The sequence below is a fragment of the Falco biarmicus genome, chromosome 3, assembly GCF_023638135.1.
Source record: "Falco biarmicus isolate bFalBia1 chromosome 3, bFalBia1.pri, whole genome shotgun sequence".
Classification (NCBI taxonomy): Eukaryota; Metazoa; Chordata; class Aves; order Falconiformes; family Falconidae; genus Falco; species Falco biarmicus.
The window spans coordinates 20,619,306-20,907,663 of record NC_079290.1 but is presented as its reverse complement, the minus strand read 5'-3'; the positions used below and the strand labels follow the sequence as shown (position 1 = coordinate 20,907,663).

General features: G+C 44.4%; 1 protein-coding gene across 1 annotated transcript; it reads right to left on the bottom strand.

The window, feature by feature from the left end:
* Positions 1 to 76,296: 76,296 nt before the first annotated feature.
* EXT1 (exostosin glycosyltransferase 1) lies at positions 76,297 to 263,293 on the bottom strand. Its single transcript, XM_056333281.1, has 11 exons — positions 261,989 to 263,293; positions 107,549 to 107,642; positions 103,294 to 103,401; positions 99,708 to 99,827; positions 94,568 to 94,700; positions 93,114 to 93,232; positions 92,309 to 92,404; positions 89,506 to 89,595; positions 85,620 to 85,780; positions 84,480 to 84,651; positions 76,297 to 81,936 (listed from the first exon to the last, which is right to left on the bottom strand). The coding sequence occupies exons 1-11, from the start codon at positions 262,939 to 262,941 to the stop codon at positions 81,751 to 81,753; spliced, it is 2,232 nt and encodes a 743-aa protein (XP_056189256.1). The 5' UTR covers positions 262,942 to 263,293; the 3' UTR covers positions 76,297 to 81,750.
* Positions 263,294 to 288,358: the final 25,065 nt, after the last annotated feature.

Genomic DNA, 288,358 nt, shown 5'->3' with positions numbered 1-288,358 from the left:
AAAGGTTTAAGGCTGCAAGACTTGGCAAGCTGTTTTTTGTTGGTTTTTTTTGTCTTCCCTGCCCACTCCTCGCCACCCCACCCAACCCCCTTCAGTGTCTACTACCATATGACAGATTGCAGCTGCTCTCTGGACTGGATTATACCAGAAATGGGAAACCAGAAAAGAAACCCTAAAGCTGATAGGAAATGGGTGAAAGGCTGGTTCCACTGAAGCTGATGGAAAATGCAGTAGAACTTAATTACCAAATATTTACTATAAAGAATTGTTTCAGAGAGGCTGTGCAAAGTGGCCTTTGTAAGCTGGATCTTGTACATTTTAGACATGATCTGCTTGTGGCATCAAAGCACCTGAGAGCATCAGGAATGCCCTGGTTAGTTGCCTTCTAGTTTAATATGGGGGAGTTTGTTACTAGAACACTTTAAGTGTTTAATTGAAATAGTCTTCTGTTCCAGATTTTGCCTCCCTCCTGGGTCTAACAATGTCTAAGAACATCGACTTTTAAGGCCCATAAATTTCCTCAAAATTTCTAGAAGGGCACAGCTTAGGGAGCATATATATGATTTATAAAGGATAGCTGTGATAGGAAGAGTTCCTTGACTAGAGGGCATGTTCTGATCTTCATTTTACTCTATAAACATTAATCCTTCATGGAAGAGCCTTCTTTACTAGCTACAGAGAAGTCTCTGCCTCTTGGGTCCATGAAAGAAAGTTGCTTCATTAACCTGCATCTCACTGGAGAAACTGTAAAGGGACCAGTTTATTAAATACAGTAACTGTGATGTGATGTTGTGCTGCATCAGTACATAACACAGCAAGTAATGAAGCCTGGGTAATTCTGGCTATTTACACGTGCAGTTACTTAGTTGTTAAACTGTTGGGTACTTGGAACCCTGAGTACTCAAAGAGCTATTGCTGCTTTGAGTGCTGTGTCCCGTAACTAAGGTGACACTGGTACTTGTTGCAAATCTTGTGTTCAAATCCCATCTCAACCTGTAGAGGTCTGTATTACTGTAATGAAGCCTAGGTTTTGCTTACAGGAAATCACAGGCTTTTTAAGCCTTGATGCATCTCAGCTGCTGTGATCCCTAGATAGCATCTAAGTGTTGGCAAAACTCCCATACTGACCCTTTCATCACTTCTCACTCTTGAGGGCTGGGGCTAGTAGGCATTTTGTAAGTGAGGCACAAGGGACTACACAAGGAGATGCAACACCCATCCCACTGGTGATTAAAGCACTTCCTTCAAAGTCCCAAATTCAGGTCTTCAACCTTTGGTAGAACATCAGACTCAGCACCATGAGTTGGGCCTGAAAGGAGCCAACTTTATGTCTCTCTCGTATGCAACTCTTTGTTGCAACAAGGTGCTCTCTCGTATGCAAGTCTTTTGTTGCATACATAGAAGCCTCACTGCAGAAAGAGAAAGCAAACGTATTTCATGGAAACAGAGATGACACAGAGTACATACATAACTTACATTTGTTGGAAGATGGAGCTCCTGAGTACAAATCAAACAGCTGCATTCAGAAAAGGGATGAGTGAAAAATATTACTGTATTGGGTTTGTGGCAAGATTTTGGTATCAGTGGGCAGTACAGGGGTGGTTTCTGTGAGAGGCTGCTAGAAGCGTCCCTGATTCCAACTAAGCCAATGCCAGCCGGCTCCAGGCCGGACCCACCACTGGCCAAGGCCAAGCCCGTCAGTGACGGTGGTGGCCAAGGCCAAGCCCGTCAGTGACGGTGGTAGCACCTTTGTGGTAACATATTTAAGAAGGGGGAAAAAGCCCTGCACAACTGCAGCTGGAGAGAGGAGTGAGGCTGTGTGAGAGGAACAGCCCTGCCGACCGCCGGGTCAGCGCAGGAGGCAGGAGGTGCCCCAGGCGCCGGAGCAGAGGTTCCCCCCCAGCCCGTGGTGCAGCCCCCGCTGAGGCAGGCTGTGCCCCTCAGCCCATGGAGGGTGGCGGGGGAGCAGATCCCCACCTGCAGCCCGTGCAGGGCCCCACGCCGGGGCAGTCTGTGAAGAACTGCAGCCCCTGGGCAGGGCTCCCGTTGGAGAAGCCCACGGGGGACCGTGTCCCGTGGGAGGGACCCCAGGCGGGAGCGGGGCAGGGTGTGAGGAGCCTCCCCCCGAGGGGCAGGGGCGGCAGAGGCAGCGTCAGGGACTGGCCCAGCCCCGTTCCTGTCCCCTGTGTCACTGGCGGGAGCGGGGAGAGAAAATGGGGAGTGACGTTGTGCGCGGGAAGAAGGGAGAGGTGGGGGGAAGGAGGTTGCAAGATTTAGCTTTATTTCTCATTATCCTACTCTGATTCGATCGGAAATAAATTAAACTGTTTTCCCCAAGCCAGGTCTGTTCTGCCCACGGCAGCAGCTGGTGAGTGATCTCTCCCTGCCCTCACCCCGACCCATGCGCCTCCCGTTATACATTCTCTCCCCCTGCCCAGCTGAGGAGGGCAGTGATGGAGCGGCCTTGGTGGGCGCCTGGCACCCAGCCGGGGTCAGCCCACAATGAGAACCAAGCACATACTCCCCTTAGCTACAGCAACAAAGGATGAAGGATGAAGAGCGTGGCAGTATTGTGTAAGGAGGCCCACTGAAGCAAGGTGCACGTGGTATTGTTGCCATCAGGTTATGTCTCCAGCTACAGCAAACTGCTTCCCTGGTCAAGGAATGGTTCAGATGTGTTGGCCCTTAAACATATGTTACAGCTCAAGCAGCAGCAGGGGCTTTTCCTGCAGTCTTTGGAAATCCATTAGCATTGCATTTAATCCTCTAATGCTGCTTCTGTGATAACAGTGTATTTGCAGTTATGGGCTTGAATGTGAGACACGGTTGCAATACCTTCTCACCAGATCTTTGCAAAATTGCAAGGTAATACTCCATTAGAGAAAATGCATAATACACCCTCTTCCTTATGCTCTCTTCACGCACTTGTAAATGGTACATAAGAAAGAGTCCCGTAATTCTTCTCACTACAAACACACCTGTAAACCACCAGCTGCACACATAAAATTGCAAACCTAAGCTCCCATTATTCCCATTTTTATGGAAATAAATTCCTTTTCTGATGGCAATAAGATTTCTTGGCTAAGCCACTAGATCTGAAAAGCTTCTCACCTGACGGCACTCCAGTAGCCAGGTGAGATCCCACACCACTCTTTGGAACGGTGAGCCTGCAGTGCTACTTCTAGGTCTTCTCTAAGTAAGGAGGATGATAGTTAGGACTGAATATGAGAAGGCACTTTATGGCAGGAGAACAGAAGTGTCCTGGGCTTAGCCTCAGCCAGCCAGTTAAGGATAGAGGAGTTCTCAGGAAACCCGGATCTTCACTCTGACTTTTTTTGTACCTGCGAAGGGGCTGTAATTTGAAAAATGTAACTCCTCTCTACCTGTAAAATGACTAGGGTAATAAAACTTAGTTGCAGGCCTCTTAGCTTTATTAGTTATTGATGTCTAGAAGAAGGTTGGCACTGTGCAAGGCATGACAAATGCTACTGCCTCCAGGGGCTTTTAACCAATGAGTTATAAACACAAGCCTGGAGCTCATCAGTGGCCAAAGTGTGATAACCTCCATAACATTGGCAATGCTTGGCCTTGTCTGAATGGCAATGTTGTATTGGAGCAGGGAGGGCTGTAGGAGCACTGATCATCAGAGGAAGGTGTGCCTTGAGAAATGATGTATGGAAACAGAGGTGCATTCCTATCTAAATTGCATAAAAGAAGCTTTCAGTTGTTGAGGGTGGTCTGGAGCATGGAGGAGATGAAAAAGGCATCACCAAGGTGTGATGGACTGGATGAGTGGGAACAGGAGCAGAAAATATTGCAGCTGATGCTGTAGGTGGGAGCAGTGTTCTGGGGAGCCTTGAAAGGAAGCACAAGTAGTTGAAATTTAATGCAGGAGGCCAAAGGAAAATGATGGAAGAATTCAGAGGTGCTGCTGTTGAGGCAGATGATTTACTGAAGCATTTGGAGTACATTGCAAAGGAAAAAGATGAAAATGAAGAGGAGGCTCTAGTAGTCTTGAGGAGAAATGATCAGGGCATGACCACAATTTTTGTTGCATGGCTGACAAGGGTGACCTTTAGAGAAGTTGCACATGGTGAAATGGGGTAATTTGGCAAATCTTTGGCTCTTGTGTCAGACTGGGAGAGATGAGTCTCAGGAGGTTTAATTAACATGCAGGACTCCCTGTAGGAAATTGCTAAGTGTTGCTATGCCCAGAAGTTTCTCAAGAAATAGAAAGCAAAATGAATGATGATCACGATTCCCTGATTTCAAAAAGAAATTCTGCAAGAGTGGTAATCTGTGCTTGCTGTCCAGGTGATGAATATTCAGATCTGTTGTCTCCCTATGGATAGAAAGCTCTAGAAAGATCAAGTCCTTGTTTCTTGGGCCTCCAGAGGGTTTGCTCTGAATGATGTCTGAAACATAGCTCAATAAACCTTTACGAAGAGATAAAATATAAATTCTATCTTGATTTCATATTGACTTGCTATAGACAACCAACTGTTCCAGAAATGTTTTCACATATTCATTATCTCCCTTTAGAGAATGCAGTGCGCCAGTTTCTGAAAGAGAACAAAATTATCGTGGATTATTTTTAGATGCAAGCAATTTGTGGTTAATGTTTCTCTGCCAAAACAGGGTACCAAACTCCCGGTTTCAGAACCAGGCAAGTTTATTGGATAGCTATAAAACTCAGTGTGAAGGAAAGAGGAGAAATTTTCACCTAACTCAAATAATCTGACATGTACTGCCAGCCTACAAATAAGACTGAAGCTGGAGTAGTTCAGCAAGAGAAGATGAAGAATATTAATGTACTGAAATGTCTATACATGGATGCAAGAAGCATGGAAAATAAGCAGCAGGCACTAGAAGAGATACTAAAGAATGAAGTTTATGAACTAGTGGGCACAGCTGAGGCAAGGTGGGCTGATTCCTGTTGATGCTTTGAATGTCAATAAAGAGGGAGGCAGTTTGCACAAACAGGCAGAGGCACAATGGCAGAATGCAGCTGTGTTTTCTCACTGGTGTGATGCATGCAATGGGCTCAAATGATGTTCTGTTTTCTTGAAGAAACTTAAAATCGGTGGATTAGAAGAAATAATGAACATGATAGATCCAATGCACCTTTTTTGGGGGGGTGGTGGTGGTTGTTGTTCACGAGCTCTTGAAAATCCACAAAGTCCTAAACCAACTGGATGTTTGTGATAAAAGACAGGTCAAGCATTTTTAGTTAAATTAACACTCAAAATTCCTTAGTAAAGCTACAAAACACTGGATGCTCTATTTGAATGTTGGATGTATTCTTATGAAGCTTCCTAATTGCAATAATTAGTACCAGCCTCATGACAGGCCACCCATTTCTCTTTCCCACTTAGATGTCAGCTGCTGAAAGAAAGAATGCACAGAAGCTGGACTGTAAACACAAACACTTACTGAAGGTCTTTGGCCTCAGTATCATAGCCCTGAGTCACTGTTGTAGGTTGAACAGCTCAAACATATAAGAAAAAACTATCCTATGAAATATGAAGCCATGAATAAGACACTGTAGCCAGCCCCCAGGCAGAGGTAGTTTGACCATTAGTTGGTTTGCCCTTTTCTTTCACACACGGGGTGTTGATCGCTGAAGTCCTGCATCCATGAGCTGAACTCCAGTGCTCAGAGCTGGCTGGCTTTAGGTGAAGCAGGCTCAGCTCTGGGGAAAGGGGTATTCCTCACTGTATAATGCATGCCATGCTCAGGAATAACAGCTGGGTAGAGGAAGAAGACAGTGGAGTTTCAGCTTCCAAGGCGGCCATTGCTCAGCTGCTCTGCCTGTGGGAGAGTGTGAGTGATCTCCTTTGTCCCACTTGGTTTTTTCTCTCTTTCCCTCACCTGTTAAACTATCTTTATTTCAACTCATGAGTTTTCTCGCTTTTGTTCTACTTGTTTTCCCCTAGTGGAGCTGGAAAGTTCACGGAAAAGGGTAGTCTTGTGAGCATATCACTGTGAATACAGCATCATGGGCCATTATGCTAACTACAAGGTTAATGCCAGGGCTATTTCTGAAGCACAAAAATTGAGACTGACACCTTTAGCCTGCTTTGGGACCTGCTTTCCCAGTCCTGGAGGGATGAGATACCTCAAGAGCCTGTGTAAATTATGGAGTAAGAGGTTAGGTACCCAGGATGCACATTCTGCTGGAAGTGTGACCCGCAGGTCCCTTTCCAGTCAGCTTCCCACAGATGTATGTGCACTACTAAATAGCTATCTAAGGATAGTTCATTCAGAGACACTTTTCTGCAGGCAGTGTGGACAAGATTCCCTGAAGTTTAGATCTGTCCATCATCCATTCATTACCACTGTCCCAAAAAGCCTTGAAGCTTCCCTTCTCCTCAAGCCACAGACCACACCATACCAAAACAGCACTGTGAAAAACAGTCTCACATGAGTTCAAAATGTTTGGGATGAAAACCACCAAAAACCATTATGCATTAGATACTCCACGGGGAGCCTGGGGGAAACTGAGGCTGTGTGCTAGACTTATGGATTGCCAGATGCCTGCAGGACAAGCCCTGAGCTGTTGGGCTGTAGTCCACACCATGCCACTGGCCAGGTTGTGTGTTCCCTGTTGCAAATGCCTGTAGGCAGGTAGGTGCAGCCTAAGCCTAGTTTAAAACATGATGGGGAAAGGCCGGTATCTACTGCAGAATAGCTGCAAGGGGAGGGCACACACCTCCAAACGGGCAGTTGCTGGGGTGCGAGGTCTGGATCTGAATGAGGTAGTGATGGGAGCTGAAACATTATCCTCTGATGCCTACTCTGATCAGCAACCTGACTCCCTAGTCTTCTTTCCTCCTCAAGATTTTGGTTTCATGGCTGGTTGCTGTCGGGGAAAAGAGGTTGTGAAACCATCTTATTTCATGGTGGCTGGACAGTGTGCTAAAACACATGGAGGAAGATTTCTGGGCTGGCAGGGACAAGCAGAAAGAACCTCTCAGGCTACTTACCCAAAAGTAGCTTTACTGAAGGTCTTTGCAGCCAGCTTCCATCCCCAGGCAGGGCATCCTGGCTTTGGGGCAGCACTGCTGCTCACAGGTGGCAGGGCTCTTCATATCCAGGATGTTACTGTGGTCCTTTCCCAGCACTTTTTGTGGCATGCACACACAGCCCAAAGCTGACAGGATGTAACCACATGCACACTTGGTGCTTTAGACGTTTCAGACACACGTCCTGGTTTTTGCTCTGGTGGGGCTCACTGCTGCCCATGTGCAGCTGCTTCCTACTGCCTCCCCATCACTCCAAAAGCTGATGCCCCTGCTCCTCTCCCAGCAGCCCTGCACCTGTTAAGCCTCCCTCCCAGACTCCTTTAGATTAGCCTAAATGCTTTTGGGCAGTAGATGCTTCCTTGCTTAAATCAGTCGGAAGACGGGGAATGCTTGTTTCACTAAGCTACCCCTTAATCCTTTAACAGGAAGCTTTTATCTGGCATAACCGGGGAGTGAAACACACAGGACAAAGGCTTGTTAGCAGAAAATATTGCACCGTTGTGTTTTCTTTGGCAGCTCAGCGGCAGACTGCAACACTTTATAGACATGCGTATGTCAAAGCAAGCCATGCCGCGAGGCTGGATGCAGCCTGCTGGGAGTAGGGAAGGGAGGGAAACTGGAGATGGATCTGGGCTGAGATGTTGCAATCTGCAACTGCCCCACATGCATTATTAAATCTGCACTTTTAGATATAAAAACAGTGTGGGACTGTCAACACTGAAGATGTCAGTCACAGGTAGAAATTGCCTGGCGTCCTGCAGTTCTTATTTGCATGAAATCAAATACAGTAGGAGGAAATCTGCCTGCAGCAGACTTTCAATTTACGTCAGTCTGCCAAACTCTTCAGCAAAAGCAAGCCGCTGTGTGAACACTTAGTCATCGCCTTCATTTAACATCCAGTGGGTGTAATGTTTGGCAGCCTAGTCCTCTGAAAAGACAGCCCTGGCATCTCATTTTAGCACATTATGCCATTATATTGTGTGCTGTAGTTTCCCGGTGTAAGGAAAGCAAGGAAAACACATAACTGTATGTGCACAAGGGGCACACAGGCAAAGCTGGCTTGTCTGAGGCAAGCAGAGGGCCTCTGATTAAAAAGCTGGAGGGTGGGACATACAGCAGGTAAAGCCAGGGTAGAGCTGGGACTGCCTGAGCGGGCTCGGGCTCAGAGACTAACACCCCCTCCAGCTGAGGAGCCTGTTTCCAACCCTGATCCTGGAAGGAAGCAAAAAAGACTGTCCACATGGCTTGATCAGAGAAAGAAATACGAGCGGCATTGCTCTGCTGCACTCAGCACAACTTGGAAAGTTGTTCTTCATTCTTGCTTGTTTTGGTGCTCTGTGTCTTCTCTCCTTGGTGGTGTTCAGACCATTGGTGCTGCAGCTACAGGGAGCACGGCCAGTCCCTTGGGCTTTGCTGGCCCTCCCCAGGGGCGCTGGCTGAGCCACACCATGGCTCACAAACGGTCTGACTGGTGGAGACTGGAGGTTGCCCAGTGCCTGAGCTGGAGGATCTTGGGAATGTCCTCAGAATGGACTTAGATATCTTTTCAGACACCAAAACTCATTCCAAATCTGATCCTACTGGGAACCAAAGACGGGTTTTCAAGGATACCTGGGTAGATGTATGACACCAAGTGCAAGTTTAGAAAGTACCAAAGTGCCCAGCATTGATGTTTGCTAAATCTTCATCAGCAATTTTTCAATAAATGCTGTGATGTTGCATTTATATCTGCAAGTGCTAAATATCTGTTTAGGTCCTTAGGTGCTTAATATCTGTGCAATCTGAAATCCAAGGCCCAGATGGATCTTCAAGGGTGCCAAGCTTTCAGTGATATTCATGTATTTGCCAGTTAAGAGCAAGACTCATGCAACGACAACTGAGGCACCACAACACCTAGCTTTTAGACCTCCCTGGTGCAGAACCCAAAATAAGAGCGGGAATACAGAGATCACAGCCATCCTGGTAAATTAAACATACCCAGAAGCATGCTGGCACAAGGGCTGGCTGGCACTGAAGCTTTCGCAGAGGCAGGAAGCCACATGCAGACTGCCTCATCGGAGAGGCTCTGGACCATTCCTGCTCCCAGGTTGTGACTAGATGCACTTTGGCAGACCAAGAGGTGGCACGAGCCAAAAAAGTTTCCAGGAAACATTTGGATGATTTAAAAGTGCACACAACTGAATTACAGTTTCCCTAGAGGATCCCTGGCACTCCGTAGTCGACCAGCACAGAGAGAGTATTGGACCATCTTTACAGCCCTTGGCAGGGACCAACAGTGGTGGGAAGAAGAGACCTTTCATCCACCTTCACTAGGTGCCCTGACTGCTAGGCTGCAGCACAGCATACTTACTTGTGTTGCCTTCTCAAGGCCTCAGGAACCTCGATTTTTTTTGTGCATGCAGCTGCTTTCTTGCTATTCTTTTCAACCTCAGGCAGCTCCCTGCTTTGCTGGCCAGCCACTGTCTGTCTTAGATGTTTATCTGCCTCTGGGCAGTTTATGTGGAACCTGAATAGCACAGAATATGAGGCGGAAAATCCTGTGAGATCTTCTCTGTTGTGTGCTCAGCTAAGAGACAGCAAAATCCCTCGCTTACGTTTTGGCCATTTAAAATGTTATCCCTAGAAAAACTGGATGAAGCTAATGTGATGTCTATGAAACCTTATAATGGCCTGTGATGACATGAGCATCCCTGAAATTTCACTAGTGCTGAGGGTGAGGAGGTGGCCGTTTTTATTTACAGCTAGCCGGTGACCTGATCCTGTGAAAGTATGCTTGTTAATAGGCTTGATATGAGTGGGATTATTCTCATTACTCCAGTAAAGAGAGCCCACCAACCGAATAAACATTGGCAGGATCAAGTAGCAGATGAGTCATCTTTTCCAAACACAAAAAGCCAGTGAGCCAGTAAATAAACATGTTAGTCAAATTAACTATCACACACAAATGCCGTATATATTTAAAACAAACTTGGGATAGCCACCACCGCATACTAAAATACTGTTTAGATCTCTGTCCTAACGCAAGTGTCTCCAGCTAACACCGTCCCAACGCACAGCAATCCCCCGTCCACAGCTGTCCCCAACCAGGGGAACGCTCCTCCTAATCCAAACCATGTGCCATCTGAGCGCCAGCAGATAAACTAATGGAGTCCAGCAAGACAAACATCTGTGGGGTTAACTTCTGCTCTCCTCTACAACCTGTTTGAAGTCTGTGGGGCCATACTAAGTAAATTAGAGGGGAATCGTGTTCACAATGTCTCTGCTGTAAAAATAACACTACCATATTCCCCCATGGACATTTCAAATAACTTTCAAGAATCAGTAAATCATTAAATTAATAAAATAATGTTTAAGCCGGTAACTCTTCCCTGAGGGTTTAAAACCTTTTTGTTTTAAAAAAATAAAACCTAAAATTAAGTAGGTGAACATCTCCTGAGTAACTTCCAGAAGACCAAACAGGAACTGTCTGATAAGGTCATGCCACAGTTAATTAGACCTCACCTATGGGAAAGTTTTACCAACATTCAGTCCACATTTTTCTTGCTAGATTTTACCCTACAGCTCCTTGCTGGCTCCATCGCTGGCATCCTTTACAGTAAGGAACTGATCACATCAAGAGTCTTTGAAGGCCTGATTCAGTGCCCACTGGAGCAGTGGGAGCACTCCCAGTTACTACAACATGGTTACTGGTCTGGGTATCCTGGCCCTGCCCTCTAGTCAAAGCAGAAAGATGTGTTGTCACAGGTAGGTACGAGGTCTAGTCCTCCAGCAGGAAGCTGGTGGACTTATGTCCAAGAACTTTGATTTAGGATCATTCTGGGCAACAGCTAGTGCCTGTTTTTCAGTGAGGCTGAGAAAGTCAATATGTGTAACGTGCTCATTGTCTGTAAAATTCAGACACATGTAGGGATAAACACATGCTCAGCACTGGGGAAAACAGAGCTGTTTGGGCAGTTTTGATGAATATGCATACCATCACTCCATATGGATATCGTGCCTTCCAAAAGAGAGCGCTGTGTGGTTTGTATGGACTTTTGTCGCCAGAGCTTCTAAATCATAATGAATCGTCAGCTTCTAAATCATAATGAATCAATTTTTTGGGGTCTTTTTTTTCCTCTCATCACTGGCTTAATCCACTAAGACAAATTTTTCACATTGTATTTCATTCTTAGAAGAAAACTGCAGGTAACAATGATGCTTGTTGAGATTCCTTTATCTCAAACCTTATTTTGACAGCACTGTAAATTAATTACAGGACCGGGCTTGGCTGTACTGTTAGCCATTGGTCCCATTTTCATGGTGATTTTGACACTATCTCTAGTACCGTCTTCAAAGCTCCGTATGGGCTGGATGCCATGTGGTTTAACAGTGAGCTTTCTCATTGAAATCCATACAAGTCTAGCACATGGGCAATTTCACAGCATGGAAATGATGTTTCCAAAAATGTACAGTGTCGATATCTTTTCCTTGGGCATGGGGCCCACTCGCTGCCTTCTGAGCTGAAAAACACTCCAGTTGTAGCAGTGGCTTTGCGCAACTTATTTAAGGAGCAGTCTCAGCTGCTGCAGACTTAATAGCTCCACTGATTTCTGTTTCCACCTGATAAAATTACAGCTCGTTTGTTTGCTTGTTGGTTTCATTTAAGGTTTGAATTGTGCTGATGATCCTCACAAGATCCATTTCCTTCTGCATCTTTCATTGAGACATCGGTGCTGAATTGGGTTGAGCTGCGATGCGGGAACTCTTCTTCTTAAAACAAATGTTGGGTGAAATTGTGATGCAGGCTCTGGCAAGGAGAGGAGGGTGATGGCCTTTGGTGGGGCTCCAGCTCTGAGACCTGGTCATTTGTCCCTCAGCCCTCTTACCTGTGCCGCAGGAGAGCTGACAAGATAATGAAATTTTTTGATCTGGGAATAAAATCGCAGTATTGGAACCCAACACAGTCACAGCACTGAATTCTTCCTGATCATTTAGTAAGGCAAAACACACCAGAACAAAGCAAATGTAAAATGTTACTGTTCTTACTTTGTAGAGCTACTTCGTAGCTGTATAGAATTTTTCTCCACATGGTTTGATTTCAGCAGTCCAAGGGCACAGCATGCATGGCAATGGAGTATCAGACTGTGTCATTTTAATATGGAGTTTTAGCTGTGTTTCATTTCAGTAATATTTCACAGGAGGCTTCTATGACTGACAGGTACCATATAAATAAAATATATGATCATTTCAAAAGCATAACCCGTGGGTTGCTCTCTTGTGCTGACTACAACATTTGCTACTAACATTCTTCCTCAGCCATAAATACAATGAATCAATGAAGCTGCTGGACAAGGTGGGTTTTAAACCAGTCTATAAACTAAACATGTAAAAGAAGTATATAAACCATAAGGTAGAGTACATATATATATGCACCAGTTACTCACTCACTGTCACTTATTCACATGGTGCAAGATACCAAGTTCTTCCTTCTCAATCATATACTTTTAACAAATGTAAAAATAAATCACCAGTAAAAATAAATCAAGTGACTCAGTTGCCCACATACTGTGAACTGTGATATGCCCTACTTGTCAGTAGGTGTCATGCAACACCACAGTTTTTAAACCCCAGGCTTGCATAAATATGTTCCTTAAACTGGATATTCATCTCCAAATGGGTTTTGCTCTTTTTTTAAGGTCATAAATATTCTCATCTGGGTGATGAACAAGTGTAAAGTGAGTATCCAGTAATGACGAACTTCAATTAATTCCCCTCTTTTTGGTTGTGCAGTTGGTTGTGTTTGGAAAGGCAGCAGTAGCCAACACAGCAGTGAGCTGTGTAGGCAGGGTAGCAGAGAAGAAGGGAGCCCTTGTTGGAGAGACTAAGCACGAAGGCACAAAGCCTAATACCTTCTCACCTTTGTATTACCTTTTCTTTCCCCTTTTCTCTCCATGCCCCCAATAGTCCAATAAAAACTTTTTTCTCTCATAGCTGCAAACACAACTCAATAATGTCATCATACAGATTAGCCAGCTCAATTTTTCTCTAATCCAATCAATAAAATGACCATGCTGTCTCCCTGCTCCAATTTAAGATCGAGGGTGATAACCTGAAAGAAGTAAATCCCAGCCCACTGCTGATCAGACCTTAGGGTATCATTTTGTTTGGTTGCTGCTTCCACAGCTAGGTCGTATGCACATCAAACCTACAAACACAGCAATGAAGCTAAATGGGGGGTGGGAATAAAAGTTGATTTTTACAGATTTTAGGCTGATTGGAGCCCTCAAAAAGCTCATCAGATGCCCCATGGTTAAGAAAGTGGCTGGGTGACTGGTAGGAAGGAGGAGGGTTCAGTCACATGCCCAACATTACATGTGCAAGTGACATGACAGATCACAGTGATTTATGTTTCTGTGCCCCAAAACCTAGGTCAGTCCACAGCCCTGAGAGGTTCAGACTGCCCTGAGACAAGGCGTTAGATACAGCAGTTGAGATCAGTCTGGCATTTCCATTCCAGTTCCCTCTGGCTTATTCCTGATAACACTTTGAATGTCTATTGATCAAACAGAAGTTTTTCTATTTGCTCCTGCAATCGAAATCTCATTTGATTTGTTGGCATGAAGCCATCACCAGTCTTTATTATGAAGAAAAAATTTGTTTCCAACATCTATAAAGAAGAAAATTGTTGCAACTTTTTTTTTTTTTTTTTTTTTTTTTTTTTTTTTTTTTTTTTTTTTTTTTTTTTTTAAACAGCTTTAATGCCAAAGCAGCTGGGGGAAGCAAGTCTGAATTTGTCAGACAGATAGATAGCCCTCATTGTAGAGAAGTGTCTTGGAGTGTTCCGGTTAAAATTGGTTTTGATTTGCCAGAGTTAAGAGCTGTTGAGAATTGCACATGCAGTAAATGTTTTAACACTGATAATGCTGAGTTGGGAACTGGCAGAAGCTCGCTGCTGCCGTAGCTGCGGTCTGGCCAAGTTTGCTGAGGCATAGGATGTAGGAGGCCCCCAGAGGCTATAAACCAAAGGGGCCAGGTGGAGGGATCCTGACCACTAAATGAAGTGAACAGGAGCCAAAAAAGTGCCAAAGCCCCCAGGGGGATCTGACCTCTCAGACCTCTATTAAATCCAGCCCTAAGACAGGCTGATTTTTTTTTTTTTTTCTCCTGCATAGAGTCACACTCTCTAGGGAAGATGTCATGCTGGTGTCGCCAGTAAGGCAGCAAAGCACTCTGACAGCATATTGATTTTGTGCAATGTAAGATACTTCATGGAAAGAGAAAGATTTACCATGTGACTGATAGACAGAAAGGCAGGTAGCTGTGTAATCAGAGAAAATGGAGTCTACTAGAAGCATCTTATTTATGGTTGTTTATTGTGAAAACACAGAGCACCCAAGAAGGACTGTTATTTTGTCTTTAAAAGCTCTTGGAACAGCTTCCCAGCACCGCATGCAGTATTGCAGTTAGTGAACTATTGGACTAAGTAACTTGGACCAATGTTTTGTTAACAGATATGTATTACTAGTAGCATATTTATTGATCTATCACTTGAACTGTGGCCAAATCTTGATTCCAGTCAGAACATCTGGGGTAGCTATAAGCTGTACAATGTACAGCACCAGTACAGCATCACCCTCTTCCCCAAAGAGCACATCACCACCTATTTATGTCATTGTTTCTGCATCCTGTATATGGCTACAGGATACCCCTCTATAGGTCCAACACTGGTTGGACCTCCAACATGCTGGTGAGGAGAGAGAAGACATGGATGGTGGTAACATAGTTGTCTGTAAGGTTGTCAGTAAAATCTATAGATTGAGAAAAGGATGTAAAAGTGGAGCATTCAAACAACTGAAATATACAGAGATGCAGAAATATGGAGGCTGAAAGACAGAACTTCATTCATGAGATGTATTCAAATGAATGTCTGCAGATACACAATTTCCAGACACATTACAAGGCAGCAGAAAGAGGAGGGTGGATATGCATTTGCAGAGATATCCAGTTCTCTAAGCATGAGAAATATGTAAATATAACAAATAGCTCAGAGCAGCAGAACTAATGCAGGCCGCTTTCTTATGGATTTGTGTCCTTGCTTGACTATACAGCATATAATAACGTGTGAGCTCCAAATGACTGTTGCCCATGTCTAGGAACCTGACAGTGTTTTCTAGCATCTGACAAAGGGTTAGACAAAGCTTGTGCTGCAACCTTTCCTTCAGTGGAGATGACAGCACAGCTCTTTCCTCTACTTGGCTGCCAATTTACAATAAATCTGTAGGGATACAGTACCTCTGAGATTGTCAAATATGGTTGAAATTAGTCCAGAGGTTGAAAATTTATTAGTAACACATATACATATATACATACACACGTGCAGTGTGTGCTTGCAGAAGCATGGGCTCATAGGAAGACAAACTAAGAGGTCTCTGATCTCGAAGCTCCTCATTCCCAGTGTGAAGCAAAACAGCAGAATGTAGTTTACTAAAATATTCATCGGTGCCTTCTTAATTTTAAATCTGGTTCTTTCTATAGGAGAAAAAAAGAGGTGCCCCTCTCAAGAGCTGAACAAGAGTCAAATGTGCAACTGATCATAGATTTGAAAGCTGGAGGACAATTACACTCCTGTAGTCCCATGTCCTGTATCACTCATGACAAAGAGTGTACAGGTGAGGTAGTTCCCACATGCACAAAGCACAGTTAGTGCCGTAAGCTGAATAAGACTTTGGCAAGACTATATCTGGGAGTCCCACACCCAGTTCTACTGTCATGTGATAACGAAGAAGGATTCAACCTGGAACAGGGTAGAGCAGGCCTCATAGGATGCTCAGGGATTTTGACATTTATTTTTTGAGAGGAGACTTGTTCTTAGCAAAATAGAGGTTGAGAGACAATATGGTAATTCTCCATAAAAATATCAGAGAGGTAAGTGTGAGCACAGCAGAAGTACTGGTTAAATGTAGAGATTGTTGCTAGCGTTAGACGTCACAGTTGTAAGATAATCTTCCAAAATTAGACTAAAAGTGGAAAGGAGCTACTTAGTGAGCAGAAAAGTCAATTCCTGGATCTGCATTTTAACACAAGTGGAAGTAAACAACAAACTCAGGTTAAGATGTAGCTTAATAACAGATTTTCAGGGTGTTTGACACAGTGATATATGACGAGTAAAACCTGCAACCCAAGATGTTCTCGATCATCATGAGGTTCTAAAGGACTTCATTCTCCAGTTCAGAGGATGGAAATTTGGAGCTGAGCTTTACATTATGTTGGAAAAACAATGTGACATAGGGTAGCTCTGCAGTGCAAAGTCACATTCAGCATTGAAGGAGGATTGGGATCTACCCAGGAATGAAGGGGAATTTAGGCCCCTTCCCCTACACACCACACCACACCAAGTGGCATACCACGCAAGCTTCCAAGTGATGTGGTTGCAGCCCTATCACTGCCCCCACTTAGCCTAGCACCATGTCAGCTCCTGTTAAAGGCTATCCCATTAGCAAGAAGCACAGTGCTCTAACCTGTTTCATTACTCTATCCTTGTGTTTGCTCATGCCCCTTTACTGGGTTTGTAAAATGTGTATAGGCTACGAGTGGCAGAAAGAGTTTGACTAAAAATATAATTAAGAGAATTCTGTACAAAGCAGATACGATTACCGTCGAAGGCCATAATGACAATGCTGTTGGACACGCATAATTGAATGTCACTAAGCCACCCAACAGCATTCCATGTTATGTGGGTTTGATTTCTTTTTCCTGGATACTGCTGAACAGATTGGTGGGAGTTTGAGGGGAAGAAAAGAGAAAGAATTATATTCTGACTTGCACCCTAGATGCTAAGCCCCACCTTTCAAAAGCTTTCTACCCTGAGATTGTTTCTCCTGGTGTGTAGTTGTAGGAGAAACCTCATTCCTAGTGTGGCATATAGGCTGTATTTCGGTCTCTCTTTGTGTTTATCAGTAACATAAATCTCTCTTCTTACAGTGCAGAACATCTCTCGGAGGCAGGAACTCATTGACCACATGCTGCAGCAGTTGGAGAGGCATGCCTACTAATTACTGGCACTCTGCAGCACTTACATCAACATTTGCTGTTGCAAGTAATAATAATGAGCTACAGCATGGTTTGGATCACACAACCAATAGCCTCCTTCCTACTTCTTGGTTTTCACCCTAGTTTGTTCCTTTTACTTTCCACCCTGATCACCTCCCTCATCGCTGGGCCATGAACAGGCTCCAGGTCTGACAAAGCTTCCAAGTTGGAATGAAGGAAAATAAAGGCACTAACCCTGTCTGGAAATTTGTCTGAGATGGAGATTTCCCCTGAGCCACTATCGCTTATTTCAAAAAGTATGTTCAGGTTAATGTTTCTCCAAGGTATGGCAACCCTGGCTGTGACAGCATGGGCTGGTCTTACAGAACAGTTTTCCTATATCAAGTGAGCAGGAAGCCTTTGTAGATCATAGGCAGAGAAAACTTGTTTTATGTCCATCCAGTTCTGAGGTGTTTGCCATCTTCATTCAGACTAAAAAGGTGTCATGGGAGCTGATGGTGCACTGAGTTACCGGAGTGAATCAGCAAGGTCTGTTTAAATGAATGGAGATCTAATGCTTTAAAATACATGTGAATGTTAGGAGAATGGAGATTTTATATGGTTAGCTCTTCATGGTGGCCTTTTCATCTTGGCAGGTTCCTCATAAGCATGTAGTATTAGCAAAAGCTGGACGACTTACAGACAGCTGTGGTGGATACTTCAGGACACCGCAGCAGCCTTGACTGTCCTTGTACAGACATTTACTTCCAGGTGCTTCATAGGTTATTTCACACAAACTGATGTCTGTAGTCTGAGAGCTACTGCTAATGTGCTGGACTCACTCGTGTGTTGCTCTGGTTTGTGACAACGCCACCCTGCCTGAAACAGGACACTGCACCAGCAAGAAGAGCAGAGCATGGTGGGTGCCTTCCTCCTTTTCTGTCCCTGGTCACCTTTCCACCCAAGTGATCTTGGAGAAGTCAGCTTTCTCTGCATGCCAGTGGGAGCAATTGCCAATCCATCTGAGGCAAAGCCCAGCTAGCATCAGCTCAGGAACTCCCCACCTTTTCCTGCAGTACATCAAGAAATTAGATGTAACATCAGCAACTCCAGGTCACATTGTCTTCTCAGGCTGGGCTACACAAAGGATGACTCCCAAAAGATGCCTAAGCCCTCACCCCAGATCGCCCCTCACCAGAAAGTTACTTCCTTATTGCTTTTCTACCTGGTAGACCAAATCACCTTCTTCTTTCTATCCACAGGCCCCCTTAGTCCCTCTTTAGTCAAATTAAAGTACACTAGCAGTCTGGAGACTCACAGAGAGAATTTCAGCAACATGTGCTTGGCTCCTACGACAAGTCCATGCAGGGCACTCACATGCAGCTACACAAAGTGAAGCAAAGTATGTCCTATGCAGCATGTGAAGCCTAAAGTTTAGCACTTTATTTTCTATTCTCTTTTCTTTCTTATTTTGATTAATACTTAAAAAACCCACTTCCAGACTGAAATAATTGCCAGTATCTTGACTGGCAACTTATATTTTCAGGTTTAAGAAGCTAACGTTAATCATAACAGCAGTCCAAAGGGGCGTGTTGCCCAATATCCTATTTCTGAGAAAAAGCAAGGGAAGAGCACAGCCACATGTACTGGTACTGCCACAAAATAACCTCCCTGCCTCCAGCAGCTTGGGGACTACACAGGATGTGCAGGCAGGTTTTGTATGAATGATAATGTGATATATGCTCTTTATTTTTAGTCAGCCAGCACATATAAGAAGCTTCTAGGATTTTAGTTTACTCAAGTAGGAGGCAAAAAGATTTTCAGACATTATTTATTTCTATATATAAAGAGAAAAGTACTGTTTATTTCCCCCAATGAATTCCTATTTTCCTCTTATTCTTAAGGCTCTCCATGCTGGAAAAGCAAATATACCTGTAAGTTAAACACATGTCTTTAGTTGAAACTGATATGATAAAGACTTACTGGGAGGAAAGAAAAAAAAGAAGAGGTAAAATGCTGTCTCAGTTGAGCCTGATTTTTCCGAAATAAAAATCCGTACTGACAAATACTTGTTGAATCAGAAGATGAATGTTTAAACAGCCAGGTAAGCAGGGTTAGTTTGCTAGCTGTTTGCCCAAATCAGACCCAAGATTTTTAATAGTGCCAAAGGTGAGTGTTCATAGGTACGAAAGAACGTCTGTACAATGCATAACAGGAAATTTTAGTGGTCCTACCAAGTCTAGAAATTATGCCACATTCTCTGAGTGTCCTTTCTTGGCACTTGTATATTGATCTGCTACATACATATGTGCTATAACATAGTTAAGTTTCCTAATTTGAAATATTACTGAGTCTTCAGCTCCCACTGATCTCAGTGTTTAGGTTTCTGGGGAAAAAAAACAACAAAACAAAACAAGAAAAAGATTTGGCTGTCTTTTCAGGAGTCTAGATATGGAGACAGAAAAATGGATACTCAAATCCTGGCACCAGATGTCTGATGGCATGTTTGGAGAATTAGTAAGACTGGATAGACAGGAAAAATCGAGAGAAAGGCTTCACCCAATATAATAGGAATGTATCTGCAAGCAATTATTATGTCATTATAATTTCACAAACAATACGTATTAACCAGTACGCAAATCTCAGTAAGTGCTAAATGAAATGTTAACCGTTATATTCCAAATGCTTTATCACATGAGACGTTTTGTGACATCAGAAACTAGTTTTCCTTCCACTCAATTATCTCTATTAACTGGTAATGTATACTGAATCCCTGCCATGCGTTTTGTAATGCTGATCCTCATTAACTGAGTAAACAGAAATACAGCCTCATTGGCAAGGCGACTCAAGTGACCAGAAAGCAGAGATCACTCTGGCCAGAGATCATCCATCATCCGTCCCTGTGCCAGGGTATGAAGTTAGCATGTAATTAATAGGCACTTAGGGAGAGCTGGACTACAGATGGAGTCCAGAGCAAGCACAACACTTCCACAAAAGCCCACAGCTATGGCAGGGTGCAAGACTTTGCTTTATAGGAAGCATTTGACAATATCAGGTGATTTCAATCCCCCCAAAATCTGAAGCAATTTGTAAAGCAAAATGACATAAAACCAAAAAGCACAGAGCACACAAACACGTAACTCGCTTTTGTTTTCTCCTAGTCTCCCAGCAATACAAAATTGGACAATTATCCTTCTCTTGAGATATTTGAATTATAAATGACATTTCTAGATCTCTGTAAATGTGTAATTCTCACACTGTCATGTAGCAGGCCTGATGCTTATTAACTTTGACCTCATATATAAAATTCTATCAAACCAAGGACCTGCTTCAGCAAAACATTTAAACACGTGCTTAAGCTTAAGTGCTGCAATGAAGTTGGTGGGAGTAAAGCTCATATTTAAATACTTTGCAAAGTGGGGTGTCATTATGAGTTGAAAAGCAGTCCTGGACTGCAACTGCTCTGACTCCAGAGTGTCTGCGTCTGCTTTGTCTCACTCTGGAGTGTTTTGAATGACCAAGCAGGGAGCACAGCTGTGCAGAAACAGCCCCTGCCCCAAAATCCACCAACTTCAGTTCTGCTGGCCTCTCCCCTTCGTTCAGTATAATTGCATGAGCACAGCTTGATTCTCTTCTCACTTCTGTAAGTGTAAATCACAAGTAAATCCTCTGAGGAGAGGACTGCATAGTGGAAACAGGGAGAGACTGAGGCCAGCTCTTCTCGCTGTAGGTACTCAGTAAAATCTCACCAGCGCTGGAAAAACAATCCCTAGAAAAAAAAGAAAAAAGGAAAAAGGTTTCTGTAAAACTGTCACGCACAACAGCTCAAGATTTCCTACTGTGCTTCTGTCATCACCTTCTGATCACCCTTTAACTTTGTAGCTTATCTAATTCTTCCTGAGTTTGCTGAGCCTGCTTGTCCCCTGACAACACTTTAGTGTAAATCCACCGACTGCAGTTACACACAATTTACACCAGCAGGAGCGGGTGAGTGGAGAAACGGCCCTGGTGGCTCTTACCTTCCCACCACTGAGCATTTTTAACACACAAAGACTAAGGATCACACCCGGCAGCTTGTCCCTTGTGGGTTGGGTTGTACAGGCATGGAGTCCATTATGGGATTTATTAACGGAGAAGGTGGTGATGGCAGTGCTGTTCTTCCTGAAATTTGCATAAAATCTGTGCAGAAAGAGGGAGAAAAATTGTGAACATCTGGCTATACCCATAGCAGGTACAGAATTCCATTATCGTGTTGGCACAAGCCTGTGAGCATGGCACTGCTAAATAATTCATTAAATTAGCAGAAGTTGCACGCGGAAGATGTACACTAACGCAGAGGAACACTGTTCTCTATGGCAGAACAAGCTTTACAAGAATGAGGTATTTACCACCTGATGTCGAACCAAAGCCTAGAAGGATGTTGCTCTTCTTCCAGTGTATTTAGTAAGTGATAGAAGCTCGGAGGATACTCATTGCCCAGTCCTGTCGAGGTTCATTCTGCATCATGGGGAAGAAGGATGGCTGCTTTCCCTTCCCATGGCAGTTGTGTTACTGGGCTACAGAGAGACCCTGCCCAAGCACCATCAAGACAGAAGGTGTGATACAGTCAGGACTGACACTGTGTCACTCACTTGGCATAGCAGCTCTCCCAGCATCACTCTCTAGATGAGGCTGATGAACAACTCTCAGCTAGGCAAGACACGTGGCTTCTGCCCACCTTGAATTCTTCCATTGTGTGGGTGTTGCGTCTCCCAGTCTCTGGACAAGAACGACAAGGCCAGCATGGTGAAACTTGAGCATGAGGCTCAGTATGGAGCACAGAGTTCCCCAGGGCCAGATCCAGAACACAAGAGCACAGGCTGAGGTTCTTCATGGTCACAGAAGAGCTGCAAGCAAGTTCCGGGGCCAGAACTTCTGCGGCAGTTCAATACATCTCCCCGCGCAGGAGAAGCCTTTCCTCTCTCTGTGTAATGAGATGTCTTGATGTCTTTGGTGTCTGCAAGCAGTTCAGGTACTCACAGGATTAAGCCGTAGAAGAATCTGCTTAAACAGCAACAAGAGCATAACCAGAAATCAGCATCAGCTGGAGAACCCAGACAGAAGCACAATGTTGGCCATTTATTCATGATTAATTCAACCATCTCTAATTTGCCTAACATACAGAATTTGCATTTACTCTGAATTTGCTATATTAGCTTTCATGCAGCATGATGTCTGCTCCATGCAAAACCCATTTCTCATCTCTTCATAATCTAAGTATTTCCAGCCTTTTTCTTTCCTTTTTTTTCTGTCTCTCTTTATTTTTAAGGCAATGAAATCAAGTACAGTTCCTCTCTATTGTTTCGCAAACAACTGTTGAGTAAAAGAGCAAAACCGTGTCAGATCTCCATATCACCTGAATGAATGCCATTCTCAGAAAGGACAGTGCTTTCATCTTAATTGCTAGCTAGCAACAAAAGTGTTGGAGTTCAGCACTTCAATATAAATCAATGATGGAAAAAAATCATAACCATTTACTAGAAAAGAGAGTATCTTTTATTGTGGGTATTTTATAATGCTGCAAAGAAGGGAGAATTACACAGCCTACTTGCTCTGCTAACACAGTATTTATAAATCCCTATTATGCCAGTTTCCAGAATTTAAAACTTTTTTTCTATTCTTGAGCAATTTTCAAAGTGGTATGTGTTCTGATAAACACTTGAAATGCAGATACCTTGCAATACCCAGCACTTGTGAGTTTACAAATGAGCTGTACAAAGCACTTGTAATTTAAATCTTATTTTTTAAAAAACATACGCAGCTCTGAGACTGCAGAGCTATAAAATAGCAGTCTGAATAGGCATGTGACTCACTGAAATGCATTTAATGTCAGGGCTTTCATTATTTAACATGAAACCTGGCCAGCATGGCTGGCCCAACTCCAGTGGGCACTACAATTCCCAAAATGAACCCCCCATAATCATGTAGCCTGATCTAGTGGTTGCTTAGCCTGGTGTAGTGGTTGCAACGCTAAAAAGGGGACTAGTGATCTGAAATATCCTGCCTTACCTGAGAGCTTCACCTCAGAGATGGGGGAAGCAACTAAAAGTCTATTGAGTATCCAGAAGCAGAGGTGCCTAAGACCACGGACACCAGTGGGTATCACCCTTCCCAAGAGAGAACTTTCTATCAGAGAACATTAAACTGACATTTGCTTTTAAAAAGACCAGTCTCTAATTAAATAGGATTAGTATATCTTGTGATTCAAGATTAATCTTTCTGGCTAAAATGCCAAGACTTTATTATAAACAAAACCAGGCTTTTCCATATGTCTGTGGTGATCTTCACTATGAGGGTGTTGAAGCAGTGGCACAGGCTGCCCAGAGAAGCTGTGGATGCCCCGTCCCTAGAAGTGTTCAGAGCCAGGCTGGATGGGGCTTTGAGCAACCTGGTCTGGTGGAAGGTGTCCCTGCCCATGGCAGGGGGGTTGGAACTAGATGATCTTTAAGGTCCCCTCCAACCCAAACCATTCTATGATTCTATGTATGTTTTATATACATATATACACCTATAAAAGTGTTTTAAATGTGTACCCACAAGCCAGTGTGAACCACTTTCCTTAGTATTTGAAGTTGATATCCAAACTTCTCCAGCAGCTGGTCTCTGTATCCAATTAGTTTTCTTGACAGGACCTGAATATTAAGTTGTTGTGGGTTTTAATTAAATATTGAAGAATTATGGTGACATGGCATGACAGCCTACTGCAAAATAATTTACAATATCCTGTTACATTGTTATTTTAAAACAATTTTCCTAGCATGTTTAATCTTCTTAAAACCTGCTGCTAAATGAAATTACTGTATTTTGCTATATATCAAATAATGATAAATGGCATCTTGCATTTACTTGTGCCTTCCATATCTAAGAAGCAGAGTACTCACTCCTTACCTGCCTCCCTCCTTCTCTTAAAAAGAAAAACATTGCTTTCAGATCAGTACAGATCCTCAAGGGTGTCACTTATATTTTAAAAACCAGGCTTACACTGAATATGTGCTATTACTGTCAAAGGCAGAGAGGTCAAAATGGATATTACAAATCTGTACAAACGTTCTTTTGTCTAGCAGGTCGGGCCAAAAAGTGCCCATTCATGTGTCTGACATTTTGATGCAGTTTGTGCATTGGCTGATAAATGAATCACAAAATCCACCATTCAACAACAATTAGGTGTGTAATAAAATGGGTTGGATCCTGTCCTCCCTTTCAGCTGCAAACCCCACAGAGCATGATGAAATTCCTTGGGTAAGTGCAACCCAGAGAAGGATTTACCTGGTGAGTACCAGTATCTGCAGTTACTGTGTCAACCTAGTTGGAAATATATAGAGAGCTGGGCTGATGTTTCTTTTCAGGTTTTTTTGCAGTGTGCATCCCCTCATTAGCCAAGCAGTGATCCACTGTGCTTATCCTTCCACACATCCTGAGATCCTGTGTTTAAAATAGACCCTCATGATACCAGTATTTGAGTATCACTGGCCACCTGAATGATGCTAGAATTGAATTTTTTGATCAGCTTTGTTTGAACTAAACCAGAAGAGGAACATTAGATCTCTGAGCACACAGCATATTTTTCAAAGGTTAGAATGATCTTTTTTCCTGCACAAGCAGGAAAAAAATGCAGAGTTAATTTTGACAGCGCAGACACTGCTGCCATTGTGCAGGCAGAAACTCGAACTTCCCAGCTGTCTTGCTGGCTCAACACTCCATTAGATGTTTGAAAGGGAAGAATACATGCTGGAAATTTTGTTGGGAGGAATAGCTCAAGGGCAGAATGTTAGACTGCTTTCACAAACAGCATTCTGGAAGCCACATTACTACTACTACTACTACTACTACGACGACTACTAAGATGACGACGACGACAATGACGACAACTACTACCGTTATTATTATTATTGTTACTGTTATTGTCATAATTTCTGTTTGCCCCTTTATAATCTCCAGCTTCCAGGGACATGATGACACACTGCTATTTCTCAAAACCATAACCGTAAGCATGGCAAATGAAACTTGTGCCAGCATCATCAACAGAAGCAGCTAAAAGCATGCAGCACTGGTGTCGTTTTTTAGCTTTATGAGGGCTATAGCATACGGATGGTTCGGCTCGCTCCCTCCTCCTCAGACCACAAGGAGCAGGGACTGCCCAGGCAATGTCAGCCTGCTCCACCTCTGGAGGAAAAACATCTCAGCAACAAATGCAGGGCGGGCAGGAACTATTTGTGGGCACTGTGATCTTCTCTTCCCCACCTGCAACCCCCCATTCAATCTCTACAGTGATATTTTGTGCCTGCCTCAGTAGATGATTTCCATAGCTCATGTGCTGCCCACAGAGCTGGGGACGCACGAATCCATATCTAGTGCCTGGCTGACACCCTCCTCCCAGCTGGTGTCGTCTCAGGCATGGACTTGAGCAGAGCTCTGGTACTTCTAAGGAGATCCCCATAGAGTGACATACCTTTGTGCAACCCTACCATCACACAGTGTTTGGCCAGGCTGTCCATAGACAAGTCCAAAAGTTTCCTCTCCAGAAGGTACCCCCAGCTCAGTTTTTGGGACTAAGTAGTGATGTGGATAATATGAAGGCAAGCTATCTGCAGGTTTTAATAGCTTTGCTGAGCACACAGGTCATGAAGAGTGTCAGAATTCAATTTACTGTATAATTTTGGATTATCAAGACAGATGTTGCTTGCTACAGCAAGAAATGCCAAACCGAGCGATGCCATGCTAACCTGCAGCTGGAAAACAGGCAAGGTAGAGGTGCCTGTGAGCCAGCCCGCACGTCACTGCAGAAATCCTGCTCAGTGTCAGTCTTATCTGGTACGATGTAAGGGGCATCTGTCTTCTAAAGCCAAAATAGTCAGCAAACTGAATTATTTCAATCCAGCTGCAAACACAGCAACAGAGAGAAGGATCAGGAAACAACGGCATGGATTAAACATCTTCCCACAACGGGGCTGTTTCTCCATGGCACTGCATGGCCCTGCAGAGAGGCGATCCATGCTAATGGCAGCCCTGCGCACAGCACAGGTGACATCTTCGTGCTGGAACAGAGGAAAGAAGTTTTACTCTCCCTACTTTCCCCTTAATGTATACTCATCTTTCAAACTAAGTGACTCGGATTGGTGCCATGGAAGTGCTTTGGAGAGCCCATGTGACGAAAGCTTTAAAAGCATAAAGGGAACTATTAGTTTTTATGAATCCCAAAAGGCTATTCTGAGAGTTGCCCAAAGGGAACACATGAGTAATACTTGAGAAGAAGAAATATTATTTTTCAATAAGGTAAAAAATATTTACTATCTGCCAGTGATGGGCACTGAATGATTTGTGGATATCGCTTTGACAGCACAGTATTTAAGGATGCATTTCACCCTACGTAGGCAATCATCAGAGCAGTATATCAAAACCTAAAAATCTCCTGCTGGTATAGATATTGACTGCATCTGAAAACAAATACATGTATAACTCACCATATATAACTTACCTTAAATCTGTGTGATTTTTAAGTATGTGCATACATATTGTTGGACAAAACTCACAGCTGATATGTTTTGTTTCTCAAGAAAGAAAAATCAAGGCTCTACTTCACATCAGATGCGGAAAATTTAGATGCCTTTCTCATTATTTACTTAGGTAGGGTGGCTGTACTCCATCCTGCCAACCGATGAATAAAAGCTTCCTCCATAGTCAGAGCAGAGCAAAAGGTAGCCCTAGGGATAATTCATCTTTTCTATCTTAGATCTTGTTTTCGGATGGGAGGGGTTGCTCTCTGGAGGTGCCTACCTCTCACCACTTGATGCTGATGAGTTGCTTAGCCCAGAGACCACAGAAGGGAAGTAAAAATAATGTCTACTGGTAAAACAGATGTATTAATATTTTGCATTTATTTAAAAAATATTTTCTCAATGTTCTGGAGCAGCATCCTTATAGCTTGTAGATCTGTGCAAAACGCCCATGAACAGTTTTTTCCTCCACTGGTTTTAATCCACTTACACCCCAGCCCAGTGGACTGCATTTCTAATTCTGGCTTCCACTGAACTCAAACTGATCAGGAAGGCTGTGGCTATCACTTTTCAGTATACAAGAGTATTCAAAGCCCCAAGTTTTTAATGGTTCCACAGCAAGCAACTTAAATCCCTTCAGTTCCTCACTTTTTTTCCCCCAAATGTTACGTTTCTTTTCAAATTGGTTTGAAATAGCAAATTTAAACAAAGACTTCACATTTGCAGCAAAGATGTTGTGTAGATGTGCATGTAAAACTCTAGGCCACTTGAGCGATGTTATTCTTCTGAGTGCATTGCCCGGTAGTAGCACTGGACCTCTGGAAACCTAATTACACACTTCTGGATTATTCACAGGAGTGAAGCCTAGAAGATCAGTCTCCCCTAATGAGAGATTGCTTCACCCAAACCTGACATGTAGCCACTTCTGATATGGATTGTGGTAGCATTTAATAGTGCACAGGAAGATAACCCAACTAAATTAGGACAAGAAGTGGAAAAAGAATAATGCTGCCAACAGGAACTCCAGGGAGACTGTAAGGCAGATTGCAGCTACCCAAGCTGTAATGGGGCCAAGGGGCCAGGGGGACTGCTGTCGGTAGCACAATAGTGGCTGCACTGTTACAGTGACCTGAAGGTACTAAAACCTGGTTTATCTCTTACACCTTGTATGAAACTGCACCCCCCCTTTATAACTGGCACAGGTGGGAGTCAAGAGCAATACCTCTGAGTCAGTTCTCTAGTTTGCAAAAGGGCCAGTGTATGCTGCTGCCTGGGTGCATCCTATGCAGCAGGTGACCCAGCTGACCTTGTCTGGCTGTGTGCTCAGAAGGGAGGACTTCAAGCTCTAGGAAGTAATCTGCAGCTATTACATTTGCTATTACTTTTCCAGTGCTTGCTTGCTTTATGGAGCTGTCTGGGGCCATTAGGAAGTTTCTGGATTGTACGAGACTTTTAAACTCTTTGGGTACCTATGAATAAACTGAGCCACATGAAATCATAGCCTAAAGGAAATTAAGAGTCAGAGTCTAATACTGCATGCATGCCTGAAAAAATCTGTGAGTACACCAGCAAGCTTAGATGCCCTCTCTTCATACCAAATTCCTAGTGAGCCCTTGGTTGCTTTTATCATTTTCTGTTGCTCAGCTTCAACCTGAGAGTATTTAAAATGACCACAGCACAGGCACCTGAGCTGGCAGGGCTAGAAAGCATCAGTTTCAGCCTCTTAAATATGAAAAGACTTCAAGCTCTTCTGAAATAAGCCTTTTGTTGGCTGCTCAGAGCAACACAGAAAGTGCTAGCAGGAACATGAAGTTGGCTCCTTAACACCAGGAATGCAATTGTTCAGGCATCCCATGACACACCAGAATACAAATTAATATTAATGAGAAAGCTCCCTCTGCTGAACTTCTCTTCAGCATTAATTTCTCAGCCATGTTCTGTGAGCCTGAAACCACAAGTGGAGTCCATGCAAAGAGAAAGTCTGGCATCTCACAGGGGTGAGAAGCTTGGAGCCCAAATCCGCCCCCGCTGGGAGGGTCCCCTTGCTCTTTGTTGATGGAACAGTTATTCCCTGTCAATGCTAACTTGTTGCATGAGGACTTGCATATGGTTTCTGCAGTTGTCTGAGATGTGCTGCATGCCTAGCAGTGACCCACTTCACTTATTTACTCCTTCACCAGTAGTGTGATACATCTGGTTTAAGGCATTTGAATTGTAGCCCAGAGGTTCATACAGTGCTTCAAATAATAGAGCTGACCGTGAGAAAACAGATTTTTTTCTCCAGGTCTGGGGCTGGCTTCCCAAAGACTACCAAACAAAGTTCACAATGTGATGGATCATTCAAATGATTCACATCTTTGGCCCAAAAATATCTTAATAACTGCTTAAAGCCCTCAATAAAATATGTACTCAGTAACTGTGCTCTTCTGCTGGAACTGGACCTCTCTAAAACTAGGGCAAAGCTTATCTGTGGAGGAGACAGAGCTGGTCAGTCTGCGACTGTGGAATGAGCTCCCTCAAGACTTAAGGTCCCCATTTCTCTAACCTTGCCTTCTCTAAAATAAATACAGAGCAATGTGTGCATTTTTCAAAGAAAACAAAGCCAAACAAAACCAAACCAATTAAGCTGTACCTAAATAAGACATTCCAGGGCACACACTTCCCTCCAGAGGAGGGGAGAAGAGTGAACATCACATGAAAGATATTAATCTCATCACTTAAGGCACCAGTGCAAGGCATTCAGATACTGTCAAGATGAACATATGCATATTCAAAATCTGAGCTATTCAGCCAATTTTTTGAATGGTCAGCTGTGATACTTTAACTTCTCCCTTAAAACCACTTTGGAACTGGAAAACTGAAATGTCCTCGCTTTTGGTAGGGGAGATCAAGGGAGCTATTGACATCTAAAACTGACACAAATTAGTAGGAACTGCAGTAAAAATAGAAAAAGGTGATGCCTGAATACCTATGATGTATTTTTTGGAAGTCAGCACAGCTTTTATAAAGGTAAGTCCTGCCTTAGAATTCCATGATAGGCCTTTGAACAAGGTGGAAATAGGTGGGTGAAGGGGCTGCAGTCAATAAAGGCTTTTCCTTTGCCAAAGGGTTTTGTGCATGTAATTTTTCTGGACGGTTTCACTGAACACCCAAGAAGTTAACGGGAGGGAAAGTAATAATAATGTCTTGTACAGAAAACCTCTGAACTGAAAACAGTTGAAAGCTGTTCTCAGTATCGTGTATGTTTGTCTTATTCTTACATCTTCATTATACAAGCATCTTCGCTCTTTCTTACACATACAAGGGTACCAAACTACATAAGCCTTTGATTTGACTGTTTGCCATTTTATTGGGCTATTGATCATTTCAGCACCTTTCATGAATTGGCAATAAAGGATCATCATCAGAGTAAGAAACGAAGTTGGGAATTAGGTTGGGAATGAGTTTGAATCTCTCTTTTCCCAATTTTCTTCCCACTGGACTTTAAATGGCAGTCACTCTACTTCCCTACTTCAATGATGTGATGTGAAAGACTGAGAGGTGCCTTGACTTTGCAGTAATGAGCAACAGTAGACACCCTATTTATAGAGAAGGCAGGAAAAAATGCATTGTAGGAATACAGACATGGTCTGTCCTTGGTTTTATGAAAGATAAAGAACAGAATTTACTTCAGCAGAGTGTTTTAATGACTCCCAGGTTGAAAGCAGGGTAAAGAAATGCTACCTGGAAGCATAGCAGTGCGCAATAACACAGTGACAATGAATCTCTTTCTTTTAATACGATCATCTGTGGTTCTGTTGACATAGCCCTGTAAGCCATGTTCCTGTGAAGTAATGGAAGAAAACCCTGGGTTACAATTTCCAGGCTCTCAGAGAAATCCAGTTATAGCTTGATATGACTTCTATCATGCCCCTACTAGCATTAGTAGCCTGCAAGAAAAAAAAACTAGAGCCCTTCAAAAAGCTATTTAAGAGAGATCTGCAGTGAAAACAAACCCATGTGAGCCGTAGTCTAGGTTAAGGACTATCTCTGTTAGCAGGGGTTAAACAATTTTCTTCAGAAGTATAAGGTAGACAAATCCTGCTGCAATTCCTTTAGCTGCAAATAGACATCTACTATCTTTGAGATGTTTTTGGGTACCCAGGACAACCACATGAGACTGCCAGATGAGACTCCAAGTTTCCAAGGGGCCCATCACTTTCGAAGGGTCAGCCACGGAGAAAGGTGTACCGAGGGCATCTGCAGTGGCTCAATGAACTTACTTTGTTTTTTACAGCCACAGAATGATTCAAGCTAGATTGAGCTGCTTTGGGTTTTGACTCCTGAGGACCAGAATGAGAGCAGAGGCCTGCCCCACCAGTCAGTATAGATAGGAGCTCTGGCCTTTGCAGTGATAGAAGAGAGCTGTTCTGCTAGCTGTGAATCACTGCCCACTGACAAGGCCCTTCAGCTTCACGAAGCTGATGATCTTTTCTTCTCAAAGCTGTGCTGTGAGCCACTCTTCTATGCAGTAAATCAGATGCCTTTTATCTCAAGCCCAGTGCCTGTGTGAAAAAGTAACAATATACATGGCTCTACTTTGGGCTACAGCAACCGTGAGATGCAGCCACATTGCAAGGAGCAGGTTCCAGAAACTAAGGCAGAATCAATGTCAAGCCTTCAGCGCTGATTCGATTTTCTTCTATTTTTACCTGATTTATTGTGGTTTTATGTAAAGGGCTCAGAAAATCACTAGTAGATAAGTGCCCTGGAAATACAAATATAAAAATATACTTATGTTCCTATTTTTCAAATCACTTCTTAGAAGCCAAGTCTTGTGGCCACAAGAAAGGTACATTGCACATGTTAGTAAGTGCGTACGGGAGACACTGAAGTGAAGCTGGGGTCTGCTAAGGAAAGCCCATGATAAAAAGAGAAAGGCTAAGAACCTCTGGGAAAGCTTTAAATATAATTAAAACATGGAAAGGAGAATGTCAAATGGATTAAGGTTAATGGTTCATGAACTGTCACAGCTTGTTCATGAAGAGCATTAATGGTTTTATCAGAAAAGAGTGGAAAAGGGGAGTGTGCAGCAATCTCTTCTGAGGCAATCTGCAGAGTGCTAGCTACTGACCTCAAAGGCATTTCTTGACCAGGTCAAGAATGGCCACCTAAAGACTACAGTATATTAAGATGAGGAGGAAAAAAGTCTTAGAAACATGGTTATGCATCCTGAAATCTGATTGAACCTCACTTGGCTTTCAGTTTGATCCAAAAGAAACTGTAGCTGGAAGCTTGGACAGACTTGAAATATTATCTCAGAGCATCTCTTTCAGCTCCCTCCTGCATTATTTGACACTGTCTTTTGATACCACTGTTCTTGTCTCAGTGATTTCAGACACAGCTGGCTTTCCTCCAGGCAAATGCTGGCTGGGGAGCTGGGGGAGAGGCCACTGAGGCCTCTGAGGAAAAGCCCTTGTTGTACATTCTGTGCATGGAGAGGAAATCCTAACGGTGTCCACATCATGTGGAGGGGTGGGAAAGAGGGTGCAGGGGCCACACTGGGGAGCCAGATAAGAAATGGAAATCCCAAATCTGGCATAAAATGTGAAATAAAACCCCAAAACAGTAATATGTTAAGAAATTATTCAGAAACGTAAAGGTTCTGGTTTCTTCAGGGAATTAGTAACACAAAAGTCAGCCTGATTTTGCTTAGCAGAAGAGAAACAATACCTAGCTGACAAGATAGCTCCAAGTACAGGAGATGACTAGTTAGATTACTTGGAACAAAGGCGCTGTGGTGACAGCAAAGTTTCCTTTCCTGTGTCTCAGGGTCTTAACAGATGTTTACTGAGAGCACTTTTTTTCCACTTGGTCTTTTCAAAAATTTAGTTCAAAGGAGTCAGGAATTCACGACCATCAACATAACAAAAGAAGCAATAAACTTATGCATATCAAGGCTGATGTGTCAAAAGCTCCAAAGACCCAAGCAAGCAATACAGTGATGTGCTATGATACAAATAAGATGCTGTAATCCATCTCAATAAATAGTCAGTGTCTCCAAAAAACACACCTTCTGAAGTGAAAGCTTCTCTAATAGAGAAAGGTTTCCCTTATGAAAAGATGTATCTGTTTTACAGGTATTCCAAGTGCTCTTTGTTAATTGGACTTTTTTGCATTAGCAATACCATTCCTATCCTAGTTTCATTTGCCATGGTGTCATTTCTGTCATAATAATTAAGCAGACTGGGGTTTGTTTGTTTGTTTGTTTGTTTATTTATTTATTTATTTATTTATTTACTTATTAGCACTCAGATGTAGAACCACCCTGTAAATACAGGCAGGCCCTTTCATCTTGACTTTTCAGTTGTGGAAACAGAGACACCTTCACCTTCATGGAGATAAGACCAATATTTTCAAAGTGATCACTACTAGTCCACATCGCTCGCTGATAGGAATTCATTGAGCTTGTTTATTTCGGTTTCCACATTTTGGCCTAATTTAGCTGCTTTACTATCACAGACTAGCTTCACATTAAAGACAGCAGCAAAGCGTGTGCTTCCTGATGTGTTACCCTCCAAAAATGTTCTCTATTTTTAAAGAAGGAGTGGGATCAAGCAAAGACAGGAGTTACAGTAAGGGTAGGGTGAATATGTTTGAAGATGCATTGTGCTATAATGAGCCAGAGCTGCCACTGCACACTTTAAAACCTGAACAGCAATTAGTAAGAATGTCGTCCACGTGTGACAGCTGCAGAGCCTAGTGAGGGTCACAGATTTCCTCAGGTTTGGTATGAGAAATGAAATTATTTTTATAGATTTACTGTTGCACTGGGAGCTGTTTATGGTAGTCATTGGGTGAAACAGAAGACCCCATATTTTTGGTGAATTATTATAAAAAATGACAATTGTATTTCAAGAAAAGAAGTAATCCCTCTGGTACTGTCATCCAAGCTTTTGAATTCAGTCTACAAGCTCATGGGCAAGCAATGCAACTTTTGTCTGTGCTACAAGCGTAACAATTGCCATAGCCAGTAGTGTTCTGCATCATGGACTTGCTTCAACTTCTGAAACATCACAAGGCTAATGCCAAGGAACCACCTGAGAGGTACAGTTGTGAGGCAGCCAGAATATCATTAAAGCAAGGTCCACAATCATAAGAAAGAAGATGCTTCTCTCATCATATTTCACAGAAAAACATATTAGTTGGACAGCAGCCACTTATGTCCAGTAAGGGCCATCTGCCTCATTACCCAATATCACACACCAGCTGCTGTGCCTACAACTTGAGCAAAAAAGGGTAAAATCGGCCTCTCCCTCTTCAGTGCTCTGTAAAAGAGACATGATCGTGTCCGTTGGTATACCCTCATAGCAAGAGGCGAGGATGATTTGACCCAGCCTTCTTACATGGATTTTAGTGTTAAAGCAGTGAAGCTAATCTCCAGCAGAGTTCTTCCATCCATCCAGACACTAAGGTACTTAACTGACTCTAGTTGCCATGATTAGTTTAGCTGTGAACACTAAGGCATGCAGACAGAAATATGATACTACCGAGACTTTGGATTTAGGCCAGTCAGTCATAAAGGCAGGGGAGTTAGAAAGTATTTTCCAAGCGAGGAGGCACACATACATCTGGGTAAGTTAGTGCAAGCAGTAAAGGATGGGCAGATAGCCACAACTTCTGAGGCACACATGTATTATTTTAAAACAGTTTTCCTTCAGTATGTCTGTCACACCCAAATTTATTATCTTCACATAAAACTCATTCCTTTCACAGAACTGGCTTCTAGTCATCTCTTTCTAAATTATATGGGTTTCTCTAGCACAGTTTTGCTGTTTGGGAGAGGCACTGTAATCATCTGGAGTTACAAGGCCAATTCACACAGAAATAATTCTTGCAGAAGCTCAGTATTAGGGTGGTAATATGCCTTAGGCTCAGTATTCCTACGTCTGGAAGATTCTGAATTTCACTGGAGAGGCGTACTCTCAAGAGCTAAAGAAATGTCTGTCTCTATGGGAGGTTCACTTGCCACGAACTTGGTAAGTTATGGCCCGTCTGTGCTACTGGTCTTGTGCCATGCTGTTATCAGCAAACAGCGTTTATCCACCTTTGTGCCTGCTTTGAGATCTCAGGATACAAACCGGTGATCATAGAAGAAAATCAAAAAGGCAATTCAATATCATCGTGAACAGGGCTGTTAAATTCCTCTGGGCGGTGGCCTCTCTCGGCACAGACTAAGTTCTTGCACATTGTTTGAGTATGATCCATGTCTGTTTTGGTCCAAATGCCTGAAATATTACATGAGAAGGAGAAACAGGGGATAAAAGGCTAAAGGAAAAGCTCATGAGAATAGAAGATGTCTTTTAGTATTGCAGCTGCTTAGCTAGAGACCCTTCTCAGCTGGCCACCCTCTCCCAGGGTGCCACCAGACATGTCCTGTGGGTCCAGAGTCATAGTAGTGACCCACAGCCTGTCTGAAGAGGCACAGCCCAGGCTCAGCTTCTGGAATACTTGTCCTGTGTTGCCTTCACAGGCACACGGTGACCTGGTTCAGGAACGGCACGGCGGCCGACCCCTGGCCCCGCGGTCCATTAGCTCACAGACACCGATGTGGTGGATGGCAAATGGCGTTTATTGCTGAACGACGTGACACTATATAGCCTAGGTTTACAATGTCACTTCCGTCTGCTTACATCATAAACTAAAAGCTGTTGGCTACCTGGAGGGGGACCCTATGTTTCCGTACAGCGCGAGATCTTCCGGGCGCCAGGCCCTACCTAGCAACATTCCCCGCCCCCCCCCCCCCCCCCCCCCCCCCGCTTAACTAAACAAGCTAAAATAGTAAAAATATTTCTAAAAAAGAGTACAAAGATAAGGCACACTGAGCAATTGGCACTTGAGAAACGACTGGGGGTAATGGAGTGTAGCTTGGGATATTTGGGGAGAGCCAGGGAGAATCAGAGGAAATACTGATCAAGTACATTTTTAAAGCAGTTGCTGGTGTTCTACAAACATGATGTTGACCCTTTCTAGCCGGCTCTGGACGCCCCTGCGGGGGCTGTATCGCCGTTGTCTGGACTCCGCCGGTGCAGAGCCCTCAGATGCGGACAGGCCGCTTGCCGACTCGTCGTCTTCTCTTGTCACCAGGGTATACGGGTTACGGGGGTGTCCGATGATCCGGTCCTGCAGATAAAACCTCACAGTTTTCATTAGTTTTATTCTGAAGGTCTGGCTCGATAGACTTAAGTGGACACCATTTGATTCTGTTATCTTTTCTGACCGCAGCAGTCCTGAGAGGAAGATAACAGTTTAATGTGACAAACTGGCTCTGGAGACCCCCGTTTCCCTCCTCTGCCTGTACATGAACCCCTTTCCCTCCAGTTCTCTTAAAGGTAACCCAAGCCAGTACTTCCAGCTTGCTTTTCCACTTACTTTTTGAGTTGCCCTTGACTGAACAAACTACAAATGTAGAGAAATGTCAGGTTTGATACTGCTGAACACTTCTTCATGGGTTATGGAAACCTGCTGAACCAACTAGAGGCCAAATTGTCCCGTTAACATATGGGCCTCTTGTGCTTCAGGCGGGTGAGTAATCACTTCGGGCATGTTTCTGTCACTTGGAAAGAGCAGCGTGCCCAGCAGCCAGGACCGTGCTGGGCCTGGCCTCCCACCCTGTCACCAGCACCTGGAAGAAGGCAGCTCTCCCAGTGCCTGCCACCCCGCCGCCGGCACCTGGAGGAAAGATTCTCTCCTGATGCCTCAGCGAGAGGCCCCAGCACTGCCTCAGCCTGCGCTTGCAGGCGCACGAGGAGTGGGGCTGGCAGCGAGGCCGCGCTGGGCCACCACTAGCCCACAGAGCGGGCAGTGCCACTAGCCAGCCAGCCCGCTGGCTTCCCGGCTCCGACACGCTTCGGAGAGTACAGCTGGAAAGTAAGGACTAGCAGAACAACTGCCAACAGTTTTTAGCTTGTTGTGAGCATGCTGTGTTCTCCTCTGGTTTGGAAATCACGTCAAATCAAGCTATCTTTCATGAAGCTCGTATGTGTGCCAGAACGGTGTACCTGCAGATGCTCTCTGCAGCAGGTGCAGCCCCCGTATGGCATTTGAAATTGCGGAGTGAAATAATGGGAAGGCAAAGCTCCTGTTCTGATCTTTCCTAGCAAACCCAGAAGACAAAGGGATAACTAGCAATAAAATCCCAAGCTTCCCTCTGACGGTCTTAACAACAGAGGAAAATGCCTGTATTGAAACACCCGAGGAGAGCCGAAGGGAGGAGGAAAGTTGTGCTGGAACAGGCAGCAAAGAGTCCCAGAGCAGCTCCTAGCACCCGTCTGGGCTGCACTGGGCTCACCAGCCATGCTCAGAGCCTTCACCCCCAGCACAGCTATGCCACTGCATCCAGCTTCCTACTTTTTGTCCCTGGCAAATAAGTTGAGGAAGCATTGTATTCAGTCTCATCATGGGGCAAGCAAAAGGGTTAATCCATCACTGCCACGCAGTATCACCAGCTTTCTGATGTTGCCTTGTTTTAAAACAGGACTTTAAACATTTCTGACCCAGACCATCAATTATTACCATGTGCTGCTCAGTGGCCTTCCTCAAACATTTCTGCAGCACTGCAGCACCTGTAGATGGTTTCGATATACCGCAGCCACTACTTAGCCACAGGTTAACTCAGATGGTCTCCTTCCCTCTTTGCAGTCAGTTTGCTTGCTTTCCAAATGGTAGCTCAGCAATTGCATTTTTTCCCCTTTGACTTAACAACCCCTGTCCTTTCCCACCTAGTAGATCTGTGTGCTTGTCTGAGGGTTTCGGTAATAAGAATAGTAGGAATCCTAACCAGCCCTAAACATTCTCTCAAGCCATACAATTTGTAAAGCTCTCAGCTCCTTCACTGAGAAGCTTTCATGGTCAATTAAAGCAAGGATTGTCAAGACGTCTGCTTTCAAAGTCCAGAAAATTCTTTGGTTTGGCACTTTTTAAAGAATATGATTTTTAGAAAGACTACAGTTGCTGAACAGCCAAAAAAGTTGACTCTCTTCAGATTTACTCATAACGATAGGGAACTTGGTTTTCTGTCACATTGTTCTCTATTCAGACAATTGGTGGATATTTATGATAACTCCCAAGTTTCATACATTGTGGGAGGGATGGCTATCCATCTGAGAACACCCACTGAGTGTGTATTTTCTGCAGTTATTATTTGAATTGTCCAAGCTCCTTACAACCCCCAGTACGTCTATATAAACCAGATAGGGGCTGCCAGAGAAGGCTGCTTCTGATTTATCAGATGGCTATCTCTGCAATCTGGAAGACTACATAAACTCAGAGAATTGCAGTGATTTCCCAAGATCATTTATAGCATGTGTAGTAAAAGCTCCTTTTGACGCCCAGCCCAGTACCCTAATGAGAGAAATCAAAGCATTTCTTGGTTTAGGTGGTGGGGGAATGTTGGTTACTAATATTCAGTGTTCATCTTTTCAATCAACAGAAATAATATCTTGAGATAGAGATGACCAACAATTTTCAAAGTAATAGAGAAGTGTAGATATCATCAATAGATGAGATTAGAGAGATGTTGTCTGTATTGCATTTATAACTGGCCTGCATTACAATGAACATATGCAGTTTAATGCAGTTAAAGATAATCTGTATCGCTTGCTAAACACATTCCATCAGTTTTACATTTATGCAGCTAAAGGCAAATGTTTAAACATTTGGTTAATGCACCATATGTCTAAAATGTTTTAGTTCCATCTGACATTTAAAAAATATTTTTATTTCAGTGGTAGCTCACTGAGTAAATTCATTTTTTCTAAAGCCGAGTATCCCATACTCCCTTTTGCCACAGCATTCCTGGACCTGTCCGCCATGATGTCTTAATTTTTTGGCTCACTAATCTAATTCAATCTAATGTAATTGGTTTGGCAGCTCTATTAACTTTTTTTTTTTTTTTTTTTTTTTTGCATGTAGGTGCTAAATGAGGCAGAATGTGTGCATGGTATGTGAAGCTGCCTTTTTCCACTTGCCCATTTTAAAGCATGATTGCAATTTTATGGACAGGGGCAAGAAAAGTGGGACAACACAGCCCCTCTGTGCAACCCACCTGGCAGCAAATGAAGCATCCTTCATGGTAGATTAGCAGTGAAGCCTGCTGGCAAGCAATGGCACAGTGCAGATCAGGATCAACTTGGTGCAGGCTGCTCAGGGTGACTAATGTGCATGAAAACTGGACCTCAATAAGACGACGTTATGCAGGCAAATATAGAGACAAGAGAGACAATGCAGAGCAAGAGACCATCTTACCTCATCCAAGGGAATTGAGATAATGGCTGGGAACCTTCATGACTGCAGGCTGTGCTTCGGACTCCTCATAAAAACATTAGGCAAAAATATCCAAGCAGGTATTATTAGTTCAGTGTTTTCATTTGATGACTGCTTTTTCGCACGTAACTAACATTCTACTTCCCAAAAAGCTGTAGCTCTCTGAGAAGTGCTATACTGAGGGCAACAGTGCAACGAGTTTTTCACTAGGACACCAAAGCCATTATAACAAATATCAAAACAGCAAGTCAGCCTAAACGTTTAATGAAGCGAGATTCAAACATAGCTTAATAGATTTTCTTCAAAACTTCACAGAAACATCCTTCTTGGTTCTGAAAGAAAATCTTCTAGTTTTCTGTCTGGATCAATTTTGTAAATTAAAATTTACTGCTGAAACCTCATCACGCAACATTGCAAGGAAGATTTATTAGTGTGGTACTAAAATCAGAGTTGGTGCTCTGACTGCAGCGATAGCAAAACAAACTCTCTGCTAATGTTACTTAGTTTAGATCCTGGGTGCCATGCAGAAAGGATACTTCACCTGACGCCACAATCAGGCTGCTCCAAGAGGTAGATTAATTTAGATTCAATGGATTTATGCCATGAGAGAATTTAGCCCAATATTCCTCACTCTGGCTTCTACCTAGGGAAATATTCTAAGATTAATTTTAAGTGGGTTTTGACTGATTTTATTTATTAAATTTCAATAGAAGACCTTGCTGGAGAAAGGAGGAGATCAGCTTTTCTCAGCACAATCCAATTTAGATGATTGTCAGAACAACAGCAGGTGGGTTTGAAAAAAAAAAAAAAGGTAAATATTTTTCAGAACTTAGGGACAATTTCTTCTTCACAGATAGCAAGGCACCGCTTGGTCATGATGGAGTGCAATTTCCACAGGTATGTCTTTGCCTCTGTGGACATCAACATTGGTTTCCCCAACGTCAGTGGAAGGAGGCATTAAGCAAGAAGTTTGCACGGCTGCAGGTTCAAGCCACAAAGGATGAGCAGGACTTTAAGAACAATTTACACAAATGCTTGACAGAGAAGGCAAACGGTGGGTTTAATCAGATCTGCCTTGGACTCAGGGAGAGACTGGGCAACTTCTTGGTTTCAGCTCCCCTGCCGACCTCTGTGCAGCACAGGCTGCTTTGCTGTCACCTCCTCTCATACAGATCCTGCCCTCCTGGCAAAGGAGTAAAGTCCCTCTGCAAGACACTGCTTTATACAAATGCTGGCAAGTGAATCCTGATAAAGTAATCAATCAGTTTAACAGAATGAAAGCCCTGTGTACTAAAAGGTGATGTGAAATTATTGCCTAACCTATTAAAGGAATAAGCCTGCTGTAGCCCAATTACACCTTCACTATATACAATGAAATAGCTTTCAAGCAATTCCTCAACAAAGGAATAAACCTGTCATGAAAGAAAAATTTATTGTTCATCAAGGCTATGTATTCAGGAAGTAAGACTTCCCTCAGGGTCATGTTGGTAGTAACTCAGCATGAGATTAAAGGAAATTAGAGGGAGTCTTCATTGCATTTTACATTTTCCCTTTGTGAGCTACGAAATGTCTATCTGAATCCCTAAATTCCAACCAGCAAATGATTATTCAGTGGAAAACAAAAGTTTAAATTGATAAATACGAAGAAAAAAGTTTATATATGTACAATTTTTTACTTTGTAAGAACCTGCTTCCTAAAAATAATCTTCTTAATAGTTACAGCAGCTAAAAAACTGAAGTAACTACACTGACTTTTGAAAAAATATTTTCCTGATTTGCACTGGTGTAGCTGAGAGTTTAGTCTGTTCTGTTTTCAATATGAAGTTTTCAGACTCCAGGTTCCTGTAGCCATCTATAATTCTGTTTGTAGCCTAACAAAGAAATTGTGAGGTGAAATAGTTCTAATGATTTTCAGCATTAAGTATAATTCCTCTATCAATCTGTGCAAAAAAAGATATACTAAAATAGAAAGGGTCATATCACAGGCTCTTGGTTAGCTGAGCAGCATCTAAAAGTCACAGGTAGAAAAGGTTGTGAAATAGGCTTAAGTACTGATTGGATGCCTGGTCTCATTCCGAAAAGTTTAAACTGTATATTCCCCGTGAGCTTCAATCGCTAAAATCTTTTCTAACAGCTTTTCCAGTCTATGCAGGCAACTGTATCTCTCACTAACTGCTTATCTAATCAAGTTGTAATTAGCATGGTTTTCTTTAGAGAAAAATAAAAAATGACCCAATGCTATGTTATAGAAGATGCACATTTGGCGAAAGGAAGAAATGCAAGAGATTTGAGAACTGTCATTTACCAAATGAGTGATGCTTTTCCCATCATGGGTTTTTGTGAAGATCAGTGGAACAATTGCTCCAGATAAATATGATTCCTGAATCATTTAACAATCATTTTAAGGAGAGCAGGTTCTGCTTCTGAGCAATTAGAGGTATGATTAGAAATCACAGAGCTGCTGAGCAGGGAAAGTGAAGCTAGTTATAATTCTGCTCTTCCACAATGGGGTGAAGAATTGCCATATAATTAAGCTTCTTCGAGCTTTTATGGAAATATTTATGAAATTAGAACATCTTTTAAATAAATTACTGGCCTATTTATTATTCAAAAAATGTCGCATTGACAAAATATTCACCCTGGCTTGATTGTTAAACTTGTTCGTGAGTCAGGCTCAGCAAACAGTCAGAAGCTAAAATGCTGAACGTTACAACCACAGGACATTTTCAGTCTGTGCTGACTACATGACCCTATCAACTCAGGCAGAAGAGACAAAACATACTGGGATCACAGCAAGTGGAATGGGGAAAATGTGCCTCCCCAGCATTGTCTTCCCTTACCCTGACTACACAAAGGCTGTCAAACAAACACTATGTGAATTACGGGTCCCCTTAGTTCAGAGAGAATATTGCAGAGCTGCAGGGCTACAGGAAAGCAAGGCAGGTCAATAGACACAATAAAAGTACTTGAAACATTCTCCTAGGAGAAGATATTGCAATGATTGGAGTTATTTATCTGAAAGTCCCAGTTCATGAATAGGAACCAGTTAGCTTAGGATGGCTGAAGTGGTTCAGACCTCCAGACATTGGCTCTGCCTTCTTGGAAGACGTATTTGTGTAGCAGTACTATCAGAGAAGTTTGTAGAGCTACTGCTGAGCACCATGGTGCAGGTCAGCTGGAGTGGGGACCACTAGGGCCAGCTCCCTTCTGGGCTGTGACATAAAGACCTTAGAGAAGGCAGAAAGGACATTTGTGTTCTTTCTGTCTCAAGGCACAAGCTGTAGGCAGGATTGGAGGTGGTAGGAAGGCAAACACTGAAACAACTCAAATACAAGAGCAAATTTCTTCCTGACAAGTGCACGTGTGCTACAGAGCACCATTGAAAGTGAGAAGGTGAAAGAATTAGGTGTGAATACTGCTCTGTTAAAGATAGGGTCAGTGAAAATTACTACAGCTTTGACTTTCACTAAAACCAGTAATAATCTTTCTTATGCTTACTTTGCAGTCTTACTTCATTGCTGGAGCCAATCTGTAATGAATAGCAGGCAGACAACTCCTAAAGCAGTAGCTCTCATACATGGAAGTCTTCTGGCACCTTCCTTTAAAAGGAGGATGATGGGACACTTCCAGATGTCCTGTCAGAGCTGGCCGACTGTACTGCCCCTTGTGCCCATTGCCAGCCCCAGCAGGCTGCAGCCCCAGGATGGTCTGCAGAGCCCCTCTGCTCAGGGTCACAGTGAAAGGACGAGGCAATGGTCACAGGTTGCAGCAAGAGAAACTCCAACCCAGCACAAGGAAAGAAGATCTCGTAGCAGGAGCAGGGACCTAGAGGCACAGTGCCACCTCCCTCTTTGGAGGTATTCAAAACCAGCCTGGACAGGGCTTTGAGCAACCTGGAGTAAGTTAGTCCAGCTTTGAGCAGGAGACTAGAGCAGCTGGTTCCTCCTGTCACATACTCGCACATACTTTACCACAGATCCAGATTAAACATTGATACCTCAATATTAGCGAGACTTCTCCTGTGAGATGCTGGAAGGAAAGATGGAAGATTGACTCAACACAGGAATGACAGTGTGGACTAGTCCTGGACTCTACAAGGTTTTAGGTGTGGGAGAAGAGCTGACGCTGGACACCACCTGCTCTATAGACTGTGGATGGAGGGGAAGGAAAGCAATGTGTGACAGCACTGCAGGTGTCTATCATGATAGCTTGATTCTTGATTTGCTAATGGATCTACTTTAGAGAGAAGGGAGTTAAATAAAGATTAATCTTTGTATTCTTAGGGAACCGAGAAAGAAATGTAGAACAACCTTTTGCCAATTCACTGATACACTTTCCTCACTATGTCTGGTAAAAGGCAATAATAATCACCCTACAGAGACTCAAGGAAAGTCATCAGTGTGCATTGTTCCCATTTGATTTTTCATCATTTCTGTCTATCTCCTGCCACAAATCATCTGAAATTGTCTCCATTCATTAGAAAAGAATATAATTAGGGATCATATGAAAACATTTCTTTTTATAAAGAGCACTAACTCTGCAAATGTCTGGTAGATCAAGAACATTTTCCAGATTCCCAGGCCCCACTGGAATGAAACTGAACCTGAATTATTTTTCAGAGATCCACAAACCTCCAACATTTTCATTTTATTTCAGTATTTTTTTGCTGTCCCTACTGATCTCAGAAACTCATGCCCCCAAAGCATGGAACAATCAACTTTTCTGTTATTATTTGAAGAGAGATATATGTTCCATATTTTTAAATAGCAATGTGATAATAAGGCGGAGGTTTATTTGACTCACAGATAGCAGAAGCTGCAGTTCCCCTCAGCAGAATAACCACAGCTTCCCAGGCTGCAAAGTTTACATGACATCCTTGCACATCGTATGCAGATTTATGGGCAAGGCCATCTGCAAGACTATTTTAGAAAAATGATTGTGTAATTCTAGAAATCGGGGCTCCCAAAAAGCAATCTAGTATGTATTAGAAAAAAAAAAATATTGAAAGAGTTTATGCTCTGAAAAAAGATTAAAATTCATCTGATCACAAGGAGCTTGTCTTAACAGTGTCTGTGTGAGTACTCACATGGCTTGTGTAGTGCACAAGACATTACAATGGCTTCATGCACTGGTGCTAAACGCAGGCAGACTTGACTGTTGTTTATCACTCCACTGCTTTCATTCAAGTCTCCAAACATGCAGCAGTCATACTTGGATGCAGCATTTCTTTATATCTTTTTGGCCACTTACTCAGTCTCCTTTTAAAAACACCATCACATCCTCAGCAGATGCAGTTCTTTGCTCTTCCCTGTAGTTTCATGATATACTACCAAAGTGTAAGCCCTTGGCTTTTCAGACTATTAAAACTCCCCTTTATATTCTGTGGGCATCAGGCGTTCAGTGTGAATGAGATCAGGACACCTACACGTTACGCAAGCACAAATACAAAGTGCAGCACAGTTATTTTCTGACTTAAGAACTGTAGTGTAGCCACTGACTTTTTCTCCCTCCATTCCCATTACTGTTGTTAGCAGCATATGAAGGCACTAGTTCTGCATATACTCCAGTGAAGACAGCAGGATATCTTTTTCTCCTTTGACTTCAGTAAGGATGAGATTTCTTCCATGAAATCTAAATGATTTTGAGAAAAAAATATTAATTTTAAAGATAGCTGCATAAATCTGATCAACAGCAAATTTCAGATCAATCTATTTTAAAATGTCCCATTTCTGACTGAGTCTCATAGTCCAGAGCTGCTCATCCAGGGTTGTTTACCACTGTTGATGTCAGCAAAACTTGCCATTTTACACCAATTAAGGATCTGTGTCAATTTACAAAGCAAAATCATATAAAAGTGATTCTCATTTATTCTGTGACCTTCCCTTACAAAATTAGTCACCCAGTGTGAGTAATTTCCATTTAATACGTTTTCCCCATTATGATCAATAATAGAAGCAGAGAGCAGATGAGAAGATATTGTAGCTATACTGGCAAATTTTCCCAAGAGATTTGAACGACTGGTTTATTTCTCACAAATACTACATTTTTAAAGCAGTCTTACATGTTTTAACTGTGATGGGTAACGCAGCTCGCTAGACCATCACTGCAAAGCAGAGCCTGAAGCTCTAAAACTTTGAAACTAATGATCTAAAATTTCACAGAGAGAACCACAGGCTACATAGTGGGTCTGTGTTTCTGTTACAGTAAAATATTTTTATGTAAACCAAAATGACACATATAATTTCATGAATAGATCATAGACCACGGGAAAAGCGGTGTAGCCAGTATGTATTTATACAAAACATCTCTTGCAAGATGCAGTGTGACTGCTGGGAGTCTATCTTTCCCTGTCATGTCAGTCTAAGTGTATGCATCACATTGGATGGGCTAAATTCATTTTACTTATTTTCTCATCCCAGGAAATTCAGCCTGATGATGAAAAAAAAAATGTCCTTTTTGTTTTCATACCAATTCTTATAAACATTTGATAATTTTTTGTTATTGTTTTTAAATGTCTTCACTGACTTTTGACAGGCTAGAAAGGTCACCAAACAGTTTCAAAAGAGTTGTCTGATGATTTTCCTATTGTGTTGGTGAGCAACATCTTTATTTTGAATTCATGAACAGCAAAACACGTTTTATTTTTCTTTCCCCACAGGCAGCCTCAACACCATGAGTACTTGGGATTTCTGTTTCACATTGGAAACTTAAGTAAATCATTTCAAGCTCACTATTTACACCTTTTACTCTGCTTCAGAAATGAAATAGAAGTTTACTGAGCTGGTCACAATGTTCCTTCATATAAAAATAGTTAAGGGTTTTACGTTAAGGAAGTACAGGCTGGGATAACAGTTATGACACAGACCAGCAACAGCGTACAGCTGGTCATCCAAAGCTTCTGGCCAAAAGTCCACTGGGGCAACATTTCTAGTGGTAGAATAAGGATAAGTTCTGGGTTTGGTTCTGCATCTTGTAACATGCACGCTAGGGATGTGCAAGGGATGTCTCTGCCCAGTGTAGGCTGTGGCGGGATGGGATAACTCCCTCCCTGAAACTCACCAACACCCATTTACATTGCTTAGTGCAAAAGCAGACTCCATCCCAGACTAAACCAGTACACCTGGCTAGAGGCAGGAGACAGGCTACTCTCAAAAAATCTCACGTGAGCATGAATTTGGAAGCAAAAATGCTTGCAGCTGGAGTGAGGAAGGGGACATCTGTCCTGCTTACTGCATGCTGCTGAAGAGGCCACCCACCTGGGAGATTGAGCTCATCAGCCATGTGGCCCATGCACTAGTAGCTCTGCCAGCAGGTATCACCAGCACATGCTGTCCTTCAACCCCTGGCTGGACCCCAATACCTACAAAGTAGTTGTGTCACCTCGTACGGCCACCCAAATTACACTGCAAGCAATGCACAGTGAGGGAGCCAGAGTCACAGCATGGGCAGGCATGAGGCGTGCCAGGCTTGGGCATCTTCTCACAGCTGCCCATTGACTGCTGTGGAGCCACAGACAAAAATCTCCACTGTCTGAGTGGCAGACAATGTCCTTCACTGGAGGCTTTATTCTGTGATCTTCATGGGTGGTAAAGAGATGGAGAGGGAAATGCTTGTCACCCGCCAGGAATTATTAATGCTTTCCTTTATGAAATGAGAAAGGCATGTATGAGCAATCACTAAACACAAACTAGATGGCTAGATCAAGGGGCTGCTGGTCTGGCAAGGTGCCATTTCCTATTTTGCTATGAGTTTTCAAGGGGGGCCTCCAACAGTTCCATGAATCCTCAGATTTTCTTCCCCAGTTAGCACGGGCCATCTGGGTAAGGGCAGCAACTGCCCCTCTTACAAGCTATGAGCTCTTCCAAGCAGTGAAGAAGTAGCTACTGACACTTTGCTTTTCCAGAAATCATGTCAAGTACAGGGATATGGAGCTGAGGTTAAAGTCATCAGCCTGCTTTTAGAAAACTGGATCTCTGTAAATATTATATGTACATATTATACATATTACATGCATGTATCCATTTGCAAAAAGAATAAAGATGCACAATAAAGTAACAGTCTGGAATACTTAAAGCTGTTTTGCCTTATTTTTTAATCACTATTCTTCTCTAGAGAAAACCAAACTGGGAAGGGTGGGGGGAGCTCTTCAAAGAGAACAAGAGGCAAACTAGATATCCAAAGGCAGGATAGGTTTCTGATTAGACTGCGAGAAGGAGCAGGTTACAGCTGTGTCTTTAATTTATGACTAGGTACTTTTTTTTTTTTTTAACACTCTGTCCAATTATCCTGATATTTTAAAAAAAAACCTATAAATCCACAGGTATTCAGTAAAATATTCCATGAAATATGGGGGTGTTGGGGGGTTATAAAATGCTTTGAAATACTCCAACAGGGAAAATTTCTGTGCTGAAGCAAAGGAGCAGCCTTCTACACTGTAACCAGAACTTCTAAGAATGAAAGTCCTGACTGAAACAAACATCACACAGAGCTGAGACCCTAAATAACTTAAGTGCAAGTATTAAGGAAGTGAAAAGCATACCAGAAATTTCTTTAAAAAAACAACAAGCAAGAAACAAACGCAAGAGCAAATCTGTCTGTGATTCTTCTCTAGGAAAGGCATTGTACTTTATACTTGAAAATCCCATGTAAAATTCAAGGAAACAAGACTACTCCCACCCTTTAAAAAAATGTGCACCAGCTCTTCTGGACATCTATAACCCAGGAGTGACAACTGGCCTTTGTTTTGCCAGTTGTTCAATTCTGGCAAGTACTTCATTGTATATGATCTAAGATTTTGTTATGGGAAGAAACCAGTGGATTCAGGAACATTGTGCAACCCCCAAAAGAGCCAGTCAGTATGGTTCTATGATTCTGTGTCTCCCATGGCCTAGATATGTTATTTAGCCTTCTCTTCCTCAGACCCTTGCTTGTGAAATGGGTGAAAGGATGCTGTCCTCCTCAAAGAGCTTTTGTGTGAGAAAGACATTGAACAGATAGTACCACACCCATGCTTTTTGGTAACTCAGATACTACTATATGCATACAACATGAATAGCAAAGCTGCACAGCAGGGAAGTTGTGGATGCAGCCCGCGTGGCAGAAGGACTTCTGGGTTCCTCCATTGCTCCTATATTCCCCAAACAGATGAGAGGAGCAGGATTTAAAAGAAAATGGAGTCTTGGGTATTTGCAGGTTTCCTAGCATGGGTATCAGACTTCCAGTAGTCAGCATTTTAGAGAACAGTAATATTAGAAAGCAATTTAGGAAAGAAAAAAAGAAAAGGAGAATGTGATACTAGAAATAACAAAGAAGTCAAATGTTCTTGTGCTCCTGCTAGATGAAATGCAGCAAATTCAGATTTAACAAAAAGTAATCAAAGATAAGACTATAAGTCATAAAACCCAGCAGGTACTGTACTAAGACAGACACAAATCTTGCTGCATGGGGTGGCTGCTGTAACAAAAGAAAACCACACCAAAGAGGAAAAAGCCAAGGAAAGGGTGAAATTAAGAGTACACAAGAACTTGAGGTAAACAATAGAACTTTTTTCAAATATATAAAGAAGAGGACAGCAAAGGAATCATTAGGGCCTCCCAGAGACAGAAGAGCAGAGACCAGATGCCAGAAGAGGTAAGCATTACAGAAAAATTAAATGAACTTTCTGATTCCCTGTTCATGAGGGAGGAGAATGAACTGTTACCAAAGAGAGCAACGCACTTTCCCAAGTGAGAAAAATGAAACACAAAAAAAAGAACTCAAGGTCAAAGAATAAAAAGTGATAAAGCAATTGATTCTGAGAATGTTTCTGAGACTCTGAGGCTGAACAGGTCCCATTCCACTCATTGGGAAGAGCACAGCAAGGAGTCCCTTAAACTGAGTTAGCCTGGATTTACGAAGGTATATAACTCCTGATCAAACTGATTGCTTTCTATGACAAAATAACTGGATTCGCGGACAAGGAGAGATCAGTGGACATCACTTATGTCAACATTATCAAGGCTTTTGGCAGTGTCTCCAACAACATTCTTGTAGGAGTTGGGAGCTATGGTCTGGGTGGGTGGACAACCAGATGGGTAAAAATTGTTGGGAGGGTTAGACTCAGAGGAGAGTGGTTAATGGGTTGTACTCTACTCAGAGTCACGCTGGGGCTCGCTGGCTTTACTGCAGAAGCTCTGGAGAGTCCTGGTGGACATCATGCTGCCCATGCATCAGGAGCGTGCCCTGGCAGCAAAGGCAGCTAATGGCATCCTGGGCTGTGCTACGGGGACCATAGCCAGGAACCTGAAGGAAGTTCCTGTTCAGCACCTGTTGGACCACATCTAGACACTGTGTTCTTTTGAGCCCCCTCAGTACAAGAAAGGCATTAAAAAACTGGAGAACAAATTCTCAGGAGCTGGAGCACTAGGTTTGTTCAGCCTGGAGAAGAGGTGGCTTCAGGTAGACCTGACAGGAGGACCTGTGAGAATATCATCAAGAAGATCAGCAAGCTCTTCACAGCAATGCATGGTGGGCAGATGGGAGACACCAGGCATAAATTAGAACAAGAAAGGTTGAAATTGGGTATTAGGAAAAACCTTTTCCCCATGAGGACAATCAGGTATTGGAGCAGGTTACCCAGAGAACTTGTGTAGTCTCCCTCCTGGCAAGTTTTCAAGCCTAAACCAGATAAAGCCCTGAGCAACCTGATCTGATCTTACATGTGGCCTTTCTTTGAGCTGAGTTTGAACCCGAGACCTCTTGAGGTCCCTTTCAGTCTGAATTACCCTGTCATCCTATGACCTGTGGGGTTCAAAGAGGAGCCAGCTGAGAAAAGAGCAATGGAAGGCCCCATTAGACCTTGGAAACTCAGACGTGAGAAATAGCATCAGTGCCAATTAAAGACAAGATTAGGAACAGAGATTAACCAGCAAGATAGGAAAAAAGGAGCATATAGGATCAAGGGTAGAGTCTACAGTTCAAGGCAGAAAAGTTGTTTCTATGAGACTGTCCTTGGCTTGTGGAGATATGGAGAAGTCTCAGCGAAAGTTCTCCCCTGTGGTTAAAACCATACTATTCCCTGCCCAGCTGCTGTAAAAACACGGACAACCAACAACCCAGCAACAAGGGTGCTTACCAAAGCAGGGGCAGCCTTCTAGGAGCTAAGGGCATGATGATGGCGACTGTGTTGAAGATATACAGATAAGTCCATGTGCATGTTCTCTCCAGCAAACACCTGTGGTCCAGGCCTGGACCTGTCTGAGACAAATTTTCTACCTCTGGCGAAACCACCCACCAGAGAAGCTCACCAGCTGGAGCAGCCACCACAGCAGGAACCACGCAGAAACCTTCCACCATTTTTACCAGTTTTCTTCATCGTGAGTTAAATGCCTACTTGCCATGGTGGGCTAGTAAACGCAAACACACTGATTCTGCCTGGAGAAATCCCTGGGAAACCCCAGCTACTAAAGGCTGGAAAAGTATCCTAAAGTATTGCTGCTGTTCTGTCCTATTCCTATGAGGGACTGGGCTGGGTAGACCTTTTTCCTGTTATCTTTTGTAATCTTTTGTCCCAGGTGATTTTGATTTCTATCCATAATACCGGGGGGGGCGCGGAAATTATTCCAGTAATGCAGGGACTTTGTCACACTATATTCACAGTAATAAGGGGCTGTTAGATCTTCAGAAAAATGCAGATCACAAAAAACCATGTGTTTTTAAGCTTGTAAATAATTACATTTTAAAATGCCATAAAGAGAAGTCAATAAACCCATTCCCAGGAGATCAGCAAAGAGCATTGTCCAAAGATTATAACCCAAGACTGGGGTCATTCTCAATAGATAGCTGTCTCATTTCCCTTTCAAAGAAGCAGCCGTATATCACACTGCAACTCGTCGCAGAAGTGTAATAAACAATACACATTCATTAACCTGCAGAAAAGAAATGAGAAGGGATAAAGCATGCTGATGAAACAAAAATAAGTCAGCCTAGCCAAGACAGGAGGTTGTAAGGAGCTCCAAATGGACTAAACCAAACTAGGTAATTGAACAGTAGCATACTAGATGAAACTCAGCCTAGACATGTGGTTTGCGGGAAACAGTTTAAAACTACTTGTAAACATTTATGTTCTCTGAATTAGTTGTAACCTCCAAGGAAAAAGATAAACGCATTATTGTGGGCAGCTTAATGAAGACATGTATTCAATGTGCAGCAGCAGCAATCAAAAAAAAAAAAAAAAAAAAGAGTAAAAAGCTAGGGGATATTGAGCTGGAACAGACAGAGAATAATACAGAGAACACTGGAATCAATGAGACATCCTCAGCCTTGCCAAGTCAATAGACATTTGTTTTGTATGCCACCTCTCCTGAAATCCACAGCCCAAAGCAACCTAATTGCAGAATTAAATAATAACAAGGGGAGATAAATTTGATTCTCTGTTCACAAATTGAGTAAAGAGCAAAGGGTTGAAGTGAAGTCTGGATGAGGGCTGCAGTCCTTCACAACTGATGGACAATTTCTGCCTAGAGATGATCAGAGACAGAGGAACAGATAAGCAAGGAAGCAAAGAAAAATACAGTCCTGCTCTGACTGTTGAGTGGGAAGCAGTGTGAGTAGATGGCTAGGTTGGTTTGTGGGTATGTATTCCCATACATAGTAAAAAAAAAATATATATATATAATGGATTATCAGAGGTGAACCCCAAGGGAATCATAGTCACTGGTTTAGTAGTTGCAGTGGTGGACCTCAAGCGAGGCAGCCAGGGTTGAAAGTCAGCTGTTTCAACTTTCTGTGCCCATTCATCATATCCCCTTTTTTGCCTGTTTTTTCCCCTTTGGCTATATATTTTGTAGGTTACAAACTACTTCTTTATGTTTTCTGTATGTTTGTGCAGAATGGGAAAAACACAGGGTATTAACCATGAAACAAATACACAGAACAATGCTGACAGGCTCAGAGCAAGACAGCTGAACATCTGATCTGTCAAGGCCACGTCATATATGTGCAGTTTTACAGTGGTAGTAATAAGGTAGATGTGCAGACTCAAAAGGAGGAAAAAAAAATGCAAGGATACTACCGAGATAACAAACAGTAAAACTAATGGGAAGCCTGAGTTAAGGAGGCTTCATGAAACCTAGGTAATAGTAGGTAAACCTCAGATGAATGCAAAGTCGAAGGCAAAGTAATGATGCTGAATTCTACTCGAGTGGTTCACATTCACACTTTTAAAGGTGGAAAGGAATCGCTATCCTCATGGTACAGATGAGAAAAATAAGAAAGCAGTTAAAGATCATCCACAAAGTCATAGAGTCAGGCATTAGTACATAGGGGAATGAAACAGCTTTGCAGTGACCTACCAACAGACTACACTGCAGAAAAGTCACTGAAATGTTCTATTATGAGAAACACCATTAATGTGCTCAGAAAAATTCCAGTTAGAGGTGAGCTACAAAAAGTGAAAAGGTGAATAAGGGAAAAAAAAAAAAAAAAAAAGTGTCCTGAAAATGGCACTAACTTGGGTCACCTCATTTCAAGAGCGATGTAGCAGAAACAGAACTGATCAAGAAAGAATAAAGAGGCTGAATTGGCACTGCTCAGCTTTTGCGTTGTAACCCCAAGAAAGGGTACGAAAGTCAACGCAAGAGGGCAAGCTGAAGGAGGACTGGCAGCATAATACGCTGCGAGTTTAACTTCAGTCTAAGGCAATCTCACTCGCCCTTTGCCTACACATCCCACCTTTGGCGTCAACCTTGCACAGCACACACTTGGGTCCACTGTATAAGTTTGGCATTAGTATCACGGATATATATTTTATTCTTACATGCAGAGTAAATTTAAATGTTTCAGGAACTTTTATTTTTCTATTCTAAGTAAAGGAATTTAAATCTGAAAAGGCTGCATGGAATTAAATTAGAGAAAAGATCAGCACGGGCAGATATTTGGAAGGAAAAATAAATCAGATATTGAAGGTGGATCTATTTTGTACCTGTTTGTAACTGAAAATATACAGAAAAATAAAAAGGAAAATCTTACTAAGATAAAAAAATATTTTAAATTTGGAACTGGATCAAAAAAACCCCTACAGTTTTTATTTACTAAAATTCTCTTTTGAAAGAGTGGAAGAAGGGGGGGGGAAGGAGGAGAAGAAAGACGTTGGAAAGAAGAATGAACATTATTTCTTAAAGAAAGTTAAAGAAAGAAGCTCCAGTTTAAATTTGACTTTGTCTAATACAGAGATGATGACCTTCTCTCTTTTGAAGAGGTGAACAAGTTAAAAAGGAAAATTCAAAAGTGGTCCTCTTAAAGTAAACACTTAATATTGTTTGCTTCTATCTGCCTTCCTGTCAAAAGGGAGAAAAGGAAAAGGGTAGAAACTGAAGTAAGATTAATTCTTTTTCTTCTCACTTAAAAAAAGGCAACTTTACAATCTAATTTTGAAAATAAAAATGACATAAAATAATTTGAGGAGATCCTATGTGATCAAAGAGAAAGTGTCACCTTGGTCACAGCCACGCAGGTCACTGTCTGGGGTAAGAGTTGAGGAAAGACACATAGGATCTTTTCCTACAGTCATAATCCCATTTGTACAATGAAGTGGTAAAGCATTATGTGGTAGAAATCCAGAAATTTCAGAAAACTGAAATGGAAACCATATCCCCTGTTGCAGCACTCTCCAAACTATCAAACTGCAACAAGGTCTTTTACCATCTCATACCAGCACACTCTTCATGCCAGTCCCTCTGCTGCCTTCTCCTCATCTCACCTCATCCAGGACACATATCCTGTCTTCTCTTGCTTGTTCCTCTCTCTCTTCTTCCTTGGCTGCCTAACATCGTAACAGAACCAGCCACAGCTGCACCTTATCTACATCAGCCAACCCACCGCCCCTGAAGCCAGCCCACAGCTGTGTGTTATCAATATTAATTAACTCAGCTTCATTCCTCTACAGTTCTCCCTGCAGGACCTACTGCTTCCATGTTTAAACCTATTCCCTCCTTTCAGTGCTGTCTTGGCTTCCATCTCAGTGCTCCCTCCTCCTAGCACTTCTCAAAGTAAAACTGTTGATTAATTTAACCTGAAACTGTCATCCAACTATAAAATCTATATTATTCCCAAGGTGGTAAGTTCTTTTCATTCACTGTCCTAATGGTACTTGAGGACAAGAGTGAATCTGGATTGTAATAAACATAAAATATTCCCAAACCCTTTTTTCCATACACAGCTGTCCTGAATACACACCACATCCAGGTCTTACATGACAGAGAAGTGCTTGAGCAGTCATGGCCTCTGACCACCTGCACGTCAGTTTGACTTGCTGAGCAACTGAAAGACCTTTGCTTGTGCTGTTGATGTTGAATGGCTCTTTCTTGTTTGCTAAAAGATACTAAAGTCAAGAAGCTTCTGCAAAACTCCACCATCATCCTCTGTTGTCTGAAGGCACTATCCTCACTGCTGCTGGTACTGTTTAAATACAGTGGTTTTAGCTTTTTTTCCACTTTTCTTCCACGTCACTGTCTGTGATCTCCTGTTATATCATATTGTTGGGACAAATTTGTTCATTGACTCCTCCTTGATGGTCTTACTTTTTCATCTAAAAAACCCTTTTTAGATGTGTTTCTCTAAAATATTGGGAGATTGAGGAAATTCCTTTCTGCCTCAGTCAGGTAAGTAAAAAAGCCACGGCTATGCTAATGGAAGGAAGACACAGCAGCTCTCCTCAAATTGACATTCACCTCCCACAATGAAGTGACCTTGCAAGAGGCTCCATCCATCTGGGCAGAGCAGAGTGCTGAGCCCTCCATGCAGACTGTCCACAGGGCAGAAATGGGGCAGTCAACAGCAGCAAAGGCAGGCAGGACACTTGGGACATACTGCACTTCTTTAGCAACGTGACTGCTGACTTCCTGATCCAGCAGTGCAAAGCTGTTGCAGGCTCCCAGGTCACTATATCCACCCTCTGGAGCACACCAGCCAGGTCCACCTTCCATACTGGTTGAACACCAGCAAGATCCACACCTCCTTCGAGTCCCATGCAATGCACCTTAGACCCTAAGACAGAATTAGTATTTTTGGTTTTGTCTCAGAGACACACAGTGGGGCCTGTGCTGCAGCCACCAAAGCTCCACTTCATAGTGTGAAAAAGAAGGCACGTGTTGCCTCTGCTGCACCATGGCACGAGAGCACCTGGTATGTTTTTGGGTGAAGACTCCATTATCCAGCTTAATATATGTCAGTAACTATCGTCATGGGTGACTTGCCATCTTCCACACTGAGAGAAGTGAGTCAGTCCCAGAAAGAGCACCCAGTTCCCCCACTTAGTTTTCAAAATAAGTTTCAGGCAACTGAACTCCTTTAGATGCTATGGACTGACAATATCTATCTTACCTTCATATTGAAAATGCCACATCTGGTCCCAAGCCTTCCCTAAACAGTTGCCTCATATTAGCTGTAACACATTTCTTGGTTAAAAAGAAGAAATAAAAGAATAGTTTTTTAGCCTTGTTAGTCAATTGAGCAAGGGATTTGGAGTCTGTAATACACTATTGCCCAAGAGTCTTTTCAGAAACTAGAAATATAAAACTGAAGCATAAACCAAACCCAACCCTTAGAACCATGTGTCCTAATGTTTCCTGGTGCTGTGTTTTCATAATGTCTGTGTATCGTAGCCAGGACAAACAATATGTCATCGCAGTTTCTTTCTCCCTCTCTGCCCTGTTGTTTTTCAGTGGAAGATGCCCTGCCCTACATTTACACTGCTCCAGCAGTTGTTCAGTTATAACTTGCTGCAGGAAGCATCCTGGCAAGATGCTCATCCCCAAGAGAAGGGGATGTTACTTCTCTGAAGCACCTAGAAATTAATCGGCTGCTCTGAGTATGCCTGTGCAGGCAGGATGAGCAAATCAAGTCCCTTTTGCTCTTGTCTGGGCTTGTATTATATATTTTATCCATCAGGGACTCATGTAAAGGATACAGACAATAAATGGATGACTTTTAAGCAGATTCCAGACCAGAGGGAGTTAATGCAACTGTACATAGCTGCCCCCAGTCAAGAAGACATCCTCCTGGGAGAGGAATGCACTCCTGGTACAGCAGCTTATCATTACTGTTCCTGGAATATATACACTCCTCTTGTATCAGTTCTTGGTAGCTTCCTTCTATTGTACTCCACACCCATTTCAGAAATGGAATAGCACTCCAAAGAACTGATTGCTTAGGATCATCATAGAAGTAAGAAATATTTCTGGAAATCAGTTTCCCCTGATTTTGATTTTGATGCAGAAGTCTGGGTTTGGTAAAGTCTTGCTGCTTCTCAATTATGCAGTAAAGCGGTACTAAACACAAGGAGGTTGAAAGAATGCCCAAGGTCACAACGGGAATCAGTATCTCAGGTTGAGTGAAGTGTACAAACATGTGAGCTCTGATTTTCGTCATCTAGCTATTGGACAACACTTTATTTCCAGCTACTATTGATTTACACCCTTCTACCCTCAGAATCCATCTGGCATTTTGTTAATTCAATACCCAATAGCTCATAATGATCCTGCTAAAGATAGACTGCTACGGGGCAGTCAAATTCCATGAAATGATTGTGTAGAAGTGTGATCAGGAAGTCATTTTTCTTACATAGTCTGATATATAATTCCTCAGCCCAAAGAAACTTTTTGCTCAGCTAAGTTTTATGTTGAGCTGGTAAAAAAAAAATTCAGTGGAAGAGCTTTCTGGCAGAAATAGCTGACTACATTCAAACAGAATGGTTTTCAGGAAAGATTTTTTTACTTTTTTTTTTTTTTTAATTTTCAGTAGGATCCTGTTGAGATTTTCCATTTTGATAAGATGGATTTTTTTTTCCCTAAAATGGGAAAGAAAGAAGGAAAGAAGGAAGAAAAGAAAAAAAAAAAGAAAGAGAGAAAGAGAGAAAGAGAGAAAGGAAGAGAGAAAGAGAGAAAGAGAGAAAGAGAGAAAGAGAGAAAAAGAAAGAAAGAAAGAAAGAAGGAAAAAGAGAGAGGGAGAGACGGGGAGAGAGAGAAAGAAGGAAGGAAGGAAGGAAAGAAAGAAAGAAAGAAGGAAAGAAAGAAAGAAAGAAAAAGGGAGAGAAAGAAGAAGGAAAGAAAGAAAAAGGAAGAAAGAGAGAGAACGAGAAAGAAGGAAAGAAAGAAAGAGAAAGAAAGAGAAAGGGAGAAAGAGAGAGAGGGAGAGACGGGGAGAGAGAGAAAGAAGGAAGGAAGGAAAGAAAGAAAGAAAGAAGGAAAGAAAGAAAGAAAGAAAAAAGGAGGGAAAGAAGGAAGGAAAGAAAGAAAAAGAAAGAAAGAGAGAGAACGAGAAAGAAAGAAGGAAGGAAAGAAAGAAGGAAAGAAGCAAAGAAGGAAGGAAGAAAGGAAAAAAAGAAGGAAGGAAGCAAAGAAGCAAACAAACTGCTCAAGAGGCATGATTATTGGGAAGATATCCTTAAAAGAGATGCTGATCAAAAAAAAGATGGAATTTTATCACACTGTTCATTTTCCAGGTTCCTTGAATGACACAACATGTCAACCAGCACCACTCACATCATTTGCCACGACAGACCCAGCCTGACGCAGTGAATCACAGTCACCCAGGGCATGTGACTGGCAGTCATTAATATAGCGGGGCTGGTAAATCACTGGTTTTCATTTACACCGACATACCGTGCACAGGCAAAAGCTGGGGTTGCACACGCAGCCAGCTGCTCTTGGTTTGTTTGCAGATTCAGAGAGCGCAATAGCAAGGGACAGAGAGCCCCTTTCAGCACTCCTATTTCTTTCCAATTCTCCATGCAAAATGACTAGAGATTTCCATTAAAACATCAAAATATCTTTCTGGGTGTAAGACCAACTCTGCATAAGATAAAGAAATAAGAACTGTATAAACAGTCTTAGCATTCAAAAGCCTTTCCAAGCCAATTGCAGTATAATGAATTCAGTGCAAATTTGTGCTGACCTTGGATACAAAATGATCTCTTTCTGCCAATAATTTGCATAGTGGATATTGCTTTTGAGTCAGGAATACTGTAAATTGCAGTGTGAAGGTTTTAAAGGATGAAAAGAAAGCAGAGACTGAGTCTCAGCTCAGAGAGACCTACATGAGCAGGAGGGACACCAACAGAATCAGCAGAATTTTCTTCCTCAAGTGAGGAGAGAATTGCATTGTTTTTGAGGAGCAAATGCCTTTGTGTTTATTCATGTATGTTAATCCATCTGCATGATCTGGCTGGAAGATCATAAAGTAAATTGTACATAGCGCAGAGAAGACAGAAAATGGCTGTTCTAGCTACACCTGCTGTGCTGACAGCCAAATGCTTTCTCATCAACCTGGGTGCACCTTTGTGCTTAGGGCAGGGGCTGGTGTGGATCTGGGCATCTCATTCCACACACTTGTGATCCAGCTGGATCCAGAACCAGCCTGCATGAAAGCAGAATGGAAAGGAGAAGGAGTATGTAGAGCATAAATTGTGGTTGCTATTTCTCTGTCTCTTTTAAACACATATAACTGTTCAGAGAGCTATTCACACTACATGATCTTAATCTAGTTCAGTCATAATAAACATCATCTCGTGTTTGTAGAACACCTTTGTCCCATAGGATCTGAAAGTACTTAACAGAATTGTACTGTTTTCCTGGATAGATTCATTTTTATTCAATAACATCATAATAAGCCTTGTACAGCCAGAGACTTTTTAAGTGAATCTTTAGATGTGTCAGCCCTTGCCCAAGAGAATTTCACTAAATATGCCTAGATCATTGATTCATGCAATTCTGGACCTCTTCCACTTTATTCTGAAAAGTCAATATTTTTGAAGGGTTTGGTATAGGAATGTTAGAACAGTATGTTGGTAAAGACAGCTCTTCTGAGGGGATATGAATGCTAGCACCAGCATAACACTGTAAATATTAGGAGGCTATTGCTCATGACAGAGGGGTAGATGACGTAAAATGAGGGCCTGACTAAGCACATGCATTGTTTAATGGGTGGGCACTTCTAACAGCAAGGAAGGGTTTCCTGCTACATGGCATGACACAAGAGATGTCAACAAACACAACGTGGTTTACAAACCATGCTTGACTGGCTGCCTGAAGGCATATTCCACCACCTTCCCCAAATCCTGAGTGACGAAAGCATGGGAGCACACAGCACTGTGGAGCACCACAGGGGAAAGGATTGGGTGAGGTTTCAGAGGAGACATGGCAATGGAGCCCCACCTCTGTCCATGGCATGTGGCACTGTGGATGTCACAGAGGCCAATGGGACCCCTCATACTTGATGGTGCTTTTGTCACCCTGTAGGCTCAGAAAGGAGCCACGTTCAGATGTCTAGCACCTCTACTGCCAAGGGCTTTCCCTGTCATCCCTGTCCTCCTCATCTGCACAGTGGCGAAAAAACACCCTGCTTACTATGGTGACATGATGGGCTTTGAGATGATGCGGTGCAAAGCACTGGGTAAATGTAAATGACAGCCAGGTCACCAAGAGTAAAGAGCATTTGACCTTTCTTCCTCTGTTTGCACAGGGGAGGGAAGAGAAGGGGGCTGGCTTCAAAATAGAGATGAGCTATTTCTGTTTATATTATTGGTGCTGATGATTTTTCCAGATGAGCTGAGAACAAAGGACTCAGACATACACTTCTGCCCAAACTATAGCAATAGGTCACTTCACAATGTCTTTGCAGTCACAGAACAGTGGCCAAGTGACACCCTGCCTTCTGACGCCTTGGCCTTTAACTGATACTGGCAGTGTAGGCAGACTGCAGACACTTTGCCTTTGAATAGTCTAGGCAGTATAGACAGGCTGCCAACACCCTGCCCCTGCCTGACATCAGTAGTGTAGGCAGGATAGTGCCCACATGATTCACGTTAGGTACGCTTCTCTCAGGTTGCACTGCATCACTGGCTGCTGCTGACGCACAAGAGCCATGGCATTGCCTACAACCCTGTGTTTGATATCAGTGATTGGTTGAATCACTGTATTGGTGCGCTGTTGCTCATCTTTCCTACTACCTCAATAGAGCTTTGTTTTATAAAGTGTTGTCAGGCTCCAGTACTGTTTGGACCACACCAAGTTAGGTGGAAACAGTTAGCAATCTTAGAGCACAGCAAGGGTTTTGAATGAAGATGCAAAAACAAGGGTTAGAAGGTTTATGTGCAAGGAAGATTTAATAATTCCAAGCACCCAATCAATATTGCAAAATTATCTCAGCAACATGTGTTAGGCTCATGACAGGGTCAGAATGGTTCAGCTTCCTTCCATAGTTTAAAAACAAGCAAACAAACAAACAAAAGCCCCTTTCTCTAGTACCCCGCAGCCTCATTCTTCAAAATATCCCTGGAAAGTGGGACCCTAGAGCTGTCCCTAGACAGAATAAATCCTACAGTGCATCTCGCAACAGGGGACATTTATTGGGAAGTCCCTGGACCTGAACTTTCTAATCCTGCAGCATGTGATCCTCATAACTTGTTGGGCCTGAGAAAATGTTCTCTAAGTTAGTTGGATTTCCCTAATTGATTGCAGTGGAGTTTGCAGGTTGCTTTTACTGGGAACTCCTTGGAAATCCTTAGAGAACAAAAGGCTTTAAGCCCTCGGTGGTAGAAAGGAAGGATGACTTTTGGGGGTGCTTGTGAATGCCAAGCTCCAAAAGAAACAAGTTTTGAGGTAGGTCGTGGGGGAGACCAGACACAACCATTCAAACCCACATACTTTCTAACAGAAAACATCTTCATTTATTTCACCTAAGGACAGAACAAAAGAGAAAAGCAAAGGGAGATAGAGACTCACACAGATCTGCTACAGGACTGCCAAGTTCTTGAGCAAGACCAGTGAGCCCTCTGGCCTCTTTCTTGCATATTCTTTCTCCCAGTCATACAAGATGGATAACTACACATGCTGCAGGGTAGGTGCTGAAAGGAGAACTACACAAGTCTTTGTTCTGTGTTTTGGAGCCAAAATCTGTGCTACAAATGGCGGAGATTAATATTATTAATTCCAAGATAAAGTCCTGTATGGAGCTAATAGAACTATTTTTTATCAGGACACTCTTTCCTCTAACCCCAAGGTTACTGCTGAAAGCTTTCTATTTTTTTCATTTCTTGCTGGCGTACAGCAGTGGAGAAGGAAAATTACTGCTATACACATAGGTGGTCTGAAAGTTCAGAGAGCAGAGGTAGATGGTCAGGGATGTTAAATAAACATGGTATCTTGCAAGCAGATGGCCAAATTTGTAAGATAGAAGCAGTCACCGTAAGAGCCACACAGTCTTGGTCCAATGTCACTCGCAGCGTGCCTTCATCAATAGCTGAGAAAGGGCTGCTTGTCCAACACCCTGATGCCATCCCATCCGACACCACAGGCTGGTTAACTAACAGCACGTTGCAGTGGGTGATGTGGAGCAGCAAAAGGAAGCAGCTGCAATACGGGATGTGCAAACTAGGCCAGAACTTGCTGAGTATGAGGTTATTTGCTCCTAGCCTCCTAGAGAAAAAGTAATAGTTGCCCGATACAACCACATGGGTTGGATGAACTGGGACAGCTACCAGGAACCAGATGAAACTCCCATGCTGGGCAAGAAGCTGACCCAACCTGACAATTTTTGTGTTGCAACCACCATGCCAGGCTTGAAAGGGGTGATTTTTCAATCAGATTCATCTCTGAAGACCTTTCTAAGCTTAATTTTACTGCTTTTGCCTAAGGGAGGGTAACAAACATGACTGCTGAAATTTCTGCCTTCTGAAGGCTAAAAATATAGGTGAAAGAAAACTTCATTTCAAACACTTAAAGCTGCTCTGTTCTCAGAAAGGAATCCAAGTATTCATGTTCCTACCATGGTGTGCACGGAATAAATTAAGCACTCATGCTCACTTCTTGCTCTCAGTGCTTAGAGGAGAACTCAGGTACTAAACCTATTAGTAAATGGAGAGGAGGACAAAAGACAGTGAACCCACATTTGACAGTGCTAAAGCTGAAAGTACTGCTGCTAGTCATTGCAGCCAAAAATCACATTTTACGGATGAGTGTTACCAGACTCCTGTTCAGCAGTGCCCGGTGATTCGGCACACCGTGTCCATGCTGCTGGCTAGACCACTGCGCAGCACAAGTGGGACTTACAGTGAGGGTGAAAAGACCTGAAAGCTGCTTGCTTGAAACAGCCCCTGTGATGCCGACATTGCAGCTAGTTAATTGCTTACCTTCAACATTACTATTGATGGCAGACTGACAAGAAGCCTGGGAACAGCCTAGGATGGAGTCTTCTCTTGTTAGCCCCCATGCCACCCACAAAAAGGGATGTTCTTCAGCTGCACAAGCATTCTGGTTTGCCTTCGTGGCCAGACAATTAGGAGGGCTGGCCATAAGCAACAGCGTGCCCAGGGCCAGAGATCAGCAGGGCTGCTTGAGGGAGAGGAATGCTGATGAAAAGAGATGTCACTTGGCCACTGAGTGATCTTTGTCAGCCTGAGCTTAGCAGGAAGGTTGTTGCTTCTCTTTAAGACCAGAGAGAGGGCTTGAATAGCTGAGAACTTGCCTGCTTTCTTCTAGATATATTGATTGGTCTGATAGAAAAACACCTCTCCCTATGACCTTCATCTCATGCAGAATGTAAACAACCCTTAACATAAACAGCAAACTCCATCTACATGATGATTATTTAGTATTAAGTGAAAATGGAATATGCTGCTTTATATTAGCTGCACAGGAAGGCAATGACAGCTATTAATGGTCTACACAGACTCAACACGGAACAATACCGGCAGACACAAAACCATGGTGGAGCTGGCCTTATGGACACGTGGCTTCAGTTCCCAGTCACGCGCAGGCAAATTCCTCACTCCTGGATGTAAAATAGGGGTAACATTGCTTCTCACATCCCAGGAGTTTCAAGGAGACCAATGGCCTGATGCTTGCAGAGTCTTCAGCAGCCACAGGCATAGAACTTTTGCTGCTGCTGGTCTGTATTTTTGAAAGCAGCAGACACAGGGACATTTCAGAGAACCTGTATTGAGCTGGTGCGCATGTGTCACAGCACTCTCCAAACTATCAAGCTGCAACAAGGTCTTTTACCATCTCATACCAGCACACTCTTCATGCCAGTCCCTCTGCTGCCTTTGCCTCATCCAAGACCCGCTCTCTCTTCTCTTGCTTCTTCCTCTCTCTCTTCTTCCTCAGCTGCTCTCTTCATTGACTGCCCAACCACTTCACAGAACAGCCACAGCTGCACCTTATCTACATCAGCCAACCCACCGCCCCTGAAGCCAGCCCACAGCTGTGTATTATCAATGTTAATTAACCCAGCTTCATTCCTCTACACACATGGAGTGGTTCTCTGTTCAGATGTCTGGAGACTGGGGCTTCAGATGGTCCATCTCACAGGAGTGAGCACCAGGGTGTCCCTTGCACTCACCGTTGAGGAAGGCTACCAGGAGCGATGGGTCAAGGCACCAGCTTCTGTCATCCCCAGGCACTGGCTTTGAGGCAGGTCTGGAGTGGACCCACAGCTGCTGGCCACCTGCACCACATGCAATAGCAACCTGGAACTGCTGTCAGCACAAGCTGAACCCAAATTCAGCAAACATCTACTTATCTCAGTCCTTGCACGCCCTCTTTATCACAGTCTAGAGGTAAAGAAACTGTATACTTGAGATAAGGAGGGTATCCACCGCTGGGACCCAGGAGGTCAAGAGTTTCACTGTGGTAGGTGCCAACCAGGAATTCCCCTGCCTGATGAACTTCCTGGCAGGGCAGCACCAAAGGAGAGCTGGCAGCTACTAAGGTCAGAGAGAGCACAAACCAAGTATTCCCAACCATAAATAATAACTTTATTCTTGTTCTTTGCACAACATCAATAAAATTGTATGAACCTACTCTTTGCACATAGCAATAGCTGATCAACAGTAAAAGCAACCTCTTACCACAAGCAGGCATTTTTATGGCACCAGTTAAAGTGCAAGATGAACTAAAAGGGGACACCCCCACAATAATTTCAGCATGTTTGTATGTTTAAAAGCTGAGTGGTACTCTTTGTTTCTAGTCTTGATCTTCAGAGCCACACCACAAGCACTGGAGCCTGAGAAGCCTCCTGCCACCCTGCATGCAGCACCAGGCTGCGTGGAAACATCCACCTATTCACCCTGGTGCCAGCCCTGCCTTCCCGAGCATGCTCCCTGTGTGGCTGCATCCGACGAGCAAGGAAGGGGTGATGCCAGGTAGGCAGAGCTGGCTGCTGGGATAAACAAGCCCCATGATGAACATGGCAAAGGAGCTCAGGAAACTATTTCAAAGCAGAGGCTTCATGGAGTAAGTGGTAAGGGACTTCATCCCCTCCTCAGGCCATCAGCAGCAGCTGAATTTGGGAGAACAATGCATCCAGAGCAAGGGCTTTGGCTCAGCACTCACTTTCCTTCTTGGCTGGAGAGAGCCCTTTTCCATCGACTGTCATGGATCCGGGCAGTCTTTACTCAGGTTTCCACAGATGGCAACAAGTCAAGGGGCCCAGGCAGAGAAAGTAATTAACTTTTCCATGCAAGCTGGATCTACCATTTATGGAGCCGACTGGTGCGCTCAATGTATATCACAGGCCTGGCCTTTGGAGGGATTTCAGGAAGGCAGAGGGACATATTTTATCCATCAGTCTTCTGATTTCTGTGCTGGTACAGCCAGAGTTGCAGCAGTAGATCTGCAGGCTTTAAGGCCAGTGGGATTGTTACGGTCGTCTCATCTGCCCGCCTGTGCAAGGGAGCCCATCAGTTTTCCCTGGCGATGCCCTCATCCAGCCCAACGCCGTGCAGTTTGGTGAGACTACACTCCTTGGAAAGACAGCCAGGCCTGATTTACAGGCTCTGAGTGATGGAGATTCCCTCCCATCCCTGGGTAACCTGTTCCAATAATGAATTATGAGAAGGAAGGGAGCCATTTAGTCGATGGTATTTGTGTACGATGATTTTACATGTTGCAACAGTGCCCACTGCAGTAAGTAAATTGCCCCCTGGCTTTCATAAACATCATCTGTACACAAACATTATCCAGAGCAACTGTATGGCAGAGAAATTCTCCAGTGTAAGATAATGTCATCTCCACAGCAATAAGAAAGGTAAAACAGTACATACCAGCTGGGAAAGAGGGAGAGGCGACAAACAGCAGCCAGCTGTAAAATGACCGTGTCAGGGCTACAGCTGCTTGGGTCTGCCTGATTTAAAGCACCAGCCCTGCAAAGGCATGCTGAGGAAACTAATTCTGTAAGAGAGTAAATTCATACCCAGAAAAATTACGAGGCACCCGGAGGTCAAGCTTGTTCTGTGGGGTGCCTTTATAAGACAGCCACCAGCAGAAAAAATGTCAGAAATTAAGTTCTACCTAATCAGATGGAATTGGCAATAAAGCCAGGACTGCTCCATTTATTTATTTATTACATTAGGTCCAAGGCAACAAGAGCCCTTTTTCTTTCTAAATTTGGATGTATTTATAGCCCGTTCTTCATTAGTGCTTTCTAACCTCCATCTTGGAGCGCTTTGCAGAGGAAGCTGATGGCATCGTTCCGGTTTTACTGGCGGAGAAACTGATGCTCAGAAATTGAGAAGTGATTTTGCCAAATTCTTGCAACATCCCAGTAATAGATCATAGAAGGGAACATGGCCCCACTGCATCATATCCCTTCCTTGTGTCCTCTCAAGCTGTGCCCAGCAGGAGAAAAGCCCTGTCATTTCAGCATAAATCTATCACTACAAACCAGGCACAGTCAGACTGAATGGTCCATTTTGACCATAGCCAACTCCTGCCTACATCTCTGAAGACTGCAACACCCTTCTCCACCAGACAATGAAGGGGATCAATATTTTTGCTCATGCAATGTAGACTGGTCTAATCGTGCTGTAGGAAGTTATGCAGCGCTCAAGCGTCTCTAGGTTAGGTTATGTGATCTCAGTTGAGAGATGGGACAGAACTGCTTTAGGCCGTTTAGTCATTTCTCTAGTCATTGAATGTTACTTTCCAGGACAGAAAAACTTGTCATTTTGTGGCTGAGAGCAGGGCACCAGGTCGGACTGCTTCCAGACCTCAGCATCCACCCCACCACCCTACTCTGACCAAGGGAATACTGCTTCCAGCAGCCACACTTTTCCACTGAAAAGCAAAAAAGGGAAATAAATAAATCCTCAGTCTGCAAGCCAAGATTTCATAACCACTAGTAGTAAGGGCTTTTAAAACACCGAGTTGCTGAGGCACCATAGGCCCTTGCCCTCAGGTGCCCAGCTGTGAGCCTGTCCCTGGACAGGCAGGACATTAGCCAAAGCAGACCTCAAGGCAGAGCAGGCGGCAAGACTGCGGCAAGGCTGCCCTTCGCTTCCAGAGGTTTTTCCAGCTGCCCATTAGCCAGCCGAACTGGAACATCTGTTCTCAGCAGCCCAGCTCTTGGAACTTCTGCTTTTATTACCCTGACAGGAAACTGCCCAGGAGAAAATTTTAATCTGCCTTTAAAACATAAATGGGTCTGTCCTACGTGGACTTCTGACTTCTTCAGATATGTTTAAAAATTAACACTTCTTCCTCCAGCATACACCCATTAACACAGAGCAAAATGAGAATTTCATTTCTACCTGATGGTGTCAACAGAGCAAGCAGCCTCGTCATGCACCAGGAGAGAGCAGGAATCTGAAGCCTTTATCTTCCATCAGCATCTTCAGCTTCCAAAGAAAACACTAAGCAAATTGCTATCAGTTCCTCCAAGGTGGGGACTAAAGAGTTAATTTTAGATGAATCATCAGGGCATAAGCCCAACACCAATCCTTGTGGTACTAGGCAAAGCATAAAATAAACAACAGTTATTGCTCCCAAGGGCTTACAAATGGCTGGATCTTTCTGAACAGTTCAGCATGGCTTTTTTTTTTTTTTTTTTCCCTTTTTTAAAAAAAAAAATATCTATGATTAAGTGTCCCAGGGGAGGCAGCTGCCTGATGAGCACTTCAGGAAATTTGGCCCTTATCTGCAGGTGCTTAAATGGGAGCTGAGCCCTGGGGAAAAATCATGCCTCTGAATAGCCCAGTAAGTGGCAGTGAGGATGGCAGGGAGCTTATTCCCTTGCCAGGAGAGCATGGATGTGATTCAGTCTGGACCAAGGCAGGAGCAGGGAGAGCAGCCTAACCTCGTGGAGCACTCCCCAGCCCAGGAGCTGAGACGATACAGGCAGCCAGAAATGGATCCAACAGCCCCAGTACCACACCAGCACCCCTCTGCCTGCAGGCACGGACACGCTGCTTGATCTCGGCCAATGTCAACACACACACACAATGCAAAAGCAGGATCTACCAAATTAAAGCACTGCACTAAGCTGCCTGAAGGATGTGTGCTCTGTTTTGGTGGATCTTCTGGCTGTTTGAGCCTGTCAGGCAGCACCAAGCACTGGTTTTGTATTGTAGGTCCCCCTCCTGGGTCCATGAGCAGCTTGGTAGTATTTCTGCAAGTAAATACAGCGGGGCCAGGGCACCCAGCTGCCTGTGCTGTTCCCCATAAACACACCTCCTGGTGCAGTTTTGGCTTGTGCCACCTTCTTGTCTCCCAGACATCTCCCATGCACCATTTTGGGGATGGCACAGGCTGGGGACTGTCCCTACCAGTATCTGACCATATTCACATTGGATTTGAAGGCAGAAAGAGAGCGAAGGGAAAAACCCAAGGTGAGTGGATGCAAGTCAGGCCATGACACAGCTCCAGGGCTGCAGAACAGACCCTGTGCTGTTTTAGCTGCATAGTTGGAGCCACTTTCCAGCCTTTCCCCATTTCCAGTCCATGGGTGTCAGCAAGCTCTCCCCTGCTCTCTCCTGTACCCTCTGTCCCCTTTCTTTACACCAAAGTCACAGGTCTGGGTCTAGCACGCCTTACTGCAGCAGCAGGACTTGATGCCTTCATTAACATGTTACAGAACATTGACAGTGGAAGCCACACAAGCCAGTCAAATTTCTGTGCCTCAGAGACAGCTCTCATCTTCTGTTTCTGTTCTTTTTGCTAAACAATCATTTTCCAATACAACTCGGCTCAGGCTTCCAGCCAGCCATTTTTCTCCCACTCTTCAAATCCTCAGCTTGTTCCATCTCACTTTTGTCTCCAGGGATCGCTTGCAAAAGAAACTAGGGAAATAACATGTGAGCTTCTCCCTCTGCTCACTTCATTCTCACCTCCTTCTCCCTTGTACCAGCAGGTCACAGCTTTGTCTCCCTCTAGTTGCTGAAGTCCCCCAGGACAAAACACCCTCTGTTCTCTCACGGCTATACAAACACAATCTTGATGCTTTTGCTCTTTACAAAAAATCTGGCCCAGTCTTATCTTCCCCTTCCTTGTCAGTCTGGAAACCTTTGCCACTACCCCTGGTTGCTCTGGTATCTTTTTAATGGCTCCTCTGGGATTTTCTTCACCTTCTTTACAACTTTCAGGGAGAAATTATATGGATCTCTGCTCCCACTTGTTCTATCTTCCTTTTCCAAAGTTTATTCCCAGCCTATTCTGCTCATAAACTGACAGTTCCTGGATCTCGCTTCTCACTTCACATTTGCAGGGACCAAGCACATTGTATTCCTCCATATATTCTACCACATCTTTCTGTTTGCTTGCTCTCTAGCCAAACTAATTGTTAATTAGTCATAAAAAGTGAACATTTCCAAAGGAAGGAGGCAAAGAAATAGGCTCTGCAGCAGAGCAAGGAGGGTGGTCATGGGGGGCCAAACCCTGGAAAACTCCTTTCCCTTAGCTCTTACCTCTGGAAGCATCCAAGCTACTGACAGCTCCCTGGAAAGGGAACAGCCTTTGTCACTCCCCTTTTCCTCCTCCTCTGTGGAAATGGCTGCACAGAAATCTCCCCTGAAGATGCTGGGAAGCAGGTTTGGCTTCCCAAAATGCACAACACCTGTGAGCCTGCCAGTGCCCTGTCACACTCCATTGCCAAGGGGATGGTCCAGGTTGGCCTCGTCTTGCATCCCAGACTCCCTCCCCAGCCAGTGCCGGGGCATTCCTCACTCTTCTGCTGGTCAGTGGCAGGTTTATGTTTTTATTAGTACCTTCAGCATAATCTGGTTGTCCCCTTCTTTCCCTTAAGTATTTTTAAATATACTAGACACCTAGCGAGGAGCAGGCAAATCCCACTCCTGTCAATAGCAAAAGCAGCAGTGTATCGCTGCCCCTAATGGGTTGTTTCCAGATGCCTTCATTGAATATACGGTCACAACATCTATAGATGAAAGACTTGTGCTATACGTCTTGCAAGGGCAAGCTCTATACCCCAGACAGAGGACATATACTAGATATTAAACATTGAGGACCCCATTTTCTGCTATGCTGCAGCTGCTGAGAGCCACTCTCATGCAGCAGAGTAAACATAAACCCAGTTAAACTGGGTTTACAGCTGCTATGTGCCAGTTTACTGGCACAAGGCAGCTGGAGTTTGCCAGGAGAACCGGCCCCTACAATATTCTTCAGGCCATGTCAGACCTCATTTTATCAGCACACTTCAGATGGCATGGGTGGGAAGTGTAGATCATGAACGGAAATACAATTAAATCAGTTAAAGACAATGATGCACTCTCTCTGTAAAATTACACCATAGCAAGTATTTTGTAGGAAACCCTTCGAAGTCGGCTGCTTTGGAGCACAGAGGAGAGAACTGAGGCTCCCAGAAGCAGCAGTGCTTCAATGATCTTACCCAGCATCCTCTTCCTCACTCCTCAACCCATGTTTGAATGTTGAAATTAGTTGTGCTGGGGGGTGAAGAAAAGCTGATGCATTGCCTACTTCTAAGTATTCATATAGTAACTTTCTGCCATGGAGTCAAAGAGATTCTTTTAGCCTGGAGTTATGTGAGGAAAGGTCATTGTTCACACAAGGTTTGCAAAACCCCTTAATGTGATGTGATTTAAAATTGAAGTAGTATAAATTTGTAACCAGATAAAAAGGGGTAATTGCAAAAAAGGGCAAGGCAGAGCACACTTAAACCAGCGTTTTGGAAATTTGAAGTAAAAAAATGAAAGACTCAGCACTCTTTAGCAAAGAAGAAGGTTGTGTAAGCACTCGAGAGGAAAAATGGAAGAAAGAAAAAGCTTTTTTCTACATGGAGAATTAATCTGGGCACTGTCCTTCAACCTGCTCTGGCACTTACACAGTGGTACAAGGGGAAATGCGGACATAGTGCAAATGACATAAACAAATTCCTGCAGAGGAAACTCTTCTGATGAAAACATCCATTCTCCAGGCTCCAACCCACCATGCTAATACACTTGCTTCTTGCACTGCGCACAGCTCCTGCTCTGCTGATGGAAAACCTCCCGCACAAAGTGTAGCTTGCAAGTGAAAAAAAAATCAGTGCAGGCAGGTTTGAATTTCTCAAGAGCAAGAGCTGCCATGCTTTGGCAGTGAGAAAAGCCTTTGGCTTTGCAGGCTCACCTAGCCCACGCTGAGCCCGAGCGGGTTGCCAGCCTGGAACATCTACAGCCCCCTGATCTATTGCATTGCTTGAGGCAGGACTGATGACAGTGGGCTTGGGTTATCAGCTAGACTGAGTTACGCTGTCGGGTAAGAAAATGGATGCTATTGCCTGCTCGGCAGTAAAAAGAAAAGGGAAACGGCAATAAGGGATAGAGACAGTTATAAGTTTGACTAGGGACAGAATTAAATTGATGCAGTAAATGGCACTTAATGCACTTTAGTGACCCAGTGCATTTACTTCATCATACTGTGCCGTGCGGCTGATCACATTTGATGCATAGCGTATGAAAAGCACTAGAGGCCATTGCTGGAAAATCTCAGGATGCAAAATGAATTGTCTGGGCACCTCAGGTTTTCAGCATTTCTGCGTGCACAGGCACAGTCTCTCTTGTGTGGCACAATGGATTTGATAGCACCTTTCAGAGGTCATCTTGGCACCGACTTCACACTGCCACTGAGTTTGCCTTGTTGGGATCAGCAGTCAGGGCTCCAGCCCTGCATAAATTCTGACAGTTTCCCTGGTTTTGTTTGATTGAAATAGCATAGCTGCATTTTTTTTGTTTGTTTGTTTTCAGACCAAAAATCCAAGAAAACTTGGTACAATCTTGGAAAATTAAATAAGCAGTCAAGTTTTCCAGCTGCAGAATACAGTGGAACTTCACTCATTCGCATGGCATTGGTCCATACACACAAACCAGGCAGGCTGTCCTCACAGAGTTCAGCTCTGAGGGCTACCTGAAAGCTCAGATTTCTTCATTTACATGACACCCTGGGGAATATCCGATGCCAGAGCAGTGGAGATGTAAGAAAAGCAACACAGTCCTAGGAAGATGCTGGATTCTTGTCTGGGCATTGATTTGCCTTTTTTTTTTTTTTTTTCTTTTTCTTCTCTGTTGCCACCTTAGTCAGGGAAGTTGCTAAAGACTCTTTGAGACCCTCTGAATCTCCTTGAGACACAACACTGGGCACCCCAGCAGCTCCCCCCTGCCCAAATCTGCAAATTCCTGTACCATGAACCAGGCAGCTGGGAGGTTTCTCTGCTACTCCGCACCCAGCTCCAGAGCTGAAGTTGTGAGCGTCTCTAGCCTGGCTTGCTATCAGTGAATTGGGTTAGGAAGAACCCCCATGGGTGCTTTGGTCAGGAGGTCTGCACTGCAGGGTTCCACAAACTCTGTGCATGCATGCTGTAGACTTGCCCACTGCTACTTCCACCCCCATAGTCATTCTCCTTCGGGACAGCATGCTGAGAGTCTGCAAGCAGATGGAGAAATAGCACATGAAAGCCAGACATCTCCTAAATTGATGCTGAGGACACAGGTAACCTCCACAGCAGCTGGAGCTTCAGACAATGTATATCGATAATTGTGACGAACTGGGACTCAACAGGTTGAGGTAGCCATGCCTTACAAGACTGGACCTCAAAAGTCTGTCCCCCGGTTATACAAGGATAATGATTTTGAACCATTCTTGTAAGTGCTTGTGACTGTGGTATTGTTATTGCTGTGTGTCACCATAAATCATTATGGTTTTCCAAGCCTTCTCTTCATTTAGAAGTTAAATAGAATAAATGAGTGGAGACTGCAACCCATTACACATGCAACAAAATGAGGGGTTGGAAGCAGCCACCTCCAGCACTCCCACCTACTCGTATCAGTTCCAGAGCTTCTTCCACATGATGTAATAAAAATTTACTTTAAAACCCAGTGCTTCACCTGAGGACCAGAAAGCACTGGCATGAATCCCTAAAGCTCATATTCTTCCTTACAAAATGAGGGTGTTTATGAATATCCACTTGCTGTTTAGGAACAGTGAGGGGCAGAGAGGTTAAATGGGTTTTTACCTCAGAATAAATCATTAGAAGAATTTGGAACAGGACCAAGAATCCTATCGGCGAGTCCTCGGTCTCATTACAGGAAAGCTGTCTTCCTGGGCACTTTACTGAGTCCTGACATTATTCCTCTAAATGTATCTGGCTTGACTTCTGTTACTAGGGTCATAAAAAGCAATTCAGGGAGGCTAAGCCCCATCCCCGCCCTATCCAACACGTCCCACATTTGGACTTGTATTGCACAGCAGCGCAAAGTGCCGAGCAAAGCCACCGCTCCCCCTCAAGGGACTTGGAGGGGAAGAGTCAGTCCCAAGGTGACCTCAGGCCATGCTCACCCCCGGACCACACAGCTAAGGAAGCTCACTGATATCCCGTGGGACCACAGCTTGGGGCTCAGGGGAAGCGTGAGGAAGACTGCAATAACTCTGCATTTACTCCAGTGTTGCTGAGAGCAGAATTTGGCCCTGCTCTATGAGAGGGAGAGAAAAATATATATTGGATTTATTTGCCTTTGGAGTGAACTAGACAGATTTCAATACTTAAGGGGATTGCATTTAAATCATCTGTGGATTTTGAAAACAACATTATTGCTTGGTATCACAAGCAATTCCCAATTTTTAGATCTTCCTGAGCTAGATTCAGTTTTAGTCCTAATAGCAACAATTCTATTACTGCTGCAAGGGAAATGGAATTGCAATGAACTGGTATACATTTTCCTTAAAAATTATAAAGTGACAAATGTTTTATTTCAACTTCTTTTGAGGATTTGCTGGATATTAAAAATAATCTTAATGTAGTCACTGGTTGGCGTTAACACAGTACTCTAACTGTCTGTTTCAGGGAAAGCAGAGGATTGTGTGTTTTCTCAGCAGACTCTCACAAGGTGCTGCTCACATTATAAATGCGCTTTGTTATCAGCATCAAGACATCAATGAATAAAAACGTATTGTAACTTCATGTTTTGAAAGTCTAATTCCACCCTTTTTCAGGCTCAGAACAATCCATTGTCTTTACCACAAACAAGAAGGAAAATCCATTTCCTCTTGCCATATTGCCCTTCATTGCTGTGTTTTAAATTCTTGGTTTCCAAACCCAATTTCAGCTATTCTTAACTTGTCCATTTTCATATTGTCTTCCCAGCTCCCTGATGCCCCATCAGTGGTAGCAATAGCATGTACATGGCAATCAGGCCACCGGTACATTATCTACTGCATCACGCAACTCCACGGCAGGTTTAGGTGGTGAGATGGTAAGACGGGGCAGATTTTCAGAAAAACCCTGGTATTCATATAGCAAATCATGGCAGAACTAAAAACCGAACATTTTTAATGTCTGACTAGTCCATTTCAGACTTATATTTTCTAAAGAACAGAGTTGCTGCAGATGCCTCTGTTTCTCCATCTCCCAGTCAAGATGCTATAAAAAGTCCTAAACTCTTCCTGAAAATGTAGGACCTTCTCAGTCTTCTAAGGGGCTACTGAATGAAAACCCCATTGGGGCTGCCACAGACCTCAGGGTGCTTAATACTAGCAGGAACTGAATGTGGATCCCTTTTAGAAAAAAACAAACCCCAAAATGTATCCCTGTTGCCACCAGGTGGTCTGCCTTCTGGCTGTTTTGTGACCCTGAATAGGAGCTGCTTCTAACCAGAGGGGAAGGGAGAAATTTGAGGAAAAATATTTTACAGACTCAAAATTCTCGTTTCTGCTGCAAGTTCAAGAGTGTTGTATTGCTTTTTTTGCAGTCACTGCCTCAGCAGTTATCATTAGTGTTACATCTTTCTTCTTGTGAAATCTCAGGGATGGCTTTATCTTATGTTTTCTGGAAAGAAAACCAGCTCTTTCTTCATTTGCTTCAGCACCACCAGCAAAACAATAGTTAATTACAGAAAGGAAACGGGGAGGAGCCCAAGCTGCACAGAGGAGCCACTGCAGCATGGAGCACCCATCCATCCTTAATGCGCAATAGAAATGCAGGTAATGTGCAAAACGAGCTACCCAGCGCCAGCAGTACCTGGAGCAGGCAGCTCATAAAATCCGCATACAGCCCTGAATGCCACGGAGAGGAACGCAAGTGTGGAAGAAAGCGTATGGTGCAGCTCCTAGAATGTCACCATCATACTGCTCAAAATCTTGAGCAGAATCTGTTTCTCCCTGATAACATTGTAGGTACAATTAGCAAACAGCTTTAGAAAGGGAAAGCAGAAGCTTGTTTCTTTTCTTTCTGCTAATCATGTAAAAGAGAAAATAAAATAAGAGTTGATCAGTGCCAACTCTTATCTATCTCCATTCAACTGATAGCACAATGAGTTTCAGTGAGATTGTTCAGAAAAGTCCTCAAAAGGGCATTTAACATTGACCTGATTATTAAATATTTTGGGTCAGATCCTCTGTTCATGTAAGCAAGGTCCCAAGGACTTCACGGACCTGGCTTTGGTTTATTCCAGCTAAGAGCTGGTGTCTGTTCCCAGTGTGGCAGATGAGCAAGCAAAACTGACGCTCGGTGTGGGATTCCCCTGACCTAACAGCAGCACACAGAGATCTCCGATGGAGCTGGTTCCTCCTTTACAGACCGCTGTTCTATACAACAGAGGGGCAGCAGGCACAAGTCTCAGAGGACAACATCCATCTGATTTATTCTGGATTTGATCTCCACTGGCAACAGAGGCTGTGAGGGCTGCACAGCGACAGCAGTGGTTTGGTTCAGCCCAGCCCGGCACTTCTGAGGTGACCATCCCGACTTTCCCCACTTACCTCATTTTGATTCACACCATAGCACAGCGCTGGAGCACACAAACTGGATCTTTTCCAGATGAACTGAGCTGGCAGGTGCAGATGTAGATGTGGTGCACTACATCCCCACATCCAAGTCACCCCCTCCAAGATGTGTCTAGCACCAAAGGTCTCACGCTACAGCTCCACACCAGCTAGCCCACGCTAACTGCTAATGTCCACAACAGCCTTCTGGTACCTCCTGCAGGTGTAGCTATCTGCATTTAATCGAATGAATTCCACCTCAAGTTGTTTTGCACGAATAACATGGCAACAACCCAAGAATTCAGGTGTTGAAGGAGTAGGAACACTGTTCTCAGATAGTTTTCAGAGTAAAATTTTTTGTTCATTTTCTGGCAGAAAGAAGCCCGTAGCCAAGATCAAACACCAACAGCTGCTGGGATGCTCTCTTTTGGAGGAACCTGCAGCAAACCTCAGAAAACCATGAGCAGAGCAGGCTCGGCCACATCTGTCAGCCTCTTCCCAAGATACAGCAGTCTTCTATGACTGGCAGATCAGATGGGATGCTGATATAAGGACCTCTGAATCCCAGAAGGGATGAAGCCAGTCTGGACATCTCCAATGGGAACAAACCCGTGGCTAATCCCTCAAATTTACAGGCCATGACTCAAGCCCTTTGGTGTCATCAGGAACTTTCCCAGCGTGAGATACATCTGAGCAGATGTTGGTATCTATGCTGCAGGACCTGCAATCGGCGTGCTTGTACTGCCAGCAGGGAGAAACCAGCACACTTGAGGTGCAATTTACCTCGTGCTAAAGCCTATGTGTGAAACAGGAGAGGAGGATGATCCCCAGCAGAACTTTGCTCTGTCCATTGACAACGCAGGGAGACAGTGAGGTCTGGCTCTGACAGGAGTGCTTTGTAAGCACCTAGAGATAGGTGGGATGAACGTGACCCCCCATGACTGCGACAGGCTTCCGATAACCCCCTAACAATAATTATGGGTCAATAAATGACTATATTCTCAGCCTGCAGGGATGAGCCCTCACGGCTTTCCAGGCTGCTGAGCGATCATTTTGGCACACGCACATTTACAGCGACTCCTACAAGTCACCATTCCCTACCAATGACCACGTCACAACACAGGGACACTGTCCTGCCGCACACAAGTGACACAGACTGAATGTATTTTCTGCCCTCAGTAAGACAGTAAATACCTGTCAGTGTCGCTGGACTAGTCACCACTGTGCATAGATGCTATACCACATGTATTACCTATGTAACAGAGCCCGAGGATATATATCTAGCCATTGCTCAGGTCAAGCTGAGGAGAAAGCAGATAAAGAGCCACTCATTTAATGACCCTGAACTACCCATGGCAATCATGCTCCCAAGTTTGCGTTATTCTACCTTAAAAATAAAAAACACACTGCAACAGAAATGTATGTCCTTTATTAACAACTTTTCAAAATAAATCTGAAGAAAAAAAGTCTTTGGTGACACTATCTATAAAAACAACCTATCTTAGATGGTAAACCTATGATGTTATACAGGTTAATGAAGTAAACCAAATTATATGGCTTTTAAATTTCTCATTCTCTCTTTTTCTCTCACTCACACACTTGCTTTAGGTTTAATTGCACCATGTTGTCAATAGTCAAACAAAGAGGGAGAAACACTTTAAAAAAGATGTGGCAGCACTATGAAAACATTGGTAATGCATTAGAAAATTTTTCTCAAAAATGTACATTTTATACAAAATAAGATTGTATTTTTGTTTGCTTTTTTGCTTTACATTTGCCCACCTAAGAATTCCCATTTCAGGTTTCCATTCTCATCATCCAAACACTATACATATTTTCTCTCAAAATAAATATACAGAATTATGTACAAGGTTGCAAGGCCCGTTGGATCATCACTAATCCACTGTGAAATAGTCACTAAAAACATCATGGAAGAGTGGGAGGGAGCATCTCAAAGCATCTGATGAGTCCCATACCTCCCCCACCCCACCCCGCCCCCACAATTTAACTCCTCCTAATTTAACTCCCAACTTAAAAAACGTGTGTGAAGACAGTTAAAATGGCATAAAGGCCAGCTTGACTTAGTTTTAAACAAGGGTGAGATGTACAATATTTTGGAAGATGCAGTTTTATTTCCAGCAGACAACGGCTAAGACCCTGCGTGGGGCAGGTCCCTTCTTGGAAGACCAGAGGCCCATCCCCGTGGACTCCCGCTAAAGCCCAGGGAAATGGCTCTGTCAGGCTGACACCCTTGAAGGGCACATTTCTGCAACAGACAGCAGAGCCAGCCTGGAAAAAAAAACCAAAGGAGCAGACCACCAACCCACCCCTTGCTGCAAGAGGATGTTTAACTGGAGGAATTAATCAAGCTGTTGTCAATCAATACAGCGTTATGACAAACACTGAGTAGTCTAGTTTCAGTATGGGGGGAGTGAGAAAGAGGGGGACACAGCATTTTACACTGGGAATGTAACGATTTAAAAAAAAACCCTAGTCTATGTCTAGCTCTTTCATTGCTTCAGTGTCAAATGACGACTTCCATTCTCCAAATGACATCTTTTGGTAAATGAGCTTTTTTAAAAGGCGCTCATTGGTGAAAGATTAATTTCTTTGTCAAAGTTGGCTCTAAAAAAGAAATTGCAATCTGAAATTGATCAACTCCATGATGTCTTCCAATGGAAAAGATCAAAGCGCTCAATAGCCATGCATTAGCACACCAGTGTGTTCACTATGGAGCTGTTAAAAAGCTTAAACATTCACATCTAGAAAAAGTTATGGTAACAATTAGTGTTTTCACAAAATAGGAAGAGGGCAAATAAAATCTTCTACAGGCCCAAGGGACTGCAAGGAGAGCCAGGCACTTTCTATCTTGGAAGTCTGCCCCTATTTTTGTGTCATGTTTTTCTCCTGAAACCCTCCTCCAGCAATAGATCTTATTCAAATTGTAACTGGGAAGGGTTTCTTTCCCTATTTTCCCCCCCCTTTAATAAATTCGATTAAAAATTCATCAGTTCTCCCAAACTCTAATCCCTACTTTTATTCTGTTTTAATGGCATGGATCTATTCACATTCATCCATCCATCTCACCCCTGATTAAATTAAGGTCAGTAACCTTTACAAAAGGCCACATGCGTAACACTCAGTCAAGTCATCAGGCATTCAAGTACCTGTAAAGTAAAGGCTAACATAGCCTGCTGTTAATGAAAAATAATAAAAAAAAAATCAACCTACAAAAGGAGCAACAAGGAGTGAACCTTGTTTCAGCACCATCTGATTTAAGGAGGGGGGAGGGGAGAAAAAAAAAAAAAAGAAGAACCATTAACTCATACATAGGACACGACAAAAGGGTGATTTCGTTCATTAAGGAAACAACACAGCTCTATCCAACAGGGATACACCCGGGAGGCTCGGAAGCATGCCTGCTGTCCTTAGGAGCACTGGCTGGTAACATCTGCATTGAGCGTAACACACCAAATGTCTAAGCTGGATCTGCATCCCGCTCTTCCCCTGGATCCCTGGCCGTGGACACGGAGACCGAGGGCCATTCTTGGGACTGGCTGCTAGACACATTCTTTCCTAGAGAGACGGCTATGCCCCGGTAACTTGCTGCAAAGGGAAACGCTCCTACCTATCCACATCCCTTCTGGAGCTAAGCCTTTCATTGTTACTTGTTTAATTAGCGATCTGTAAACAGAAAGGGCCTCGAATCACATTGAGAGCGAGCTTCAGCACAGTCTCTTTCAGCCACCCCTAAAAGTGATGGCAACAGAATGTCAAACAGCTTAAAAGTTTGGCCTCGCTTGCTGTACTCCAAAAATGGTTAGCTACTCCCTATTTTACTAAAAACCCAACCCACGTGCCCCAAAATGGCATTAACTAAAATCTAAGCAGAATTTTAATTCTTGTTTTTGTAGGGTCCCCTCTTTCCCTCTCCCTGGCCCCTCTTCCTGGCTACGGACCATTAACTGCTTCCCAGAGCTGCAGATGCTCTTTGTGGACACATTCACACACATGCCTGCAAACCAGGACACGAGCAAAGTGTGAGCCCTGCCAACCTCATCCAGGGTTTCGACACATTGTCCAAAACCCGAGACCTAGGAGAAGGTCTATTCCAGTCCCTGAAAGAGCTGCCTGATCTCCCAGAGGCAAAAGTGGCACGAGAGCCCCTGAGGCATTCACTCTGAAAAATCAAACCACCAGACTTCACCTTCGCCTGCAGATCAGCAAGCGCAGACCCAAGAACACAAGGAAGTGAGGTTCAGGTTTTTATGGGATGTGGGGAGCTGAATTAGCAGCTCACCCTACAAAGGCAGGATCATATCCCGCTCCCCTTCCCTCCCTGGCCCTGCCTACCTACTCTTGCCTCTTTATACGTCTCTCCACATGCTGATTTAACTCTCTAAAATAGCATTTAAAAAATCCAATAAATCACCAGACACTCTCGTGCAATTTTAGAGCTGAACGGGCTCACAGAAGCATCTGGTGGGCACCAGCGTGGCAGAAGGTGACAGGCAAGGCTACGTGGCCAGGGGCTGGGAGACCAACGGGAGTGGAGGGAAAAGTGGCACCTCCTTCTCTCACCAACTCACTAGCTGCAGTCTCACACATGTTTTGGCAGATTCCTTTACAGATTTGGTTCAGATTTACAAGGGCGTGTAAATAGGGCAAGGGGTAATGGCTTTAAACTGAAAGAGCATCTATGTAGATTAGATGTAAGGAAGAAATTCTTCACTGTGAGAGTGGTGAGACACTGGTAGAGGTTGCCCAGAGAAGCTGTGGATGCCCCATCCCTGGCCGTGTTCAAGGCCAGGCTGGATGGGGCTTTGAGCAACCTGGTCTGGTGGGAGATGTCCCTGCCCATGGCAGGGGGGTTGGAACTACATGAACTTTAAGGTCCCTTCCAACCCAAACCATTCTATGATTCCATGATTTTAACACAAAATGTCAGGAACCTGATGTTCCTGCCCTAACTCGCTGTGCTCTGTTCAAATATTGCAATACATACACAAAGCAAAGCATTCTTTGCAAGTCTTTACATGTCAGGTTGCACACAAACATTTAGCAATATGTACTTCGCACTTTTAAAGCAACTTTCCATTTAGGGATTCTGATCTTACCAGCATAAGAAATTATTTAGGCTTCACAGCATTCCCTCTACAACCAGTAACTATTACTTTTACAAATGAGGAAACTGAGGCATGCCTCAGTTGTGGGAGTTGCTTAAAGCTGCATAATAAATCAGTGCCTGAGCCTGAATTAAACTGGTGATAATGCTGGTCCACCCTTCCTAGCACTCCAGCTACTCTTCAAACCTGCTACCGGACCGCCTGTTTACAAAGGAATGAGGTATAGAAAGGCTTGCTGGTCTTCTGGGCATCGGCAGCAAACCCTCTCGCTGTGACCTTAACAGAGCTCTTGAGGGTGATGATTGTTACAGAGCACCCCAAATGCACCTCATCAAATGTGAGAGTTCAAAACAGTTTTAAAGTGCTTATTTTCTTAGCAAATTGGAACGGCATCTTCTGGCCCAAATCACTGCTTTTGTTTTCATTCTTCAATGTAAAGAAACACATAAATAAGCAAAGCACTACAGAGAAATAAACAACTTGAATATTTCAATTTAAAAATACTTCCATTTGAAATGCTAAAACCATTTTGGAGCAACACCAGTACTTCAGGGGAAGGTTTTTTTGTCCAAGTTATACTGCCTCAAGTATGCCTGGGAGCACCCACTGCCGCCAGTACCCGGTGTCTGACCACACACTTTACTTCAGGTGTCAGACCTCCAGGAGGGAATTTCTCCACCTATTTGCACTTCCAAAAAAAAAAAAAAAAAAGAAAGAAAGAAAAGGAAAAAAAAAAGAGAAGCCCGTGCTTTGATTTCAAATAAACCAATTTGTTACAGGCCAAATTCCTGTGTTGCAAGCACTAACATGCTTTCTTTTTTTGCCAACACCCCTCCTGCCCTCAGGACAAAGTTGTTTCTAGAAATCTAGCTGCTGTGCGTGGCTAAGCAGCACCGCTGCCCCTGGGCAGCAGGGACTTACTCAGGCTTTGCTGGCCGTGCTGACTGCCCCTGTGGCGCTCACCCAGGGGCAGGGCCATTTGGGATGCACCTCTCCTACCAGAACACACAACTGGCACGGCATCCCTGCTGTGCATGGAGCCCTCCCTGTGCTCCACGTCACTGGTTTGCTCCTCTCTCCCTTCAAGGCAAGGCTGATGGCCTTTACAAATGGTTTCCCCAACAAGAAGGATCTACACTCCCGTCTGGCTTGTTGGGGGTTCTCCAGTTTTCCATTCGTCCCAAGGAGTTTTGCCACAGTGGCTGCTACTGGCGTGGGGAAAACAGGAAAAAAATATTAAAAAGTCAGCAGTAATTGAGAAACGTTAATACTTCGGTTCTGTCCTGTTTGTGCTCAGTTTGTTTCTGAACCTGCTGCATTTTCTCCCCATGAGATTCAAGTGTTTAACTTTGCATGGGAAAATGAATGAAAATTGCATTGACAATCAAATGCATGAAAGAAAGAAACGGCAGCTTTGAAATATTCACAACCAACACAATTTTGATTAAAGAAAGAACTCTGTTTTTAATAGTTTTTTTTTTTGATCATTAAAAAAGTTTAAACCTGCATAGCAATCATTTCAAAAATAATTATTTAATGTTCCATAATGAAACTGTACACGACCTAGTCTTGAGCGACAGAAGCCTGCCGGGTGGTGGGGCGCAGTCTGGGCCAGGGCAGCCCCGGCGCTGGGACGCTGCTCGCCGGGTCGGGCGCTTGCCGGTGGCGGCACAGTCTGGCTCCCCGTGCCGGTGGCCGCGCAGGGCCGGGGGCGGCTTGGCCCCCTGGGCAGCGCTCCTCAGAGTCGTTCAATGTCTCGGTACTTCTTCCTCAGGATGGAGACCTGGTCTTTAAAGAGGACAGGGTCGAGCCTCATCTGAGAGTGGATCAGCGGCATATAGCCAAACCAGCTGGCAAAAGTGTTCATGCAGCTCTGCCGCTGGGCGAAGTGGTCGGGGTCGGCCCAGCGCGAGGCCCGGGATGTCTGTGCGGAGAGGAGAGCAGAAATCAGACGTCAGTGTGGCACAGCAGAACGGCAGGACAGGGCCGGCGCCGCGGCTGGGCTGACGCCATGCTGCACAGCAGCCCCAGGGCTTGACAGTGGTGTGGCCCCCAGTAGCTGTGTGAGGGGTTTCAAACCCAGGGGAAGACGCCGGGCCCGCGGCAGGAGCTGGCAATGGCGAGCTGGCCACCCTGACTTTGCAAACAGTGCTGAGGGCAGTCTGGTGTGGTGACCCCGTGTGTGACCATAAGCCAGCCTGACCCTGAGCACGACACCTGTGAGCAGACCCCAAAAAGCTTCCCAGCAACTATTTCACCCCAGCTCACACTATTTTTTTTTTTCCTCCCCTGAAACCCTCAAGCTACTCCAGAGATAGAACAAATCCATAAAAAAAACCAGGAAAGACAAGGCCATGGCCTTCCCTTAGAGGTGCACATCCAAGCACGGGCCAGCTGCTGCCCATGGCCTTCAGCCATAGAAGGAAACCACGTTACAATTATTACAGTTTCACAGGTGAAAAATGCACTTTTGCAGTCCAGATCTGCAGAAATTTATACACAAGCAATTTCAGCTGGCTTGTAACTGAGCTCAGAAGTTCTTATGTGCTTGGCATTACTCATGCGTGTAGATGTCCTGCCGGGAAAAGCAGGGTGCTTCCAGGAATCCCATCAGCTGAGGCAAGTGCCTAAGACAATGCTGTCTTATGGATAGAGAAAATTAACGGAAGTTCCACATTAGATCACAATGCACGCTGACCCAAGGAAAAGACCATGGTCTTTGCATGCATACATGCAAAATACTGTGGCCCGATTTTCCAAAATTTTGGGCAGCTGTAATTTCTATGGAAGTCAGTATCTCTGGATAAGGCTCTAACAGCTCTGAATATATAATTACAAACTACCTTTATAAACATAATAAAACTATTCTTTAAGATAAAGTATGAATGCTGAGAACCTACAGGAATTTTTTGTGCCACTGCTCACGCAAATCTCTTCTTTCCTTATGTTTCCACTACACTTTAAAAACCAAATACAAATTCCTAAACTCCAAGTATGTTAATTAAAACATGAAGAAACTGATAAAGTCAGGGGCATGCCAAATGAATGTGGAATCAGACTTGATGTCTGTCCAAGGCCTGTCCAGTTTAGCTCAAGTGGTAGGTTATAATGTGCATTGATTACAGATCCTTGATTATTACTGAGCTGCTAAAGACCAAGCAAAAGCTTGTTGCTAGAGGATTATAGCAGACATTCTGACCATTAACAGTGAATTTCCATATGACTATTAATCTCTGTCACACACTGAGGTTATGTTAATTTTTTATTTGTCTTTCAAGGAATTATGAACATGGTCCATTACATTTCCCAAAGCTGCGGGAACAACTTGTCTTTTGAAGAGAGTTATAGTTCATGGCTGACTCTAGTCACCCGTGCTACAAGAAGAAAAATGAATGTTTAGACTTTGCCAAACAGCCAAAGCACAGCCCTGTGGAGAGGTGAAGTGCAAATTGGAAGCAATAGGTACTTTCTGGATGGCACCTTCTTGTCCCTGTGTCTTCTGGGTACCCAGATGAGTCAGAACTGCTGAATGCTACCCACACCTCAGATGAAAGTGCAGTGGCGTACAGATAAAGGAGTCTACCAACTGGCATTGCCACTCCCCAGTCAAAGATCCAAGTGATGCTAATAGGAGAAAATGTGAGGGGAAAATAGAGGGCCCCTTCATTCTCCTGCCCCCTTGTAATCACGGCACTGTTTGTAGTGAGGATCACAGACACTGTGGCAGCACAGATGGGAGGTTATTTAGGACTTGCAGGTCTTGCAGGACTTGCTGTTCCTCCCATGGCTCTCTCACACAGGGCAGGAGGAAAAGTGCCCCCAGGCTACCATGTATCCCTGTTACTAGAAGGTATATCCATTTCTGCAATAACGAGTGCTTATCCAGTAGCTGGAAGGGGATCTAAGGCAAGTATTTCATGGCTGCTAGTGAGTGATGTCATCACTGTGGGACAAAATGTTCCTCACTGGGGAAAACGCTTGGACATCACAAATTACCTCTGTTGTGACAGTCCAATGTCAGTGCTCGAATCACACTATAGACTTCAAAATATCACAGGGATAGCCTGGTACATTATATTAATTAATAATAATTAAAAATAGAAAACCTTTCTAGAATTTACTTCTGTTTCTAGCATTCCACGACTAGGTCTTAGTTCTAGAATATTTAATTAGAAGACTAGAGTTTAACTGAAATTTGGTCACCACAATCATTAATTCCGTAAGTTTGGGATCACCGTGAGAGAAAACTAGGAAGAGAAGCTGTCATCCACAGTAAATGTTTGCCATTTCACCCTTTCCTTCATTAAAATAAGCATATCTAAATCTATTTACATTCCTGATAAACTAAAAACTGAAAAAAAAAAAAAAAGACAGACAGAAGTGTATCATTCTGTAAGCCTAACCTAGAAATAAAACTGCCATATTATCAGTACATCCAAACTGGTAAAACGTGCTGTGGATACATACCTGTCCCATCATGGTCTCCTTATACTGTTTTTTCTGTGTTACTTTGATTGGAGGCAATTTTGTCACAGCTGACACCAAAAAATTCATTAGAATGTCCTCACAATTGGCCAGTTGGTCCACCATATTCTTTAGGCTGGCAGGCAGGTAATGAGTGTACAGGTAGTGATAATATCTGGAAATCAACAGCAGCATTATTAATACAAGTCACTGGGCTTTCAGGGACTTCTGAGACTTCAGGAAATTTCTGCCTCAGCTGAGAAACAAGTTCTGTACTCAACTCTGGATATACCACTTCTTTTCTTTGGTCTCATCCTCCAAAAGGAAGGGAGAGCAAATGAGCATCTCATCAAGACAGTAAACAGCGCAAATGGAGAAACAAAACATACGTCTTTTTTGTAACTGCATTGAAAGAAATAATGCGGATCTAAGTATCAAGATAATGGAGTAGCAGGAAAGAGAGCACTACGCTGCTGTAATGTGATAGACAACACTGATGAATCCATCCTCCCCCTCTTCTTTCAAAACTGTTCAGCTGGAGAGAATTCTATTAAACTGGCCTACTCCTGTGCTTAGATTATCCTTACACATCCCTTTTTGGGGATGTGGATTAGATACTCCAGAATTTGCTGACCTTCTCCTAAGATCTAGAGAGGTCTTTGGTCTGCTGAAGTCCTAACAACAAGGGTTTTCTCCGACGTGCTGCAATATGTTGATCTGTGACATGTCCACTGTGCTACATTTCTAGAGTAGCAGGAAGACTGCAGTTTGCAGCTGTCAGCCAACACATACCCAGAGCTGGTCTGGAAGTAACCTCCTTTCTGCTATGCTACAGGCCATTCAGCCAAGCAGCTTAATGAATTCGGGAACTCTTTGAAGTGTGTAATTCCTGATGTTAAAAAGAGCAGTCCGACTGCCTCAAAATACAAGTGACTTCAAAGAGACCCAACAAGCGCAATAATGATTACCAGATCCCCAGAGCTAAACCAAGAACTTAAATTATTACCCCATAAAAATAAACCCATTTATTATCTTTCCATTTTTTCCCCTCCCCGGAAGAATGTTCTTCACACACACACCCCCACCCCCATTTACTATTTTGCTTCATACAGAAGGAGGACAACAGATGCTCTAGGTTCTTACTTGTGGTAAATAGCAGCTCCTGTCAATACCATGGAATAGTCATTAGTCCATTTGGAGGTATACCCCCACCTCTCCTTAGTGTTGTCCCAGAAGTGACTGCGAGCAGGGTACCCTACAATCCTCTCTGGAAAACTCTGCCAAACTGTAAAGGCAAAATCCACCTGCAGACAAAGGCACAGGCCAAATGAACACCGAAACTGTTTCAACAAATGTCAACAAAACAAAATATTACCTTGCCAGTAATTCGTAATTCAAAATCTTGGAACTGTTGCAAAACATTAATTCTATGTATTCATCAGTAAATTAAGCTGACTGCTTGACATTTTGCCCTATAATTATGCACATTTTAATGGTTCCTGTTAAAGGGAGTCTAGAGCATCACAGCATTACATTAACATTTTCAAGCTTGCCCTTTACATATCAGACCTCTTCCAGTTACAGAAAGAATGGGTGTAGGTGCACGTATTTATACTTAGATGCAACATAGAGTGGAAATAGCTTTGCAATAAACTGAAACGCTGGCACACCTTTGTGCATCTCACCTATGATTTCAGTACTCTTAAAACTTGGAAAATCAGGAGTCAAATGCCTGAAATTACAAGGGTGACTCAGCGAGATTAAAACAGGCAATCAGTGCAGAGTCCTTTTATATCTTCCATCCACTCTGTGCCTTTGAGGACCACGCAGGTCATATTTTTAAGACTGTCTATACATCCAAGAGGGTTAAACATATAGCTTAATAAAGAGGAAGGTAAGATTCCCATGTAGTTAAATGGCTTTAGGAGCCTATACTTTAAGAAAAAATGACTGATAGTGAATGAGCCACAAGAAGATGTCAAATGCTGCTGAGTGTTTTTTTATTTTACTGTCTTGCCATAACTATTTTAATAACTCAGATCTCTGAGAATTGAAAAGGTGACAGGACATTGCTTCCCCAGGATCCCACCAAATTCCTGGTGACACTAGTAAAGGGAAGATTGTGGTTGTCTGCAGAAGGCTTCTCAGCACTAGATTTGAAAGGAGTATGGTAAAAATATGTATGGAAAGATTTTTAGTGCTGTAAATTTCATTGGCAGTCCCTCCACTTCAACTTAGATTTTGGAGCTCAAGCTAGACCAACATTTTAGAAAGAGCTAAAGACAAGTGTAGTTGTCCTGGTCAGACCCAAAAAAAGGAGCACTTTGTTTCTGCACTACACACCAAGTTCCTTCCAGGACCAGAGGGACCTAAATATGTGTTCAAAAATGCTTGAAAAACCTTCCAAGCACCTACCCAAAGTCAAGGGTGTAGAGGTTAGATAAAGAATAGCTGCTCTGAGAACAGTCACATTTGGTGTGATTACTGTCAGACTTCTCGCATTTACAAGTGTTTTTATGAAACAGAAGAGTCGCACATGTACTGGAACACAAAGTTAGGGACTGGTTATTTTCTTTCAAGTTGTTTCAAGGAATCTGAGGCCAACTAGAAAGACAATATGCACAAGCCAGTTACCGTTGTGATAGTTCTGATCTCATCCAAATCAATACCACATGAAAGAACTAAAGGGTTTTTTCCCCCGTAAAGGCCTTTCCCATAAAACGTGACATCTGTTTTCTTTAGAGAAGTCTGAGAATCTCAAACTAAATAAATAATAAAGCAGCTGCACTCAGTGCCCTCACTTACGCTTTCAAGTATCTCCCCTTGCACCAGGGAGATACGCTAAAGCAACTACCCTAAAAGAAAACTCTCTTTATTACCCTCCCCCCCGCCCCTCCCCTGCCCCAGCCCTCATCCTGTATAAATTCCAGCAGCATTACCACTCAGCTGATCAGCAGGAAAAGCCAACCAGGCTGCCAGTCTCTTAAACCCCTGTATCACTTCTGACCCGAGCTGATTTCTAATTACTTCCCACGCAAACATCCCTCTGCGCATGTGAAACAGCTCCTCTCAAAAGAGCAATGATGTGCTGTTCTGTTGTGAACAGAAAATCTTTTACTACTTTAAGAGCCGGACAGTGCAGAGGATGTGCCTGGTGACTGCTCCTCTCAACAGGAACGTGATCGTGTTTGACCACATTTCTAAATTGCCTTTTCTGGGCCCTGAGGCTTTGCCACAACGACCACCCATGTGCAGCTAGTTTCAAGGGAAGCTTCACACCACACGCTCCATGTCAGTGTTTCAACACGCTGCTCCTTTGCGTAAGTTGTATGATGGGGGAAGTGAAGCAACAGAAAGGCCACAGTTCTTCACAGAGAGCCACCAAAGAGAGCTGCTGACTCTGGCACCCCAGCAGAGACATGCCGAAGCTGCGAGGCAGATGCTAGGAGGAGCTGGACAGCTGGTTCTCTCTGCAGCACTGGGGCCATGGGTCTCGTAGAGCTTATACCCACCACACAAACATGCAGTATCAGCTGCAAGCTGCTCACAGGAGGGAAGAAGCCAGAAAAAAATGTGTATGTTGTCTCACACAACAACAAATATTTGCATTTCAGAATCTTTGGGGTAAAACATGGCCAAGCTGAATGAGAAACACTTTATTTCATATGCGTTCCAGAGAAGCCTGAATGACTCCAAAGTTTGGATGATGACTAAATACCAGTCAAAACAAAACAAAGCCCCTAATCCTCATGGAATCCACAGGCTGGATTGCTGTAAATAGCACCTCAGTGCAATGAAGTCCCTGAGACATCTTACCATGGCCCCCAGGGCAGCTGAGACAGGACCCTTCATCCTGAGCCACAACCTGCTTAGGAACTCCAGCTCTAGGATAAATGCCTTTTATTGGTTTTGGGGCAGTCTGGCTATGCAGGGCTTTGCACACATGTGCTTTGGCAGCAGCTGTAATTCCTCCTCATCTAGCAGAAACTACCAAGGTATAATCTTTGGATCAAATAGGTTCAATGCCAACTACTTATTCCATCTGTGCAGGAAAAGAGGGCTATCGTGGCTCCTTCTGGAGCAGTCTGACTCCATACTGAGGAGAAGAGCAGTTGCAATCTCATCCATTTAGAAGAAATTCAGTGACGTCTTAGGGTATATAGCAGTGACTGGTGACTAATGTTAGGCATTTCTTCACTGACACATAAGCAGTGGTAGCATCAGTGAAAGATCCCCACCGCTGACAAAAAGACATTTTTATAAAGGTGAAGTGGGGAGAAGGGAATGGCCATGAACATGGGGAAAAAAAGGGAAAAAGAAAAGAAAAATCGAGTTTTTCAAGCTGTTCCCTGGACATCATTAATAATGTATTTCCCAAATATTGCACTCTATATAAACTGTCATCTGTTTCCCCTGTGATTCTCAGGAAGAGGTTCCAGAAATCAATACTCATCCCAGTTGTAAAAATTGGTTTTCTACAGTATTTTTCTTTTCTTAGAGCTATCTTGCTCTTGGCACAAACACTCCAACACCTAAACTAGCAAAGACCTCCAATTTTATGGGGCAACACAATGGTGAAAGAGCATTCCTCAGTGAAATCCTGCATTAGGGTGATAATGCTGTCTTTTGGAGCGACAGCAGTCCCCTGCTACTGACACCCCTCCCTTCCCCACCTACACCCTACTGATAATGTGGAGGGAAAAAAACCTACCCCAATCAGAAAAGTGAGAACAGAGTATTAAAGCTGACTGCTCTTGGCTGCCTACACCCGCCTGCAGCTATGTTACTAAAATAATAAGGAATGGAAGAACCATATGCTAATGATGAGCCAATTAACCAGGGCGAAAAGCTCCTCTGATGGCAGGCAGTGGCAGGGTTGCTGAAACAAGTGCAACACATTAAATCTGAGGAGCATAGCAGAAAATCTTATAACATTTGCTCACTGGCAAAGCCATGAGAAGAGCCTGTCTGCTATGCTCAGGCTGAGCTGAGGAACCAAGCAAAGCCCCAGGCCGACAGGGACCCTTACCTCAGTGGTTGAAAGCACGGTGTCCTCATCCAGGCTTAGCACTGCATCTGTCACTATGTTGTCGTAGGGTAGGAAGCGACTGCTCATAACCTGTGGGTATCCAAGGCAGGAAAGGGAGGAAAAAAAAATCACTTGAAGGACTCTTTCCAAGGGAAATACTTTATTTCATTCCTCACTCTTATTTCCTTTTGTCTGAGGTACACTGCATATCTCTGTCTGATGGAAAGGACACTTCAGCTCAAGAGTGAAAGACTGTCATTTTTGTCATCCCAGCAGTCAGCCTACAAGTTCTACCTGAGGAGTAATTTCTGAACAGACCTCCCTCTTTGGAGCAGGCTGCTTTCCTTTTGCAACAAACTGCAATGGTCTGTACTGAGAATTACATATACCTACAGCTTCTTCAGGGACGACACTTTCCTGGTAGCTAGGACTGTCCCTCTGCTCTCCTACAGAGTGTGAGGATCAAAGATAATGAATGCTGAGAAGGACTTTGCAGCATTCATAAGGGTACACAGCTGGGAAGCCAAGCAGTCCAGGCTGTGTGTGAAGGACGTTATGCTGCCAGGATGGTTCTCCTGTAAAGTGGTACAGCTCCATCTCTGTGCATTGCTGTTGTATCCATAGGGAGCTGCTGCCAAATGGTGCAACATTCTCTATCAGGAAAGGAGAATATGATAAAGAACATGTGTATCAGTTGAGCTTCACATGCATCAAGGATTATATTGGTATTGTAGCATTTTAGAATGTCACATTCTTAAGTGATATAGCTATATAAAAAAATCTGTATGGAGAATAAGCTTTTAAAAACTATGGCAGCACAGTTCTCAAAGTAAAAGGAAATAGATGGGAAAGCAGGATCAAAAAGATAACAACAGCAAGAAATGAGAATCCATATGGTTTCTTTAGCAGACTAATTAGCACCTCTTGAGAACTGATGAACAGTAACAAGGACACAACACAATTTGTTTCCCTCATTTTCTAGGAAAATAGCCTGGCTAGTTAATAGACTTCTTTTCCAGTTTATTATGGCAAGAAAACACTACAAAGATCAGGCCCAGTAGGAGGAAATCACTGTATGGAAACAGGGACATGGAGAAGTTTTACACATCCCTCATAATGGACATGGTCACTTTTGAGTCCCCTGAAATCAGTTTGGAAGCAACTCTTTGGAATCTACACCTTGATTCAGGGAAAGCTCTGCCTCCATAATCATGATGTTCACGGTGCCTGTCTGGAGAGCATCCCTTCATTGCTACGATGGCCTCGGTCCAGGGAGGCAGGGGCTGTGAGGAAGAGGTAATCTGGCAGCGGCTGATCGTTTTGCTTTGCTTACACTAAGGCAAAGCAGAGCAAGTAGTCAGCGGGAGACCCAAATTCTCACCCCAGCTCTTTTACAGACCGTGTGAAATTGTCAAATAGTACAACAGTCGGGAATACCCATGCATTTGTTTTCGTAGCTAAAGCTCCCTTTTGTAAAATGGGTGTGACAATGTATCGTGATTTCAGGGGAAGAGTGAAGGTTAGGTAAAGGCAGACCTCTGTGATCACCTGCACGGAGTAACTGCCTGCCAGTACGCTTCAGTTAAGTCTGAAGATGAAAAGGAGTCCCTCTGTGCAGCCTTTGAATTGCACTGCTCTGGCTCTGCAAGCTTTGTCCAAACAAACAGCTTTTCCGTGCAAGAAACCATTTGGCCTATGTTGGGATATTAGAGGTAAGAGACTGTCCACTATAAACACACCTTTGTGTACTCAGGAGACTCATTTGTAATCTAAACAGTGCCTAGGGCCAATTTCTACAAACACTGTAGAACTGGTCAGAGATTTTCTCCCCTATCTCACCTCTGAAAGTTTTCCAAAAAGAAAAAAAAACAACCCCCACAATGTTCAAAAGACTCAGAAATCACCACAGCCTTCCTTGGCCCTGCAGCAACTCTCCTGATACTGTTTACATGGCTAGCTAACGCAAGAACCGTTAGCTGCCAACTTCACAGGGCTCTCACCTTCCCCTTGTTAAGGTGACCGGGGGAAAAGACCAAAGACGGGACTATAAATGCAAAACAGCACTGTACAGCCAAAGCAACTAAAAGTTCCCTTTGCAAATGCAGAGCTTGGTCTAGAGCTCGATCAAATGCAAGGCCTGCGTTTGGAAAGGAATCATCTACTTCAGCATGGATTTTAAAAAAAAACCACCTCTTTTCTTATCTGGGTGGTGTCTGTTTCAGCTTTGTGGAAGTACAAACAAAGTGTTGCACAGCAAGAGATGACACAATGACTTTGTTCTCAGGCAAGTGTCCCTTGCCTCTTCTTTTTTTTTGGTGGTGGGATCCCATCACCAGCAGCAGTACCCTACAAGGCCATGAGAGAAGGTACTTTTCAAAGGGAAGTTAACACCATTAATTCTCATCTCTTCCTCTGCTTTTGAGTCCACAGCTGACCCCCAAGTCTTGCATCTGACTGCTCAGACTCAATGAATCCAGCTGCATCACTGCTTTCATGCACCTGCAGACAGAAATCTCCAAAGACGCGGTCAGCGCTACCTACTCTCGGGGCCACATTTCAAAACTAGGTCCCACCTGTGAATCTCAGATTCATGGCATTATTTGCCATGCTGATGATTTCTGAGAACATGGGCCTCATGCATGAAACACAGATCCGTGACCAAGCTGGTACAAAAGGCCAAGGAATAGAAAGGAGCTATCATACTGCTGGGAACTACAAAGCTTTCACCAAAGCGGCTAGAAAAATAAATTCTGGTCCCATTGGAGAATACAGGCAATCTTTCACCATGCTTCTCTCCACCTACCTTGCTCTCTCCTTCAATGACTATGACAGGCACAGAAGTGGCAGGCCAGCGGTGTTTGGCTGGGAGGGGTTTATCACAATTCCATAAAACAATAATCTGAAAGACAGTATCGGACCATGATCAGAGACCTTTGTGGCAATGCAGTTCAAACCCTAAGGATCTCCAGACAGAAATGTTAAATTCCAGTTAGGAATTTCAAAATCAACAGCTAAGAATAACACTTCCTACAGTAATTTCACCCATCCTGACTATTTACAATATACATCCTCACAGGCAAGTATAGGCTGGACAGGAACTCAGGAAGTCTATCTCAGCCAGGTCATACGGTTGTCACTGATTTACTTTGGCTCTCATTAAAGGCTAAACCACTTGTAACACTTCACTGCAAGAGGGTGCTCCTCCTGAACTCCCCAGGGTTTCTTTTAGACAAGCCAAAATTCTGGCACTGCTGAGACAAAGAGCCACCGGCAGCAGGAAGGAAGATCACATCGGGGCTCTTAAGGCACAGACATCCTTTTGCAATTTGCAGCGCACACAATCCTGATCTTTAAAGTGCATTCATTGTTCAACCTGCTTTGTGAAACAAAGGGGTTTAATTACTGTCTCTATTCCACTCCCACTACACTCAGAATTTTTGTTTGCCGTGCATGCAGGTCACAGACAGTAGAAATCTCAGAGAAAAGAAACATCAGAATTGAAAACAGGGTTAAAACAGGACTGAGAAGATTCGACATCAGTAGGCTCTTCACTCCTGGGTTAATAGTTTTGTCTCCCTTGTGACTGACAGTCAAACAGCGCTGCTTACCTGTGCACAGTACTGGGACTTGGCTACAGCAACCAGGAGTTTCAGCACAGGCTGAGACTGGGAAACCAGGGGAGTTACTGCGTGGATAACGGCAGTGAATGTGGAAAGAGGCTTCAAACCTGAAGTGAAGAGATATGTGTTCAGTAAAGACAAAATTGCCCCGGTTAGTACAGATTAAAGGACTCTGGAGATGGAAAAATAATCTGCGCTTAATGCAAACCTTGCCATGTTTTTTTAGACCACCTCCTTTCGTCTCAGATAGTAGGATACCAGATGCTTCAGAGGAGATCACACTTCCCTTTAACTCCCATGCCCTCTGAAATCCCTGACTCCAACACAATTACTGCCTTTTCTTACTCAGTATTTCCACAGATGTCCTGCAATCTCTTTCTTTCATTCAGTTTGTCCCACAGATCATATTGATATCTCGTTTGTTCAACTAAATGTGTTTCTTGACGCGGGCTCTGTTTTGCTGCCTGGCTCTGGATGCTTGATGTTTTCTACAGATTATCTCTACAGCTTCCAGAAGCTTGTTCGGTTTCTTCAGTTCCATTACAGACTCAGATTTTTGCTCTTTCTGGGTTGATCCCTGTCCACATGCGTCTTCAATTACCTCCTGAGCTGTTAATTCTGCTTGCATCCTCGCCTTCCATTCTGACGTTTTTGTCTCACTACGATTTCCTTTTCTGCCTGAAGTAACAGATCCTACTGCCATCTACCCTTCATTACTGCTCTCAATCTCATCTAAATTCATCTGTGTGGGGTCACAGTCATTTTTCATCAAAATTCCCACAAAAAACTTCTCCTCCCTTTTTAACATGGCAACTGTGCATTTTTAGCAGGTAAGCAGTACAGATCCACACAAGTGGGATGGCACAGGCTGAGCCAAAAGTAGCAGCAGTCTGGTAAGCAGGATCACTTCAGCATGCAGGCACACTCCCCTGCAGAAGTCATTGTTTAAGTTCCACTTCAGGAAAAAGCCACGGACCTAAGCCCTATTCATTCCTGCTAGTGGGATCCATATGAAGACACATAGTATGGAGAATAAATCCATACCAGCTATGCACTCCAATAACAAGTGTCATGGGTAAATTACCAGTTTTCCAATTTGCCAAGCACAAATAAACAAAGAAAGCAAAAAGCTATTCCTCTTATGTCCCCTTGGGCCATGAATGGGTCAGCAACTCAGACATTAATTACTGGCAACTGAAAAGTATGAAAAGACATAGATTTTTTTAAAACAATCTTTGCAAGTGAGAGGCACGTGATGCATGTTGATGAGTCAGAGACATTCCAGTCTACAGTGGGCAGGCAAGATTGAGACAGGATAAACAAAAGGCACCATTAACTAGAAATGAATGGTAAGTCACTTGGCCCAAGCTACTCAAATATCAAATTCCAAATTTCCGCTAGACATTCCAAATACCTCTAGATTATAGCAAGGATTCACTCACCAAGATTAGCATAGTAGTAAGGAAAATCTCCCAGATATGAGGAATACTGTGGCAGTACAAATAACCCTCCAGGATGTTTGTTCCATATTAAGCTGTTACGTGATATGTGCTTAAATATTCTGTCCTGAATAATCTGGAAAACAAGAGAGGTAATGATTTTTAAATAGACTGTAATAGTCACCGGTAGAAGCTTCAGGGACTCCAGCTGACTGGAATCATCACCCATTCTGCAAAAAGCTGAGGCACACAAATTACTAGACATTCCTGCTTAATCTCTCTTAAAATGACACCGAACTTGCACACTTTGACACCACTTCAGCACCTCAGGCTTTGTGCAATAGGTTTCAGAACACCTCGTTAGCCTCTCTGGACATGGGGACCTTGCAATTCATTGCATTTTGTATTTCAAGTCAAATATTTTGTCTATTAGAGTATCTTAGCAGTTGTAAGCCTGATTAGTTCAATGTCAGTTTTACTATCCAGAACTAACAGAAGATAATTATTTGAGGATAGCATTACAAAGCTAGGTATTATTTTGAGATAATGAGAGCATTCAAAACCACAAAGACTTTCAGCAAATCAGGCTGCACTAATTATTCATTTTTGCTTAATTATAAAGGGATATTAGCATTCAGATACATCATCTCAGTTCTATAACAGCTCCTTGTTGAATGAAACAGAAAAAGATCTTTTGGCAACTACTGTCTCTGTAGAGGGCTGCAAACGCAGATTTCTAGATTTCTAAAGGTCAAAACGGATTGCTAAGTCATCTACTTTACCACCTAGAATACCACAAGCCACAAAAAAAGTTAGAAAGCTATACAATTGATATGTGTTTTACAAACTAATGACGGTTAATTCACATCAGATGCCTGTACGCAAGAGCCATAGTGGTTCTTATACCAATGGGAGCTTTTTCAAACTTGCTGCAAAGACATAACAAGACTCAGTAACTGGACAAATTCAGCCTCCAAATAAGATGCAGCTTTCTAAGTGCAATACGCTGTTGGACATATGTTCTTATAGATTTGCCTTCCCTCAGAGCATCAGAGGTTGGCAGGTCTGGAGATGGGACATTGCAAAGGGCCAGAGGGTGGTGAGGAAAGAACTTTGCCTACGTCAGCTAAGCAGGATCACCTTGCCGCCTTCTGCAGCTCATGTTCTGTCATCAGCTAAGGAGATTTCACATAAATGGCGGTTCATGTATTGCACAGGGCTCAAGTGCCAAGAACACGTTGGCTCTCCTAACCTAATGTCTCTGGCCTTAACACAAGCATATCTGGGTGAAAATCTAAGGCTCTGAAGTTGGACTAAGTCTGATCCCTTGTCATTCATTCTGGCCTTAAAATCTATGCAACTAAAGAACGTATATACCCACAGCACAGGAAAACTAAAAGCAAGCAAAAAGACCCAACACAAGCTGAACAGAAGCAGCTGTTGGAGTCTAAACAAGCTAAAATCTCTGTAAGCAGCTGAGTTCAGGGACATTTGGTCAATACAGAACATGAATAAGTGTTGCCACAAGCAGTGGTTGTCCTGTAATTTTTGATTGCCATGACAAAAAAACATTATAACACCAGTTACATTGCGCTAGACAATCCACTGCTGGTGGCAACACATATACTGCTAAACAGGGGCAAATGTTAGGTGTTTGCATGCTTGTCTACAATTTAATTTTGCCTACAGCCAATTACCATAAATAATATGCAATAATTCACTCACAGGAGTAAGTAAATGTAACTTTTTTTTTTTTTTTCTGAGTGCATCTGAATTTTTCTGTTTGGAAAATTAGGTGCATCAGTTGTCAGATCTTGTGCATGGTGGTGGGGAGAGGAAAAAAAGATGCTGACTGCGGTTTCTCCACCTGCAATTTATGCCACTAAACAAAGACAGAACCTAGAAAGTATGTATTTTTGAGTGTTTACCACAACGCCTAAATATTACAGCTCCTTCATCCTGCTTTCTCAGAACTGGGGCATAATCAGATAAGGAGAAGTCTGCAAATTTACATGGTCAGGGGGTTTTCACAGATGATGGAGTTTTCCACCGTGCTGGTAGCCAGCAAGGCTGCAGGGGAAACACATGGCTCGCATTCAACGCTGCCTCGGTGCACCCAGAGCTAGCGCAGCTCTAACACAGAGCAGGCCCCGGGTGCCACACAGCCTTCAGTGCATGTCAGGCACACAAATCTCACCAGCACAGTTCCGCACCAGGCTGGGGAGCTGGCCTCGGTGATTTATCACAGTTAACAAACGGAAGATTAATTTATCACACTCCTGGTCTACATAAGAAATCTAGCTGTCCATCATGATAGAGAGGAGAAAAGACCACTTGGCAGAAAGAGAACAGAAAAGTACACAAAAAGATAACATGGAGGACCAATCAATTAAAATGCAGAGTGTATAGTGTTGCACATATTGCAGAGACAGACAGCAGCTACACGGCCTCTCCAATGATGAGGCATGAGAGGAAGTTTAATAAGAGAAGGAAGGGGTTAGGATCTCTGGCAAGATCTCCCTTTTCTTTTTGGAATTCATTACTAGTCCAATATTTTTGTCCACCTCATCCTCACACTTCAAGAAGTTCACATATTGCCTTAATCATTGATGCTTCTCAACATGCCTCAGCCAAGAAGCAAACATTTCTTGTCTGTACTTTATGCCGCCCCTCTCCCCTCCTCTTCCCAAGCAGTGGACTGAGCATGCTTCACAGAGATTTAGGGAAGTTTTAGGTTTGTTTTCAGAGAAGACCAAGCTAAAAAAGTGCAGATACACTGCAGCATGCATCTGGATGGTGTTTGCAGCAGTTCACTGCTGCGCTGCCAGCGTTCCCACTCACCAGCCTGCAGCAGACACTCGTGAACAGTTTCCTGACCCACACGATAGCCACGGCACAGGGCACTTCCTCTGTGCCTGCAGTAAGCGCTGATGGCCAAGTGATACAAACCTCTTATTTTGGCTATGAGCTGTCTGGCTTAGGCCACCAGATGCTGTGAGAAGATCGAGGACCTTAAAACGTGACTTGATGCTTTCAGAGGTGTGCAGGATAAAGGGCAGAGAGAGCTGTGATGTCCTTGCAGACATCTGAGTGGGTGAATACTTTTTCTATACCGATATCCTCATATGTGGACATGTACCAGCACTGCAGTCAGCAGGCAAGTGATTATCTTGATGATACCTAGCATCATCAGAGCATTCTGACACAACAGTGTCACAACAGAATACGGATAACATCCACCAGAAAAAAATAATCGTGCTAGGAATTTATTTGCAGGCATCAGATTTTAAGAAGAGATTATCTGCTTGTAGATTTCAGACACTAAAAATCACGCTCAACTGTTTTTTTTTATTTTCTGTCTATTTTTATTTCTGTAACTGTTTATTACTTTCCTAAGGAAAGTTAACTCAGGACTTTACTCAGGCAAGTTGAAACGTTCATAAATCTGTTCATAAAACCAGAATCCCTCTTAGCTGTCTCAAAAATTTCTGAGAGTCCTGTATTAAAAAATAAACAAAAAACACCTCAAACCAAAACCACCCCCGCAAACAAATGAAAAATCCCAGAACATAACTTCAACACCAGGCATGCATTACTCAGTTTCATTAAATTAAACCTTCTAGGAAGATTTTTGTTTTCACTTTAGTTTTTCCCCTCCAAGCAGAAACTCCAGATCGCTGGTTGCTCAGCTGCTTCAGCTTTATTAAGGGTTTTGCTGTCCCCTGTGCACCTGTGGCCACATGGGCCAACGTGTCCCAAAGCAGCACTGAAGACACATCTGTGAGCGCTGGAGCTTGATGTGATGGACACCAAGGCTGTGGGGACTGCAGGTTATGTCCCCTCAAGATCAGCCCCAGCACAGGCAGGAGAGGTGCAGTGAGGAGAGCCGTGCATCTCTCTCCTTTTAGCAATCCCTCGCAATAGCAGGGTGCATGCAGGGAAGGGGCAGATGGTCCAAGAGGCACCCTGACTGTCCCTGGGAATACGGGTAAATAAGGCTGTGAGCAATGGCACACGGTCTTCCAGCTTTGTGAGTTTGATCCTGGCATGGGCCGTGATAATTATAACCATCTCATCAGCACTTATGGGGAGTTTTGAGGATGCAGAGCAGTTCCCAACAGGCAGCACAGATGAAGACAAGCTCCTCCAAGGGCAAGGAGAGCATTGCGAGGATAGCTACGCCAGGAGCTCTGAGAATGTTCCCTGGTTGGTTTTCTTTACTGGCACAGAAAAGCCTAAGGGACTGTCCTGCAGCAGCTGGAGTTAGATCCGCCACAGGCAACCTGTACTGCAGGCAGCAGCACTCATTTGCAGTTTTCAGGGGAAAGCAGGCACAGCGAAGAATGTGGAGCCTTACTACTGTGCACAAGAAAGGATGCAATTGCAGAAGCATTAGCATAAAACAAATGCATTCGCACCTACAAAGTGAACCACTTCCAGTGGTAAAAGTGTGTCAAAAATTTATGTGCAAAATTGCAAAACAATTAGAAGAGAAATCTGCTTTTGAAACTGTAGCCTGGGCCCTACTTCTAAAGAGCCTTTCATCTCTCCTCTATCTCTGAATTCAGAAAGGATTCTCTCCACACTTGAGATCATCTGTCTCCCTGTTTAACAGCAGTCTAATTATGATTATTTATTAATATTTTATATGGATGATCAGGCCCATCCCTTATCCTGTGTGTGAAGATAGGACACAGTGATTTACAAGCCCCCGCTTTTCCTTGAGCCAGACCAACAACCCCATCACAAGGCATCAAAATGCTAAGGGATGGTCAAGGAAGAGCACTACTGTAGCGTTTTTACCAAAATGAATTCCAGCAAGGTTTCTTAAAGAAACACATTCACTACCAATGACAAGGATAGTGATTCATAAGCCACAAAGCTTTGCGAAGGCAAGATCACACATGACAGCTTTTTCACGTGTTGTAGCTCCCATTTTTCACTGTGTCAGTTTTCTCATGTGGATTCTGATAATGAAGAAAGTATTTCCTTAGGGGAGAAAATTTATCTAGATGACAAACTTTTTTCCCATTGACCAACTGTGCGTCATGAAAACCAAGGTCCGAAGCCAGCAAGGACAGGAGCAACTGGACAGGTATGGAAACCTCGCTGTTCAGCAAGGTCCCAGACAATTTTTACTTACCTCTAGTGTAGTCAATACAATCTTCTCAACTGAAGAAAAATAAGCCTCCCACAAGAACTGTGTCTGCTGTCTAAGTGCTAGGATTTTATCCTGATGGATAGACCTGATTGTAGAAGGAATCTGTAATACAAGATGTAATATAGTCAGAAGCTTCAGAAAACAACGGAGTCTCATCAAATTAATATGCTGCTGACAAGCCCTCTCCTCTATTAGCAAGCTGCGCAGCTTCAGCACTCCTGTCTGACAGAGATGCGTGTGTCAACAGTTAAAGCTTCGATGTAAAACGAATGAGACACAACCCTTTATAACCTTTGGTACTGAATATATGAATTTTCTTTTTTATCTGTTTTCTTTTAGGTTTTGGTTGTTTTATGGAAACAAAAGCTCCCTCTCCCCAGCCAGCACTGTGCCATGGCACAGCAAGGAGCTCCTTCTTACATCCCTCATGCACAAAGCTTTTCATGGATTAGTATTTTAACAAACTAGTACCTGCAGGTCTTGAGAGTCCAACAATAATCGCCACTTTCAAAGTGTATTAAAAGGATCTGGAACTGCATTTACCTCAGCATGGTAACACTAAGTGCCCTAAGGAAAACATAGCAATGTCTTAAGCAAGACTCCACTTTTTGGGAGCCTGTGGATCAAATTGCGTTTTACTAATTGCTGGGGGTCAAAAGAATAACGCCTCCCACAACACCTGTTATTCACAAGGGAAAACACTGCTTCTTTTTCCCTCCTTTTCATTAAATCAACACATTAATTCTGGTATAAGTTGCCTTGCAAATAAAACCCAAATTGCCCTGCTGCAATGCTTTCCCATCAAAAAATTTAACTGCACACTGGATCTGATGGGCAGGGTTCACTTCTACATCTTTCCCCATTCCCATGTCCCTCATCCAGACTGGAAGGAAACTAACATATGTACATGTCGTTAACTTAGGACATTGACCAAGGCCTCCAGTACACTGGTTTGACAATGTAAACTGACATTATCAAGGGAATGTAATTGCAGTTTTCTTCAATTACAAGGGCTACTCACAGCACCAGAAAGGCATCTATGATGTTGCTGATTTATGTTCATTTTTAGTACGAATGAAGAGTTGTGTTTTTGCACCTACCTTTTTGTGATTTCAAATTAGGCCACCTTGTTCTCAGACACTCGTTTCTCATAAATTTTTTACCTAAGTCGTTAGTTGTAAAGGCATATACCTGAGCAGTGTGTTGCTTTTTGCAGATCCCAGCTTATTCTGAGTTTGCTTGCACCCCACTACATCCTGCCCTTTCCTGACCAGAACACACGTTGCTTATTCCTAAAGTATTCTGAGAGGTTGCAGTGATCATTATTTGCTTTCACATGCTCCCAAAACAAGTTTTCCTGAAACATTTTCCTGAAGAAAATTAGAGATTTTAAGAATTGATACAAAAACAAATTTCCACGAGCATCATCAAATTCCCTGTAAAACTAGTAAGAAAGATAGAAGCTAAAAACATGTATTAATACATGTTTTTCTAATCAATTACATTACTATTCATGACATGAGGCAGTAAATAACTCCATCAGATTTCATCTTTTGGGGTGAACTTTCTTTGTTTTCATTACTTATCCAGTAAGTTCCAATAAGCAGAAGGATAATGAACATTATCTGTACTGGCTGTACATAAATGTGTATTAATCATCTTATCTTTATCAGCAGCAAATGAAAGATCAAAGTCACTTCACAGTGTTGATATTGCATTTTTTCTATAAACGTAAAAATTTCATTGCGTTATGTGCAACCTTGCGCCTGTGTGCGTACGTGTGTGAGCACCTAATAAAAGCAATACTCATTGCCAACTACACTTTTAGAAAGGGAAGGCTGCTCTGACTGTGAAGGTTTACTGAAAGAAGTTATGATTTTACAGCGCACACCATGCTTGTGAGTGCCTGCAAACACAGTGCCAAGGCTAAAAAGCAGCCTTGGCGCCTCCTCCGTTACAACAACCAGAAAGAAAAATCAGAGACTCCTTTTTAACTGCATTTGCCTTTTAGTTATTAATCGACCTGTCCAGAAAGACAGGTGGGAAAAATGATGTATTAATACTAATCTGACAGAATTACACTGGAATTATTAGAATGGGTGACGTCTTAATAAAAGGTCATTTCAGTAATAAGTAGGGGGAAGGGAAAAACCACCCTGCACAAATAAATGCAGGAAGGCTGGATTAAGCTCTCCTAGCACTGTGACGAGGAGAATATGCAAATAAAAACATCCAAGCTGCTCTCAAACAGGAAATGAAAAACTGTAACATAACAAAAACATTTCCCAGAGCAGACATTCAGGCCCTCTGCCAGCTCTTTAAAAACACTGTTAATAACGGTGCAGTAGCTGTTCAATATGGAAGCAGCTGTGAAGAGAACGAACAGCATGTTACCGGAAAGCACGAAGATCAGCACATTATTATTATTTAAAGAGAGAAATAATTTTGCTCAGAAAAATGTGCTGTCCACCGAAGCAAAAATCAAATGGCCCTTTTATATTTGCAGCTTATATCACATTAAGGAGAACAGGCAGCACTTTGCAAGGCTTGCTAGGCCAGCTCTTCACAAATATTTACATCTTCCAACATGTAAATAGGCATCTAACAAGATTTTCAAAGGTACTTCATTTTTGGGGTGCCAAGACACCTGTACTTTTGAAGGCTTCTCTCTGTGGATGACTATAGCTTGCCACTTTGGAAATTAGTTAAATTTAACCATAAAAAACCACCCGCTTAGTGGCTACTTAGTGCCTACGCCAGATCTCGTGGATCTCAGCTTCATGCTGGGCAATGGCATTTTATCAAATGCTATTTTGGGGAAATGAATTTTTCAAGAGATTTTCCTAACATCAACTTCTTCACATACTTTACAGAATGTTTTTATACTATAAAACCCACTAGGAAAACAGAAAAAAAAAATCTAGTGAATTTAAAACCAAGGTAGATGCTGAAGGTGGCATGGAATTTCTAACTTCTCAACTTGCTTTTGTTCCATGACCTCAAGGAGATTAACAATAAGTGACATGAACGCTGCTTCAGAAAGCCATGTGACACAGTCTAGACAACTGAAAAGGGACAGATGATGCTTCCCACAAAACTGTTAGGTGGTAACTCCTGCCTGAGAAAGTACCTGCTTTTCTGAGGAATCCCTTCAGTACCTGCCAGCCAGAGACACAACGCTGGTGGGACAGATGCCTGAGGATAAACTATTTCTGAAGGACTAGAGCAGACGCTGCCTTCAAGTGTTTTCTCTCATCAAAGCACACAGTCCAGGAGAGCTCTGCTTCAGAGAGGCATCCAGGTGCTCCACACCAGAAGAGATTTCATGCTTTTAGGAAAAATCAGAGTCTCATGCACTTAAGAATGTGGCCTGGTGGCTGCAATGACCTTCAGGTCAAAAAATGAATGATGTCATATTAAATGAGTTCATAGCCGATGTGACACAGACAATCCCTTCATGATAAAAATTCTTATACAGCCCTGACCTTTTGGATTCATCTTCCCCGTCCATTTAGATGGCAGCAGCAATAATCAACTGATCCGCTGAAGGCTGCGGTCTTTTCCTTACCTGTAATAACAATCTCTCATCGCCTATGACGGCAGCTTGGTTCCAATCAATCACTTCCGAGAATGGCAACTCCCATCCGTTGCTGAGCATAACCGGGACACAGGCAGCCTGCACGCACACAGAGGCATCACAGTTGTCAGCGGTACCCGATGGTTAGGGCAAGCTTTGAGGTTTGCACCAACACCATGATCACTGTTTTCTGTACAAGCTCAGGAAAGGCAACAGGGCAAAGAATAGCAGAAGCTAGAGGCCACAGGAGGGTAGCCCAAATGTTGATGGTTTTCCATTTTGTACTTATGCACGTTCACTGAAAGGTGGGGTTTGCATGGAAAGTGGCATTTGAAATCTGGTGCTTATGCTGCCAGATGAGGGCTGGACTGTTAAAATGCTGCAGATGTAACACCAGAGAATTTAATAAGAAATGATGGCCACGTCTGCTGCTTTGTGAACCATTCAGAAAGGAGGTAACTCCCTCAGTTTTTATACATTGCAAGACAACCCTACCGAAAATATAGATCATATTTAATTCCAGAGCACTTTTCCCACAGAGTGAATTCCCTATCCTGTTTGATATGAACTCTCCAAACACAGGCAAATGCACAAACACAACTCATCTGTCATCACCTGTCTACAAAAATAAGAATCGTTTTCTGTCTTAAAACAAACAAAAAGCATACACATTTAGTATCTCTTTCATACCAGTATGATCTGTCTACATTATTTAATCTTTTACGAGTTGCACATGTTCCTTTGCACAGCAGCAAGTTTGGGAATATTCAGTAAATAGGGCAGTATTTCTGTAAACAAATGATCACCACTACGTTCCAGTCAGCTGGATCACAACATAAGAACCAAACAAAAAAACCTCCTGATGTGATGAAAGAACCTATTACCAGAGAATATGCAATGAGCCTGTACTCTGGTTCAGTCTCCTTTGCATCAAGTCAAGCTTAAGTGCTCTGAATTTGGTTCAGACTAGAGTTTGGATCTCCCCACACCTCCAAAACGATGGTATAAAGGGGATCCTTTCAGACTGCTGTACCTTCCTTGGTAACATGTATGACACACAGGATCTTAGACTGGTCAAGTCTCTGCATTATAGCAGTGCTTATAATGTCTAAAGAACTGTGATCTTTCATAAGGAAATTACATTAGTGCATGAAAAAAGCCAACCAGAAAACACTTAGCAATGTGTTTTATGTTTAAAATATTCCACTAATGTGGATTATGTCTTTCAACATACCCTGGAGCCAGGCAGAAATTGGGAATTCATCATAATTGGTGAATTCTACTACCAGGCTGCTAAGAAAAAACTCAGTGCCTGTATTTTATCATCATCAGCCTGGAGCCTCCAAGTTCTGTACAGTGAGGTACACTCCCTGCTTTCTTTTTCTGAGATGATGTATCTAACAGAAGCTGCGTGACTTGTGTCCCAGATAAGAGAATAGCTAAGCAGTGTTCTTCAGAAGGATCTGAAGTGACTCCTCATCCTAAATAAGCCAGTCTCACTTCTTCCTCTGAAGAGGCTGGAGAGGGAACAGCACTTTGCAGGCTATCAATCTGAGTAAGAGCACAGAGGTAAGAGACTGTCCAGAACCTGGATCTCAAATCTGACAGCAGGTGTGGGGTTCAGTTGTTAAACCTAAGTGTCCAGCACATTTGGGATTCTCTAGGCTATCCAAGAAACCCATCAAAGGCTGGTGGACATGACACAGGATCTCCTGGAGGCCTTCTGGAAAAGCAGCAGGAAGCCAGAAAGGCACCCCTGGGCTTCTAAAATGACATTTATTATACACCTGCACTTATGTACCTGAATTCTGTTCTGCGCAAAACAATACTCTTTAATAGTGGCTGGGACATTTTACGGTTGATGAAGAAAAGTGATGCGATGATATTCATTAACAGCTTTACTGCCAGTGCTGGAATGCTTCCCAAATGGCAAAAGGACAGCAGGAGGCAGGACTCAGTGAGGTGTTCTCATTTGCCATCTTACTGACACTAAGAAGCACCTCAGCCTCCCCTTCACTCCAGCCCCCACGGAAATCCAGATGCCAGTCCTAGAGAGGAGCTGCAGCCTCTCTCAGGATGCTCTGTACGCCTGACTGAACATCCAGGACCCCAGGGCTGAGCTGATGCTTGCCAAAAAACAAAGTCATGTTGGCTGCAGCCAGAGTAGGTCAGTGTCAGGCTCCATCACTGCGCTGCCAAACCCTGCTGCCACAGTGACTCAGGAGCCCCTCTGCGTTGCCCTCTGCTGCTGGCCAACAGCCCTGGCTAACCAGGGAGGTCCCAGAGACAAGAGGTTAGCCGATGCGATGCCCATCTACAAGAAGGGCAGGAAGGAGGATCTGGGGAACTACAGGCCTGTCAGCCTGACCTCGGTGCTGGGGAAGGTTACGGAGCAGGTCATCCTCAGTGCCATCACAGGGCATGTGCAGGAAAGCTGGGGATCAGGCCCAGCCAGCGTGGGTTTATGAAAGAGAGGTCCTGCTTGATGAACCTGATCTCCTATGACAAGGTGATCTGCTTAGTGGATGAGGGAAAGGCTGTTGTCTGCCTAGACTTTAGTATAGCATTTGACACCATTTCCCACAGCATTCTCCTGGAGAAACTGGCTGCTCATGGCTTGGACAGGTCTACTCTTCACTGGGTAAAAAACTGGCTGGATGATCAAGCCCAAAGAGTTGTGGCGACTGGAGTTAGATCCAGCTGGTGGCTGGTCACAAGTGGTGTTCCCCAGAGTGTGGTACCGGGGCCAGTCCTTTTTCATACCTTTATTGATGATCTGGATGAGGGGATCTAATGCACCTTTAGTAAGTTTGCAGATGACACCAAGTTGGGCAGGAATGTTGATCTGCTTGAGGGTAGGAGGCTCTGCAGAGGGATCTGGGCAGGTTGGGACCGATGGGCCGAGGCCAATTGTGTGAGGTTCAACAAGGCTCAGTGCCGGGTCCTGCCCTTGGGTCACACCAGCCCCACACAGCGCTACAGGCTTGGGCAGAGCGGCTGGAAAGCTGCCTGGGGGAAAGGGCCTGGGGGTGCTGGTTGACAGCCGGCTGGGCATGAGCCAGCAGTGTGCCCAGGTGGCCCAGAAGGCCAACAGCATCCTGGCCTGTATCAGCAGTCGTGTGGCCAGCAGGGCAAGGGCAGTGACCGTCCCCCTGCACTGGGCACTGGTGAGGCGGCACCTGGAACCCTGTGTTCAGTGTTGGGCCCCTCACTGCAGGGGGGACACGGAGGGGCTGGAGCGTGTCCAGAGACGGGCAACGGGGCTGGGGAAGGGGCTGGGGCACAAGTCTGATGGGGAGCGGCTGAGGGAGCTGGGGGTGTTCAGCCTGGAGGAAAGGAGGCTGAGGGGGGACCTTGTCGCTCTCTGCAGCTCCCTGACAGGGGGCTGTAGGCAGGGGGGGGTCGGTCTCTTCTCCCAAATAACAAGCAACAAGACAAGAGGAAATAGCCTCAAGTTGTGCCAGGGGAGGTTTAGATTGGATATCAGGAAAAATTTCTTCACTGATGGGGTGGTCAAGCATTGAAACAGGCTGCCTGGGGAAGTGGTGGAACCACCATTCCTGGAAGTGTTTAAAACACGTGTAGATATGCTGCTCAGGGATGTGCTTTATTGGTGAACTTGGCAGTCCTGGGTTAATGGTTGGACTTGATGATCTTAAAGGTCTTTTCCAACCTAAATGTTTCTATGATTCTATGAAAAAAGGGAGATCATTAACCAAAGTTTAAGGGGATTCAGGTGCTGTCCCAAACACACTGTGAGCTCCCTGAGATCAGCCTATATCCACCTTCATGTGAAGCTTCCATCTGGGGCTTTACAGCCTCCAGGCCACCTTCTGCATGTTCAGCAAGCACCACCTCAAGATAGGCAAGGCATAAGCAGGTCTGTTTTGGCTAAATAAAAATAAAAAACTATTTTTACTGCCCCGGGACTTACTTGTAGTAGAGGCCAGTGTCTCATGGAAAGTCTTGCAGCTTGATAAAATACTGCTCTAAACCGGTCCAAGCCTCACCTCACCCAGGGAGACCCTCTTCCTGGAGGTAATGCAATTCAACCTTCCAATGAGCTCAGTGCTCAACCCCTCCTGGGAAGAAGCTGCCAATTGCTCCAGAAGTATGAATAGAGGCTTTCGCAAAGTGGATTACTGTCCACTAGGGAAATGAAACACATTTCCCTCCTCCCCACCTCCTTGCTATTGCATGCTGAATTGCAGCCAGCATAGCCAATGCTTTAAACTGCAGCTCTTACCTGCAAGGCTTCCAGAAACCTGAAAGAGCCAAGCCTGCGGCCACGGGGAACCAGACAGAAAGTGGCATTGTGCAGCATTTCACGGTAATCATACCTAACAAGAACAGGGGAGAAAAGAGAAAATTCAATTAGCGGTGAGTCCTAGAGTAACTGGGCGTGAAAATGCAAACAGCTGCTGAGACACATCTGGATAAAATCACCCCCAACCAAGACTGCTCACCACCAGGTTAACTAGCTCCCTCCCTGCACACGTGTGCTAGCCATCTCCCTGGCTCCTTTTTGTTCATCCTTAGGAGCAACCACCATGGGAGAGAGCTGGGGAGGGTGGCAATGAAACTGAGAAGGAAATAATTTTGCCTTTGCAATAATCGGCCATTTCTAAATAAACAGGTATGCATGAGTTCTAACAACTGTGGTTGTTAGAAGTGGTACTTCTGTGACCCTCATTTCCATTCAGATTTAGTCAAAGTCATGCACAACTGTGTTCATTTCTGTGCAAGAGGTTTGTACAAAGAAAAAAAGCATTCAAGCTATGCCAAAGAAACCTTCCCTTATCAAGCAGGCACTCAAAAAGGGACAGAGGGGTTACAATGACTCACTTGGTGGTTATTGTCAAGTGTGGCGAGAGGGATAACTGCCAAATTTTGGCAATTAACTACATAGCTGCAATGGCCCCTGCTACTCCGAATTAAAATTTTAAGCACCTACAGACACTCCTGAGCTTTATTCTGATTCCATCAATCACCTCAAAAACACACATGCAAAAATCCTCACAGTTTCCAGCCTCTTATTAGCTAATTGTACTTCTGGCAAACCCATGAACTGTGAATGGCATCAACCTTGACTGAGACAAAAGGATCCAGATTAAACACCCTCTGTTCTCCAGAGTGTCCTGGACTCTGCAGACAATTGTTATTTTCACAGTAACTTGTGGCATTTACATTTTCTAGAAATAATAATCAAATTTAACTGTAACCTGCAGGCAGAGCAATTTTTTTGTATGTGTGTTTACATGTATGTATATACATACATATATGATTATATTTTATATACAAAAAAGTCCGGATCTACGTTTTTATTCTCAAACAGGCCAGACAGATGGGAGTAAGCCAATTTTCAATTATAAGCTCTGTCTTTAGGAAGAGACATCTTGCAAAGGCCCATTTGCTTAAACAAGCGTGTACAGCTAATTTGCACAAGAAAAGGTCACTGTGAATGGATTAAGATTATCTCCACAGAGAGTAAAATAAAAAGCCTCGTTGCATTAATTAAAACTACAAAACAGACTTCAAAGTACTTTTTTTTTTTTAAACCGTATCTCAACTTTGGTTGAAATACATATATACATATTCCATTTAAGTGGCAGCCATTTCTTTTTCTCCATGTGGGATATTGATTGGCAGCCATGTCCCAGCTCACCAGCCAGCAGTGACACAACACACAGGGGAAAACGTCAGGAAACTGGAATACAAAAAAATAATAATAAAAAAAATCTGCCATTTTTAAGCATTCCGTTTTTTACATATTGAGAGGTCTGAGGCTCACCACTTCTGCTGTATATGGCAGAAAATGTTAATAAATACCAAAAATAGAATACCCCGTAGGGCTAGAATACGCCAGTCAGAAGTCCCCCATCATTAGCTAGCTAAAAATGTAAAATCCTGTTAATACCCCAGAATGTAACAATATCCACAAAACACCGGTGGCAGAACCAGAACACAAAGACAATCAGAGAACAAGGCCAGCACAAGTGACTTCTCCATATGCCAGTGATATCTTACACTGGGCACCTTTTCTTTTGTAACTGATATGTTGATATTAGGATAGATGTACAAAGGAATAAAAAAAAGGATTTTGTTGACCATTTCCCACCTGGAAACCACTTAGCGTCTTCCTCCCATTTGTGTGTTTTAAAGCCTAACGTGTGATTTATTGCTGAGCTCTGGAATAGCATGGTTCATGGTCATCAAGCAATTTATCTACATAATACAGACACAGAAACCTCACCCTAACCTTGATGTATGGCCACAAAATTTCCACTCACTTCAGGGAGAACGTGCAAATACAACAGGAGCAGATCCAGAGTAAAGTAATATCCATTGAGAGCTGCTGCAGAGAATGACATGCAGCAGAGATTCTTCTCATGAACAAATTTCTTTACGATTTCAACCCAAGTGTTTTCAGGTGACTCAACAAGATCTTTGAGCTCAGTGCTAAGGGGCTGATTTCCAGTTTAATACCCCTCAGCGACCACTCTAGGATCCAGCATTTATTTGAAATCCTTAAATACAAGGTGCTAATTTTACTCCTACTGGTTCGTGGGTAGCATGCAAAGCAACAGAGGCACCCTGCCTTAGCTGAAAGACAGAAGATAGCCCAGTATGTTTAAATACAAAATTGGAAACGCTTTTCACACAACACATGTAGCCAGCCACAAATACATAAACATCTCTGTCAAACTGCAAGCATAGCTTTGTAATTTGAAGCATCACTTATGGAGGAAATTGTTTACATGTACTTCAGTCAGCCTGCAGCAGAGGCCGTTTCACTTTTTTTTTCAGGCTGCCAGGCAGCATTTGGAGGAGATCTTGGCCACAAAACATCACCTGGTGAATGAAGCTCCAGTCCACAGGCCATGGTGGGGGACAGAAGGTGTCAGAGCAAGCCCCAGTTTCAGATTCCTTCCCATTCAGCCGTGTAGGAATCACACATGCAGTAGGAGGTTTGAGCTTTGCCAGTGTTTTGTCAGGGCAAGAAAATAACTTCTGTATCATTGGCATTTTTTTCCACATAGAAAGCATACACACATCTCACCTGAAAGCATCTCTGCATTTCCCTTAACTCTGACTTGAAATACTTCCAGTGAAGTCAGTGAGATAACCTCTATGATTAAAGGTAGGTATCTGAGTTAAATCTTTGCTGTACTTGAAATTTCTCCTTCACTTTTTCAGGAGAGAAACCGAAGCTGGCACAGACATCCAGGAACACTCTCTCAGCCAGAGCAGGACACTTGTACATTAAGTACTGATCTGGCACCTACTGCAAATACCAGTATAGCATCAATGACGGGCTTGATTTCCCCACCACCTTCACTGACTAATCTCAACAAGACCTCAGGGAGGCAATGAAGTATTATAATCCCGCTCACAACTGGCAGAGGGGCCTTAAGTTACAGAGAAGCAAGTCAAGTGCTTAGAAGAGGTTCTTCCAGAGCCTCCTCTTCTTCTCCCCTGGCAATGGGGGTTATATCTGTTTTCAGAACTACTTATTGCCATTAGGCGGTAATGGCTGAAGATGGCAGGGAGATTTGTTACGGTCTTCCATCGCTGTGGTTTCTGCAAACCTGGAACTGCCGGCTTGTGGGGACAGCTCTGCATTACCTGCCTATCCGGATGCACTGCTTTTACCCGGCTGCAGAGGTTTTTCAGGCTTCACTTGCAGCTGAGGAATTGGAGCTCAGACCAGCGTCGTGGGGCACCACGCAGGCGGCTGGCCAGGCACTTCTTCCTTACTTGTGCTGCTTCGGTGTCGCACTCCTTCTGGTGCTTTCCTTTACTGCTGGCAGTTAATCTTTCCGAGTATTTACTGTAAGAAAGCTTTAAGAGGAGTCCTCTGCTTTGCTTGGAGGGTATTTATTTCCAGAATAATCCTGGTTTCTGTGTTAGAAGACTGCTGGGAGAGGGGGCACATGCTTATTGCTCATATTCCCATACTCCTTCATTCTGCACGCTTGCATGGAGGTAACATTTTACTGCCAATTTTAGGGTCGGCTTGGCCTGGGCCTCAGCTGCATCATTCAAAGATGTTAAAATCCAAAATGCATATGCTTTTAAAATGACAGTTGGGGCTTTAGAACTAAAATAGCTACAGATTTAACCCAAAGCTGGCATCCCTCTGTAAGGATCAGCAGTGTGTTTTATTAACTTTCATGCTTCCTTCTGTAATGATTAAGTGCACCTTGTTCACAGCTAATACCTTTTTAGGCAGCATAAACAAATAGCTCTATTTGTAATCAATTCTAATTTATTCACACTTTAATTGAAATATCCCCTCCCTGCTACCACCCATAGCTGAGAAAACATGTTCGGCCCCATCTATCACGCAGGTGTAAACACTGCAACGCCATGCGGACAATTATATGAAGGAGAAACGCTGCTCAGCCAAATGCTCTTACCATCTTAACTTCTTGATCCAACACATTGCTTCTGTCTTTCTCCACCACCCTCCCCCCCACCTTTTTTTTCCTTCTGATGTGCCGACCTTGTCAATCAGCAAACGGATTAGAGGGCTGCTTGGGATTCCTGGTTCACCATTATCCCAAGGAGCCCAGGCAGGCTGCAGAGGCTCTGCAGTAACTAATCAGCCATGCCATACATTCCTTCTTGCAGCTTAAGCATTTCCCCATGTCACTACACTTAAGAGATTATAAACTAGCCTGGGAAACATTTTCACTACCAATTTTAACATAAACTATTTTTTGCCCAAGCCACATTGTCATCACTATTGATTGAAGAGAGGTCTAAAAAGACGTTGGCTGTTTAGATCAGCAGATATGTCCAGCTACCCAGATGTGATGATATCATACTTTATCCAGCTATATGTCACCTGTCACGCAGGACATCATAAAGCAGTGTACATATTTTCTTATCTAATCCTTTCAACACTGATATGGGACACCATCACCATTCCCATTTCGTAGACAGAAAACCTGAGATACAGATGACTGGTGGCTTCTACCGCAGCTAGACAGACCTTGGGAATGCTAACCCCGGCGTCCTCATCTGCCTCCTTCCTCTCTGGTGATAACAGCACTCACCGAAAAGCAGCTGTATGTTATGGCTATCAAAATTCAGATGGAGATACAGGAGCAGAAACCAAACCAAATACAATGGGTTTAACCCAGGAGTACATATTTTAATAGCGCCACATATAATCCATCTTTTGGAAGATGCTGGAGCTCATCTTTGGCAGGAAGTATCAGCACGTAATGCCATAGATATCAGATGGGACTAGAGCTGTTTTTTTCCTTTCCCAAGCCAAAAATTGCGATGGCACTTAATCAACTATGTCCAGGGCTCCCTCCCTGAATCTACACACTACATCTACCAGAAATCTCTGCATCAGTTCAAGTGCTACAACAAAGACAGATATAAGACATGTGTAACACAAGGCTAAGCGGTGGAGTGTTTCCCAGTTTTCCAGTATATTCAGTTTCAGCTACTAACCGGCCAGTTTTCTATGCATGAATGCTTAATGCAGATGGCTCTGAACTAGTGGCTGGAGAGCCTGAAAAGAAACCCACTCTGTCACACAGAGCATCTTGTTGCTTGGCTTCCATTAAGGTATGTTGGCTTTTAAATAAACTGTCAAGTAAAACTTGGCATTGAAAACACCAAGTGAGTAACTGTCTTTGTAGAAAAGCGGACGGCTCAGCTGTGCATCAAATAGATAGCTGCCCAAGACTGAGCTCGAAAGACTAACGCATCCTACTTGGAAGGGTGCCGTCGCTGCAAACTGCTTGCTTTTGGATTTACGGCTGCACAATGCTTTGGGGTGATCTTAATGCCGGTTAACAGGCTACTGGCTGGCAGTTCATCTCCCTCTCTGCAAGCACTGGTTCTGGAATTAGAAAGTTTGGAGGTGCAAAAACATAATTGGAAAACTTTTTTTTTTTTCCTGCTTAAAGGGCTAATTGATTTCACAGGTGTTTAATTATCATTTGCTGTGAGATAATACCTTGTAGTGCCATAAAAAATGGATTTAATTTTCGAGTGCTTGCAAAACCACTGCCAAAGCCAAGTTAGAGCTAAAGCTAGATAATTGTTCTATAAATCAAACACACTGCCTCCTTTCTTTGAAATTTTTAATACTTGGCTATAATGATATCTGACGACCTTGAAACTAACATAAAAAGGATTTTCTTGCCAAGTGCTGAAAGGCAGCCATTGGAGTATTTCTTTCAGCCTGGTTCATTACTGCAGCCGCCACAGACATGTGCCCTGGCTGCAGGACTCCAAGGGATGCTATGGTGTAAGTACAGCAGCAGCATGCGTGAAAAGTGATTTCAGCACAAGGTAACAGCGAAGTACAGGTATGAGCATGAGCACAATCTGAAAATACTCCTAAATTAATGAAAATACTGCAGTTCTAGATATGGCAATGGAAATTAAACTCAGCAAACATTCAGCAAATAATGTCAAGGTACAACTGTTTCCTCCTTTCCATGCCAGCATCTTCTTCTAGTTCAGAAGGTTGGAATAATAAAGAAAACCTGGGAAGCAGAGTTTTCACTTTAATGTACTGCTAAAGCAACTTTGTCACAGTTAAGATGGACAGTAAGCATTGAGATTTAAATAATATTTAAAATCTTCAGTGACATCACAGTTGGATTCAGTTCGCTTTGGTATTACACACAGAAACATTTCGATACGCAAGTCATTAAAGTCAATATACATTCTAACAAATAAAAAGGCTCTAATGACTTTTGTCTAACTATTTACACAGAATGCCCTGTAAACCTATATGGTGCATATAAAGCACACAGAATATCTGCACTGCCAAATACTATCCAGCTGGCTCCCAGCATGGCGGTTACACCATCTATAATAAGTAGTCTTATACAGTAGCAGATGTGGTCCCACCAACCCAATTTGATATTTAAAGATAACCGCTTATTTAACAAATGCACCACAGAGGGTTCCTAAGCAGTGTGTCAGAGCTAAGCCTTGCTGAGGTGCCTCTCTAGGCAGTGTTAAGCCCCAGCTACCAGCAACCTGCTAATAGCATGGTGTAGCTTTTCTTCTAAAACCAAATGCCATCTCCTAGGCTTTGAAGTCCTCTAAGAGTGCCTGTTTCACAACAGCACCTTGCTGTGCTGGCAGAAAGAAAACTCAAAACATGCCTGAATAAGAAAAGTCCATGAGGAAGCAAATGTTCTGCTTGCTTGTATCTTCCAAGGAATGTAAATGCAGCACCACATATTGTGAATTCAATACCCCCTAGGTCGGTGGAAAAGCAGTGAAGATGCTGATGCTTACATGCGTGGATGCATGCACAGGAACACACACAGAGCCACAGCGTAAGACTATGGACCCACCTCCCCTGTCAGCCCCTCTCAAGTGACATGGATGTGTATGAATCCTCTTTGCCTGAAACATGCCCATCTAGCAATTACTGCCTGTCAAGCTGCTGAACCCTTACAAGGTAAAGACAAGACCAACCTGTTAAGATGATCCAGTGGTGCAAGCAGGCTCTTTCTGACAGGATTCTTCTAACAATAAATTATGCCAACACTTTGCATCATTATGGTACCTCTACCTTGCCATTATCTGGAGATCACAGACTCCTTTTTGAATATTTTAATATAAAGAACCCCAGCCTGCCAGCAGGAGAACAAAGCAGCATCTCCATTTCACTGATGGGAAAACCACCACACAGCCTGAACTTGGGCTTCATCTACTCAGCCTTGTTCCCCAGTACTCTGTACAGAAAAATATGAGTAAGTTGAAAGTAGCATCTAACTCTTGACAGTATGCTTTGGCATTTCGACAGAGAACTAATATCCTGGGCTGCATCAAAAGAAGCCTGGCCAGCAGGCTGAGGGAGGTGATGCTCCCTTTCAGCTCCGCTCTTGCGAGACGCCACCTGCAGTGCTGCATCCAGCTCTATAGCCCCCAACACAAGAAAGACAGGGACCTGTTGGAGTGAGTCCAGAGGAGGGCTATGAGAATGCTCAGAAGGCAGGAGTACCTCTCTGATGAAGAAAGGCTGAGAGAGTTGGATACAAGGCTCCAGGCAGACCTTATAGCAGCCTTCCAATATATAAAGGGGGCTTATAAGAAAGATGGAAAGAGACTTTTTATCAAGGCCTGTAATGACAGGACAAGAGTAATGGTTTTAAAACTAAAAAAGGGTAGATTTAGATTAGACATAAGGAAGAATTTTTTTACAATGAGAATGGTGAGGCACTGGCACAGGTTGCCTAGAGAAGCTGTGGATGTCCCATCACTGGAAGTGTTCAAGGCCAGGCTGGATGGGGCTTTGAGCAACCTGGTCTATTGGAAGATGACCCTGCCCGTGGCAGGGGGGTTGGAACCAGACGATCTTTAAGGGTCTCTCCCAATCCAAATCATTCTATGACTCTGTGTGTCTAGTTTTTAAAATTGGGGATATTATATTGTGTCCTTCACAGAGTGACTTTGTTTGGATTTTAGCCTTTTCCTAGCAGTGAGGCAGTGTCAAACACTTGTCCTAAATAGCCCAATCTGGTCCCATTAACCAGCCTCGTATGCTGTGATGGTCCAGCTGTGAACATCTTTGGGGCAATTTCCCACTGCAAAGCCCGTTTCCTTATTCATAGAACCATAGAATCAGAATGGTTCGGGTTAGAAGGGTCCTTAAAGATCATCTAGTTCCAACCCCCCTGCCATGGGCAGGGACACATTCCACCAAACCAGGTTGCTCAAAGCCCCATCCAGCCTGGCCTTGAATACCTGCAGGGACGGGGAATCCACAGCTTCTTTGGGTAACCTGTGCCAGTATATCACCACTCTCACAGTAAAGAATTTCTTCCCTCTATCTAATCTAAATCTACCCCTGTTTAGTTTAAAACCATCACTCCTATTGCTACAGACCCTACTAAAAAGTCTGTACCCATCTTTCTTATAAGCCCCCTTTAAGGGCTGAAAGGCTGCTATAAGGTCTCCCCGGAACTTCTTGAGGCTGAACAACCCCGACTCTCCCAGCCTGTCACAGGAGAGGTGCTCCAGCCCTCTGATCATCTTCACAACCCTCCTCTGGACCCGCTCCAACAGGTCCGTGTCTTTCTTATGTTGGGGGCCGCAGAGCTGGACACAGCATTCCAGGTGGGGTCTCACCAGAGCCGAGTACAGGGGCAGAATCACCTCCCTTGACCTGCTGGCCATCCCTTTTTTCAGAGAATAGATCTATTAATTTATTCTCTAACTTTAAAGAAGTAAAAAAAAAAAAAAAAAAAAAAAAAAAAGCCTACTATTGGAATTTCAGTTATTAAAGCATCAGTTTGAATTAAAGACCCAAACAAAGAAAAATCCATACTGCATTTTCTGAACAAAGAAACAAATTCTAGCTCATCTGCCACACACTCTAATTCTGAGATTACAGGGCACACCTGAAAGCCTCAGAGTGCAGAGAAATAAAAGACTTATTGTGAGATCTCTCACCTGTCAGCACCTGCTGGCTCTGAATCTGGCGATTCCCTCTTGAGGGTCAAAAAAAAAAAAAAAAAAAAAGGCCTCCAAATTTTTCCTAATAGCTCTTTATTGAAAACCTGAGGTTAAAAAATGCTGAAGAGGAAAAGTTTTCTAGGGTTTCATGCTTCAGTATCTTGGCCTACTGAATGTTTTAACTAACCTAGAAAGAGAAGTGGTTGATTACAAGCCCTGGATAGTAAAACATGAATAAAGCATCTGTTTATGCCACAGTCCAGTAACTGGACCCAGCAGAGTCCAGAGGACGCTGGTGTAAAGAACACTGGCCTCTCCATTAAGCTGCCTGTAGGACTGGGACTTCAGCAGGACAGTAGAGAAAGCACAAACCCCTGCAGATTGAATTAGAAGGGGTTATCATTTCTATTCTTGCTTTGAATGTCTGGCTGAGCTCTTTACCAAACGATTTAGAATAGTCATTATGAAGCTTATCATTTTCTATTCAGCTCCACAGATTTTCCCATTACGGCTATCGAGCTCCTAAGTGGCTTGTTGGCATCTTTAAAAGTTATAGTCCTCCAGACGCAACATCTAAAAATGGAAAGCAAAGATGATGTGCAATACTGGCTCTAATTATGCAGGAGTTCATTTCTATGAATGACTGGATTTGTTTCCAAGGAAAAAAGAGGGACTTTACACAGGAACTGCTGGCAGAGCCCCATGTTGTCTAGGCACGCTGACCCAAAATGTGACCATTCTTGGAGGAAAAATTAGTTCAGTAAATGCATGGAACAACTTTGAATGAAATAGAGAAGTGATTTATTTTTACTCATAAGAAGTCAGCTGCAGCTTAGTCCCCAGGAGGCGTAACACCACAAGATACCTAGATACTTCAATATTTTGATTCTTTATTAGTTCTCATATTTGCTTTCATCTGTGGATCTCAAAGTATTTTCTTTCTGCCTTCTATAAATGAGATAAAGCTACCTCAAAAATAGGAGTAGGACACAAAGCAGGGGAAAAATAAAAAGAACCCTAATTCAGTGTATTTTGATCTTGTAGCACTGAACTTTAGGGTGAAACCCCAGCGCTGTCAGTCCAGGGCAGGCTTCCACTGACAGCGGGTGCTGATATTCTGGACCTAATGAGGACTAACTAACTTCTGCAACAAAGCAGTGCAGGAGCATGAACTGTGGAAGGGCAGGAAACCGCAGATTTTTTCCCTATTGCAGTGAACAGTGAGCATTCAATTAATTTTCATCTAAGCGAGAAAAGAGGAGACAGCAGGAAGAAATATAAAAATGCACTGATAATTGTTTTTCAGTGACACCTCCCATTCCTGTCCTCAGTTTTGTTAACAGAAAGCTAAATCAGGCCACTTCATGTAAGACTGTGCTTCAGAGTGGCCTGATAAAAAGGGATCTGTCACTCAAAGATCTGCTCCTTCTCTGTGCTTGCTCACTTCTGCTGACTACAGTAAAATAAAAGTTTTCTATTATTTGCTTTTCTCAGCAAAAAAGGCAGCTAGAAAAAAAGTATGACTCTTCTGCATCTCTGCATCACCAAGTCCCCTTCGGAACTGGACTCTCTTCTCCTCTTGAGCCAGAGGAAAACATGAGCTGCACACCGTTAAGTGCAAGCTTAGAATTGTAGCTTGCTTTTTTTAGCCAGTTTGTACCTTTTCTAGGGTTGTTTAGGCAACTCCAGCGGTCTTCAGCTGACATTACACCAGAACAGGGTGACTGAGCTGGAGAGTGTCTTATCTTACACACTTTCAACAGGACAAGAGGTAATGGTTTCAAACCAAGAGGGTAAGTTTAGATTGGATACTAGGAAGAAATATTTTATGTTGAGGGTGGTGAGACACTGGAAGAGGTTGCCCAGAGATGTTCTGGATGGCCCATCATTGGAAGCATTCAAGGTCAGGTTGGTTTGGGCTCAGAGTGACCTTATATATTGAAAGATGTCCCTGCCCATAGCGGGGGGGGTTTGGACTAGATGATATTTGAAGGCCCCTTCCAATCCAAAACTTTCTATGGTTCTACGATTGCCCATGGTGGCACATGGGACTTTTAGGTCCCAGCTTGAGCCATGCAAAACTGCTGTCTAAAAAACCCCACAAGCACGTTTGCATCCATGCATACTCAGACATACACACTTCCACACTATTTAAAAAGGACTTCCATCTGGAAACCACTGATGCATGCGCATATCCTTCTTCTCTTGGCTGACCCTGCCCTGACACACAAAGAATGTCACACATGATTTTTGCAAAATTACTTTTTTGAAAATTCAAGGCCCATTTTGAGAACAAAGTTAGAGGAATAGCCAACCAAAGCAAACTGAAACCTCGTTTTGAAGGAGACGTCTTCTCAAGCATTCAAAGCAAGTCTTTTGAAAACCAGTCTGCAAACATGAGTGCCAAACACTATCTAAACCAGACCATATCGTAATTCTGAGAGCTGCTTATCGTTCTGCTCCTAAGAGTCCCAGGGAAACCACATACCTGCTGATGGTGAATGCCTGACTGCTCGCATCTGTAGCCCTAATGCATCACTGCAGTGTCAGGCACCTGAGCTACGTTGGGACCAATCCTAAGAGATGCAGACAGTGTTTCTCGGTCCCTATTGATGCCCACTCTCACTCATGGTGTTCAGCACCACATAGAATCGTCTGTTTCACTTTTTTTAGCATTCCTGCCCTGCTGGGCAGTGTCTGCCTGGAACATGCTATGTCTGTTTGTGAGCTAATACATTATTTACACAAACTATTCAGGCATAGAAGCAAGGATATAAAACATTTATCAACAAAGGGACCTGTTTGTCATTTTAAAATAATTATGTTTCTTTAAAGAAACCAACAAATTCAGTTGTCTCAGAATTATTTATTAGGTTGCACAGGCTTGAAAGGACTCTCTCCTTCGGGGGGAGGAGCCTCCACTCCACATAAAGCTTTAACCATAAGAAATTTTATACCTCAGCAATGAAATCTCAAGCTTGCAAGTTTTGTAAGTCAGAACTCTAATGAGAAGCACAGGTCAGGTTAGGTGTATAGCGGCACCTTCTCCTGTAACCTGCCAGACACTGAAACACCTGAAATGAACTGTGGGGTTGCAGGGCAAGGAATTCCCGAGGGTATTTACAATTCTGCTCTACTGTCAGTAGCTGGAACACACCTACACTACACTTATACCTGGAAGCAGCTCTATCAGCCCCAGCCCTAGTGGGATACAGCCAGGCATCTCCTCCAGCCCCGCTGAGAAGTGTGTGGGGCCACCCTGGCACTGCCTGGCAAAAAAGCCCTTTGCTCTCTACCTGCTCCAGGCCCTGCCCTGCCTTTTTATACCTCCTCCAGCAATTCAGGCGCAAGGACAAATGGAAAGGGAAAGGCATAGTCATGTAAGTGTTCAGATCTGAGAGGGATCTGTGATCTGGTGTGCTTTGCAGATTGCTAAGGAAAACATGACTGTCCATACAAAAGGGCTTATGAGGGGATGCCAGCAGTGATCACATTGGTTGGAGGAACAACAGCTCTTTGACCAAGAGCTAACAGCCAACAGATGGAGGGGAATGATGTTCACTGTAAGAGAGGCCATGTGATGACACACTGCAACATGCAACTGGACTGTTTTTTTATACAGGTGTGTTAATTTTGATACTAATTTTAAAGTACTTAATGTTATTTTTTAACCTTCCAGTGATAAGCACACAGCAGGTACAAAGACATCCCTAAAGGAGTTTTCTGCATCAGAGTAACTTCAGCTTCCTACCTCTTATAAACTATAACCGCAGCACCCTGCGCTGGCAGGAGAACAGGCTGCACCGTTTCCAGCTGAGTCTGGGTTTTGTGTGCTGTGTCCCCACGGGGCATACATGAGACCATGAGCTCTCCCTGCAAACTTCCAAGCAGCTTTTCTCCCTGAGTTCCTCCCCTCAGATTCCAGATGGGCTGCGATACAGGCATTTTCATACAGCAGCGCCTCAAATCATGTGTTAGACATGTCAGCAGTTTTTGCCAACATTGGAGGCTAAAAAGGTGCAGACCTCGAGCAGGTTTTCTGGAGCATCCTCATGCAGCACAGACATCTTTTACATACTGTTTAAGAGACTATAAAATGCAGTAAACCAAAATCCTCTGTAATGCTTGGTATCTGAAACAAGACTTTTTACCTCTGAAAGGAGCAACTCTGTAAAGGATTAGAGGGTCACTGTGGACAAGCAGCTCAAGGCTGTTACGAGGCAAATGAATCCTTTGACACATCAACCACACTGTACACACAAAGAGGAAACAGCCCCTAGGTACCCAGAGCTGGTGTGGCAGACACCAGAAAATATCCAGTGCTAATACCTCCACATTTTAGAAAGATGCTGAATAACTCAAGACAGAGAAAAGGGACAGGAAAGTTATTTAAGGGACTGTAGTAAATACCCTTCTGATAGAGGTTTAAAGAGCTCAGTGTATTCAGCTTATCAGAGAGAAGAGGAAGAAGTGGCTTGATTACGGCATGTAAGTGGCTCCACAGGGACAAAAAGAAAAGGAACTGAGAGTTCTTTAAGCTGCTGAAAAAGGACACAACAAGAATCAAGAGGTGGAAGTTAAAAGTGAAACAAACATCAATAGAAATCTGTACTAACGCCCCGGCACCAAAGGTATTTTAACCACTGAACCAAACTGTCATGAAGGATGGTCGCTCCTCCATTAAGCCATCTCTGGAAATCAGAAGCAAGTGCTTTGCTGGAGGATACGCTTTAACTCATCATGGTTCACTGCAGCACAGGGGTAAAGCCGGTGACACAGAATGGGCTGCAGCGTGCAGGAGATCAGACGGAGTAATCTCCTGGTCCATCTGGCCTTCCGTTTTCTGAAAAACCTACTAGTTCTGGTGCTTTCTGATAGTCCTGAGCATAAAACCTCTATCTCCAATACGCTGTCATGCAAACTTCATCCAATTAGATTTGTATTGAAATGCAGGGGGACATGAAAAGGGATGGTATCTTCCGATAAGCAACCCATAGCACTACTTAGATCACTTTACGATACAATAAATTCTGTAAGACTGAACAATAACAGACTACACTTAATAACAAATAACCTTCAGGATTTTTGCTACTTCAGACCAACATATTCAACTTACTCGAGAATCATTTATTTGATGAATGGGGCAGTTTAAAAAGTACCTATCGTTGTACAGAGATCAGTATTGTATTTCTGTAGATCTCAATTGGTTTCATTCCTATAAAACTCTTAAGACTTTTCCATAAGGATGATCATTCCAATCAAAGCACCAAGTGAAAAGGTTCACTCTTTGATTATCATTCGGGTAAACTTAATAGAGGCATCCATAAATTAGTAGGGAAGAAGGAAGGGAAAAAACCCAAATCAACAAATGATTATGCCTGGGTGGAAATTTTTAAATCTTTTTCAATGGATTACTGAAACCCTCCCGAGTTCATCTGCAGATACTGGAAACATGAATGGATAAAACTGGAAGCCTAGGGATTAGCAAAGTCATTACCATAATCACATTTTCCTTATGTGAAATATTTTGCTTTCTCCTCCCTCCACCTTTCAAAGGTTTATGATCTCTGTCTAGTAATGCAGTCAGTTTTTCCATGAAATGTACCAAGTCCTCTGTAATTTAGCTGGGAACATCGGTGTTTACTATCTTTTGCAGTGAGCAGTCCTGTTTAAAACCAGTTTCTCGTCACACATTAATATTCTGGTGTGGGAGGTTTGCAGACATGGAGAAGGAACAATAAATAAGTTTGAAGGCAGCTCCTTGCCTGTTTTATCGTCTCACAGGTTAGTCTGCGTTCAGAGGGGAGGAAGGTCTGCGTACTGCAGTCACACCTCACAAATACAGTTTTCTTGGTTTATACCATCCTCTGCTTTGAGTTTTCTCGCTCTGCTGAGTAAATACATCTTTGGCAGAAGCCCAATGAGGCGAGGAGACATGTGGTTTGTGCCTTGCCCACACCTCAGCATCTCGAGATGGCTGTGGTTTCCACAGGTGTCTCCCAGCTCCGCTCAGCTGCTCAGCTGGCACCAAGAGCAGCATCGGACCTCGCCTTGCTCACAGCGTCTCTCACCCCCTTCTCCCTTTTCAGCCTGACAGGTTCAGTGTGGTTCTGCAGCGACCTTTTCCATGGAGTTTTGAAGGATAACGTAATTGCTGCCTCAGCATATTCCCCAAGAAATTCATGAGAGAGCTTTCAGCTCCAGTTTTGTGAAGAATTTGGAAAAAATTAAGCCTTTAAAGTGACACACGACCTTACTGTCTGTCCCAGCGCTGCCACAAATGTCAAAAGCCTCAGCAAACACTGCTTGAATGAGAGATCTGACAAAAGCCCCATAGAGAAGTTATGGCAGATAATGTTAACCCGTTACTCTGTGAATTTTATTATAGCCGCTGATTTTTGGGCTTCTCCTCAACCCCCAAACTCCTGATGAATGTGTAAATTAGTTTTGCCTAAGGACACCAGCACACAGTTACTGAATCGCTGTGTGTTTAGACGAATGCTGCAGGGAAATGTCCATGTACATCCTGTAGCTGTTTATATTCATCACAGCTGCGAACTAGCAGTCTCTTGGCCTTGGGTCCTAATGCACCTACAGTCTCACTCATTTGCAGGAACGTAACTCATCTGCATGTGCTGCACGTGGAGGGAAGGGTGGCTTTAGCTGGACTGCAGGTTATGGTGCTCCACAGCATCCCAGGTGCAGTGGTGCAGTGCTGCTTCTCCAGTAATACAAACCAGATTCCACTAAAAGCCGGTACCCGTCTCATCCAATTTAATTTCCAAGCAGCAGAGAACTCAGTAACCCCTGCTGCACAGACCAGGTCAGAAGGGAGCAGGCTCAGGAGACAGTCAAATGCTGCGTGGGAGCAGGAGCCGCCTGCCTGCAAAAGGAGAGCTGGGATCTGGGGTTAACCAGGACTGAAAGGCCAAGCACCCAGCAGAGACATCCCCGCAGGCTGGCTGGGACCCAGCAGTGGCTGGGTCCCCAAAGGAGAGGACAGAGCCTGCAGGCATGATTCTACTGCAAAAGGCTCTTACCCACGTACTGCCAAGACATGCTGCCCTCAGGGGACAGCCCAGACGCTCTCATAAATTAGTGCATCGAGGTCACCACAGCCAGGTTTTCACACGTCCTGGGCTGCAACAGCCCCACTAAAAGCTGTGCTCCTTTCCCAAAGTCACGAGGCTGCTGACAGCAGTCCTGGGCCAAGGACAGATGGTGCCTGTGCCCACGTGGCCCCATGGGCTGTTTCAGTGCCATCTGCCTGGGGACACGGTGCAGCAGTAGGCATCCTCTGTAACCTCATCCCCTGAACTTCAGCCTCTGGAGTTTGAAAATCTGGCTGTAGTTCTCATACATTGACAGCAACACAGCCTTTACTTTGCTCTGTCCGCTGCTTAGAAAAACACACCAAGGTCAAAGAAAGAACATGACTTGAAGGCTCCTCCCAGCAGCATCAGGGTCTTGGTGCCTAACAGAGGTTACACCATCAGGAAAAATGCTTCTGCCTCTGACGTCTGTATTGTGACCCCGAACAGCCAGTACCGGGTGATTTTTATGCTTAGCCCGAGGAATGTTTGCAAAATGATCAATGACGCACACAAATGGGCTCTTGTTTGCCTTACTGTACACTGCAAATACTGTTGTTGATGAGGAGGTTTTTGCCAAATGGTTCTGAACACACCCAAAATGGGATCCCAGAGATAAAACTGCAAAAGCAAAGTAATGTGATCACCAGCTGTCTTCTAAAAGGGACGGACTAGTGTCTTCTGATTTGGGCTTAGCCTGCAGGACTGTTTCAGCAGAAGTGAAAACAGACGCAAGTAATGTCACCTACTCACCTCTGCTGCTCTTAGGACCAGCCTGGATTGCAGGGAGCTGTTGTACTGCTTTTAAGCTGAAAATCCTTTCCCACTCAGCTTCTGGAGCAACTCTACTCTTTAAAATTTGAATTCCCTCAATTTCCAAGCAACACTTAATCGGAACTTGTTTCTGAAGGGGTCTAAACTGGGGGCTGGAACGAGATGATCTTTAAGGTGCCTTCCAACCCAAACCATTCTTTGATTCTAAGTTAATAACAACTATACAAGTGCAGGTTTTGGTAGCAGAATCTCTAATTACTTTTACCAATCATTAAAAGTAAATAGGTGGTTACTGTATGATTGTACCATGTCCCCAAACCAAGTAAAATTGAATTCACACCTCTCTGAAAATCAGATGTGAAAGGCTTGTAAGAGGAAGGTAAGCAAGCTATTCCCCATCCGAGCCCTCTCCTGAGGTCAGGTGGATGATGTTGGTCAGATTCTGCTCTCAGTTACTCTGGTGTGAATCTCAGTGGAGTTGCTCTGGATTTACACCGATGTAGCTGAGAAAAAAACCTGCCCTGTCAGTTTTCCTTCTTCGGTGACCATTCTTCTAAATCTTGGGCTCCATCTTAGATCTGCTTCTTCTTACGAGTTGCCTGACTTCACCATGATGCCAGCTGGCATCGCTCTGCTGATCTGCCTGTATTTAGTTCAGAGGATTTCCAGACGGCTTCACGGATACTTTTAGTTGTTAGAAAAACCCCAGCAGCTCAAGAGGTACCTCTCCTATTCTGAGTGCAGTCATTCGGCTAACAGGTCCAAATGGCTCTGCCCGTGCCCCAGAAAAAAAATAAGCAGCACCACAGAAATTGGAGTTTAATGTTCTGCATTTAAAGCTGAGGGTTTTTTAATCTTTGGCACCCATGAAAGGCTGTTTTTCACAAAACTGAGTGATAAAACCCTACAAGAAACACTCATCCTCAAACTATCTGTGTGGCTTTAGCACACATCTGTTTCTCTCCTGTCCTCAAGAGATGTCTAAAATCTAATTAACCAATTAATTTGCAAATATATTCTAATTTATTCAAGGCAGATTTTCTTAGTGTTAAATTATCTGACAGTGAACCATACGCTGTACACAGGAACAGGACTTCATTAAAATACCAAAGGTTACACAAATGGAATAAAAATTATATTCGTACTACAGTCAGCACATACTTATATCCCCTAATGAGAAAATGTGTTTGTATTTCCCTATTTCTAATTTGTTTTTTCATGTTTGGTGTAAACCTGCAGTTAATACATTGCAACACCAAACTACTACACCTAGTATGGAAACACAAATACCCTGAGAGGTTTCCACCTCCATCTAACTTGCAACAGAATTTAAATACACCAATAATCCACCATCAGCACTGGTAAAACTCTTCTCTAAGCCCAAGCAATGCCACAGCTCATTTGTTATTGAGAATTAGATCCAAGTCCCCAGCCAGCCCCACTCCTCCTGCCTCCCTCTGCAGGTAGCACTGTTGGCTGGGAAATCTCAAGTTCTAATTGACGGCACTTGTGCAAAGCCAGTCTAAAGGGAAAAGCTGATGCCTTGTTCTTGATTGTTGCATTGAACTGCTTGCTTCCCTCCCACCACCACCCCCGCCCTCCCAGCTCAATAGCTGTGTGGGTACAAAATATGACAGCTGGTTTCAATTCTGCCAGCTACTGGAGAGATTTTATCATTCACCATCATGTAGCATCAGTCACAGCTCCGCTCGACTTTCTCGAAAGCACAGGAGGTGCACTGTTGTGCTCAGTAAAAACCACCCAACAACATCAACAAACACCCCCCACCCCCACCCCAGTTACTAACTCTCCAAGTGTGTTATTATACAGTGTTAGCACAAACAAAAATACTTTGTCTGTATACACTGGGCACAGAATTATTTCTTGAAGACATTAATACCGAACAGTTGTTTTCTTTGCTTCACAAGCAACTTAGTATTTTTATTATAGTTCATCACATTCCACTTGCGCCACGGTCAATTAAGACAAGTTACAGTTCTAGGTGCATGTAGGCTCCTATACTGAAAGGCAGTCTATCATTAATGCATTAAAAAATAAGGGACTTCCCCCACATCACACACCAGATCAGTGGCTCAGCTAGGAACGGCAGCCAGACCTCTCTGCACTGCAAACCCCGGGCTGTCGAGATGCACCCAAGCCTGTTTTCGTGCCACCAGGGCTACGTGCTCACAGCAGGCTCCCTAAATCAAGCACTGCTCCTGGCCGCGGGTGCCGGAGCTGCAGGAATCCATCAGTGGCAGTGCCGAGCCCCCACGAAAAGGGCCAGGGGCTGTGGGGGGCACAGCAGCTCCCGCGGGGTTTGACAGCCCAGTGGGATGGTCTCAGCAGCAACTGAAAGCGCTGGCAGCACTTCTCTTGATTAAAGAAAAGGTGTAGGACCAGCTAGCTATTCTGGGTGTGGGTGAATTAGGTTGGAAGACCGGTAAAGCTGGGGGGAGAGTGAAACTCCTACCTTCTGGGGCCCACTAGCGATTTTAAAATTACACTTCTCACATTTTTCTCCACTTACTTTTAGCAGCAATATTTAAGGCAAGTACATAAGAAGGAAGAAGTGCCCTACCTGCCCCTAACTCCTTATATTTAATTTTTAAAGTGTTTTCTTTGAGCAGGCACTGACCTGGAAGAGGAGATGACCTGCAAAGCAACTGACTCTGCAGGTGACTAGATGTATAGCTAGATGTATAGCAACTGTCAGAAGGGCAAGAAAAATATGAAAGCAATGGAATGAAGGAGGAGGAAAGGCCCATTAGAGCACAGTGGTAGGATATGAACGGCACTGCTCAGGCAGCCCTGAATGCTCCCACAAGAACATCTGGTCTGAGTCCAAAGATGGTTAATGAGAGAAAACAGAAACAGTTTCCTAAAAAGAAAGCAAGTGTTTAAGTTCAGGGAGGAGACCAGAGCCAGATCGACAGGGAATGCAAAACAACGAGCAATACAAAGCAGGGAGACTTGGCACTCCCATTTGTTTTTAGCTGTACAATAAGAACAGCCAATAAAAAGAAGATGGATTTAAAGCGCTACAACATCTTATTTTTTTTAAAGCCACAATTTATAATTAAGACGTGGAACTAATTGTCTCTAAATATAATTGAGGCCAGGAACTTCTGGGAGAGGAGAGAAAGGACGAGCAATAGATAACATGACTACCACGTCTGTGTTCTATTCCATGTCAAATGGGTGAGGGATGCTTAAACTCCACAGATCTGTGGTGCACCCTGGACCGGAGGTGAGGCAGACGCCAAACCTTGGGGGAGTTATTTTATAATTTTCCCTTAGGGACTGTAGCATCTTCCTCACACATCAGTACTGACCTCAGCCATAGGCTGGAGGACACTGCCCACAGATGCCAGCTGGCAAGGGAACAGCCCCATCAGGAGAACAGCTTCAGGAGAAGCAGGAGAGACTCCCTCCGATGCCCCCAGGAGAAGAAGGGATAAGGAGGAGAATGGATTGAAAACAAGTTCTGGATGACTGAGGAGCAGAGACAGGGTCTGAAACTAGTTTTAACTCCTTTTCATATGCTTCCTTTACAGCTGTAGGTGAAGTGTGGAGAACGCAAACACCCAGGTACAGGGCCAGGAGCACAAGGGGCAACTTTGGTAGTGAGGTGAACTGTTTTGAGTTTCTTATCGTGGCCCATGATGTCAGGAGGAGTTGTCCACATGGCTTGACGTGGATGATCGTTCCTCCAAAAACCTTTCAAATTCATTTATGTTTGCTCATATCCGAACTGATGGATTAAGTAGCTATTTGCTTACTGCAGTGGTCGCTGACAGAGCTACCTAACAACCACTGAGGTCTGAAAACAAAGATCTTACAACTTCACAAATAAACCACAAAAATAATCTCATAGATGCTCTCAATTATTTCTAACCTTTGACTTGAAACCCCGCCCGTTCCAGCTCCTGCTGACTGAATCATGAAATGCAGACAGCCACACACCAGTGCCTCGGTAAGTGTGTGTGGGGGCACTGGGTTCATGTTGGTTGCCTTGTGGGTCAGTGTGGTTGTCAGTGTACATGGGTGCAATCTTGTTCCCTTATGGAAAATTGATCAAATTTAAGTATCTGAGAATCTTTCCCGCTTGTGCTGCTCCTGACCCTTTTTCTGCCCTCAGCCTTTGGTTGAAGACCTTCAAATCCTTGAGTAACAACAGGGTATTGCCTCCTTTCCCCCACTTTGAAGTCTTCTTGTCCTACAGGCTATACATCTTTACATACTTAGCTATAATGTACCACTTCGAAACTGTGCAATCAGACAACACTTTAGTTATTAAGACATTATATTATACATACATATGTACATTAATACAACTGCTTGTTATTAATAAAATGCAGATGCATCCACCACTGACCAAAGAAACGAAGGTTGTGAAACATGAGAAAGGTTGACCAAAACCCAGCTCCTGTTTTAGTGACAGCTTAAGCTATTAAAAAATACTCAGTATCATTTGCCTTAATGTCAACCATAGTAAATACTACTGTTCTGATACAGAGCATTGCTGGAGCAAGAGCACATTTTCTTCTACATTTCTCATATGAAGCAGATGACACTTTTTACCTTGCTCAAGCAAGGTCTGCTACCACTGACAATATATTTCGTATGCATACTGCTTTTGGCTTACATCTGAAATGGCAGTATATGCTCTCAGATCTTCCCAACAAGCTTCAGCTTATTTAAGACCCACTCAATATTTTCATTTCAGCTGTTGGGAGAGGAAAATAAGGTGGGGAAATGTCTGAAATTGTCACACCACCAAAGGGCATTGCCTATAATCACGCAGCTGTGATTTAAAGCTAAGTGACAGTCTATAATTGAATTGTCTGGGGCTGCCGATGGTTTACTTACTGAAATCAGATGTACTGCGGGGGGCCAGGGGGAGGGGGGGCCGGGGAAGAGCACAGCTCTTTACTTATTCCTAGTGAAAGCAAGAGGGGGGCCCTGGCGATCCAGGTACATCTGGTGTTGAGGAGCCTTCTACATGTGTTGTGGCTTTTACACCAGCTTCAGCAGAGCAGCAGCAAAACATTGCCATGTTGAGCAGAGGGGAAATGCACCCATCAGCATGGGACTTCTCACCCGAGGAGAGGATGCAATTCCTTGCAGAAAACTGCTTAAGTCTCTCTAGACAAGGGCTTCATCAGGCTGAGAGGACAGAGACATTTTTCAAGCTCTCACCTCCACACCCTCCTTTTCTCCTGGGTCTTTCTTGCATGGGTCTCAAGGTGGCCTTCTGGAAGCAGGCACAACTCCTTCTTTAGCATACTTAGAGGTATCACCAGGGTAAAACCAAACAGCTGTGATAAAGCATCCAGATGAACCCCTCCTGCTGTCCCAGCATGGGGCTGCACAAGGCTGCAGGATTCATGCTAGCCCAGGCTCCCAGCAGTACAGTCTTGTTTGCAACAGCCTCCAAACCCAAGTGGATGAATGAATGGACATGGTGGAAGTGAAAGACTGCTGATGCCTTCGCTGCAGGGAGCTGATGCTCCAGCCCTGACCCCAGCCTCTCCATCAGGGCTACCAAGAACAATGTGGACATCTGTCCGTGGAAAAATAGGAAAACAGGTTCTGAACCACCAACACATTTAACACCGAAGAGCTAGCACAGTCTGTTAATCTGCACCACCACGATGTGTTAACCATCAGCCCCTGCCAGCTAAGGTCTCTGCTTCTCAGGAATCACAGACTAAAAGAACCACAACAGGTACCGCACGTTTGTCCCAGCGAGCATGCACTGATACTTTGGATATCTCTGCAATACTTACACTCAAAACTACAGACATACAGAAACACTTCTGCAAATCTATGGGAATGGCTTTCGTATGCTTTGCCACGTGAGCTTTTAGGGACACCCTGTTGTGCGCCCTGTTTGCCCTACCAGTGAGTTAACAGCACGCAGGTGTAAGGAGGGACAAGAAGATCTCCCCTCATCCCAACTAAAGGAGTAGGTAAGGAGAATCAACATACATATACACGCACCCACAAACACACTCAGATCCAGCCTACTCCCTTCAACTTCAAACTGGCCTCGGGTCCACTTGTGGCTGAGAAGCCCCATCCGTTCCTGGCATGGCAGATGTACTGCGCTGTTTGCTAGGAAAGAAGATGGGAGTGACACTGTGGTTTAGGCTATTCTGCCTGGGTAAGTCCTTGCCACTAGCAAAAAGCTTTTCAGAGCCTTTGACAACACTGTCCTTACATTTCTGCGCACTTTAGCTAACTCTAAAACAATCTGATCACATACTGGACATTCCCCAATGCTGATCTAATGAGTGCTTTGAAACCCCGTATGTTAACTATAGCATTTCTCTTGCCACTTTTTCAGTTAAGGACACTTTACCTTTGCACAGTGTAGATATTCAGACTCATTGTACTAACCTGGGGCCATCCAGCTGAACCAGCTGACATTTCCTGGTGAAATGAAGGGTGTAGAATTAATGGGGTGATCAACTCTGGGACTTTTGGGATGGCATTCTCTACTCTGATTCTCTGCTCTCTAAGCCCTAAGGAGTAGAAGGAGAACACCAGGTTGTAAGTGGATGAAGCCCAAGTGTTATGGATCTGCTGTTCACACTGTGGCAAAACTATGGCTGTGACTGAGAAAAAATAATTAGGTCCCAAATCTGCGTTAAAACATTTTTGCAGAATTTTGCTCTTCAAGTGGAAAACTGTATCCATGACGTCTATTTTTAGGTATTTTATATTAAAGAGATTGGAAAAAGTCTTCAAGTTTCAATTTCTCAGTGGGAAGTTTTAACAGCGAAGATACTTGGAACCAAGATAGTGGTGACAGAAGAGGGGAATGGGTGAAGACCGTTGCCTCTGAAAATAGAAACGAACGTCTGGAGCCAGTGCAGGGGTGGTGAGGGACACGCTCGTGTCAGTTGCTCTAGCAGCCAGTGTGCACCCTCATTAGCCACAGCTCATTCGCACCTTATGATTACTTGCAGAATAATTTCATGTATATTGCTATAATAAACCACCCAAAGTACTGCTTATCCATTTCATTCCCACAGCGTAAGACCCAGCACCAATTCCTTTGACCCAGCTTCATTGAGACAAGCATCATGCTTTCGAGCCAAAGTCCAGAGCAGGGTCGGGGATGTCCCCACACACTGAACAGGATGCGCCGGTCCCTCCAGCACTGCAAGGTGGGGAGAGCAGAGGGTGAGGAGAAAAGAAATACCAGGCTTCAGAGAGTGAGGAGGCTTGAACAGAGAAAGGGATGAGGGAGGGCTTTTTTTGCCTTTGAGATTGAAAACAAGGCAGGAGCTGCTCCAACCGCTTTGTGAAGCTAGCAGAAGGATTTTCTGCATCAGTCCCTTGGTAGCAGATGCTTGATTTTTTTTTTTTTTTAAATTGCTTTTGAACAGACTGCAAGGTCACATTCCAGCAGAGCCTCAGCACCCTGGATACAGCTCTCGGGCCAATGCCCAAAACTCTGAGATTTTGGTTTCTTACAAGCATGTTTTGTGAATCCCCCTGAGTCCAGCATTGCACATCCACTGCACATCTCCCTGGGAGGAAATTATCTGTCAGTACAAGAAGCAGCTTCTGCAGTATCCACCGCATGTTTCCCCTTTCACACAGAAGGAAAATCTCATCCTAATTCTTTCCAACCCACCCAAAACCATGTCTTCAGCCCTGCAAATTCACATCCTGCATGTTCCCACACACCAACAGGCAGAAAATCCCCGCCTTTGAAAATGTGCTCTTCAGTGCCTAGCCGACTGCACTTTGCTTGCGACTTGATGGCTCTTTGGAGACACACGTGACATTTCGTCCAGCTTAGGGGGTGATGAGCTCCCATGGTAACTACTGAGACAAGATGCCTCCCAATGCCATGCAAATCTAGGCATGAGGGACTTGCTTCCATGCCGCTGGCTGGAAAACACCAGAATATCATCTGACATCCACCTATTTGCTTAACACAATGGGATTTAAAGGCCTAATCCTGAGAACCGCTTACCAAAACCAGTGTTTCCCATTACATTAAAGAACAGGGAGAGCCCAAGTGAGGTGGAAAGCTGTATGTTCACTTAATTCCTGTCAAAATAAATATGCAAATGGTGCCTATGCGCTCACGCATATCTAGCCTGGAGTGTCTGTTCAGCTGTGGGACATGGACACTGAGAGCACTGGAAAGGGGTTGCATCCCTCTAGATCCCCAGGGAGAACGAAGCCATTATGAGCATTTGCGGTACGGCCCTGAGCCGTCTCTTGCCTCGCTGCCGTCACTCACCTCTGTGCCATGTCTGCCTCAAACCTCAGAATTCAGGTATTTTACCACACAAAAGGTGTGGGAGGGAGGGTGTAAGCAAACATGGTGCTGAGAAATGAACCAAAGCAGCAACTTTTTTCATGTTGACACAGTCTGCTGCAAGTAATGGGAAAACTTTTTATTTATTTGGACTTTGGAAGGTAAGTAAATTGGACACAAAGGGTGCTATGGATGGTGTATCACATGTCCTGTTTCAGGCAGGAACCTCTGAATTAGCTCACCTGACAGCATCTGACAGCCACAAGCACTGCTATGGGGCAGTCTCGCATGAGCAGGAGTCTTGTGCCCCCAGCCATGGCCATTTCACATTGCTATGGGGGTAGATGGGACAGACAGCAGCCATAACAGTCACCTTGAGTCGGTCACCTTGAACTGGTCCAGGGAGACCTTTGGCACAAGTGTCCACCTGGGTGAGAGGAGATCCATTCATCTTCTGCAGCCCTCTGGTCCAGGGCAGTGCTGGACATGGACACGACACTAACCTGACCAGAGCTTCCACACAGCTCTCTCTTCTCAGAAAGGAAACACAAAGCCTGAAACCCGTTAAATAAGAACTTAACATCACCCCTTATAATAAAGAGATACAAACAATAAATTTCTGACATCATCCAGTTAGAGCATTGCATCTTGTCCAATTTTAGATTTAGTGCTCCTAATTATTTAGGCTCCAGAGCTTCCAGATTAACATCGGAGCATGCAGTCACTGCTGCACGCCAGCATCTCTCTCTGCAAGACCAGTCCCACTGCGATCCCAGGGAGCCGCTTCACAAGCGCACAGCCAACTGTCTGGCTCCAGGCTCCAGGCAATAACCAGCAGCAGACACGAGGCATGTCGTTGCATTCATGCAATGCTTATGGTTATTCTAGGAGTAAATAAGAGGCTCTGTCATGTCACCAATCACTTGAAGCAGCTCCTGATGATTTGAGCAGTTTTCTCTATAAAGATGAGGACATTGTGCAACTCAAGAGCAGAAGTAACAAATGCCTGAAGGACCAAAGCAAATCCTGGCCCAGGCTAATTTTTAAACCGGCCAATTTTTGAAAGGTTATTTGGCAGGGTTTGCTGTGTGTTCAGAGACCTGGGCTTTCTTCTATTGTGCTGATGAACTCCACTTTTGAATTTTCTGTGCTTTAAGCCATTGCCCATTACCACTCATTATGTTACAGATTTTCAAACACTGCCAGAAAATAAACCTGTATTTCAAGCAGGTTGCTGGAAAACAGAAAGCAAAGGGGAAGGAAGGTTGTGCGAATGGGAGCCGCACTCCTTGGCTAAGCCCTGTTACAGGCTGGATGATGATCTACCTGGTTTGGTACCCCGTTAGCCAACAACCCGTACTGCACAGCGATGTCCCCCTGTGAAACAGCTGACCCTCAACTGCTCATCCAAAGCACTGGGGCAACAGAGCTGGATTTTGTTTCTGCAGTGCAGGGAGCAGAAACCAAACACAAAGGAAGTATAATGACATGTCTCTTTAGGGACTATGAATCAACCAGAGACACGAGTCAACCAGAGACACAAGTCAACCACAGCCCCAAGCCAACCAAGAGCTTTTGATCAGCTTTAGGTGACAGGCTATAGTCCAGAAACATTCCCCAGGTTTCACATGGGCAGGTTTTGGTTTTCTGCCTAAATCGTTTTCCTTCCCGTCACTTCTGCCATGGAAGCACCTGAAGCACTCTGCTTGGGAGGGCAAAAATTTGCAGCAGGGAGTGGAGACTCCAAAGGAGTCATTTTTCTTTCAGAAATATGCTTCTCTCTCATTTTGTGTCAAGCTTGAAAACAGCATCTCGGTAGGCTTCTGCTTACTCGAATAGAGGTTAATAAATTACTCTGCTTGAAAAATGTCCATATGTTTCAGACAGTGAGCTTCTGCTCAGAAGTTTCTTTAAAATCTGTTTTCACGCTGACAGAATAAACCCAACTATTTTTCAACTTCCCCCCACCCCCACCCCCCCATGGCAACACCTCTCAGACACCAAATAAGCACCCAAACCCAAACATGGGTGCAGGTTCACTTTGGGTGAAGCCCTCAGGGCAGTGGGCATGTTTCCACCGCGGCACATGCCCAGCAAAAGGATGCAAGAGTGCTCGGAGCACCGTGTCCTGTGTCCCGCTCCTGCTACCTGCTCCTGGCATGGCCACCCACTGTCCCCTGCTGTGCTCTGGGTGTAGTTATGGAGATGAGCATCCCTGGGCTGATTAGAAGGAAATATGTCTTACATTCACTAAAAACGTGTTCCACAGCTGAAAGTAAAAGCAAGGAGAAAGTCTTCGTTAAAGATGATTATGAAAAAAATCACCCTTCATTGATTAATTCCTTTTCAGCAAGCAATGCCCACTCACGGAAATCAACATTTTTAGTTAAAACTTGATTTAACATTTTTTAATGCAAAATCAAATTATCATTATATTTGGTGTTGGTATTTTAAGTAGTGGAACAAGTCTCGATTTCTGTTTAAAAACACTTTTGATTTAAAAATGAAATGAAGTTTAAAAGAAAAGCAAGAGCTTAAAATCCGTATGAGGCCAATTCTCCTTTCATTTCCTGTTTTCTTCCATTTGAATTTTATCTCTGTCTCAGACTCTTCCCATATTTTCATGATTTCATAACCATATTTTCCCATTAAAAATAAGTTTCTTGTTACTGGAAGAACATCCTCAAAATCACAAGAGAGCAAATTACTGCCAAACGTTACTGGAAAAATAATTATCCTGACTACCCAAGGCACTGTCACACAGAGTCAAGGTGAAACTCCTTCCCATGAAGAGGTTCAACAGAAGATTTAGGGAATTCATCGACTTAATAAAATAGAAAAAATACTTTTGCTACTTTTCCTCCTAATCTTTCTCTTAACCTATGTGTCGGTTGTACCGCGCCTTTGTAAAATACTGTGAGGCTTCAACTGCATGTCCCTACAAGTTTTCGTTTCTGAAACTGAAGAGTCAGAGTCCTTTAAAAGAATTATATGCTGAAGATAATGCACAAAGCATGTGACTTATGTGCAAACCATCATGGACCAAAAAGGAGATACTGCTGCTAATAATCAGTAAATAAAGGGAAAGTGGCTTTTTCGATTTCCCAATTAAGCAAGATAATACTTTCATCAATTATATATTTGTGTGACATATTCCCAATATGGATATAATAAATGGTATTATGACTCTTGGTTAACAGCTCAAAGAAAATCCATTTAATTGTCCCTGCCCTTGCAGAAAGTAGCACCCGTTGCCTGTAAACCACTGTCTAACTCATACACACGACTGGTGCATTTCTGGAAGCCCAGCTCAGCTTTACATACCATTACTCACTAATTAGCAACTTCTAAATCCCAGTCTGACACCATTCCATTGCTCAGAGAATATTCTTCCCTCCAAAGCAAAGGCAGGATTATCCCAGTCCCATGGAAGTCCCCAGGGAAGACAGACCCTTTGCGGTCCCTGTGCCAGCAGCCCTGGGATTGCTGACTGACGTTCACGAGGCTGCCGTGAACGAGAGTCATCAGGTCTTGGCTGGTTTCCCCCTGGGAGAGCTCCAGTGCCACGTGGAGAAGCAGCAGGGAGAGGGTTGGTGAGGTTCACCCTTTGGGGACAGTTGATGGTGGTTTGGGTAAAACAGGGTAGAAAAGACAAAGTGCTGCTGCTGAAGGGCTGCAGTGGGATCCAAGCATCTCATGCACAGTAACTAAATAAATGTAGGTGATTTATGGGAAGGCCAGCACAAAACACTGCCCCAGCTCAACTGAAAACTTCAACTGCAGAGGAGAAAAGCAGAAATGAAGAAGATCCTGCCCTGCCAGCCCCTCTCAAGGGCGGAAGAGGAGAAAGGTCTGTCCACTTGTGGCTATAACCTCAGCTGAGGCCTCCTCCTCATCCTTCACTCTGTTTCAGGGCATCACAGCAGAAACACATTCGTCACATATTTTTCCCAGAGCCGTTTGTCTTCCAGTCACTCATTCTGTTCTGTGTAAGCAACATGGTTTATGGACTCAGCGCTTAGCAGCTATTTGTAGAGCTTCCCCATATGTCATGAAACACTTTATCCCTAAATTTCATCCTGCGTATACCTATTTCATTTAGGTTGCTGCTTTGCATCAAAGCATGTAGTAGTGGCAGGCAGCGAGCTGCAACCTCACCCATCTCCCCCACCTGTGCTCTGAGCACGTTGGCTGAACACGCTCGTGCGTTTGATGATTATACCTTTATTTTACTGCAGGATGAATGGACTGAATATCCCAGTTAGACTCCAAATCCTTGAGAAAATTCTGTTAAATTTTTCTGAAGCCAGGTGTTTATGTAGCCTGGCCAGGAGAGCTGCTGAGCTTTTGGATGCTCCACTGAATGGCTGCATGTCCAGCCAACAGCAGCAAGGCATCTCAGCACATACCCCACCACAGGCCAAGTGTCCCAAGGGAGCAGGTGGTCACCACCAGCCAGCTTGTAAGACCTGTAAAGCCCCTGCTAAAAGACTGTGGATGCTGCTGAGGATCCCACCGCCTGCTTTCAGACCTCACAGCTGTAATCTCATCAGTTAAAAACCCACGAAACATGATGAGATAAAATCTTGGTAGTTTCTTCATTCTTCTCCAACAGTGATGTCTGAAGACCAAATGTGATGGGAGCTGGGACTGCGCTAGAGGCTACACTGTTTGACTGCAGACACCTCCTCAAGAACACCACCACTGCCTGATGCTTTAAAGCCCAGCAGGCAACTATTTCCCCCCATGTGGAATATACTGTGCCAGGCTTATGGAAAATAAGCCAACGCTTACTTGTCTCTAGGTCTTAATTTCAATTGGGTGGGCGGTGAGATAATGGCTTAGAAACAGAGCCAAGCCACAGAGTCACCAACAACTTCTATTACTCAAAGCTTTGTGAAGGGGTAAAAAAAGAAAAAAAAATAATCTATTATTTCCAAGGCAGGTTGCTTCCCCTAATTAGTGAGTCAGCTCCACTAATAAAGATTACAACAGGGCATGAAAGCAGTGCTGAAGATGGGAGTATTTATGCAGGTCAGTGGGGGTTTTCCTAAACATTTTGATTACAACTTTAACTGCACTAAAACACATGCAAAAACCCTATCATTAAATTTAAACAGCCTGATGATATGCGGTACCAGACTATGAGAACTGCAAATAAATTGTTGTAATCTGCCATACTGTCACTTACTCCTGTTCCTCAGCAGCCATAACTGACTAATAGGATAATAAGGTGGCAGCTACGAATCTGAAGGCTCGACTCCGTTGTTTTAAATGCCCTTGAGGAGAAAATACTCCAAGTCAAGAAGACAAAGTGGCCTGATTACAATCATCTCCCTTGATTCAACATATTTAAATGTTCATCTGGACTCCTCAATTACTCGATGTAAAATGTGATGCCATCCTGGTCTGTTCTGCAGGGTGACAAATGTCCAAGCAATGCCCTTGTTCCACTGAGCCCCCAGCTTCCTCCCTGCCCTTCGCTGCACAAGCCTGTGAAGCAACAGCAAGAAGGATGCTCTTGGGCTGAGGAGCTCAGCAAGAGACCCCAAGCTTGTGCAGTCCTACTCTGCTGCAACCTGGAGAAAATGTCCTTTTACCCCCAGAGGCCAGCTTCATGTGCCTGTGGGACCAGAGTACCAGCAGCTATCCCATCCCATGCAAGGGCTACTGAGGAGCCACCTCATACCCTTTCAAGCAAGTGGACCATCACCATGTGAAAATGGTCCTGGTGAGCTAGGACATGGTGTATCAATGACTGGGGCAGATCAGAAGGATCTACTCTTCAGTGCTGTTTACACAATATTTAAGGGACTAAGATCAAACAAGGGATTTTCCAAGCAGAGCAGAGGCCAATCTGGGTTAAATGTTATCACAGCACTCCAACCCATTCTGTAGCCATCCTATGGCTGGACTCAAAGCCCACACACAGACCTCCTACTATGTGTGTGTACACACACAGGAGAGCTGGACCACAGGAAACATCCTCACTAGCACTCAAATCCTTAGAGACTAAATCCTGGGGCAAGATAAGCCGATGTGATATGGCTACATGGGTACCAGAGCAACCCCTCACGCCAGCGAAGTCTTTCAGAGAGATGAACTGCTCCTTGGTATAAATGGAAAGTCAGCGATGAGAAATGAATAAGCAAACTGACCTCCAGGGTGGATCAGCATCTGTACTTCTGCAGTCATATGTGCTCCTCAATGCAGCTCAGCGAGGAGGGAAGGCTGGAATCGGTGCCAGCCCTCCAACTCCCACATCTTGCCTCCCCACTGCTGCAGCCTGCATCCCAGACAAATGCTTTATTGCTTTTTCCCCTGCCCTTTGCCTTTCTCAGACATCAACAACTCGTTCTTCCTCTTCCTTACTGGGAATAAAAAGGAACAGCAGGGCTGCTCTGCTGTGCTTTCCCACTGCCAGCCCGCACAGTGCTGTGGGGTGGCCGCTGCCACCACTTTGTTTCACCCTGAACCCATGTCACTTTGACCGTCCTCTGACTGGGTAAGAAAACCACAACAGAAAACTCTCCGATCTTCTCACAGTAATTTCTTTTAAAAATCTGAGGCACTGCTACCAGTTTTGGGAATCAGTCTCACAGACCCCCATTGCCTCCCACCCTTTGCCCTCAGCAGCTACAGGGCTCCTACTGCGACCCAGAGCATCACTTCTCCATGGAGAGCACCCAGCTTGCTCCAGCTCTTTCTGGCAGAGCAAGTTTTCCAGCAGTGCCAGAGGAGAGGAGAGCCCTGCTCCATCAGGGCATCCCCAGCCCATCAAAGAGAGGAAGTCACAGGGTCTGTGCAACAATGGATTTTCAGAAAAAGGCAAAAAGGCATGGCAAGCCTCAAAGCAGCAATGTGGGTCCATGATCAACAGGGATAGAGACAAACCCACATGACAGAAATAAACAGCCAGAAATACGATTCCAGAATTGGGGACGGGATTGCTCTAGAAGCACTCAGGGCTAAAAATTTGGATTAAGAACTACTAAACGGGCTTTTTTTCTTTTAAGGACTTAGATTTAAGAATAAGGATTAACTCTTAATTTGAGCCAGGGCCTTTAACCCTACCTAAGGACAGAGCTGGAAAGACTGCTGTTTATCCCTGATTCAGTCTGTTTACAGCACAGAGTGTTAAAGCAATTAAGGGTCCTTAAAGATAAAATACTCCTGAACAGTACACCATTAAGTCCATTTGAGCATGCAGTGTCAGCAAGCAAAACAGTATCTTTGACTCAGTGCTCTAAGAAAGTTTGAGCCTGGGTAATAACTTTTCTTTAATAATGCAAATTACAGAAAATAATGAGAACATTTGCATGCTTCCTCGACAAAGAGGGGCATTTCAAAGTCTCGGGGAACAGCCTAGGCAATAAGAAATGTTCTTGTTCTCATGTGTCAAACTGCTTTGCTTTTCCTCTTTCCTGCTGACCGAAGGGTTTCATGCTGGAAATGCTAATCACGCTTGCATTTGCCATAGCTCACCCTCTTGTTCTTATTGTCTATAGAAACCTGCAATTCAACCAAATCACCGTCAACTGTGGTATTCACTACAGCACATCTATATGCCCACACATGCTTTACTCAGGAACCCCTCTGCACATCCACATGCATGAATCATCGCAGAATTCAAGGCGACAGGCAAAGGCTGAAACCTCCTAAGTGTTAAGCTAAAGAAGATGAATCCTCTCATTTTTCTCTCTGCTGCCAAGTTCCTAGCTTTATGCTCCCATCCAATCATAAGATTACAAAGCTTGGTTTCCACAAACTTTGAAATTGAGCTTATTTGAGAGTCAGAAGATTAGAAGCCAAGGGTGCCTTCTGCTGAGGCACAGGCACTGCTTGGACAAGCTAGACAGTCATTTAGAAAACTTGAAAACAAAGAAGCAAAATATTTTCCAAGGCCTCGACAGGAATGTAAAACAACTGGAATAATAATATGTAAGTAAGAGATTTAGGGGCCCCAAACCAGTCCAACAATACTGCTCTGGGCTAGCACAAGCCATTTGAAACAAAGCTTTTTCAACTAGCATATACAGGAAAATCAAGGTGCAAGACGCAAAGTTGTACTACAAAATAAAATCCGGCATAAGTTTTCCCAGTACCATAACCCACACTCCACGCCCATACACCATGAAGGTCCCACTCAGCGCACATTCAAATTTGCTCAAAAAATTTCTAATAGGCCAAGTTTGACTGGCATAGACCCCAGGAGAGCAACTCATACATCCAAATGCAGATGTCTGCTAGGTTTTCACGTGTCCCAGGGTCTTCTGCCCAGCCTCCAGCTCCCGCTTCAATAGGGTGCAGATGTCCATTGCGTCCTGAACCACATCTGCCTGGGCAGATGCCTTTGATGCATCTCAGCTGCTTGGGATGCTTGGATCCCTCCCTGTCCTGGGGTCCTCACGGTGCTGATAAGGAAGCAAGACAGTGCAGGAACCTTCCAACCCAGCTGGTGCTGTGCTTTGGCTGTCCAGAGGGTAAGGGCTCAGCCGTGATTGACACATGATACCCTCACTAAAACAGCACAGGGCCTCTGAGATACCTTCCCTTTCAATTATATTTGTGGAAACCAGAATGATGTTGGGATGCTGAATGCCTGAAGAAAACAAATCTGGGATCATTTTCAAGTCCCAACACCCCACCACTGTCTCAGGTTTTACAAGCCAGGTAGTTCATTCACACTTACACTACTTACATGCAACAAGACCTTTAAAAAATTACTGTTTGTTTTTCAGCCATCTCGCTGTACTTTTCCCTGTGACTCTTCTGACAAGGTTGGATGTGAGGCTTCTTGAAAGTGCTGTTGAAAAACTTAAAATTTCATTTGTAAACTGAAAAGAAGCAAACAAGTAAAAAATAAAGACTCCAGTTTTTCCATTTCACCTGTGCTATTTATTTCCAATAGAAAGCTCTGAATTACCTGCTAACTCTGGCTGTATCACAGGGAAGAAAAAATGAATGAATAGCAGTTTCTAGACCTAAGGTAATGACAGTGATCAGCTCAGAAGACAGTGTGGGAAATGACTTCTAGGCAAAGTCCTGATTTGCTTTGTTACATGGGGAAAAAAACCACTGAAAACCTAAAACTCTATTACATTTTCCCTAATCTACACAAAACTTTATGATGAATAATAGGGTCTTCAAAATGATCCTAAACCATCTTTTGAATGAAAGGTCACTTGTCTGTATACAGAGTTATCTGAATGCATTTATGCTGATGTAATATGCACTCTCCCACTACAGAGGGAAGGTTGCATTCAGGGAAAGCACTTATCAAGATTAAATTTACATTTTCTGAGATTGTCAAAAAGTGCTTTTCATGAAGAACAACTGCAGAAGCCATGCTCACATTTAGAAATGCTGCAAAAAGCACTTTCTGAAATAGGCTTTACTACTACAGAACCTGATGGACGGAGCTAGAAAACCCACAAAGGGGCTGATTTATTGTTTTTAAAGAAATGTGTGGATGTCTCAGAGATTAAAACCAATATCAAAATTAATTCCTAAATATAACTTAAATGAGAGCTTCATAGACTGAACTGCATGCTTAGCTACATCTCTGACTCAGGACCTTTATATGCACTTTTACATATATCAGCATGCACAAAACACCTTTATTGTATTTATGTAGGTATCAACCCAGTAAAAATATATTTCATGTATGTGAGCCTGCTCTTTCACATTAGAAATGTGTGCATTTTATACACTGGGGACACACATGCAAGAAATTCCTGAGACTGTGGGAAAAAGGGTTTCCAAGTTACATGAACAACAGTTTTCTCTTAGCACAAAGGACCAAAAAACAAACCAATTCCAGCAAGGCTCAGCACCCAATCTCTGCTGTTTCAAGAATCTGCACTTTGAACTAGAAGCAAACCCCATGAAGCCTGATAAACCGACAGCCCTGAACGATTTAACGCATCAACAGCTCTGCTCCTCTCTCCATCAGCACACACATCTGTGATGAGGGTTATGTTCTCATTTCTACTACTGGGGAAATCCATATCTACAGCAGCACTCATCAACAAAAAAAATACACTCTCAAGTTTAACAAGTGAAGCTGGATTTTGCAGACAACATTAGCAAAGTCATTTGCCAAATGGGTTGCTGCAGCTCAGAATTCCTGACCACATGAAAAGAGTTATTGGAGAAATTAATCCTTCCTGGTCTGTGCTCTGAAAAATCAACAATTTTTCTGAGTTACTGTCTGCATTGAACCCTTTCCGGTGTCCTATGAGAAATGAGTCTGGTATGTTTAGTCCAGTTGCCAGAGAGCTAATATTTTTGCACCACAAAAATTATAACCTCAGTTATTGTTCCCCTCGCTGGCAATTCTCAACAGAAACCTCAAAGGCTGAATATGCCTCAAAACAGAAATGACTAAATGCTGGAAACAGCTTATTTTCAATCACAGGGAGCACTGCTGTTGCCATCAAAAGACCCAAGATTTTTTTTTATCCAAGAGGAGGAACCCCACGCTCAAGTCAAAAGACTGAAGAAGTTTGCTGTATTACTGCTACCTGTTCTGGGACTACTTCTGCTTCCTAGAAATGTCAATAATTACCTATTATTGAAAAGAAGAAGCTAAAAGACGTGACTTAAAAACATTCTCATTTTGATTAATTTTTGCCACTTGTGGGCAGTTACTCGTTGAACACTCAGACTTGAAATCGGTAATTTGGGGAGATCAGTAACACATTTGCAGAGGCCCAACAAGCAAAGAGCTGCTTCATTTTTAGTAGATACTTTTTTGGCTAGAAATGTTCTCAGAAAGTATAAAAAAATCAGTGCGCTAGATCACCAGCATCTTAGTTCACTGAGATGGTTTTATTCTTTTCCTCTGATTTCTGAATGCATTGAAGATATTCTCCTGTGTCACTTCAAGAATTACATCACTTCAGTGCCAAAACCAACAGTAATAAACCAAGCTTGTGTATTTTTTTCTATGCATATGCATGTGTGTGTATATCTCTCTCTCTTTCAAGCAAGAATATAGCACAGCATTCTCATCAGATAGTTCCCTTTAGCTCTAAAAAAAATGAAACCCCAAACACTCTTTCTTGGCCAGATTTGATTTACCTTGATGTATATTGTATAAAGGTGTTGGTTTCCCCCCCCTCCCCCTTTCCTCTCAAGGCAGAAAAGAATCAAAGTAATTAAAAAACAAGAATAGCCTCCTCCTGACTCACAGTAAAAGCTGATCATTCCCACAAGCTTTCCTACTCGCAAACAGCATGTTGCTCTTTCTAGCTCGTGTGAAACTCTACCTTCTTTTTCAGGAACCAACAGCGACCTCCAGTAACAGTTGGTGGATTGTAACACTTGAAAGCAATGGAAGAGGAAAGGAGAGCATTAGTAAGGAAGAAGATGAAACCTACTGCACTTGGTGGCCCAGGGCTGGAAGCATGTGTTGGAGTACGGATGCCGAGGCTGCTTTTATAGCCCTGGGACCATATCACTGCAGCATCACCTGGTAGCAAGGCTGCCTGTGAACTTGCAACAGCTACCTCCTGAGCACTTCTACTGCTCAGCTACTAACACAGCTAGAAGGTATTTAAGATCAACCATATTGTTGTGCAGCTATCAGCTATTTAATACCATTGCCTTGCTGAAATCTGGCAGGGGTATTCTGTGCAAAGGGTGATAACATCTGCTCCTTTCCATGGTGGTCTGACCTCTCCAGATGATAAATCTGACTCCTTGTCTTCCTTCTTCCTCGAAGAGCCAGCATGCCACAGAAATCAAGGCTGACCAGCTCAGGTTTATTCTGCTATTAATCAAATAAAACCTTTATCAGCGTCCAAAACGATAGTAAATTCAGGAAGGACAGAAGTGGTATTTTCTCAAAAGTTGCTCATCTGGTGAGCACATACAAAAACAAACGAGGAAAAAAACAGCGCTTGTGGGACAGTGCTGTATCCTTCCTCCAGGGTTACGACTACACACTGTGGAAGCAACTCAAACTCATACCCAGACGATGTTTGATGCCAAACTCATACCAAGATGATGTCTGGTGCCAAACACTGACTACTACAGACCCGCTCATCATCCAAAACTGCTTGCACACATGACCTTCTCAGAATATAGTCTATCTTGTATTAGTATCATCTTGCCTTTGCATAAACACAGAAAATAAAGGGTCCCAGCATACTGCACAAGCCTGAAAACAGTTAGTAATTCCAGGAAGAATTATCCTCATTAACATTCATAACTATGGAAGAGGAGAAATGTAAAGACTGAGCCTGACCAATTTAACTGCTCTGCAGGCTGCAACACTGCATGGAGCCAAGAAGTCAGACCCTAAACCTCTGCCACAAATTCAAAATAAAAATTCTTTCCCTGTTATGGAAATAATGATTGATCTATAGCAAGAGAAAATAAAGTTGGCAGGTTTAGCAACCCATCCACAGTTGCCAAGAATCAGTGGCTGGTCAGGAACTGGCTGGTGGAACCCAAACCTCTCCCTGCTCCGAGTCAACAATGAGTTCATCTACGCTGGTGAGCACACACAGGACTAGAAAGGCTGTTCTCCCAAAGCCAGCTAGTTATATCATTTTCCCCTCTAAGAAAAAAATAATATACACATTTTGGACAATTTCTGATGACAAACTCCTTCCCACAAGCTCAGTATGATAACTGCAAAAGAGCAAAAGCTGGGGGGAAAAAAACCCTCCCCAAAACCAGTGTTAAAGATGAAGGCTGGTACACTTAATCCCAGGATGTTTTAAAGCTTATATGTGTGGACCTACGACGATTTCCAAAAGAAATTTGGAAACACTCTTGGCAAAGGGCAATTCCCTTGTCTCTTATTTGTGCCCATCCAAAAGAACGAGACAGAAAATAATAGCTGCCTCCCTGCAAATAAGTGCTGCTGGAAGTGCTGGAAAGAGCCAGTGACCAGAGGTTAATTTTTTATTAATTACAGCACAAAGCATCCTGACTTGTCCCTCATTAGGGCATCTCCAGGCAGTTTGGCTTGGCTAAACAGAGAGCTGAGGGAGGCGGCAGGCACCCTGCGACAAGGCTGTTGTGGGGAAAGCTGATCGCTCCCGCTCCAGGAAAGGTTCTTCAACCGGGACATGGCAAGTCTGATCAACAACAGTTTCTCAGGCTGAATAAAGGCAATCCCAGGGCATTGCTGGCTCTGGTTGCCTGACAAGGATCCTGAAATCTGAGCCTGCAGCAACAAACCCCGTCCTTTTTAGCCAGGCTGGGTTTTTTAAATAGTTGGGGAGGGAGAGAGCGCGCCAGGGATGGCTGGCAGGGAAAATCATCAGAAAAGTAAGCAAAGGGAGAAGAAAAGAGAGTGAGAGTGGGTATTACAGATTCATATATTTAAATATAACCCTACTACATCTGATATGCCAGCACACAGGGTCTCAATATGAAGATTAAAAATAGCTCAGACCGAGGAAATTAACCTCATGGGGGAAGCATGTCTTGAAATACATAGCACCAGGAGTGACCAAACTTGATTATTTTTTTTTCTTGCTGCAAAACAGACTTCCAGCATTGAAAATTTAACTCCTGTAGATCATCCCCAAATCCTGGGAAGTCAGCTGAACATCTCCAGACGTGACTGAGAAGAGAAAGAACATACAGTGCCTGTAAAAACATCGCTATGTATTCTTTCCCTACATCAGTATGTATCCTTTCGCTGCAGATAAGGAAGGCTGCTTTCCCCAGGACAAGCTGTGAGGAGGTGTGTGTCCATCCCCACACGCACGCTCATGCGCCTGAATTTCCTCTTTTTTCATTTCTTCTTCTCATTTTTCATTTCTTGTTCTCCTGGGAAGACAGCTCAGACAGTGTCTGGCCTTACCCGGAGATAAACCTCCTTGTTCTTGTCAAAAGCGGTGCTGGAAGAATGGCAGCACAGGCAGCACAGTATTTTAACTCTTCCTTTTAAAAAAGGATTAAAGAATGGCAGCATAGCATTAGTCCTGGCACAGGTTACACATAACTCAGTGACAATATCCATGTCTTACCAAATCATCTGGTATTTCATTTAAGTGTCAGCTGAAACATTCTTATTTGCAGTTCCTAACAGGAGAATATCAAACAATAATTGCAACGTGGTAACACATTGCATCAAATTAAGGAAAGTTTAAAAATTAAAATTAATCACCAATTTTAAATTGACTCCTTGGTAAGCCCAATGCTGCTGCCTATTGCTGTTTCTGCCAGGCAAAGGCAGCTTCGTTCCTCAGCTGTCCTTTTTAAATACCATGTTTTAGATTCAGCTGCATTGCATCTGCCTGAAGATCAAAACATGCTTTTCAAAAAATTACAAAACCCTGAATTAAGTAAATAAATGCATCAGCTGAGGCTAGAAGTAGCTAGGAAATATACCCCAGAGTGAAGTTAACAAGCAGCAGAATTAGAAATAAAGCTGATCTCTAGATTCAGATTTCTTCTAAATTGGAAGTATTTTCAAAGTTGTGAAGACGCTGAGCCACTGGGATGCAAACCCAAGTATCTATTTCTTTAAATGACTTTAAAAGGTAACTTTATACATCAGAGCCCATGACTGTTCAAGTATTTTCAGAAAATTTGCTGAAAACTCATCAGTATGCTTTTTATACACTGTACTGTAGCCCAATACGGAGGCAATAGCCATAGGTACCACATTTGCATTTTTATGCAGACATTTACATGAATAAATGGAGTGTTTTGTACGTCTGGATTCCCATTTAGACACAAATCCCTGTTTCCGAGAGCACATTTTCAGGAGCATGCTGAAAACAGAGCCCTTAAACAATGTCTTGCTGCAGCAGCCTTCCCCCCATGTGGCAGTGAGCTTGCAATTTTAAACTCATTTTCCCTCTGTATCTCTGGAGCTGTGCAAGACCCTTTGGGTATTTTAAGCCCCTATGAGTGTGCCTGTTTACCCATGGCAACACTACAGCTTACAGCAAATTCATTCCTTGCAAATGATCCTCTTGGCACCATGTTTTAGAATTTGCTTCACCATCATTTCCAGAAAAGGTACAGAGAGACCTAAAGATGCATCTATGCACGTGCATCCTGTGCCTTTTTAGCTCACTGGCAACCCAAACAATGGAAATGGGGAAAAAGCACCCTGGACCATGGGGGAAAAAAAGTGATTAACCAAAATACTCAGATTCCCTGCAGGAAGGCTCACTTCAGCCGCAGCTTTTCCCAGATAGTTGGTGATGAAGAATTGCCAGGGACTTCACGCCCTAATCAGTCTCTGAGGAAGCCTGCTCCAACAGCGACAGACAAGGGCTCTGGTCCTGGGTCTGCTCTGAATTTCCTGTGGGACTGGGAGAGTTATTTAAAACTTGTAGTGCTTCAGCATTTCATTAATTCATCAGTGGGTCAAATCACAGTTTAACACCAGTTCCAGTTTCTAAAAGGAATGTATTCGGTTCAGAAGTCAGTTGTATGCGCTCTACTTGCTAAGAGACAAAAGAAAAAAGAAATCCCCCATGCCATTATCTAAAAAAAAAAAATATCCAAACTGTCCCTTGCTGCAGCACTGCCTTTTGCTAAATCCTGTGAAATGCTATGACGAGCTATTCGTTTCCATCCCCAAAGAATTCCCCTTAAAACCTCAACATCCCAGTTGCAAAGTCTTTATTTCAAGCCTTCAGAAAGCTGGATTTTCTGAAGGACACTGCAACCTTCGCTCCCCTTGAGTCCTGCAGTACACACGCACCTGGGAAGCATGGCAGGGGGAGCACGGGACTGGAACCCATGAAAGCCAAGCATGGCTTGGAAAGAACCCCCAAACTCCACAATTCCCTTAGCACGCATGTTTTTATCTTCAAGTCGAATTCCCTGCTTGCTGCCTCTGAGGCTAAAGCTAAAAAAAAACCTATAAAGTGTCTAAGTTATCCATTTTTTTTAAAGGCTCAGACATTAAACTATTTGGTGAACAACTGGTTTTAGGCATAAGAACAGCAAATGAATCATTATTTTTATCAAGTTCTGTATTTAAGGCAAAAATCCTCTATCAGAAAAGAAGACTGCAGAGAGCCTGGCTTTGCAAACACAGCAGTAGACAGTAATACTACTTCTCTGCCATGAAAATACACCAAAAAATACTTAAGACATATATCTTAAAATCCTTCTCTGTGATAGCTCCTTACCTGAAGACAGTGCTTGAGGTGTGCTGGACCACTCTGAATCTATGATAAACACCGTGCTGCCCTGATATCAGTTAAAAACTTGCTGGATCATCTGCCAGCCCCACCAACCCTCCTTTCTCCTTACAGCCACCACCACAGAGCACGTACCAAAAGGTCCTGCTCTACCACTGGAGCTTAGAGCCCCCCATAAAATAAGCCAAAGGTGAAGTTTCCCAAATTGTTCAATGTCTAAGGCCTTGTTTTTTCCCCCAAAGAGACTGGTAGGATGCTTCACCTCCAGCCTGGTCTGCTTGCAGCTCATTGTTAGCTTTTTCTTTTTTTCTTCCTCTCACTGTGCTCTGAGCTGGACAGAGGCTAATTGAAAAAACAGTCCACACATTGCTTGCATGGTACAACGCTATCATCAAAACATCACACCTCCTCTGTCAGGTATGGCAGAGCACACCTTCGAGCTCAGCCTCAGATGGTGCGATGAAGGACAAGCTGCCAATGGCCCCCAACAGGCTCCAGTGCTGTAACAGCAGAAACAGACAGGACCACGTCCCTGCAGCAATGAAGGGAGCATTTTCAGTCTAGTTAGTATGTTAAGCTCAATGAAAATGAAAAACATGCCTTTTGTCCATTCAGAGAAAGGCATCGGATCAGCCACTGGTCTCATCTATTTTAGCTATTTTTCTTAGTACGTGTGTACATTAAGTCTGGACTCCTTTCTTTACACCCTCAGTGTCTACACCTGGTACCTGAAGCACCTTTCTTTTTGCTGTCTTTCAAGTGGGCAGGGGACCCTGCCCTCACTTTTCTGGGCCATGATGCAATTCAGCTGCTGTTTGCAACATGCAATGAATTTCTGGAGGAACGCAGCACTTTCGTTAACTGCTCTGTAACTGAAAGCTGCCTGACTCGAAAGCTGTTTTCCTGCTTGGCTCTTCCATGGAGTGGAAATTTCTACAACAAAGGTAAAATCATCAAGCATACCAGGAGCTACTGTAACAGTGAGACTCATGCTCTGGCTTTTCAAGTCTGTAATTCCACTGGGCTTTGCGCAGGGTGCCAGGACAAAATCAGCGTGGCAGGGAGAGAGACCCAGAACGGCAGACAGGAGCCTGTGACCCTGCACCCACTGCCTTCCAGTCTGCTTCATGCCTGGTCTATGCAAAAAGGCTGAGATTCTTACTTCCCTGCAAAGTACCTGGAAGAAACATCAGAGTTGTGTGCACACCCACCCAAGGCAGCAGGGATGTGGGTTTCCCAGCCAGAGAAGTCCACGTGAGCAGCTCACATTTTTCCCCAAAGACTGGATGGAGTGTTTCACCTGGCTAAAGACTACGGTTGGTACAAGGTTGCGCAGCACTACACTGCTAACGCAAAAAATACTGCTGCTATTAAACATGCCAGTAGTGTGTCGATGTGCTGGAAAACAACTAAGGCTGCCAAAATGCTCCAACGGAGAAGGACGATGGGGTTTGCAGGTCCAGTAACGCCAAGCACTTTTAAGCTCTTGCTTAAAAAACACCTCCTCTCACACAGTCAAAAAAGAAAAAGTGCCTCCAGATATTTGGTGTTAGCCACCAGGAGGCAGGCAAATCTAAACAAGTTCACGTAGATGCAAAATCGAACCTGACAGCCGTACTGCTCCTTGGCAGGCAAACAATATGACCAAAGGGAAGCGGCAAAACGGTCCCTCGTTTGTAAGGCCAAGCTTAATTGTAAGCAAAAATCCTTCCCTAAAAAAGGTATTGAGAACTGATGGAAACCGATGACATGGCCTGTCACCCTGGGGGGCATCATGTGCTTTGCCTAATGCTTCTGCTCCTTGGGCAGTTTGTGGCTGGTGGCCCTTGGACCCTGCATGAACTTGCTGAGCAAAGCCCCAGCAGCTGAGGACACACCGGCTCCGCTGTCCCAGCCCAGCCTGCAAAGCAGAGGAGGAAGATGCCAACCTGCCCCTTGTCCTCCGGGTCCTCCTGCAGAAAGGGGCTACCACTAAGGACTGACCTGCAAGCGTGAACACCCAAAAAATCCTTTAAAATGTCTGTATGTAATGAGGAAAATGCTGTGAACTACAGTGCATAACTCACAGGTATCTATAGACTGTGAGAAGGCATTTCAAGGTAGCTGAATTATCTTGACACAAAGGAGTTATTTATACATAAATTACAGTAACTTTAGCCATGGTAACAAGGCTGTCATCCCCCCCTGTGATTTACCATGATCTTGTAATGGAAAAGCTTCATTCCCTGACACCAGAGTGGTAATGGGACCGGTAATTCCTGCACTGTAAGTGTTTCCCAGAGGCGGTGGCAAATCCCGGGTGCGTTTGCAGGTCAGGGGGGGTCCCGCTGGCTGTCCCCAGCCCGGGGGGGCCATCCCCACACGCCTGCATCGGGCCCCGACCCACGGGCTGCTGGGGCAGTCACAGCTGGAGGATGCCTGCCCTTGCCTAGCAACCGGCTCAGAGAAAATGGCATCAATATATGAGTAATTAAAATGAGAGAGACCAGGTTGAAAGCTGAAAGCTGAGCAGGAAAATTAAAATGAGGCTGAAGTGAAATCTTTCCCAATAAAGGCATGAAGAATTAGCCTCGTTAGGGCATTTGCTTTAATAAACAAGGTGCGTTTTTATCCACCCTCTAGATCAGTCATGACCCACAGGCTCACCCACCAGGCTGGCTCTGGCTGCAAACTGGGGCTGCCCATGGCGGCAGCCCCCAAGCTAAGCAAGGGGAGGGTTGGCGAGAAGTCCCCATCACAGGGCACAGCTCAGCGATGATTCAGAGGTGCAACCACAGCTCCAGGCCTGAGAGGGGGTCTCCAGTAGGTACCCTTCCTTTCATCCCTGCAAAAACATTCAAGCTTTCCTTTCCAGACCAGCTCCTACTCAAGACATGAATGTGCACGAATGCGACCTTGGTCATTCTGCTTCCCGCCCCACCGCCCACCACCCCCCCCCCCCCCCGCCCCATTTATGAGGCAGTAAAAAGATATTTATCTCAATTCCAAAGCAGCAGTCATCCTGTGCGAGCCTAAAATTTCCAACGTGGCAATGTGCTGGCCCTTGGTGAAGGGTACACAGCCAAAATGACGGGAATCTGTGTGAAGTCTGCATTTATGCTAAACTGGAACTCAAACTTGCTTAATTAAAATACCTGATGGCAACGTACTGGGACCAAGTAACAGCAATTAGTCGAAGTACTGAGTTTTTTGCAGCTAGACTTTGACACAGAGCAAAACTTGGCCAAAGGATTGCAATAATCTAATTATGCACTTGCAGCTAAAGACCAGCCTCACACTTGCCCAGCCTGGGTCACCCCTCTGCCAACACTGTGACCCTATCTACCTCACTTAGCACTGACAGACACAGATCTGGGGGAGCCCGGATCCATCCCACAGTGCAGGATTGGCTCCAACAGCAGCAGCCCTTTTGGGAGAGAAGGCTACAGCATCTGTGGCCACCATGCTGCTCAGCCAGCAGCCCCCGCTGGGTGAAGGCCACCCATTCAGCAGCAAAACAAGGAGCAAACCCCCCCAGAATCAAAGACTTTTCTCGAATCTGTGGAAATAAAGCACACAGTGCCTCCCTAACCATCTATGTAAACTCTTCAGTTTCCAATCTTTCCCCATATTTAATACAAAAAATAGTTTGCTGCTATATTGGCAATTAAAAAGGTCCCTTAACTCTCTGTAAGAACAGAAAATGCTCCCTCATGCTCAGCAGGGCTGTCCTGCAGAAGAAGATAATCCGTTTAGTTATGACTGTAACTGTTCTTGGAAAGAAAACAGAAATCTCCTTCAGAGACTTCAACCTCATTCTCAGAACTCCTAAGTTTTAGCAACAAGGCTGCTACCCCTCCTCTTTGCAGCAGGACCCAGGAATCTTGCTTTACAATTAAGAAAAAGGAGAGGGAAATGCAAAGTGAAAAAACTGCCCCTCCTCCAGTTTGAAAAGAACTACTAATTTTGATTTTCTGTGAATGAGTGTAAGAAAAACCAGGAAAACTATTTTGCATTTTTTTATTTATTCGAACCATGACCAGGCAGTGGAAATGCTAAGGCCAGCTACTAGCAACAAATGTGGACGTGAAAAAGGAGTAATTTTCCCTAAGAAGGCTGGCTGGTTTTCTAGTGATACTTAGGAAGCCACTCTTGACCAGAAGCTCACCAGGGTATTTCTTGGCTGGCAAGGCTGCTGCAAAGTGAACTGGAATAATGCTAAATGAGGGGGAATCCCTTTGGTTGCATTGCTAACAGAAGCTAAAAGAAAATTGTCTATTTACACCTTCACGAAACGTCCTCTCAAATCATCTGAGCACAAAGGTAATCAGCATTTGCCAGTGATTGCTGCGTTGCATGGCTCATGGCAACCTCACGTTGGCCTCATGGGTCATATCATATGCTTCAGAGAAAAAATAATTATCACCACAAGCCTAAACAAGCTGAATAAATAGGAGATCTGACCAAGTGGCTGCAGTGCTGTCCAGCAGGTTTATGAAAACGAGTAATTGCTACTGCCATACCTTGAAGACATAGAAGAAGAGGACAAAAACACAGAGGTAATTTGGTGCACGAGATTTCATACGCAAAGTTGAGTGACCATGAGTGACTCAAAAGCAAACTGCAAACCACACATTTTCCTATTTTGCTGATTTGCACCCTTTTTTGAGCTATTGTGACAAGAACTTCTCAGAGCTGGCTCTCCAAAGCAAAAAGTGTGGCAGGAAGCCTACATGAATCTGGGACTAACACTTATCTTTCTGATGGATGCATCATATCTACATGGCTGCAGAAACAAGAACTCCTATCCCACAGCACTAAAGTGCTTGAGAGACAAGAATTAATGGGGAAATAATGCAAAGAAGTGGGCCAGATAAGAGGCTAGAAGAGCACAGCACACATTTCATGCCACAGAGCAGGCACAGGATAGGGCAAGAGCACCGGACTGCTTGGCTCCTTTCCAGCTCTGCCCTTCCAGCTCACTTTGGGGTGGTGAAAAGCCCAGCAGCTAGCTTCCACAACCAGAAAATAGAAACAGGAGTACTCATCTCCTTTGTAAAACTCCTCAAACTTTATGTCTAAAAAGTATTCTGTAAGGTTTTACTACGCCATGCATATGCGCACTTTACAAAGGATTTTCTGAAATGAACTGTTCCTGTTGTTATTAATACACTCCATGTGGGATGGGGAGCGACTAATTAGATTACAGCTTTCAGAAAAGGACCTGGTGATTACAGTGAATCACAAATAGAGCATAAGCCAGGATATATCCTCCTGTTGAAAAAAAACAACAACCCAACAACAAAAAGAGAACCCTAAACGCTGCCCAGCCTGGAAAGCAGAGACAGAAGCACAGGCTGCAAGACACATGAAGTCATCTTTCCACTGCTGTCAACAGTCCATGCGGCCCCAGCTGACAAGAGCAGAGGTGACGTGCCTTCAGAAATATGTAGGGCAATTGAGTTTCTAGAGAAAGCCCAAGTGAGGCCACGCTGTACACCAGGGGAACAGGAAAAGTCCTTGAACCGGAGAGCCCTGCTGCTCCATGCTGCCAGGCTGGCTGCGGGTTTTACCACTGAGGTGGCCAAGAGGCTGCCGTTGGGATTAGCCAGTCCAGTGTACTGCTGCACAACTGACACGGAGGACGTTTAGCTGTCCCTGTGGTGCACAGCCAGGGAAACACCTGATGCTACAGATAGCAGCCCAAGACAGCCACCATAGGTCTGGAAATAAAGCTGTGTGCTGGGGATGGCACGCTCCTGCTGGGCACCACAGCAGCTGCGATAGCAAGAAGAAGGAACCGTGAAAGGCAAGGCCGTGAGCTCTCTCCTACCCCTTCACATCTCCTGCTTGGCCCTAGCACGGATCCCATTTCCAGCAAGTTAATAGAGCAGCCTTGAAGGCTCTGCAGGTAAAACACTCTGGGTCAAAACACTTCCCTCCCCTTCTAGGAGGCCTGCTGTATAATGCAGTGAAGAGAAGATCACAGAACCGCAGCATCATACAGGGACACCTTCCACTAGACCAGGCTGCTCAAAGCCCCATCCAGCCTGGCCTTGAGCACTGCCAGGGTTGGGGCATCCACAGCTGCTCTGGGCAACCTGTGCCAGTGCCTCACTGCTCTCATGGTGAATAATTTCTTCCTAGCACCTAATCTAAATCTACCCTCTTCCAGTTTAAGAATGTGGTTTGAGTTTAAGATGTGGTTCTCTCTCCTCCTTCCTTCTCTAACTTGGTCTGTGCTTCAGCCTCTTCCCTCCCCTGCTCCCAGCAGCATTTCCTTGGGCTCAGCTGGAAGGGTTGTAAACAGAAACGGGTCAGGATATGCAAGCTATCCAATATTTGCACCAAAAGAGGTCAGGTGCCTAGGGAACCAAAAAGCCCATTTTCTTCCCAGACAAGAAGCATTAGCACTTTCTTAACAGGACTGTACCCAGTTAAATTTAGCGACTCGGCACACACGTTGCACAAGGTCAAACTGGCTTTTCAGAAGCCTATCTAGCTTTGAGATCGTCGCACCTCATTTCTTTTTCGTATATTTGCGATAAACCAATTTGTCATTCATGCTTGAACATCTATCCTCTGAGTCATGTCTAGGCACAAGGGTTTTTTAAGACCAGCGTCTGGGGGCATGAACAAAAAGGCCATTAATGGCAGTGGAGGCTACAGACAGTCAGAGGTTTAATTCACCCAGTTTATGAAAGTAATTTGTATTCAGGTTATTGGTGATGATGGTAGATATCAGATTCACATTGCAAATATGAAGAAAGAAAAAAATCAGAGACTCAAGAACCAGGCTAAAAACAAAGCTGCAAATGAATAACTGAGGAAAACATTACTGGAAAATATTATATATTCTCTTTCCTAGAACAGATAAACCTGTGAAAAAGCGGCAAGATCTGGAGACTGGTTCCCCTACAGTCTCTTTTTCTCATTTCCCCATTGTTTCTTAATGCTTCATATTCACCAAGTGCAATATTAGATTATGACTGGCATTTCTCTATGTGGCTTACATTAGAGAGGGGCCCAAGCAAGCGCCAGCTGGAAGGAAAAAGGGAAAACCTTTCCCAAAATTTTTCATTAAAGAAGTATCTGCTGTGAAATCCACATCTGGATTTTGCTGCTGAGACTTATCTCTACCTTACTTATTTCAATCTCTTTATAATTTTTGCATATCTGTTATTGAGTTTTCCCTATGCATATACCATTACGTATACTCTTGCATAATCTTGCAGCCAATAAAATCCTTTTCCATCTAAAATCAAATTACTGTCCCCAGTCACCTCCAGTCCCGCTCTGGGTATAATGCCTACCCAGTTTTCAAGTCATAATTAAGTTGGATACTGCATTACACTCTGCTTGGGTTTTCTAAGTTGAATGATGCCTTTCCATACATTGTTAAGCAGATAACCTGTTTCTTAGAGACTGTAATTTTACTAACAAGCAAAAAGATATAAAACATGTTTGTATACAAGTTTAATCTCTTCCCAAATTTCAAGGTCCTTTATATTAGGTTACATAACCTAACACTTGAGAATGGAAGGTACTGTATGAGCCATTACTCATACACACGAGAATAATATGTATACGTACACACTTATATATAAATATATTATTTATGTGGGCATAAATATCTCAAATGAAATTAATGACTTTCAGTACTATCACTTAAACAATATTACCAGTTATTTGTGCATTTTTTTCCTTTGAATTTTCCATGAGACTCACAGTGATTGAAAACAACTGCACTACCAAGGTCTCCTTGTTAATGGATGTGTCAAAATCCCAGAGGTAAAAGTAGTGACCGCAGCTCTGCACATTACACTGCATTTCTCATCCATTTCACAGCACAGACCTGAAGTTATTTTTTAAGCCATATGGTTTTGCTATACTTGCAACCTACAGCTAACACTATACTTTTAAGTGCATGAGTAGGCATTTACATACAGACAGAATACAAAACTCAAACCCCCAGTACTCATTTACATATATATCTTTGCACACACATGCAAGATTTATGTAAATGGATGCACTTAAGAAGCCCCTTCTGATCCTTAAGGTATTGCCACCTCCAGTAATATGCTCCATGTTTAAGTGGAGGCAGGTACCTCTCCATTCCCTACTCCTTCCACATACTACTGGAAGGCATAAACCGGTCTCTATAAGCATTATGTATTTATAATATATGGTATATTTATACCCAGAGAAGTACTCCCCATGTATCCATTTTGAGCAACCTGTGCACAGATTGCTGCATACATCACTGGTGCAATCTCATAAATCAGTCACCCCTAAATTGAATCTCCACTGCCACAAGCGTATCTTGTATGAAGATGCTATAACTCAGCAACAGTACAATAACCACCTCTCATGACCTACTAAAAATTGCATGCCCCCATTTGTGACCCTTCTGCCTTAAAAGTCAATGGTGCACAAAGTTGCTGTGCTCATTTGTATGCTTATGTTTGGAGATGAGCAGCAACCAAAACTAGCCTATGCTCAGACACAGTCAGCACCGGCATCTCCCTGGATGATCTTCCATTACATGAGGAACAAAACCCATGGAAATCTCCAGCCATCTTAGCCAGGGGGCTGAGCTGGGGGCTGCCCTCGCTACCCACTGATGTGGCTGCTGCCTCCATCCCCGTTCCTGCACGCTGCCTGACGCTTATGCTTGGCACTTGATGAAGAGGAAACAAGGCTTTGAAGCCACTGTGGATTCCATCAAGAGAAAGCCAAGCAAGGCTTCTCAGCTGCTCCACATCACACATTGCCCAGTGCACTTTTATTTGTTCCATACGAGCCAGGGACAAACAGAAAGATAAATAAATAATGAGAGCTAGTGAGATGCTACCTTTTATTCAGATTGTTCATTCGCGAGGATAAAATATCATTGCCTCTACAGACCAGTTCAGCTCTCCTGAGTTACAGCAATACAATCAGCAAGAAAAATTATGAGGGGACCCTTCCCAAGACTAAGTGCTATGCAGACAGGGCATGGACGATGGGTTTGAGTTTGGCTGGGCATTTGTCTTCAGCAGGCCAGGGAGTAGGGTCACGCCGCACTGATGTATACAGAGAATATAAACTGGGGAGGAGAATTTACAAGGCTGTAAAACACATTGTGGGGTCCAGCCAGCACCACATAAACTAGGATAACGGAGCTCAAAGGGTTTGCAATGCCAAAGGAATGCTGTGAAGTGTTTACCACCACAGTCAATGTCACTGTCACTTCTCTTTTGTACAGTCCTGTTATTCAGATGCTGCAACATGGGCCATTTTTACATTTCACGGCTTTTGTGAGACTTATTCCTATTTCACCACCTTTTCCCTGAACTACATCAACATGAATTTCAGCATTAATTCCCACCCATTACCTGATCTACAGACATTTATGCACACAAATATTTGTGCATGCCAATCATGTTGATTCAAGAGAATTACTCAAATATATACAGATGAGCAGAAAGGTAACAGCAAACAGGATAATAGCAAATAACAAAAGATGTATCGCATTCAATGTTCTTTAAAAAAGAAATACATGTAAAAAGATAGTGTCAGAAACATTCTTGAGATTATTAACGAAGTATGATGCTGCATGATATTTTATTTCTTACTGTTACTTACCTGACTTAATTAAGGGAATAAGTTAATTAAATAAATGAGTGGCACACAAAAAAATTATAAAAAGCCTGAGGTACTGGTGTTCATATCTTGCCTCCAATGTCATCCATAAAACTACTTCCCTGCGAGTCCTCCTCGAACACCTTGAGGCTAATTTGCCTATAAAGCCAAGGAGAGTTATTTTCCCCATGAGAAAGAGTAATTTCATTCTGGAAGCAATGTGCTACACAATCAAGCCCAGGACCAGACGATGGAGAGGCCGCACATGTATGTGGGGTGGGAGCACAGATGCTGCAGAGGTCAAGGAGATGAGGCAGCCACTGCTGCTTCCCTCCAAACACCGAAGTCTGAGCAAGATATAACTGGAGGCCTCTGTCAGCAGACAACTCGCATCATTTGACAGGCATGCCAGCACTTCAAACAATTATGCCCCAGCACCTAGAGCCCAAAAACAGAATCTGGGCCAGAAAACATATTTATTGTGTTTTTAAAACATGCATGGATGCAAGGAGGCACTGCAATGAAAGACAGGGGAGAGTTTTCCTTCTGCCACCCATCACTCCCAAAATAACGTGAAGAGCTGTAGAACTACAAAAATGAGGGGGGAGAAAGTGGTGGTGTCAGTAAGGTCTACTGGCATGGCACAGGCAGGCAGTGTAAGGGCAGCACAGAGACAGCCATCCGCCTCAGCTGAGCACAGCCCTGTGTGGTAAAAGGCTCTGCACAGTCTGGGATATACTGGCCCAGGCAGGAGTGAGTGGGTAAAATCTGTTTAAGGATGCAACCTTTTCCATGCCTAGCATGCAGCTCAGAAATTAGGTTCCTTTTTTTTTTTTTTTTTTTTTTAAGAGTAATTCTAGCTGACTCCATGGGAGTGATTCCTGTTGCAAATGAAAGGCTGAGGAAGGAGGGAAAAGGTTTAACATGTATATTAAATTTAAATACAGACATTTGACATTTGTAAAAAATTAATCTGCAGTATTTAACCGCAGAGCTGTACAAATTGGTGCTTTCTGGTTACATAGGAGGTTTATGCAGTCAATTCTCATAGTTCAGTGGATACTGTATTTTAGCTTTTAACTCTGTTAAGCTTATTTTTCTGTGACAGAGCAGAGGGGTCCAGGGTGCATGGTGTAGATTACACTCAGAGAAGATATCCTATGAACACATCTGGAATGGTTTAACAAACTCTTAAACTGACAGCCAGGACGTGATAGCTTTCACGGAGAAAGGGCTGGAATTAAAAAAAAAAAAAAGAAGAAGAAGGAAACAAAAAAGGTCATTTTAAGAACATTTTTGTGCCTCCCAGACGATAAGCTGTTGCAGAGCTGCTGGCTAAACTGGGGTTGCTTCACAAGCGAAGGACTCAGGAGCCACACACCCCCTCATCCCACCGGCTGGTTCCGACACCAGCAGGACCTCCAGAAGCAGCTTTGCGCCACCCAGCACAGAGCCCAGGCAGGGGACAGACAGATGCTGCCCCTGACCCACTGCCCTGTGCTGGCCCTGCAGGAGCCCAACCCAGTCCCACAGAAGGAGTGAGCAGAGTCTGTCTGCTCATTCAGATTTAAAACAAAAGAAAGAAGAGACGTAACTCTCAACAATCAAGAAACAAACCCTGATTTTGCCTTCCTTGCTCTGTAACCGAAGGCAGATTATCTATATGCTGGCGGAAACAGAAAGGCAGCTGCATGCCCCGTATCTCCCAAACAACAGCGCAGGGTGTCATTTATTGCCGGTCCTGCACGATGATCAATCAAGCCCTGTTTTGGCTGCTTATAAATTTACCTCTGTAGATAACGTACTGTGTAAGAGAGAGATGAAGGGAGGGAAGGAGAGGGAAAGAAAGCAAAACAACACTACCACCACTTATCCCCAAGGCAATCTTAACAGCTTTTGGCAATCTGATACAAATTGGATTTTAAAACCTCAACAAGCATCTCAAAAAAATTGAGATGGCAACATATAAAGGTATTAATGTGCTGAAGATTCATGTCCCTTCTCCTTTTCCTTAAATAAATAAAAGTTGGAATGCTAACATCTAAACCCCCCAAACTTGTCCTGTGAAACACTCGTTTCAAGGAGGTGCTCAATAATACCCTGCAAACAACCAGGCTTGCACAGTACTGATGTCAAGTTGTCAGATGCACAGATCTCCACCATCAGTCAGGCTGATTAATATTTGAATAAAGCCCCTATCTCTACGTACACACGAAAATATGTGCAAATGAGATACAGCAATGTAAGGGAGATTAAGAATCCAGTACAACATGAGATTAAAGATACTGCTTCTGCCTGGGGTCTGAGGTCAACATCATTTGCTCTTCCTGAGATGCGAAAGCATCTCTTTCAACAGTACACTAAGGGCCCTCCAAGGCTTTTTGGTCAACTTCAGTTGCAGGAGGAAGGTGACACAGGTCCCTTGGCCTGGTGGTGGGTGCATTTGGATTTCCTTTGGCTCTTATCCAATGCAAGCCAAATATCAGATGAAGATGAGATGCTCGAGTACCCTCCTGCTGGGAAATGCAAGGTCTGGAGAAAGGTGCCAAGGAGCCTGGGGCAGGGCTGCGCGTCCCAGCACCTGCATGGGGACTACACCAGTCAGCAGTGCTCAAGGGGCACTGGGACACACTCTTCAGATCCGATACCTCCATGATGTGGCTTCATGATCTCAATGTAGACGGGGTTCTCATCTCTAAGATTACACGTGGCGCTTGTTCACAGCTGCCTGTGAAACACTGAGAGGCTGCCAACGCATGTGCCAGCCCTGCTGTAGGTGGCGAAGGAGCGAGACAGCCCAAAATGGCCTGGAGCCATCCAGTAGCCAACAGCTGGCAGCAGCTCTGGGTCACTGTCAAGCCCCAGGACTGCCAGGGAAGTGCTTCTATTGATTGACTTTTCTAATCCTGCTGCATCTTATACACACTATGGTGGACTGAGCCAAAGTGCTAAAGTTAGGCTTGTGAGTCCCGTTCCTCGAAAGCCTTATCCCTCTGACACAGATCATCATCTAAAAAAGAGATTTTCTTAGTCAACTGGATCTGCTCTGAGTGCCTCTCTCTGAAAGAAGGCCAAGAGCAGGGATTCAGGGGAGATGAGGCCAAATACCCTGCCCTTCATGCCAAAACCCATCAGCTACTGGTATTAGGTGCTGGTGCCAGCTGTTCACAGGACAAGAGCTGAAGCTCATCAGCCCAGATGAGTGGATCTGGATGTGCAGCCACAGCAGTCAGAAGCAGTTTGGTGGCACAAAACCAGGCAGTGGCAGCCCTGCAGAGAGCCATGGCACTCCCCAAGGCGGGCAGCGTGGCTGAAGCTGGGGCACCGGGTGTGGGTCCGGCCAGGGGCAGCAGTGGTACGCCAGCACTGCTGCTTCCCTTTCCCTCCCTGCCTGTTCAGGCGAAGTGCTGGCATGCCTGCTTTGTAACAGAAAGGGTTTTAAAACAACAAAAAACCCCAGACAGCTCTGCTTTCTGCCGCTTTGTTAATGACACGCTGGCCTCTAGTCAATATGTCAATACAATAAGATCCAAAGGAGGATACAAAGGTCACGTTAGGAGAACACAAGTCCCCCAACTTCAAGAGAAATGCAAAACCACTGGCAGCAGATTATGCCTTAAGATTGCCTGTAGGTCTTCGGGTGACACTTAGCACTCACATCCCTGTATGGACCTGGCCCCTGCACACAAGTCAGCATTGCCACTCTGCTCTGCAGCTCCCTTCTGTCATTCTTCCAGTGCCTATCTATCCATAAAGATATTTTTTTTCTTTCTGTGTCTTGTTTTTGTTTTTGTTTTTTTGTTTTTTAATTTAATTGCTTTCATTTACTGGCATATGCTGTGCATCTGACATACAAGAACCTTTCCAGACCAAGAAGGAACCATCTTGCCTGTTTCCTGACATGAACAAGCTCATGGAAACATCCAAGGTCAGGCTGGACAGGGCTCTGAGCAGCCTGATCTAATTGAAGATTCCCTGCTTATTGCAGGGGGGGTGGACTAGATGATCATTAAAAGTCCCTTCCAATCCAACTATTCTGTGATTCTTTGATTTAAAACAAAATATACACTTGAGGCAGGGCAACCTGTGCTGAAGGGCTGAGGCACAGCAATCATTTCCTTCCTGAAGAAAGCAGCAAAGATTAAAACCACTCTGACATCAAACTGTCTGACAAGGACCCTGTTTGTTCCAACACATGAACAATCAGGCACACATGCATTCATGCCTACTGCAGCTGTAAACCATGTCACAGCCATGACTGGCAAATAAAAAGCAATCAAAACCAGGTCATTATCAGCACGGATAATGGCCTCATATAGCTAATCATACAGAAAAAGTCAATTTTCAATTATTTTGCATGCAAACTATTTATCACGCTCAATTCCAGATGAGTAATGGATGCAAAACAAAATTCTGAAAGCACTGAAATGTCTGGCAAGCCACCTCAACCCCACTGACTTCAGTGAGACCTAAGCCAATTCCGTCACACTTAAATACACCTTAAAATACTTTTTACATAGTCTCAAAACTGTACTTTAAGTGGAAGCACAGTCCCATAGTTTGAACACTGGCTGTCAGTCCTGAACTGCCCCTGACAGCAACTCTACAGAAGGGCTTTAGCAATTCACTTTGCTTCTCTGCCTGTAAATTTTGCCTATGTGCAGAGGATAATAATAACAGGGTTTTACTGAGTATAAAGGGGTTCTGTTGGGATTAACATTTAAGAAGCACAGTGCGATCTAAGTGTTACGTTTGATTAGGAGCAAGGCTCAAACTCTGACACGGAGAATATCTAAGAAAATATAAAAATCACCATATGAAAAGCAGCTATGTAACACAGGAATCATTCTACCCTGCCCTGCAAGACCATCCCGATTGGAAACCTTTAAGCTATGATCTGGCATTTCTACATAAGATTTTCTCCTCTCTCTCTCTTCCCCCCCCACCCCCATGTGATTAACAGCTTTATTAATTTAACAGCTCCTTACTTAAGAGGATTCCACCAGCTTACTGGTAGGATCCTGGATAGACAGCGCAGACTGCACTGTATACAGGAAGGCAATATAAGCTCATCCCAATGTAACAACTTCACATAATACTTCATATAATCAAAGACACACAAGAAAAGTATTCTTCCTAAACTACTCAAACCATTAAAATGTCAGCTTCAGCCCTGATGCATGATGTATTGTGTTCAACTGGTGGGGAGACAATTTGAACAGCATCTCTCTGAATCTCCCTGATTTATTGAGTCTGACCACCATGCTTCCCCTCCGTACCCCTCCTCGGCTTTCAGCGCTGCCTGTCCGTGTAAAGCCTGAGCAAGCAGATACCCTGGCGCACCGCCAGGCACCGAAGCACAAAGATGAGGCTTCTCAAACCCTTCCCCTGTGGGGCTCTCGCAAACACTAGTAACAATAGTTGCAAAGGAAAAATTAATAAAATAATCCACCTCAGGATGCAACATGCTTTGGTGTGCTTTGCTCCAAGCCACTGCTCATCAAACCAAACCATAAATAAATACAACGAAAAAACTAAAGAAAACAACCCATACATAACATGCGGCGAAGCGGGAATGGGCTGGGGTGTGCCAGCAAAGCAGCACATACCACAAGTCGGATACAGACTGATTACTCAGCAAGCAGGAAGCCGGTGTCATGATCTGACTCACATTTCTGAAGTCACTCTGTGATGACTACAGTATCCACAGCCAGAGATGGCTCAGATTGCTCCTAAAGAGGTAATGCCAAAACTATGAAAAGCTAGTTTACAAGTTCATGGGAATTGTGTGACTTTTTTTTTTTTTTTACTTGAAAAACATTCAGTCTAACTCAGACAGCAACCTTCTTACCCCCTCTGAAAAATGCTCATCTCTCCCAGAGCCAGCTCCAAGGACACTGCACCCAATGTGACACAGAGGTTAGTTGCTACAGGCCCTGTGAATGCTTTTCTTGGTAATTGCATTCGCACAATACAAAGTTTTTGTATTTTCTTCAAAGCAAGGTTTTCATATAACTTTCGTGCTTTTTTAAAGCATTAATGGTATTTCTAGTATCTGTTCCTCTTCCCTCCGTTCTGTTTTTTTCTGCAATGCTGTATTACCTTCTAGCACAAGCAGTGAACGTGGCACAAGACAAGGTATCCAAGAGCCCAGCTCGTGCCCCAGCCCCTACATCCCCAGCTCCTCCACACTCCTCAGGCAGGGCTGGTCTCACCCACTGCCTACGACAGTCCATTTTATCCATCCTCCCCTAACACACAATTAATTCACAGCTCTCCTCCAGCCCAGTTTCAACAGTACAGACACAGGGAGTACAACCGTTGAGCTTGCAAGAGCCTTCTCCCCACTTTTTAGAATTAAGAAGGAGCAAAGCTCAAGGGTAGGCTTCCCGGTGGCTCGGCTTTCCACCCCCTCATGCCAAAAGAGTTGGCTGACGTCCGCTCTGCTCTCCCTTAGGGCTGCAGCCCAATGTGCAATGTGCAATACTGCATCTGGCTGGGAGCACAGACACGCTCACACGGTCCAGGGAGGTCCCTCCTGGACCACAAAGGATGTCAGCCATCACGCCAAGAAGAAAACTCCCAAACTTCCCATTCCCTGGAGAAGCTGTGGGGAGGAAATGAATGCACTTCTCTTACCATAAAATACAGAGGAAACAGGGTAGAGTAACATCTTTTCAATGCATACTAGTGAGGGCAGCTCATACCAGCAGTCTCCCATGGTCTGTGCGTGTATCTCTGTTTTGCCCCTTTCTGGGGGTCTGGTCTATCAGGCTTCACCTTCCCTGTAAGTCTTTCTCTGTACTTTGCGTCTGAGTCTCAGCATCATGGTACTCCCCTCCAGGGTGTACATCCTCACCCAGACCCCCTTAGCCCTCCAGACACGCTAGCTGGTGTCACAGTTTAACCCCAGCTGGCAACTAAGTACCACTAAGAACCACTGATACATCCTGGACTGGCTCATTGTCCTGCTGCAGAAATTTTTTATTTCCCTGGTCCAATTTCCATAGCAATGCTCCTGCAACCAGAGCTTCCAGCCTCAGTGCCACACATTTATTCTGGTGACAGTGATCCTTCCTGCACCCACCAGCCCCTGAATGCTCAGCCTTCTGCAGGAAGCTCTGAAATAGGCTCTCACATACAGCAGTCTCCTCCAGATTTTACTCTTTCCTTCTTGGGACAGCACTGGCCTGTAATGATCTTTCCTTTGTCCTTACAACTCTTCTAGCATTATTCACACGCAAGCTGAAGGACACCTACAACCTCTACCACATAAGCATCCTGCAGTCCTTGTGTAACAGTTTCCTCCTATCAATTTTAACCACAATGATTTCTTGCTCCTGAGGAAGTGTGAATTTATAAAGAACATACCAGAATGTCTCCCTGGGGTATAATTTTGCTTATTAACTAGCTAAGGGTTAGAAATAGCACCAATGAGGTTCAACTGAAATCTCCCTGTCCTGTAACGGGAAATCCTCCCCTGGCTGATGGCTGAAGCTATTGCTGAAGTCAGATAAGATGGTATCACTCTTTTCTGCTCCTCTTGGTAGGAACTGATATAAAGATGTGAGCAAAAGGATCCTTTTCCCATGTGCAGCAAGACAAATATGCTACATACTCTGAAGAAGTATTTGGTGAAGGTGTTTATGGAGTAAACTGTTCACCTACTTGCAAGCAGAAAGGACTCGAGGGATGTTCCCATTGCCCACCATATCCCCAGGGAAAATCTTCCTTTTCCACCCTATTCCTTATTTGAAAAGATACACAGAGTGGAAGTTGCCAGATGGGAAAACACAAGGGAAACACAAGGCATACAATAGCACGTAAGACTAATGAATAGGAGAAAGAAAACACATTTTTTCCATGGTATGGTGTGATCTTGGCCAAATAAACATAGCAGGATTTGTGCAGGTTCATAACCTGCTTCAATAAACAACATACTTTGCTCCAGAAGATAAAATGTCCCTAATAATTAACTTTCAAGTTGCTCTGTGGGATTTTCTGATGATCCCTTGCTGCCATTTGGCATCTCTGCATGGGACTTTCTGGGCCTGACTCACATCTCATTATACACTGTTTCCTTATGCCACTATAATTTAATCAACTCCAATAAACTTACTCATGATTTACATCACCCCCAGCAAGAAAAGAGTTGAACCCTCCATCAGTTCCTCATTCTTAAGCAAAGCTTATTTTTTAATTTGGCTAAATTGTGCTCAGCACAGTTTCTCTGTTAGAAACTTAGACATAAGGAAAGCTAACACAAAGTTGTTTGGTTTTTTTTATTATTTATTTTAGGGAAAGGAACAGGTTGACTCAAGACATTTATAGGATGTCCTCTGCAATATGAACACCTCCAACACTATACAAGAGAGACATGCACAAATCCAGGTCAGAAATTATCTACATACATGCACAAAAACCTGCATTTCCACACCTACAGAACCTTCCAAAGCCTTCTGTGCTTTTTATGGTACAATGTAACCTTAAATATCCTGTTCTCCTTTATTTTTAACCCAGGGTTCACATAAAACTGTTTTTCTCCTTCTTGTATTTAACACTTTTTTTAAAAGAAGCTAAAACCCAAAGAAGATAATTTAAAAGAAAGCCTTGACCTTTCTGCAGTGTAAGGGAGAACAGCAGGAATGCCGCAACAGCACTAGCAGGCAGAGATGCTCTGTCCGCTCCACAGCATGTCTGCACACCCTCACGGTAACAGTCTCTCCAGCTAGGCAGGACCCTTCCCTAAGTGTCATTCCCCATCCCAGATTTCCCTGGGAAGGGGCCAGCCAAGCTCGCACTGAGCTGGGGGGCTGCAGACCCAGCAGTGTGACCTATGCCTGAAGCTGGCCCAGCAGGGACTCCGCGCCTCCAGTCCCTCCGGAGCACAGCTCCTCCTGCCTCGGGAGGATTAAAATCCTAAAGACTGCCAAGTATTCAGAAAAACGTGCATTCAGTCTCCAGAAGACCAGGTGCTCATTTCTGCTACAAATTTGACCTGACCTCTGAGAAGACAGCTACTGAGCGGCGCTGCCACGTGGCCCCCAACGACAGCTTCCCTCAGGGGGCAGGCACCCTCCGCGAATTAGATTTAAACTTGTTCGGTTTTGCAGCAATCAGACTTGAATTTAAACCAAGAGACTGAGAACAAGCTCCCTGATTTTCTCCCTGGCTCAGTTGTTTATGCATTTTCTGCCTCGTGTCTCCAAAAAGAATAACCAACTTCAAGTGCACTTGCACAGGCATTATGAATAGGAATAACGCCTTAAGCAGCTGTTAGTCATTCAATTCTTCGAGGATTATGAGACTCGCTTCAGTGATCTCTGCTTTAACCTACCCATATAAACCAGCTGTGCGTTAGCCTTCCCCATTTATGGTCACTGACACTTCTCGGGTAGTGTTTAGATCTAAACCCAGGTTGTATAAACAGCACAAGGCAAGGCTGCATTGTGATTTCTTTCAGGCACACAAGCCCTGGCTTCTTTCTTTTTTTAATTAAAAAAAAGGCCCTCCATTATTTGGTCCTTATTTGCTTTTCAAATAAGAAGGCAAGGCGCTTTAAATAAGGAGATCTGCACTCGAAAAGATTAAGAGGGATAATTACAAAAGCACAAAGGCCACTTATGCACCCAAGGCCCACGGTAAGGGGACAACAGTGGGGAGAGGAAGAAACCAGGAAAATTCAGGAGCTGAATTTTCCTTAATTTTCAGGAGCTTAAAGCTGCTGCTGCTGGTCCTGCCTCCCTCCATCTCGGCTGCTGTTCCCCTTCAGTGCATCTGCTGAAACAGCACTTGAGAGCCGTCTGATGCAAGTATTGCAGCCTGCATTCAAGCCCATTGTCCTCCCGCGGCAGAGCTCAATCCACTGCTGGGGACCTCCCAGAGTCTTCTTTTTAGCTTGAGAAATAGAAACCAGTAGTTTGCAGCTGAAAATTTTGGATTCTCTAGCTATTTTGGTTATGATGTTCCCAACAGTTTATCCTCTAGTGTACTTTGAAGCTTGACAATGTCCTCCAAAAGGCTCAGATAAACAAATGTTTAAGGGCATGACATGGTGCCATACTGGGATGGTGAACATTGCCATTTATTTTTGGGTCCTTAGTTTTGGCCTAAGATTCCCTCCTTCTGTCCTATTAGTTTAGAGTGCTCCAGCCCAGAAGCATCTGCTTCTCAGGAAGGTTGGATGTGAAGTGCTCTTAAGTCTTCTCTATTATAGTCTGACATACAAGTATTAAGCAATGACAAAAACGTAAAAAAAAACCAAAACAAAACATACCCAAAGAGAACAAAGCTCCGGAACACACAAAAAGCTCTATTAAAAAAAAAACAAAAAACCCAACAAAAAAACAAACACAACCAGCAAACTACAATCTGAAAAATGGTGTCAGGTGCATGTTTCTGAAAGCCACGTGGCTGAAGAGGCATGAAACCGCAAGCCTTACAAAGTGACTGCCAGGCTCTCACAGCTAACTTCAGGAAGGAATTCATGTCCTGCTCTGCTTGGACAGAAAGAGCCAGCAATAATTTTATACTAAAGAATGCAGCCTCATCTTACACTCCTCAGGAAAAAAAAAAACAACCACCAACTCTAAACCAAACCAAAACAGAACATGCCTAAAATGCTTCTGCTCCTGTCTAGACTTAGGCAGCAGAAGGGATTAATCAGCTCCTTTTGCCCAAGCTGTGAACCATCCCGGCCAGCCAAGCGATGCTGATGGTGGAGGGTGATGCAGAGCCCACAGACGTATGGTCCCCACAGGGGCAAGAGCCCTGTTCAGAGCAGCGAATGCTGCTGCATGGCTTTGTATCTGCTCTCTGAGGACATTCAGCAAGCCTTCCTTCCTCACTGCTATAATTCTTTCCTTGGCACGAAACTACAGCAGCGGTGCTTTGGTACAGAAAAAGTCAAAACTGGCACTAAGAGAAGCAAGCTGGCCATCCCTCCTGGCAGGGTCCACGCATCTCATTTGATCAGGGCAAATCCCCACCCCAATTCCACATAATCTTCAGAGCTGCTGGCTTCCTCTCCAGCTTAAGTGGCTCCCACACTCAGGGGATGGCGAGGGGCAGGGAACCACTGGCCATTTCCATGCTGACCCCAAGAAGGTTCCCACTCAGGGCCTAAAGCATCTGAGCTGTTTAAGACGCTTAACCACCTTTTCATTGAAACGTGTTTCGTTATAATTGCAAACTGGTCTCAGTAAAATAAGGCTATTGGGATTAGATTACCAAAGTGATCTTATCCATTTAACCAGCTATTAGCAACGGCTTTACGGAAGGCACTGCCAGGAACCAGACAGGCCAGCCCAGAGCACAGCAGCCTCTCCATCAGACCTCACCATCCACAGCAACAGCCCCAAAATGGCTATTCCTGCAGATGCTTGTCCCCTTCCAGCATGGCACACTGAGTGGTGAGAATTCATTGGGGCAGAAGGGGAAAGCACACATGTAAAGAAAAGCCCTTACTATAAAATCTTACCAGTAACTTTTTCAATAGGTATCGAGAGCTCTCAAGCTTGTTTTAAGATCTAGGAAGCAGTGGGCGAGGAGGGGGGTTGGGGAAGCTCAGCAGCATATTACAAAGCTTCTGTATGAAAGCCTCTTGGAGGGTGGCTGGGGATTTTTTATGATTTTACAAGAATCCCTTGTAAACAGGAAAACTCAGAATGATTCAGATACCTGACTTATGAAATTGTGTTAGCTTCAGCCCATAATGGAAATTTCTGTTCAGGAAAACATCTGTGTTGGTTTAGGTATCACTGAAACTGAACGTGTTCTCTAAGTAGTGGCACTCCAGTAACAAAAACCACAAAAAAGGGCAAAAAAAGCTCCTGTCACCTTGTACGGGATTCGGATCTCAGTTGCACAGACACAAATGTAGAGGAAACATTGTGACTTCAAGGGGAACACCACTCCAGATTTACACTGGGCTCACAGATTAGCACCTGCCCTTTTACCTCCAGCCCAATGTGCAAGCAAAACGTGAAAAAGAAAGCTCCAGTCCCAGAGGGTGCCCAGCTAGTTGTAAGCCAGTAGGGCAGCTGTAGATGGACAGGAGATGGAGTAGCACAGTTAGCAGAGCCAAGTGTGATGCGGAAATGGCCAAGCCTGCTGTCCTCACCAAAGCCTTTTCTCCTGATGCCTGTACTCTGCTGCACCTGAAATATCAGCTCCCATACTTGACAAATTTTAAGCATGGCACATCAAACATTTCAGATCCAGTCCAATCGTCCTCCCAGTCGGTAAATGTCCAACATGAAACTACACCGTTCAATTAATTAAATAACCTGAAGGAAGTTTCTAAGAGACTGTCATGCATATTCAGTCAAAGCAGCAGAGGAACTTGAAAGGCTAATATCCCTGATCATTTGATGCTTAGGTTAACATTCCCAACTTTTTGCTCATTAAAAATTGGCTGTTCCCAACAAAAAGATCTTTTATAGATGGGTACAATTCAAACACCACAAATGCCAGGCAGTAAAGGATACATTAGGAAGTTTCAGGAGCGTCGAGTATTGAAGACTCAAAGCTAAGTTTTAATATCAAGCATATCAAAAGGATAATACTCACTCCTTACACAATGCTAATGGGGAGGGAAACAAAGCGGAACCTCCACAGAAGGGACAGGGCTCCTCACTGGGCTCAGCAGAAGCCATCTCCAAGTTCACGTGCTGAGAAGCCTATCTCAGCACGGCTAAAACTGTGACTTGAATTTGAAATGAAAAAAATTTAATTAAAATGGTCTCTCTCAGCTGACAGCTGTAGACAGCCACCTTCCTGATGTGACAGCCTCTGTGACAGCAACAGTCCAGAAGCCAAGAGCAAGACGGAGAAGAGCAGTATATAAAAGTAACAGTAATTATATAACACTCTCTGGTGAAAAAAAAAAAAAAAAAAAAAAAAGCTTTTTGTGATCAATCATTAATCCTGGAAGAGAAGGGAGGGTTGTTGTATCTGTGTGCTAAACAAAGAGGTCAGATAGAGATCTGACTCTGATCTCAGCTACTCTGAGGTAAACCGACATCACTTCTGGAGATTTTGGCCAAGTCAAGCCCAAGTCACAGTAGAAATGTGGTAACACACCCAGAAGTCCATGCAGGGATGCACAGGGATTCTGAACTGGGAGTTTCTGGCCCTGATATTTAGTACATTAGCTCACGCTGCACCCCTGTGTCATGGAGCTGCACAGAGTCACTCTCCACTTCAGATGGCACATCTCTCGTTGGGTACCTGGAGGTTAACCAGTGCAGGGATGGAAATATTTCCAGCTGCCCCCCATGAAGGATGCCAGCTTCCTCACGGGTGAGCCACCGCTGGACTCTGGCCACACACAACATTTCCCCAGGCAAGACCAGCAGCAGCAGCTCGGCAAACTGATGATGACCATGCTGATGGTGATCATGATGATGAGCAGCAGACTCCCCTAAGGGCCCAGACAATCAAATACAGAGGACGTCTGCTGTGTCATAAGACCTCTGAGTTGTGAACAAGCTCAGTCCTTTGCCCTCTTCCCCTTCTCCTCCTCACTTAGCAGTTACCAAGCATTTTCTACACGCTGCTTTCATCACTAAAGGTATCGTAGGGCGCTTTTTCCATGCGTTGCAGTTTACAACAGCAGCCAAAGTGACTTTGGACTATTTGCATACTAATTTATAATTAAAAATGGAAAAATATTCCCGACAGGGTAATTTTAGATTCCGGCAATCTTTTCCCCCCTGTAAATTTAACAGGTAATGCTATAAATCCTCATTTCCTTTTACACTGATGAGCAATGACAGAGCCTTGCTCTGCGTAACAGGAGTGTCTGGAAATCAGTTCATTTCCTGTCCGCATCCCCCCAGAATAAGCATGGGGGCTGGCAACACCTCTCTTCTGCATCAGCAATCCAGCAAAAAGTGTCCTTGAGCCCAGCAGCCACCGGCACACAACGGAGAGCACAAGGAGCTATGCATCATGTCTGGCTGGTTGTGGATCTCCAGCCAGGCTGACACTTTTACAGCTAGGTCAGCCCAGAAGGCAAAAGGGCAGGGGGAGAGGAGGCAGTGTTCAAAGCAAGCCCCCAGTGAGCCTCAAACTCCTGCCTCCAGATGCAAAGTTGCCTTCAAGATGTAAACAGAAGGAATTGCTGTCGTGTCTGGCTTGCCTGGTGATTTAGATGCATTATTTGACTTCAGAGCATTGCAACAGCATTGTCTGGCAACAGGTAAATCTTATTCACCATGGGAAAGTCTGAAAAACTGAAAAGGCGGGGGGTGGGGGTGGTGGGGGGAGTGTGTGTGTGGAGGGGGTGTGGGGGAGTGTTAACATTTGCTGCCGCTGTTAATAACACAAGGGTGCTTTAAAATTCCTGACTTAACTACTCTCTTCTTGTGTTTGCATCAGAAACTCTGCAAAGACAGACACTAATTAGCTTTGACTAATTAATGAAGAAAAAAGCTAATTAGCAATCCTCCAAACTTTGGATGACCTCCCTCCCTGACGCTTGCTGTTGCAGCCCATGAGTACTCACAAATTCTCTCCTCGCTGCAGAGCGAAAGGATGAAGGGTAAGAAAAGGGTAAATAGCAATGGCGGCTAAGGGTCAAAACTCAAGCTTTGTTTGGTAGCCCTCCACCACCAGCATAAAAAGGCAAAGACTGGTTGAAAACCCAGGAAGTAAGGTACCAGATTCCCGAACACTGGCTCCTGCTCCATCCCCTCCAACCTGAAGCCAGCCAGCCCTACGTGCCGTACTTACAAACCTTTTACACCACAGCCCACCTCCAGCAACGGCTCTGCCAAGCCCATGAAGGGCTACCAGCTGCCAATGGTTGTGGGTCACTGTGTGTCCTCTTACATCTTGCTAAACCTTGGGCTTAGCCCACTGCCTCGGGTGGGTAGATAAAAAGGAATTAAGACTAGGCAAGTAAAAGCTCACACTCAAGATGTCCTGCTCTCCTCCTGCCAGGGTGGGGAGAGGTGCTGGGTTCATTCTGCTTTGTAAAGCAGGATCCTTTCTGGTGGGACCTCAGAAAGACAAATGCTCCCAAACACAAGCACTCCACCCCACCTGATGGCCGTACAAGGTTTGCATTTTGAGAGGAGAGTTCAACAGTTTGATAGCAGCACCTATGAGCAGCACAAACATTCTCATTACAAATTTAGGATAAAGTGAAACATTTACCTTGGCCTGAAAGCCTGAGCTATTCTTTCCTAAAATTTTCCCAGTAAAAGGAATTTATTTGCATTACAGGACGTTTGAAGAGCTTACATTGGCCAATAACACTGACACTGCAGTATCAGACAGTGCAAACTGAGGGCTTACCATCCATTTGATGAATTCCAAACATTTGGACTGGAATCAGCTCATCCCACCCCAATTTTTCCCTTTCCAATAAAATATTAGCAATCCACTTTAACTCCCCATTTCCCAGCTGAATTAAAACCCCCTGAGAAATGCGTATGTTTACAAGGCTTCAGCTTCGTGATTCCCAGTTAAAATAAATTTGAAGACACGATTAACATTGAATGCATTGATCTATCTATTTATCCAGTAAGATGATGTTTTAATATACCCAGGACAAACGGTAATTCATGTGCAAACATATTTGAATTGAAAAATGAAAGTCAACCATGAATTATTCCACTATCCATCATATTTGCAAAAGCTGCTATGGTCATTTCTAGCTGGCTAAATCATAACATCATCCCTAGAAATACTAAGCAATCTATCTAATATTTCCTTCTATCTTTTTGTGGCTCATTTTTTACTTCTTTTTTAAAAATGTGCTCTCTCAATTTACCCTTCATTTCTTTAGAATTCTGTTTCCCCTGCCATTCCTGTGAATGTAGTTAGTTACCACCACTGAAAAAGAAAAATAATTTTCTCTTTTTTCACCTTGTTTATTTTGTATATTCTCAGCTTCTCCATTTCTTCTGAATATCTGGCAGTTTCTCTGTTTTTTGTGTGTTGTCTCTCACATAGCAACAGAAGAATGAGCAAGAATAAAGGGGGAAAATAAACCTTCACACGGGAAAATATGAGCTCCTTTATAATCCAAAGAACTTAGTACACTCAGAAGACCTAATTAACAAACTAAATAATATACTTTGGAAGCAAACACTGACGCACAAATGCAAAACAAGGAATGAGAATCTGAGGGTCATGGCAAATCACAACATAAACATGAGTCAACAAAGTAACGCTGTTACAAAAAAACACAAAATCTTGATTTTTAGGAAGAGGAGTGGCATACATAAGAAATGAGAGATAATTGCTCTGTTTGTTCAGCCCTTGTGAGACCTAAGCCACATTCCTGTGTCCAGGCTCAGACAATGCACTTTAAGACAGATAGAGCAGCAGACGAATTTAAAACAGCCCAGCCCTTGAATAGAGGAACACAAGTCAAAGAGGTTTAAGAAATGCAACCAATGACTAAAGGGTAATAGAACTAGATGTACAAAGTCTGAAATAAAAGAGGATTATAAAGTAAAAACTTGAACAGTGAAACTGGAAAAAATTTGAATTTAAAATATAAAAAATACAGTTGAAGATGATTATGTCCAATGGCAGATGGATCAAAAAATCTCCAGTTGCAACAAAATACTTTTTAGTTGGGTACCAAATGAAAAAAAAACCCAACAAATCAATATTAAGGATCGTTAAACACTGGAACAAAGGCTTCCTAAACCTGCTGTGATACTAACTTCATGGAAGTTTTCAACAGCAGCTTAGACACATGAGATCAGGGCAAAACTTCTTCTTGTCCCAGTGCCAGAAACTAGATCATTTCTTGCAAATGTGTCATTGCTTCAGGATTCTTATGGAGTCCTGATCCATTCCTGAGGCTGAGGATGGAAGGGTAATACAGGTAGTAACGACCTAGGTCAGGACAAACAAACAAACAGAAATTATTCACAACCATCCAGCACCTCTTCAGATCACAGGAAGGCTAATAGTTTGACAACAGACATTCACTGCCTCTGCATTTCACTGACATCAGTGCCAAGATCCTTGATGTTCATCTGTCCAGCACAGAAATGTATTCATATATTTAACTAAACATCCAACCCTGACAAATGAATGTTTCATCAGCAATATTGATTAGCGAGGATGGAAGAATACAGATCTCCACTGCAGTTACATTCCTGTTCCCAAAAAGTTTCCCCCACCACACCCAGGCTTTCTTTATGGACCAGAAGGAAAGTCACAGGTTCCCACCCTGGCCGCACCGTGCTGCCAGCGAGCAGCACTGGACCCACGGGCACGGGCTCGGAGCGCTGCTTCACTGGTGCCTTATATCACTTCTGGCTACACCTGATTCCCCCATGCAGCCCATATGAAATACCCAATCCATTATGTCCACTCCATTCCCGGAGGTGACTGAAATAAAAAGCTGTTCTGGCAGAAAAGCTTAGGAAATGAAACACGAGAGAGACGGGGAAAGAGAAGGAGAAAAATAGAAATCAAGAATAGAAAAAAGCACTCAACCAGGTGGATGGAATGAGTCCAGAATTACTTACAGCTCTAGAGCTGAAAGAAAAAGAAGAAAATGAACACCTGGGCACATTGTGAGATTAAAAGTGTATTTAGTATGTGTGTCCCAAAAAGGGCAAGTCATAGATCTGAACCATGGGCTGAGAAAAGAAACTCTTTCCCACAAAGATGGAATCTCAGTATTTAAGTTCAGGAAAGAAGTATTTATTCAGAGATAGTTTTCTCCTTTCCTGCCAGAAGTAATGAAAATCATACACAAAATCTACCACCTGCACATGATTACCAGTTATTTAACCACAATCAAAATATTTTAAAAAATGTAAATGAAGTACGCTGATGGACAAGAATGCCAGTTGCAGCCAAACTTCCCCATGAAATTCCTTCCGTAAAGCTGGAATTGCCATGGGCTATAATTAAAAAAAATGTCAATGTCTGAGGTCCCAAGTATTTTCTCACAGAAAATCCACAGAGAGATCCAAGATTTGTATGCTCTGTGGCAAACATTAGCATAGGCACCAGCACTGGGAAGGTACAACTTGGGAATAGCAAAATGGAGGCTGGTTCCTCGGTACTTCTTGTAGTATTTCAGCACCTCTCGTTCTTATTCTGTTTCTCCATTGTCCTCTTTTGTTCATGAAGGAGAAGTATTCAAGACTACTGATCCTACATGGTTAATTTGAACAGCAAAATAGCAAACTACACCTAAACTGAATTTACTAAATCGAGTCAAGTCTCTTCCTCTCCCTGTCTATTGGGAGACCTTCTGCTGCAACTCATGTTGACTTACTGTAACGCTTTAACCCTTACAGAATGCCTTCCAGTTTTCAAAGGGAAAAAACCCCACACAACCACAAGGCATTCATTCTGGTGCTCCACACAGGCAGGTAGAAAAGCCTAGCCACACCAAAACACCAGGGCACTGCCTCCCAAGGTCTCCAACCCAAAAGCTTTTCCACATGGCTGCGCTTCAGCTCTGCAGCCAGCACCCAGCAGGTGGGTTTGTGGGTCCTCCCGGGCTGCATGCACCAGCTCGCATGCAACCTGACATGGAGACCACTGAGCCACCCCAAGGAGCACGATACATGCTCTTCTGCACCACCTTTCACTGAGGAGGGATTTTGTGCCAGTTCGTGGCGGTTATGTTATAAAAGGAGTTTGGAGTGATTTGGTTTAGACAGTTAGATACGGGTGGTTGCAGAGGTAAATGGGCCACTCCCTCATCTAAGCCAGGAACTTGAAAACACCTCTTAAAAAGAGTATAATCTGTTATTAATAAATCTTCAAAGGCCTGCTGACATGCCCAAACACACACAGAAAATGAGGTTTTGCAAATGACACAGCATTCAAGGCTAGTGCCTGCTTACCATCCAGTCAAGAACCAATACAGAGAGCAACAGAGGATGGCTCTTGTACAAATACAGACACTGGAAACCTTAAAATCTCGCTAGTGTCCCCTGCCCACTCATTAGCTACCCTGCCTGGTTTTTTGCTGTTTTAACACCACATTTTCCTATTTTTACGAACCTGTTTCCTGTAGCTATAGGAAAGTGCCATGCAAACAACAAGGGGAAGCTGACGACACAGGGGAAAAGAGTGAAGTTGCCTAACAAATGTGAAATAAATCATCTGGAAAACCCCAATCTCTTTCCTCTAAACTCACGTAGTTACAACAAATTCCTGTAAAAGGAACAGAGAAAACCAGTTTTCAGGCAAAATAACACAAGGGCTTTTTTTTATTCCCCTCCTTTGTTAGGTTGGCAGGGCTCCTTGAAAAATGTATTCCTTCCATAACGGCAGCCTTAATCTCAGTCTTCAGAAAGGGTGCTGGCAAAGTTAAAACATGTTTCATTCAAAACCAAAACAAACTTCTCTTTCTGGCTTGCAAATATTACATCACTGAGGTAAGGGACTGGCAATACTATTAATCAACTAGTGCATTTAAGGTTCTTTAATCCTGGAGGCTGCTTGCATGTAAGCTTGGCGATGGTCCTCAAGGGAAAACTCACCATGGTAGCTTATTCCAAGCTGATATTCCTCGGTATATCCTTTATGCCAACTATTACAAACCACACTTGTACCAGAGTCCAGGACTAGTACCAACTAGCGACAGTCATACTGGGGAGAGACAGTTTAGACTGCATGTGCTTTGGTGTTGGAACTGCTCTTTTGGAGAGGCTGCCCTCTGCCAGGACAAGGGACCAACTAATGGAGTTACTGTGTGACAGGAATTGGCTAGTCTGGCGGCCCCATGACAGCAAAGCCTGCTATCATCATGAAAATTATGAAAAATCAAGCTGGTCCCATTCACCGTGGGTGGTCCAGGGCAGGAGCTGGGCCATGGTCAAGGGAATCTATAGGTGCGACTTCACTGTTGGTAGACACCTTTAGGCACAGTGATGCTGTTTGAAACACTTCCTTTTTTCTCCCAGATCTCTCAGCAGGGTTCATGGAAGGATTATTTATAAAGCCCTCTCTGGTGCACTGTTTTAATCAGATATAGTTTGAATATCCCAAGATATATTAATTACCATTGCCGCACAAGTGCAACTGAAGAAGCAAAATGTTTTTCATTTGCACGGGCTGAGTATTTGTTTAAAATGCTCTTGGTATCATTAGGATCTAATCAAAACAGAGTGCATGATAGTTATGCAGGAAATACAAAAAAAAATTACCTGCTGCTTAAGTATCCAGTTTTCTAATAATATTGCAATAATGTCTTGACAGATAATTGGCTTCCCAGTTATAATGGAATTGCTTATCTAAGTTGGTAAAATTACCTATTGGTATTTTCAAAAGACAAGGGAAGGTTGGGAAGGAAATGATAATTCTCTCCAGTATGGAGAGATTTAATCAGAAAGATAAGTAAAGATATATCACCTGACTTCTTTTGAAAAATAAAAATAAAAATGATTGAAGTAAGGCTCCAACCCTTTTGGAAAACTATGCAAGTGCAATTTTAAATTAAAATTTAGAATAAATTGTTTCATAACTGCTGGGTTGTTTTTAATGACCTGTTTGAAGGTCCCTGCAGGTAGAATACCTGATTTGAATTTTAAGAATAGACATAGGAAAAGTACAAAATATTTAAAATAGTTTTACTTCAAACTGTTACTAATTGTGACTTCTCCTTTCCTGTCTACCATAACAAATGGATAAAGGGCTACATTTTCACATACTTTATGACTGCCTTTTTTATTTTTGGTTGTCACAATTCCAGGGAAGTTTAAAGTGACTCTTTTTCCCAAATCCTGCAAACACAACTTTAGAAAAGCAAAATCTTTTAAAACTTCCCAAAGTAGTCTTCCAAGAATCGTAATGCTGCTTTTGAATTCAAAGAAAAGGATTTTAGGAACTATCAAATGTTCTCAAACTGTGAAAAACACAAAAATCTGAAAGCTTTCATTCATTCAGCCCGCACTGCTGTGGACATCCTCTCATGCAAACCCACCTTTCCAGCCTTTGCAGCTTCAGTTCTGCAGCAACTCCTGCAGCCTTTGATTCCAGTCTGTCAGTTCACATGCAGAAGTGTATCACTGAAATCATGAGCTGGACTGCAAGTTATTTTCAAGAAGATCTTAGTCTTCATAGTGTGTCCTGTGAATTACAATTGCCTAGGAATACAGCTAAAAGATGTTGCCCCTAACTAACTGAATACCCTAAGCTAGATTTCCCCAGGCTTTTAAAAAAAGTTTTTTCAAAGCTTTGGGGGTTTAATAAACCAATATATCACTTTTTTTTGGTTTAGGCAAAGAACTTCTTTAAATGATAGCTCTTTTAATATTATGACATTAATACTTTAATACTAAAGCTAAGCCATGATTTTAACATCTATCATTAAAAGTGCATCAAATTCTGCACGCCTTTTTCCAAAAGTGTTCAGGCCTTCCTCTCCAATCTTTTCTTGACTGTTCTGCATTTTACCTTAGCTGGGACATTAACATCTCAGAAGCATGAGTATCTGTTGATAAAACGTCTTTCTGAGGAGGCATCCCTCAGTAAGGTCTTATTTTTCCTAACGGTTAGCAAAGTATGAGAAAGCATAGAGCAAACATAAAGCAGACACTTTAATGTGACCGTAAGAGGGGCTGGAGGTGTGGGGTGGGTAGACAACAAACCTACAGTGTTAGCATTTCTAGATAATACTCTCTGTACTACGAGTCAGCTAAAACCACTAGCTACTAGCAGTACAGATGGTATCAATAGAAAGTACATCATTTACTAGTTGTGAGAGTTGTGCCCTTTTGCAGAAAGAAAACTAAAAGAGACATGCAGAGATGGTAATTTCTAAGCAGTGGAATTTGTTTAACGCTCTTTATCATGCTTTGATAGTTCTTATGCTTTGACAGAAACAGGTTCTAGCCACAAAATCTCATGTCCTATCTGGGCTCTGATGTCAGGCTCCAAAATGAAGTTTTTTTAATCGCTGTGCAGCTGACAATAACATCCAAAATTCCACTTCAGATCTAAGTTTGGATAGAGAAAACAGCCACTCTTTGTCCCACAGGTGAATACTTGAGGGTTTGAATCCAAATGTCTCGTTCAGGTCTATTCTCCTCACAAAGAGGATAAACCAAATATGTCTCAATAGAGTATGTATTTGCAAGGGATCTAAGAAAAAAAACCCACAACTTAGCTATTCAGTACTGTACAAACTTCTAACAACTCAGTATTTATTCTTCTGGAGGACTTCCTATCTGATGACTTCTGGGTACTTTATTAACACTCAAGTTTCAGAACATGTATGAGGCTTTATCTTCAATTTGCAGATAAGAAACAGAGATATTTATTCAGATAAGGCACAGAAAGGTGGAGTGACTTGCCTGAGGTCACATGAAGGTTTCTGGCAGAGGCATGATCTTTCCAAATCTTCTGAACTCTAGGCCTCTGCTTTAAATTACGAGACTTCATCAGGTTTATAGCATCTCACCCTCCCCTCCCACCAATCGTTTGCAGTGCTGAATTTGCTCTGAGCAAAATGCATTCATTGATGAACTCTATTACTTGTTCCTAAACATTACTTATGGACTGCAACTTCAAATGAAAATCTCTGCACCGCAGTCATATTTTACCTACATGGTTATTCTAATCGAGTATTGAGCAAAGTGGCTAATTAGAAGTCTTCAAGGGACTGTTTGTTTAATTTTGTTTTGGAATGTGTGCTTGCAAAATGCCATACATGAAAAAGTCTGGAGGCCACAGTCATCTGCAATGTAAAAATATTTCAGTTTCTGTGAAGTTTTCCCTCCCCCAAGGGTTCTAATTCATCTCTACTAGTTGATAAATCAAGTCAGAAACACCCTCCCCCCCTCGCTTTGGTGTCTAGCAGAAATATGACCCTTTTCTTGTCCAGGCATGCAGACAAGTGATGAATCAGACTTTCCCCAAGAAAATGCTGCAGCTCTTTTCCTAAGGCACATTGCTGCCTGAATAACTCAGGTTTTCCTACAGTGGGCCTGCTTTAACAGCCTTTATTTACATGAACGAAGAGAACACAAGCAGTACGGTCTGGGTCTGGTCTGGAGAAGGTTATCAAGTGCCACCCAGACAATGCCTACAGAAAACCAAGAGGTCTTTCACAACACACTGCTTCAGTGCCTGCCCTGGTCCTGTGTGACTGCTGAGATAGTGCCAGAGGTTTCAGTTGCTCGCAGCAATCCCAGCTTATTCTCTACCATTAACGAAGGAGCATTTTGGCACTCTGGGCACACCAAAAATACCCATGAAGACTGTCAAACACAACCTACCACTACCTGCAACACATACAAATAACCCTACCTCCTTAAAGCATTAAAAGAAGTTTTAACTTGAAACATTAGTTGCATCATTATGATCTAAATCACAAGTATTTCAGACTATTTTCAACTCATTAGAGCCTACGGCAAGTGGATTTCCCCAGAAGAGTGTTTCTTCCCCTTCAAAGTGGAACAGGGCCAATTTCTTTTCTGCCCTATAGAGAAAAGATAGAAGCTGATCCAAAGAACAGAAGAGATGCAGGCTATTTAGAAATGTGAAAGTATGTCTACTATAACTTCAAGTATGCAGCTGCTCCCCTGATTATCCAGGCTTTCTATTTATCCACTGGCTTAGCCCATCCTCTTTCTTAGCATCACATTCAACATTGTGGTTAATGAAACTTTTGCTCACATTGTTAGGCACCAACATGACTGAATCAAGAAAATACAAGTTTGGTCAATGTTCAGGCAATAATGAATTAATTTGTCCTCACAGTACTCATGCAACATTTATGAACGCTCCTATTTTACAGAAGAAGGAAAAAAAAGACTGCTGTAGAAAGACAAAGGGTAGTGCCTCATTTGCTACAGGTCAAAAACAGACCAGGTCAGAATTTTGGGGTCTGCTAACTTTTATTTCTTGTACCCTGGAGCATACAACTAAGTGCAGTGATTCAGGTTTCCCTACCCATGTTCATCTCTGTAATCTTTAACTGCAGAGACAAACATGGCTCTACTGAAATCACCAGCAACTTTCACAGTATTATTTAATCAGGCCAGGATCTCACCTTATCTTATATGATGAGCCACTGGTCACAGGGAAAGAGAAGCACTTGCTCACAACAAACCCAACAGCCAGTATACGGCATGGCAAGGACTCAGTCCAGCTAGGAAGGAGCTGAAAGTCAAACACAGCTCAAGCAGTGTATTATTCTTCTTGCACTAAAAGCAGAGAGAACAGTGGTGGTCATCTTTCATCTTCCAATTACTGTTAGTTAGGGGGTTCTTTTATTTTTTGTTTTACTTAGGAATAACCTACAAATTGGCAAATGTGCCAACTACTTGGAAGTGTAAGGAGAAAGCAAAGCATAGAGAACCCGTTCCTGTCCATACTGCCTTGCAAGTACTTTGCCCTTTGCCTGCAGCATATGGTTTGCTACAGTATACGCTCTATAGCATACTAAAACCAGAAGGGGAGCAAGAGGGTAAAAGTAAAAAAAAGTCTTCCCGAGGCAATAAGCTTGTGTATGTTGGACCCTCCTGTAAGTGCTTTCAATTGTTCCCAAATCTCTCCTTACCTGATCACATGTATTTGGATATGTGTGTTTTTACAAACAGCTTTAAAATACTGTCCTTTAAGAACAGGTAAAAGTAAAGTGCATCCCATGGCTTTACAGTTGGTAATTGCTAATCAGCTGTGTATGGGCACTAGTATTTAAGAAATTTTGTATCAAATTTGGCAAGCCACTGTAACATGAAACAGACTCCCAGTCTTGAATGTTTTTTCCACAGCCCTGCTCCCATTTCTTCCCTTTGAGTAGATACTAAACAGACTTTTTTCATCTCCCAGGAGCTGTGCAATAGAAAGAAAGTGCTGCAGGATGTACACATCCAAATGATTGTTTATTTGGATCACTATAAGCCAGACCGATTTACAGAAGAAGAAGGGTCCCTATTTAAGTGAGCTTGTTTCATTTCATTCCTACTGCACACTTACACAAGGACTCCCCAAGCCCCACGAGTTAACACAGATGTTTGAGAGATTAATCGGGAACAGAGACTTAATATAAAGTTTGCAGACACCAAGCAAAAAGAAGCACAGCTGTAATGCACAGACCCCCACTGTGCAAATGACTCCAGCTTCCTCTCTAAAATAGCTCCAAGTATTTTATTATTTCAGAGAAGGTCAGACTTACACATCAACATCCATTAGTTTCAAGATGGTCTATGTTGCATGTTGTGAGATCTCTGGGTACAGTAACTAGCTATTCAGATACCTGTTTGAGGAATGAATACCCTCCACATGGCCGAGACCAGAATTCAATTCCTCAAAAGATAAACTGAGCCTGCACAACACAATGAACTGAAAGCTTTTGGTAAAGGCAGGGAGCTCACATTTAGGATGCTCACTGGGAAAGATCAGCTTTAAACTAGGAAGTGTATGTGAGCAGTGCGTTACCTCACCTCTGTGAGTCTTCTGTCACCTCTATTCTCAAACTGCTGCTCCATAACCTTGGGAATCATATACTCCACACAATTTCAGGGAGATGACTGAACTTGTGCATTCACTGTGCCACTCTGAACACAGCACAGACAGTGTGACCAAAGCTGTGCTCTACAGACTCCCCCCCCCCCCCCCCCCCGCCAGCATCAGGGTGTAAAAACTCCATGACACTCATGGATTTGGGCATTCATGCTGCTTCTAAGTGCTATGCCCCACACATGATGGGACTGCGCCTCGCAGCTCAGGGATTTACACTGTCCTGTATTGTATGGGGTGAGTGCAAATGACTGGAAAGACCAAGATCCAAAGTGCTTATTAAAGTTGTTGAGTTAATGAAATAACACTGATTGTGCTGAGCTTCACCCTCTCTCTGCTAACTGAGCCAGGCTGACAGAGGAGGTCTAGGGGGATGTTAAACTTCCTACCTACTTAATACCAACTAACTTGCAAAATTAATCAAGGAAATTCACATTAATACAACTGACAGGCAAATGTAATTACAGTGTGCATAACATTTAATTCAATATGGTTACTGAGCCTAAAAAGCACATTACTTTCTTTATGAGATTGCTTTGCTATTTATTAGGGAAAAGGTCTTTGTAAAATGACTCTTTATCCAGCTGCTGGGAAGAAAGAGAGATCTGGGAGCTACTCCCATGGCATGGAAATTGCTTTATTCACTTCAGCTAGATTTGCTTTTTAAAAATGAGACACAAATCAAGGCCAGAATTGAATTGCTGGTCTTCCACTTCTTTAGAGCAACTTCTGGGTGACCACTGTGGAAATCCAGGTTGAGCTGCAGCCCTCCTATTCCTCTGACCCTTCACACAGCTCCTACAAATACACAGCTCCTACAAATGTTCCAATAAGACAACTTTTTTTTTTTTTTTTTTTTTTTTTCTTGCCCAATAAATGTCCTGTTCAATTCTAGGTTTCAAAGCTGTATCAGATGGCAGTTTTATCAGTTTAGCTTTCTTGCTTCTTGGGAAAGGAATGAGTAGCAGTGGTGACAGAAGAGTCACCTACTTGTAGACCTCAGCAGAACACACTAATTCCTTTTAAATTAATTTGAAAGGCTGTCTTGGCAAAGAAAGGCCAGACCTTCCTCTTTTTAATTAAAACTTAAAATAAAAAAAAAGCAGGGTGAATTTATGCCTTAATCTCCCTCTCTGGTCAAACAACGCAGTTTCACTCACCGCTAGCAAGTGGACTCTTTTTTTTTTTTTTTCCCCCAAGCCCTGCCCTTCACTCATAAACAAAACCAGCCAGAGTTCCATCTCATTATAGCCTGCACAGACACATGGTCCTGCTGCGAGGGCAGCCCCATGCAGCGAGGCGCACAACGGCAGAAGGAGCAGTTGTCTGCTAGTTTCTTATTATAACAGAGCCGCCGTTCATGCAGCGCTGGGGCTGTTTAGAAATTCCATTTTAAGCCCTGTTCTAAGGGTTTGCAAACCTGGATGGGAAAATTCGTTACGGATTGAATCACCACACGCCAGCCCTGCTTGTGCTGCAACATGTGGTCCCCTGTCAAGGGATGCTTACGGATCCAGGGTGCTGGCTCCCTGAGCCCCATCCCCTCTGACCTCTCACCTCTGCTCTCATACAAACTGACTTTTGGTCACCAGCTGCAACAGCAAACTGTGGTGTTCATATTTATGTGTTACAAGAAATATGGCATGAGGAAACAGTGGAAGTGTAGATTTTCTCATTTGCTCTTCAATTTTGGGTTTGGGCAAAACGTGCCAAATTTGGCAAGCACTGTGAACAGAAAGAGATACATTGGTAAATAAATCAATTTCTTTTGCGAGCCCAAGCAGTGCTAGCCATAGCTACACTTTTACAGCTGTCTTAATGAAGTTTACAACTGTCTCAATACAACTAAAAGAAGCAGCATTTTTGAACCCTGCAGTAACAATTATAAAATTAATGTAATCCTGACAGATATGCCAAAACATGCACCAGGACAAGCATGATTTCTTGATCCACATATCAAATGTTACAGCAGGCTTGTCAGTCAGCTACCGATGAGCGCAACAGCCCTGAGGTTTGTACGGCAGTGAAGACAGATTAATAACTGGAATAAAATCATGGATTGCTAATACCTAGAACAAGGGAGGTGCTCAGCACATGTGCTGGTTTTGCTGATGGCCCCTGCGCTCCTGTGGCTGGGATGTAGGCAGGGATGGGGGCAGTGGCACGGGCAGGCAATCTGCCTGGGTGCAGGCAGCACCCCAGTGCCTCCAAATGTCAGCGCTTACGGTGAGGGGCCATCTGCCTGAACACCGCTCCACACGCCAGCTGCTGACCACCAGCAAAAGCCACATACATTTTAAACCCAATCCCCTGGATTGCCCCAACCTTACCAGCTGGTGGCTCCTCCCATCTGATGGCTAGGAGAGAAACATGGGCTTCCTTCCTCTCTCCTTCCTTCAGATGCACATGCACGCACTGTCTGGCTTTGCCGCCGCCGCTCCGCCATGCCCGCTCCTCGCCCGCACCGCCTGGCTTTGCCGCCGCCACTCCGCCATGCCCGCTCCTCGCCCGCCCCGGGCAGCGCTCAGCAGGCTGTGCCCCGGGGTGCGTGGCCGGGCCTGGCAGCCAGCTGCTCGCCCGCAGCCGGACCAGGCTCTCCGCCCTGGCAACGGCGGGCTCCAGTGGCCCTCCGTGACAGATCTGTGTCATCGATTATCAACAAGAAGCTGTAAAAAACAAGAGCCAGGCGAAGGACGTCCAAGACACCCCTTGTTTTCCAGGGCTGGGGGGTGTCGCCTGCCCACAGCAAGGGGCCTTCTGGCCTTCCCCTCGCCTGGAGGCCACACTCCTGCATTCATCCCATACGGCTCCATTGTAGCACCAGACTTCTCTTAGAATTGCCTTTGTCAGGCAGAGCAGCCCAGGGAATCATGGCAGCAGGAGGCGGCCACCAGCCCCGAGCGAGAGCAGGGAGGGAAGGCCGCTGGACACGGACACGGCACTGCCCGGCTGCTTGGCCACAGCCCGGCCGCCGCCAGGAGCCAAAGGCATGCGGTGGGCAGGCGCTGCTCACAACGTGATACTGATACACGAGTATTTGGTAACCTACAGATATAACCAGCAGGGTCTGTATTTGGGAAATACAAAGTGACCCAACTTTCAGAAAATAGAAAAAAACAAACAAACTAAAAATCTACTGTAAGTAGAAGCCTTTCGCTTCCACACTCCAGGCCATTTTTCAGATAGCTGTCACTTTTCACTTCAAAGGTTATTCCTTAAAGCTAAATAAAATATTTATGTTATCCAGTACCAGGCATGAAAAATTTCCGTTTTGCTCATTTCTGCACATGGATTTGAAACCTGCCTACAATTTCCTTTCTGTTGTTTGCAGGTTTAGCTGTGAATATTAAGTGCTCATCATTACTAAAACTGAAAAATCAACAACTAATCCCAAGGTCAAACCCGAATATTAAGTGCTGGGTCATTTCCTGCCTCACTGACAGACCTTCCCCAAAACGCTTGCTATCACATCAAATCAATTAGATTTTTTTCTCTCTGTATCAGAGGTTATCAAGAGCTTATTTAATCAGTTGGCACAAAGTGGACTTCAGCCCCGCAGGGAACCTTGCACAGGTTATAGACAGCCAGACCCCTACTTACACGCGTGCAGTAGATGTAAATACCATTGCTCAACTTATCAAACAGATTTGGTTTTATTTATTTATATCAATACATCAAACACAACCAATTTTATTTTCTTCAACCAACTTGGTTAACAGCTCACTGCATATACTGTGCAAATAAATCTCATAGTATTGCCACTGCATTTTCGTTTGTTTGTTTAAACCCCCAGCTTCAGAGCTAGCAGCTCGCAAATCACAAATAAAAGAACAGGTTTAGTCAACCCTGAACAAATTTAACTCCTGCTAGATTCAATGTTATTTTGTTACTAATTTCATTTAGGGTAAGAGAAAGTCCAAGTCTTTCTATGTACCAAGTTAAATACTAAAACTATAGTTTTCACCAAACATTGGAAGTGAAAAGCACCATAAAAATGATAGTTGTCCACCTACTCCCTGTACATTTGCTAGCAAAAACTAACCTTTGTAAAGGCCAACTTTTCCTGTTTTGCATGAGTAAATCTAATGCTGTTCTACTGACCTCACTCCTATTTTTATGTCGTAACTCAGCTTAGGCAGGTTTGAGTCGTGTGGACAAGAGCACGGTATCTTCAGAGACACAGGATTTACTTTTTGCAAACACTGGCCTTATCAGAGTAGGTGCTAGAATCCACCATTGAAGAGGTTTTACTAAAGCATTACAAATATTAAAAAAATAAAGATTAATGAAGCACTTCATTACCTTCAGTATAAAGGGCCACAACACACCTCCAATCTGTATTGGGTGAGAGGGAAATCCCTCCCTGTACACGGGAATTGTCATCCCTGCCAAAGCAAGCATGAAAGTAAGATGCTTATCAAAGCAGAAGAACCAATCTAACCTACAAAGGAAAATGAAACGTCCATTTTGAGGGAGCGTAATCAAATATACCTCAGATGCAACACACAACATTAGGAAGCCAACTTAAAGATGAAGGCTGCATTCACAGGAGCTATGGCCACAAGGTGTGCCTGTGTCTTCTCAGATCCTATGAACACAAATGAGTTTCACTGCAGGCACAGAGACCCATCCATCCAAACGCATCTGGGAGCATCCTCCGGAGCTGACATACACCATCATGTTAAAAATAACCCACTTGGTGTGATGATACATGTGTGTGGCCATCATTGCTTAACACTTGCCCAACAGGCAGAAGAATAGCCCCATCTAAAGAAAACTTTGAAAAGAGGGCCTGTTGTCACAAACCATGAAAAAAAGTTGTCCTCATCTTGACAGCATAAGAAACACAAATGAAGAATAATCCAGTAAGTAAACTGTTACCACTTGGGGGATTCATGTATTAGAAAGAAGCTACTTAAAGCCAATTGGGAGATCAAATATTAAATAATAATGTATTAGAACTAATAAATTAAAGATGAAACGTGCTTTACAATTTGAGTCAGAAGTACCACTGGCTTTAATCTGAAAAAATGCAACACAACTAAGAAGAACTGAGACAGCACTAATCTCTGAATTCAGCACTGTGACGGGGAAAAATAAAACGAAGGACTTTAATTCCACATGAGGTTTTATCTTGCACTGTTTTGATCTGGCAAACTTACTTTGAGGTTTGCTTGTTTTCACAGCACTTACTAGATAATGACGACAAGGGGCCAAGGTCCCCTCTTCAGCCAAAGCTTCCCAGTAGCCACCAGTCCTGCCATCCCTGCTCTGCAGATGAAGTGGTACAGTGTCCAAGCTCTGCTGGCTGCACCTCCATATTAGAAGATAAGCATGCCTGCAATCTGTTCCACTTCATGCTAATTACAGACAAATCCTGTTTAGACTACTCATGAAAGTAAATTGATTTGCATGGGATTATTTACAGGGGTAAACGGGATCTAGACTGGCCCTAAGGATTTGGGGCTTTTGGATGAGATATCAATGAAGTCTCCAGTTGGATGAATTTTGAGTGTCTTTTACATTGTGTTAATACAGGTCACCAAATGTGATAGAGAGATATCCTCCTTCCACCAGCCCTACACAATAAAACTATTTTTTTTTTTAAATAACAGCGTTGGTTTACTATTGTAAATCTTAAGCATTGCTTTGAATAGCCAAAGGTCTGGTAATAGTAGATAAATCTAATTTTTTAAAAAAATTTTTTTAAGGTATTCCCAAAGGGACTACCTTCTTCGGACCAGTTTGCATTTTTGAAGGAGACAGATAAAGCAATACAAAACCTTGGCCCAAACCTTCGCTTTGCCCAGTTTACTCCACTCCTCAGGGCCCTACGTATCCTTTTTAAACAAGGCATAGCTTATACGCCTCACACATTATTAGCACAGCATTTCTCCCCAGGCTTTCCAGCTCCCTGCACAATCACTGTTGACACTTCACATGCACCTGCTTTGTAGACCCTTTGACTTAAGACAAGATAATCAGCAAGGCAGCTAACTATAACGTTCTTCCATGTAGTGCCTAGGGTGGCTTTAGCACAGAGTAGTCTACCTTCAACAGCAACAAGACTGAAGGTGACATCAGGAGAGACAGCTACAGACCTCCAATCTCTGAATTTCAACTTTCTGGAATTCCCCCATAACATGACAGCACCAGCACTGGCAGAGAGGGGAAGGGGGAAAGCCTCTCTCCTGTCATGCTGTGAAGCTCAAAACTTCACATCTACAGCAGCTTCATCTTTCAGCAACTGCTGCATTGGCTGGGGGTGAGCGCACCACAGCTTGTTGGATCCTTGCATACATACATACCTACATACGTAAGTGCACTTGCTGTCTTGACAGCAAAGTCTTTCATGCCTGGGTGGGTCTTCCAGTGCCTGAGGTCTCCCAGGTCCAGCTCTAGGGCTCTTCCATCACAAAACAGGTGTCACGGATTAAACTGTTCCCCCAAAGACCACTGTGTTTCTGCACTGACTGTAGTAGATTCATGGATATTAACATGGATGTTTCTCTCTTGGATACCTAAACTAAGGCGAGATTAGCCTGGTCTTGCTGTGACCCACCATCTCCCTCAGGCCAGGCCAGGCCAGGAGTACACCACTTTCTGGCCTTACTGCCAGACAGAACCAAGGTCACCTTACTGCATCCAACAGAATGGGTGGGATTTTTTTAAACCGTTTGCAGGTTGGCAACATTTTAAAATGTCCTAAATGTTGCACCAGGTCAAAAAAAACTTCTCTTTGCTCCAGCTCTCATAGCTGGGTGGCTCCATGAGTAGGCTGTTTTGGTTTTTTTTTTTTCCCAAGAGGCAGATAACCTTCCCCTTTAAAGCTCAGCAAATGTCAGGTATTCACAGTGTCATTGCTCCTCTCAGGTTTCTAAAGCCTCTCTGATACAGATACTCAACCATAATCAGGGCTTGTACACAAGAAGGTTGCTTTTTTTTTTTTCCTCCTAGTTTGCCTGCCCTAACAGCACTTCAAAGCTTTTTAAGCAGTAAATTCTAAGTCAGCTACAGGACAAGAGACAGAATTGCCTTAACCTAGCCCCTCTGCTCTCCCTGTGATCCTTGCTCACTCTTCCCATCAGCGACCTCATGTTAACATGACAGTTTGCCCGGTTTACTGCTTGTATCCACCGCAGCCACTCCTCTGCTGCTTAGGACAGCAGCATCTCTTTGGTTAACAATTGCAGGGAAGCAGAAGGGCAAACCCCAACTCCCTGCAAGACCCCAGGTCTGATAACACACAAAAGCAGCAGCTGCAGGGCAACATCCTACAGTCCAGATATGTGCACGGTTCCCACTCCTGGGAATCAGCTGGCACTATGAAGAATTATATATGACCCTACAATAAACCCAGCAGGCACCCCGGCCTTCAGCAGCTTAGGCATGGCAGGCGGTCAGTCACAGATCTCCCTGCGCATACCCGTGGGCAGTTTATCTGCAAACCAGCAAGCCTTCAGGTGATGAGCCAGACCCTCTGTCAGTCATGCAACATGTTCCTGACTCAACAGCAGCTCAGTTCATGACAGCTCGGGATTTGGCCCAGGAAACAAGCTCGGTCAGTCATTTCATCCAGCAGCCCCCACTTTCAGAGAGGCTTATCTTCACTGGTTCAGTCTAGCTAAGAAATACCACAAGAGGTTTGGCTCTGTTTAATGGAGGGTGTATCTAGAACTGATATCACAGACAGCAATGACAATAAAAGCCTGCAATTCCCAAACTTAACTAATTAGAAGAATAAGGCAAATTCAGACTGGATAAGGAGATCTCCTCTGCTAACTCAGTTTATTGTCTTATTGACCGGCACAATCTGGCCAAATCCCCAGTGCAAACAAGCAGTTTTAGCCAATATCATCACAAAGCCAAAAAGTCTTAATTTGCTACAGGAAATGCTCATTTTACTGTATCTTGTACATCTGGCAATGGCTAAAATGCATCTAACTTAGTCAACAGTCAGATGTGATGAATCACAGCCAGCATTTTTCCACTGGTATAACGCAGAGCTCAGCAGACAAGCTGAATCCAAAATTTGAACACCACTGAACATCAGATGTTTCTACATTCATTTTCAATTAAATGTTTTTTTGCAGGGCTCAGAGAGAGAGGCTGTCTAGAAATACACTATATGACAGAACATACATAAAGGAAAAATAAATAGAAGCACCTACACGATGTGCAAGCCTGTGCCAGCAGCACGGCAGAGATCTCTTCGTCGTCTTGCACATAAGGTTTTCTCCCCATCTACTGAAAGCTGCTTTATTTTTTAAAGTTCACAGAGGGTTGGGGTGCTATTTTTTGACAGTTGCCCAATAGTAATAATTAAGTTCAACAGTTCATTCCCATCTGAAGCATACTTAAGCCTTCTGACCCACATTAGATCAAATTCCCAATATTTGTTTTGCATTTGGGCAACATTTTATAATGTTAATATATATTATATATAATAATATATATGTTATAACACAGTTTCCTTCTAGCCCTTTGGTCAGAAGGGAGCATCATCTCTCTAGATGTCAGTGCCCCCTATGAAAAGATGCAGCAGCGGATTCTCCCGTCCACCTTCTCCTGCTCCTCCCTCCAAACACACACACTCTCCACACTGATTTCACGTTTTCCAGGATGGAAAACTGCTCCACACAGTTGCATAGAGTCACGGGGAGCAGACTGGGAAAATTTTCCTCCACTGCTGGAAAACATGACTAACCAGCATCTGAGATAGCTCCAAAACTGACTTGTCCTCCCAGCAGAACACAGGCATTAGTTGCCAATGTGGAAAGCCCAAACTCCCAGCAATTATGCTTAATTTCTGACTCATTCCTGTTGGCATAACTTGTTTCTCCCTCTCCCCTTTGATTTGATCTTCCTGCAACCCCCACCTTTCGAAAAAGTAATGCCGTAGCAATTGCATTATATCTTACATTCACTTTTGAGAAATGGTCTGTATTTTCCTTATTGATCAAACGGAAAGAGGAGGTGATGATCTCCACACCTGAAAGTAACAGTTTGAGGATAATTCACTGATTACACCAGTTTAGAAATACTTAAAACTTTGATACCAATTGGCTGGGTGGACTTTGTTTATCTGAAGTAGCACTTCCCTTCTCTTCGACCTGTTTCTCCTAGAACAGCAGATAGAACAACAACCACAACAGAAACATCCCCCACTTAATTCTTTGTTATTTGTAGTTTTCCATTGCACTAAAGCCATGTTTAATACCAAAGCACTGCAGTTCATAAGAAGAAATATATTACTGCAAATGAGAGAAAGTACAGTCAAAAAATTAAGTCACTTGATCAACAGCACAGACATTCATGGCCAGAGCAGGGGCAAGAAACTGGGTCTCCAGTGAAAGCTGACATCTATTGCCCTCCAAGCAAGCTAAGCTTCATATGGAAGTCGGGGGATTTCTTGCTCGCTCCCTTCTTCATGCTATCACTCACTTTGGGAGTCTTTATTTTGGTCTGACACTTTTAACAGGGTTGGGATCAGCTCTGAGATTTGCCAGTTTTCTTGTGGGAGGGATCTGTTTGGTTTAAGAGGGAGTGGGAGAAGAAGTGTTAGATTTTGCAAAGAAAACCTGCACACAAAGATATTTTTATTCCCTTGCCTTCCTATCAAAAGGTCTAGGCTCAATACCACTAAGCAAAAGGTGGATTTAAAATAGTGAGATTAAACTGAAGGCTGCAGGTGGGAGGACCTTCAGTTTTCAGTGGGGGGTTTAATCCTACCACCCCCGATTGCTTTGCTACCAGCCAGGGAATCAGACAGACACCCTGGATGTAGTGCGTTTTAATCCTGCTACACTGCTGCTGGCATCCTAGGAGCTTGGTCTGATTTTTTCTGTCATTTTTACCTGTCAGGCAGCAGCTGGAGTTAAGAGACAAGCAGTGAGTGTGGAGAAGTCAGGGCATCCCTTCCTAGGGCTTCCAGAGGGGATCCTCACGGTCCAGCCGCTCATCCCTCCAGAAGCCAGGCAGCTGAACAGGGATGGCCATCAGCTGGGACCAAGGTAGCTGGGGCTTGGTCCCAACTCTCGTCCTGCACTTGTCCAGCAGCACACAGCACAAAATAATCTTTCCAAATCATGTTTTTTCATCTCTAAAGGCACAGCCCGTCTAATGCTGAAAGCATCCCAACCTCCTCTCCCCCCTGCCTGGGGGAGGGAGCCGTAAGTCTCTTGCACTCAGTGACTGGAACGCAGGACCCCCTCCCAAAACCTCCAGGGAGAGACAAAACAAGCTTATCCCAGGGCTTAACAAAAGGAGGTTTCCTGTCAGCCTCCTCTAATGAGATGCATCACATGGGCATTTTGCATTAAATCAGAGCAAGTCTTTACTGCTGTTTCCCACCCCCTCACCAGCAGAACTCTTCGGCCCTGCAAAGCCCCGCACCTCTCATGGGCTCACTCAATGGCGCCAAACACCCTTTGGCTGCTCGCACGGCAGGAGCACCCCAAAGTAGCTGCCCAAATGAGCTTCAGCTGCCCAAGGTCTCCAAAACACCAGGCCACCTTTCTTTGGCCTCCACAAGTGCGTTGCAGAGCAGGGCTATTTGCTAAAATTATGCAAATAAGTCAAAAAACTCGAAAACCAGTGCTAAAGATGAAGTACAAATGGGATTAACTGCCAAACCTGCAGACCATTGGAGTGCTACTGAAGTCAGCAGCAGCATCTAAAAGTATTCATCACATTTGAAGAATCCATCAATAACCCGATGGATTTTTATTATTTTTTTCTGTGTGGAAATGTTACTTTAATGTGATTTCCCTAGTGTATTCAAAAAGACAGGATGTGTATCTTTCTTCTGATCCAAAGTAAAAATATTTTTTTATATCTCAGTCAGCTATAAATACCTATAACCTGTGAATGCAAAAAATCCCTAGGAAACAGATGTAAAATCTCCCTATCTCTATATTCACTTTTTTTCATGCAACAGATCAGGACGGACAGAGTGCTCTGGAGATGGAACAGGTTTTTGACTGTGGCAAAAAATGTGACAATTCTTCACCACACATAGGAGAATCCAAAACATCAAGCTTTTTTTTTGCCTGCTTCTAGTGCTCCACACATAGCGCTCTCCTTTCAAGCAGTCTTAGGAGTGAGCTGTGAAGGAGCATCTGTTGTTTCATGGTACAATAAAAGTTTCAGTTGTTTAATTAATGCCCCCCCACCAACTGAAAAAAAAACCCACAAAAAAACCCACCAAAAACAAAGATGGAGGAGGGAGAATGGGACAGACCCACATTCGTATCTGGAGGGAAGAAAGCCAAAAGCATTCCTCATTAAATTCCAGTTAAACATTCCCTGTGTAAAATGGTTACATGCTGCAAGAAAGCAGCAAGATAAGCTTCATTTCCAGGGAAAAGAAATACCTGGTTTGAAAAAGTAGTTGAAATGAACTGGTGTAGATCATGTGAATGTAATCCTCAAAGCTATTTCCAGTTAGGCAACAGTAATGAGAAAAACTCTTCAGCTGAAGAAGTGGGTTATTTTCAAGCTGCATTCCTTTCCCTCTGGATTTACCCCCTTCTCCTCTTCCCCAAAATACACTATACTTACGGAGCAAAGTTGTAGAAGCTGGAGTTTTTTGTTTCATTTTGTGGGTTTTTTTGTTTCAGAGCAACCATTTCATAACCAAAATATTCACAAGCACTGTTTGCTTTTCAGACAGATGTTAAATTACAATTCTGTCCAAATGAGTTGGTTTGGGTTTTTTTGTTTGATTAGGGAGCAAAGCTGATAAGAGCAAAACCACTGGGGCTACACGAAATTTGTAGAGTTTCAATGAATTAACTTGCGAGATTGCCTGAAAGCAACAAGACTGACCACTTGCACTTCCAAGATAAATTCATCAACAGCTGCTTTCTATGTCCCTCCCTAGTATGTATCTCAAAAGAAGCCTCAGGCAGAACCTCTCTCCTAATCCATCAGAGGGCTGAAGTCTAACAAGCTCCTGGGGATGGAGGTGAGAAGAGAGGAGCAGGACACGGGGATGTGCACACGCACAGGCAGAAGGGCACTGCATAAGCCCTCTCCCCGCGAGCCCACACTCATCCAGATTGTGCAAAACCAGACCAAGGTGGCAGAACGTTGCAAAAGGACCTAAAAGCACAGCCTGAAATGAGGCTTGTTAAAGAAGAGATAAGGGAAAAAAACCCACCCACACATGCCAGCGGAAAATGATGGCCCCAGAAGGTCAAATACTGCACAAAGGAAAAAAAATGTTGGCTATTATGCAATATGAGATAAATTAATCAAGGCCAGAGAAACAGCAGCTGCTATGCAGATGGCACTTTCCACATCTTGACTGCCAAACCGGACAACTCAGGACTCTCTATTTCCGTTAATCTTCTTGGGCAATGACAGGCCAGAGCAAGCAATTTAAACAGTCACGTCCAAGCATCCTAAGAGTCTATGGAGAGCCTGTGGAAAACGATGGCTCTGGGGTTAACCAAGCCACGATTCTGATGAAAAGCAGATGCCATTTAATTATTAGGGGGGGCTTCCACTAATTATAACCCGTGGAAGTATATTTTATAGTACACCAAAGATCAGAATTAACAAGAGCCCAAGGCTACTGGTACACACAGTTCCTCCCATGCCATTAAAATTGTATGTGTGGGAAGAGCAATGGGCCACTTCAACAAAAAGAGCGATCTCTTCTGTTGTTACAGGGAGTCCTGCATCTAAAGAGCAGTACAGACTTAGTTCAGGCTCCTGTCCTACTTGTTTGAGAGACTTCCTTTGGCAAAAAGAAAATTCATAAATTACATCTGTGTTAATTCAAAGGTTTCTTCCCTAGCCTTCACCTTCGCCAACAGAGTACCATTCATGACTAAACTACAATAGTCTTTGGCAGCTGACTATTTTTCTTTAACACACTGTTTTACATTTTCTGTATGTAGGAGCCCCGAATTATGCAACAGGATCTTGGTCAAAAACTAAGACACATTTTTTCTCGCCTGTCTGCATGGTGTGGTGATTGTAAAGGCATCTAAACCATGAGGTCTTTTAAGCTGTGAGTTCCCATTCTGCTATGTTTGGAAGAAAATGCTTTCTATGAAGAGTGAGGTAGGAGGCTGTGGCAAATATCCAGATAAATTCCTCGCTTTGGTGCATATGCAATCATTTCTCAGTACAAAGAAATCCTAATGACCTCAATTTTTGTGCCTAAGGTTCACTTTTCACAGTATTTTAAACACTCCACCACCCCAAATGCTCTTCAGATCTAATACATGCAACAATCCCAGGAAATTCCTTTTGGTTTACCCTTTACTTACAAAGAAAGCCTCACAGATGAAATTCATTTCTCTTAAATTCTTTAAACAATATGCAAGCAGCATGGGCTTTGAATACAGTGCTAATTATGGGTAGCAGACATTTTCTATTTAAATGGTCAGGTTAAAATTTATGGTGTGGTTTACAGACTACGAAAATTCCTGGTTTAGTAGGTAATGTTTGTAGTCCTTCCTCATGAGGATCCTATCTACAAGCAGGGGAACGTAACAGCATTAAAATGTACATCAAGACAAAAAGAGCAGTATTTTACATCATGTGTAGCAAAGACTAAGGTAATCTCACCTCTACGTTAAAAAATGCCATGGGCACAATTCTCCCAGTGTTTTTATTTTCACACAGAGGGTTTACTACATGAAAGCTATACATAGGTATCAAAGAGGAAGGAGGTACAGAAACAAGACGTTTGTGTAGAAAGGTGACTTGCCATCCTTCATTGGAAGAAAAGTCAGCCTGACTCCTTCAGCATCAGCCCATGGCAGAAACTCACAACTTCCCAGGTTAGTGGTGGCTTACACATCCCTTACAGTATTCAACACGTCTTTCTAGTCAAGGGAAAAAAGCCTGGAGAATGCCTGTACAAGTCCCTTGCCACAAAGAACTCTCCCTTTGGGGTCAGGCAAGAAACGACACCATTTCGCATTTACAGCTGAAACTACACTCCTTCATTGCCTCTGCACCTTCAACTTCGCCCAAGATGCTGCTTTTCTGCTATTCCATAAAGACATCAAGCCTTGCGTTTCCTTACATTTCAGCACTGCTCCTCTGGCAGGCAGGAGATGCCAGCAGACAGCAAGTGTAAGGCTGGAGGAGCAGACTGCGTGCCTGCTTTCCTGCAGACCCTCATCCCCAGCAGCAAGTAGCCTGGAGACCATCCCGTTAATTTTAAATCCCCCAGGAAAGACAAAATCGGATGTGCCAGGTTGCAAAGAAAGCTTTTTTTTTGTACCACAGCTTCCTCACTTTGCATGGTTAGGGCTTACTTAAAAGGACTGGAGGGCTGGTTTGAATTCTTAGACCACTTCTCCCCCTTCCTGAGGAAGCTCTGGCATTCTGACCAGATGCTGGGAGCAATTCCAGCTCCATCTGTTTGAGAGTTTTGAGTTGTGCAACATAAATTTTACTTTAATGTGTGGTAATAATGACCTCCAAAACCCCATCTTGCCTCATTCAAATGTGCTAGCTGAAAGCCAGTTTTCATATATGTTAACACATTAAGTATTGCAGGGTGCGTGTTAATGCTGTTTATGAAGATTAAGGCACACAAATTCCCATTAGTGCTAATGGCGGTTTCATGACCTAATCCCCGAGAAACACAAAAAACATTGTATCTTTGAGAAGCTCAAATCTCACCCCTATACTCCCTACCCGTGCTTGTCTGATCACTCCCACGTTTAAACATCCTATGTGCATCCATTCTCATTAGGTCTCACAAGCTCCACAGGTTCAGGATAGGTCAAGCCTTCAGACTGAAAAGGCTTTCACAGAAGTTACAAAGTGCTACAGGAAACTGCACCCCTGCTTCATTAAAGAGCATTTTCCCTCCTAAGGTAATATCAAATCAGTGCTAGGGTTTGTCAGAAAGTTTGAAAATCTTCAACTTTGCTGAGAGTTAGTCTTTTGGCATTCTTGCGCAGACATCTGCACAGGCTGTTTTAACAAACCAGAAACAAACGCTGGCTGTGCTCCGTTTCTGTAGTTCTGCTTTTTCACAGCCAACCTATCCCATTTCACCTACTTTTTCAACGGCAAAATGAAGACACAAAAGCTGATGAACCGAATGTTTTCAAATGTAAATCTCAAATCTCTTGTGAAATGGCAGAAGGCACTGTATTTTCCTCCCACAGGATGCTCCCCCTAATCTTTGTGTTGCTTCACTTTAATTCACGTCCTAGGAGATACAGAGAAGCACTGAAGTGTTGCTTTCTGGGTGATGTATTTTTATCATAATATATGTTATTTGTGTTCACCAGCACATACTTAGAGAGAGAGAAAAAAACTATCTGTTCTTTTCCAGGTGGCACATGTTATTCAACACTTTTGCAAGCAAGCAAACATCCAGCTTTGGCAAGAATCAGCATGATGGTTATTTCTTTTCATTCTGCAAAAATCTTTGCAGAGGTGAAGGTCACAGAAGAAGGAGCTGTGCAAGCAGCAACTTTTGTCAGAAACCAAGGAGGGGGCACAGTCAGGTTTTGAGGCAGGTTCACGCTCAAACAGCCTGAGTTGGGATTCCCAAAGGAGCAAGTCTCCTCTTCATGCTCTCTGACCTCCTCTGTCCCAAGACAGATATTGAAATCAGCCAGTTCCTTCCTCTCCCCACTTCAACCCCCCTTACTCTCACAGCACCCTTAAACCTGATGGCTGGATCTTCCACAGCTGTTTGCTCTGCACTGCCAGGCACAAAGCAGCTCGGGGCTCCATCTCAGTGGATGCAGGACTCTCACCTAGAGACTGAGATAACAATGTGTTCATACCATTCATTCTCTTTTCACAAACTAGGGTCAAGGCAGTAAGCTACACACCAGACAACAGAGTAAAGCAATGATAAGCATCATTTAGCAAAATTATTCAGCTCTTAAGATCGCAATAGTGTCTGTGTATCTTGTTACCACAGAAAAATGTTGTCCCAAGGCACACAGAATGAAGTCACACATTTGGCCTTTGAGCTAAAGGGATTTTTTGTGTGAACTGTCACTGGTAATAGATTAACAACAAAGTGGTCATTTACTCTTTGTTGATGATACTACATAACACTGGGTTATATGCACTGCACCAAAGCTTGCCTTTTAGTTTAATCTAAATGGCAGTGAAGAAGACTAATAGATAGAGAGACTTCAAATGCATGCTCTCCTGAAAAAGAATCAAAGGAACTGATGTTAAAAAAAAACTGTCGTAATTACGTGAAACACAATTCTGTGCATACTGAAACCTAAACAAATTTATCAATTAACTTGTCTTGCATTCAGCAAACAGGCACAAACATTTGTCTGCGCTGAAACCACTCTCAGCAGCGAGTGGTTTTTTGATGGACACAAAATCCTACATCTGCAGTGGACCCAAAAGATTACCATACTTCTGATTTCATGTTGTCTATAATTATTGTTCCTAGCATCTTACAATAACAACAAAGGAGGCAAAAATTCAAATGAAAAAATAGGAGATTCTTGCCTAAGTAACCTACAAAGACAGAAGTTCAAGAGGAACTAAGCAAGTAGGGAAATTGGATGAACTTTGATACAGAGCAGCAGATAATATACATTGAAATAAGCCCTAAGCCACGTTTGCAAAGCTCCAGTTGGATGCAGTGAAAGAGGAGAACCAACAGCCAGGACAGATTTGAATGCCTGCGATGAATAAAGGACAACAGAGATAAGGCCAAAACATGATGAAATCACAATTTATTTTGTTTAGGGCGAGGAGCCCAGCCTTTTCCCACTGGCCCTTTTCTAAAATAAATAGGAAAAACTAATAGTCACTAACTACAGAAAGTTCAACAAGCAAAAGGATTTAGCCATGGGTTCCAGACAACAAATTCTAATAGCTGGCACTGGCATCCTTCATCGTGTTCTGGCTTGCCTTTCACCAATATTTCAGTGCTCTAAACAGTCAAAGAGCATCATATTTGGGGCTGAAGAGTTTTGGAGCAGGGGAGAATCCCGACCCTCTCTTCCTTCCCACATAATGTAACAAAAAGACTTAATCTAGTTTCCTCAGTAGGGCTCACTGCCAAAATACTTAGTCACTTTTAGTCTGTTTGCTTTTGATACAGTTATACGTTTCTGGTTTGTCATACCCTTATCTGATTCAGTTTGATATTTGTTCAACAAGAGTGTTTGGGAATGGGGTACACAGTTTGTGTGCACATTCACATACACCTTTGACCATCATTCTCTGAAACACACACATGCAGGGACTGTCCCACGCTCCCACACACAAATATGGGCAGATTTAGTTAATTGCCATATGGAAAAACAAATATGCTCAAGACATCCCGTGAAAGAAAACAAGGAGATTGGTAAACTCCCAAGCAGTACATAAAGAGGGGTTTCAAGGCTTTCATTTGAGGAAGAGATCAGATCATCTAGCATTCTGTTTTGGCGAATTTGTGTCAAATTGACATTCCAATTTCGGCAGCATACATAACACTGCACAATTATTTAGCACTGTACAGATTTTACATAACTCTTGAAGTTACTGACTAGATTCATTTTCCTTCTGACTATAAGACAGATTAATCTGAAATGAATTAAGACAGGCAACCAGAAGTAATGTTACTATAGCTGGTAAACATTCTTTAAACTGCTACATCAGTAAGCCGCTTAAAAGCCTCACTATCACTGTATGCTACATCTGCTTGATAATTACTACCTCTCAGACCAAAGCTTATGACTACATACTGCATTATTGCAACACAACAGGCGAAGCAGTACAGGTAGCCAGCAATCCCAAAAGTAGAATTTGGTGAAGTACTTAATTATTCACACACAAAATGTTAGGCCCTGGAAAATCAGGCAGTGCAGTGCCCACTCCCTCATACAGGCAGATGCTCTAAGCCTTGAAATGAGAAATCCTGTCTCACCTTAAAAAAAAATCAAAATCAAGCCACCATGTGCTTCATTATACGAGGCAGAAATAATTCAGAGAAAGACATAAAACCTGCATTATTACGGGCAGGAGAGTATACTGTAATTATACCTTAGAAAGGTTAACAGAAAAAAACCCACCAAAACCCCAGCACCCAGACCAGGGTGAAGGAGGAAGGAAAGATTCCTCTCAATAAATAAAAGGCTTTAAATTTTGAGACTGAGACAAGTAGCACTTTGGGAAAAGATCTGTTAATTCCTATAGGACTGTGGTTCTGTGGTGGTTTAGTCCTTTACACCTAAAGGAAATGCAAGTGTTTAACAACTCCACAACTCCAGACAAGTCCAGGATAAAACATAACCTCCGCCCACAAGCACTTCCATATAGAAAAGGTTTCAGATTGCACACAAAATGTGGCAATTGTGCACTTAAAAGAGTTTGGGCTGGTAGAAAGGAAATCATCACCACTGAGTGTGAAGCACTTGCTAAATAAGGCCGGATTCTGGTTGTACGCAAAACTGGTATTACACAGCTGCAGTAGCTGCATGAACTGCAAATATAAAAATACCCTCAAAACAAAAATCATGCTGTTCAAAAGACAGGCATAGACCACAGTGTGGAATAAGAATAAAGAGAAATATGTATAATAAGAATGTTTCAGTTGTACGTTTAAAATTAATTTCTCTAAACTTGCCAAAGAAATATTTATCTCAGTGATCTTAATTCAGTGATGTCTCGGTCTACACAGTGAGACACAGAAAAGAATCAAAGGAAGAATTAATTGGCAATGCAACAGTTTCCAGTCTTGATTTGGTTTGTCTCCTCCAACAGTATCTTGCACATACATGTTCTAATACCTGACATTGGAGGCATCTGAATTTTGCTCTCAATCCCCAAGAATGCAAGAACACAAGAAAATAGCTGTCTTCCACCTGGGCACTTGTTTATGCTCTGCTTATCAGATTTTTTTCCTTTAAAAGTGAAAAAAAAATCAGTTTAGTTATTCACACAGAAATTTTAATTACTGCAGCTAACTCCTAGGCTACTGGGAAGTTTTCAATCTCTTGTCAGAACTGATTAAGCAAAATTCATCCAAATACCCAAAGATACTTAAGTTTAGAGGGAAACAGAGCTGTACTGTTAACTCTTTAGTTTCAGGATGTTCGGTAAGCACATGGAGCCTCTCCTCACTGAAAGGCTTTTGAACACAAATGTCACGGAGTTAAAATTTAGGTAGAACCAGAAATGTGTTTAAACTGTAGTTCTGGAAGAAACTCAAAAGAAACACAGAGAACACAATCCTACAAGCTGCTTTCTTTCAAAGCCATCATGTACAATTTAATATCAAGTAACATTATGGCTGGCTAGCGCAGCTTTCCTGAACGGGTGTGCTTCATAGGACTTCAAATGTGCTATTTAACAAATCAAAAGCAATGGACCATGCAAATGTTTCAACAAAATAGGATCAATGCTTGATATAAAGTTACTTAGACAGTGCTGAAAGTAAAAGAAAATTACACTCTACAATGAGAATATTTAAGATTATGATAACTCCTATATAAAATAAGCCCTGTCTTACTCTTGCCCCTTCTTTCACATCAAGAATTAATTTGGGCTAGAGGACAAAACAATGCAAGGACTCCCATGTGTCATTACCCACTATAAAGGGTATCTATTAAATTCAAGCCTGGAAATAGTTCAGCCTCAAGCTTTTGATCAAGTCCTCTAGCATATTTACACCCTCACTTCTGCTACATGGCTTAAAAATTTTCAAAAAGAGGACCAGCATGGAAACGGAGGGATCAACTCAAAGGGCAGCTAAGGAAATTACCCAGTTACTATTTCCAGGCTGTTTTCTGTCCCAGTCGCGTGCCCCTGTGTAGTCAAAAGGGAAGACACAAGTCCAGAGGGCCAAATTCTGCAGCATATAGAGACAGTCCAACAGGATCTAAATTGTTCAGGGATCATGCAACCACCCTGGGGCCAGAGCTGGTCAGTGACCACCAGCTGGTCCGACATGCTCCTGCCAGCCGGCTGCTGCGTGCCCAAACTCTCCCGGGGACACAAACGAGGATTTAAGCATCTAAATGCTTAATTATCAAAACCACACAGGGGACCCACACAGGTGTCCATGGGTGTTACACTCACTAGCAGTGCTGCAATACTGATGCTCTGAACAGAAACACCTGCACAGGCTCCCCAGCTACACACCCCTGCTCCATATTGTACAAAACACACAGGAAGCATTTGTAAAAGCTGAGAATAAGCACCCACTGGCAGTTCTAACAGCAGCTCCTCCTATACTGATAACCTTACCCATCTGCCCACGTCTGTTTTGGAAAAAATAATTACCCCTACCATCCCCAGAACCCGGCTTTGCAGGCGCATATCCAACCCAGTAATCCGTTTTACGTATGTAAATGGAGTTTGCGTGGTCACTCCTGATGGCTTGCTATCTACTGGTCCAACAGTTAGGAGACTGGTGCTGGTTTTCTACCCGAGAGAGCACCGGCTGATTGCTCTACTGCATGCCAGCCTTATTATTTCAGGGTGACATATCTCTCTGTGACAAAAGGGATGAGGACTTCAAATGACCTGGTGGGGGGAAGCTTCTCCTTTATCTGTGTTTCATTAGGAAACACTATGGTTCCAAAATCCAGTAAGAAAATTTCAGTGTATTATCTGAGCAGGCAGAAAATGCGAACCTTTTTTTTTAAATCTATAACTGCAAAGCATTAGACAAAAGACAAGTAACTAATCTTTGTTTAAAATAGCTTGCTTTGTTTAAAATATAACATATGCCCCCTGGCATTAACTACTTCACATCTCAGGGGCTTGAGGTTATTTCAGGATTCAGTAACTAATGGAATAATTATATTACTAGGGGGTTAAGCAACAATGTCTACATAGTTTAAATATCTTCTTGTAACTGCTTGGTGATAAACTACATTACACATCCTCCAGAAGGCAATATATTCTGAATGCTCAGACAGTATTTATGAGTTTGTTTCAAAGGTTTCTGATTTTATTTAGAGTGTTCAAAGTGTGTAGGCATAGTCAAAGCAATACATTTTAAACCCTGCCATAAATCATTCACTGTGCAAAAGCAAACTTTCATTAAAAAGAAAGCCCTTAATTGGTGAGAACTTCCTGAATGTAAACCGTCACTCTGGATACCACCTCTTGAGCCTTTCTTGTAGCAGATGGTCATTAACTTGCGGCAGGATGGGCACACAGCCTGCCCAAATCATCCGGCCCTGCTGTCCCGCCCCGGCGATCCTTGACGGGCCAGAGCCCCCCAGCCGGCTCCCGATCCAGCAGCGCAGACCGCCTCACCACCCAGGGGACCCAGCCCATGGCTGTAGCTCCCAGCCTGAAATTCAGCATTTCAGCACTTGAAGACATGGCCGTGAGCTGAACCACCAAATAAGCATCAGCAGAGAGACCCCAAGTCCTCTTTTGCCATTATTCAGATTTTTCTCTAGTGCAAGTTCTTCAGATCATACATTTAGCTTGGTGATGTTAATAGGCATTTATTAAGCTTATGGATGTTAACGATGGTCTGTTAAGATTTCAACTGTCTTCATGTTACACAAGATCCAAGAGAGATTTCTAAAAGGCACATGCAGACAATGCTACAAAATGTGAAACCAAATTACCATTTCCTTCCCTGCCAGTACTTCTAAAGGCCATTTCACACCTGGATGACACCATTCACATGTTTATGTGTGTGCTTTGACTTCACTGAGGGATGTTGATTTGCCTCTGCTTTCGAGGCTGCTCCACCTGGAGAAGTCCTAAGGCACACTGACACTGCCCAGCAAGGGACCCAGCAAGGATCCTTTCACATGCAAGGATCCCCGGGCCATATCCAGGTGACACCATCCGGTTAGCCAGGAGGAGTTCCCAAGTGAGAGTCAAAAGACGGAGGTGTTGAAAACCACATGGAAGGCCAGAATTCAGAACTTGTTCTGAAGACAAGACAATGTCACTTTAACAGACCTCATCAACATATGCAGGAATGAAAAAAAAACCAAACAAAAAAACAAACCTTTAGTGAAAAAGAAATCCAAAAGATTCCTTCAAGCCAGGTGAACAAAAAACAGGAGAGCAAAATATTACTTTCTGAACCCAACAGTTATTCAAAATATAGACACTGAGTTGTGTGCATCACAGCTTTTACATCAGCCCTCTACCCCTGCACACAGGTAACTCAGAGACCACAGAAGGTGAGGGAAGGAGAGGAACTATAATTATCGATAAAACCCTGATATCATTTACAAGCGTTCTTAGAAGAAGGTACCTCACCCCTTCAAGCTTGGCTCCCAGCAAAGAATGCAACGATGTCACACAGAAGAGCACAGCACCGGTCTCTTAGTCTCTTATCCTTCTTCGCATCCCACCTCTGATCACATCCCTTAACTGGAGGTGTTGGTGCCATGGCCCAGTCACAGCTGCTCTAATTACCGGGAAAATGGAGCAAGTCTCCTATGCAATGCCGATTAATAGCATTTAGGAAGCTGATTTTGTAAGCATTAGAAAAATCAAATTAATTTCATTTACATGACAAAAATCTGATTTATTTCTTTCATAAGCACTAACTGGCTTTGCTCATCCAGATTTTCCAGCAACAAACCTTGCTCTTAAAAGCTGATCACTGACTTCTTTGTGATCGACATTCTTCTTGTACTGGCCTGAAATTTCACTTCACTTTAATCTCACTTTGTATCACATAATTGAGAAAAAGAACATTCTGTAACAGCCCTACCCTTCACAATGCTATCATCTTCACAAAATTTTACACAGTGTGTTAATGATGGGCAAAAAAAAAAAGCTGTGTGAGGGTTTTATCAGCCGCTGCGGTGGTCGTGACAGGCAAAACCATGCTCCAGGGCCAACTTCACCATTATAAATGTTCAGGGAAACTTCCAGCTTCCCGTATGGTCACGGCACATAATGCAACGCTTGCCAACGTAAAGCACATAGATATTTTAATACACACTGCAATTCACGTAATACAAAATCAAACTCAGTAAGGAATGGCAGTAGAACAGGGACAGCCTAGCGGAGTAACAGCTGTAGATTAAACACCATCCACAGCGCTTTGCTGAAGGGAGGACAATAAATAGACACAGAACTGCTGATCTCAGCTCAGCCCTTAAGGAGCTGTAAGGTCCAGGCCACAGAACAGGTACCAGCATAAAAATGCAAAAGCTACACAGACAAATTTGGTAATGTCTGTTCAAGACAGAAATCTAGGCTTGAGCACAGAAGGATCACAGATGTGTCACTGCTGAGAAGGAAAACCCAGTCAGGTAAAAAGATTTAGGTCACCTGCCTAGCAGGACTAGGAAAATCCACACTGTCTGTCTGCCCTGCATGTGACCCACCAGAGAAAAGGCTCCAATTTACCCTCCAGACAGACAGTTCTGTACAAAGGAAACTGGAGACTAAGACTCCACTGGAAATTACCACTTCGGTGATTTAATATGTGCACACACATACGTGCACACACACAAACGCATCGGAAAGGCACTGCCGGCAACACGGCTGAAGCAGGTGGAAATGCAGCACGGAGAGCAGAGCGGGCAGGCTGCTTCAGGCTGTGGGGTTTAATGCAGCCGTAAATATTACCAGTCTCAGCTATTCCAGCTCGACGCAAGCGTCGCTCGTCAATATTACTGTCAGCTCTGCGTTAGCAACAAGCCACATGACAGCCACGGGTCACCCGTTCCCCCCGGCCAGGAGAGAGCGGCTGCAGACAAGCTCAGCGTGCCCGCAGCCCTGGACACCTTCACGCAGGGGCAGAAAGAAGCAATGCAGATGGGAACCCAACACAGGGTGTCACTCAGGAATTCGCTTGAGAGCAGCTCTGTGATCAATTGCTCAGGGCAGTGGGCTTTTTAGGACTTACCCAGGAATGCAGAGGCAACCAGAAAGCTCCCTCTGAAGTTTCGCTGCAGCGAGTGACCTGCCTAAATGCCAAGGTGACAGATGCCTGTGTCAGGCAGCCTGTCCTTGCCTCCTGGCCTTGGGGGGGCTCACAGGCAGGGAAGAACAGAAAAGCTTTGATGCAGTGCATGGGTATGCATGTCAGTGGGTGTCTATTGATGGTTACAGAGCTGTCAGACCACTTCGTTAATGCAGCCAAGCCTTTAAATAGAAAAATGAGAAAATATCTTTAATTTTATTCTTTTAATTTTATTTCAAATTCTTCTCAAACCACTTCTGATGCTGAACTCACCTACAGGGAGGGGGCTTTGCTTCTTCCTTTGCTAAAATGACAGCTTTTAAAATGGCATCTGCAGTAAGGTGCATCAAAAGCAAGGTTCAGTCTATGGGTTTTTAGAAAACTTTTACTATTTGTTCATTAGTATTTGCTTTGCATTCCTTAAAAAACTCCCCATTCCTCTTCACTTTTACATTATGTCTCCTATAATGTCATATCTACAACTGGGTCAGTTTTCAGAAGGAGCCAGCTCCGGCACAAATTCATCCCTGCTTAAACCGACAGTAGAAATACCAAAGCCTTTGATCAGCAGTCATCTAGTAACAGCAGTGCTGAGGAACTTCCACTATGAACATTAATTTTCAAATTTCACAGAATCACAGAATGGTCAGGGCTGGAAGGGACCTCTGGAGATCATCTAGTCCAAACCCAGGTTCACCTAGAACAGGTTGTAGAGAGACACATCCAGGCAGGTTCTGAATGTCTATAGAGGAGACCCCACAGCCTCTCTGGGCAGCTTGTTCCAGTGTTCTGTCACCCTCAGGGTAAAGAAGTTCTTCCTCATACTCTTGTGTTGCAGTTTGTGCCCGTTGTCCCTTGTCCTGTCGCTGGGCACTACTGAAAAGTGCCTGGCCCTATCCTTCATTCTAAGTATTGCATTCTGAGTATTCATTTTCAAAGTTTTAAAAACATTTTAGTGCCCCTTCTCCACAAAGCAAGCAACTTTGCCACAAGATTGATGGGCTTTGGTGGGTCTAGACTTCAAAGGTGCCAACATCCAGTGTTCTTTGGGGAAAAAGATGCTGAGAAGCAGGTTAAACTTTGCAGAGAGGGAGAACTAATGGAGACGCCCAGTAGAAGAAATATTTTCTCTCCTTCAGAAAAGGTTTTAATGCGTCTCACCATTGCAACCTTCCTGCAAATGGACTGGCATAATTACACACTGGCCTTTGCATGGGCCAGGGGGAAAGCCTGGAAGACTATACCACATCAGATATACTGAGCTGCGACACTTTGAAGAGACAAGAAAATGAGCTTTCTAGTTATTTATGTAAGCAATTCAGAAAGCACATCCACCGGTTTCTCATCTCAGAGAGATTTTATTTTTGTGGGGACTTCTCAAGGACAAAGGCTTCAATTCCAAAACTTTATTCAGGAAAAGAAAAAGCAAAAGAGATGAAAACCCCATAGCACTACTTGAGTGACAAGCAATGCTGCACCAATTGCTAACATCAGTAACGTCTTGGCATCCCTGGCACATACAAAGGCCCAGGTCAAACACGTTAGGACGGCAGCATTTACTGCTCGGTCTCACTTCCACAGCACTCCTGATGGATGCTGCACTGCCTGCGCTGCGTGGCATCCTCCCCCCAGCACCCAGAGCTGCTGCCTCCAGAAGATAAAACGCTCCTGCTGCAACAAGGAGTTAATAATGAGATACAAAAATAGTGGACTCTCATTTCCTTCAGGCAAATTAAAGGGAGGATTCAAGTTCACAGAAAGGTTTGAAATGGAAGGTAGGATGGAAAAAGACTGATAAAATACACCCCAGAGCATTACAGGGTGCAGTCTATGTATTCTCCCCTCAAACACAAGTCGTGTATCAAACAGGGATCTCTAAATATCTGCCCGTAGGAGCTCTGAGTGACAACCTGGTTAAGGCACAGCAGATGTCAGAGCCAGGCAGAGGGGCATGATGGCCCCTGCTCACTCAGCACCGGGGAGGGACACCCAGGGCTACCCGGCAGGCACGCCTGGACAGCCCTGGGGACAAAGCAGATAAACTGGATCCCTCTACCTTTTGGGGGGTATTCCAGCATTCTCAGAAGGGGCTTAGCTTAAGAAATAGACATGGAGGTTTCTAGACCTCTGAGCAGAGGCAGGAGTGCGCCCTGCACTGCTGGCACCAGCCGGGGCTCTCCTCTCCCTGGAGCTGGCCAGGCCAACCCTGCTGTGCCCTCTCTGCACTGCCCCAGAGTGTGGGAGACCCAAAGCAGGGCCACAAGGCTCCTTCGCATTTTCCCTTCTTTCCCGGTTTCCTGCGCTGCAATTACCGCTGGCCACAGCAGACATCTAAGTGGCAGGGGGGAGCGAGAGCAGCAGTGAGGTGCTGGCCCTGCTGCCTGTAATGGTGGGGTCCTTCCCTGGCTCCGTGCTGTGCGGGCAGAGGTTGGCCATTATGGGCCTCATCAGTCATGAAGCCAGAAATTATGGAATTGCAGATTTTAAAGAATAATAAAAGGCACCATAAACAACTCCATCTCTCTGGTGACAGGAAGGACGTACTTGACCAGTCTCTACAGCATCCACACTAATGATGGGGACAGCAAGGCAATGAGATGCACACTGACCCAGGAGGACAAGGGCATCTGAAAGGGTTGTGCGTAGGGGAAAGAAACCACTTTTATCCGCATTTCTCCAGAAAGCCTAAATGATAGAACACGGGATGGAAAATACCAGTGTGACATTCTCAGCAGCACAGTGTCTCACTACCAAAACCGTCCCGTTAAGTACAACTGGAGCATTCCTGCAATAAGGTATTACCGCCCCCAACTCAAGAACAGCACAGCTGTTTGCTAAAGAACAGGCAAACAATGCATGAATCTGGGATAGAATTAACCCAAGCAAAACGAGAGGTTTGCAAAAGGCTACTAGATGCAGTAAATCAAAGAGAACTGAAAAAATGAGTGGCTGTAGAGAAAAACTGGGAGGTAGAGCTGACTTCCCCTTCTCAGTATTTCTAAGGAATACCAGTGCAAAGTTTTGACAATTACAAAGCACATTAGCTAATCATGAAAATTCATCAAATATGTCATAAGTGACAAGGCAAGAGTACTTGACTGCTAAAATTGGATGAGCCACAAAACCTCCTGACAATCACTTACATAAATCACAGGAACATATCCATCATTTGACACAGAAGGTGTTTCCAGAGAGTAATATTTTCATGCCAAGAACAAGAAAGTTTGTATACCTCATTTGGAATCACACCATATTTTGATCATTACCATATCAAAGCATTTCAGTGTACAAAATGGGGTTTGCTTTTGTGGTTTAAAACTGAAATATTTGCAACTGAAGCTGAGGACCTTCCCATCCACACCAAGGCAGCATGATCAAGGCAGAGCTGCATGCCAGCACCTCAGGACTGCCACTTCCATGTAAGTAATGGGGACTGAACAGTAAATGCACATGTACACTACGCCATGACACTTCGATTCGGAAGTAGCACCAGATTACAAATGTTAATCCTAAATGGTTTGTGACACCACTGGAACAAAAGAAACAAAGAAGAAGGTTTGTTCCATTTCGTTTCAAGGACTGTACACATGGCATTACAATGTATCAAAAGTTAAGAGCATTTAAGCGAGCGCAATTGTGATTCTTTTTTTTCCAAATCTTAGGTTCTGGGTTTGCATCTGTAACTGCAAGTGTCCTAGTTCATTTTGTTGTTGTTTTTTTAACTTGTTTCTTCCCCACCCTCCCATCCCAAGTATTCCAAATATGAATTTATAATGTCATTAATATGAAATTTCACTGCTACTTAGTACAAATACAAATCCAAGGAAATAACCTGCAATTGACTTGATGATAAAGTGTTCTTTGCTTTTTTTTTTTTTTTAAAGGAAGCCCTGCTCACGCCCTGTACACTCTTCAGAGCTGATCTAGTCATCAGCCAGAACTGCTCTGCTCTTTAGACATTTGGTTGCATTCACCCCACACTGGGTACTCTCTGCATGCTTCCTATTACAGCAATGAATGCCTTCTTTTTCCATAAATCCCAAGTGTAGATCAGGAAACAGCACATGGACTTACATGGGTTAGCAGCTTACCGGCTTTAGCAACTGAGCTTCACAGAAGGCATGGGTTTCCCTTCAGGAAGGGGTAACAGACAAAATACAGTATGTAGTTCTGCATGCAAAGTAAGAAGAGGATGCAAAGAGCAGCAATGAAATATATATTTCTTGACACATTATTCCCAGAAGAAATAACCTGCCATCCACAACTTCTTACCTTCCTTCTGCAATTTTTTTTTTCTTATTCTGAGTCTCGATAGTAGCTCTCAATATCCAACCATGGAATTTTATATAATATTATGCATCGTCAACATCCTATAGACTTTGAAGATGTCAATGATAGCTTAAAAAATAGCACACTTGTTCTGTTCTCTACCATACTTGAAATGCTGTCAAGAGATATATTGATAATTAAATCTCTGTGTACATCAAAAGACACTGCTCAGCCAGGTAAAATGCATCCAATCCAGCAGTACAATTAGTCTGACAGGACATTCTAGATTTTCTAGCTAACAAGGTCAAAAGAGAAAAGATGGGAAATAACACCTATTCAACTGCAATCATTACTGGCATATGCCTGTGAATACATTTGCTGTACTCCTTTTTTAAATTTAAAACTTGTCTTGCTAGCAAAAGGAGAAAAAAGATCGATTTTATAGTCCATACACTAAAATACAGCATGCTGAAAAACAGATTTTAGAACAATGTTCCACACACCCCAGCAAGACCAGTAATTGTACAGAGGTGCTCAACTTCTTCATGTAAAAATTTCTGCACAGTTGCCACCTATTTGACAATGAAATAAAAAGTAGTTTGTCAATAAAAATAAGGCATCTCCATAAAATAGCATGGGCAAGATACCTTGGCTACCAGAATCACAGGCAGGTGGACAGTTGAAAAACAATTCATCTTCAATTACTTTAAAACAATATTTGCCACCAAATGTACTCAACTAAATTACTGACAGTATATCTGTGCTTGAGCATGCGGAAACATGGTAAGCAGCTATAACTCTCTGACAACCACAGCACTGGTTATGGCCACACAAAGGAAACAAAGAAGTCACTGATATTTGTACTTTACTCTGTTTATGTGACATTATTCCACAAAAGTGGATAAATCTGAAACCTCAGTTCTTTAGATGACCTGCAGGGTATGCAATATAATACAGCTCAGTAATTTTGCTCTTTACCTCTCCACGGAAAGAGAATTACATTTCTCTGCACATGCTGTGATTTATAGCGTTCTGTTTTGTTTGTGCTCATAAATTCCTATTAAGACCATTAAATCATATAGCCACTGATGGACCTCAATTAGCACTGAAAACACACAAGAAAAGCTTTGTTACAAATAGTTAGCTGACAAAAGACATCTTTGAATCCAAGTTTTCTCATACAACAAAACAAATAACCTGATGATACAAAATACAATAGGAAACTAGTTGCAACCTCAACTATGGAGAAACACCCCACCAGTCCATAATGAGCACGGAACTGTCATTTATCCTGAAGCTCAGAATAAGGCTTTGTTCATCCGCTCCACCAGTTCTTTGTTACTATCCCCATGATTGTTTGCAAGCATATTCCATCCAATTAACAGCTTTTAGGAACAAGTATCTGGCCCTTGCTAGGATCTGGCCCTTGCTAGGAAATGTAACAAACCCTTTGGAGAGAAATCGGAACCTCTCACTGAATTCCTTCCCATTGCACAAGGAGTCCAGGCTCCTTCCCACCCCCAGCCCCAGAGGATGGATTTTGTCATGGTCACTTCACTCAGGGCTGAACCCTCAGAAAGCCAGAAGACTCAAATGGATGGCCTACAAAAATTTATGTTCCAGAAATTCATTTGAAACAAGGATATATGGCACAGTTTGAGTAATAAATTCAAATTCATCAAGGGCTAAGGGGTGACAAGAACGTTAAACTTCCATCAACTTTGGCATTTGGCACCACTGTAATCAGAAAACCAAACGAGCCACAGAGCAAAAAAAATTATCCAGTCCTATTTAACAGCCTATCTGCAATCTACTGCCAATACTATAAAATTGGGTGTTTTTTTAAAAATGTATCAAAATGGTACATTAAAATCCATTTAAACGTACCAACAGAAGATAAAGAATTAAGGTTAAATTAATGACCATGAAAACAAGTTAAAAGGTGGAGAAAACAAGTTAAAAGTCTCTGGTGGAAAACCCTCATTACCGTCTTTATTTTCTAGAAGATGTGGAACAAGAAAAATTCCTTTCCAGCATCTCCAAACAGATTATCTCACAGGTTAACATCTTCACTGGTCACACTTCTGGCTAATAATTACAATAGACTAATCTTTTGTAGCAAGACAAACCAAGATTTTTTTTCTTTAAAAAAAAAACAACTTGAGAATGTCCAGTGAAAATTATGAGAGGATGAAAAAAAACCAACAACAAAAGAACAGTTCCTTTTTACCCATTTTACTTCCTGAAAACAGCTGAAAATCATTTTTCAAAATATTCAATTTAAAAAAGCTTGCATCAGTTGGCTTGGTCTGAACCTGTGTAATATGTTTTTAATTAGCATAAGAGAAATTCTTCATGTGTTTTTAAGAATAATAGAGGGATTCAAATAGTAAAATATGAAGTGCAATAACGTACAAAAAGAACTGTCAAACCTTTGCACTGACAGCAAAGTACCAACCCTATAAACCCTAACCACTGAGCACAGCACTTTCACTCTTTGTGCAGCCCTGGAAGGAATGGCTACTTAATGTTTTAAGCAACGCATCCCAAATCAGACAATACTGGTCCTTAAGAGGTCATGGGAAATTTGTAACACAGCTAAGGACCATATAACATGAACACCTTTAATAGCAAGAACATCCTTAATAGCGGGCTACTTTCTGAACAGCAGGCAGTGGGAGGAAGGAACATTGCGGAATGCCAAGGAATTAAATTTGCCTGTTGGCAAGAATGCACCAATTTTTGCTTTAGACGTAGGGGTAAAAATAGAGTGAGAGAATGTAGCCAGACCACGGCCCCTGGTCCACAGCTTATAAAGAGCAAGCTAAAGACTGTAAGTTTTCTTTTCCCTTCTGATCTGATGAAGCCATGGCCAGTTTAGGCCTTGGGGGAAAAACGAAAACTCCAGTACAAAGCAGATAAATTCTTAACTGCAGGAAGAGTCAATCCTGCAGTTATCCTGGTGATCCAGGGATTTATAATTAGTGGCAAAGAGCTATGAAGAAGGAAAAACTATAGATATATTTGCACTGAACTAGCCATGGGGAACTTTTACAGAAGAGGCTCTGCATTTTCTAATATAAAAGGAAAAGCAAAACAATAAGCATTCTAATTGGAATCATCTCTTATAAATTAAATATCCAGCCTCTCTCTGACTGAAAGCAATGATCCGCATTCCATTCACAAACACTTGCAAGCTTGTGAATCTTTTAATTTCCAATTTTCTCCACCTGACTTCTGGCATTCATCAAAAGTAACACAAGTTTCTACAAAGGGAACTGGCATGCATCACATCGCCTTGTAAAAATACAATCAGGAATCAGGAAAGAACAATACTTGACTCAGAACTGCCATCTTGTTGCAGGGAGATGGCCATGCCTTCTTTCATAAGTATGCACTTTAACAAATTTCTGTAGTTCAAATAAACCAACTGACCTAATTAGCAGACCACAAACCACAGGACAAACAAGGGAAAAGTCTCCTCGGCAAGTGTGTTTGCCTTTCCATCAGTGTCTAGGACCATACTAGGTTTATTCCTTCAAAAATATTCTACACAGACCATACTTCGACTTAGTGTCTAGAAATACAACTATTCCCTTTCTGGGGACTTTAACAACGTTTTAGGGGTGGTAATGAAAACGGTTCTGATGGCAGCTTTTTGAAGAGGAAAGGATCTGGGTGAGACACTGTCAGTGGCAGGTAGGCTCCCGCGCCTTCCTCCTACTTCTTTCCACCGATTTAGCACATCCACATTAGCAGATGGAAAGACGACAAAGATTTATTTGCTCATAAACACCTCTCAAGTCAGCAGCAGACAGCTGCCCTCTATCTCCGGGAGAAGACTGACAGGTACATCAAATGCATTTGTCAATATATATTTGGGCATATTGATACCCGCTGCCTCTCATCCCCAAGCATCACCTCTTCCCCACTCCATGCCATGTGACATGGAATTTGACTTCTCCTCAGGAGAAAATGAAGAACACGTACACTCACATACATACATGCGTTTGATCCATATAAGCTCAAGACACAATGGTTTCACCTGACATTTGACAGCTGCAGAAGACAGCCCAGCCACTCCAAAGTGAGATCAATCTCGAACAAGTCAACAACACTGGAGGAAAAAAGACAGACACGCTTTCAAATAAGCAAAACACCTTGATCAGATGTGTGCCCAGACTCATGTAATTTCAGAGGTGCAAGAGATCTGGTTCTGAATTTCGCAATTTGGAGCTCAAGCCAGGCCACCTCTTCCATCTTCTTCCACCAGCTGTAGCCTTCAATTGAGGCTGACTACAGCTAACAAAGTCATACAATTTAGCTGATCCAATAAAATAATCCAGATGGGAAAGATCCTTCCTCAAATGCCTTGTTATCTTAATTAGATAATAGAGTTTTAAAAGTTCTTTTGTTCGGGCTGCTAGGAGGCAGACACATACACATGACTCATAGAAATTATTATCTGGGCAAAGTTCAGCTATCTCCTTGCACCTGCATCTGATTTAGCATGACTGTTTCTGGCTTCTTTGCTACCTGCTCCATCAGCTCCTTGAGATTCTGCAATTTCCCAAAGCGGGGCAAAACTGTCTCACACGATTTCTTCGTGAAACTGATCTTTGGAAAAGGTCTCCTTTGCCTTCTCTGGAATAAGCCTTTTCTTTCAGCCCCCATGCTTTTCACTCCAAATAAAAGAGGCTACACATACTAACCAAGCCAAGAAATGAAAAAAGGTCCAGATGGTTTAGTAAGGAGTCTGACATGATTACAAGAAGTTTCCAAAAACTAATAACTTTCATGGGCTAAGCTGTGTCCTACATTAGCAGAATGATTTGTTTTCCATGATCTCCTTTGGCCTTTTGAAACCTCCCAAAAGCTGCACATTTCAGATTGTAATTTGCTTTGGGTCCATTAATTTCTGCTACGTTCTTCACAGAAAATGCTTCTCCTCCCCTTCACAACAGACGTTTCAGGAATCTCCTTCTGTTTGTTTTCTGAGAAGCTCCACACGTTCTAGATGTGCTTCTCTAAGAAAAGCTCTGCTGAACAGGGCAACCACATGTAGACACAACTAGGCTGGGCAAGAGGAATGGTACTTAAAACTGCCTCAAAATAAAACACAGTAACAACCACAATATCCACAGCTTATACATGAAAATAATGTGATGAGAGAGAAATTTATTAATTAAAGTTCTGGAACTTTATTAGGCATCCACTGATGGAATGAGAGGTTTAGGATGGGTCTCCTTTTTATCTGAAAGCCAGGCACTGTAGGTCAGCTATACAGGCTGAGTCAAGAGAAAGGGATGTGTTTCCCCAAAAGCCAGTTCATTCCATCTGTCCATGGCCACAGTGACATGGGTGTAAACCACGTGGATACCACCAACCTGAGCACAACCAGCCCCTGGCACTGCCCTCACTTTTCACTGCCTAGAACAGGACCCTGATTGCCCATCCTGGACAAGGTGTTCATGTTTCAGAAGACTAATTCAGAGCAATACAAACTCTCTTTAATAGCAGGTACTTTATACACCTCAGAGATGCTATGCACTTTCATGTACAGATCTCAGCAGGTGTTGTATACAGATACTGAAAGACATTACTGATGGAAGGAGCACACACCAGGGCAGCCTACTTTTGTGATGTGCCAGTGGCACACAACCAACACTCACCCAGGTCTGTCGGTCAGATGCAACAGCCTTAAGACTACTTTATGCACCAGAACAGGCACATATGGGCATGTTCTATAACATTCTGTACAGCTCACCCCTGCGCTGTTTGGCACATCTGGACACAGACTGTATAAGCAAAACAGGAGCTATCTAGTGATAGAAGTGTAGTAGCAGGAAACAGAAACACTGAAAGCCACTTCTTTAAGCACAGAAAGACACCTCCCAAAGCGAGTAATTCACTTTCTTCTTCACAGAGCAAAAATTATGTGGCAGTCATGTATGAGTAAAAGGGAGAGGAAATAACACCGAAAGAACTGAGCACAGCCTAAAGCCCATTGTGCAAACCATGGACTTTCAAGTTGAGTGCTGTCTTGAAGAACTACTGCCACTGGGCCAAATAAAGCTGAAACAACCTGTTGTTTCCAGTCCTCAAGGTGACATCTCACAATAAATGGCTCTAAAGTATTATGAAACAAGATTAGCCACACACACCGTGCATGTAAAATCCAACATGCAACATCAGGTCTCCTCTTCTGCAAAGGAACAGCAGTAAGACAGAGTGCCTGAATTTACTCAGAATATAATCACTGATTTTATTCATCAATCTAGGGCATGCAAATCTTAAGGCACTATGCGAACAGCCTACAACAACAATTTATGACCCACAATGATATTTTAATACATGCTCAAAAGCTAGATATCCATGTCCTCCCAAGTGGAACTGAAATATATAAGGCCCTTATGCAAATACTGAAGCAGTGTTATTAATCTAGAGATCCCAGCACAACTACTGTAGGCACTCAAAAAAAACAAACCCAAAACCAGCCCTGGCATAAATCAGATCAAAACTAAAGTTTAGTAAGATAAACAATATCTGGATATAACCAAACAGGGAAAATACAGAAGGTTGCTTCAAAGTTAAGGCTGTCTGGATCTAGATAACACTGGGTCCATTCTGTGCTTCAAGATATTGTCATTATTATTTTAGCCTTTGAATTTTTTGTAGCTACAAATAAGGATCAGGCTCAAGCATGTCTTCCATCCAGTGACCCGAACACTTTCTGTCCTTGCTGCCTGCCATACTCCAGCTGCAGATCAAGTCCATACCCACCCATCACATTGCTTAGGAAGAGCTCAGTCCGATCACCTGAGCTGCTCAGAAAGGCTGCAGCTTGCTCCATCTTACTTCTGACCCCATGAAGACCTACAAGGCAGCTGGACCTCTTTTTCTAGGAGCTTCAGAGCTGAGCCAAACTCCATGCCTGAACACGTGAGCACTCCCAGCAGAAAGGAGGGCGTGCTATGCCTTAGCCTCTCCATCCTACTGTCTGGATTTGTGGGCAAACCTATTTTCACTGTCAGGTTACGCTAATATTTAGGGCAATAACCCAGAAGCTCAGCTGACATCCAGGTGCACACAAGGGGTTCACCAGCTCTACTACAAGCCAATCTTCCAGCAGAGCTATAAACAGCTGACAGCAGTAGCATCTTAAAAGGCTGCAACAAGATGCACGAAGTCTCAGTGGCACACAAAAGCCAAACGAGGGAGGAAATTCTAACCTCCAGCATGCCTTCAGCCAGACAGAACCAATGATAAACCACAAGAGAAGCCAGATTTTGCAGACATTAACCTGCCAGATCGCATTAAGGTTTGTGAACACAGGTGCCAACAGCTAGAAATTCAGCTCAATAGCCTGACTTCTGAAGGTCTGTAGATAAGGTGAACAGAACTGTCAGAGCAATGCAAGGAGCTAGAGGGAAAGGGTCACTGGTGGCCGTGACAGTGGATCATTGCTGCCTCTGTGTGGGACTCGGAACTGTTCCCAAATTTCCTCTTTGCAGGGGATGGGAAGGAAGGTAAGGGCTGCTGCTTTGGTTTGGATGGCCAAAAAGCTGTGCACTGAAAAGGATAAACCAATATAAAGATGCTGATTTTACAATGCTCAAGGATGCCTGTTAATCTGAGCACCCTCATTACAAAGGGGAGCACTCAAGGGAGAGCTGAAAAACAGAAGGCATCCATTGAGGCTGCCCACCTCTGCCAGAGCCTTTCTGAATGATGTCCTTACGCTTACTGTGGCTGTTCAGAAGCATTATGTGAAAGTGCAGTTACTGTAAAAGAGAAGTCAAGGCAAGAAGGGAAATCTCTCTTACCCACTGCTACATGGTTTTGACAACTTTCATATTCAAATTTCCACAGCGTAAAAGACTTCAGCTTAAAAGCTTCCCTTCACATCACCAGGGAGAATGAGCTTGCGCTTGCAAACACCCAAGTCAGAACTCAACCACAAAGCAAGACTAGAGCAAACCCATGCCCCGGGTATCCCACCGACATCGTGTGGCTGCAGCCCTTTAAACCAACGCTTCCCTTCAGAGCTGTCCCCACCGCAGAGGCACCACGTCTTTGTAGGTGTGACCAGTCTTCCACGCCACTCCATGCTTTGCCTTTGCCCCTCTGAATGGTTTCTTGTCCACATAACCCATGCAGGTGACAACTGCTCTGGGACACTCCCAGGTAAAAATGATGCGTGCTTTTCTAAGCTGTCTTATGAGAGAGGTTGGTGGGAAGGGAGGAAGCATTATAGGGAATTTAATAAAAAGATGAACACACAGGGGCAAAGTTAATGCCATCTGAAATCGTTGGGTTTGCCTTTCAGGTAATAATCTTAAAAAAAAACAACCAATATACTAGAGATATCAAGACAAACAGACACAGAGAGTCAGAGGAAACGACAAAACAAACACATAAACAGAGCAATTTTGGAAAGGGAATTAGCTCTCATAAAACGTTAAGCATGCTAAACTTTAACATGTTGATTTTCTAATACAAATGTAAATTTTACTTAAAACTTAATTTTCTTTGCGTTTTTCCAACACACACATTACAAGCAAGTTGTTGCTGGTGGGCTTACTCAGCTATGAACACTACACTACTGCTATCACTAAGATCAATCATGCACTAAATTGCTACTGAAAATATACTCTCTCTTCTCGCTTTATTTCTCCACATGGTTAAGCTGCTATTTTCCGCTGTACATTTTTTATGCAGGGAGTAACTGCATTTTGAAGTTGCCTGCAACTTAACCACTAGTTTTGCACGAGGGTCAATATGAAATACTTTTTTCCTATACTCTGATGATACCAAAAGCCGTGGCCAATATAAACACAGGTTGTGGCCAGGTTTTGTTTGGGACTGTGCTGGTTAACCAAGGAGTTAGCAGGCTCTTAAAGGGACCTGCATCCACTTTCGTTGGTTTTCACTGGCAGATGAAACCACGGTATTTTCCCTCTTCTCTTCAGAACAGGCAGATTTCACCTACTTCTCTCATGAAGAAACTAATCAAACAACGATTACACTTAAAAAAAAAAAATCGGCAAAAACTATCAACCATCTAGCATCACCACTCAAAAATTAAAAGATGCTTAAACAGAAGGTTCACAAAGCCTCTGCTTGACTTTGATTTATCAACAGCGAAAACTCCAGGAGGAACCTGGGCACCCTTTAAAGGTTTCCAGCCTGTTAAGCAGATACGCATGAGTGAATGGGGGGCTGTAGGGTCAGGGGTAACCCTGTGTCAGGTGCTTCTGATGCTAAAAACACCGGTGGACCTAATGACCACCTTAAGGATATCTGGAAAGGAGGTTTATTTTTCTAACAATTGTTTGGTTGTTTGGTTTGGGGTTTTTCTTCCCAATAGATTGCTTATACTTCTCTGCTCTTTTAGGAGATTTAAAATAGGCCTGGAAGACTGAGGAGGTAGGGAAGCAGTGCTGGGTTTCTCAGTTAACTTTTACATTACTGTAGTGCTCTAAGACATACGAAATCTGGTTTTCCCCTGTGGGATACTGAAATGTGAGTTGTAAAGACACCTTCGTTTTAAGGTTTTGAAGGCTTTGAGGCGTTACATTTCTTCGGGCTCACTCCTTGTGAAAATTCATTAGATGCTGAATTTAAATCGGCTTCAAGAAAGCTTAGACACTCTCATTCAATTGTTTCTATCCTCCCACAGTTTACACTTGTGGTAACAAGTCTGGTCCACCGGTTTGTGCTTGGCCCATTGTAAACATGTTCTCCGCTGCATCTCCCAACATTGCCATGGACTTCAAGGACTTGTACCCATGACACTGTCAGCATGCAGATACCTGCCACTGCTGTGTCTTAACACCGTAGCTGTTCTGCTATACAGAAAACACTGCATAACAGAAAAAGAGGAAACAAAGACTGCAGCATTGTATTGAAAACTGAAGTACAAGCAAGGATGCTAGTCATCCCTTTGGGTTTGGTTCAGCACTGGGTTAGCAAGTCTAGGTTTTGTAACACACAGCACATAGGATTTTGTTCTCTGTGGTCTTGAAGACACCTGATTCAGAAAGTAAAGCCTCAGTACCTCTTCTAATTCTCCAGCTCTTTGAAAACACTTATTCTAATGCTGACCCAGCCCTTATGGGTTGGGTTTGGTAGTGTGAAATACATTAAACCTCACGCTCAGACAGAGTAAGGAATACCAAAGAGTGGGTTCGGGTTTGTAACTGGATATGCACATGGCTGTATCATCCTGAGCATGCCAGTCCACCTCCTCATGCTTCATTCGCCACCCGAAAAGCTGGGATAATGCTCCAAAAGTCTACTACGAGGCTTATAAATTAGCACCTGGGCCTTGGCTCAAACTTACTGAAATGACCAAAATAGTCGCTTGGTTCCTCTGAAGCTGGGGGTGAGAAGGGGAGGTCTTTTACACTGTACAGGCGTCTGAAAGCATTGACACTGATTGGTAACAACAGCTGCCTTAAGGGAGAGTTTTTTCTCCTTAAGAAAAACAAAGTGGTTATCTCAGCCAGGACATGAAAGCGAGCAGGACAACCTGTCATGCACAACTGCAACCCCAGATCCTGAGTATCTGCATAGGTGGGTACTAGCACTGTACCATACCAGGGGGGCACGCAAGCACCTCGTCTTTACTCTGAACAGTTTTCAGAGGACAGACTGTATTATCTTCTCTGTGTAAAAAGAAATTACAATGGCACAAACTGACAGGTCTAAGTTGACAAAAATTCTCCAGCAGAGCTGGGATTTGAACCCGCTTCCAGTCCAGGGCCTTATCTATTAGGCAAAGCTGCCCAAAAAGATAAACTCTGTTTCCACGTCCTTGCTAACGAAGATTTTCTGTGTGGTTTTTTCCCCCCAATGACGTAACTCATTCTCACTACTGTTTCCCTTGGAAACAAAAATGGTTTTTGCAGTTTCCTTTGCAGTGCCTTTTTTTGTTTTTTGAGAATAATAGCTCCTAAAATTAAGGAATTCTTTTTTGTTTACTCAGTTCTATATGGCTCTTTCTGATAAATGCAGAATGAAAGGCAAATGGAGTTCAACAACCATGTTACTGAACAAACTTGATTTATGGATCCCATCACCACTCTGTACAGACCTGACCCAGTAGCTGAGAAATCTTGGCTTTGTGCTTGGGCAAGGTGGCTCCTAGACCAGCAGCATGTTGGGGTGGTTTTCAGGCTTTCCGAGCTACACTTTTACTCTTTTTCCTCACACTAAGGAAATATTTCCAAAATATGGCAAGTAAAATGGACAGCATACTATCTCCTAGACATCAGTCAATAGCCCCATGTCTCTGCCAGTAAAGAGTGCATCTTTGTATTTGTGCTGATGTCCTTATTTTGGTGAGCAAATTATGATACATTATATCAGAAGAAAACACTTTTTTTTTTTTTTTAGAAAATATCCACAATAACTGTTTTGTCAACTGGCTTAAAGTCCCAGAGTCATCTAGTTTGGCAATGCAAAGGCCTGGCCACGCTGCATGAGACACCTTACCTGTATGACAGGACCAGATGTAAAATCTCAGGTAGTTTCCGACAAGGAAAACTTTTGATGAACACAGATACACAGAGCAGAGTATACGTTCTGTTTGTCTGAGAACAGCACACTTAACGCTTACCCACAAAGGGACCTTTTTTGTAGGGTGAGCTTCACCTCTGTCTGAAGGACCCTGTGACCTTATTAGTGCAAGGGTTCTCTGCTATCGCTTCTCTCATCAGAACTGTGGCTGGCCCTTGCATCTCCACTGTAAGGTCAAAAGTTATTCAGAGGTGAACATCAATAAAGAAAAAAGATTCAAAATTTAAGAATCAAATGTGCTACACAAGCATGTCTTCAATACTTGGTTACCAAATACAGCAAAAGAGGGCAGTGGAAAACCAACAATCAACTCTGCAAAACCAGCAGAGGTAAAAGGAGAAAATGAAAACCCAGCTGACTCTGAATATACAGCTCCTAAACTATAGCTTTAGGTTTACAGAGCAGGTAAGGTGGTGTTCCATGACCACCGAGCTTACCTGCTAAGTTCACAGTAGAAAATATTAATATTCTTGACTGTTCGCCTCTTCATAAGCAATTACAACACGAATACAGTATGGTCACAAGCAGATGAGGAATTAGGAATGGCCTATGGCAAAGTTTTGTTCAGACTGCAGCATCTGTGAAAAGTACATCTTGCAGTATTGCTTATCTTCTGCCAAAAGTCATAGAGCAGATCCTGTTATGCCTCACTCAAGTTTATTTCTTTTTGGAACCACTAACAGTTACAAAGCCATTTATAAAATTCAGTAAGAAACAGTCAATTATCTTCCTTTCTTTTTTAAAATTATATTAAAAATAGAATGTGATAAAAGTCTAATTTCACTATGTCAAGAGTGCTACTCAAAATCAAGTGCTAAATTATTATTCACTTTCAATTCATCACTTTTGCACAATTTACATACATCAAAATCTCAATAAAAACAACCTCACAAGGGTTGTAGACAAGGAGAGACATGAGACCTGGACAAGTCTGAAAAATAAAACATGACCATCCAAGCCAAGCTTCTACCTTTTTCAGGCTGTAAACCTGAGTCCTAGCACCTCAAACCAAAACTGAAAAGTGGAAAAGTAAATATAAAAAATTTCATCAGTTGCAATGAACTGCAGGAGCAAATGTTTTCCATTCTGTAAGCTTAAGTTCTTTTGAATTAATTTTTACTCATATGCCCCTAAATAGCTAGGAAGCCAAAATTTATTTCAGCATACATTACCCTGCTCTTCTTGGAGGTGAAGAAAAGAAAGAAGGGATTGGCAAGACACATTTAAACTCTAAAATAATCCTTTAAAATGACATTTTGCCAGGACATTCCTTTCAGTGTAACACAAAAGAATTAATGCAAATAGACCGTACTTGTAAAGAGAATTGAAACATTCCTATTTTCTCTCTGGTGCTAAAACCTTTTAGCAGAACCACTGTAAAATAGTTTCATTCAGGAACGTGACCACAATACACCAGACTCCTTCTTTTCTCATTTCAGAGATACTGAAGCCCTTATTGCTCTAATCCTCCCGCAAGCGTCGCACCACTCGTAGCCCACCCCATTCCAAACAGGGATGACACAGACACGCTGGCCTGCCTCCCTCTCCCACCCCACTCCCCTGTTCACAGCCCTCTCCTCTCCCACACCCAAACTTTCCCCAAAATGAAACTCCTGCAGCTGGTTTCAAATCACTTCTGCAGACCCTTTTCAAGCAGATGGGCACCTTGAGCCTGCTTCCCCAACAGAGAGCCAAGAGGAGACACATGCCCGGGGTTGCTGCGACGTGCCCACGTGCCAGCTATGCCACCCAGGCTCGGGAGAGCCATCCCGTCCCCGGCAGAGCACTCCCGTCCCTGGCAGAGCCGTCCTGTCCGCGGCAGAGCACTCCCGTCCCTGGCAGAGCCATCCCGTCCCCGGCAGAGCACTCCCGTCCCTGGCAGAGCCGTCCTGTCCGCGGCAGAGCACTCCCGTCCCTGGCAGAGCCGTCCTGTCCGCGGCAGAGGTCTGTGCGTGCGGCCAGCTGCAGGCTCCACGCCATGCTTGCTGAGCAAACCCCGGCTCCATACCCAACTGCTCACACCTCGCGTCACCCCGCTGCCCCTCAGCTACTTTGGGCCATCCTGCCCAAGGGGGTTTAGCTCCTGTCACACAGAAAAGATGGAGAGTAATGGGTACAAGTTACTCCTGGGAAGGTTCTGATTGAATGAATACAAGAGGGAAATTTTTCAGAATGAGAACAATCAGCCGTTGGAATAATCTCCCCAGGGAAGTGGTAGATTCCCCACCATGGGACACCTGGAAGATTCCAGCTGGACACGGTGCTGGGCTAGCTTGAGCAGACCATGCTTTTGCCAAGAAAGGTTGGACCAGATGATCCTTGAGGTCCCTTCCAACCTGGTATTCTATGACTCCATGATTCCTACACACACAGGCTCTACATGGGACCAGCCTGTGAGACACCAGCTGAAAACTGATTTTTTTTTTATTTTTTTTTTTTACCTGATCTATGGCAGAGACCTGGAAAAAAGATGCTACTGAAAGACAAGTGACTGATCAATTGAAATGAAGACCCTTAACATTTCTGCTCCCTCAGGTTTTCTTTGTGATGTTTCCAGGGAGCAAACCCTCCCTAGCACAGGGGGTCACCGCAAAGCCAAGATGCTACTTTGATCCACCTATGAAGTAATTTGGCAGATACATGGGATTTAAGTGACATCTAGGTCTCACACAACACGGGGGAAATCCAGCTTCCCACAGATTAAAACCTTTATTGGATGTTTCTCTGCATGGCCCAGAAGCATTGCTCTCCAAAATGAAGACCTGTATCTGTCTGACAAGACTTGGCTACTGAACAACACACCACAGTTCATCCTTAAGGCTCTGCAATATTATTCCCATTAAACGGCATTGTTTTCCAAGCAGCCTATACAGCCACAAGAAGCTACAATTTTCTCTGGGTCTGTCAGCAAGATACTTTCTAAAATCTGTAGCCCAATGCAGGAGGGCTGCACTGGGGACCACGATAAGGTTCCCATGTTCATCCTTTTCATCAGGTTTCAGAATCCAAAGGAACCTTGCAGAGAAGAAACATAGAAAAGAGCATGCTAATAACTGCCTCTTCCCATGCCCTCTTCAAGATTTTTTTCTTTAAGCTGTCCTGATTTTCTAAGCTTTAAGATTCCTCTTTAAGCTGCCCTGTTTTGGGGGGGTTTAATTATTGTTATTTACTTATATATTTAGATTTCGCAATCCCTGCTCTGTGTAGTTTGGAGCTGGCTCCCGGGCAGTCTATCAGCCATGGCCCAGAGCAATCAGCAAAATCAGTGTTCACCACTGCCTCGAGAAGAATAATGAGCGACACACTACAGAAACCAACAGTGAAAACCACCACTCTGTAGTAAAATCCTCAAAGACAAGAGTTTCACCCAATTTGTCTGCTTCTCTTTTTCTGTAAAAAAGAAACCTTGCTTGCCAACCAATCACTTGATAAAACCTCCCCCTTATTTTAGCTGTTCTATCTATTTGTAATATTTGAAGTGCTAGAGAGGTGAAGGAAAAGGGTAACAGATATTGCACTTCTTTAAAAAGTGAAAGAAAGACAGCCAAATTCTGTTTTCATAGTAAACTGGCATAAGTAGAATAATGTGGAATAAACCCCACTTTTGAATTTTGTGTATTCTGGTTTTACTGAAAACACAATCTGCACGTTTACATGGCAGTCATGTGCAATATCTATACTGTCTATAAGATTCAGAAGTTAGAGGCCCACTGGAAAAAATAAATAGATGGTGATTGTTTGATTCAGTGACAGCACTAACTATGCATTTACATTTTAACTCATTTCTGTCTGAAAGGTGAAAGAGGAGATCTGTGTTTGTATCAGTTCACAAAAAAAAAGGGGGACAAAAATCCTTCATTTCCTTCTTCCCACTTGACAGTGTTGGGAGTTTATGGACTTTTGAACTCCTCAGGTAAAAAGCTGCCAAAGTTTTCCAAAACCCTGCACGCAGCTGCAGCAGCCTCTGAACAGCTGGGTCAGCCCATCAGTCCCTCTCCAAACTGCGCATCTCTATGAGGAGCACATGGACACCCATAAAATATCAGCTTACAAAGTCAGGTATGTATGCAAAAGCTCATAGGCACTGCCTTGCACAGAAAAGGGGCTTTTAATAAGCACTTTCAGTATTAAAGCAGGGCAGTCACATTATAGTTATCCTAACTAACTCTGGTGCACACTTTGGTGGTACCTGAACCCATGTACAACAGCACAAAGCGAAATTCTTTCCTCTTCTTGGGAAGATAGAGGAGGGAAGTGGGACCAAAGGCTCTGCTCAGCAATCTGGATATTGGGGGCAAACGAGATTAAAAGAAGACCTGGCTTATGAAAAGATTTCCTCCTCCTATCTCCAGTTACCGTAGCATAGATCTTCCACACAGCATTCAAACCCTACTAAAAAAAGGCAGACTCATTTCATAAGCTGTAATTTCATGGGTCCTGTACTGTACTCCTCACTGTGGACCACAAGCACTGCTCGTAACAGTATGCAGTACACAACCACAGTGATCAGCAATTTTTAGAGATCAGCTCTGCAAATCAACATGCTCACAGAACCTGTGACTTACAACAGATTGATGGCCCCACTCTTATTCCTATAGACCATCTGCCACAAAACCAAGGGCACCAGGAAAATTCTAAGGGAGATGGGAAACAGGGGATCAGTTCTACATGCCAATGGGTATGCTTGCCTGCCTGCGAGGGTAGGACAAAGGCAAAAACACTGGGGGAAATTTCTGATGCCAAAAGAACACAGAATGGCACCTCTGAACTTTGTCCCTGTACAACATCCAAAAAAAGCAATGGGGAAAGCTGTTCATTTTCCAGATAAATTCAGCATGTAGCTTTTCCACAGGTATTGGAAATAGAAATATTTGTTCTGCCATGAAAGCACCACCTCTGCTTAGGCTGGGTTTAAGCACAAACCCAAACCCATATTCATCTAATCCAGGTACAAGTAACTACAACCTGAGCTAGCAGTCACCTAGTCTCTCTGCAGAGGTCATGGTCAAGCTTTAGGGCCTGAGTCATCTGACCTATTTTTTAATGCCACATCAGGACGAAAAGACTTGCACTCTGGAGTGCACTTTTCTCTCCAGCAACTATCACACAAATCCAGACAACCCACCTTGAACAAAACACATCCATATTTCATGTGTCCAGTTTATTTAGTCTGCAGAACTAATACTCAAAAGGCCATAATTCCAACCATGCTAAGCCTTAACACTGGTCACAGTAAATACCAACTTGGGGTATGACTGGTAGGGATATAACTGGCATCATCCCCTGCCTGGCATCAGTCCCTCAGACACACTAGTCCTGCACCCCCCTCTCAGTGCTCTGGGAAGGGGCTGGCAGGATAGCTGAGCTCTGATGGGCTGCAGACAGTGTGAATACGCCACACTCAATGCACAGCTGTCCCAGGGCTACCTCAAGGCATGCACACAGGATGGATTACCAAGAACATCATACTTTTGCATGTTTCCTCACTTGTAGACACTGAGAAGGGCTTCGTTGGGGCAGAAGATAACCCCTTTCCTCTGCCTCCACTTTGCTGGATTAGATAGATTCACTCGCACACCAGTTACATCTTCAAGTTCAAGAGAGATTTCCCTTTCTCTTGACTGTTTCTTGTTACAGGAGATTGAGGGAGCAGGACACCTGGGGATCAGATCTAATGGATTCCAGCACAGAATCAGAGCCTCAAAACCAAATCCCGCTGTCGCTGAAGTGTTGCTAGGTGTCTTTGTTATTCTTTCCACTATCTGTTTCCCTGTTTTGATGCTGTCAGAATGATCGAGTCCCTTAGCATGCGAATGCCCCAGGTGCCACTGTTACCACGCTCTGAGAGCTCATGTGGCATTTCCAGCGCCTAGGATGTAACAGGGATTACTGCAGCACGTGCTCCTGCCTAGAAACTTGCAGGGTACAAGGACTAAACAGCGAAATAAAGCAATAGGTAAATTGCGACAGTAATTAGATTATACAGTCATCATGAATATAAAAGTGTTTGGTTGCGGCCTGCATTCATTAAAAGAAGCATAACCAGACAACTGTTTAAGAAAGATTTTTTTATTAGCATGCACATATGTTTTGCTATTAGCAACAGCACAAAGATTACCGGTGATTGCACCTGCGCGTTCCAGGGACTCATTAGCTCTAGCTATTGATCCACAAACTAAATGTATTTTTCTGGGAACGTCTGGACAGAAATGTCCATACTGACCCAAACTACTACAAATTTAAGAGGTCGCTTGCAGGCTGTAACAACGCTCTCCGTGTTCATCAGGTTCATGCTTCCAAACACATTATTACCCACCAGTCTCTACCACTAAGCAGCAAACTGCTGGGATTTGATTCTCTCTTTGTTTGAGGGTACTGATTTGGAGGGGGTGATGGGCTACTAACATCAGGGTTTAACTCAAGTACACAAAAGCCAGGAAATTCACAGCTAGGGGTGAAAATGTGTGCTGACACAGCAGCATTATCTCCTGCCATTAAGCCTTTTCTGGATCTTTTGGCACAACTGCCTGGGTTAAAGCCTGCGTCTCAGCAGAGATCTTTCAGGCTTCGCCACAAATTTCTTTGCTTAAGTCAAGCTGCTAACATCACTCGGATATATTCTTCTTAACATTTTATGAACACCTCATGAAAATGAAGCACATGTGTGCACACACCCCCACACCCTGTGCCTTCCCAAGTGCGGTTTCACCTTCGCTCTCCCACGGCATGAACCAACTTGCAAAATCCCAGCTGTTGTTCCAAAGTGGACACAAAGGGGGATTAAGCAGCACTGAATAGTGCTGACAAACAGACCTGGCTAACCGTAGCAATTGGTATTTCAGAGCAGCCTCACATCCCAAGGATTCAGCTTTGGTCGTCGTCGCCCCCCCATTCCCACCCTGAACCCAGGAAGGTGGGTGGCAGGACAACCCTGGGGATTAGCCACGGTATAGCTCTCCTCGGGGGGGGGAGAGATGCCAAAAACGGAGCAAGGGGAACTGAGTCTTAGCTCTTTCAGCCTCCTCACTGAATTTAGTTGCTCTTTAAATAGGAGAGTGAGGATAGGAAGCTCTGAGGCAGTTTACTGGGAAGTGACTTCCCAGAAAGAGGAAAATCTCCATGCGGATGGCAGCTTTGGCTGCTGCCCTTCCCTCTCTCCCTTGCTGTCCCAGCCCCTTGAGGGACTTCTCTGACCTAAAAATACCACAGGGCAGGGGAAAAAAAAAACCCAGAGCAATAAAGAGTGAGGTTTTCACCCATTTCTGCTTGTGTGACTAGCGAATACACAATGACGGGTGGTTTAAATCGAGTTAAATAGTGAAACAGCCCTAGTAGGTGAGGCCACTTTTCTGCAGGATGGCTCACCTGGGCGCAGGCGTGACAGGCAGCACTAGGGCTCTTCCCCTCCCTGGCTTCGCTGCGTCTCCCACTGCAGAGAGCGTATGCCCAGCACTGGGAATTACAGCTCCGGTGTGTCCCCAGGGCCTGGCACACCAATCACACACACACACGGGCACCACGCATGCACAGCTTGCGCCAGGACCTGCTGTCTCGGAAGTGCTGAAGCAGGTGAACTCTGGTCATGCCAGCTGGAAAAGAGAAAAGGGGACCTGGGTGGAAGCGGGGAGCTGGAGGAGGCTGCCCAGGTTAAACAGGTGACAGCGTGGCAGCTCTGAACTAAAACCTGCTTCTTTCCACACGACTTAAATGTCCTGTCAAGCAATGCCAGCTACAGCTGCCCTTGGGCCCGAGAGCCGGGAAGGGGTCTGGTACAGCCCACACCCGCACTTTCTCCATCCACTTTTAAAATCCAGACCAAGGCTCTTTGCAAATTTAAGAAATGACTTAAATGTCAGTGAATAAACAAGAGATCCTATCTCATCAGAAACAAAACTTGCTAACTTGGTTTTCTAAACAGGCACTTTAGAAATTACAAACTCATCTAATTAGAGACTTTATCTTATCAGTTAACAAGGCACTTGTTATAGATTTACCAATAAATTAGAAAAATGGGAGATTACTTACACTCGCCCCAAATTTACCAGCTTTATACAAAGGAGTTGTCAGAATGACTCAACATCAAATAAAAGGGCAGGGTTGGATTTTACAGTTTTAAAGACATGTAGTTAATATAATCTATAAATAACCGAAATTGTGTTTCTGAGTGAAAGGGCCATTGTTCATTTTTATCACAGGTATGAAGGGAAGTGCCATGGGGAATGCAAAGGAGGCTTTCCAAAGGAATGTTATAGATAGATTTTATTAAAAAAAACCAACCCAACAATACAGAACGATACCTTTGGGGCAGCAGTTTCAGGTGTGCTTCAGTACAGGGGCAGGAGCTTTGACAATATGGATGCCAAAGGGATGAACCTAACCAACACACACTGGAAAAAGAAAGGAGACACCGGTGACAGATAAATTTGCGTTTTATTGGGACTCTAAAAACCTACAGAATTAAAGTTACTGTTAATATAATATAGCTACTTAGGAGGATTTTTGCAGATGAATGTGAGCCATTTTGGACAACGGCACTTAAGCAGTTTCCTAGTCATGCAAAGCCTAAACCTAAACCAGTCCTTACTTTTAAACCAGACCAGTTCCCAGTTCTGGTTCACTGGGCAACCATAGAAACATTTGTCTTACCACAGGGGAGGCAGAGGTACAGTCAGAGGCAGATGCGCTCCTTCTGATGGCAGTGACATCATTTTGACGTTAAAGCAACAGTAAAAATTTGGCAGGTGATAAATTCCTCTCCGACAATGCCACTGCAACAGTAATAGCTGTCAGGAGCATGCCATGTCTTGGGCTGGAGAGTCTTAACCGAGCCTGCATCTTTGCCCATTAATCTGACTGGAAACCAGCAAGTCCCATCCTGCTTCCCATGGGGTCCATGCAGAATCCACAGCACTGTCAATTGTTGAGGAGAGCAGAGCTCCCCAGATTGATGGGGCTGGCAGGAGAGCAGGAGCCCGCCCAATTAGTCTGCCCCGCAAGGCTGGCCAGCTGATGTTAGCCCTGCAGGGGAACCAACCCCTGGCTCCAAACACACAAGGGATTAAAAACCTCAGGTCGAGAGCACTAAGTCTTCCTTGCAATTAACTGAAATAAAAAGATGAACATCAGGGTGGAGGGGGTTGCTTAAAGGAGGCAGCCTTAAAGCCGTGTAGTAAACAGGAAAACAAGCTACAAAAAAAAAAAAAAAAGCAAAGCCATGCTACATCACCCTTCCCCCCATACATATTTTATTCCATCAATGACAGAGGACTGAGTCAGTCAAGATCTGCAAATTGGTAGGCAGTACATTCTGTGCTGTCTGTCAGTATTACACATCCTAAAGGGCTGAATAAATAATTGAAGAATAAATAATTGTGCCAGGGCTTTGTCTCATGGGCCATTTTTATAGATTGCTGTCTAATGATAGCACCATCTGCGACACTCTGCATTAATACGGGATAAAATTACACAGTGCTTTGTTTGCTCTGACACTGTGATGTTATGATGTCTCTTAATATTATCTTGAATAAAAGGCTAGAGCAATGATGGAAGTGTCCCAATTGCTTGTAAACTTTCGTTTAGGGAAAACCAAGTTGAAGCAGTCGGAGATGTTTTTCCGTCAGGGATAGGACAGGGAAAAGTGGGGAAGCCTCACTGTTTCCAGTGCATGTCATATCAAGGTAATTAAAAAGAGAGGAGCTTGTTAGTACATTTTTGTTATGCATGTCCAATTCAGAGACTGCAGGTTAAAACCCCAGTGCTGGCAAGGAGGCAGCCAGGCTCACCTCCAGCAAAACCACACCCCAGCTCCAACCCCTTCCTCAGCACCGAGGGAGACAGAGATCAATCGCAGATTCTCACTCCCTAAATCCAAAGGAAATAAAACAATAAAACGAGTTACACCAGTTTAATCTGGCACAGAAGCACACCATGGGTGATGGGGGCGTTCCTGCAAGGAGACAAAGGCTTTTTGCATGGGAAAGCCAGCAAGCTTTAGCTCTATGATACAACCACCGCTTGCTTTCCAGTAACGCTTAACACTTCTTAACAATTCTCCACACAAGAAACATTTTCTTCCTTATTCTTAGAAAAAAAAACACCTGAAGCGATGATTAAATATTCACCAACAATACAGCTTACACTCCTTCGTCTTCTGTGCGCTTCTCCATGCCTGCAGGACACCAGCAGCATTTCCCTTCCCTCCAAAAGCGTCTTGTGGACACTGTCCCTCCCTCCCTCCCCAGCCAAAGGTGCAGGGGGCACGCCAGGAGCCCGTTTCCTCACTCCTACCCGTCTGCAGCTGCTGCAATGAGCAGCTACTGGCCTGGTAGGTCTTGCACAGACAGGAGCTAATTTGGATCCCAGGGAGTTAGAACAAATGCATTTTCTGCCTCGTAGCTATTACCTACTTGTGGAGCAAATGGTGAAATTTTAAGAAGGTTTCGCAGAGACCTGTCTCGCTGCCATGATGATCCAGCATCACCCCAGGGAGGCTGCGATAAGACGAGCTTTGGCCTCTCAAGCCCCAGCCCTCTGCCCTCAACCCCCAACCACCGCTTGACACCTGCATCCAGAACTGAAAATAACAATTTTCACATCCCAGAAAAGCAGCCCGGGAGAGACACTGGGCAGATGAGGCCCCCGCAGTTATAATACCCGTAATGCCATGACTGCAATTCGCAGGCTTCGGGAACCAATTTGCAAAGCAAGAGTTTTCAGACTCTCCATGGATCAGGTTGAGCTTGGCCTCAGAAGTACAAGGACCAAAGGAAGCGGGTTTGCAGAAGGCATTGGACAACAAAGCACCGCAGCTACTCCAGTCACGGGAATGATGGTGAAGGAAAAGCCTCTTGCCTCCAAATCTTCCTCCTACCATCAGATAAATATTCTTCACTCACCCGATCCCACCGTAACGCTAACAGCTGACATACAAACCAGCCCAGCACATATGGTTATAACTTGGCTGACCAGAGGCCAAATTACACCTACATTAACAATTAGAAAGAGAGACCTGCTGATACAATCCCCACCAGGAAGATGCCTTCAACCAGCACAAGGCTTCTGCAGACAATGGGTGCAGCATCCTACTTGTGTTCTCACCAGCGTGGACCACGGCTGAGATAACTCCATGTACTCATTGGTTACAGTGTGCAGTCTGTTTTCTCTCAAACCTCAAAAACCCAAACACATGACAGGCTCCTAAAGCACACCAGCACAGCACCACAGTGGTGGGAACCGGCTTCTGCAAAAAGAGCTCGTGGAAGTTTTCAGACAGATTTGGCCACCTACACATTAACCAGCAGCAGCCCACACGCAGCCAGAAATCAATTAATCAGTGACCACGGTTCACATAAAATGAACTCAAGGGCTTCACCCCCAAAACTTGCATTAAAGGAAATATGCACCAGGAGCCAAAACCAACGGTGGCAGTTTTGCTTTTCGTCTGTAGCAGTACACAGCTTTGCTCTGTTTCCAGGGCTCTCTGTCACAGGCTGCTCGCACTCGAGGCACCACATATGCTCAACAATGAAGCCGCCTGATTTAGGGGAGGTGGTACCTCCGTCTACGAATCACTTAAGCTCAAACACAACAAGATACAACTGAGCTGTGTGTTCACCACAAATAATGCATTGATAAGTTTCCACTTTATTAGTTGTAGAGGTTCTGCCTAAAAAGCCCTCCTAAAACAGTTTTAACTCTGGGGGCATACTCTTCTTGATGGCTGATGGCAACTTAAAACCAGGAAAAACTCCACGAGTGGTATTAGAAGCAACTAAAAACCTGAAAATGAAGCCATTTGGGGAAAACTAAAAGGGGAACAGACGATCAATGATCCCGCCACTGCAAAGGAAACATTCGTAACTTCGGGTAGAACAGGCATTGACTTCAATTGAGCTTACGTATGTTTTGGTATGGTTTTGTTTTTCAGGTAGAAATGCCACCAAATAAGAACAAGTAGGTCTCCCGCAAGCTGTACAGATCATTACTGCTCCTCCCTCCAGAGGAGGACACAGCAGTAGCTTTCTGAAGCAGTCAGCACAGACGTGGAAAACTGAAACCAACAGATGACTTTTTGGCATGACTGGGCGCAACACCAGCAGAAATCCCTGGTCTGCAGCTCATCCTGCCAGTGGTCACGAGCCCCATTCAAAGGCAACACCTGGGAAAAGCACATGTTGGATGGCCGCTGAGGAGCTCCACGTCCGGTCTTCAGCTCTGACACAGAGATGTCGTGCAGTTCGGACAAGTTCCATCATCTATCCTTCAACAACATCTGGCCAGCAGGGAATGTAAATCCCTACCCTACAGCAACGGCAGGCCTGCTCTGCATTAGTGATAAGGCATATTCAAGCATACCCACGCAGGCCTACAAACAATTTAGCAAAACTTATTCTAATGCTCAACCATCACCACCTTTGCCCCATGCAGCTGGTTATCCTGGGCATGCCTTCTTCTTCCTCCTGGAAGAAGTCAGAGTCTTCCTTAAAAGCAAAAGGTGGAACACAACCTGTGGGTGTGCGCAAGTAGGGGACAGGAGGCAACGCAGACACCAAAAAATGACAAGGGAAAAAATATTTATCAAATATATTACCAACAAAGAGCACTTGGGCTACAAATTGGAAAAACGGGTTTTCTACAGCAAAGAAATAAAATGCTCAGGGTGTGCCCCAGACATGGCACATCTGCATGCGCCCTCAGAACTGGCTCTGCCTTGCAGGCATTCCTCCATTTCTGCTGCAGGTAAAGAGGGGCCAGAGGCCCATGAAGCATGAGGAATTCATTCCACAGCACCCAGGCGCAGCACGGACAGCCACTGTGCTCCAGTGAAGCTCATCTGCACATCTTATCCGAAACGACACCACTCCCTGGGGGTTGCAGAGGAGGGCCAGGAGGAGGAGGAGGAGGAGACGTTTAGGCCCTTGCCAAACTGCAGATAAAAAGCTGGGGCGGGCGGAGGGGGCGGAAATAAAAAAAAGTATCAAGGCCACTGGCATTAGGGCAAACTTTCTCATAGCTACAGCTGAAAAAAGGGAGAGGGTGAAGAGGAAGGTGCAAGTAGGGTGTGCAGGGCATGCTGGCCACCGCCTGGTCTAGAGGGTGAACATCCACTTTTTTTGAAGCAGAGCAGCCAAAAAAAGAATAATAGTAATAAAAAGTACTGCGCTTGACATGAAATATTCATGGCAACAGCTACAGCGTGGCTAATGGAAAGTGTCCGTAAAACCTTTAAGAAGTTTGTTAATGCACAGAGACCGGCAGAGGTCACAGCACACTTGGCACAAATGGGGAGCAATCTAACAAAAATAGTTTGTCTCTTTTCAAACCAGCACTAAAAAGGTGTCCATTTATTGCACCAAAACCACTGAAGGCACCAGGAAGGATCATAAACACTCATTAAGACTGTTCCTGGTAGTTGGCCGCTCAGCTGCACAGCCATTAAAACCTCCCTCGCAAACCTGACAGCAGGTTTTGGTCACTGGCAGAGAGGAGGCTCCCAGACCCAAGGACAGTGCTGCACACCCAGTGCCACCTTCCCTTGTCCCATGCTAAGAAGTAAGGGCCAAAATCCACATAGTCCAATAGTCTCCACCCTGCAGTGAGGCTCAGATGTGGTTAGTGAGCAACACATGTCTACAGAAACACCATGCAGGCCACTTTGCTATCTCAATTCCGTAAAAAAACCACATACAGACTTCGACACCCCTGTGCTTTTAGGAGAGAGAACACAACATCTGATGCTCCAAGGCCAGATCAGCACAACTGCAATTTGCCAGAGCACCCAGTTCTGTTCTTTGCCCTCGTACTCCAATAAATCAGTTACCCCAAATCGATAGTCACAAACTCAGATTTTTGCAGTTTCCATCACTATTTTATTCTGAACAGCAAAGAAGTTCCCTTTCCCATCCCACCCCACCCGAGGCCATGCAGAGGGATATTTGGGCTTCCTGGGCAGAGCAGGAGCTGCAGCAGTGCCAGCGAAGCTCCAGCTTCTTCCATCACACACCCGACGCTCCGCCAGCAGCACAGGCGGAGGCAGCGGGTATTTCCAGACAACTGATCTTGGTAGTATGGTTCACTCCCTGTTGACGACCCAGGAGAGCACCATTTAAAACCACCTCGGGCTATTTTAATGGAGAGGTCCTGCAGGATTATGGCAACCAGAATAAAGAGCACCAGTTTTAAACACCGCACATTGACTCTTGCCTCTCTTTTTTCCAAGCAGAACCACAGATGCAGGTGATGACAGCAGTTTTCTGCTAGGAGCCCCACCTTGTACCATCTATATACATCCACGAGCCCCAGCACAACAGCGTTTCAAGTTCTGATGCCAGTCTTCCAGCATTAATGCCATGCAAATAGGAAGTATGATAAATCACAGAGCCCTGTCACCAATTCAGACATAAAAGCAATTAAAAACCTGTAACATGTACGTGATGAATACTAACTGCATGGACAACTTCAAGGCTGCCAGGTAAGTGCTGCCTGCAGAAGGTCACCAGACACATAACCGCTTGCAGCCTAAAGATCACACAGACAAGCATGCCCAGCTGTTTTAAATGTTGGAAGACGTTAAAGTATAAAAAAAATGCCCAGATCTCTCTTGGTCCCTGTTTGCCTATAATTCTAATCCATATGCAGCTTTGCTACAATCAGCATTGCACTTCTAATACCACTCCTAATGGCAAAGATCAAGACACCAGTTGCTTTGTTTTATTCTGGACTTCAGAAAGCATAGTGCCCATGTAAAACTGATTACAATGCAAGAGTAGATTACATTAGGAAACCAACATATTAGTCGTATTAATACATTTTTGTCAAGGATCTGAAGGCACAAGTATCTGTCACTTCTATTGCTTGGTTCAGTTAATCCGTGCAGGTTTATTTATCTCCTATGGCTTGCTCAGCTTTACCACCACTTGTTTAAAAAGGTTTCCTGTCTTTTACTTTTTAATTAAAAACAGAGTGGAAAAAAAAATAAATTGTGATTCACTCCCAGGACACAGAAAAATCCATTTGTGATGGAAAAGAAACCACCAACATATGCAAACATTTCCTAGAAAGCCAACAACTGCTAGTGGGCCTTTAGGTTAATACCCACAGTATTCCTTGGCTTTATTTTACATAGAAAAGGTTGCCATTAATCTCATTTTCCTCCTGAACATTATTAATGCTTCATATTCTGCAGGTCCAAACACTATAGACTTTCACCATGGCAGAGCTTTCCAACGTATCATGGTCATTTATGAACCACAAGCTCTCCTGTGGAGCATGAGTGCTGGCTAAACCCTGCCCAGCACAGAAAGGGAAGCAGGACTCTCAGCTTGGGCAGCGCTGCTCTTCTCACTGCTATGGCTAGGTCTGATGAACAGATTTATAAAATGGTTGTGAACAAAGCCTGCAAAACCCACCGTGTTCCATGTGCTGGGCTTTCCGTTTGTGGAACCTGTGCTCTGTAAAGCCAACTCTTTGATCTCTGTGGATAGGTTTGGTTTTCACACCTAACGTATGTGGGGAATGTTATTTCAGAGAGTTTGCTGTGGCCAAATTGTAAAGATGATTAAATGCGAAGAAAGGAGGGTGAGTTGGTGGGATGGCAACAAGTGAAACAGAGTAAGTCACAGCGCATTCAATTCCATGAAAAATGTGTGTATGCATGTGCATAAATGAAAAACATTGTCTATACATCAGTTCTGAACATGCACAGAGACACCCACACCACACACACCTCCATAATGGAGCAAAATCTGGGCAACACCAGACATAACATGCTCAACAGACTCAGAGCATTCCTATTCCCGCAGAGAACACAGTTTTGCAAATTTAACTTTCATGCAAGAAATTTCAGTTTGAGTGAAAGCTTTTATTTTTAAAAGCATTTGTTTTTAAGAGCATCCATTTAGCTTTCTGAAGCGATGCCCACTCAAGGTGAGAAAGGCACACCAGAAGACCATGTAGCTTTACGCTCATATTACATCAACATGCACCCCTCACCCATTCCATGTGTGCTCCCAGTCATCGTTTGGCCACCAATTTCCTTCCTGTTTTTTTCATGTTTAGATTATCTCCCAACAAACTACTAATGTATTTACACACACTTCCCATATACAAACACTGCATAGATACTAAATAGCAGAACCTTTCACACGGCAAGCGTTGAGCCTGGTGTTAAACCAGGGAAAAAAGAGAGAGCAGGTGAACTAATCAAAGCCACAAACACAGCACAGAGAATTTGTATTCAAGACCTTCCCGGATTCAGGTTCAGCATATTAGATCACTCTTTCCTGCAATAGTGTTTTTCTTTATCTAGACTTTGCCACAACAACAAATCAAACCCATCCAAAGCCAGAAAGCATCAGAGATGCCATTATCTACAATAGACTTACATCAGGGATGAACATGACTTGCAGTACCCAGAGGAAAGAAAGTAAAGCGCTGAAAATAAGATATTAAGAGCCAAATTAATTGGTGACATAAGCAGGTACAAGTACATCGAGTGAAATGGAGTAGCTTATGCCTGCAATGAATATAACCGTAAGCATTTAGCAGGTTCTTCCTCGAGTCTTTGTTTAAACAGATCTGAATTTATTAGTCTGCTGCTGAATAGATATGATAAATTCTTGTTGAAATTATCCTCTGGTGAGCAGCAATAAATACTAGGCAATATTCTTTCAAGTGATCCATTATTTTAATCTGGCTAAGAGCAACTCCAGGTTTTCTGCATGGACAGACAGAAGTTATCTTCAATACAATAAGTGAGTGTAAAATAGTGTGATGCTTCGAGTTTTGGGAGGAACAGGGAAAGGTTCCCAAGCTTGGTACCAAATCGAGCAACTCTGACACCCCATCTCCGTGGAGTTCATGCGGTAACAATACAGAACATTTCCATACATAATTTACAAGCTACTATGAAATGCTAGAGGTCAAAACTTCCAGGGCATAATTTAACAGGGAAAACGTGCATGGCATGTCAGATCAGCTTTTGTGATGTCACCAAAAAAAAAAGTGGAGTAAAAACGTAAGCAGCGTTTGCGATTAGAAAGAAAAAAGTCATCGTTTGTCAGATGTGGCATCCATTTGTTTCAGTAACAAGTACTTACACACACACACACTGGCCCCAGAAAGGGAAGGAGAAGAAAAAAAAAGACCATTTATAAAGCATCCTATTTATGCTCCATTACCCAAACGCACACTCAGGGTCACCTCAGCTCTTCCCAGTGCCCCCCAGTTGCAGCATTTAACAAACTGTGGTGTTGCAAGACACTTCCAAGCACTGCATTTCAATACCATAGAAGATGACATCCTTTGGATGCTTCAGTCTCCAGAAGCTGAAGCTCAGGCTGCTGCCTGACTTGATGCCTTGCACAGGGACCAAAAGCAGGCAACGCCTCATCTTTTACATCTGTTCCTCCAAGATCTCATTTATAGCAAAGCTTCCACCACCACTCAACTTGGTGCAGCAGCGCTGAGCGGTGCACTGAGGACCTCCCCCAGACAGGCTACAAAAGCCCCCAGCAGCGACCCTGCCCATCAGGGGCACCCTGCCGCCACTGGCACCAGCTCTGTCCCCACTCCGCAGCTTGCTGCCGGCATTCTCCCACCCCACGTAGCAGCAAAGCATCTCAAATGCCACTGCCACACCTGCTTCCCAATGCAACCATGCCTGAGCCTTTGTACAGAAAAGATCCTAATACATGTAAGCACATAATATAAAATTTGCGTTAACGGGAGAGAGACAGCAAATAAAACAATTTGATGTCAGTGAGTACATAGACAAGAACTCTTTGCCAAAGTGACACGAGGCAAACATACTCTATTTAAAAACACACCTCACACACCACTGTTACCACATTCAAAGGAAAATCACGCTCTTTAAGCCAGAGTCATTTACTAAAGTTCGGGGCCCTCTCAGCCCCGGGCTTTCCCCAAGGCCTGGCTGCAATGCCCAGGAGCCTGTGGTGGTGAAGGCATCTCTGTCAGCTGCAGCACCTGGTTTCACACCAGTTTCAGGTGAAACGGCACCTGATCTGAGGTAGGATACCCCGGTGAATAGCTAGCTCAGCAGAGACCCTGCCAGATCTACATCACATCATCACACTTTGGTGTTTTGTTTTGGATTCTAAGGAAATTTGGATGTGGAATGAGTTCGCATCAGGTTTATGCTTTGAAATCACATGCTTGTGGTGCACCATCCGGCACTGGCAGCTCTCAGATTTGGTTTGTTTTTGAACCAAGGTGCCAGACACGAATGCCCTCGCACGAGAAGCCCTGCAGGTCAGCATGGATGTGTTTCAAGCCATAGTGAGTATCTCTGCTGCAGGTGTGTTTGTTTCAACTGCGTGGTTGCCCATGTGGCTTACATTTTATATCTCACATTAAAAATCGAGAGTAACCTTTTCACCTCCTCACTACCCAAACCAGAACAGTGTAACCCTACTTCTATCAAATACAGGAAGAACAGAGCTGAGAGAGAAGAAAAAGCTGTTACACTGAAAGATGCAGTGCTGCTTTGCAAATTCTTAATTCTCCCCCTCCTTCCATCCTTGGGCTTTCACAAACTATGCTTATCTCCTTGAATTTCTTGATGCCCAGCAGATGTCCCACCCAGTACACATCCAGCCCTGGAGTTGAGCCAGCCTTGCAGGGCAGAGGCCATCTCATACATCCCAGCACAGCTCAACCAGAGACACTTTTTTTTTTTACAGTTGGAACCGTAGACCTTCACATCTTTGGTCATGAATATACACCCTACTACAGGGGTGTATTTTACTGTTTAAAAGAAAATGTGTGTTGGGTTTTTTTTCTAAGCCACTCCTGCTACCATTTTCTAACAGCAGGCTGCTTTAGGGTCTTATTATCTTCCCCTAACCCCCAAAATTTCAAGATCCAGTAACAGACAAATTCCTAACAAAGATACTGATAATCATAAACAGAAATGGGTTGGACAACAGCTCTGTCTATCCTTCAGGAAATATTGCAGCACCTGCAGCCTACAACTCTTCACTTTGGCTTTCCTTTGAAAGCCCAAAGATGGCATCTTTGTCTATGCATTTTTCTACCTCAAATGCCCCTGCAGTTTACTGCTATTTGCCTGTGAAAACACCAGCAACTGACACTATCCTCTGCCAAAGGACACCCATTGCCTTGATGCAGTCCCTTTGCACAGAAGCCTCCACCTGACAGAAGTAATTCCATCCTTTCCTGCATTTCTTTCCAACCCACCAAATAAGATGCACAGAAACACCATCTACATTGATATGTTCCATCAGCAGTACATTGCTCTGACAGGGAACTGCCAGGTTTCCATAAAACCCATCTGGGAAATGGCTGCATTTCAGATGACTCAGGGAACAGAGGATTAAAGAAAGTCACTGCATCTGCACCAGAGCTTCAAAGTCTTCTTTCCTCCTCCCTTGTTCCCACTGGTCTTAATTCCCTGAGTATCTTCACCCAGTAGTTGTAAGGGAAAGCAGATACAAGAATACATCATTGCTATTAATGAATTGGCTCCATCATGCAGTTAACAGTCCCACTTAATTGTACAGTAGTATTCGCCAGGCAGCTTCTCCCACCGTAATGTAACACAACAACCCACCGCACTGTCCCAAGTGAACTACCAGGGCTCAGTTTACCATGTCGCTTTATTCTCCGCACCAGCTACCCGAAATGCTATCTGCTTGACTCTTCCTGCCCTGTAATTAAGCATATAGTCAAAATCAGAGTAGTCAATATCCACTGCAGCTTTCATGACTAACTGTGCTGGGTTTGGCTGGGATACAGATAATTTTCTTTACAGTAGCTGGTATGGGGCTATGTTTTAGATTTGTGCTGGAAACAGTGTTGATAATTCAGGGATGTTTCAGTTACTGCTGAGCAGCGCTTAGCAGAGCCAAGGCCCTTCCTGCTTCTCCCACCACCGCACCAGTGGGTAGCTGGGGCTGCACAAGAAGCTGGGAGGGGACACAGCCAGGTCAGCTGACCCCAACTGACCAAAGGGACATTCCATACCATATGACAATGTGCTCAGCATATCAGGCTGGGGGAAGAAGGAAGAGGAGGCAACATTTGGAGCAATGGCGTTCATCTTCCCAAGTAACCAATACGCATGATGGAGCCCCGCTTTCCTGGCAATGGCTGAACACCTGCCTGCCCATGGAATGTGGTGAATGAATTCCTTGTTTTGCTTTGCTTGCGTGCGTGGCTTTTGCTTTACCTATTAAACCGTCTTTATCTCAACCCATGAGTTTTCTCACTTTTACTTTTCCAATTGTCTCCTGCCTCCCACTGTGCGGGTGTGAGCGAGCAGCTGTGTGGGGCTTACTTGCCGGCTGGGGTTAAACCACAACACCAACCCACAGACATGAGGTCAAATGAAGAAATATCACTGCATGGGGATACTTACCAGCAGCATCCTCATTACAGACAAATCTGTCATTAATCATTAGGTCCAAGATGGTGGTTTTAGCTTTTTGTAGTAGAGAAATGAAGTCAAGATTATATATACAGCTGAACTATCAATAATAAGACAAAAAAACAACAATGCAAATCAACTTCTGGCTACAAACATAATTGTCTTGCCTTGTGACAGGAAGCTTTCATTTACTGCCCAAAGCATTCAAACACAGTAATCTGGTTTCTTCCTCCCCACACTTTAATTATTTGTCTAGGCCATTCCCAGCTTTTCCCTTTCAGCATTCCCTAAGAAACGGTAACAGGCATGGCCTCTCTATCTAAAAGCAATAGCAATGCTTTCTCTTGCAACGGGTTTGGCCCAAAGATTCAAAGTAGAAAACTTTAAGTGAAACTAAATTAATTGCAATTCATTGATCATAAGGTATGCAGGCAATTATCCTGGCTGCACCTGCTCATCAACACTAAGGCTAATTTTTCCTAAAACCTCCCCTCTACTGCTAGAGACCAAGGTCCAGCTCTGCTACACCTGCATGACAGACCCACAACAGCCTTAACTGGCCTCTGTTGCAGATACCCAGGTAATGTCCCCTGTCCTCCACAACTGCCCCATCCAAGCATTCCCACCTCCTTCCTTGCACTCGCTGGTGTTCATCCAGACACATCACCCCATGCCAGTGAGCCAGCTGAGCTTATGGACCTGGCACAACATCCCAGCAGTGGGATCGAAGCAGTATCAGTGACAGTGCAAGAGGGACAGTAACTGTCCACCCACACCAAAGGTCAGGGACATGTCTTGCCCCATTCCCAAGGGATAAATGAGATAACCAAGTCCACTGCTGTCGAACCACAGCTGAACAGGGTTAAGCAAAAAAGTATGGGTTTTCTGATCAAGCCACAGGCCAACTACACTGACCTACACCACCGATGTGCTACTTAATACCATGCACATGGTGCTGATCATCTGGCAGCCCCAGTTCAATTAGTATTAAGCACAAGGACCCAAATCATATTTCTGCCAAACTAGCTGGAGCATGTGGTGTGGTGTTTACACTGGTATTGCCTCCCGCCTGAAGGATGCTTGCTTGATCTAACAAAGCCAGAACTGCTCTAAGAGATGACACCTAGCTTGCCACGAAGTCTGGGGCCACATCACTCCCTGTGTAGCATATCAGAGTAGTTTTGGCTTCAGAGACCAATTCTCAACCAGAGATCATACTGTTGCAGTAGTGATGCCTGCTCCATCTGATCTGTTGGTGGGTCATGGTCACACCTAACCCCACAGAACCGCCTTTATTCAAAGAATCTCCTCTGAGTCATCTTTATTTCTTCTTTGGGGGGTGGGAGTTGAAAGCAGATTAACAGAGCAATGGTGGCTTCCTCTTCAAGTCTATCAAGCCTCCCATGCAGCTTATTTTCTGGGAAGCAAAGCTGAACTCAAAAGCTTTCTGAACACACATACCTCCCAGGGCTGCAGCTGAAGACATTTTGGAGCACCCATCCTCCTGAGCCTGGAGTGGAGAACCACACAAGGAAGTCCACCACTTGGTGCTGGACCGTAGAAGCCCTGAAATCCCCCTTTCCTGGCAGCTCTACTGTCAGCTCCAGCAGAGCCAGGAGATACTCCACCTGCTCAAGCTCAAAGGAAAAACATAGAACAGTTTGAAGTAGAGGGTTTAAGCATATGGGAACAGAGATCTCCAGTGTATTGTACTTCCTACAAAGAGTCTCACAAGTGACTCAAGCTGCCCAAAGTGAGTTCAAGCCACCTCTTTCTTCCCTCCCTTTATCACCCTACTTCTCTTCACAGGACCACGCTCATAATGATGGAAGAGTTTGAGTTAAAAGTGTCATCTACATAAAGGTTGCCTAGATACTTTGAAGATGAGTACCACAGAATGTGTGCAAATAACAGGATTTCACTTTATGTCACATTTAAAAGAAAATGCACCCAATGCCACCACTCTACACACAACGGGAAAGAGAACAAATAACGAGTCCACATCACACTGATAGTGTGACTGAAGCTAATGGCTTGGAGGTGGTTATTTCCCCCCCTACATTTACCTGGTAAAATGAAACCCATTTATTCTGGCAAAACAAGAAGTCTGAATCAGAAGCTACCCAAACTTTTAATTACAGTTCTGTTGTTGTGAATGCAAAGCAACACTGGTCTCGGAACATTTTCCAGACATTCATTAATTAAGGACCAGTAGACTTTCCAGGGAGATATCTCCCAACTCCACATGAGAGAAGCAATACCCCAGAAAACAAAAAATAAAGATGCATTCCAGAGCTTGCATTAAAAACTAGAGGGAACATGACATAGTGTATGGGGGTGTCAAACATCTTGGATCACTTGACTTGTAGCTGGACTCTGCAGCCTCTGACATACATAACACATTTAGCTCATGTGTGTCATGAGACTCTGCTGCAAAAGGCCATGTTTACACATCAGCCTGCAATTTGGTACCTGTCCTCTGCTTCTCTGGAGGACAGCAGGCTTCTATTTGAATAGATCAGATTACTTTCCATGGCCAGAAGTCTTTAAGTTCACACAAGGCAACTGGTTGCTCCTAACACCTTACCTGCTGCTGTTGGCCATCCTCTGGCTAAAGACCCAGAGCAGCCACAACAGAACCATTAAATAACTAAAGCCAGCAATGGGCAGGTTACACTAGTACCCCCAGACAAGGTGACAAGAAAAGCGTATTTCAAGGGAAATGTATGTCGAGGATATGACTCCAACACAGGGCAGCTCAGCACAAGGCTGTGCCTGGGCACCGCTGCCGCCCAGGGAACAGCACCTCCCAGCCCCAGCAGCAGGTTGCTGTGCCCTGGGCTGCATCATCGCAGCCTCTTTGCAGAGTTAAAGATGCAGGGAGCAAGGTGTTTCAAGAGAGGGAGATTTCTTTCTCTGCAAGGGTATCATTTAGCAATTTGTTATGTGCTCCCAACCCCATTGTTTCTGAGACTCACGGAAGAACAAAAGCAGCTGCTAATCAAGATTCAAAATTACAAGGCTCACCCTGCAGAGAGAAAGAAATACCTAACTCATAACTGCTTTTGAGGCTACGATTCACACAGAAGCTGAGCAAAGTTGCATTTCCTTTTCTGTCATTTTAATTAATTCTGCAAAGAACGGGGTCGAAGCAAACATTCCAAAGCACACTGCAGTTGAAGGTGCCTTGCAGACCCGCAGCTTTTAGTTTCATTACAAAAAAAAGTGGAATTTTGCTTATTGCTACTTTAAAGAAAAATAAACAGGCTTAGAATGAGTTTTCTAAAAGGATTTGGTTTTCACGCTTCACCTTTCGAACAGCCATAAGCCACTCACACATCTCACTTTAATAACTAATTGGTTTAAATGATCTAGTTTCACTTTTTACCAGAAAAAAAACCATGTGGTGGCGGGAAGGGCTTTTGCAGGGTTACAGCAAGCCGAAGGAAGCAAAACTGCATACTGCCCTACAAACAAATAGCAAACAGTAAATCTAAGGTGAAATGAGTATCATTAGCTCTTCAAAACTGCTGAATCCTGTGCTGGGTGTCCTGACAATCGGACTGGAAGTGGATCAAGCCAGCAATGCTCCAAAGAGACAAAGATACTGCAGCAGTTGAGGGCTGTCAGAAAAGCAACAAGGGCCAAATCAGAGGCCTCTCATACACCCAAGCATGAGCACGGAAGCACGTCACTGTCCTTCACGCTGCCAAGGATAAGCCACATGCAGAAAGGGCTCAAACCCAGCTTTAAGTCCTGCAGCTCAGAAACACTGGCCTTGTTCGTGTAGCCCACAGATTCTCCTCCCTCTTAACTTTACCAAAGCTTTAACATAAAACCCATTGTTTGGAAGGGAAAATTTTCCAAAAGTCTCTTCCCCATCCCTAGAGATCCACCAGTGCCATCCTGTATGTACCCTCACAGTACCTTACACACCAGGGTTTAAAACACCGTAATAACTTACTCTCTATTAATCTGGAGAGGGGCTGAAACCATACAAAGGCATCCTTTATCTTACAAAAAGACCAAAACAAGGCAGCAACAAGCTCATTCTTAGGCTTATAAAACAAGCCTTTACAGATAATTATGTTTTATTACTCTTCATTTTATGAGGATTGTGTTATACAAAACAAATACCAGATGCCTGTTTGTTGAGTTGGGCGGGGGGGCAGGGAGGAGAAGGAATCTTTGTGAGCACTGCTGTAAGCAGCCCTGCTTTTAACTAAACACAATAAATGCATAAAAATTAATACTGTTTGAAACCAGCAGGTAGGAAGCAAATGCATCAACTGTAGCTGTTGCTAGACCTCTCCATCCGAGCTCCTGCTGCAAGAGCACTCATAAGCCTATTCCTCAGGGATGGTGCTCTCTGAGCAAGGCTCCTCACATATGCATTTCCCTGAAAAATTATTATGAAACTTTGCAGATAACCAAAAGCTTAAAAAAAAGGTGGGGAGGTGGCAGGATTTAATGCTACGTCTGTTACAGAGATACACATAGACTCAGCCAGGAAATCCTGTAATTAACAGTCACAGCTTAAAGATGGGGGGAAAAGGGGAGAGAAGACAAGAAGGTGTAAAGGATGTTTTGGCAACCTTGAGATAAAGCAACCACCCAAAATGGGCCAGATCCTTCAACTGCTAACTTGCCAGACTCACACAACATGCTCCCAAATGGCCTGAGAGTGTGCAGGACCAGCCCCCATGCCTGAGCCAAGGGACACACATCTGAAACACAGGGACACAGACAGAGGGAGGCACGCAAAGCATGCCTGATACAACAGCAAAAGTGGGACAAGGTTCCTCAATGACAGTAAAACACAGCCAGCCATCCACCCCGCCAAGAGGCACCATGAGGAAATCTATTTCCCATTTTCAATGGTGGTTTCCTTTTCATTTTAATTGCATTAAAATCCAATCACAGGGTGACAACAGACACTTCTTACTTAAGGCTGATACTAGCCCTATATTGTAAATCCAGGTTTCAACATCATGCCTGATAATGCTTTAATGTTCTGCAAATGAGACTGAAATTCTGTACACCGGATCTCGTTGCAGTGGGGAGCCTTCTTCTAGACAGAGTTTTTTTAAAAGGCACAGTGCAGCAGCAAATGCAAGGTAAGCAGCAGTGGGATGGTTTCCACACCTTGCTGTTCATTTCCAGGTTTCCATCTGTTGTAATTGTTGAAACTGAGGACGGGTCTCATCTATTATCCTCCACCAGTACATACTCTCAACCTACTTCCTAATGAAGTTTGTTTACAAATATTCATTAGATTCCATGCTTTATTAGCCCAGTCAGTTAATTGTAAGACCACTGTACCACAAAATGCAATTACAGTAATCAGTGCATTGATTATTGTGAAACACTGTTACCCTGAGACTAAAGCTAAAGGAAGAAAGAACTATTGCTATATCTAGTAACCACACCAACAGGGCAACCTGGGATCACACCAGCATCTCTAAACCCTTAGATCTCCAGTTTTATACCCAAACAACACAGACAACCTCACCATTAATTATCTTACTATGACCTGTGTCAGAAAGATTTTTCATTAAAAATGAAAGAAGAGCAAAAAACCTTTTTTTGCTAGAAAATACTATTACAGGCCACCAGAAACAACTAACAGAACAAAAGCTAAGAAGCAGATTTCACTGCAGTTCACTGATGTTTCAGTGCACAAAGCCAAGAGACACACGTCCTAATGGCTCCACTGGTTCTTCTGGCTCTCAGCAGCTGACTGGGGGCAGTGAAGAAGAGTCCTGCAGAAGATGGCAGGTGCAAAGTGCAATGACTTTTTGATACCTTCAGAGAAATGTTAAGACAAGGACCAGGATCCCCTTGCCCAAAACACAGAGCAAGAATCCGTCCAGACTGTGCGGTGCTCAGCCTCCGATGGCACAGCAAAGAGAAAGCAGGGTTTGGAGAGAGGGCAAGGCAGGCAGAGGTGGCAGCTGAGAAAATGGCCAGCCCCATGGTTAGCTCCACATCAGGAGACATGCACAGAGGGTTTAATGTTGAGCGAGGACTGGAGGCTCCCCCTGAGCTGAGGGCACCTGAAGCCCTCACGCTGGATGCAGAGCCTGTGGAGCAGCACCTGCACGCGGCTGGGCCAGGGGAGGCTGCTTGGGCAGGCCATGGGTGCTCAGGCCAGAACAGGACACACAGGGACGCTGCCCATGACAGGCCCAGCCACAGGCAACCAGGCGCTGCTTAGATCTTCTGGTTCTCCTCAACCTACCTACAGCAAGCTAAAAACAGCACTGACGGGCAGAGGGGACAATAAGGTGCTGGGTTGTTCTTAGCTGAAGGTGAACAATCACCATCAACAACGCATCAAGCCATCTTCCAAGGAACAAAGCTAAGAATTTATTGCCATTCTCTGCAATTACATTTTGGAAAAGGTGTAGAAAAGCAATTGCATTTGTGTACATGTGAGCTCACCAATTAAGCCCGGCAACTCTGTTTACAGCAGGAGGATCATTTATGAGGAGAGAGCAGCAAGCGCCTGTACCAACCAGCTTTGATGTGTCACCCACCTGCCTTCACACAGCTCCAGCCGCGTGCACACTTTGATTATCCGAGCTTTCGCCGCCACTGCTTCACTCAGTTGCTTTAATCTTGCCACAACAACAGCACCGTGAAAAGAGAGGGGGAGAGGGAAGAGGACGAGAAGGAGAAATAAAGAGAAATACAGAAAAGAGATTTGCGGCTGGAAAAGTCAACCTGATGGAGGAATCTGGAAAGAAAGAATGGGCCATCAGCCAGAGATGAAAGCACTAGAAATAAGGGATGTGTCACATGTTTATTAAAATGGTGGCATGATTCGCATAAGGAAAGCACATCTTTGACACTTGCTCAAATCCATTCCCATGACAGAGCCACCCAGCAATCTAGGACTGCTAAATTTAGCACCAGTTTTATCTTCTGTCAAATATGCATAAAAGCTCCTCAAGACACACATCCAATCCAAAACTAAAACAAAATATATTTTAAAATCTTGCTTAAACTGATCCACATGCCAGACCGACCATCAAGACAGAGACAATGCCAAGCAGTGAAGGGAAACCTAACATCAGTTTGAATTAAAACCTGCAGAGTTGTAGTTAAAAAAAACAGGCAGGGAAAGAGGGGAGAGAGTTACGAAAATGCATGATCACTTAAAATATTTCCCCACATTCAAAAAATGTCGCCTTGAAATTCCTACCTGCTTCATTCACCTTGCTGCTAACAGATTTTTTTATTACCCTCACTTTTGAGAATTTCTCTGGCACTTAGTATGCAGGAGTGGTGCTCAGGAATAGATCCCACTGCCATAGATAATGCGGTTCTAAGGGAAACCCATCAATTGTTAATGGCCATGCAAATTGTTGAAACTAGAGAGTTATTCACAGTTATCTCGCTGTGATTTGGTAAGTGTCCATGCCTGATGTGATCACTCACTTGATATATTATTCCATTACAATTCAAGAAGTAGCCTTACCTTTTGGGTTTAGGAAAAAAAGCATGAGAGAGCGTGGGAGGGTGAAGGGATGTTATTTTGTTTTAAATTATTTTCAACAGTCATACATACCTTCTCGTGCGAAGGTTTTACAGTACAATAAATCCCTCCCTGTGACTACAGTCATGCCTTACTGAAACGTTTAAATCCCTCCGATCAGAAACTAAAGGGGTTTAGCATACAATTTCAGACCCCGATCTTGCAAAGCACTTTCTTAGGTTTCAACCGTACACATGGTTCCCATATCCTTTGTGGCACTGGATCTTCAAAACTTAGGTTGCACTGTTTTACATTTTCTGATCAGGGTTCTCTACTGCTTATGCTAAAATTTGCTGACATTTAATAAGCTATAGGCATCTCCTCAAATCCATAATGCATTCACTCTCTTCCAGCACCAACTTACTGATCATTAATTTTCAGCTTTATTGCAGCGCCAGCATATCAGATGCTTTTTTTTTTTCTCTGAGATTTATTATATTTAGCAAAGTGTACTTTGTTTTTTTTATTTTGTTTGCTCGTTTTTAAACAGCCCTTAAGGGGGAAATGTTACTCTTCTTTATAAAGTAGTTCTGAAATCACAGTATTGAAAAATAAATCCTATAATTATGTTTCCCATTAGGATTAGATAAATTATATTTAATTGAAAGAAAAATCTGCTAGCACCCAGCACAATGGTTGGTGGCAAATCAAGGAGATGAAACATTTATGTGTTTATCTTCCTGAAGGCAGCTGATTGAGTCTATGAGCAGACACACCCAAACAAGCCTTCAGAGGTACAAATTCAGATATTATAAACAAAGATTTGTCCTTCCCTTCAGATAAAGGTTCTGATTTTTAAAAGCAGAGTGATTTTATTTTTTGCAGACTACAGCAACTACAGTTTTGATGGGCTTTCTGGCAGTTATACACTGAACTACCTGATTGCACCAGGAATCCCAGTATTGCAATAAAACGTCTGCAATTATTCACCGGGCAAGAAGCAGTATCAGAAGTCAAGATCTTCCGGGAGAATGAAGAAAATCAGGATTCCTAACCAAACTCTGCCACGCTCACCCCTCTCCCACACCACTGTTGGGCAGGTGATGTTCCCCATCAGCCTGACGGCTGTAGAGGTCATGACACATACTGCAGTTGCAGGAAACTATTTATATCATGTTCCTTTTTACAGCCCCGGAGAACTAATTATTAACAGGACTGGGTCCCCCACGTACACTTTGCAAACATTATAGTATGCATTTTCCATTTAGGAATCACTGCCAGTATTGCTACGCGCAGCCCGTCAGCATCGCGCTCTCAATTTTGTTTAGGAGCTAAAGAATGATTGATCTTATTGATTTGTGTCAACGGTCTGACATGGCCATATCGACTGGCGGTAATTTTGTGGGAGGAGCTGGGAGGAGAACGGGAGATAGCATTTTCTGTAACACACCAGCCTGCCTGAAGAGAAAATGTTGTTAGAGATGCTGGTACAGCCATCAACAGGACCGCACTGGGACTCGAACCTGACAAGACCAAGCAACGAAACATTTCCCATGACCGTGTTTACAGCAAATCCACTGCTGAACACCCGACTGTATAATTATAATCTATTACAATTATGCAAAGAAGTAACATTTCAGAAAGGCCTTCTCATTTCCCATTCTTAGCATTGAATACTTTTGTTTTGCAGCCAATCAACTAAATTAGCCCTAATTCTGTTTCATTCACAAACACAAAGAGTTTATTAGAGGGAAAAAAGTGAACGAAGGGGAAATTCACTTTGAAACCCAGGAATTATTTCATTTTCATGTATTCCCGGACTAGAAACCATCATGGGGAAAAAAGTCAACTTAAGGCAGAAATGCTTTACTAAATTTGCTAACTGTGTTGCGAGAGCCCTTGGAGGAACGATCAGAAACAGCAGTGCCTCCCTTAGCGCCTGGAACAGCAGTAGCCTCTGGTAGCATCTGAGTGAAGCAAGGAGGGTTAAAAGGCTCATATACCAAACCTGACCGCGTACCCTGACCTAGGACAAGTGTCAAACCCCAAAAAAACTTTTGTGGGGGCTTCTGCCACCATACACCCACAAGAAGAGCTGCTTTATGCTGCTTCTGATGGCCACCACCTTTTATCAGAAAGTCACAATTTAGACCTACACTCACTGATGCTTCCTGAGAAGAGGATACAGAAAATATCAGTGAATAATATTTCAGCTTTACATAGCACTTTCTCTAAAACATTATAAAGCACTAAAAAAAGTATCCCTATGCATTTTGGGGGGTAAGCAAAGCATTCCTCCCTATTTTAAAGGCATATGGAAACGTAACCATGGTGGTCAGCAGCAATCCCAGCCATCGGACTGCAGTCCTGAGACCACATGTGCTACAGGCAGGAGAAGGCAGGAGCTCCTGTGACAGCCCTGCCAGCACCACACTCCACCCAGGGACTGCAGGAGCACGGAGAAGTCTGCCTTACTGGAATATGAAATGGGAGCCTGATTGAGCCAACACAAACAAGGCAATTCTTACCACCTTTCAGGGAACACCCACTTAGATCCTATCTGCATCCTTGCTGGGGAGACAGCACTACACCACCTGAAACACTGAGGCAAAATCTCTGCAAGAGGCGGTGGGAGAGACAAGCAGGGAAAAAAGATATTTAAAGAAAATTACATCTTCCTCCTCTTGTTATTGAGGAGACCTAACCCTCCTGACTGGCTTAAAGTTGCATTTTCTTATTCTAAGAAACGGTAACATTTTAGGAAGTCAGATTGCATTTGGAAAGCCATCAGCCTGGCAACACTCACACCAGCTCTTTCCCAGCAAAGCAGTTAGGCACAACGTTTTGCTGAGATAGGGCCTTTATTTCTTAAAACATTACTTCCCTCTTCTCATGTGAAACAAATCTCTTCTCTTTTGTTCTCATTCGGAATTCATTCTTTAAACTAGTTTCTCCTGCACCACCACAGCATGCTGATCTCCCACCTCTCTGCTTCCAAACCACCTCCCCGGCCCACACTGCAACAATCAGGACAGGGGCTGCTCTAAGCACACTTTTCGGTTTCTCCCAGTGCATGGGCATCAATTATAATTTGCTCCGTAAGTGGAAAAAAATGACTCCCACCATCCTCTGGCCTCGATCTTTAATCGCCCCTGTGCACAGCTGGTGCCACAGGCCCCTCCTGCCCAAGCTCCCTCCCTGCCTGCTCCAGGGATGCAGGGATGAGTTGTATCAGCATTACGTAGCATTGATGCTACCTCCAGTTGACTGAGGAGGCTCCTAAATTAAGAGCAAGACAGGGATGATAAATGTCCTGTTTCCTCCTGAAATTTGGATGAAAAAAAGAGCAACACAAAGCTTTATGCAAAAGCACGGCATAGCTGGATGAACAGAAGAGAAGGAACAAACCTTGCTGCTCAGTGTAAACCACGAGAAGGTTTTGAAACCTGTATGTCCCAAAATACTCTGCAATGTGGAAAGCCACAGAACCTTAAATATAACCTGAAGTTATACTCACACATTGTCACATGCTGAACTAATCTCCATACGACATAGGACAGGAGTATATATCTTCCATCATCATCTAGATATAGCCAAATCCTTGAGAACTTCAGTCACCTTGGCAGTACGGAACACAGCATTTAACTCCCTTCACAGGCCAGACAGTTATCTACGTACCTACCGATTATTTTTCTCTGGTTAGCAAAATGGTTTGTTTACTCAAGACCACAAAACTCTGTGGATTTTCTGAAAGAAACCCTGCAGAGAGAAAGGGAAAACAATCACAGATAATACTCCAGAAATCATCAGATTACAGCACATTCTCTTGACTCACATCTGTTGAGTAAATAAGTGCTTCATGCCGACCAGTTTCATTTACCTCCCTCTCCCACAAGCGGCTGTCGGTTTACTTTCCAATGGGCTGTTCCAGGCTGTATGTGGGGCAAAAGGATTATTTCCAGCAGAATGAAACCAGTAGCCTTTTTCACTCGGGTTTGTCTTCAGCTGAAACTCACTCTCATTCAATCTCATCCTCCTAGGGAGATGCACCGCTTCAGAGCTGCACGGATGCAAAGAGGTCCACAGCTGGGAACAGCCTGAATGCAGCAGGGGAGCAGCAGGCAGCAGCATGCAAGCCTCCAAGAGAACCCCAAATTTGGCCACCCCTCTCCCTTAGGAGCAGTTTCAGCGAAGCTCACCTTAGGCTGGTACAAAAAGTCCTGCACAAGTCAGGGTTTGCTCTGTGAAACACCCAGCCAGGGAGGGCGAGAAGGTAGGGGCACCATGGGATGCTCTGCAGCACCTTCTAGCTGAGGGCACCTCGCTGGGGACTTGGCAGGGCTTTGTCTTGCCCAAATAGGTAGCTGGAAACACTACTTTTAGCTCAATTCTGATCTGGGTTCAACAAACCTTTCAAACTACGAATTTCAGGATTCATTCTGCTCAATATTAATATTAAAATGATGACATATCATTTTTTGGTCTGAATTCTGTTCTATTGCCAAGTGTCTTTTCAGTGATAATTAGTTGCCAATAAATTATCCTCGATCAATTCTCCTAGGCAGGAAAAAAAAAATCTGAGCCCCTCCAGCCACGAAAGCAGTGTTTACCTACGTTTCTGCATACAGAAAAATGCCTGCTCCGGACCAGATCAGCCATCTACTGTAATGCTTTGTCACCACAGAGCCTCATATAAGATGCTTCACAAAAAGATGCAGAAAAGCCTGAGGCAAGCAATTATAATAATAACTTGCCCCACAAGAAAACTTAATTACTTGGGGTTAGGAGGGTGCCTGGTTTAAGGCCCACGGGCAGGGTGGGCTCCTCGGCTCTGCTAGTGCCTGACCCTACACACCCGGCCACACAAGCTGCAGTGCTCAGCACCGCTCACACAAGGAAACAGGCTCATGCACACCCATCCAGCCTCTTCCATCCATTTTCCGAGAGGGAGGAGCCTGGTGCAAACAATGAGGCTGAGGATTGCACCACCAGCCATGAGCTCAGGGATGCTCCTGTCACCCCTGCTTCCAGCTCCTGCCAGGGCATCAGCCCAGAGCCTCCCAGGTGGAAGTTCCAACATCCCCCTGAACACTAGTTGCATTAAATCTGCATCGACAGGCACATAAGGACACTCTGCAAAACATACAGAGAGCAGAGGAGGAACACGACAGAGAAAATCTCATATTTCTCAGACATACGTTAAAGCTTTGTTATTTACCTGCTTACTGCATTTTGGAATAAACACATTGTAAAACAGGCAGATCTCCAGTTTCTTGAAAATTGATATTAAAATAAAAAAGCAGTCTGGTGGGGATAGGTCTCTGCAGGAGCCAAGATACTCTGGGAAAATGCCCAAGCTCTCTCAGTAGTTTTTGAGTTTCATCCAAGCTCCCGAAGAAGCCTGGTAATATACAAGATGCATGGGCTGGTTCCCATCTCGGTTCAGATGCCCCAGACAACAGCCACCCTGGACCTGGGTGATTTCTCAGCCCCGTCCTAAATAGCTGCAAGGGAGCTGACTTGTGAAGACCTTTAAGCAATTCCAAAAATAATCCAGTAAGTGATTAAGTATAGCATTTATATTTGTATTTTAATACAATACACTGAGGCTCAGTACGTTGAAAATGCAAGAATTTCACCTTTGCTCGAAACGTGCACACACATGCGTATGCAGCATCTAGATTATCATCACATGTTGGACGGGCATGCCTAAGCCTTACTGCACATTTTCATGCGGTCTTGTGAGTGGCAAAGTCATTCCCGGTGTCTATTTTTTTTTTAATGTATATTTTATTCCTAGTGGGAAGGAAACTAAACTAAAAGTTGCTTTTCTTCCCATTCAGTGCTTATTGCATGACTGTAACCTTTGCTCAGGGCAGCATTTTTATGGGCAGGAGGTTCAGCCATGACTGACACACTTTCCACCAGCAGAGTGCACACCAGGTAAACCTACAGAGTACCAGGGATCAATGAATATGTTCAGCTGGCTATTTTCACCTGTAAAAGTACATACACAACCCTGCTCAGCGCCATCATGTGCCCTGCAGAGATGTCTCACAGGCACAAGCAGCTGGTGCGCTGTTGCTGTCTCCCTCTTCTGCCGGCACACAGCAGCCCCAGGTAGATCTCTGCACAGCTCATTCTGTAGGCTCCTCCTCAACCACATGCCTCCAACCTCCTCTTGCAGAACTAGTCCCACCTCGTGAGGTCCTGCGTGTTTTGTCTGCCTTTCTCAGTTCAGTCTTGATCACATTGGCTTTGTGAGCACTGGCTAGTCGAAAAACTAGCTAAGTCTATGAAGAACACCTCACCACACTAGTTGTCCTCGACCGTAAGTTTGCATTTCTCCAAAAATACATTTTTCGCTCATTTTCCCTTCTCCATCCTACTGTCATCAACCCTGCTTATTGTTCAGTTTCTCCCCTTTGTTTCATTACCACCACTAACTTCAGCTGACCTGCACAGATATGAGGAAAAATCCTCCTCAAACAAGCTTTTGATGAGACCTTACAGTTTTGGATACCATCACTGCTACTCTTCTCCGTCTTCCAAGGGCAGAGTTGTTGCAGATCAGGGGATACACCACAGACATTATTTACTTTCCTAGAAAGATCCCCATTTTGCTGCAGATCTCCTCTGCATTTGGCTTTACTAGAATAGAACATCACATTCCTCCATTTCTTTTGGTACTCACAGTCATTTATATTACCTTCCAAAAAGTAATTATTTGGAACCAGTTAAGCCTGTACATGAATTCTGCCTTTGTTTAAAACACATTGTACATATGTATATATTTAGACTGTCATTAAATATTTAAGAGGCTGTCTTCAAACTTCAGCAGCAGCACTGTTTATTCGCTTAACCCTTTGTGAAACAGAAAGCTTTTGATGCCGAAGTCTTAACCATGGAGGAATTCAGAAAGCCCAGCTGCCCTAGCACTGGGTGACAAAGGCCAACTTTTAACAGGCAAGGACATTGTAAAGAAACCAGGAGTTTTCTTTGTTTTCCTTTATATCCTGTTTGATAGTAATCCAATCATAATAAGGCAATTCAGTTTAGCCCGCATCGGTTTTATCTGCTGAGATGCATAACTGGGATGCAAATTAATTAGCTGTAACATCAGGCAGATCTTTCAATACAATTCAGGGAGACAGAGTCAAATACGCACATGCCTGTCTCTGCTTCCCCCAGATGAAATAAGACACTTTACGCATTCTTCCACAGGTCAAGAAGTCACCTTTGTTGGCTTTTTCAGTCCCCTAGAGAGGAAACAACGCATTGGGTTGACAGGTGGACCTCGATCAAACCCAACACAGAATGTTGCACCACAGATGAAACCTCATCGCAAGTAACTTGCAACACGCACCAAGCACCAAGTGCAACACAACATAACGCTTCCACCCTGCTGACATGAGATTACCATGTTTTAAAGTCTGGTCACCCAATTTACCCAGTTTGGCAAGGGCTCTACCTAGAGCCAACCATTCGTATTTCACCCTGGCAAGGACCGCTCTCTTGGGGCCAGCTCTCCATGGCCTGGGTAGCCACGCTCCCGTCCTTCACACAGAGTGACACAGCACAGGATGGGAAAACAGACACAGAAGAGCGCATTATGTGACTTTCTCAACTCTATATGGATACACAAGTATATGTATCCTGGAAAATATGTTTTTCTTCTTTTTGATTAAAACCCTGAGGAGGCATTGTTAAATCCAAGCCCTAAAAGCCCCACAAGAGCAGCTCTGCATGCAGTTTTCAAGGCCCAGCTGTATTTAGAGACGTTTTTACTGAGCTGTAAAGCTCAGCTTATGCCACAGCCCTGTTCGTGATCAGATGCTGCTTTAGGTGGGGTGAATAGCGGAGTCCCTCCTACACCTTTCACACCCAGGTTACACATCGGCACAGAAGCATCTCAACCAGCTGACTGCTGTTACGCTACCCGGGGGACATGACCTTGTCAGATTTTATAAAGGGAGCAGAGCGCCAGGCGTGGTCCCTATTTGCATGGAGAGACAGAACGCAGGCCACCGCAGGACGCAGTGCTGGGAGATCAGCAGATGGCATACTTTGCTGTGAATCAGCACCGAAGCAGGAGTGTGAAGGGGCAGCAGCAGGCTCCGGCAGGTGCGTTCGCTCAGATAAGGTGCTGGGTTAAAGAGCTTCAGCATTTGCAGTTGTTCACCAGAGCGAGCCTGTCCATCTCAGTGGCCCAACCACAGATTCAGCCTGCCTCAGTTCTTGGGAGTAATCTTATTCTCTGGTAATCATCTTTTTTTACTTACTGTCTTTCCAACGGCAGCGTTGCTACAAACATTGACAGTCCCCATACGCCACGCCAGATATGGCCACCTTTCAGCAGCAAGCACAGGTTTCGTGTGAAAGCATGGTGTAACAGTTAGGTTCGTGCTTCCATATCCCCGAGCGTTGTTACGTACACCCCTTGCTATAAAAAGTAAGTGGCAAAGACACTTTAGAAGGAGCAGAACTTATGGAGGAAAGGTCTACCTTTTATTAGACTAAATGGCATAGCTGTAAAAAACCTGAGCATGGCCTTACTCACATCGAACCACAAGCGGGTGTGTTTGTGTTTATGACAAGTCAACAGCACACATGCTCTAGAATGCAGCAAATAACCAGGACTTCTCCTATCCGTAAATTAGCTCCAAATGCTGAGATCTATGCCAAAAATCAGCACAGCCCACAAGGCTACAGTTGTCAGGTATCCCTTTCCCCCACCCCCCAAAAAAATATTCCCTAAAGGAGGTCGCAAGCCAAAGGGACTCCCAGGTTACGAATAACACGAGCTTAGCTTAGTGTCTCTCCACTGCTCACTCGGTACTGCCGCTGCATCGCTTCCACGTGTGCACCATCTCACCACTCGCCCGCTGGTTTTCTGAAAGCGCACGGGATTAAAAGTCCACCAAGTATTTGCACTGCTGCTTCCACCCCCTCTGCGGCAGATTTACACTAACTGGAGGGTGAGCAGAGTTCACCCAGGCACACGTAGGCTTCCCGGCGCTGCGGTGGTGACCTTCCCAGTCTCTCCCAACCCCCTGCGGACAGTTTCGGTGGAGAAACGGGCAGCCAGCTGGAAATTTTGATCGGCATTAATGCCACCGTAGTTTCTTCCTGACTGCTCTCCAGGAGTATTTTTCCACCCACGTTCCTCTGTGCATCGCAAACCCCTCCAGCCGTTGGCAGCTCTCCGTGCTGCTCCGCTGCACGCTACTCAGCGCTATACGGCTGGTCTGTTTAAACTCTGTGTCTAATTCCTGCTACACGGGAACATTCTCATGCGAAAAACTTCACATACAGACACCTACTCTGCAGCAAATGTAGAGGTGATCGGCATTTAAATGAACTAATCAGTCGCAAATGCCTTAGTCAGCATCGCAGTCCTGGAGGTAGTTCCCAGGAACCGATTTTCCCGGCAGCTATATACACAAACCTGAAAAGCAGACTGGAAGGCAAGGGCAGCACCACAGCGACACAAAACCTGACTACACGGTGACATTCCCCAACGAATAAAAATAAAAACTAGGGAAAGCCAAAAAACCAAGCATTCACAGAACGCACAATGCTGTGCTTGCGCTGCCGGCCTGTCCTCTCACATAGAAAAATCAGAAACTCGGACAGGACGTGAACACAGCGTTCCTTTTTCCTCCTCCTCCTTTCTTTACTGATGCTGTGCCGGTTTGAACCGAAAGGAGAAGGACGGCAAGGTAAGTTACTGCCTCGTCTGAGGCGATAGGCAGGCACCCGCCAGACACCAGGCAGTGCTTTTTGGAGAAAGCATCCCAGCAGTCACCCTCAGCGACCCAACCACCGCCGGAGCCAGGCTCACACACACACACACACACAGAAGAGGGCTGAGGACTTGCACAAACTTTGTCTCGGGGCGAGGAAGGCACGGGGCACCGGTCCTGGGAGGCGCTGGGGGGGCGCTGGGCAGCGCCAAACGCCAGAGCATCCTCCAGCAGCACCTTCGCCGCTGGCCGCGTTGGCAAAGGCGAAGGTCCCCGGGCAAGCGACGCTGCGGCTGCGGGACGCCGCGCCGCCCTGCAGTGCCTCCCTGCCGGCTCCCCCAGCCACGGCAGCGCCGAGGCAGCCCGGCGGGAGGCAGGAGCGCCCGACCCGCCCAGAGGAGAGACCGGGGCTTTCCTCAGCGCGCATCGGCACACATCTGCTCACATCTGGCCGGCGGCCGGGGCCGCCTGCGGTGGGGCATGCCCCTGGCGACGCGCGCAGGGGAAGGGGACGGGGAAGACGGGGCACCGCTCACTTACTTTTCGTATTCGGCGTTGTCTCGATCGCAGCGCGAATCCTTGTGCTTTTGCCAGTCTTTGCCATGCTTGCAGGTGGTCAGGAGGACAACATCCTCTCCGTTATGGACGTGATATAAGGCATTCCTGGTGTCTGACCCTATCCCCGTCAGGTACCTTTTCCCCTTGAATACCAACATGTACTTCCTGAGAGGAGGGATGGTGTTAAACCTCAAAAATCCCTTCTCCCCTCCTGTCCTAGGATGATCCTTAGAAAAGAGCGGGATAGAAACGTCAAAGTTGGGTCTGAAGTTTTCAGTACTGATGCTGGCTTTGGCCAGCATGGCCTGGCCGATGTCGAACCCCACATCCTCGGTGTAGTCGGGCCAGGTGCCGGAGTATAAATTAAAAATCAGGTGGTTTCTGCCGTTGTTCCACAGGTGGAGGCTCTGCACCTTGGAGCGGAGGTTGTGCACGTACTGGGGGGACAGCTGGTCCCGGTCCAGCGTGTCCAAGCTGAGGACGAAGAGGCAGGCCTGCCCGGGGTCGGAGGTGTAGAAGCGGGAGCCCTCGATGGCGGCCAGGACGTTCTGGTAGCTCTCGGCGATCTTCTCCCCCTTCTGCTGCGGGTAGACGTAGACCTTGAAGCCGTTTTTCCGGCACTGGGCGAAGTCGAAGCAGGACTCCATGCGGCAGCGGCGCCCGCGGTAGAGGCCGGCGCTGGCGTCCCGCCGCTGCCGGGGGGAGACGCGCCCGCCGCCGCCCTCGGGGCCCGGCCGCTCGGCGGGCGCGAAGGGCCGCAGGGCGTCGGGGAAGCGGGGCCAGGGCCGCTCGGCGCCGGGGCGCGGGGGCGGGCCATGCCGGCTACCGGGCGGCGAGTGCCGGGCCGCCCGCAGCCGCACGCCTCCCAGGTAGAGCAGCAGGGCGAGACAGGTGCCGGCGGAGAGCAGCGTCAGGTAGCGTTTTTTGGCCTGCATGTGTCCGGCGGGGGTCCGGGGGGCTGCGGAGGAAGGCGGGGGCGGCCCGAGCTCGCCGGGCGCCGCTCTCAGCTCCGCTCCGCCATCTTCCCGCCGGCGAGCGCTTCAAACTCTCTTCGCCCACCTCCGCTCGGCGCCGTTCCCCAAGCCGCCGGCCGGGGCCGCGCATGTGGGCGACCGCCGCAACTTTCTCCCCGCCGGTCTCTCAGGGGCGGCGGGTGGCGGCGGGCCGGCGGCGGCCCGGCGGGGCGCCCCGCATGCACTCAGGGGCCGGCCCCCCGCGCGGGGCGGGCACCGGGGCAGCCCCGCTCCCGCCTTCCCGCCGCTGCCTGCCCTCTCCTCCGCCACGCTCCCGCCCGCCCCTCCCCGCCCCGCGCCGCCAGCCCAGCCCAGCCCGGCCCGGCCCGGCCCAGCCCAGCCCAGCCCGGCCCGGCCCCGCCGGCTCACAGCCCGCGGCCGCCGCGCCGCAGCCTGACGAAGCCCTGCATCGCCCGGCGCCCCCCGCTCGGCCCCGGCGCCGCTCGCTCCTCGCCGCGCTCCCACTGAATGGCCCCCGGGACGGAGCGGCGGCGGCGGCGGCGAGGACCCTCCTCCCTCTCCTTCTCCTCCTCCCCCTTCTCCTCCTCCTCCTCGCCCCTCCCCCCTTCCCCGCCTCCCCCGGGCCGGCGGCGGCAGCGGCCGGCGAGCCGCAGAGCCCCGCGCGCTGCCCTGCCCTGCCCTGCCCTGCCCGCCCGCGGGCTGCGACCCCCGCCTCACCCGGCCCCCCGCGCGCCGCCCCCGCCCCGGCACCGCCGCGCTGACCTCATCCAGCCACGCAGCCCCGCGCCCCCATTGGCAGGGCGTCACGTCCGGGGGGCGGGGCTTCCGCTGCACCCATTCATAACCCGGCGGGCGGAGGACGGCGCCGCTGCCGCCCGGCGGGGAGGGGGTGGGTGGTCGGTCGGTGGCGGCACGGCCGCCGCTACCCAAGGGCTCTGTGAGGCGGCACCATTACTCCACCCCGTACCCCTCCGGCCCGAGAGCTAGTGGTGCCCGGTCCGGCGCCTGGGATACACCTCCGCCCCAGGTTCGCCCCTCCTCCTGCCGCCGGTGCAGCCCCCGGCCGCGGGCAGCCCGGTTCGGCCTGGCCCGGCTTTCTGTCGCCGCCGCTGCTGCCCCCTGTCGAGCGCGCTGGAGCCGGCCCGGTGCACTGCGGGGCTGGGAGCGTGGCGGTGGAGCGGAGCCGGGCACCCCAGAATGGGGGTGAGACCCCAAAAAGCGCTGTTCCGAGAGGCGTGGGGGTGCGCGCAGGCCCGGGGGCTGGGGCCGTCCTGCCGCCCCACCGACGGGGAGGGACAGTCCTGTTCCGGGGCGCCCGGCGCTCCGGCCGGCGCGGTAGGGCTGGCAGCCCTGGGGAGCAGGCCCTGCGTGGCGCAGGGGTGGGCGCTGGCGGCTGGCACACACCAAAATAAAAAGAAAATAATGCTGCTCCATGGAGTAGCCTGCAGGGAGTTGCCGGAGCACCTCGCTGTCCCTGCGGCTACGCGTTTGTGCAGCAGCCCGGCTTACCGGGGAGAGCCCAGCCCTCCTCTCCCGGGAGGCGCCGGACCGGGTGGTGGGAGCCCCGGCTTGCTCCGGCACGTGTGGCACTGGAAAGGGTAATGGCACTGGGAATGGGTGTACGTGGTTCTGTCCTGCCAGGTCAGCAGATAATAGCGGGGAAATTGAATGGGACAGGCTTCCAGCTGGTTGCACAAGACTCTGGATGGCGAGAAGTTATCCCGTGCGAAAGCCTGTGCCAACATGCTTTCCCTGCCACTTGTATCCAGCGTGAAAGCTGTAACGGATTTCCCTTCCCTTCCCTGGGCTGCGATCCCACCTCCCACCCTCCTGCTGCCTGATCCAGAGGTGTCTCATACCAGCTGAGGGACAGAAACTGTGTCTTAGCCAAAAGCTTGCCCATCCAGCAAATGAGGTAGGGCTCCTGTCGTGCCTTTCCTCTTCTCCCTCCGCTCCTGCAGGCTTGAGGAGGAGAATGTGGGTCCCTTCCAACTCGAGATGTTCTGTGATAACATGTGTGAAGATGGTGTGCCTCCTCAGGAAGAGGTGAGAGCCTACCATGGAAGGGTGCATTACTGAGAGCAAATGAGGTTCGACCTCCCAGCTGGAGCCAAGAGATGGCAATTCCTTTCCAAAATAATTTAATTGTAGGGAGGACTGTTGAAGGAAGGCCAGGGCTTGAGGCAGAATGAAGGAGCTGAGAATGATAATAAGAAAAGGTCAGATTCTGAGAAGAAAGTCATATTTATGGCTGGTGTAGATTTGGGTCCAGGGGGCAGAAATTTTGGCCAATGACCCGATGGGGGGTGAGGTGGGGAAGTGGAATGAAATATTAATGTGTTAATTAACCCTGTAATCCTTTCCTGAAACATTTGTCGCAGCCCACATACCAAAACTGGGATGCTGTTCAAGAAAAAAATGGGTCAGCTTCTTGAAAGGTGAACCAAGGCTGCTCGCAGAGGCACCTTCTGTCAGGTGCAGGAAGGTTGAATCCCATTACTGTCTGCAAATTAAGCCTCTGGGGACCGGTTTCAAACAGAAAACGAAGCCTGTGCTGCCTGTGCCAGGGATGGTAGCTGTTGCATGTATGTTTTTGAGGATGGGGTGCTGGTGAGCCCATGGCACAAAAGTGCTGCTCACCACAACAGAGAAGTGTGGGAGGGAAGTGAAAGCTGTTGGGTTTCCAGCTGAACTGCCCCTGTGCCTGAGGTACCCACACTGTTGCCCATTTCTCTGCAGCAGTGAATATTTAAACTTTAAAATATTTGGATCTGTACAAAGGTAGTCAGGGAAGTAATTCTGGAGCACAGAGAATTAGATAAACCTCTGCAGATCACTGCCAGAAGGCTTTATCCATAGGATTCCTGAGTTGCGTTACAACTGCTCCGGGCAGATCTGGATCCCTTTGTGCCAGGAAAGACTGACTTAGGGAGATGTGTGTGTGCCCCTAACTGGGGTAGATAGGTTCTGTTTTTGAAGACCACCTTTCTAAACCAGCTGTCGCCCACTGTTTGTAATTTTCTGATGTGGCAGAATGAAATCAGCCTGCCTGCAGCCCGTTCATTGCAGCTGCTTGGGCCCTGTGGGCAACGTGGTAGCTGACAGGAATCGTGCAGCCTGCCTTTGGCTCCTCGGCCAGAAAGTTATCTGCAGCCCCGGCAGGCACTGGAGGCAGAGCGCTCCAGAAATGGAAGCCTACCTTTCTCTGCGGTAATAAATCTGCCTACATTTGCTACCCCGCAGGTGGATGGTGGCGTACAAACCAGTGTGTAACAGAAATCCCGCCTGGAGAAAAGGAAGAATCTGTGGTGAAATGGTATTTCAATGTATCCCTGTGGCAAATGCACAAGTCACAAGCCCCAGGTTTGCTCTGGCCACCCATGCCTGCTAAGGGTCTGCAAGCTTGCAGGTGCCTTTTGACCCTGGTCCGTTACCCTTTGCACTCTTCCAAATAATTTATATCTTCGTATGGCTGGCAGTTGTCTGGGAATCTGTCCAAGCCCTCAAATGAAAGGCCAGGAGAGGGAATCGGTTTTCTATTTCTGGCTTTGCAACTTAACACCTGCCCAATCTGTGGTGAGTCACTCGGGGCCAGATTCTTAAATGTGGATTAGTGTGCATCCTTGTTTTGGGTATTTCTGTTGGTGCCCAGCTGTAGCTTTAGATGCCTCCAATATTTAATTCCTCAGAGTTCCTGCTCAGCTGCTGCCTAACTTTGGAGGAACATGAAGTTCATGGTAGCTTCCACTTTTTATATGCGAGAAATTTCCTACTGCTTTGCACACTTGGATGCACCTTAGTTTTGATGCTGTTGAGTAGGGTTCTTGACTGATCAACCCTCTGGGTGTCAGATGTTCTTCTAACTACTTTTCCTGCTGCGTTCAAGCCTGAACCTCAAAATGTGTTTCTCAAATTGAAATCCACACAAAACATAAGAAAAAATGCTGTCACGTGTTCACCTGTCCCTAAACTACCCAACTTTGCACACGCACCCTTTTTTTTTTTCAATCCAGTAACTCTGCTTTATGTGTTTGCCCAGGTAGGAGATGTGGAATCACCCTCATGACTTCAGGAGAGCATCTTCCCAGAGTGGGTGGAGTGGGACTCTCCTCCTGAGATTGATTTGTTACAGGTAACTGCCTGGGGTAATCACTCTATTAGTTTACCTGTGGGCCTCAGATTTCCAGCTAAATAGGGTTGACGATGCTTTCCTGGCTAATAGGACAGCACTAGAGCTGATTTATCACCATTGTCAAGTGTGTCATGATCCTAGGGAGAAAACCAGCATCAAAGCGCAGTGCAGCTAAGATGTTTGGAAGGGCTTGGTGACAGGCACATGTGCAGTTAAAAAATGTTACCCTGTTGCTTCATTAGCTCAAACTGCCATTCTTTGTGCTGCGGACATGTTTTTCCATGGCTAAGTGGAGCAAGGGTTTCCAAAGAATTAAGCAAAACCTTGCAGAGCCAGCAGCCTGGATCTCCAGGCTTGGCTCTATATTTACAAGCCTAAGTGAATGCAGTCCGGTTTCCACAGATGCCACTTTGATTTGAGTGATTATACGCAGGTCGAACAGCAAAGCTTTTAGCAAAAGTCCTCACCTGAAGGCTGCAGGAGAGGAACCAACACCTGTGTGATGTTTGCCTACCTTCTGGTGGGAGCCAAGAAGGTCACTGGGAGGCAAAGTCAATGCTCTCCTTTTATTCAGTAGTCAAAAGCACCGAGTTAAACTTTGGAAAGCATTTTTTGAAGTCCACTCCCCAGTCTAGAAAGACTGATAGCTGGCTCACAAACAATCTCAGCCTTCAACTAGCCATTGCCCAGGGCTGTGTTGCTTTATGAAAAACAAAAGGAAGAGGGAAAACAGAGGGAAAGATAGAACAGACTTTCAAATAGTTGTTTGTGGGATGGTAATACTCTGTTAAAATTATTCATCAGCTTGGAGCAAATTAGTGATCTTTGCTCCACAAATTAATACTAACACTATGTTTTTTTATGATGTCTTGGTAATATCCCATGGGAATAAAAATATCAACTCCTATCTGTGCAAATAGCAGAGTTGTAACTGCTTGAGCTTCGGCATTGCAACAGCTGTTTCTCATGTCCTCGGAAATAATTGGTTGTTACAGAGGCTGTTTAAATGTGAGAAAATCACTGTGGTTTTATAATTAGTTTATTTTTAAAGAAAAAACATAACTGTCCTTTGCTAAGAAGGTGAAGACTTCAGGTGGGAAGGAGGGATAGCAGTGTAGGCACCTGATTTACCGTGACATTAAACAGATAGTAAAACCAGGAACTTGTAAATATTAAGATCTTAATCTTACAGCAGAGCTTGGCTGGGGGAAAACCAGAAATGAATGAGGCTTTGCCTGAAGCTCACTGTAGGGTCGGGGCCCCGGTGTGCTGTGTTACAGAGCCTGATGACTGTGCTGAGGGGGTATAAATACGGGCAGCTGGCTCTGACAGTAGAATTGTATGAGATTCATTAGAGGACTTAGGCACTCTGTGGCTATTTTTAGTGCATAAATTCATAAAAGTCTCTCTTTGGGTGCAGCCTAATTCGGAAACACCTTAAATCCACAAACACGTAAAGTGGTGGGATTGGGAAAGCTCCCTGGCTGCCTGAATGTCTGCTCTCAGGCGTGACCGGTGTTGCAGAAGGCTTGGGCAGGACCAGCTGCAAGCTCCCTAGCTCACACCTGGCTCCCCATGCCCAAACCTGGTGGCCCACTTTTTCACCTGAATTTAACTTTTCCCTCAATACCCCCCAGGAAGAGGCTTGGCCAGCAGCTGCTCTGGGGAAGGGCCTCCACTAGTTTGCATGGGCCAGCTGGGCAGGAGGGTTAATTAGCAAAGAGGGATTGTGATGTGGGCAGCTGAGAGTGTGGCCAGGTGGAGGGCAGCATCCTGCCAGAAGCCCTGCAGAGGTGCTGTGCCGTGGGGTAAAATCTCCACTGCCAGCATTGGGAAAGAGCTGGCAAATGCTGCTCACTTTACAAGTGAGCCAGGAATCCCCAAGGAGGGGAAAGGGAGGCATTTAGTGACTGCACACAGCACAACTCTGTCCCCAGTACTCTGTAAGGGCTTTTTTCATTAGAGCTCTGCCTATTGCTTTGCCTTGCATGTCCTTGGGTTTTGCTGGCCATTCCACCCCGTCCTGTGCTGGATGGGGAGCGCGTGGTGGCCTCTGCAGCCTGTGAGCCATCTGCATGTAGCCAGCTGGGCTTTGGCCCGTAGTTTCACTGGGACAAAGAGTCAGCTCAAAGGGCTCCTCAGACACAAGCCACCGGGCTCTTTCCTGCGGCATGTGCTTTCTCTGCAGGCTGCCTAATAAAAACTGTTTCATGGCAAAGGCGGGCTGGTGGACGGAGCCGTAGCTCTTAGGTGGGTGCTATCCCCAAGAGCACCAGCAGTTTTAGCAGAGCCTGTTTATTGGTGCTTCTTCCTTCGAGGAGTAATAACTTCCAGATTTACTCCCTTTATAACTGAGCATCTTTCAAAGTGGGTGTAGAACTATTTAAATAGCTTCTGTGGAGGTGGGATGAGAAATTGCTCTTATTCCGTAGTCTGCAATCAGCACCAAACAAGCACTTTTCTCCACTGCACACACAAACAGGCAAGCATCTGCCAGCAGCCTCAGCACTTTAGATCTGATTTTCTGCTTGCTGGTGTAAGACACGAGGAATTCCACTAACATCAACAGAATTTCAGCAGTGTAGTTTTTATTTTATTTTATTTTTAATCCGGTTAAATCTCCGTATTTTTTCTTACCCTGGGGACTCCCCAGTGACTGTGCTTCAGGAGGCGAACCCCTGCTGCGGTGCACAGGCAGTGTGGGCCCCTTGCAGCCCTTGCTGGCCACCATTGCTGAGCCATGGCGTGGCTCTGCACAGCCCTTTGCCTGGGCTTTGGAAGGGTCAAGGAACAGTTCTGACCCACTTCTTCCCAGACAGCCAAACACATCTTTCTGTACCAGAGAGAGGAGGCTGCAGCATCCCTGGAGGAGGTAGAGGCTGTGGGTGTCCTGGGGTGCTTTTGTGGGACATCCAAAGTTGGGATCTTTGTTTACCAGGTCACCTGTGGGGAGAGCCTCAAATCCAAGCACTGATCATTGTGGCAGAACGGACCCAGTGAAGGGTATATGTAAAGAATGCAAGGCCTCAAACTCATCCCTGCTTGGATGGAGCAGAAATGTTGTGGGGAGCAAAGAGTACGAAGAAGCCCCAGGCCTTCAGAGGTGGTGGAGTCAGAAGAGAGAGCACATCTCTGGTGGCTTCCTGAGGGAGCCCCTGTCTGTACCAAATGGAGGTGTAGCCACTCACCCTGGCAAACCCCAACAAAAGTTTGGGTCCTTGCTGAGTCAGTTCTGTAGCTGGCAGTGTGGTATTTTCATGCACTGATATTTTTTTTTTTCTTTTGGTGCAAACATGGGTGGCAATCTGATTAGCTTATGATTCACGAATTGGCTAATGTCCCTACTTCCCCCAGTCCCCACCTGTTCAAATAACTACTACTGTAATGTAGGCTGTTAACTTGAAATAACTTTTCCAACCCCTTTTGTAAATGAGTTCTGGAAGCTGCTTTTAAGTCTCGTCCATAGGCAGAAGTTGTAATAATTTAACTTAAATGCTTTTAAAACCAACTCAACATGGTGCAAAAATCTACATGGGCATTTAGGAAGAAACAAATCCACTTTGAGCTGTTCCTAATTAACTAACACTGTGACCAGACATGCTGTTCTGGGAGAGCCTGGTTTCCAGCCCCTGCTGCTCAGTGCTACTTGCCAAAGGCCATCTATCCCTCCCAGCTCTGCTGCGCAGTGATACTGCTACTCACCCAGTTCTGACAGCAGGAGCCAGGTGAGGGAACCCTCCTGTTCAAGGAGTTGCAGCTGATCTGGAATATTGTGCTGGAGCAGGGTGAGGAGAGGCTGCTCCATGCCGTTCGACTGCCAGACCTGAGCAGAGCAGAGGGAAAGCCTGCACAAGCAGCTGTGGTGGGTTGCGGCTGGTGACTTGAGCCAGCTCAGCTACTGTCACATCAGCGAGCCTGCAACTGCACCTTTGGTCACCCATTCTGTGCCCACTGCTCACTGTTGCAGTTAAACCAACCTGAGTGAGTAACATCAGTGGCTCCATATACCATTTGCACCAATGTAAACAAGTCAATCAGGCGCAGGGCAAGTTCCCAAAACACCTAAATTATGTAAGCAATACAGTGCAATAAAAAAAAGGAAATACTGGTACTGAACTCACCAGAGGACTTATTTATTTTATCCCCCAAGAATCTGTAATATTTGCAAGATATTGCAACAGAAAGGTTAGATAATTTTGATGCACACATGCGTTGCAGCCTCTGTGCTTGCACCCTTGTGAAGACCATTAGACAACTCCTGACCTCTGACCATGCATTCCTCTGCATTCACCTGCCTCATTCCCTGCACAACCCCCAGCTGCTGGTTTGGTGCTTTGTAGTTGTAGTGTGTTTAGCTCTTGCTTCCTCCATTGCAACAGATGTTTGATCCTTCACCCTTCAGCAGTGCCAAGTTGGGGTTTGCATACAGTGCCCCACACCATGGGCAGGATGCAGAGCCCCTGGACCTCCAAAAAACAGCACAAAGGCAGTGAGGAGAGGAGCAGTTGCATGACCATGCTGCTGCAGTTAGGATCCAGGTTTTGCACCAGGGGAGGTAGATGCATTGCCTATGGGTAAAAGCAGTACGTTCACCAAGGAAGTGCCTCTCCATAGGTGGTGTACTAATTTCACCCCTGGCAAACAGCATTAATATAATACATCAAAGCTGGCTGCATTAATAGCAAACCAAGGGAAAGAATTTGCTATACATGCTAGCTACTTTTCAAATGCAAATGTCTGTTTTAAATCAGATTAAGACAGAAGGAAGCCTAGAGAATGACAATAATTAATACATGATAAAGGAATAAACATCCAGGGCATCAAAAGGTAAAATACAATCACAAAGATGAAAGTAATCCATCTTCTCCACGCAGCCTGCTCTGCTGCGTGGAGTAGGTAGGTGTGAGTCCCCATTCCTATTTCCATAGGTAGGTGGTGAGTGTAAACCCAAAGCAGCTGCTGAGGAAATAAGAAGAATCCTTAGGTTCAGCTGGGGAATGGAGAATCCCTTGGCTGGGCTGTGCTCGGCTCTCAAGACTCCCCAGATTTCATGAGCCATGCTACTGTGGAGAGGGAGCCTTTAGTCGTCACTTCTGTTCATTGGCGTGACCTCGGTGCCTTCAGGGTGTACACATCCAGCTTCTGTGGCTTTAAACCAGTGAGAAAGGTGGTGTTTGGGATCTCCACTGAGCCACGAGTGGACCTTAGCAATATTTTTCCCTGTCTTCTCTGCATCCTTTTCCACATGTGAAAAGCAGACCAGCCTCTCCCCTCACTCCCCCAGATCTTTGTGTTGAGTTACAGCTGAGGCTATATCAACCTTGAATATTAAAAAGAGAGAAATAGGAAACCTGAGGGAAAATGTTAACAGACTCTATGCCCCTTACATATTTCTTACCATTCACACAGTGCTGGCATCGGACCCCCAGCAGAGCCCTGTGGTTTTACTTCCTTCTTCAGCTGATACTGAATCCAGCTTTACTAAGCTTGCATAAGGCACCAAACTGTAGCAGGCCTTGCATATCAATTGTATCAAGTGATAAGCAGGCCTGACTCACACACCGTCCATGCATGTGGGAAGCAAGCTTCTCTGAAGGCAGATAAACATCGCTGTTTATGTTTGAAAGCTGCTGCTCAGCTGTGAGCTCCCTCAGAGAAGCCCTGTGGGCTGCTGGTTTCCCTGACTGGTCTACATCCTGGTCCCTGGATTTGGAGGGTACGTATCTCACCAAGTGGTTCTTTATTTTCAGCCCCAGATACCAGAAAAGAAGCATAAGTTTCTTCCCAGACTTCTTAGGAGTTGTTGTTGCTGACTTAAAGGTTCATGAGGTGCCCCCAAATTAGAACATAGGGCTTAAAAGTCAAATCATACAACCACAGAAATGTTAGGGTTGGAAGGGACCTTCAAAGATCATCTAGTCCAACCCTCTGTCATAGGCAAGGATATCTTGCACTAGATCAGGTTGCTTAGAAGGTCAAAGCCCCATCCAAACTGACCTTGAACATTTCCAGGGATGGGGCATCTGTAACTTCTCTGGGCAACCTGTTCCAGTGCCTCACCACTCTCACGGTGAAGAATTTCTTCCTTATACCTAATCTACATCTACCCTCATTTAGTTTAAAACCATTGCCCCTTGTCCTGTCACTATACACCCTGGTAAAAAGTCTGTCCCCATCCTTCTTATAAGCGCCCTTTAAATATTGAAAGGCTGCTATACGTTCTCCCCGGAGCTTCTCTTCTCCAGGGTGAGCAACCCCAGCTCTCTCAGCCTGTCTTCATAGGAGAGGTGCTCCAGCCGCCTGGCCATTCTCATGGCCGTCCTCTGGACCCACTCCAACAGGTCCTTGTCTTTCCTGTACTGGGGGCTCCAGAGCTGGATGCAGTACTCCAGGTGGGGTCTGATGGGAGCAGAGTAGGAGAGCATCACCTCCTGGCCACACTTCTTATGCAGCCCAGGATACAACTGGCTTTGGTGCACTTTGCCAGCTCATCGTTATTGCAAATTATTACAAACTGAACAGTAAGGATCCTCTGGGATTCTCTCTCCTGATTTATTGTTGTCTTCATACAGACAAAACCTTCTTGCTGGCCCTTGGAAGCCTAGGAATACATTCTTTTAAAAATAAACTGGAAAAAACCCCATATGGTTTGCACAAGCCTCTTTTACATTTATCTTTCTTTCTGATCTTCATTCAAACCCCAAATTGGGCTGAAGGGAGCCCCAGGCTCAGCCACGGTGTGGACAGATGGACAGTGTGGGCAGCCAGCCCTTCCCACCTGACACAGCAGGGATGGAGGTTACTACTGCCGTCACCTGCTGATAAATCTGTGCTTGCTGCTGGCAGAAGCAAAGGCAGTTCCAGTCATTCTGGGAGAAAAGCCCACTGCAGCCCAGAGTGGCCAGCTATCTAGAATCATAGGATCTTTTAGGTTGGAAGAGACCTTTAAGATTACCAAGTCACGGTTAGCCCAGTACTGCCAAGGCCACCGCTAATCCATGTCCCTAAGTGCCACACCTACACACCTTTTAAACACCTCCAGGGACAATGACTCAACCAGTTCCCTGGGCAGCCTGTTCTGATGCTCGACCACCCTTTTAGAGAAGAAAGTTTTCCTGACATCCAATCCAAACCTTCTGTGGTGCAATTTGAGGCCATTTCCTTTTGTTCTGTCACTTGTTCCCTGGGAGAAGAGACCGACCCCCACCTGGCTACAGCCCCCTGCCAGGGAGCTGCAGAGAGCGACAAGGTCCCCCCTCAGCCTCCTTTTCTCCAGGCTAAATGCTGCAGCACACAAACTAGTAGACTGCAACAAGGCTTTACCATTGGTCAGATTCTACTGTCTGTGCTGTATCTCCTTCCTCCAGAGGCCAGACCACACTGCTCCTCTCTATCCAACCCCCTCTCCCACCATCCTCAGGGCTATTTAACCACTTAGCAGAACGAGCTACACCTGCACATTGTCCATGTCAATCAACCCACTGCCTCTGAGGCCAGGCTACAGCTGCATGTTATCAATGCTAATCAACCCGCTGCCTTCATTCCTCTACAGCTGAACATCCCCAGCTCCCTCAGCCGCTCCCCATCAGACTTGTGCCCCAGCCCCTTCCCCAGCCCCGTTGCCCGTCTCTGGACACGCTCCAGCCCCTCCGTGTCCCCCCTGCAGTGAGGGGCCCAACACTGAACACAGGGTTCCAGGTGCCGCCTCACCAGTGCCCAGTGCAGGGGGACGGTCGCTGCCCTTGTCCTGCTGGCCACACGATTGCTGATACAGGCCAGGATGCTGTTGGCCTTCTGGGCCACCTGGGCACACTGCTGGCTCATGCCCAGCCAGCTGTCAACCAGCACCCCCAGGTTCTTTTCCGCCAGGCAGCTTTCCAGCCCTTCTTGCCCCAGCCTGTAGCGCTGCATGGGTTTGTTGTGACTCAAGTGCATCACCACACTGCTGAAAGCCCGTGTTCTCCTGCACCAGGTGTATGTCACCATTATCCTTCCTCAGAGCATTTGTACCATTGCATCATGCTGCAACTGGAAAGCCTGACAGCATAGGCTGGGCCTCTCACAGGGGTGGAAGGGGCAGGCTGCTGAAGATGAGGTCTCTTACTGACTGGACTTTACATTCAACTCCCTAAGTACAGGTATCATTGCTGGCATAAAGATCACAGAACAGTTGAGGTGGGAAGGGAACTCTGGAGGGCATCTGGTCTAACCCTCCTGCTCAAGCAGTGTCACCTAGAGATGATAAAATAAGAGAGATGCAGTCTGTGGCTGTGCTGGTTGGGATCTTAATGACACATAATGACAAAAATTCAGCAAAGCCTCCCTGGCTGATACTCTTCCACCCAGCCAAGTGGGATCAATCAGAGGGATCAAACAACAACCAGCCAGTCCTTGTCCAGCCCTTCTTCACTGCGGAGGACACTGACAAGTGTGCAGATCCAGATGTAATGGTTCCATCTGTGCTGTCCAGATTACATGAAGAGGAGATACCAGTGACACCAGCAGCATTAACATATTCCTTCCTTCCCAGCACCTATGGGTCTGCAGAGGTCATTGCAGCAGCCAGCAATGCCTGCAATCAGCAGTTATCCTTCAGAAAACAAGCTGGACCAGCAGAAAGGACAGTCCTCTCGATCTTCTGAGCGAGGAGTATGTATCCCCTCCACCAGTGGTTATTTAGGCTTGACCATACCCCTGTGGACAATATCAAAGACTTCCAGCAGATTGTAGGAGCATGGACTCTGATCTTTGGTTGCTGCTCAGAGAAAATTATTAATCAGTTCAAAAAGCACTGTCCTAAACAAGTCTAAACAATTTGTACTCCAGCATTCAGGATTTCATGAAATATCAAAGTTATGAAAGTTCTGAATTTCTGTCTTGTCCTTGGGACCCATATGGTTTGGTCCTACTAATTAATGTAATCACCTCGGTCAGGGGGATGCCTGAGATGGGAATTATCCAGGGGCAATGTTGAAGCAAACACTGCTTCGCACCAGTTACTTTATGTATGAACCGGAGGAGTGTCGCATCCTCAAAAGATGCAGGTTATTGCCATGTGCTGGACTAGATTACATGCAAAGCTTTACATATGTATGTGTTGGAGAAAATGTCTTTTTGAGGTACATTGCAATTCTGCTTTTGCTGTCACCAGGACTAAAATTCCACTTGGGCAAATCCCATCAAGGTGGGCTGCTATAAGGAACAGCCAAGCCCACTCCCTACTAGCCTTGCTGTTGAAGCCTGTTTGGTTTCACAAGATAGTCTAGTCTTTAAAAAAACAGCACTAATTAGTTGTAATTCTATTAAGAAAGTAGGGCTTTCACTGGGGAAAGAAACCAGCAGATTCTGGTGGATTTGGGATTCGACTTCACAAGGAGTTCACTTTTGCTGTATTTTTCTGTAATTTTCACAACCAGAGGGAGCAAGCTGAGCTTCACAACAGTTCAGATTCTGGCTGGGCTTCCATCAACAGACAAGGGTGACTTTGGCAGGTTGTCTCTTGTGTATCTTAGTGGCACATCTCCCAGCAGCTTCAACTAGGAAAGAGTTTTGTCTGCGATGTCTTTCACTGGCAGGGGTTTTGTTGCCATGATCAAGTCAATAATCTTCCTGTTCACCTCCGTCCCTGCAGTGTGATGTGGGACAGCATCCTTGCTCCTCTGTGGCCACAGCTTTGCTCCCTCTCATAAACAAACCCTTGCTTTTGGTTGATTTCTGCCCTAAACAATATTTCTTCTTATAACTTCATTTCTATTTATTGTCTAAAATGCTAGATTAAATGCCATCTCCTAGCAACTGGTATATTTTTGTCCCTAGTCTGCTAACTTTCAGTGCTTGGATATTGCTCTTCATTCATTTTGCTGTCTCAGACACAAAAGAAAACACTAGTTTCCAGATACCTAGTAGTATTTACATTTGTTTGTTTAATTTCTAAACAGCAGAGTCAAACAGCTAACTTTGTATCCACCTGTTTGTTGCCTCTATATATATGCTCCAGAGGCAAAAAAAAAAAATACACAGTGTAGTCCTCCTGTTTGTGGCCTCTTCAGGAGAGTGAGACCTGGGACAGGAGCTGCCTCAGCAGGGGCACCGCACCTGAGGTGTTTTGGGATGGGGCTCTTCTTCCCACTGTGCACTCTTGACATTTCTTGACATGTCAAAGAAATATCAAGAAACATGGTTACTACCTCTGGCAGACTAAACCATGTGTGTCCTCCCAGCAAGCCATGGCAAAAGCACATTATGTATCATGGCTGAGTTATGCCCACCGTGAACCTTTTACGGCAGCAGATGCCTGTCCTGTGAAATGGGTGCAGGAAAGACCTCATATTAAAAAAAAGCCATTTCTTTTTGGCTGTTCAGCTCAGATTCTGCAAGACTTTCAAACATATATGTAGAGAGGTATTTGCAGCTTTTATCTTCACAGGTAGCACTGCAGGAGCTCAGCGTACTGCGAAGAAGAGCTCATGCGTCGAACTAGGCATCTCATCTGAAATTCTCAAAATTATTAGGGACTTGTCTTTGGATTTGGCTTCAAGGAGCATTAGCAAGCAGAGTTCATCTCACCTAACTTTAGTAAGCCACAGTCTTTATCCGAGCTTCCTCTGATGGTCAACAGAGGGAAAGGCAGCTTTTAGGGTGCGCTTGTCATTGCGGCTGCCTATTTTAGCCTGGGATGGAGAATCCCCAGGTAAAGCCCATGAACAGACATTGCAGATGTTTACTGTTAGTCAGGTAGATCCCACTAAAAAAACAGGGAATAATCCATCTTTAGCCTCACAATTTCTTGTTCTTGAAGCCGTGTCACTTTTCTATCCATGCAAACTTGACTTTAGCTATTTTTTCTCTTTGCAATGGTTATAAATCGAATTTACGGTAATAAAAGATGCTGTCCAAAAGCATAAAAGAACAACTGATGATTCATGACTTTTATTTCTGTAACTTCTCACTTCCAGAATATCTATTTGACAAACTGTGAATCATATACATTGGCTTGGATGGATATACTTAGCTCTGATTTGTACAGTGAGATGTAAATAATCGGTTAATTAAATGAAAATTTTCTCTGTGAATTACTGCCATCCCTCTCTCCTGTTTCCCCTCCCTTCTTTCTGCTTTAACTCACCACTGTTGAAAGCCGTGATCCTCTTGCCTGACAACCTGAAATCATGCCACACACCTATTCCAGCAGCAGCATTTCATTCAGGACTGTTGGCAGGTATGAAGACTGAAGCTGCCCATGACTTCTGGCAAAAACAACACGGTACCAGGACTACTTAGAAGCAATGGGGTATTTAATTTTACATCGCTGCTAAAAAAAAGTACTTTCCACCCCATGCTTCAGCTGTGCTGGCTCAGAGAGAAGGATGCTTGTGACATTCTTTCATGCCACTTTGTTTTCCTTCACAAGCCCCTGCAAGGTACTGGCCAAAGCTCTGCTTTGACAGATGAGCTTGAAAGGGCAGATTTGCATCCTGCTAACTCTAAAATTCATAACATGTGTAAGGAAGGATGTGTGCAAGTGATCCCCTGATGGCTGAGTGCAACTGTAGATAGCTGTGATCACCTGATGAGAACATGAATTTTGTCTGATCTTGCTGAGTTGGTTGGGTCTTGCCTGCTACATGCTACGGTCTCATTAACACCTACTGACAGATGTTTTCCTCTCAGTTTGGCCAGAGGTGCCTGCTTGTCAATATGCAATGCTGAGTGGAGACGTATGTCAGCTTTTGGCAACTTTATGCAGTTTGGCTCCAGAAGGATTAAACTCTGCTTGTAACACAAAGTAAGGTAAACGTTGTGAATTCAGATGGAGACCCATTGTGCAGTTGTGTATAGGAGTACTAAGCTAACATATTCTGAGCGCCAAGGCTTTGTAAAAGGGGAAAGCAGAAGCAGTGAAGGCAGTAGATTGCTTCCGTGCATCCTTTCTCCTCTCTTCCCTGTCACCTCAGAGCACTGCTCACATGCAGAAGGCAAGCAGCCCTTCTGTAGAAGGTAAAGTATGGAATGGGCTTTTCCATGGTCTGACTTTTCCTTCTGTGCAGCCCACTCCCCCACTGTGGGACCTCCTGTTCCTTACCTCAGTTTCCCCTTATTTACAAAGAGAGTCCTGTGGTACTGGTCGCCTGCACACCAGCTCGTGAAGCTGGGTTCACTTAGAAAGATGAAGAGCTTTAAAGTACAGGCTTTGTCTAGATGCAAACTGTACCATGCTGTTGTACGTCTTGGAATGGTATACAGGTATTTACTAATTCACATGAATGACCAGACCAGACCAGACAGAATTCACATGACAGACCAGAATCCAGGTCTGTCACAGACACATCATACTGGGTTTCTGTGGAAAGGTTTTGGTAGCAGGAGGGCTATAGGTGTGGCTTCTGTGAGAAGACACGGGAAGCTTCTCCTGTGTCCAACAGAGCCAATGCCAGCCGGCTCCAGGCCAGACCCACCACTGGCCAAGGCCAAGCCCGTCAGTGACGGTGGTAGCACCTTTGTGGTAACATATTTAAGAAGGGGGAAAAAGCCCTGCACAACTGCAGCTGGAGAGAGGAGTGAGGCTGTGTGAGAGGAACAGCCCTGCCGACCGCCGGGTCAGCGCAGGAGGCAGGAGGTGCCCCAGGCGCCGGAGCAGAGGTTCCCCCCCAGCCCGTGGTGCAGCCCCCGCTGAGGCAGGCTGTGCCCCTCAGCCCATGGAGGGTGGCGGGGGAGCAGATCCCCACCTGCAGCCCGTGCAGGGCCCCACGCCGGGGCAGTCTGTGAAGAACTGCAGCCCCTGGGCAGGGCTCCCGTTGGAGAAGCCCACGGGGGACCGTGTCCCGTGGGAGGGACCCCAGGCGGGAGCGGGGCAGGGTGTGAGGAGCCTCCCCCTGAGGGGCAGGGGCGGCAGAGGCAGCGCGTGAGGGACAGTTTTATATTGTCATTACCCTACTCTGATTTGATTGGTAATAAATTAATTTCCCCAAGCCAGGTCTGTTCTGCCCATGAAGGCAGTTGGTGAGTGATCTCTCCCTGCCCTCACCCCGACCCATGCGCCTCCCGTTATACATTCTCTCCCCCTGCCCAGCTGAGGAGGGCAGTGATGGAGCGGCCTTGGTGGGCGCCTGGCACCCAGCCGGGGTCAGCCCACCACACACAGCTTGGCAGCGGTCCCTCTATCTTGATGCACCAGTCCAAGATTTGGTCACAAACAGCTGAAGGCTGGAGGTGATGTCCCTGCTGTAAATTGGAGAAGTGCAAATAAATGTCTCACTTGTCTATGGCTCTATCACTTTTTAATGCTCTGTCTCCCTAGGATTTACCTTTGCACTCATAAATCCTGCAGTGGTCTTGAAGACCAAACCAAGCTGCCAGGAAGACATGATATGCCAAAATCTCCCCTCCTAATTCCTCTCTCTCCTCCCAAAAGGCGGATTTTCTGGACATATTTTTCCTGCCATAAGCCTTTAGCCATAGAGCAAGGGCCACAAAATGGTCACACATTAGAAGCACGTGTAGCTGAACCTAGCCTTATGGGTGCAGATACTCCCAGGATCTTCTCATTTAGCAGCATGGATGTGTCTTAGGGGCCCTCCCCAGGGACTGGTGCTATAGGACATCAGACTTGTTAAGAAAAAAATAAGGGTATTAAAAAAAAAAAAGTAAAATAAGTGAGCAAAGTGGGCCATGAGAGGCAGGAGTGAGCTGGTACCAAATGCAACGAAAAATCAGAGGTAAGGACCAGGCTGTGAGGGGCAGGAGATGTGTTGATGGAAAGGCAGAAGGGAGAGCCAGCGAGGCAGGCAAGGAGACACAGGAATGGCAAATGATCTTTACAGCAGCAATCTGAATGGACATGTGCCAGGAAAGATTTCATTTGTCAGAGGCAGAAGGAAGGATGTTGTGGTGAGATGTGAGATGATGTGAAGTTCAGCTGTGTGGATGGAGGGGAAAGGCTGTATTTTGGTATGAAGGAAGAGTCTGGAAGGCTTCAGCATAGCCTGGAAGTAATTGAGGTATGCCCTGTGGTCTCTGTCATGCACAAGGTCAGATTAGATAATCACAGTGGTCCCTTCTGAGCTTGTCATCTATACATCTGAGAAATAGGAAGTTTAAACCACAACAAAGGGCTGAGTCCTTGCAGCATGACATGGAAAGCCTGGAGTATCAGAGTATCCTGAGATATTGGCCTTTAATACTGGAATTTGGGGGTATAGGATATCTATTTCAGAAGATTTTTTTTTGCTTTAAGGTTTACTTCACCTACCTGGTTTTACAGGCAGAGTCTATAAAAAAAAAAAAAGAAAAAAAACTCTAATAAAATATTTAAAGACCTTTAAATATCCCTAAAAGAGTCTTTTCATAACATGTGTTTCATAAACAAGCTAGATGCTGCTGGGATGTGATATGGAGACATCATCGCTTTGATAGTTTCATAGATTTCACAGCCAGAAGGCACCACTATGGTGGTTTCCTCTGCCCTCCTGCATAATGCAGACCATGGAGCTTTGCCCAGCAATTCCCACACCGATACATGAGCTACATCATGTAGAAAGACATCCATGTTTAATTTAAATGTCTTTTTGGGTGATGGAGAACCTACTGTATCCTATGTCAGCTCCTCCAGTGGTTAATTACAAGGCCATTAAGGAGAAAAATGTGCCTCGTTTTCAACTTGATTTTTTTTTTTTTAGCTCCAATCTTCCTGGTTTATATGCCTTTGTCTGCTAGATTAAGTAATCCTCTGATACTGCAGTCCTCCTCCATGTACAGATACTTATAGATCTTGATCAATTAATCTCTTATACCCCTCTTTGATAATACAAATGGATCGTGCTCCTTTGGGCCATTGTAAGATACGCTTTCAATCAGTCTTAGCTCTACTCCCAACCTTTCTCAGTTTTTCAATGCCATTTTTAAGTGTTGACAGCTGAACTGGACTATTTTTGTCTCATTAATGTCAGGTACAGAGCTAATACGTTTCCCCTACCACTCAATATTTCCATTTATACATCCTAGGGTCATATTAGCCCCTTTAGCAGGAGCATCACATGGGGAACTTGTATTCAATTGTTTATCCATTGTGACCTCTGAAGTAAACAGCCAAGAACAGCTTCCTGAATATTCCCTCTATAAAAACTCCCATGGGATCACTCTTCATTTGCAACTCCTCTTCGGAGACCTGCCATTTAACTGTCTCGTAATCCATTTAAAATGTGCCGTATTGATTTTTTTACAGTGCTACTGCTCAAAACTAAATGAAAGGCAAAACACAACCCCCAGAACTGCTCAGATGCTTCCCAAGAACCTATTTCCATGGAGATGCATGCCCACATTTTCTGTTTCACCACACTGTAACCCAGGCAGCTCTGCGCCTTGGCGGAGAGCAAGTAAACATGCAGGCTCCCCAGCTCCCGTTCCAGATGAAGGTCTGCTGCTTCTTCAAGTCTTTAATGGGAAGCACAGGAAACTGGAGCAAAAGTACCAGCCATGAGCTCTGAAAAAACTAGAGAGGGTAAAACTGGTTTACAGCTAACACTTTCAGAGATGGTAGAGCCATTTATTTTGGTGCTTGGATACCAGTGCCTCTTGATGGCTTTCAGGGAATATTTTGAGACAATATCCTACACTCAGGGGGTCCCAAACTGGCCTGTGGAGAAGTATCAGTCTGAAAAGCCCATAAAAATGCCTTGCTGCTAATGCTTGAAACCACACTGCTTTTAGCGTGGTTTTAATTTAAGTTTAACGGGGAGGGGTGTGTGACTGGTGACCCAAGAGAAATGCTGAAGGCTGAGGGTGGTCCTCGGTCCAACGCATTTGGGTAATATGCCAGACAATTTTGGTTTTCCTGTTGGTTGCCACGTCCCTCACGGGATTAGCGGAACACTATCCAAAGGGTCTGTATTTCGGGATTAAGAGGCAGCCTGTCATGGGACTAATAACACAGAGAAAGAGGGGAAGCATGAAGAATTTCCGTACCTAACATTGTACAATTCAGGGAACTGGAGCATGGGGGGAGATGGCAGGAGGTGGGGTGGGGGAAGAAGAGCTACTTTCCCAAAGTGAAACGAGCAGCTGTTGTCTCCAGGTGGAATTAGGCAGTGGGGGCCCAGGCTCCCGCAGTTCCTCGTGTTCCTGACAAAGTTTTACCTGCCAAGAATTGCCAAAACAAGGCCATGTCTGGGACAGGAGGGACATGTACAAACCCAGTTAGCACAGCAATATCCTTCATGCTCTGAGTTAAAGCTTAAGCAAAGGCAGAAATAACCCTGCATTTTCCCCAAAGTACTAACACCTCTTGCCGTGACGATGACAGGCAGGGCCTTATCTGGCTTTTCTGCATGTGGCAGCGTTTTCATTGTGCAAATGCTTGCAGCTGCACTTTTCATGTGGGGCAACTTTTGCAGCTAAATAAAATTGTTAAAATGAGTTAATCAGCTTAGTACAATGGTTCCCAACTTTTTCCATTAAACAATCTGCCTCCCATGTAGTCTGCATCTCTGTCCCATTTCGCAGCACGGAGGAGAGCCAGAGCACCCCCTGCGCTGAGCATCCGGCACTCAGCACTGGCCGTGCTCTTCCATTTCACTCTGGAAAGTGCCCGAGCAGAGTGTTCAAGATGAGACTTATGATGTGCTTCGTTTCTCTGCAATAAAACTCCCCAGTGAAGGAAAAACATTTTTCCTAATCAGCCTACAGCTTTTGGTGGAGGCTGGGGATGACTGCATGCACCCTCTCAGCCTGCCTTCTGCAATGGATGGCTGAAGCTCTCAAGGTTTTGGCCAGCTGGCTATAAAATGTTGCCTCTCTTCAGCTTTTAAGTGGGCTCAACATATTTTGTTTTTCCTTTTTTTACCTTTTTTAACCCACTCATTCCAAGACTTTTATCCACCTATCCTTAATATCTTGATGGTGCCCAGTAAAGACCAGATGAAAGCCTGGATGCTGGTGGTGGGCTGAAGCGTGATCCTCACCCTGACTCTGAAGAGTGCCACTCATTTTCCAGTCCTAGTCTCACTAATTGCTGCTATTTGTTGCCATATAGCACAGGAACTGGACTCTCGACAAGCATGGTAATTTTGGGTGGGAAGGTGGGCCCGGTCCCTGCTGTCACCCTGGGCTCTGCCTCTGCCCCTGGACTGGCAGTGGCAGCGGACGTGTCCCGGTTTCTCAGCTGACAGCCTGACATATTGACTTAAATGAGCCTGGAATTACTCATAGCTACATAGTAGTAGCTTTTTACCTCAAAGAGGTAGAAAAAGAAGAGCTAAATTCAGTTCCAGTTGAAACATAAAGTAGTGATAATTAACAAAGCTAACTCTTTGCTTCCCATTCAAGTCTTACCTGCAGAAAAACTGGACTGAAAGAGGTTTTGGTAGACAACTTGGTCCATCCTCCTGCCCTACCGCAGGCTCAGGATGCTTGTCAAAGTTGTTCTCCGTTTCTTTAAGCAGTTGCTACGGCTTCAGCATCCCTGTTCCTAGAAAGCTTTTCCTAGTGTCCAGTGTGCATTCTTCTTGCTGCCATTTCAGCCTGTCACTCCAACATAGACATGAAGAAATCAATCCCCATATCACCCTAGAACAAAACTATAGCAATTTGTCCTCTGCTTTATCTCCTCCCAAGGCCAGTGCCTTGGTGCCATTTAGTTAAAGCAAAACTGCTTCACTTGGAAGTGTGTTCCTCACATGCAGTAATAGTGTATTTCCCACTTGATGTTAATAGCAGCAGAAGCCAAGAAAATATGTCAGGTGCAGAAAAGCAAGGAGAAGGCAATGACAAGGGAGTGGCATGAATGAGAGGAAGGATGCACAGAAGAGGCATAAACCTTCCACAAAACCAAGTCCAGGCTGATACGACGCCTCACCCATGAAACTGGCACGCCATGCACTGAGACTGACAGATCGGCACCTGGGTGCAGTCAGTGGAACGTCAAGTAAACACGAGCCATGGATGGCAACTTCTTTTCTCCCAAACTGTTTCTTTGGTACCAAGATGCCTGGTCTGTTCAAATCAATCCCACTTGTAATACAGTCTTCTTGGGAAATTTACAGTTTCTCTGTTGAATTTCAGCGTTTAACAGTGCCAGGTAAATGTAGTTCCCATTTTACAGATAACGAGGTGGGGCATGAAGAGATGACGTGAGGGAACTTATTCTTTCACCTCCAGCAGGTCAGCGCTGGCATTGGGAACGTGACTTGTGTTTCCAGGGTTGTGCTTCATTTACTGGACTTCATTATGGACTAAGGACATTTGCTCCCATTGTAAGGCTTTGCTCACACGTACACAGATCTGCTCAACTAGTATGGTCTTAGTTCAGGAATCCAATTTTTGGACATGGCATTGGAGCCCCAAGGTCCAAGCAGCATGACCTGGGTCTGTAATGTGTGATAGCTGCTCAGGGTAAGGTAAGCTTTGATGGACCCGTGGGACATACACGGATGTAACATAAGATCATGCAAGTTGCATCAAGGACTCACTGTCACTGGAGGGAAAACAACCAAAAAACCAAACTGCACAACCAGTTGCTCCACCGATGACTTCTGAGTAACAAACTGTGAATGAAGAAACTGCAACTCCATTGGTGAGATTTATAACGTAAAACCCGTAAGAGCACACAGGGAAACTCCTTGTTCCACAGCATCAGCAGCTATTTTCTTTGTCTCCAGGGAAGAGTATTTCATTATCATGGTAGCTGCTGTTTCATTATAAAGCAGATATGATTTAGGTGGCATATTCTTTGTAATGGAAATAATCTTAGTGTGCAGCACCCAGAGTAGTAATAATACAGTGCCACTGTAACCCCCTATGGAGACCCCAATGGTGAAGAGGATATGTGACACAGAAACAGTTTTCTTTACTTGTATGATTGCTCTAATTTCCTTCAGCTGGAGATGTAACATGCACAGATCTGTAGGAAAACAGAGCTTTCCCTGTTAACATATTCTTCTCACTGACAAAGTTTATGGAGTAGAAAGCTTTTAAAGATATAAACAGAATTTAGTAAATTGCAGCCCCATCACGAGATGTTACAATAAAAACCATGATTTATGATTTTTTTAGCAGACAATTTATCTTGACTTTGTCAGTTATACTGCACACTATATAATTTTGCTCTTTTATTTTGTATTAGGCCCAGTATTTTGTGTTTGACCAAAACATGTCATCAGTCCCTACCTTGCAAATGCAAGAACATTCAGAATTATGGCTGAAAAGAAAAAAAAAACAAAACCACATCTATGAGAGAGCATAATATCATGCTGGAATTTCAGCATTAATTTTTCTGAAAACAGCCTTATCTACTTACTTACTGACTTTTAAAGTACTCTTATGCCATAAATGCTGGGAATAAATGGGGGGTGGGATGGGAGTGAAATGCCACTAGACCATAAACAGTCTAGTAGCTGCTCCTTTTGTGGTTTGGTCCTCTTAAGAGGATGCTTCCCTGCTTACATGGGCATCCCCCAAGCTTGAGAAATAAAGGCAATGAAAGCAGAATTCTTCCTCGTAGTGTGCAGTGTCTGCTTGCAGTCGCACAGCACTAAATCCGGATTAGATTGAGCCAAGTCAGTGGAGTCAGGCTGGATTTACACCCAAACCCTGCCAAGAACAGAGCCCTCTGCTCAGTTAACCCCTTCTGTGACATCTTTGAATGTGTTGCATTTATGTAGCACCTGTACCCCATACAGCAAACCACTGCAGGGACCCAAAGTACTGCAGCTGGGGAAGGACACGGGGTGGGGAGGTGGTGGACAAAAAACTTTGCCCACCTTCGGGTGCTGGACCCTCTGTGACTGAGGCTGGTGTGAGTGTCAGGTGAGAGCTGGACGCTGGCAAAAATCTCTGTTTCTTTTCCCCTTCTGTTCATGTCATGGATCAAGACCTGACCTTGTTTAAATCAAACAAAATACTTTTACTGTATAATAAAAATTCCATGTTTTAATACATCGCCATGCACAAATGAAGTCAAACAATGCAGAGTACAAAATTGTCAAATATACAAAATGATAAAGCAGATATCCAAAGCTTCCAGAGATCATGCCCAAAGATACCAAAAACTTGATATTGATTTTAATTTCGTCATTTAAAAGAATTCCTCCCTCCCACCCGGGTTTTATTTTTTGTCGAGTTTTGCAAACAGAAGGAATTAAAGAGTAAATATAAAAACTGTAGGGTGGAATTAACAGTGATGGCCACTTTGTATATTAAACATTAGATTGCATGATAATTTCTGTTTGGGGAAAAAAGCACTGCTGTACAGATGAACACCTTGGACACCTGGGGAAATGCAGTGTACATCAAACAAAAAGGCACACTTTTGTCTTATGCCACCTCATTTGCCTCAGTCTTTATAAAGTGCAGCCACAGACGACCAGGAATAACAGTGCACTGCTTTTTAACCATTAGAGTGCTGGCATTTTGATTTCAACCAAGTTAACATTAAAAGGCTTGGAGCATTTCCTTTGTGAGCATAAACCAGGACTGATTCCAAAGGCAGCTGGACTAGACACGATTTGCCAGCTTGAGGAGACTGGTTTGACCATACAGCATGGCCATGGGCTTGCACTCCGCCTTTCTGCACCAGATTTCCCAGGACCTTGATGACAGCCTCCCTCTCTCCCTGCAGCTCGCGCCCATCATCGGCTGCCAGTGCTGACACACCAGCGCAGCCTGGCATCTGGTTCTGTCTGTGGGCTACTGATTTGGGGACAACCTTTGGAGACAACTCATGTGCGGCTCTAATTCCAGCTGTCAGTTGTCTGCTCTCCTCAAGGTCAGGTTCAATCAACCTTAAATTCAACTCCCCGAAATGGAGGAGCCCAGATTTAGAGCACCCTTTGCTGGTTTATGCTGTGCAGAGCCAGGCAGGCATTACTCCCATGTTACCCCCACTTGTGAAAAAGAAATAATAATTGTGAGGCAGGTCCAGATAGCTACAGTCTTTACAAGAAACTGAAAGCAAAGCCCGGCACATCCCAAAGTATGTCCCTGACACTTTCATATTCTGCAATAATTGTGAGAAATTTAAAAATACGCCTCTTAGGCTCACCAGGCATCCCAGCAGCTTAGTGCAAGGAGTCTTTTCAGAGCATGCAGCGTTTTTTGGGGAAATGCCAGTCATTCCCATTGCCAGAACATCGCCCCGTGCAGTTTAGCTGTATTTTAGGGCAAGCCCAGCAGACAGCAGCAACCCCAGCCGGTGCCCTGAAACACAGGGTCCCATTCCGCAAGGTGCTGTGTCTCCTGTAACAGCTTCAAGAGAGC

Excerpts from the sequence above, each read along its gene's own strand:
- EXT1 (XM_056333281.1), bottom strand. The coding sequence starts at position 262,941 with ATGCAGGCCAAAAAACGCTACCTGACGCTGCTCTCCGCCGGCACCTGT. Across the intron at positions 103,402-107,548 it reads GGTTTCTGGAAGCCTTGCAG|GCTGCCTGTGTCCCGGTTAT; the intron begins GTAAGAGCTGCA and ends GTGTGCGTGCAG. Across the intron at positions 84,652-85,619 it reads GGAGCTGCTATTTACCACAA|ATATTATCACTACCTGTACA; the intron begins GTAAGAACCTAG and ends GTTGATTTCCAG.